Raw genomic sequence first — 251,463 nt, 5'->3', positions numbered from 1 at the left:
GCAGGCTGTTGTGATGCGGGCTGTTGCTATGCAGGGCTGTTGCGATGCGGGCTGTTGCGATGCGGGCTGTTGCGATGCGGGCTGTTGCGATGCGGGCTGTTGCGATGCGGGCTGTTGCGATGCGGGCTGCTGCTATGCAGGGCTGTTGCGATGCAGGATGTTGTGATGCAGGATGTTGTGATGCAGGGCTGTTGCGATGCAGGATGTTGTGATGCAGGATGTTGTGATGCAGGCTGTTGCTATGCAGGGCTGTTGCTATGCAGGGCTGTTGCGATGCAGGCTGTTGTGATGCAGGCTGTTGTGATGCAGGCTGTTGTGATGCAGGCTGCTGTGATGCAGGCTGTTGTGATGCGGGCTGCTGCTATGCAGGGCTGTTGCGATTTGGGCTGTTGTGATGCAGGCTGTTGTGAGCCAGGCGGTCAGAGTTTAATCTGCTAATAGAGACACAAGCTAAAAAGGCACAGATTTGCTGGGCGCTCTGTGTCTCTGGGAGCCTCCTGCGCAGCATTCAGCCAAGTTTTCCAAGTGTGAAATGCGCAGTAAAGAAAGGACCCGGAACGCCATAGAATGGCAGCTGCTTCAGGGCTGTTAGAGAGGCTCTTTTACAGGCGAATGAACCGTCAATTTGTAGTAAGACATTGTTTTCTAAACATAGCACAAAAACTGTTATCTTGCCTGGCTGATCATTAGAAGAGAGATAATTATAGTCTCTGTGCCACAGCCCAGCCGAACAGGGGCCGCATTGTCCTAGGTCCCAGCTGAGCTCTAAGCACAGGCACCCCAGGCCAGCTAGGGGACAAGAGGGCTCCTTGTGCCCCGGCAAGTTCAAAGGACGAATTGAAGTGCCCTAAGTAGGTGTTAAGCACCTATTTCTCCCTCTAGCTCTGCCCTTAAAGCTTACTGCAGAGGAGCGAAGTTCGGAGGCCAGACCTTTGATTGCTGTAGCTGCGTCCTCCTTGGCTTTATGCACAACACATGCTATGACTTCTAGTTTATTTTCCTTGAAAAAACTTTAGTTTTGCATTTATTTTTGTTTTGTTCTGTGTTTCTGCATTCCAGTACAGACTAAGGAAGCCCATATGATGGATGAGACTTAAGAAGAAAGGTCCCTGGAGGTGTTCAAGAAGAGACTGGATGAGGCACTTAGTGCCATGGTCTGGTTGACTGGCTAGGGCTGGGTGTTAGGTTGGACTGGATGAGCTTGGAGGTCTCTTCCAACCTGGTTGATTCTATGATTCTGTGATCTTTCCTGCTCAGCATCCACCTTCTGAGCCCTGAATGGCAGATCTAAACCTTAGCTGGTGCACATGACACTGGGACAGTCCTGCTGGGCTCAGAGTTTCAGGGAGCCACAACATCCCCCAGTGCTGTCAGGAAATCCTGGGCTACTGGACACCATCCATTCAGAAAAACACGATGCATCCCTGCCACATTGCAGTGGGCCAACACCTACCTTGCTGCCTCAGCACCTGCACAGGCCAGTCCCTCTGTATGGGGAGTTTGTGTCCATGAGTGCCATAGTGTTAATTTCCCTCTGCCCTCAAGACACTGGAAGAAGAATACAGCCACAGCTGCAGATAGCAAACTGAGCTATCACTTCTATTCCTTATTTCAGCCAGGTGCCCTAAATGATTTACCTATCACCACTTAGGAGATTTTTGGTAAGGTGGAATCTAGAGCATGCATGTTCTGATCCTTGAGTTGGCATGTAAAGATACTGGGCAATATTTTCATCTATAGCTTTTTCCTGTGGCTCAGAAGTGAATAGGAAAAGAAAGGTTCAAAATTCTCCAGTTGAATCTTTGATGCTACTCTCATGTAAACTTCAGTTTTAGTTTTAGCAATGTTTTCTAAAAGGCAATGGTCAGAAATAATAAATCATTCTGTTGCTTCACATGAAGTAATTAACCTGTTTCCCCAGCTTCTTTGTTCACACTTTCTCAGGCAGTTCCTCTCTAGAAATGTTTCAATTAATCAAGTTTGACAAAAGGGAATGTAAGAAAAAAAGGATTTCCTACTACTTCTGTGAAGGTAAGTAAGTAGCTGGGTGAAGAGGGAGTAAAAAAGGGATTTCCTACTACTTCTGTGAAGGTAGGTAAGTAGCTGGGTGAAGAGGGAGTAAAAAAAGGATTTCCTACTACTTCTGTGAAGGTAAGTAGCTGGGTGAAGAGGCAACACTTTGTTTAACATCTGCACTAAAGGAAAGACTTTAGTGGGATCTTATTCTTATTAGACAAAGAGAATCCATGTGGGTTATCTTTCTTCCATCCCAAGTGTGAGAAAATCTGGTTTAGCTAGTGAAACTGCTCTATTCAGCCAGCCAGTCATGTGTAAGGACACTACTAGGAGAAGAAAGGTTTTACATAACATAGGGAATCAGTTAAGAACATAGCATTCCTACTACAGGTGTAAATGCAAAGCAGTATTAAATTAGATTGACAAGACAGTCAAAGTTTCATTGTATTTCTTATGCCTTGAATTAAAGGAAGTCTTATCTGTCATTCCAGTGCGAAAACCTCAGCAGCACAAAGGACTGGATCAACTATGCAAACAGAGTAAGTGTGTTTAGAGTAAGATACTAATATAATCCATGAGTAATATGCATGTTCTTCCTCGTGTGTCTTTGTGTCTTTGTAAATGATCACTCTTACAGGCATGACTGTCATTCATCTAAATGTTCTTCCCCCCTCCCCCCCGTATGTGGCTGCTTGGTTTGGGGTTTTGTTTAAATTTCGGAGCAGTTCGAGGAACAGGGGTGTGCTCCCTGGAGGATCTGTCTCTCTAATCTGCAGCTCTTTGTTCTGCTCTGGATGTGGTGCTCACAGAAAGAAAATACTAACTGGAGCTGAAAGTCTGCTTGGGGCATTTGGTTCGTGTTCCGACTAGTCTCAGCGAAATCACACTTTGAGGAGACTTACCGAGACTCTAATCTCTCTGCAGAGAGCTGAATGGCTGTGGCAGGCTCAACAATGCTATTCCTTTTTGGAGCCTCACCAGCAAAGCAAGCACTCAGCAGAAAAGGAGCTCTAGTGTCCTTGCAGCTCTGCTTTTCATACGTCTGTATCTAGCAGGGGGGTTCACGCCAGATAAATGCATATCACTGGATTAATACCATTTTCCATTCTCTATCTTGGGGTGCCAGGGAGTGCTAACTAAACGATCCAATGCACACCTTCTCCCAGCTGATTAAAGAAACAAAGCCTTGAAACCAAAACTGTTTCAAACCCACAGAGCAAGTTACATTACATATTACACACTATATGAACAGCAGGAGTAGCCACATCTGTTGGTGTGTGACTAATATACACCATTCCTTACCAAGCAGTTAAACCCTTGCTGTTCGGGCACTGGTTATTTGTGTCCACTTTAACAACAGTGGTTTAATGCTTTTAGAATGAGATACACAGCATTTAAAGTACAGACTTATTCTACATCCATGTATTTGTCTTCTTAGGTCTTTGGTCCTGTGCACACAGCTGGAATGCTAAACAAAAAAATATTACATCCCTACAGTTTCTTAGCAGTGAAAACATTTAACTGTTATCAACAGGCAAAACCAGCAACTCCCCTCCTCTCCCCCCTAAATAAATATAGCAGAGAAATGACATCAGAATTACCTTGCTTGAGGTGTGAAACTTTTTATTCCTTTTCTCCAAACAGTATGAAAGTGTTATTTTTTCCAAGCTTTTCTGTACCCCAAACTCCAACCAACATTATTCTACAGAAGGAGAGGCAGGCGGCAGAGGGAGGCCTGGACACCTTTTCTCTTCCAGAGAGGAGCTAATCAAACATTCCCATCGAGCTTCCAGCTCTGTGAAAGGCACATTGCTCTCCCTCCCTCTGCTCCCCTCTCACTCTGTCTCTCCCTCCCTCTGTCTCTCCCTCTCCTTCCCGCACACGCAGACATAGAGAGCTCCTTGCACTGATTTAGCAGCCGAATTAGGCGGTCCTGTTTTCAACATATCTTCCCTCCCACACATTTTTGGTAGGGATTTCTATGCTGCTGTTGCACTACCCTGTCATATTCGTCAAGTTTGGCTCCGTTGAAAGCAAAGCTTTATTTGACTGACGTTTTAGCTGGGCTTTTTTCCTGTGCACTTCAGTTGTGTAGTAAAAGGACTGTAACTAGCACTCAGGAGTAAACTACAGACCTCTAAAGACTGTAAATACCAGATAGGTTAGGTGCAAGTTAGATTCAAAGAGGGGAAAAAGAGTTTTTGAAGAGACAGGCTGTAATGCCTTTGCTCATGAGAACAGCATTGTATTCCATCAATAGTTTTCCCTACTAGGATTAGTGGCAGGGCAGTCTGCAAGTCTGGGCACAGAGAGGTAGAAGTTAGTGTGAACTTCTTTCTGATGGAGTACTGGGAGTTTAGTGAAATGCTCTCAAAGGCTTCTAAGCAGCTCATTAGATGCAACTTGGCCTGTACACAGTTCTCATAACATTCCTGTGTGGGCTTAAGGAGAAAAGTGTGTTGACACAGCCAGTATCACAGCATCTACAAGACTGCTGCAGAAAAGGATGGCATCCTATTCTGGAATGCTGCAATGCAAACTGCAATTTGCCACTCCACCTAGGTATGCAGAAGTGTGTAGGTAACATATGTGAGCAGGCTTCCACTGCTTTATCTAAGATCTTTACTGGTGAAAAAAAAATGGGTATAACTATAGAAGATGGAATCCAGCAGATAGATTGTAAAGCCATGAACCTCTTTGCTGCTTCTGGTCTAGCAATTGTGTAAATGTGTTTTAGCAGAAAGTGGTTACCTGGGGTTAAGTGAAAGTGATTAGCTGTTATCTGTGAATCTCTGCTCCACTTCTGTAGCAGCTCAGGAAATCAACAGTTTAGCCAGAAGTCCCAGGTGTGTTACTAAGATACAGTGATCCATAATTCATTTTATTCTGTTAATACAAAAATTCAGGCTTGCCATGGCAATCCCTTGTGAGGCAGGGTGCAGTGGACTGGTAAAAGCTTCAAGAGAAAGCAAATCTGTTAGAGAAATCTACCTAACAGATCTACTAAACTCTTGTGATGGATTATGCAGAATTAATAATCTGTATTAATTTTGATACCCAGGCAATGATTGTTAATAGCTATGAAAACTGTTTATTAACATTAAAACTCACCAGAACACTTTTTTGCAAGGTTCAAAACACCCAGGTTGGAAATCTATGCATGCAGGGCACAGGCAAAACTAGACCACATTTCTTAAAGTGGCAAACACAAATATTATGCTGGAAGAGGAAGTATTTACTCACAAAATTATTGTTACCTGACTTGCAGGGCTAGCCACAATCCCAGACAGTGCCCAAATGCTTTCAGGGAACTCTGTCAGCTGCTGAGACTTGATTCTTCCCAGACTGCTGGGGAAAGGAGGCAGAGCATCTCTGACCTTGTCTCCTGGCTCCTCTGGATGGTCTGTGTATCTCCAGGACTCCTAGTCTTAGCAGGAGACTTTCAGGTGCAGGCAGGATGTCTTGCAGTGTGGCTCTGCAGGCTGATTGTGTGCAGGCATTTAGAGCCTGTTCCTGGTAAGCTCTCCTGCCAAATTCAGGATGCAGAATGAGGTGGCAGCAGCACTCCATGCTACCTGCTTTCCCTTTTATCAGTATCTGGCCTGAGACTAATGGGACACCTTGAGGGTTGTAACTGTTGCCATGCAGAAGGTGGTTGGCAAGGTGTCAAAGCAGCAGCAGCACCACCTACACCAAGGTCTTGTTTCATTCTTGCTGCTGCAAGATGTTAGTTTTACAAAAGAAATACCCAGTAGGTTCATTTCTCCATGGACTGATTACTTAATTCATGGGTAAACTGTCTCAAGGACAAAGAGTCAGTGTGAACCTGGCAGGAATTAGCTCAGATGCAGTGGTGTGTGAACAGAGCTCTGTTCTCTCCAGAAACCCAGCAGCGGTGCAGCCTCACCCGCACTGCTCCACCTGAACTCTCTCAGCCTGACCAGCTCTGCCTGGGGCTTGGGGTCAAGGATGCTGCCAGTGGGCTGGCCCATTTCTGCCTCACTGACTATGAGCTAAACCAGCATCCTGGAAATGAGCATCCCAGGAACTGCAGAGCAGAAACACTGAGTGGGCAGAAAAACTATCTAGGTTTGTCATTATCCAGGGTATTCAGCCTCCAATGTGCAATGGAGCTCTGAAGAGTATCAAAACAAAACACAGAGGAGGGCACTGGCTGTCTCTTTTTGTCACAACATTCCTGAGTGCTGCTGCCTGTGCTCTTTCCTGACGGAAGCAATTTCCACCCAATGGAGTGCAGAAGCAAGAGATGAACCATGGCATCTGGCTCCACTTTGGTGCTGAGATTGGCTACAAGGAAAGATCTGTTTGCAAAAGAGGTGACCACGCAGTCAGGATGTCATAAGTTTGTATCAGAGTATCATCAGGGTTGGAAGAGACCTCACAGATCATCAAGTCCAACCCTTTACCACAGAGCTCAAGGCCAGACCATGGCACCAAGTGCCACGTCCAGTCCTGCCTTGAACAGCTCCAGGGACGGTGACTCCACCACCTCCCCGGGCAGCCCATTCCAGTGTCCAATGACTCTCTCAGTGAAGAACTTTCTCCTCACCTCCAGCCTAAATCTCCCCTGGCACAGCCTGAGGCTGTGTCCTCTCGTTCTGGTGCTGGCCACCTGAGAGAAGACAGCAACCTCCTCCTGGCCACAACCACCCCTCAGGTAGTTGTAGACAGCAATAGGGTCACCCCTGAGCCTCCTCTTCTCCAGGCTAAACTGTTTGAAGACAGTAGATGCTGAACATGATTGCTTAGGCAATGGGCAAGTGCTCTGTACCTGTATGTGCTCACCTTTCCCACCATTGTTCGTAGTCAGATGTCTCCATCTGAGTTTGCTGCTAATTCATAGCACTGTTTGTGGAGGTAGTTTTCAATTTTTACTCTGCTGTATTTTCATTTGCTTGTTAATTAAAGCAAGAATTAGGAAGATCTATTGAAAATATTATTAAATGCATGAATGCTTACTCAGGGCAGGTGACAAATTTCAGGGAGATACTCTTTACTGCTGCCTGACATAGTTATGCTGTTTAGACACACATACATAGTAAGTAAGGCTGAAGTTGTGCCAAGGTAGGTATAGGCTGGATATTAGGAAGAAGTTCTTCACAGAGAGAGTGATTTCCCATTGGAATGGGCTGCCCAGGGAGGTGGTGGAGGCACCGTCCCTGGGGGTCTTCAAGCAAAGCCTGGATGAGGCACTTAGTGCCATGGTCTGGTTGACTGGCTAGGGCTGGGTGCTAGGTTGGACTGGCTGATCTTGGAGGTCTCTTCCAATCTGGTTGATTCTATGATTCTATAGCCTCACTCTACCATGGTAGCAACAGATCAGTAACTCTCATCAGTAAAATATATTAGTAAGATTGCTGCTCTATTCATTTCCAAAGGGGTAACACTGGCAGGCTAATAATAATAACAACTAATATTCAGTTCAGTTCTGGGCCCCCCAGTTTAGGAGGGACATTGAGATGCTTGAGCGTGTCCAGAGAAGGACAACGAGGCTGGGGAGAGGCCTTGAGCACAGCCCTACGAGGAGAGGCTGAGGGAGCTGGGATTGGTTAGCCTGGAGAAGAGGAGGCTCAGGGGTGACCTTATTGCTGTCTACAACTACCTGAGGGGTGGTTGTAGCCAGGAGGAGGTTGCTCTCTTCTCTCAGGTGGCCAGCACCAGAATAAGAGGACACAGCCTCAGGCTGCACCAGGGGAGATTTAGGCTGGAGGTGAGGAGAAAGTTCTTCACTGAGAGAGTCATTGGACACTGGAATGGGCTGCCTGGGGAGGTGGTGGAGTCGCCGTCCCTGGAGCTGTTCAAGGCAAGGTTGGACGTGGCACTTGGTGCCATGGTCTGGCCTTGAGCTCTGTGCTAAAGGGTTGGACTTGATGATCTGCGAGGTCTCTTCCAACCCTGATGATACTGTGATACTGTGATAATAGTTTTGTTTCCACTGTGCTAGGAAGCCTGAAAGCAAGGGATCACAGACTTCTTGCCTGAAAGTCTTAACAAAGATAATGAAGACAACCAGAGAGTTGAAATGCTTTGGTTTCAAAGAGGGTTTTAGAAGGCTCCTTGTTTCTGAAGAAAATTTAGAGACTACATTGAATTACTCAGATATGCTCAGATATTGCCTTGACTCTGGAAGACAAAACAGCAGGAAGAGAAATACAGTACAATATGTGTAAGCAGTGTCAGCATGGGCAGAGCAGATAATCTACAACTACCTGAAGGGAGGCTGTAGCCAGGTGTCACAGTATCACAGTATCATCAAGGTTGGAAGAGACCTCATTGATCGTCAAGTCCAACCCTTTACCACAGAGCTCAAGGTCAGACCATGGCAGTGTAGCCATGTACTGAGTCTCTTGGAAGTGCAGCATATGGGTTGTTTTCATCTCTAATCCAGTGTAGGTGAGGCTTGAGTCTTCCCAGGGTAAGTGGGATATATTTCATTGCTCTACTACAACATAAACCCCCTGATTCATCAGCATAAAGCTCCTTGTATGTGGAATCAAACCATCTGCTTAGGAGAGGGCACTTTGTTAACTAAAGCTTTCAGCAGTGCTGAGGTCTGCAGCTCTCAGAAAACACAAGTGGCTTTTTTAGCCTTGCTTTCCCTATCTGCATACTTCGAGTGTGAGCCACATGTGGCCACTGCTGCTGTTAATTCAGTTTGCCAAGAATACCAGGTCCCACTCTGCATCCCAGTGCCCCTTACCTTGGCACTGAAGCTCAGCTATTCACTGCAAACCAGGCCTGGAAAATGTAAACTCAGTAACAATCTCTCTCTGTTCTTTCTGACTCTTTTCCTGATGTGTTTTCTGTTTATGCTCTGTGGGGCATCAGGTGTTAGAGCAAGTAGGTGATGCCAGCAAAAGCCACTTCACAGTAGAGAGCTCGTGGCTGCAGCCCAGCAATTGAATGCATCCACTCTGTGGTGCCCTTATCCTTGTCTTCTCCAGCTTTGGCTCTGGGCACTGAAGACTGTTCAAAATGCAGGTTGTTTCTGGAGGCAGCATGCAGAAATCAGAGTGCTGCTCTGGCAAGCATAAGCGTCCAACTATGCTGCAGGGCCAGAACTGGCAGCGTGTTTAATGGGTGGATGAATCTGTTATCTTTATTGGTGTGTGTCACTTCAGATAGGTGTTTGCCCTCTCTGCATGTGCCCCTCTGCACAGTCTCACTGGGTAGGGGCTTGCATTACTTTCTCTCAGTTGAGTTGAGACTCAACTCTCCTTGCCAGTTGTTCCTGTAGAGAACTATTTGCTTCCAGGGAATTAGCATTTCCAGGAGGTATCCAGCTGGTGGAGTGGGGAACAGAGTTGCACGTTCATGTGCCTGCATAGGAATGAGAGCTCTCAGCAAGGGGCTGAAATACACAGGGTTCTCCCAGCTCCTATGTGGTGCCTAAACCCCTCTCTCTGTGGATCAAGGTGCTGGCAACATCTTCCCTAGAGGACATTGTGTGTTGTGGAGAAAAACAGGAAAGCAGAGAGATGTAGGGTCCTGGCTTTGGAGGCTGACAGAGTGAGGGAAGGCAATTTGGGTTTTTTTGACCACGGGGAAGTTTTCTTGGCACTGGGTCTAGTGGTGACAGATGGAGTTCGTCTGTCCCATAAGGGGAAAGGAATCCTTGCACATGAGTTATCTGGACTCATTGACAAGGCTTTAAACTAGCTATGACAGGGGACCAGGATGTAGCTGGCCTTGCCACCCTGGCTGTGATAGTCCAACACTTGAGGAACAATGCAGGTGACAGAACACTGGAACAGGCTGCCCAGGGAGGCTGTGGAGTTTCTCTCTCTGGAGATCCTCAAAACCCACCTGGACATGTTCCTGTTCACTGGTAAAGGTGATCATAGAATCATAGAAGCATGCAGTATGATTATCATCAGGGTTTTGCTGTGTAGCTATGGAATCTGAGAATGCTAAATACAACACAGGTTTCTTATCTAAACTTCTTAGTTTAGAAAAATCATAGAATCATAGAATCAACCAGGTTGGAAGAGACCTCCAAGATCATCCAGTCCAACCTAGCACCCAGCCCTAGCCAGTCAACCAGACCATGGCACTGCTCTGGCAGGGGGGTTGGACTAGATGATCTTTCAAGGTCCTTTTCAGCCCCTGACATTCTGTGATTCTGACATTTTGTGAATGGGAAAAGAGGAAGGGAAAAGTGGGGTCCTGCTGGAGGGATGAGGAAGGAAGAGGTGTTGGAGGTTACAACCTGGGGGCTGCGATGCAGATACAGGTGGGGGTTGGTCTCTTCTCCCAGGCAAGCAGCAACAGAACAAGGGGACACAGTCTCAAGTTGTGCCAGGGGAAGTCTAGGCTGGATGTTAGGAGGAAGTTGTTGGCAGAGAGAGTGATTGGCATTGGAATGGGCTGCCCAGGGAGGTGGTGGAGTCACCATCCCTGGAGGTGTTCAAGCAAAGCCTGGCTGAGGCACTTAGTGCCATGGTCTGGTTGACTGGCTAGGGCTGGGTGCTAGGTTGGACTGGCTGATCTTGGAGGTCTCTTCCAACCTGCTTGATTCTATGATAAAATTCAATTAACTCTAAACTCAGCAATACAGAAATAGAATAGCAAAGGAAACTTACCTTTCTTCTATGGTGCCCTTAAGGGCCACAGAAAGTTCCCATGCCATTTTAAATCCTTCCCTGCAATCCAGCCTTGAGAAGAAATGCTGCTGCTTTGTTACATTTAAAAGAGAAAAAAAAGCAACCTCTTCAGATCTTATTGGAAGAATAAATCTCTCCAAATAAGCTTTACCCTCTGTTCCTTGCCTCTAGTGTCACAGTCACATATCATAAGGTGAGTTTTGCATTTTTATCCCTAAATTAAGTAAATTATTTCTAATAAATTGCTTAGTCACAAGCACAGCTAAGCTGGAAATTCCATTTGCATTCTTGTCATTCCCAGCATTAAATCTCTGTAAGAATTGTAAGAAGAAAGCTACTACATTTTGTGTTTGCTAATTCCTCAGAGTGTTTTCTACCATAGCAAATAGAGTAAATACTATGAAACTGCTTTAAAATGGACACTTTCCTACCTTAGGTCCTCAAAGCAGGACAAACAAAATGTAAAGTAGTATAAGAAGAGAGAAAATTGAATTGCATGCATGTCTGATAAAGTATCAGGGGAAAAGAGAGGGAAGCAACTTTGGTGGAAGAGAAAGCTGAAAAGCCCAGAGCTGACAGAACTGAGGTTGAGAAGGTGCTAATGATGATGCAGAAGAGCATCCATATCTGTAAAAAGAGCAGGGGCTTATTTCCCAGGGCTTGCCCCACAAAAGGTTTCCAAGAGGTAGTTATCCTGTGCAGCTGCTTGCAGCCATTTCTGGCTGCCAATCACTGTCACTAGCCCAGCCAGCCCTTGCCTTCCTGAACCTGAGTGAAGGAAGCTGCTGTAGGAGAGCCCTGAGAAGCCCTGCTTCATTTGGACTCAAGCAAAGCCTGGATGAGGCACTTAGTGCCGTGGTCTGGTTGACTGGCTAGGGCTGGGTGCTAGGTTGGACTGGATGATCTTGGAAGTCTCTTCCAAGCTGGTTGATTCTGTGATTCTATGACTGATGGTAGTAGGGGACTGGTTTGAGGCTAATTGGAATATTTTAGTAAGAGAGGTTAGATTATTGGCTGTGAAAATAAAACAAAGTGGTGTCTGTGTTACCCATTTGTTCTGCTGGGACAACTGAAAACACAGGCACAAAGGTAGGACAGTCTCTGCCTGGCTGTTGCCCTATTAACTCTTCTGGCTGAACCCAACTAATCATTCTGCTTTCAACACCTCTTGCTGGCCTTTCCAGATCACCTTGCATATAAGGGAGATTCTGAGATAAGGAAGGGGGTGGAAAGAAGGTGGAAGGGTGATGGGGAGTCCCTCCTGGGCACTCTGGTTGTTGGAAGGGGTCTTGTATTTGGGTATGAGCTTTAACTTGTATATCACTGCATATAATTGTAAACATCTGCAATGTATTGTACACCTGTAAATTGTGCTAAGCTGTAAACATAAAGCTTCATTCCCTAACTTCCAGCTAGCTGAGTTTAGTCTGGGTGAATTCTTGCTGTGGGGGGCAGTGGGGAGCAGGTGAAGTCCATGACCACTAGAGGCAGCCCTTGTGCAAACAGCTCAACAAGTAAATCTGACAACCAGAAGAAGTAGGGATCTCTGTGGAAAGTGCACTGCTCATTTTTTGTTTGCTTGTTTCTTTGATTATTTCATCCAGAAAACAAAAAGAACAAGATGCTGCAGCTTCCCAGCCTCGTGGGGGACACCCAAGCTCCCACTGACATCCAGGGCTGTACACACACCTGCTGTGAAGCTGGGTGTGCTGTGGAAGGAGGTGTTCAGTTCCAGACAAAAGAGAAATGTTTCCTGCTGCTGCACCCACAGCCCTGCAACACCCTGCCACATGCTGGGCTTGCAAAACCCTAATGGTTTCTACTGCATCCAGGTAAGGATTTGGAAGCTCCAGGGAGAAGGCCAGAGGATAACCAAGGTCAGGTGAAGACAGCATAAGGCATCTGTTGTATTTATTTTGGTGAGTTTTAGCTACAGCCATATCTTGGTGCATCCAGGTCATCTTGGTGTGTCTAGGTCATCTTGGTGTGTCCAGGTCATCTTGGTGTGTCCAGGTCATCTTGGTGTGTCTAGGTCATCTTGGTGTGTCCAGATCATCTTGATGTGTCTAGGTCATCTTGGTGTGTCTAGGTCACCTTGGTGTGTCCAGATCACCTTGGTGTGTCCAGATCATCTTGGTGTGTCCAGATCACCTTGGTGTGTCCAGATCTTGGTTCAGATTCTGCATCTCCATTGGCAGCTCATCAAGGCAGCCCAAAGCAGCTTTAAACTCTCCATGGTGAATTTATCTCAGACTGTCCAGTGCTGCTGGTGGTTTTTGTGAGTCTCTTACTGTAAAGTGACAGACACACATGATCAACAAGAGACACATCCAGCACATTGTGCTCACATCATGTGCTTGCAGGGAGAGCAGAGGAGACAATCCTGATTGATGCCAGTGGGTGAAAAGGAGGGGTCATGCCTGTAGAGCCATGTAAAATGATGCATTGCCCTCCTGAGACAGCTAATAAGAGTGTGTAACCCAGCTGTGCCAGCTGCAGTGTTAACTGCTGCCCACTGCTCTGTGTTAGGGCTCACTGGTTGTCTTGGCTGTTTGCTCTGGAGCGGTGGAGCTGCTGCTGACAGCCCAAACGACTTGCAAATAGTGGCTGTTGAGGCCCCTGGTGCATCGGGTAGTGGTTCTGCAATCAGCCCCTGCTGTGTTTGCTGGGCTCCTGTCTCACCGTTTCCTCCTGGCAGGCTTTCTGCCACTGAGCTGTCCCTGCCATGACCTGGGATAGTTTGTGTATGTACTCTGCATCGATACTTAAAGGAGCTGGGGTAGAGTTCACTTTGACTCCTTGTGGCACTGCATGGGGAAGCCTGTAAAGAAACCTGCAAGCGTCACCTATAATCGTTTCATTTCAGGTGTTCTTGTCCAGCTAAGGCAAGCAGTGAGGTTCTTGGCATTTACACTGTAAAGCCTCTGGGTTGGGTTGGGTTTTTTTGACCTTTTCCTTCTTTTCTTTTAATAAGTGAATAGGAAAAAGTCAAGTTACAAGAGTGAGTAAGAAAAGAAAAGCACTGATTTGCTTGCAGTGGATTTGGTTACTTTGCAGTGATTGTTTGCTTTCAGTTTGCAGTTCTGTTTGTTTCTTCTCACAGGCTGAAGGGGAGAGGTGAGGGAGAGGGAGGTGTTGCTGTTACTGTGAGGGATGTAGTTTATCAAACAACTCTGCAGAGTTATAGGAAGTTTTGACTGAACTGTTTAGTTTGTTCAGCATTTCAAAGGCTGGACTTGTGTAGGTCACTGAGTCAGTGATGTAAAATCAGACCGATGCCCACTGGGAGACTCAAGTAATGAAAGATAAATGGACTTCAAAAGACAACTGAGTACAGCCCTCTGCATACCAACTTTTTATGTCATCTCATCTGCTCTTCTACAAGAGCAGTCCATGCACATGGTGACCTACAAACATCAGTGTTCAGAAAATGGGTGATCAAGAACTGTGCAGCACCTTTAATTTAACTGAGGAAACAGGTATAAATGCCAGATGTCATTTACCTCTCTCTCTTTCTCTTTCCCTCTCTCCCCTTCCATGTTTTTGAAGACATTCTGTGATATCCTTGATATTTAAGCTGTAGGAAACTGTGTCAGTGCACACATATCTCCATGAAGTTAGTTGCTATGAAAAAGATGGTTCCTAAGGACTGGACATCAGTTCTTGGGCTGGTATTTCAGAAAAGACTTGCAACATTACCTCACAGAGTCATAGGATGCACTGGATTGACACTGACCTCTAGGGGTCATCTAGTTCCATCCCCATGCAATAAGCAGGGACATGCTCTCACAGCTCTACGTCCCAGGCCATCCCTGGGCAGTGGGGGAGGTTAGAATCACAGAATCAACCAGGTTGGAAGAGACCTCCAAGATCATCCAGGCCAACCTAGCACCCAGCCCTCCCCAGTCAACCAGACCATGGCACTAAGTGCCTCATCCAGGCTTTGTTTGAACACCTCCAGGGATGGTGACTCCACCACCTCCCTGGGCAGCCCATTCCAATGCCAATCACTCTCTCTGCCAACAACTTCCTCCTAACATCCAGCCTAGACTTCCCCTGACACAACTTGAGACAAGGGTCAGGATTGAAGTGGTGCTACAATGAATGTGAGCCAGAGCCTTGAACTTTCATTAGCTCAAGTGGGCAAAGCAATTACCCCTCTCTCTAAATGCTGTTTTGTGATTTCTGCAGCTGAATGTCAACAACAACAGTTTGAATGAATATTCTGTGGCTGCAATGCAAACAATCGTGAATGCTCCTCAATCTTTCTCTTCCCACTCCTTTCCCTCCTCAGTCTAAGCACAAACACTCATTTGAGGGCTAAAGATATACTCTCAATTCACTTCTGACATTCCTTTGTAGTTGCCTAGCAAAGGCTGAGTTGATGAGCTAGAGAGAAATTTGTGTAAGTCCTTGGTGAGACATTTTATGATGGGAAACAGACAGAAGTTGCAAATATTAGGATTTATCTCTGGAGTTTAGTTAACTGCAAGCCTGAATGTCTGTATAGTCTGTTGGGGCTTTGTCCCCCAACCTCAGTTTTCTGAGCCCCAGTGAAATGTCGTGGTCCTGAGGACTGTGGGGCTCCAACAGCAGTCATGCTGCTGTCCCAGCAGAGCTAACAAGGGGCCACTGTACGCCCTTGTTCAGAGGGAGGCGTCCCACCAGGGATGTGCCAGCTGCTCTTTCTGGCTTTCCCAAGCCTTTCCAAACACTTTTACACTCTGCTTCTTTCATTAATTGGATTATTTGGTTTTTAAGCTTGTTGCTGAGTAAGTCAAATTGACCCACGCCTGGTTAACAAAGCCTGAAATAATTGTGACTTAAGTTAAAGCAGTGCCAAAGGCAGAGACCAGCCACACAGACCAGGCTAGAATCTCAGTCCTGCTGAGTCTATTTAATCCTTGATTGGTTTATCCAGGCATCAAGGGAGGGCCTGAATAGCAGCCAGGGGCTGCAAGAGTGGCTGGAAAGCAGCCAGGAAGAAAGGCACCTGGGGATATTGATAGATAGGAGGCTGAAGATGAGGCAGCAGTGTGCCCAGGTGGCCAAGAGAGCCAATGGCATCCAGGCCTGCATCAGGAACAGTGTGGCCAGTAGGACAAGGGAGGTTATTCTGCCCCTGTACTCAGCACTGGTCAGGCCACATCTTGAGTGCTGTGTCCCGTTCTGGGCCCCTCAATTCAAGAGAGATGTTGAGGTGCTGGAAGGTGTCCAGAGAAGGGCAACAAAGCTGGTGAGGGGCCTGGAACACAAACCCTATGAGGAGAGGCTGAGGGAGCTGGGGGTGTTTAGCCTGGAGAAGAGGAGGCTCAGGGGGGACCTCATTGCTGTCTACAACTACCTGAAGGGAGGCTGTAGCCAGGTGGGGGTTGGTCTGTTCTCCAGACAACCAGCAATAGAACAAGGGGACACAGTCTCAAGTTGTGCTGGGGTAGGTATAGGCTGGATGTTAGGAGGAAGTTGTTGCCAGAGAGAGTGATTGCCATTGGAATGGGCTGCCCAGGGAGGTGGTGGAGTCACCATCCCTGGAGATGTTGAAGCAAAGCCTGGATGAGGCACTTAGTGCCATGGTCTGGTTGACTGGCTAGGGCTGGGTGCTAGGTTGGCCTGGATGATCTTGGAGGTCTCTTCCAACCTGGCTGATTCTATGATTCTATGAAAACCATTAGACACTGCAGGCACCTTCACTTTAGTCTGCAGAGTTCTTGAAGTGCTTGAAGAAACCCTTTGCATTGTTTTTGATGTACTGAGAAGGCTGAAACTCCAAGCTTGCAGCAATTTGAGGGCTAGGCAGAGGACACAGAACATTGCAGGAGAACCTGTTTTTTCAGGCTGCTTTATCTCCAGGATAGTTGTAAATACATAGTACTTTTATCCACCTTTTCCATTATTGCCCAGGATGAGGACATTCATCAGGGTAGCAGGAGAATGATCTTCTTGCCCAGCCCTACCCTTGGGAAAGTATTTTGTTTCTCTCTCCTGAGGACAGTGCCAAACTACAGGACCTGCTTGGATGGTCACACTCTGTATCTCTTCTCTTGTCAGTCTGTGATGGTTTGGGTGTTCCCCACACACACACTTTGGAAATCACCCAGATTAGACTCAGCCAGCTCTGGAAATTGAATGAAGCTTATATTTACAGCTGGCACAATATACAAGCAGATATTTACAGCAGATACAGTTATAGACAGAAATAGACAAGGGAAAAGGTAATACAGAAACACAGCAGCCCTCCCAGAAACCTGAGTCCCCAGGAGGGGCTCCCAACCACCCCTTCACCTTCCCCCTACCCCTCTCAACCTCACCCCAATCCCAAGGAAGGGAGGTTGAACCAGAGGGTTAGGAAGCAAAGTGGATTAGAAAAGAAACGGCAGAGAGGGTGAGGTTAGAAAGATGCAGCTCGGAGCTTGCCAGCAGCAGAAGTGAGACTGGTTAATCTGTGTTTTGCTTTCTGTTCTTATACATCTCAGCAAGCCTATGAGTGAAGCAGACATCACCATTGCTTTCCTTTCACAGCCTGTAATCTAGTCCTTCTCACCAAAACATTCTAGCCTGCTTCAAACTAGCACACAGTCTGTGCAGCAAAGAATGAAAGATTACAGCCCTGGAGGGAGAGCCTGCAAAGAGGTGCAAGCCTGAGGAACTCTCAATGTAATGAAGTCACTGTCTTGATGGGTGGTGGAGGGGAATTTCCTCTTGTTTGGTCTCTGCTACAAGGAGAGTGTATCTTTTTTACACGAGTTGTTAGATAGAAAGGCACAATAGCACTGAGAACAGGGACTGGACTGCATTAAGCTATCCCACTCTCTCTGACTACACACTGAAGTTATTCATACTCCCTTGAGCAATGTAAAAGCTATTAAGAAATGTCACTGTGCTCTTCAATGTGCTGACACCCTAAAATATTCCTGTCTTGTCAAAAATGCCACCAGGGAAAATGTGGGCCCCAGCTTGTTTTTACAGAAGTGAACAAATGATCACTACACCTTTTTTTTTTTAGCCAGAAGAGGCTATTTTTAAATGTGAAAGTTGAACAGATATAATCCTGGGTTATCTTGGCTGTTTGAACCCAAGTGAAAGGGCTGTGCCAGTGATAACCCTCCTGCAAGGCCAAGTTGCACATGTGAGTACTAATCACTGCACTTTATGGCTAATATCATATCATATCATATCATAGTATCATCAGGGTTGGAAGAGACCTAATTGCTGCAGTGGTTGTGGTATAGCTCTGATCTGTTGATGATTATGAATAACACTGATACTAAGAAATAATCAAGTAAAGGCAGATGAGATTTTGATAGACAGGGGGAAAAATGCAGCCCTTAAGAGCTCACCTGTTGAGTTTATTAATCAATTGCTAATCAAAACACTTGGGGCATGTTTGGAAACGAATATGTTGAGCAGCTGAAGGTGTATTTTAAAGGCTGCCTCAAGGGCTCCAAGCTTTTTGCAGAAGGAATTTATTATGCTCAGGCATGTCATTTTTGATGGAGTGCTTTAATAATGTCAGAAGTGCTGTGAGTACAGAAATGGATCATGAACAGCTAGCAAGGTGTTTTTTGCCTAAGGTAAAACAGGGCTAACCTCTGTCTCCTAACCTGCTGGAACAAGCCAGCAAATACCAAGAGCTTCCTTTGGCAATGTTAGAATTGTCTGTCAGATAATGCTACTTAGTTTGAGTCTGACATACATGCAGCCAACCCCAACAATTACTTCTAGAGCTTAGCAAAAGAGACAGAAAGAGCCTACATGTGAGAATTTCTGTGCCAAGAGGAGGAAGATCTCAATATTGTTCTCCTACCTCATGGCATCATTTGGATACTATCAGTAGCCATGAGATCTCACTTCTGCAGACCAGTGCTAATCCACACAACACAAAACACACCGAAAAAGACCTCTAGTAGAAGGTCTGTGCTGCAGAAAAACCCACCTGTGGAGACTATAGTAGGGACCAGCTGCGCTAGTTTGAAGCTAGCTAGAATGTTTTGTTGAGAAAAACTAGACCACAGGCTGTGAAAGTAAACAATGGTGATGTCTGCTTCGCTCATAGGCTTGTGGAGAGGTATCCAAACATAGATAAGGGAGTCGCTCTCTGTCTGGGCTGTGGGCTGCATTTCTTTTCTCTCTCTAACCTAACCTGATTAAATCCACTTTGCTTCCTAACCCCCCTGGCCAACCCTCCATTCTTCCTTGGGCACAAGGCAACGTCTGGGATAAGGCAGAGGGGTGGGAGAAGGTGGAAGGGCAGTTGGGAGCCCCTCCTGGGGACTCAGGTTTCTGGGAGGGCTGTTGTGTTTCTGTATTACCTTTTCCCTTGTCTATTTCTGTCTATAACTGTATCTGCTGTAAATATCTGCTTGTCTATTGTGCTAAGCTGTAAATAATAAGCTTCATTCAATTTCCAGAGCTGGCTGAGTCTAGTCTGGGTGGTTTCTAAAGTGTGTGTGTGGGGGTAACACCCAAACCATCACACCAGCCCTGTCCAGATGTGTTAGAGCAGAAACACTGGGAGCAAATGCAAGACACAGGCAAAATGTTTCAGTTTGATTTGTGTTGATTCACACAGTTGAAACACTGAAGTGCATTCCCTTACCTGCACTTCAGCAGTGATGGATTCTGAATGTTTGTCTTCCTTCAGCCACTTGCTGGTGTCATAGGTGCCCTTACACAAGCACGAGTGCTTTAGGGTTGGAAGCCTTTTAATCTGAGTCATTTCAGTGACAAATGTGCTCCTGCTGTTACTGTTACCTGCAGCTCTGGTTGGTGCCTGCATGGGCATCCATCCTCTTTTCCTCTGTGTAAGCTGCTAAACCAGACCTTCTGCTCTACAGCTGTGTAGTTCCATGGTACTATTCTATATCCACAAAGTACCTGTAGGCTTTGCAGGATGGAGGTCTGCCATGGTCCAGACAAGACTTTCTCTCTGTTGGAAGTTTCTGGTAGGCTTTCAGCACATATGCATCCTTTGCTCCCGTTTATCTGCTTCTCCCCTTTTTACATTTTCTCTCTGCTCTGCTCCTATTCTGGCTCAGTTTTACTAATCCCTTCTCTTTCAGTCTAACCTCCCTGTACATGCTCAGTGGCATAGGAACTAGTAAAGATTTCAGCTGGAGTTTGGTGGCAGTCTTGGGAACGACCTTGCTGCTCAGCTTTCCCTCTTGCACAGATTTTCCTGTGTCAGAGTGTGAATCCTGCAGAAGTACACCATTGCTACAATGCAGCAGGGACAAGATTTTCACCTAGGAATCTATAAATTAGCAGGAACACCAATTAAAATCTAACCTGGCACAGATGCTGTATGGGGCCAGTGTCTGACACACTTGCAGTTGTGGGTACCTCCGAGAGCCGCACCTGACAGGGCTGTGCAGCACTCCTCTTTCTTTGCAGAAAAAAACAAGGACTTCAAGCAGTAGAAGGCTCAGTCCAGCAAGGTTTCCAAGGTGGAACTTCTACATCTAGAAGTTTAAAACCTGGACACTAGCTAAGCTAGCTTCATCCAGCTGTGAGAGGATTTTGCTCTAAATGATTTCACAGGGTATTAGGGGTTGGAAGGGACCCAAGGAGATCATTGAGTCCAACCCCCTGCCAGAGCAGGACCACACAATCTAGCACAGATCACAGAGGAACACATCCAGACAGGCCTTGGAAGGCTCCAGAGAAGGACACTCCATGACCTCTCTGGGGAGCCTGTTCCAGTGCTCTATGACCCTTACAGGAAAGAAGTTCCCTCTTGTGTTGTGGCAGAACCTCTTTTGCTGCAGCTTACACCCATTGCTCCTTGTCCTATCCCAGGGAGCAGTGAGCAGAGCCTGTCCCCCTACTCCTGGCCAGCCTTCAGATACTTATAAACATTTATCAACTCCCCTCTAAGTCTTCTCTTCTCCAGACTAAAAAGCCCCATGTCCCTCAGCCTCTCCCCATAAGCCATGCCCTCCTGTCCCCTCATCATCCTCATAGCCCTCCGCTGGACCCTCTCCAGCAGATCCCTGTCCCTCTTCAACTGGGGAGTCTGAAACTGAACACAGTATTCAAGATGAGATTTCATCTATTTCTGCTGCTGTGGCATGCACTTTTCCCTGGAAACAAACATTTACTTCTTTGCTTTCAATTATTTATGGTAATGAAATAGCACCCATACCTCAAAAACGAACACTCTCATAGTTTAGAGCCACAGCCGTGAAAGAAAACAGTTTCCCAGCGTTGCTTATAATGTTTATTTGTTTCCAACTTCAAAACACAGGTGATTTTCTCAAAACAAACAGAGCAATAGGGGAAATGAAGGCATTCCATCTCTGTCACCTTCCCAAGAAACACATCTGGAAAAGCCTACTTCTGCAAAACAACCACATCTCAGCACACGTGGACAGTGAGACTCCAAAAAGTCATAAATAGCAGTGAGGTTAGCAACCAATGTTGGTGCAGGTTTGTTTCTTCTTCCCCCCCCCCCTCCCCCACCTTGTTTAACTTGCAAATGACACTAAAAGAAGCCACAGTTTCCACAGCTCATAGACAGAGAGAAGTCCCTGAGGATTCAGTGGGGAATTCTGAAGATGCATCTCCTCACTAGGCTTCTGTAAAATAAACTTGGTGGATTAATTTGCTCTTAAAACATATGAGAGTCTTGAGACTAAGCCTATGGCTTTGCTATTGAAACAATTATCCTTAATTGCTACTTAGTTATATTTACCTAATTTTTTTACCCATAGGGAGGGAGAAAGCTTTCTGTAGAAGCAGCTCTGAAGTGTTGAATTAGATTGTACCAATAGCTCTGATGACATGCCTGGTCAGTACTCTTAAATATCATTTTGGGGTTCAGTACTTGTACAATGCTTCTTGCTCCGCCTTAGTAGCCAGGTAGAAAACCAACCAGTGTGGAGACAGCAGTAAAGTTAAAGGCCAGCTTTCCTGAGTCAGAATGCTACAGCCAGGCCCTGCTTACCATGAAGGTCAGGGAAAGTGGAAATAAATCTGCAGATGAGGAAGTATGAAGTCACTGTTCAGACTACACTGACTAAAAGTGCTGAAATCTAGGACTTCTACCACTTGTACAGACGTGGACAGAGTCAGGCACTGGTGACCAGACACACACCCTCCATGAATGGGGCCTGAGAGACCTGTGGTGGCCATGCCTAAGTGCTCCAAAGGGAGCACCCAGCTTTGCCTACCAGCTCACAGCTTGTTGGAGCTGCAGCAGCAACCTCAAGGGATCCCATCTTCTCTTAAAACATGTGCAGCACCACAGATCTAAAACAAGCCTCTATAGCTGGAACTGCTGAAGAGTAAAATTGTTGGGAATAGTAATATTAAATGTAGTGATTCTATAGAATTGTTTGATGATTGTACACTGAAGCATAAACCATGAGCTTGAAAGCAGGACACGGAGCTGGGTGAAAGTGTAGGGTCAAAGTGATCTTAAAGGAATGCAGTGAGTGTAAAACAAGAGGCCTCAAGTCTTATCTTACTGTTTTATGGCTTCACAGCTCGGTACAGCTTGGTGCCTGTCTCTTTCACCTAGACACTATATCTGGTTCCTTAGGGCTCATATGATATACTCTGCTGAAGGGCTAGATAAGGATATGCTTTGTTAAGAAAAGTTGGGATGTGTCTTGTTAGGAGATAAGAAAGACGTAATTAAGGTATCCTAGCAATTAGTGTGTAATCCTAACATAATCCTTAACACAAATACATGTAACCAGTTAGAGTTTAATATGGTTTGTAACCTTCTTATGTAGCCTTCTGATGAAAAATATATAAACCCATGCTTGGGGTGCAATAAACAGAACCTGCTTGCAGCAGGCATCTCCCCGTCCCTTCTGGTGCCTGTGGCACCGTAGCCCGTGGCATAAAGTAACATATTTGGAAGTGTAATCTCCTAACTAATAATTTTTTAGTTATTTTAGCTAGCTAATGCCTGCTCTTCACACATCAGCCTTCCTTTTCCTGCATGCATGTAAAAATCAAGTGTTTCTGCCACTGGATATGCTGCCCATGCTGTGATGTTCTTCACAATGTTTTGTAGTTACACAGAGGGAAAATATCGCTTTACCATCTGATTTGCTTCATCTGTGTAGTCACCAATGCTATAGTAGGGAACAGCTGAACTGGGAGTTAGGAAATCACTCAAGCACTGATCTGAAGAAGGTCTTCCTGAACACAGTGTGGCCTCAAAACTTAGAGTCTATCACATTCGATATCAGGGTTGTTAGATGCAGTATCAAGAACACCAAAATACACTTCCCTGTTTGCTGGAGGTGGGGTGCTGGTTGGACTTCCCACTCCAGAATCAGGACTTGGTGCAGGATGCATTTCTCCTGCATACTTCTCTCCTTTCTGAGAGGGCTCTTGTTGCTTCTGCTTGAGGTTTTTGAACCGTTTTAGCTTCACAGGGTCCTTGACTTCCTTGGCACAATGGAACAAGATGAAAATGTCCCTCCGAAACTTGGAGCTCATTCCAAAGTAGATAATGGGATTATAGAAGCTGGCAGACTTAGCAAACAAACTGGCAAGGATGCTGGTAAGATTTGGCACAGGGTGCCCATAGGCAGACCATATAGAGATGACAGCATATGGTGACCACGCAATAATAAAGGCTGTGCAAATGACAATAGAAACCTAAAAGATAGAAGAAGAATAACCTTAGACCTATTCTAGAAGACTACATCAGAGAAATAATGTTAGAAATTGTAGCTTGGACACTTGACTGGAAGGGAAGCATTCAGAGTGTCCTGAGAGTATGGCTCAGAGGAGAATACAGGCAAGTAAAAGGTTTGCTTTGACGTGGCAAAGCAGACCTAGAGCTACATATGGAATTTTGCCACGGTGCTGTGCTTGAGCAATGCCTCAGCTAATGGAATGAAAATAGGCTACAGTCCTCTGTATGTTTATATGAATTTGGAAGGGTTTGGATAGACTTAAGTTAGTGGTAAATCAATTGAAAACTCCACTGTAACTTCTGTGTATACTCTGAAGTAACCTAAGTCCTGAAAGAAAAGAGCCTATGCCAAAGCAAATTTGTGCACTGTATAATTATAGTTAGATTAGTTTTCACATGTGATGTAGCACCAATATTACCCAGTATTACCCAGCTAAGGAGCCAGGAGCTTGAAACAAATCTTGTATTCTTCACTGAGTTCAGACTTTGTCACTGGAGATTATGGAGAAATGAACTGCAACTGTTGCATTTTGTTCTGGTCTAGTTAAAGGGTACTGGTAGATAGCAAGCTGAAGATGAGGCAGCAGTGTGCCCAGGTGGCCAAGAGAGCCAATGGCATCCTGGCCTGCATCAGGAACAGTGTGGCCAGTAGGACAAGGGAGGTTATTCTGCCCCTGTACTCAGCACTGCTCAGGCCACACCTTGAGTGCTGTGTCCAGTTCTGGGCCCCTCAATTCAAGAGAGGTGTTGAGGTGCTGGAAGGTGCCCAGAGAAGGGCAATAAAGCTGGTGAGGGGCCTGGAACACAAACCCTATGAGGAGAGGCTGAGGGAGCTGGGGGTGTGCAGCCTGCAGAAGAGGAGGCTCAGGGGTGACTTCATTGCTGTCTCCAACTACCTGAAGGGAGGCTGTAGCCAGGTGGGGGTTGGTCTCTTCTGCCAGACAACCAGCAACAGAACAAGGGGACACAGTCTCAAGTTGTGCTGGGGGAGGTCTAGGCTGGATGTTAGGAGGAAATTGTTGGCAGAGAGAGTGATTGGCATTGAAATGGGCTGCCCAGGGAGGTGGTGGAGTCACCGTCCCTGGAGGTGTTCAAGAAAAGCCTGGATGAGGCACTTAGTGCCATGGTCTAGTTGAGTGGCTAGGGCTGGGTGCTAGGTTGGACTGGATGATCTTGGAGGTCTCTTCCAACCTGGCTGATTCTATGATTCTAAGACAAATTTCTGGAAAGACAGCTTTCACAAGATGAATCCCATACCACATGGAATCCAAACTCACCCTGGTGACATCGCGCTCGATTCTCCTCTGCCTGTCTGTGGGATCGCCCAGTCCTGTTAGTGCATGGCTTAGCTTAACTGTATTGATAATTGACACATATGAGAAGACCATGACTGAGACAGGTAGGAAAAAACAGCAGATAAAAATGGAGACAATGTAGGACTTGTAAATTGTAGAGAAGTTGGCTTTTGCCCAGTCTATCTCACATGTGCCATACATACGATCTGGAAAGCAAAAATACATTGGTTAGCATTTTTAAGACATAAATCTGCTTTCCATTGATTAATTTATCAGTTCAAATGATGTATCTGTCTTCTTTTAAACAGTGAAGAGTAGATTGATCTTTTTGATTTAATAAGAAGTGACATAATTTCCCCCATAAAGAGTTTTTCACAATCAAGTAAACCATAACAAGTTTTAGCATATTAGCATTCTGCCCAAACCATTGCACTTTGCTAAGTGGAGCAGTGCTTAATAAGTAGAACTGAAAGCTGTTACCTGTATAACTGCCCCAGCCAAGCAATGGAGCTGCTGACCAGAAGAAAGCTGCTATCCAGATGAGAACAAGAGCCACCGTCATACTGCTGTTGCTGATGCAGTGACCTGCAATGGCATGGTTTAGTCAGAAAGTAATAGCTGGAAGGACAATCATATCTCTGAAATTTAAATGCACTCCTGTATCAACAGCTAGTGAGGAAAACACTGCTATCTAAAAACATACTAAACAAAAAAATGCATGTTCATAAGAAATGAATAAACTTGAAAGCATCTGTCAGGCTTATGTCCAAGACCATTTGTGAACAAAGGAAATCAGTGGCATTTAAACAGGAGACAACCTGCTCATCCAGCACTGCACAATTTGCAAATGCTGCATTGGACTTAGGTGTTGCAGTTTTGTAAAAGGCAAAAAGCAGTTGAGTGTTAAGTTTTACACAGAGCCAAACAAGGTGAGTCTAAATTCAGAGGATATTCTTAGTTATTTCCAGGTTTTCCTAATTAAAAGAGAGGAAATACATTAGATGCTGAACCTATGTTAGCCATTGAATATCCATTATTTAATCTGTCCTGACACTGCCATGCATTGTGGTTATTTTCCCCTTGATATGGGAAATATGCATCCAGCAATGTCTGTTCTTCTTTTCTATAAGGTTATACTGGCTCCTTGCTAAGATTTCCTGAAGAAGAAACATAACTTATGCAGACATTCAGATGAATATGTGATACAGCTTTGCAAAACAGAAACCTGGGTTTTAAATCTGACTTCATAACATGCAGTAAATATAAGATGTATCACAGCCAAATCCCAGCAGCTCCAACAACAGTTTGTGTTGAAAATTAACAAGTCTATCACAACCATCTACAGAAGAAGTTCCTGTGGGGAAAAAAAAGACCTCTCTGCATAAGTTTTTTTTTTCCACAGCCAATACTACCCATACTATTCAAAAGCAAAACTCATATGATGCATCCCAGTGTGTTTATGCATGCTTTACCTGCAGACATTAACATGTCCCTGCCTAAAAGATGGTACAAGCCAGTCATAAGACAGGCATGGAATTTGATAACACATTATCAAAGGATGGATGAGAGAAGGACTAGGGAGAAATAATGGAAGGAGTAGATATAAAGAAGAGAAATTACTAAAGGTTCTCAGTGGAGATTAATTTTTTCTGCAGGTAAGAATTCCAGGACAACTGGTAAAGAAAGGTTTCTGCTGCTGTTGAGAACAAGAGTGCCTATATTGAGTGTAGTGGTATAAAGAGACACCAAGGGAAAGGGGTAGATGATGGCATGGATATATAGACTTGCTGATGAGGATTTCACAGAGCAGGAAATGTGTAAAGGATTTTTGACCAAATTCATAGAGAGGGACACTTGTATGTCTTTACAGAGGCTTTTGTACCCAAAGGCTACTAAAAAACCTCCAAAACATAAAAAACCCAAACCCAGAAAGATTGTAGTTATTAAAGGTTTCTAGCACTGAAATAATGAACAGTGGTCATTAGAGATGTTCATGTTACAGATCAACTTGGCACTAGAGAGGAAAGAACTATGGTTGTGAGGCTGTGGTGACTATGCTTTGTAGGTCTAAGAGACAGGCAGGAAAGTAGAACTGTGTAGGCAGAGTTGCATCACGGTCAGTTTGAGAACGGCAGGAGCAATTTTCATCTCCTGTGGTGTGGAACTGACCACTGAGCAGAGCCAGGAGAGCCATGTGGAGATGGTGAGCTGAAGGCAAGATGTGCAGCCTGAATGCTCCCAGCAACATCTAAAGCAGCCCTTGAAGCCTGCTGTGTGCAAACCCTGGCAGAAAGCCCTGAAGAGTTAAAATGTTATGTAGAGCAGCCTTCCAAACCAAGGAACTTTTCAATGACTGGAAACTTCCCAAACATCATCTCATAGAAGATGAAATGTGTTGCTTACAGTGAGATCCACATAGCAATGTGTTAATCAGTTAGGAGTTTAAATTGCATTCTGAAGACCAGAGAGGGTCAGCAGCATGTCTGGTGTCTTTGGCACAAGAGTGAATTCAGCTAACTCTTGATGATCAATGTGTACTAGCAGAAATTTGGCTCTTATTTGGGTTAACCCTGAATGATTCTGTACAAACATGTTTGTAATGTAAATGACTGAGTTACATTCTGGTTTCCAGTACATTTAAGTTATGTTTAATATAGCCTGTGACTGAAAGAAATGCATCAGATGATGAAGGCAGAGCTGGACCTGCCTTTACCCCTTACCTCTCTCAGGATGGCAGCCCTTGATGTAGCGAGTCACACTGATTACTGTAAGGGTATTAATGCTAGCCAGGCCAAAGAGAAGCGTCAGGAAGCCATCCACCTGAAACACAAAGCAGTGCAGGAAGTTCTTTTACTGCAGAGAGCTTGGAGGGAAAAGAACCTCGGGGACTGCTCGTCTTGTTTTCATGTTAATGTCCTCTAAAGTTTTCCCAGAAACCCAGCTAGCAGGGAAATAGAAAATGTCAGGTGCATTTATCTTCTGTACAATCAGGGAGCAAGTAGATGTTCAAAGATTACATAAGAGCTGGGGCATGTACACAAAATCATCAAGCCAACACACCCTTACATCGATGCTTTTCCCAAATGACTTGCCAAATGAAGGAGAAGAAGGTTGAACTGACAAGAAGAAAAGCTCTGGATAAGCAAAAATTAGGTAGCTGCCCTGCTTAGGCAGATCAAACATACAAACTGAACCCCCAGAAACTGAGGCCAAAGAGGGAAGAGTGTAGGAGGCTATGAGCTTGGCTGCGTGGGAAATGTTTTTTAAAAGGAATATACAAACCCATGCACAGCTACATTGTTCCAAAAGATTAGTCAGTCTGTGCTGCTGATTGCTGGATGTTATTAAGTCCTGATCCTCACCACCTCTGACTGACGCATGCAGAGCTGCATGGCTCTGTAGGCTGCCACTGACGTCAATGTCTCCAGCTGTATATGCACAGGATGGTTACAGCTCTGCTAGCTTTGCTTAATGATATAGGAAGGAAGCTGCTGCTGACTGTAGTGGAGATGGATGTAGCCATCTGCTAGGGAGTACTATACAACTGGGAAGTGATCCAGGCAAAATGCTGAAAGCAAGCCTTTTTCCAAACACTTAGAATCACAGAATCAACCAGGTTGGAAGAGACCTCGAAACTTGCAACAATATACCAAACCAGCTAGGGCAGAGCATCCTTTGGAGGTACCACTTTACACCAATTAAAGCTAGAAAATTAAGCAAATGTCTGTAGACTGTAACTTGGCATTCTTCAATGGGTGGCTGCGCTGTCACTGTGCCAGTCACAGGCACAGAGGTTTAGGTTGAAGTGACTGGGTGAAATGCCAAGGTAGAGAAGGAGCTTTGGGGATGACAAGAATGCTAGGATGAAATTAATAAAAGAGGTAAAGAAAGAGACTCTTAAGCTGTTGAACAGCCCATACAGAGGTCATAGCACCTGGAACATTAAAACATGTGAGACCATCCAATAGTTAAGACTGGTTTGAGTGTAGGATCACAGAATCACAGAATTAACCAGGTTGGAAAAGACCTCTAGGATCATCAAGTCTGACCTGTCACCTACCCCTTCTAATTAACTAAACCTGCACTAAGGGTGTCTAATTAACTAAACCTGCACTAAGTGCCTCATCCAGCCTCCTTTTAAACACCTCCAGGGATGGTGGCTCCACCTCCCCAGGCAGCCCATTCCAATGGGCAATCACTCTTTCCATGAAGAATTTCTTCCTAATGTCCAGCCTCAACCTGCCCTGGTGCAGTTTGAGACTGTGTTCTCTTTATCTGTCACTGGGTGCCTGGGAGAAGAGACCAATCCCCCACCTGGCTACAATCTCCTTTCAGGTAGTTGTAGACAGCAATGAGGTCTCCCCTGAGCCCAGAACTGGACACAGGTGTGGCCTAACCAGTGCTGAGTACAGGGATCCTCAAACCACTATTGTCCCAGCCAAACTTCCATTGGAGGCCAGTTAGCTCTTGAGCCTAGCTATGTCTGTGCCATTTCCCAGCAAGTCTATCTATTAATGAAATAGAATCATTGTATCACAGAACTCACTGGGTTGAAAGGGACCTTTAAAGTCATCTAGTCCAACGCCCCTGAATTAAGCAGGGACATCCCCCAGCTAGGTCATGTTGCTCAGAGCTCCATCAGTCCTGACTTTGAATGGTGTCTCTCCACCAACGGTGTCTCTCCAAGCAACCAGTCTTGGTTCCACTACTCTCATAGTACAAAACATCTTCCTAGTGTCCAATTCTGCTACTTTCATACTAGTGCCACTTTGTGATGGTTTGGGTGTTCCCTGCCCTCCCACACTTTGGAAATCACCCAGACTAGACTCAGCCAGTTCTGGAAATTGAATGAAGCTTATATTTACAGCTTAGCACAATAGACAAGCAGATATTTACAGTAGATACAGTTATAGACAGCAATATGCAAGGAAAAAGGTAATACAGAAACACAGCAGCCCTCCCAAAAACCTGAGTCCCAGGAGGGGGTCTCAACTGCCCCTTCACCTTCCCCCTACCCCTCTCAACCTTACCCCAGTCCCAAGGAAGAATGGAGGTTTGGCCAGAGAGTTAGGAAGCAAAGTGGATTAATCAAAGAAATGACAGAGAGGCTAGAAAGAAATCAGCTCAGCCAGTTCCCCAGCAGAACTGTGTTATCTATGTTTTGATTCTTCTTGTATCTCTCAGTAAGCCTATAAGTGAAGTAGACATCACCATTGTTTTCCTTTCCCAGCCTGTAATCTAGTTCCTCTCACCAAAACATTCTAACCTTCTTCAAACTAGCACACACTTTTATACTAGTGCCACTTTTTCTGCTCCTGAACAGACAATACCAACTGTTAGTAGCAACCAAAATGATTTCTTGGAAATCAAAGTGGTAAGCAACAGAAAAACTGCTTTAGCATAGTCTCACATTCTATAGACAGAGATATTAAAATAGGTAGGGAACAAATATAGATGATATTCTCCACTTTCTGCATATTTAAAGATATGGAATGACAGCTATGGAAATACTAGGATAGTAGATAATTACTCTGGAAGATGTAGAATCATAGAATCAACCAGGTTGGAAGAGAACTCCAAGATCATCCAGTCCAAACTATCACCCAGCCCTAGCCAGTCAACCAGACCATGGCACTAAGTGCCTCATCCAGTCCTATCCCCTAGCCAAATCCTTTCCTTCCACAGAGCATTTCTTTCATTTTTGTGTAATGCAATTTTGTTCTTAATTACAGGCAAATAGTAGCAGTGTTAACAGGCAACACTGAATTCTGACATAAACATGAAGTTGATTGTATGGTGATTTTGCTCTGCTAGTTTTCCTATTTACCAGGCTTAGTTTTCAAAGCTTCCCTTTCAGTGCTATACCAATAGTACTCCCTTGACTATACAGATCCTCACAGAGCTTGCTCATTATCTTTATGCTGCCTGGAAGCTAAGACACAACTGGGGAAAAGATTGTTTTTTTCAGCTTTGTATTCATGTCTGATTATAAATCTGACTAATGCTTTTGGTGTACTATTTACAACCCACAATCCATAGAACTCCTGCTGCATGGAAATAAAGCTTTGCTTCAACACAGGGAATCCCCAGTGCACTATCAAACTTTTGTCTGTGAGCTTGGGTGTGCCTCAATTTTACTGCCTTTACCACTTATGCATCCCTATTGCATTCAGAAGAGTTATCTTCATTTCAAGCAGAGAGTGTAAGACATAACCCAGTGTTCCTATTAATTGGATTAAGCAAGGTTTATTGGCACAAAAGAAAGTTGCCAAAATAGCTCTAACATTTCAGTTTAGGCTGAAATACCCATCTCAGCAGCCAGGAAGGCTGCATCACTCCCTCCTTGAGTACTGTATGCCACACCTTGAGTGCTGTGTCCAGTTCTGGGCCCCTCAATTCAAGGGAGATGTTGAGGTGCTGGAAGGTGTCCAAAGAAGGGCAATGAAACTGGTGAGGGGCCTGGAACACAAACCCTGTGAGGGAGGCTGAGGGAGCTGAGGGTGTTTAGCCTGGAGAAGAGGAGGCTCAAGGGAGACTCACTGCTGTCTACAACTACCCGAAGGGAGGTTGTAGCCAGGTGGGGGTTGGTCTCTTCTGCCAGGCAAGCAGCAACAGAACAAGAAGACACAGTCTCAAGTGTCTCAAGATTTTTAAAGTTCCATCTATAAATTTGTATATAATACTTTTCATCTACACTTTGCCAGTGGGAGGATTTGGCACATCAGGAGAAGCCAGAAGAACACAATGTGTTCAGCCCAGTAGTGAGAAGATCTAGAATCATGAAGGTAAGTGATGGACAATGTATTTTGAGAGAACACATCCAACCTCTTAGGGACACACTGGAACAGAAGAATCAGGAAGGGGATTATTTTCCACATAAGCAAAAAAACACAGAATCATAGAATTATAGAATCAACCAGATTGGAAGAGACCTCTAAGATCATCCAGTCCAACCTAGCACCCAGCCCTATCCAATCAACCAGACCATGGCACTAAGTGCCTCATCCAGGCTTTGCTTGAACACCTCCAGGGATGGTGACTCCACCACCTCCCTGGGCAGCCCATTCCAATGCCAATCACTCTCTCTGCCAACAACTTCCTCCTAACATCCAGCCTAGACTTCCCCCAGCACAACTTGAGACTGTGTCCCCTTGTTCTGTTGCTGGTTGCCTGGGAGAAGAGACCAACCCCCACCTGGCTACAGCCTCCCTTCGGGTAGTTGTAGCTGGCAATGAGGTCCCCCCTGAGCCTCCTCTTCTCCAGGCTGCACACCCCCAGCTCCCTCAGCCTCTCCTCATAGGGTTTGTGTTCCAGGCCCCTCACCAGCCTTGCTGCTCTTCTCTGGACACCTTCCAGCACCTCAACAAACATGTTTCAGAGTCTGCTGGGAAAAACAACCAGGAATCAAAATTTAGGCTTTGGAATTTCTTGGCTCTGCAGAACCCATTCCAGGTAGCAGTGTGTGGTTTGTCATAGTGCTTGGGCTGCATGTGAGAGGTGCTGTCACACTTGTTAAACAAGGAAAGAGACAGTTTAAGCATTTGTAATCTTTCAAATATATGACTTCCCTAATTTGTTGCAGTTTGCTGCAGAAATAATGATTTACAGGAAAAATGGAAATTAATGGTTAATGAAAACTGGCCTAACTTCCCTGCAGTCACATTAGTTACACTGAAATGATTTTCCATGTTGCTAATGATTCTGTTTGTGCAAAGGCACAGTTCTTCTCCACTCCCCCCACCCCCTTATTATTTTTCTCATTAAAATTTAGCTCACAGATGTCTACATCAATTGCTTTTTACCTCTCTGATGGCAATGTGCACATTCCAGATTATATCAGAGGACTGGAAGTAAAGAAATTGAGATGATTAATATCTCTGCAGCTTTATTTTCAGTATCCAGAGCTCAGTTATTTCAGGCATTGGAATAGGCTGCCCAGGGAGGTTGCTGAGCTACTAACCTTGGATGTGTTTAAAAGTTGGATGTGAATCATAGAATCAACCAGGTGGGAAGAGACCTCCAAGATCATCCAGTCCAACCTAGCACCCAGCCCTAGCCAGTCATCTAGACCATGGCACTAAGTGCCTCAGCCAGGCTTTGCTTCAACAGCTCCAGGGATGGTGACTCCACCACCTCCCTGGGCAGCCCATTCCAATGCCAATCACTCTCTCTGCCAACAACTTCCTCCTAACATCCAGCCTAGACTTCCCCTGGCACAACTTGAGACTCGATACAACCTTATGTCAGGTAGTTGTAGCCAGCAATGAGGTCCCCCCTGAGCCTCCTCTTCTGCAGGCTGCACACCCCCAGCTCCCTCAGCCTCTCCTCATAGGCTTTGTGTTCCAGGCCCCTCACCAGCTTTGTTGCCCTTCTCTGGACACCTTCCAGCACCTCAACATCTCTCTTGAATTGAGGGGCCCAGAACTGGACACAGCACTCAAGGTGTGGCCTGACCAGTGCTGAGTACAGGGGAAGAATAACCTCCCTTGTCCTACTGGCCACACTGTTCCTGATGCAGGCCAGGATGCCATTGGCTCTCTTGGCCACCTGGGCACACTGCTGCCTCATCTTCAGCCTACTGTCTACCAGTACCCTCATGTCCCTTTGTTCCTGGCTGCTCTCAGCCACTCTGTCCCCAGCCTGTAGTGCTGCTTGGGGTTGTTATGGCCAAAGTACAGAACCCTGCACTTGGCCTTGTTAAATCTCATCCCATTGGTCTCTGCCCACCCATCCAGCCTGTCCAGGTCCCTCTGCAGGGCTCCCCTACCTTCCAACAGCTCCACACCTGCTCCTAGCTTGGTGTCATCTGCAAACTTACTGATGCTGGACTCAATCCCCTGGTCCAGATCATCAATAAAGATGTTGAACAGGACTGGGCCCAGCACTGATCCTTGGGGAACACCACTAGTGACAGCTGCCAACTAGATGTGGCACCATTCACCACTCTCTGGGATCTGCCTTCCAGCTAGTTTCTGACCCAGCACAGAGTGAATCTGTCCAAGCCATGAGCTGCCAACTTGGCCAGGAGCTTGTTGTGGTAGACAGTGTCAAAGGCTTTGTGGTGCTTGAGGATATGATTTAAGGGTGAACTTTGCTGAGAAGGTATAATAGTTGGACTTGATGATCCTGAGGGTCTTTTCCAACCTGATTGTTTCTATGATCTGTGAAACAAAAATGAGGATGCATTCCAGTGCTCATATTGGAAATACATTTTTTTTCTTCAGAAAACCATCTTAGAGAGAAGAAGATCTGTGTGGCACAGCACAGGCAAAGTAAAGATTATTTTTTTCAATCAGCTTTATAGATCAATCTCCACATCCTGTCTTTCCCAGTGAATCAGTGTGCCAAATGAGCTGAATAGGGAGCTAATGTTACACAGCTTTTCTTCAGCACCTTTAACACCTGATTTATCTGTTAATGCTCTTAGTGCCAGTTCCATTATTTGACTTTGAGTTATTTTTGTCTTACTGCAATGTCAGGAATGGTAAGTTACATATCAGTAAAACCCCAACAATATTCCACAGTACTGTGCTAGGACAGTCAGTAACTATTTTTCACTTTGGTTGTATTGATATTAAATTAATTTGTATTTGGTTTCATTTCTTTAAAAATCTTACAGGTAGCCAGGTGGGGTTGGTCTCTTCTCCCAGACAATCAGCAACAGAACAAGGGGACACAGTCTCAAGTTGTGCCAGGGGAAGTCTAGGCTGGATGTTAGGAGGAAATTGTTGCCAGAGAGAGTGATTGGCATTGGAATGGGCTGCCCAGGGAGGTGATGGAGTCACCGTGCCTGGAGGTGTTCAAGCAAAGCCTGGCTGAGGCACTTAGTGCCATGGTCTGGTTGACTGGCTAGGGCTGGGTGCTAGGTTGGACTGGCTGATCTTGGAGGTCTCTTCCAACCTGGTTGATTCTATGATTCTATAACATGTTATTGGGGCTCACTAACAGCTGTTCTTGTCTGGGGTATGTCAGACAGGAATACAGGAGCACTTCATGCACCAAAGCATTAAGCAGTGCATGATTCAAAACAAGGACTCCTCACCACTGTGCAGTGTAACCCAAAGAGTGAGACAGTCATTTCTCCCTCTCTCTCTGCTGCTCCCCTCAGTGGCTTTGTTATTGTGGACCACACAAAGTAGCTTCAGCAGAAGATGATGAAGACACATCCTTCTAGGCTGGCCCTTGGCGGGGCAGCAGGAACAGAGGCAGTGTAGGCTGAACCTTTCAGGCAGGCTACTGTGCTGTTTCCTAATACCTCAAAGCTGTACATAATTTAATTTGTTCCTCCTGAGGCTGTTTCTGTGCAGAGTCTGCTGGGGATGCTTGGGCACCATCTGGCTAGGCAGATGGGCCAGGGATACCTAGACTGATAGAGAGGTGAGCGCATCTGCGGTAATAGCATCAGGCAGCACGTCTGTGGCAGTGCTTATGTCTGTGATGGTCCTGCAATCTGCAGATAACTACATTGTGCTCTGTTGCATGTAGTCAAGACACATCTTATATGTAACAAACAGTCAAGTAACATATTTTTAAGGAAGCCTATACCAACAAAGTCAGCACTTAACCAGAGCAGTCAATGTCCTTAGCCCTCACAGTAAAATCCTTATGTATTAATGAAAATGAGGTGTTCAAGCAAAGCCTGGATGAGGCACTTAGTGCCATGGTCTAGGTGCCTGGATAGGGCTGGGCCCTAGGCTGGACTGGATGATCTTGGAGGTCTCTTCCAACCTGCTTAATTCTATGAGATTGAAATAAGCAACCAGTATTCTCAACTCTCCCTCCCCCCAAACAACAAAACAAACTCCTCCCAACAAGAAACAACAACCAAAGAAACAACCTCCCCCCAAAAAGCCAAACAAACCCTCAGCCCCCCAAAATACAACCCAACCAATTACAAAAAGAACCCCCAACTTCCCAAAAAAACACCCTGAAACCAAAACTGCCCCCCCCTGCAAAAAACATCAAAACAAACAAACAAACAAACCCAAACTAAACAAAAAAAGACTGAGTTAAATGAGTTAGTGGAAGCAAGTTTAAATGGAACTCTCAAGATTTGGAAGGATTTCAAGTTCTAAGGCACCCTACAGCCTGTCTGCCATGCCTGCATCTATGTAGTGCAGACAGGTTATAATCCTTCACCTCTATTTAGAGCCATCCTGCAGTCTGTTGCTTCTGCATTCACTACATGATCAACAGATATGAGAAAACCATTCTGTTAGTTGATTATTGAGGTTTAGAAGAAATTGTCATGTTTAAGTGCAGAGAATTAACTTTTCTCTATTTCCTACATATGAGGACAGTTGCTTGCAGTGTTATTTACAGGTTTCAGTGCAACTTGGAATTCAGCAGAACATATGAATAAAATCATATGGGAAGGACGAAAGTATACCCTGAGGTAGCGTTTCACTGGAGGTACGGTCAGTGGAGGAACAGATGGCTCTTGGTTTGCATTCTCTGGCCAAACTTTACTACACAGAATCATAGAATCAAGCAGGTTGGAAGAGACCTCCAAGATCAGCCAGGCCAACCTAGCACCCAGCCCTTGCCAATCAACCAGACCATGGCACTAAGTGCCTCATCCAGGCTTTGCTTGAACACCTCCAGGGATGGTGACTCCACCACCTCCCTGGGCAGCCCATTCCAATGCCAATCACTCTCTCTGCCAACAACTTCCTCCTAACATCCAGCCTAGACTTCCCCCAGCACAACTTGAGACTGTGTCCCCTTGTTCTATTGCTGGTTGCCTGGCAGAAGAGACCAACCCCCACCTGGCTACAGCCTCCTTCAGGTAGTTTACTTACTGATAATACTACCAAAGGCTAAAAGAATTTAATATGCGAGGGACTGACTGCCCTCTCTCTGTCCAGACTGAGACTAGGACATGAGGTGGCAGAGCAGGAAAAGGATAAACAAGAAGTGAAAGTAGGGTCCAAAAGCCTCCCTTGGAACATCATATCCATACGCACCATACAACAGGGTCGGCATTTGGATACAAACCTACCATGCAACCTCCTTTTTGAGAGAAGAGCCCTTGCATTCCTCCCAGAAGAACTATTTGGCATGGGAAGGAATGGTGGCATTTCTTCCATACAGAGGAGAAAAAAAGAAGCATACACATCTGCTCCATTCAGCAGGTATGCCATGAGATCCTCCTTTTACCTGGAGATGTGTCTCTTGTTACAGAGTTTTCAGAGACAAGCTGTGTTGAAGGAAGTAGTATCTGTCTGTACTCTCCCCACTCATGCTAACTGAGGCAGCCAAGGACAGTGAACTTGAATTTTGAAAAGTATTACCCAAGGGCACAGATGGAAAGTCAGAGGAAAAGAAAATATTTAGGTGGATTAAGTGAGGTGAGCTCATGGAATTTCTTCATAAACAGAAATGACAGGCTAGCTTGGGAAAGTAGTTTCCCTAAACATACCTGACAGCAAAAGCTGACTGATCAAATCGGATCAAATCTGTAGTGAAATGGACAATGACAGAGAGCCATGTAATGATGTTCTCTGGACTCAGAAAACAAAGTCAGTCAGGGAAAATAAACGGGCCATGCTAAGGAAAGAGCCATGTTCACATGCACCATAGTCCAAAGGTTCATCCCAGCTACTTGTGGAGGAGCTTTAACATGTTGAGGAGAACAAGAGACCTCAATTTCAAAGAGTTAGCAAAAGAAAGTATGTGCTTTACCTTCCTGGAAACAAGCTCCTCACTCCTCATCTCCCAGATTTGAGCTCCCCTCTGGTTGGACTGTGAATGTATTATGTATTGTAAACACCAGAGATTCACAGGAAGGGAGGTTGCAGTCCATTCCAATGCCAATCACTCTCTCTGCCAACAACTTCTTCCTAACATCCAGCCTAGACCTCCCCCAGCACAACTTGAGACTGTGTCCCCTTGTTCTGTTGCTGGTTGCCTGGGAGAAGAGGCCAACCCCCACCTGGCTACAGCCTCCCTTCAGGTAGTTGTAGACAGCAATGAGGTCCCCCCTGAGCTTCCTCTTCTCCAGGCTAAACACCCCCAGCTCCCTCAGCCTCTCCTCATAGGGTTTGTGTTCCAGGCCCCTCACCAGCTTTGTCACCCTTCTCTGAACACCTTCAGCACCTCAACATCTCTCTTGAATTGAGGGGCCCAGAACTGGACACAGCACTCAAGGTGTGGCCTGACCAGTGCTGAGTACAGGGGCAGAATAACCTCCCTTGTCCTACTGGCCACACTGTTCCTGATGCAGGCCAGGATGCCATTGGCTCTCTTGGCCACCTGGGCACACTGCTGCCTCATCTTCAGCCTACTATCTACCACTACCCCCAGGTCCCTTTCTTCCTGGCTGCTCTCCACAAAGAAATCAGAGTGCTTAGAAAAGCCAATGCATAATTGATGTCCTGAACAAAATCTTTGGATTCCAATACCTTAAAACTTTGCTGGCTCTCCATATTTTACAAATTAAAATTGTCTAAACACAGGACATTTAAAGAGGACTACTTAACACAGCCTGGCCAAGAAATATTAGGATATCCCAAAAATGTTATGGACTGCTTGTCTCTTTGTAAAGGTAGCCCAAGCCACAGCAGGATTAAGCACACCTCCATCCCAGTCTTTTTGCATCTGAAATAAGAAGACAACTCACCATATTGACAGTATAAATAGCTCAAATTCAGCCAACGAGGGACTCTGAGGCAGAGGCATTGTGGAAGAAAGCTCTGTGACTGCTGACAGAATACTTCAGTACAAATCAAGAGGTACAAACAAAGTGTGCTGTGTGTCATTTCCTCTGTGTGTTGCTTTTTATAGCCCAAAAAAAACCAAGTCAAAGCATAGATGGTGCTCTGGAAGAGCTTGGAAAGGCAGAAGTGTTGTTCAATATTTTGTGTTGAACCAACAAAGAATTTAGGGGTAAGAATGAAGAGTTATGACAGATTTAATACAAGAAGCTTTATGCTAAAATAAATTAGTATATCCAAGTGCTGTGTGGGGGCTTTGCTCTACATGCCTTGTCAAGCAGGAGTCTACATTGCTTTAAGTCAAGTGTTAAAGTGCCAACAACCAGGTTGGCTTTGGGGGCTGAGGATAAGAACAGCCTATGTCTTAGCTATCCAACAGGAGATGGAAATATGACTTGAAGTAAAATACCCAAACTAGTAGGAATTAGTAATATGACTTGAATTAAAATATCCAAACTTATCTATCTAAGTAGATAGAAAAAAAATCAGGAGAATTGGTCAAACACTGACCAAATGCATAGATTTGTGCACATAACAAGAAAAGAACACTGTCCTTTTGGAAGGTTATGCAGGATATTGGGCACTGTGGTAAAGGGTTGGACTTGATGATCTGTGAGGTCTCTTCCAACCTTGGTGATACTGTGATACTGTGATATCTTTCTTCTCTTTTGAGTCTGTCTGGTTATTTACATACAGCATAGGTATGGAAATAGCTAATAGCTCTATTTACTTTGTCTTAATTAAATGTAATCCAAGTCTTACCTGGCAAGTCCATATTGATGTGATAATGAATCCATCATCTCTGAAGATATTGAAGATTTCAATAATTCCCCGTGAGTAACCAAACACAGAAATACTGGCATCTGATACTGCCAAATTAAATGTGAGGTAGTCAGTGGGCTGCAGAAGGTGTCGTTGTTTATACAGGACAAAAATCACAATGCTGTTTCCAAACCAAGACAGCCAGCCTGGGGAGGAGGATAGAAAAAAAAAAATCCATGAAATGAAAGCAAGAAGCAAGTCAGCCTGCAGATGTGTGATGTCTCTTTTAAAATGACCCTTTTGTTTCATTACAACACCTTAAACCAGATCATCCAGTGGAAAACCTATGCATGGAGCCTTTTAAAGGAGCAGGGTAGATTTCAGTAGCAGCAACGACAGAATAACACTGGCAATAAAACAGAATCATAGAAATTAACCAGGTTGGAAGAGACCTCCAAGATCATCCAGGCCAACCTAGCACTCAGCCCTAGCCAGTCAACCAGACCATGGCACTAAGTGCCTCAGCCAGGCTTTGCTTCAACACCTCCAGGGACGGTGACTCCACCACCTCCCTAGGCAGCCCATTCCAATGCCAATCACTCTCTCTGCCAACAACTTCCTCCTAACATCCAGCCTAGACTTCCCCCAGCACAACTTGAGACTGTGTCCCCTTGTTCTGTTGCTGGTTGTCTGGGAGAAGAGACCAACCCCCACCTGGCTACAGCCTCCCTTCAGGTAGTTGTAGACATCAATGAGGTCTGCCCTGAGCCTCCTCTTCTGCAGGCTGCACACCCCCAGCTCCCTCAGCCTCTCCTCAGAGGGTTTGTGTTCCAGGCCCCTCACCAGCTTTTTTGCCCTTCTCTGGACACCTTCCAGTACCTCAACATCTCTCTTGAATTGAGGGGCCCAGAACTGGACACAGCACTCAAGGTGTGGCCTGACCAGTGCTGAGTACAGGGGCAGAATAACCTCCCTTGTCCTGCTGGCCACACTGTTCCTGATCCAGGCCAGGATGCCATTGGCTCTGTGCTACAATGGCAGACAAAACTAAATGGCAGGTTCTTTGTAAACCTCAAAATTTTGTCAGAGCACTGAAATGGATAGGAGGGACTCCCTTGAAGTGCCAGACATATGCACTTCCCAGGAACATACAGAGCTTGGAAGGTAAGGGAGTTTTCACACCAACACTCCCTCAGTTTCTTCTTACAGGAACACAAAGGTTGACCATAAGGTATGATTGTTCCTTCAGGAACACCAACTGGCTGTAGGATGTTAACTGCAGCTAAAAGGGTATAAAGCTGGTGCTATGACTTTAGCTGAGTATTTAGGGAGAGGCTCCTATCCAGCAGAGAAAATCAGGGACAGGTTATCAACCGGAAGAGTGGTAACAACACCAACAACCCTCTAGCCAGTTACATGAGGGAGCATGATAGCCTGACAAGTGAGATAATATACTGTCACAGTAAGGGACTGGCCTTGCTGACCTAAGATAATCTTTCTAGTCTTAAGTGCAACTGATTAATTCATTAGCTGATGGTGCAGACATTTCCCAGCCATTCACGGAGGGGTATGGAGCTGTGAACAGACTGGGCATAAATTGGACCAGCTCTGATTTGTCGTATGGCTACTTTCCTAATCAAGCCTCTTAGGACAGAAGTCATACATTTTTCTACCAGAATCTCTCTTTTTGTTCTAAACATAACTTATGCTTTCCTAATTCTTCTAAGTTAAAAAAAGTCTTATGTAAACATATCAAAATACTTACCATTTTACATTGTAGCTTTCACAGAGATTTCTCAAACATAACCTGAGGGCTAATAAGCTACTTGCAATATGAGATAAGCTTAGAAAATCTGCTTAGACCAATCATTTAAAGGCAGAAACTTTTTTTTTTTGTGTATGTTGTTTAGAGGAACAGATTTTAAAAACATTAAGTTTCATAGAATCATAGAATTAACCAGGTTGGAAGAGACCTCCAAGATCAGCCAGTCCAACCTAGCACCCAGCCTGGTCCAATCAACTAGCCCATGGCACTGAGTGCTTCATCCAGGCTGGTTGGAAATTCAACATTCTTTCCAATTTTGTAGTTTTCTTGTATCCTGCAATGAGTCTGACACAACTCAACAACATTTAAACAATGGGATCAAACAGAGTTGATTACTGAGTGCCATTTCTCAAATCCTTGTTGCATGCTTAATAATAGCTGTCTTGCTGAAGAACCAATACACACACACACAATACTGTGACTGCTAACACAGGATAATATTCCAGCAATTAGAATTTACACAGATCCTGTTTGAAGAAGTTTATTTCCATTTGCATCAAATGTTAAAAGTAAGAGCAGTGCACTCAGTTAAGAGAAAAAGAGAAAGGTTTAAAAACAGAGAACTGTATTTTCTGCCTCTGCAGGAGCTAATTGTACGTAACTGACTGTCAGCAGTCAAAAACTCTGCAAACCATGGAACAGTCATTAATTGTTATGGAGCACCTGTACTGACAGGGCACTTTTTGTCTTCCTGCATATTAAGTTCAGTGAACATTACTTAGAAGTTTACAGGTTTGACTATTTTTTTCCTCAAGATTTCTGCATTAATCTCCTTTTAACAAAAGCAAGCTGTACCTCTTTTAACAGCTGAAGGAAAGCGTTGCATTTTCTGACATGCTGTTCTAGGGACAGAACCCAAATGAATCATAACAAACCCAAATGAATCATACCAAACCCAAATGTTCATACCAAACCCAAATGTTCATACCAAACACTACTCAGGAGCTTCCTTTCACATCCAAGTCGAGTACATACCTAAAGCCAGTAGGTAGAAACCTATGATAGTCTCTCCTTGCTCTGTTACAGCTGCCTCTCTGCTTAGAAAACTGATGTTGTTGTTCCTCCAGGGTGCCTGTGAAGAAAACTGGACAGACATTTTCAGCAGAGCTTATGATCCAGAAATTGCCTTGTCCTCAGTACATGCCAGCAAAATAGAATGGTTCCAGCCTTTTCCTCAGTTTCTGCTCCCTCTATTCATGGGAGCTCTTCAGTGACACTAATAGTCTAAAGAAGGAAATCTCAGAGGACAGGAGCTTGGCAGCCTGTTCTTCTTCTCTAATCCTATCTACTAATAAAGCCTGTGAATCTATGGCCAGCCCAAGACAGCAGATTTCCTCATCTCTTTATCACTGCTATGTGCAGAATCTTTAAGGAAGAGCATCTAGACATCCTTTAAAACATGGTGACACCACATAACCTGCAGGCTGACATGAACAAACTCAGTGCAGACTGATGATACGTTGCTAGAATAGTAGTAGTTCTGTTTGTCTTTAATGAAGATTGGTAAAGGTTTAGGTCAAATGAAATTGAGAAAAACCCCACACATGAAAAAGAAACAAAAGCACAGTGAAAAACATTGGGAAGGTGTCACTGCCTGAGAATGGGACTGCAATACAGTACAAGAACTCAGCTATGGAGTTATTTTACAGCAGCACAGCTGCTAATTTAAAATGATGGGAAGATAATTTTCAGTAGAAGTTGAAAAATATGGTTTTGAGTCCTCTGAATTATACTTTTAGACTGCTAAGTACTCTAAACCTAGCATGCTTCAAGTGCAGTGTTGATCTGTTGCAGGGTAGAAGTGCTCTGCAGAGGGTCCTGGACAGGCTGGGTGGGTAGGCAGAGGCCAATGGGAGGAGACTGAACAAGGCCAAGTGCAGGGTTCTACACTTTGGCCACAGCAACCCCAAGCAGCACTACAGGCTGGGGACAGAGTGGCTGAGAGCAGCCAGGAAGAAAGGAACCTGGGGGTACTGGTAAAGAGTAGGCTGAAGATGAGGCAGCAGTGTGCCCAGGTGGCCAAGAGAGCCAATGGCATCCTGGCCTGCATCAGGAACAGTGTGGCCAGTAGGACAAGGGAGGTTATTCTGCCCCTGTACTCAGCACTGGTCAGGCCACATCTTGAGTACTGTGTCCAGTTCTGGGCTCCTCAATTCAAGAGAGATGTTGAGGTGCTGGAAGGTGTCCAGAGAAGGGCAACAAAGCTGGTGAGGGGCCTGGAAGACAAACCCTATGAGGAGAGGCTGAGGGAGCTGGGGGTGTGCAGCCTGCAGAAGAGGAGGCTCAGGGCAGACCTCATTGATGTCTACAACTACCTGAAGGGAGGCTGTAGCCAGGTGGGGGTTGGTCTCTTCTCCCAGACAACCAGCAAGAGAACAAGGGGACACAGTCTCAAGTTGTGCTGGGGGAAGTCTAGGCTGGGTGTTAGGAGGAAGTTGTTGGCAGAGAGAGTGATTGGCATTGGAATGGGCTGCCCAGGGAGGTGGTGGAGTCACCATCCCTGGAGGTGTTCAAGGAAAGCCTGGATGAGGCACTTAGTGCCATGGTCTAGTTGATTGGACACACATTCACCAGGCAGGTAATGTGACTGCATATAGCATTTCTAACAGAGAAAAAGCACAACACAAGCCCTACAGAAGATGAAACATTGTCTCTTCTTCCCCTTGAAAGTTTTAAATCACCAGTACTGTTTGAGAATCTATGCTCTGACAGCACTTTAGGGAAAGCAGATGACTCTTCAGAGAAGAAACAGGAACAAACAACTCAAGTAGGGATCTAAGGGTGGCTTGCCTGAAAAATACATTCTCTCCCATCTTGCAAACGAAAGGCATAGTTCATCAGCACTTCAAAAGGAGCAATGTTGGCTTTTTTGCTGGGTGTATAAGTAAACAAGGTGCTTATTTGAGCATGCTACCAAGGGAGGTCAGAAGAGGTGAGGAATTACATCAAAACTGTGCAACTTGACAACATGGTTAAGGAGTTGGGCACTGAACCACACTTCCCACTTTCACTCATAATCCTTCGAGGTCATCCAGGGCTGCATCTGCTGAGGAGAGAAAAGAGACCATTAGTGTTCATACACACACAACAAAGTGAGCTCCCAAAATGCCATCAAGCAGTCTTTGGGTCACTTTACCAAGGCAAACTGGAAAAATCAAGCCTAAAATTTGAACAGCACTTTCCATCATTAGGGTGCCAAAGCTTTCTACAAAGGATGTTTTATTTGCCCAGGTAAACCAAACAGATCCCTGCCAGGCTCAGGGCTTAGTCACACATAGGCTGAGTGATCCAAGCCTTGTTTGCACCTAGAGTGAGTTTTAAAGATCTTTTCTTTGATATTAGTTCAGAGATAAAATGTATTTGCTTTCTTGCAACACTTTCAATCACATTGTGACAACTGAGGAGGAGCATTATAAAGCTCAAGGCTATTTTCTCTAAAAGGCTGTAAGAACTGATGCTTTAATAGCCTGTCTGGAAAGAGGAGCTGGTAAAACTACCCATACTGTGGCAGTACTACTAGTAAAGGTTCACTTCCACACCATGGGAGAAATTGGTTTCTGCAGTAAAGAGGAATAGAAGTGCTTGTCTCTTCAGCACTATTTCTGGCACAGCCTCAAGTTATCTACCTCTTTGATACAAAAATGTGTCGTTCCAGCATTATACCACCTCAGAATATTTTCCTTCAAATACTGAAAATTATTTCTCAGACTCCAAAGTGACATGTCAAACAGCCAGCCAAAGACACTCAGGGCACTTTCCATCATTTGCACAAGGAACAGAACAGACAAACCTAAGCACATTACTGGTGGACTGCTCTGGAAGAGTAATTAATACAGGTGGGCTAGCAGAGAGAGACAGGAAAGTCTACCCTCCAGAGTGCTATTAGCAGCTTTGAGAGAGTCTCATGTCTTACCTGGTACAAGGCTCTCCATACTGTGTCATATGAGCTTATTACTTCAGCAAGACACTTGAAATTTGTAGCACTGGGGTTTGGTTTTGTTTTGTTCTTACCCAAAGAGTATGTCCCCTGTTGTTTTGTGGCTCCCAGCTGTGGTGGCGTCACCTCAGGCATGCCACCAGTTGTGATGCATGCTCCTGACTCATCCATTCTGCCCCACCATGTGTCCTACCTTTCTGACTCCATTTAGAGACCCTGCAACTGAGGCACCTTCCAAATGTTCTAAGAGAAAAAAAACCACAGCCCTTCTAATACACCCCAGAATGGCATTGGCCTTTATAGGATCATAGGATCAACCAGGTTGGAAGAGATCTCCAAGATCAGCCAGTCCAACCTAGCACCCAGCCCTAGCCAGTCAACTAGACCATGGCACTAAGTGCCTCATCCAGGCTTCTCTTGAACATCTCCAGGGATGGTGACTCCACCACCTCCCTGGACAGCCCATTCCAATGCCAATCACTCTCTCTGCCAACAACTTCCTCCTAACATCCAGCCTAGACCTCCCCCAGCACAACTTGAGACTGTGTCCCCTTGTTCTCTTGCTGGTTGCCTGGGAGAAGAGACCAACCCCACCTGGCTACAACCTCCCTTCAGGTAGTTGTAGACAGCAATGAGGTCCCCCCTGAGCCTCCTCTTCTCCAGGCTAAACAACCTCAGCTCCCTCAGCCTCTCCTCATAGGCTACAAGAGCACATTGTTGGCTCATGGTCAACCTCCCAGCCACTAGGACCCCCGAGGTCCTTTCCCCTTCACTGCTCTCCAGCAGGGCAGTTGTGCATCACACTGCAGTGACCCCATCACACTGCAGCAACAGATTGTTTAGATTTTAGGCACTAATAATCCAGGTGTAAAGTTGCAAGCCTGTCAGGTATAGGTAAGAACTAAGTACATGCTCCCTGGGGCGCATATAAACGAGGTTACACACATCAGCCTTCGTATTTAATCACCGAAGAGGAGGCTCAGGGGGGACTTCATTTCTGTCTACAACTACCTGAAGGGAGGCTGTAGCCAGGTGGGGGGTGGCCTCTTCTCCCAGGCAACCACCAATAGAACAAGGGGACACAGTCTCAAGTTGTGCTGGGGGAAGTCTAGGCTGGATGTTAGGAGGAAGTTGTTGGCAGAGAGAGTGATTGGCATTGGAATGGGCTTCCCAGGGAGGTGGTGGAGTCACCATCCCTGGAGGCGTTCGAGAAAAGCCTGGATGAGGCACTTAGTGCCATGGTCTGGTTGACTGGCTAGGGCTGGGTGCTAGGTTGGACTGGCTGATCCTGGAGGTCTCTTCCAACCTGGTTGATTCTATGATTCTACAAACCCCTACATGATGAGGCATTCAGAGCTCACTCCCTGGGCCAGCTTTTGTAGCTAAGAAAACTATCACGCTGTAATAAACCTTGTAAAAGACGACTGCCATTAATCATTAATAAGAATGCACAAAACCTTTCCTGTGTTCGTAGTGATCTAGTGTGAATCCTTTGGACATCGTCTTGGCATGTAACCTTCCGAACCGAGCCAAAGGTGACTGACTGCTGCCATCCTGTGGCAGCTACGTGTATTTCAAACCTGCCAGAGAGACGAGATGATTTCAATGGTGTCATTTTAGAAAGGACACTTATTAGCTCATACTATTCTGAAGTGTCATAGAAGGAAAGCCAGTTGTCTGTAAATGGCAGTCTCACAGCTTAGAAGAAGAGGCTCCTTTTAAGTGGAGAGACAATGCAGTATTCAGTGGTACAACTCCAGAAAGGATGCTAACTCATCTCTAACTCTAAGGGTGTCAGTCTGTGCATATATACAAGGCTCTCCCTGTTTTTGATGGTAACTGCTGCTGTCCTCAACTGCAAAAGCCATCAGACGGCTCAAATAATGCGAGTCTGCTGTGTCCAGTTGCAACACAATGACACTGACAATGTATTTCTCACATCTGGTGCCCAGTTTTTCTCTTTTAGGGATGAAATACCATTTTCCATAACATGACTGTGAGACTTCTGAGTGCCAGAAATCTGACACAGTGTTACTTGATGGTTTATTGAACACAGGATAATTACAACCATCAGTGCATTTTTGCACTATCGGTGTAACTTTATCCATCCTGTTTCAGAAGCCAGTTTAGGAGGGACATTGAGATGCTTGAGCGTGTCCAGAGAAGGGCGATGAGGCTGGGGAGAGGCCTTGAGCACAGCCCTACGAGGAGAGGCTGAGGGAGCTGGGATTGGTTAGCCTGGAGAAGAGGAGGCTCAGGGGTGATCTTATTGCTGTCTACAACTACCTGAGGGGAGGTTGTAGCCAGGAGGAGGTTGCTCTCTTCTCTCAGGTGGCCAGCGCCAGAACAAGAGGACACAGCCTCAGGCTGCACCAGGGGAAATTTAGGCTGGAGGTGAGGAGAAAGTTCTTCCCTGAGAGAGTCATTGGACACTGGAATGGGCTGCCCGGGGAGGTGGTGGAGTCGCTGTCCCTGGAGCTGTTCAAGGCAGGATTGGACGTGGCACTTGGTGCCATGGTCTGGCCTTGAGCTCTGTGGTAAAGGGTTGGACTTGATGATCTATGAGGTCTCTTCCAACCTTGGTGATACTGTGAATAAGAATCATAGACTGGTTTAGGTTGGAAGGGACTTCAAAGATCATCTAGTTCCAACCCCCCACCGTAGGCAGGGACACCTCCCACTTGAAAAAGGTCACAGAATCATCAAATCATATGGATGATCTGGGAGGTCTCTTCCAACCTGGTGGATTCTATGATATGACCCAGGAGCCTGTGAGAATTTGCATAGTGTCAGCAACATGTTTTTTAACTCCCAATGAGCTGGGGACTGCAGAAAGAGACAAATGGGTGGCTTAAAGAATTTTAACTTGAATAAAACATCAACCTTCTGAAAAAGCAGAGTGATCCTGCAGTCCTAGCGAAGGAACAGTTTGCAAAAAGGACCAGATGTGCTGAGAGGTAGCACTTAAATATCACTCTTGGCCAAGACTAAACATGATGTGAGACCGAGACACCAAACCTAACTGCAATAGAGGAAAAAGTAGTCTTAAGAGGCCTGAGTTTCTGCAGTGACTGAGAAACACCGCCTCAACCCCGAGTTCTAGAACTGTATCCTTGTCAGAGAGCCAGTCTTTACCAGGATTGGAAACTACCTGTTATCTCATGCAAATATGCTGTATCCTTGGATCTGGCCCTGGGACAGTGTACTCCAGGAGATTTTGCACCTAGCTACCCAGAGTCTCCTCTAGCAAGACATTCTCCACAGTGTGTCCCTCACAGCACAAACTGCATCCACTTGTTGAGGAAGCCATGAAGCAACAAGCAGAATAATTCACACAACTGTTTAGCAAATGTTGCAGGACTCCTACACATCCTGCAACTAGACAGGCTCCCACTGTTTTCTAATGCAAGCCCTTAGACACCACCTGGCACCACTGTTGCTGCCCAAGACCTCAGTAGAACTGGCATTCAGCTGGACTCTTAAACCTAAAGGAGAGGTGCACACTAGGAAGATTGATACGATGTGCACCATCTCTGAACTGTGAAGTCTGTCTAAAGGTGATGAGAAGCCATTACAGACCACAGCAGGGCTGTGCCTCACAGATATACATGCAGCCCAGTCTTGTTTTTCCCCTTAGCACATTAGAGCAGGTAGAAAAAATGCAGTCCTTTTGTATCCAGCTAGCTGAGAAGTAGACTCTAATCGCCTCCACAAACCAATTTACACCAACACAGACAAAAAATGGGAGCTTCAGTCTCCTGGCACTCTCCATCTTATGATCTTAGCCACACACTGATAGCCTCCCACACATGCTTCTTCTCAGCAGGCCCTTCCCCTCTTCTGGGCCCAACACTCAACGGCTTGCAGCAGCCAGGCTGTTTCTGCCTGAATGTGTCAGCATTGCATCTGGCTCAGAGAGTGCTTCTCTGTGCCAGCAGCCCACCACAGCCAGGCAGCCCTGCAACTCCTTGTTTGCTCTCAGTGCTGTCACTACACTCCAATACATGCTCAGTTTCTGAGATGCTTCTTTGCATCCTCAATTTCCCCAACACCCAGGTTCCTCATGAGTTTCCTCTCTTCAAAGACAGGACTCTCAGCTAACGTCCCATGCTCTATTTAAAAGGGAGAAGCGGCTTATGGCTGGTAACACAAATGAAGAGCCACGAGGCTGAGCAAGGGAGAGAACAAAACATTAATTAGGAGCAGGAGAGGAATGATAGTGGGTCTGTCACATTCCTCTTACTAAGGCAGGGAGTAAGGGTTACCACAGGGATAGCCTCAGGTGTACGGGCAGCAGGCCTGGGATGGAGCCCACAGAAGGCACAGGGGAGGAAGAGCCACATGGAAAGGAACATGGCCAGAAGAGAGATAAAGTTTGCCACTGTAGGACTCAGCCTTGCTCAAGAAATAGGCTGATGAGAGGTACAAGCCAGAAGACGACTCACTTGGTCCTGCTGCTTTATCTCTTGAGTCAGTAAGCTGCTGCTGTCAGTAACACTGAGTGTCTTTATCTTTTGAGGTCCATCCATCCACAGCCTGTCTCCACCTGTTTCTGAGCTCATCCATAGCAGCAAAGAACACAGCTACCTCTTAATCTCTGCTACGCTGTCATGTCTAGACATTGATTTCAGCTGTGGGAAGTGAATTGTTTCTCTGCTCCAGGGAATGGACTTTCTACAAGCAACTGCTAAAGGTATGGCTTGCATTGGTATATTGTCACCTAACGCTCCTGGTACTGCTCTGGTGCCTGAAACATGCTTGTGAATTGCTTCAGGCTAATACAGTGGAAAGTCCACTGAAACTCACTTGATGTTCTTTGGACACTAGGATATTTAAATAGGCACTTCAAGACTTGGAGCTTTTCTTTGGCTTACGTAAGTAAAATTTGTTCTTAAAGTCACCTGTAAGAATGCAGAATTGTCTGTGGGCATTCAACAGAGCTGTTAATCAATGCTTCAAGAGCAAGTGACACTGTTAGTTGATATTGAAGGGTACATGACAATCAATGATCATTGTTTGCTAACCCAAACGTGCACGATTAGATACAGGGCTTTTAAAATTACACTGAAGATTATACAATTGTACTCAACTTTTACCCCAAATTTCAGCAGTTACTGTTCTAAGACAGCAAAGTCACATTTGAACTTCTTAGGCCAACTCAGAGCAATACAAAAACTTAGAGGGTGCTGGAAGGATAAAGTGTAAAAAAAAAAACCCATCAGGAAAAAAAGACATCCTTGGGCATCCTTCAATGGCTGAAATGACCAGTAGAAACCTTAAGGATGTCAGTGGCCTTGTCCAGCTGAAGCTGTCAGCACTGCAGTGCTCTGCAAGACTCTCCTTCAGTGCCAAGGGCTTACCTAGCACAGCTCATACTTGTGCTGTTCAGCGTAACAGGCAACTGCCCTGTCACATTGAGCTGCAATATCCACAATGCTCACTGCACCAAATGCAAATTGAAGCCTGGTTTGATGTTTTACAGTCTCTTTTATAAATTTACAGGAAGCAACCATTCAATTTTAGGCAAAAGCTCAGTGGTTCTGGTGCCAGTGAGGTTTAAATCAAGTTGATATGACTCCTTCACCCATGCATCAAGAAGGAAGCAATTCTCTACTCAACTCTTTTCATGCTGTTGCTAGCAGATTTTTCATCAACAACTGGAACTGAAAGTGATAGATTTGAAAGAGACAAATGCAGACTCTCTATCTCAAGGACAATGAAACATAGTTTCTTCAGTGCTTACTTAGGACTGGACACTAATCAAGAGAACTGTTGTTGATCAATACACTCAAACACAAAGGCAGGAAGGCTTGAGTTAGGTCTTAAAAGAATGTGAGCAAGGGAGGAAGAAACTTCACCAGCTATGACAAAGCACTAAATAATGCAAACATTCCTTATTCTGTGGTGATAAGGAACTTTGCAAGAAAGGTTCTAAGTACTTCTCCATCATTAGATGAGCCCTTTAAAACCCTCCTAACACCCACTGTTGCCTGCAAGATGCAGACATCTTGAAAAGAAACTTCATGTTAGTAGGTAGATATCCTGCAGGGCAGTTTCTTTTTAGGATTAAAATGGACACTGCTTTGTCCCTGAGAAAAGGAGAACACTAAATTCACCAGTGTGATTCAAGATCCCTTTTGTTCTGAGATGTAGTTTTTGTTAATGGATGACATTTTTAATTGTTTCTGGAGTGACTTTACATCCAGTGGTAACTTGGAAGTTCATTATGATTAATATCTGAACCAGGAAATAGTTCCAAATGCAGACATATTCTATTACTGCTACAATATTGCACCATCACCCAAAGGAAAGATCAGAGAATGGTCTGGGTTGGAGGGGGCCTTGGCAGGGATGGGGCCCCAACCACCTTCACAGCCAACCTGTTTGAGTGTTCCACTACCCTCAGGGTAAAGAACTTGTTCCTAAGATCCAGTCTCAATCTTTTCTATCCTATCACCACAGGATTTGTAAACATTCTCTCTCCATCCTTCTTGTAGGCCCCCTCTCAAGTACTGGAAGGTCATTATTAGATCTCCCCAAAGCCTTCTCTTCTCCAGGCTGAACAACCCCAGGTCCCTCAGTCTGTCTTTATAGCAGAGGTGCTCCAACCCCCCAATAGTCTTGTGCCACTCCTCTCAACCTGCTCCATCAGGTCCACGTCCTTCTTGTATTGAGGGCTCCAGACCTGGACACACTATTTCAGTTGAAGTCTCACCAGAGCAAAGTGGCAGAATCACTTTACTCAATCTGTTTGCCACACAGCGTTTGATGCAGCCCAGGACGCAATTTGCCTTCTGGGCTGCAAGCTCACACTTCACGTCCAGCTTCTTGTTCATTAGCACTTCCAAGTCCTAATGCCCTAGTTTGTATCGATAGAGAGGATTGTTCTGGCCCAGGTGCACAACCCTGTGCTTGCTCTTGACTCTCATGAGGTTCACCTGGGCCCATCTCTCCAGCTTCTCTATGTCCCTCTGGATGACATCCTGTCCCTCTGGTGCACTGACAACACCATTCAGCATGGTGTCACCTGCAATCTGCTGATGGTGCACCTGCTCCCACTGTCTACATCATTGATGAAAATATTAACCAGTACAGGTCCCAAAACAGACCCCTGAGGGACACCACTTGTCACTGCTCTCCATCTGGACTTCAAACCATTGAGCATTACCCTCTGCATGCAACCATCCAGCTAATTCCTTGTCCACTGAACAGTCCACCCATCAAATCTGAGGCTAACTTGGTGAGTAGGATGCTGTGGGGGACTGTGCCAAAGGCCTTGCAGAGGTCGTCCCTTTTTCACTGACATAATTGCTTTATTACAGAAAGCCACTAGGTTGGTCAGGCAGGATTTACACCTAGGAAAGCCATGCTGGGTGTCTTGACTCACCTCTCTGTCCTCCACGTGCCTTAGCATATGGGCAAGCAGCAGTGCCCAGGTGGCACAGAAAGCCAATGGCATCCTGGCTGGGATCAGAAATGCTGTGCCCAGCAGGAGCAGGGAGGGGACTGTCCCCTGGAACTGGGCTCTGGTGAGGCCACAGCTCAGGAGCTGTGTCCAGTTTGGGACACCTTAATACAATACCTTGGGCAATAGGTTGGACTACCTTGGAGATCTTGGAGGTCTCTTCCACCCTGGTTGATTCTATGATCTAGGAGGATCTGTTCCATGATCTTCTCAGGCACGGAGGGGTGAGGCTGACAGGCTGGTGGTTCCCAGGGCCTTCTTTGCAGCCTTTTGAGAAACAGGTGTAATGTTTCCTTTCTTCCAGTCACCAGGACTTCACCTGACTGGCACAACTAAGATACTTTGAAGAATGATTCAGTAAGTTCAGGCTTGGGTGCACTGGAGATGAGAATTCTTCATCGGTAAAGCTTTGCTTCTAGGCCCTTGCCAACTGAATTGGGTCAATACTATTTTAAGTAGAGCTTGGTGCTGCTCTCCACTGCCCATTGCTGCCACAGCTGGAGAAGCAGGCATCCTGGTACACAGGCTCTGCACCATCTACAGCTTCAGGAGCTGAAACCTGTATCTTCAGTTGTCCCCTTGGAAATAAGGCAGCAGCTGCTGTAAACAATGCTGCGCAGATACACACCTTTGTGCTAGTTTGAGGCTACCTGGAATATTTTAGTGAGAAGAATTAGATTATAGGCTGTGAAAAGGAAACAGTGGAGAGGTCTACTTCCCTCATAGGCTTGCTGAGGTAAACATATGTATAAAGACAAGAACACAAAACAGGTAATACAGTATGTGTGGGTCTCTGTCAGTTTGTGCTTTCTACCTGGGCTGTTTTCTGAGTAACTAATCCCCTTGCCAACCCTCCAAGTTCACCTTGCACACAAGGCAAACTCTGGGATGAGGTAAAGGGGTGGAAAGAAGGTGGAAGAGTGGTTGGGAGCTGCTCCTGAGGACTATGATTTCTGGGAGGGTTGTTGTGCTTCTGTATTACCTTTAACTTGCAGCTTCTGTATATAGCTGTAAATACCTGCTTATATATTGTGCTAAGCTAAAGATTCATTCCTTAACTTCCAGCTTGGCTGAGTCTAGACTGGGTGATTTCCTAGGAGTGAGGGGCTGGGTAGCACCCAAACCATCACAACCTTATCATCAGCACTACTGCCATTTTGGGACTAGTGGTACTTCCCAAGTGACACACATCCAGAAAGCACATGATGTAATCCAGCCTGAAGCAACAATAATGTGAACTGCTGCAATAAAGCCATCACTCCAATTTAAAAGCTACAATTACCTGGCACAGTGAACAGCAGTTCTTCTTTACCACCAATTACCTGGACCAGCTGAGTGTCTAGCTGAATCATTATCTTTCACCAGAAAGGAACTGACATTTCAAGTTTCCTTCCCTAACCAAAAAAATGTAATTCTAGGACTACTGACTGCCTGTGGCATCCTGCCCACAGTCCCTAACTCAAAATATGACTCTAGCCAGGAAGTGAATAATCTTCTATCAAGTGAAACAGCTGAAACCTGAGAAAACACCTGGGAAAATAAAGGGAAAAAAGAAGACTTTTAAAGCAAGTGATACAAATAACCTACCTTGAAGTGATTTCAAGTTCTATGATATTAAGACTTCGCTTCCAGGACTTTCCATATTAAAATCAAGGAAATGGGACTTGGGTAAAAATGCATTTACCCAAATCTCTTGTAGGGCATTTGTCAGCAGCTGGTCCTGAGGAGCCACAGCTATCTCATGCTAAAACATAGCAACAAAATCCAGCTCCCTGAAAATTCAAAGTTCAGTAAATTCATCTGGAAAAACAAAGCATAATAGAAAATAAGAAGTACACAGAACTCAACAGAAAAGCAGATTTGGATGGTTTTTATTCAAATGGTTTGAGACACATTTTTTATGTACATATATAGGGGTGTGTGTATACACACACACACTTGCCACCTTTGGCAGCTTTTGGCTAATGCCAGGGCTCTCTATATATAAGATGAACAGGTACCTTTCATAATGAAAACCTGTTTAGTCTCATGAGATGCATGACATACCCAAACAGATGTTTAGCTCACTAAAGCTGTTTCTAGTCTTAGTGTAAGGTTTTCTTTCAGGTTTTATTGCTCCTAGTATTTCATTGTTCTGCCAAGAGCTGTTTTGTTTGTAGTTTTTGGGTGTTTTTTTCTATGTACATGTGGAGTTTTCTGTGTTTTGGTTTGGTTTTCGTTCTACCTTGTCACCTCAAGCCTCAAAAGCAGATTGAAACACCTCTGAATACATCTCATTTGGCAACATGGTGTGTTCTACAAAATGTGCATCTATCAAGCAAAGCAGAGTCATCCCTCTTTGCCCATTTTCTGGTATCAAAAGGTCAAAATGGAGCATCTCCTTAGAAAAAACATGCCATAATGAGCTTGTAACACATAAGCTAAAGAAATAAATGGCAGGTTTCTTGTTAAAGAAACTACAAGCAAAATAGAACAAAGCAACAAAAAACCTTCCTTTCATATGACACACTTATGCAGAGGATCTATTTATTCCTGAGCAGGCTGGCAAGTGGTGGTTGAACAGGGGAGAGGGAGGCAGAAAAAACTTCAAACTGAAAGCTTTACCAACAGAAAAAAAGCACAAACCACAAAACTATGGAGGGAGGAAGTAAAAAAGGTGTTTTCCTGATCAAGATTAATATTTGGTGACAATAACAAAATAGAGTAGTAAAGAAGTGACACAAAGTGTTTAGGAGCAAATTTCTCTTTAACAAAATACTAAAGACCTTAAACAGAAAATGCTGTTTGAAAACATGCTTATCTGTTTAAAACTTTCCTTACCTGCCAGTACATTCACATATGCAGTACATAAATCTGAGTGTAAAATCAAGAGGAATTCAACCTAGAAAACAGATCTTTTATTTTTATTAGCACTCTTTCTATTTCAACCTAATCCTTAAGACTGGCAAAACTGTGACAAGTATTTAATGTTAAGATTATGGTATGCATTTCTTCTACAGGACTTGTAGAAACACATTCTCATCTGTTAAAATGCAGACACACCACAGGGGAGACAGCAGATACAGTTTAGAAGAGAGATTTGTAGTAAAATTCAGAGATACACAATGATAAATGTCTCAATATAATACTTAGAACCCAGGTGCAGGTTTTTCAAACTGTACATGTATTTTTAAAAAGATAAAGCCTTTTAAAACGTTTATATATTGAAGCATTTTTAATAAGATCACTTACTAAACCCAGGGAAAATTATAGCAGCGCTATGGAAGAATATCTAAGCCACGTGGGTATTAATAATTAAAACACAAATCTAAAATATTGCATTACTCAATATGCTTGTTAAATAAGGAGGATAGGTAACATGCTAATTCTTTATGCCAAAACACTAAAGAATCTGGATTTGTTTGCTGTATGAACAATACTGTTGGGACAGTTCAATCAAAATTACCTTTTTAAAAGAAGTGTGGAACGCTGACTTCCACCAACACTGTCTTGGAGTGATTCCTGGAGAACTCACTTGAATCCTTTAGTCCAAGCTTGACCACAGCTCTTTTTGCATCTTTGCTATAGGAGCTAAGGATGATTTTAAATATGGATTCCTTAAAACTAGACTTATTTTATTTACACTATTCAAAGTTTACTTTTCCTTCCATCAACAAAATGTGCAGGAGGATTTACTACATGCTATACAATGTAAAAATAGACTTTAAAAAGCCAGAACAGTGCGAGTAAAACTGTACAATGTTTGTTCCCTGCTCCAGTTCATTGCATTATTAAGTTAAAATGTTGTCATACCCAGAATACTTATTGTAGGATTAGAAAATCCACGCAGACACAGAGGAGGTAAATGCATACTGGTTTTAGGTATAGTGCCAAATGAAAAACAGTATGAGTTACATCCATGGAAAGCTTCTCATCAAAGGAAGGAGCATGATTAATTCTGAAAGGTAGCCTTCTTCATGTAGGACAGAGAACTGCAAAAGAACCAAAAATAAATTTTAATAAACACCAGTGAAGTTAAGTTTACATAAAAATCCATTGTATATACAAGAACACTTAAATGTTGAGTTCTATCATATTAGTAACACAGCAAAATCTAGAAATAACTGAAACCAGCAAGTAAGATATCATCCTCTTCTCAAAAGATAATTAACCAACACAACTCACTACCTTTAACTAATATTATCCAGAAATGAGTTAACTAAAGGTCATGTCTTAGACAGTGCTTTTTGAGGTGTTACTAGAAAGCAGAACATTAAATAAAAGGTGATGCATGCAGTTATACTGTAAAAATATGCACTGACACTTTGAGACTAACTCTACTTTCTCATTCTAGTGCATGTACTTGAATCACACAGTGGAACATTAAGACATGGCCTTCACACGTTTCTCATTCCTGTTTCACATGTAAGACACAAACCTCGGAGCAATCCAGCTTTCAAACCAATGCTAGCACAACGCAAAAGCAAATGAAGAAGTCAGGTATAACAATTAAACAAAAGTTCCAAAGGCAAGAAAGTGAAGTGTTCTTGATATTTGAAATACTTGCATGACTTAAAAATAGGATAAAGATTAAATTCTTGCTGTATTAAAAAAACCAAGAGGCACCCAGGGCACCAAGTGTGACACAGACAGACACATAATGACTCTCCCACCCTGCTTATCTATGTTTTGTGTTCTTCTTATACACCTCAGCAAGCCTATAAGTGAAGTAGACATCATCACTGTTTCCTTTTCACAGCTTATAATCTAATTCTTCTCACCAAAATATTCTAATTACCCTTAAACTAGCATAGAAGTTTTAAATATAATTTACAGACAATAGGTAGGTGGCAAGGAGTATTTTGTGCCACATACGAAACCTTACTGAGCCTTCACCCCACAGGTTTTAATGGCAGAAAGAGAAACTAATTACAGCTTCAGAAACAACTGGAAGACTGTCTGCTCTACAGGATAAATCTACATAAGAATGTTACACTGTCAGTCAAGCTATAAATTTAACACAGTTCAAACACAGCAACATGAAGTTCAATTACAGCTACACTGAAAGGAAGAGCAGAACTCTGTGTTCACTAACTCGTATGACTGATTGCCATTGTGAAAACAGGTCCATAGATTGAGAAAGGCTTAGGTCTGTTCAGTAATGAAGTGATAGCTGAGTGGAAATAACCTTTTCCTTTCAGTATGAATGATACAAGCAATTCCTCCCATCGCTCCTGTTCTACAATTTAAAGCCAACAGTGCTTGTATAAGAAGAGCTGTTTGACCCAACACATTCAGGGTGAGTATGATGCTTCTATATTTGTTGCACCTGGTCTAGCATCCCTGATATTTCTGCCACAAGCATGCAGAAGCTGAGGTAGGAGGGAACCTCAGCATCAAGCTTCCTAGATCATCCTGTCATCCTGCCCTGTTCAGCTAATGTACTTTTTCACAAGCCGCCTTTGCAGCAGATTTCTTCATTTCCCTTGGCAGTCAGTTTACTCTGTGCTCTAGTCATCTGAAAGCTTTTCTGCACAGCTACATCTAAAAACAAGAGCAGACACTGTAGAGAGCAGTATCCAATCAAATCAAATTGCTTCCAGATGTATTATGATGAAGAAAAAATAACTTTAGTGACAACAGTTCAACCTTGAGTTGAAGATTCAGAAAACTAAAGGTTAGTGCCATCATCACTAAAAAAAGCCTTGATCTTGAGTCTAAATGGCTCTCAGCTCAGAAGCAAATACACCTGTCTAATTTAAGAAGGATTTTCAGAAAGGGTAAGTAAACAATGGAGAAGTCAGAATAAAATTATTTAGAAGTAATTTAGCAACCTGGAAGCTACCTGGAACTGCTTAAAGCTAAAGCAATCAGTGGTTTTCAGTGTCTGATATTCTACTAATGTAATCAGTGTTAAGACTAGAAAAAAATGACTCACACACAAACCTTTTAAATAAATTGTAAGTAAGGTAGAACAAGTAAATGTAAGATAATTCTTACTGCTGATGAGAAGGTAACATGTCAAATGAAGATATAAGCATGTCATCTAGCAACTGCATTGTTATCACAGGTAGTTGTGATTCAGTTTCTGAACAAGCTGTACAACACAAGCTCTAACTACACCCATGTGACTTTGGAAGCTAGACTTCTGTGCTCCTGTTGATGTGATTCAGCTATTTGATTTACACCGCATACTTACATTATCTCAAAATAAACACATTTTAGTTTTGAACTACATGTTCAGAAACATCAGATGGAGTAGAAGCACTGTGTTTGATAGAAAGGCACTATAAATCATGAATGGCATAGGATGGCTCTTTTCAAATACACCATCTATGTAAAATAAGTTAAATGAGAACAAAAAAAAAACCTAAACCCTGCTAAGAAACATACTCACCCTTTAAAATATAGTCTGTTAACAAGCTTGGCACTTTCTCACTGTCTTCTTTCATGGCATGGAGGACTACAGTATGAAGAAAAATAAATAAATCACATATTTAGTCATAGATTTAAGACAAGACTCTCAAAAGCAATACCAAGAAGCTGCTTCAACCATTCATATGGGGCTGCAAGAGTGGCTGGAAAGCAGCCAGGAAGAAAGGGACCTGGGGGTACTGATAGATAGGAGGCTGAAGATGAGGCAGCAGTGTGCCCAGGTGGCCAAGAGAGCCAATGGCATCCTGGCCTGCATCAGGAACAGTGTGGCCAGTAGGAAGAGGGAGGTTATTCTGCCCCTGTACTCAGCACTGGTCAGGCCACACCTTGAGTGCTGTGTCCAGTTCTGGGCTACTCAATTCAAGGGAGATGTTGAGGTGCTGGAAGGTGTCCAGAGAAGGGCGACAAAGCTGGTGAGGGGCCTGGAACACAAACCCTATGAGGAGAGGCTGAGGGAGCTGGGGGTGTTTAGCCTGGAGAAGAGGAGGCTCAGGGGGGACCTCATTGCTGTCTACAACTACCTGAAGGGAGGATGTAGCCAGGTAAGGGGTGGCCTCTTCTGCCAGGCAACCAGCAACAGAACAAGGGGACACAGCCTCAAGTTGTGCCAGGGTAGGTATAGGCTGGATGTTAGGAGGAAGTTCTTCATAGAGAGAGTGATTTCCCATTGGAATGGGCTGCCCAGGGAGGTGGTGGAGTCACCGTGCCTGGAGGTGTTCAAGGAAAGCCTGGCTGAGGCACTTAGTGCCATGGTCTGGTTGACTGGCTAGGGCTGGGTGCTAGGTTGGACTGGCTAATCTTGGAGGTCTCTTCCAACCAGGTTGATTCTATGATTCTAACTGTACAGATTCACTGCTTTTGAGCAATCATAGTTGGAAATACAAAGGAGAAAGAGTTAGTGTGGGAACTTCACATGCTCACTTTTGGTTAATGTCTGAAGATCTTCAACAGATGGGGGTCCATTTTTCTTCTCGTAAGGAATAACGGTTGTTAAGTACTGTAAAATGAAAAACAGAGTTACTCAACAGTTATTTACCCAACACCAAAAACCTGTAGCAACTGAAAATGCTACTCACAATTAAAAGTTTTTCAGAAGACTGCATTTCCCAAGAGAGATTAAAATTCTACCTTTCCTGTCCAAAAGCTTTTATTACAGGAACCGATTTAATTTTTGGTGCTTGGGGATATCATTAAGGAGTGAACCTTGTAAGAGTAGGGATATTGTTTGGACTTGGTGATGCCAAGGGTCTTTTCTAACCTGAATGTTTCTGTGATTCTGTGATTTTAAAGGATTCCAAAGCACAGCTGATATAGGCTGTGGGGAGTTCATTAACTAAGAGGTAGAGGTCTGCAGATGCATGCTAATATCTATTTGGGAAAGCAAAGAAAAAACCAACAACCAAACATCTCTTAAACTTTGTATAAGCTGTGTCTGAACCACCTCAGAGTAACTGCAGGGTTTTCTCAGCAAATTCCTCTTCCTGAGGATGTGAAACATTCCAATGATTTCAGCAGAACAAAGAGATGTGCCCAGTCTCAGCTCCAAGAGCGATCTGTGCTCCTCTGTGCAAACAAAATTAGGCTGCTTCACAGTTAGGTGAAAACGAAACCAGACAACTTTCACCTTCTGACCCTTCCAATCAAATGAACAAAGCAACCCTAATTAAATGCAAGACCTCATCAGTTGGATCTTGATTTAAATTCTCAGCTTTCATAGTCAGGTGTGCCAACAGTGATTCAAAGCAGCACTGGTTTTGTTCTATCTACTCTTTAATGAAATCTTAAATTCTTGTGAGCTCTAGTAAAAAAAAGGGTGGGATTTTCTTACATTATTGAAGCAACCCTATTGCTCTTTTATTCAATCAATTTTGACAACATCTTACTTTTAGTCTATAGGAATGCATATTCTTAAAGAGGTCAGCACTTCAAAAACACTGGAATTGCTGAAATTTTCCTGAATGAAAGTGCTTCCTGAAATCTACATCAATTCAGTTGTGAAGAACTTAATACGACCTTTTTTTCTGGGTTACCAGCTACAAAGCAGCAGGCAAAGCAACCCTCTAGCTCTCATTCAGCTTGAGAGGTATGTGGTTCTCCATGTAACAACCCAAACGTGTATTATGCACAAGGTCTCCTCTCCCAGTAGTACACCCTTCAGCAAGAGTCAAGTGTAACTCTGACAAAGAGGTTCACCTTGCAGAGGCAGATTTAGAGTCGCTAGATGCAGCTGGAAGCATTACCAAGTTTAGAATGGGATCATGCACTCCATCCTCAACCATGTCCTCTGCCTAAAATCAAGAGATTCAGTTCTGTGTCACTTAACCTATTGCACAGCATGCACTGACACCTTACCAAGACATTATGCAAACACAGAGCAACTTTTTTCTCTCCCTTTTCCTTTCTGCATTTTCTCACATCCAATTAGAGTAGAGGAATGTATGCACACTCCTTAGGAAACAGTTTTCAATTTCATTTCCAGGAGATGTAACCAATGAGTATCACTACAAAACTGCACTCTCAACAACATTACCAGAATCAATACCTAGATATAGGACCATGAAATCTGCAAATGTCAGAGGTCAAAGAAGATCTACTAACTCAGAAGTCAGATCTCAGGCTATCATTTCCAACACTCCAAACTATATGGCATTCTAGCCCTTAACCTTATGTTGTGACTTTGTGTATGAACTTCCACCTTCTTAGGTACATAAAAAATAGTCTGTCCTTCCTTATTTCTTTAGCACAAATCTATATTGCTAACTGCTCCCTGCTAGCAGAAAACACCTGACTTTATGATGACAACAGGCCTCTAAAACCACTTCAATATTCTGAAAGCAGCATTAAACAACTGAGCATCTGATACTTTCTTTGCTTTGCAACTTGATGCCGTGAGATGGTAACACTAACATTTTAAAAACAGGGGTAGGGTTCAGTAACCAACCAACCAGCCCACCCTCCAAATAAGACAAATGATACAGAAGTCGTGGATTTCTAGGACCAAATGAAATAGACAACCTGATGGTATCTTTTCTATGAGGTGCTGGAATGTGTCCAGAGAAAGGCAACGAAGCTGGTGAAAGGCCTGGAACACAAAGCCTATGAGAGGCTGAGGGAGCTGGGGGTGTTTAGCCTGGAGAAGAGGAGGCTCAGGGCAGACCTCATTGCTGTCTACAACTACCTGAAGGGAGGTTGTAGCCAGGTGGGGATTGCTCTCTTCTCCCAGACAACCAGCAAGAGAACAAGGGGACACAGTCTCAAGTTGTGCTGGGGGAAGTCTAGGCTGGATGTTAGGAGGAAGTTGTTGGCAGAGAGAGTGATTGGCATTGGAATGGGCTGCCCAGGGAGGTGGTGGAGGCACCGTCCCTGGAGGTGTTCAAATAAATACTGGCTGAGGCACTTAGTGCCATGGTCTAATTGACTGGCTAGGGCTGGGTGCTAGGTTGGACTGGCTGATCTTGGAGGTCTCTTCCAACCTGGTTGATTCTATGATTCTACCCTTCTATGCTATTTTTCATTTTAAGTTCTGGTGATTTATAAGACTTGCTTTAGGATACAAATTTGTTTGGGATTTTTCCCTTTCTTTAACTCTGCTAACAAGGATATAGGGTATTATAAATTGGGGAAGAGTATGATCAACATGAAGAATAACATTAGTCAACTAACTAAACAAGTAACATGAGGAGTTATCCAATTAGTGTTTTTGTTAATACAAGATTATGCTACTCAGCTCTAGAAAGTTAGGATACAACAAAGAAAAGGTGCATCTGAATGATGGCACATAAAACAAAGGAAATATTGTAACCAAAGTAAGAGGGGATGGCACAGCTACATGTTCACTTTATGAAAATACATGATATTTAAAAGCATTAAAGAAACAAGTTATTAATAAACGACAGCTGTTTAAAGACAGCCAAGAAAAACACCCACCAAAACACAGCACAGTCCTTACTTTACCTGTACTGAGAAAATGTAGAGTGATACAAACTCTGTTAGGTAAGGTCTGTGTATGTGTTTGAGATCCCTGGATCTACGTATTCATGAACTCTGATATGCACAGCTTGCTTGAGAAAGACTGCAAATATGTTGCTTTTAACTTCACAGTTCAGGAATGACTTGAGAGCAGTTGCTTTGCCTCCTGAACACCTCTACAGGATAGTCCAAGTCAGCTTACAGTCAAAAGCCTAAGCAGCCATCATTTCTAAACTACCAGGAAGGTCATACAGACAGAGGAGTATTTCACACCAGAGGAAAAATAACTGCAGCAAAACCTTCCCATCTAACACATTCCTCTGAAACAACTGTATAAGCTGTAATGGGAGGGTAAGCATTAAACAATCTGAAACTCTACTATTTTGTAATGTGCACAAAAAAGCCTAAATGATAGCATAAGAATTAACATTTTACCTGTATTCAGAGTGCATTTAATAAAACACATGCAGATCTGAAACAAACATTACTTTGAAATCAAGCATAAAAGTCTTCCTGCTTCAGTATATATAATGTCTACACTGATACTCACTGAAGCTGGGACTCAGTGCTGAGTATTTCAACACTTAAGCACTCAGTGAAAAGAGAAAGTTGACTAATACATAGTTTTAGTAATCTGAATTGTGTACATTTGGCTGCTTTCAACATCCTGTGTTTTTCAAAGTCAAAAAGACATACATTAGAGTCCATGCATTTTCCCAGGTCCTACCCTGTTTTCAGATATATTAGTTCTAAGCAGCTGAAGAAAATAAAGTCCTCTTTCAGGAGGTATTACACGTCCTTAATGCTAAAGGCTGAACTCTTATATCTAACCTGATATATACTCTTCAACTGGGATGTTAGATTTTTAGAGACATGCAATGTATTTGAAGCATGCATTATGCAAAACCAGACTTTTCTATTGGGGCAGGAAATAAGGGTTATTATTTTGGTGCATCAGGATACCAAGTCCTGACTGGCAAGACGGTGAGGAGAGAAAGAGAGACTGTAGGGCAACCAGAGTCTCAAGTCAGGGAAAGAGTACAGATCCTAACATTTTTGTCCTGTTTTTTTTCCCCCTATCTCAGCATTTATCATAAACTATTGTAAATTTTCAAGCTCCTACCAAAAGTGCAAGCAATGAATGAGAAAGAGAGTAGATAGCCCAGCACCTGTTTCTCTCCACCTGAGTTTCCAAAGGTGTGGCGGAAGCCATTCTGTATGACATTTGAGATCCCTTCCATGCTGAAGCGCTAAAGGCAGTGAAAACAGATCAGAAAGAAAAAAGGGACAGAGAAAAATTCAGAAGACTATTAATCAGCATTTACCAAGACAAATGACAAAGACAAGCTCTAAGATGTATTTCAGCACATTTCTATTTCTCCATTCACCTGTTTAATTTTCATAAGTAAAGAGCAAATGTTGTAAGGGTAATTGAGCAGTGTATCGACACCAAAATTGGATTAAATGAAATCTTCACACTGTAGACCCAATAACTGGGACTTGCCTTTTACATTGTGAAATGTAAAGAAGTAGTGGTTTTAAAAGTTTAGTTCACACCACACCACAATCTCCTTTCAAATTCACGTTTCAGCAATAACACTTTTAGAGACAATACTGATACCAACTGCTCTGATTTTAGACACACTCTTCAGAGGTATTTATTTTCAGCTCTGCTCCTTTAAAATGTTTTAGGTTCTCAAGCTTCCTTCTCCATAAATGAAGCAATAATTAGTATTCCCTATTTTTTGGTAATATGATAACATATATAAAATTAGATATATACATATGAAGCTCCAGTACATGGGATCATGGAAACCAAGTAAAGAAAAAAATAACATAATAGTCCAATCATATTTTTTTCCTTGAACTTGGTAATCCTTTTTGCTTGCTGAAGAAGTGAAAAAAAATCAAAACAACATCGATGAGATATAAAAATTAGCAACCATGAAAAATATTAAGAGGAAGAAACTGGGAATTTGCTGACACAGGGCATGACAACGTGCACATTTCAGCACACAGGTACTTATTTAGGGAAGGGAGAACAAAATGTGCTGGAATACAGTATTAATTTACTTTCTAAAGCAAGAGGTCAGTAAATGGACACAGAACAATAAAGATGGCTTTGGCAATACCTAAGATATCCTACTTCAGGGAATCAGTATCTTGAAGACCTGCCTATTTTCAATTACTCTCTTGCTTTTCTTTGGGAGAAAGGTAGAAGTTTCAAAAGAGAGTGACTTGCCCAAATACTGTATGGAGGACAAGAAAGTTCACTTACAGTATACACTGAAGAACTAGTTTTCTTAAGAGTATGAAAATTTAACTCTACTTCCAAGCTTTGTATTTAATTGAGGCTTCACTACAGTTTAAGAGAACTACTTATTCATGCATTATTTATTAACAGAAACTCATTTTTCATAAAGTTACTTGAACATACTCTCTGTACACACACTTTCAGCACTTGCTTAAAAAATAAGGGAAAAAAAAGGATCACTGAAGGAAGGAAGCTTGCACCTCAAATCTGTGAAGAGTGAAAACTCTTTTTGGAAGAACTGCACATATGCAGCTTACAGACTTACTTCAGAACTAGTTTGTTCAATCCCTCAGAAAGCACTCTGACACATCTGTATCTTGAACGTGTCTAATATTGGGCCTGCCTACAGTTACACAGTCACCATCCCTGGAGGTGTTTAAAAGGTGCATAGATGTGCTTTAGCACCAGATGACAGAGTTCAGCAACGGTTGGACTCAATGATCTTAAAGGTCTTTTCCAACCAAAATGATTCTATACTAAAAAGTATCAAAGTCTCTAAATTTGAAACCGACCTGAATAGTTTATGAATCACTTGACTCAAGTTTCAAAACCTTGCCATTCTTTTTCTTTCTAGATTGAATACCACATCTTGTTTTCCCATGACTCAGAACCAGGAAGAGTTTGAGCTTTTCACTGTGCTCTTGCAAAGGAGTGACAATTTTGTATCGTTTTCCAGGCATTTATTTTCCTCAAGTTCTATTAAAAACTCAGCTATGTACATGAAATTTTTTCATTAGATGGACAACATCAGAACTCTATTTGGGTTATATCCCAAGTATTTCATTCTAAGTTTAGAAATAAAATCTGAAGAATCGATATTTCATTGCAAATATTCATTCCTTACGTTTGAAAAGCAAAACTTAAAAGCTTCTGATGTCAAACTGAAACATTTGTTATGGGACTACACTTTCCACAGCCAAAGGATACGCTAAGAAATTCTGACTCTAAGACCTCTGTTATTTAAAATTATATTAGACAAATAAAAAAATGCCCTAATAACCCAATTTCTTTCATGCCTTGTCTCTTTTATTCAAACTCTGAGAGAGAATTTTTCTTTTGTTCCTGTGTTTTGTAAAGAATAAACTAAATTATCTCCCCCCTTTATATCTGCACTACACCTCAGTCCTGTCTCTCACTGGATATAGAAACTCTGCCACATGTTTCCAGAGATCCAGGGTTAAACTTTCACTTTTTTTTTCCTTACCTATAAACCAACATGAATAATAACTATATGTACAACTACACCAAAAATAACGCTGATTTTCCTGCAAGATTAACAGTGGTAAACACATACTGAAATTATCACAGTGACACCAAGCAGATAAACGAGTCTGTCTACTGGCAATAAGACATAGTACTACATCCAAAGTTGTATCTCTGCAAGAAAGGCCTGCTGATTTCAAAATAACTTGCAAATGATTAAAAAAAATCTTTTGAGTATGAAGAGAGTAAAATGTTATATTGACTTGAGGAAAAAAAGAGGATTTCAATAGGAAGTTGTCTCCAGCTGAAGGCATAGGAGCAGGTATCTTATCCAGACCAACTATTTCCCATAGGAAAAAAAGCATTTTGAATGTATAAGTAAAACCAAAATTTTTCTTACTGTTCCAGGCATATGACTTCTTTCTTGTTTGCCATTCTGAGGACTACCATTTTTCACCTTCTTTTTCTTCTTTGTTGTTTCTTTGTGTTCTCTCTGTTTGTTTTGTACTTCGATGAGGACAGAAATGAAGCTATTTTTCACTTCCTTTTCAAACTCCAACTCATCTCGTAGAGCCAACTGCTGTACTAACTCCTCAGAATAATCCTTAATAGCAGTCTCAATTTCTTCTAGCAGCTCATTTAACTCAGCAACAGATAATCTTTTTACTCCTAGAAACAGTTCACACAAAAAATAATATGTCAAGAAAAAACTACTCTGAAATTTTTCAAAACAAACCCCTAAATTCTAAAACCACATACAGCAAAACATTAGCCCTGAAGGTGACACATCATGAAGGCAATTAGATTATTAACAGGAAGATCATTAAAGTTCCTTCTTATTTCTGAGAAATCTAAGATAATCTGGAAAATATGAAGAACTTGTTGTACTTGAGGAAGCTGAACTAAGTGCTAAACTTCTAAAACCTCTGTTAACTACTACTTTCCATCTACACTCACTGTTCAAAGTAAAAGATCTCTGTATTTTCTGACACAATAATCAATGCTTAGGTATTTCTAGAGTTCTTTCACCTACAACAATACAGAAAATATGGTTTAGAGTAACAAAATCTTCTTGGAGATATTGCTAATGTATACATGTGTATTAATAACAACTTGTGCCAGGCTTTTATGGGAGTATTTTTGGATGCAAACAAACAAAATCCTCCAGTTTTCTTGGGCTGGGGATTGTAGTCAGAAGACTGAAACAAAATCCCAGATAAAAATTAGCTGACAGGCTCATTTTAATCAAAAATAAGAATTAACAGTCTAGAGAAAGCATAAGACTAAATTGGTCACAGTTACAATCAGAAGCCTGTAGAACATCAATTTGGAAATTAAAAAAATCCCACCTTTTTGCATTTTAAACTTACAGTGGGGTAATGTGCTGCAGAGAGTCAAATTAGGACCAAAAAGAATGTTCTGAGGCTTGCTTGGGTTAAAAGTGGCCATATTCTGAGGGCTACTTTCCATTTGCACTTAAGCCTGATACACCTAGAAAGACAGTAAGTCCCACAGCTGCTGTGTAACAGAACATAACTTTCATTGGCATTTGAGAAACAGCTAGTTACACTGAAGAGTACAATCTGTTTAAGGACACAGTACAGATTTTTGTAATAATTTGGTTACATTGAACAAGTCAAGTAAATGTCATGTCTAAAAAAATTCTTGTCAAGGGAAGTGCCTATGGACAAGTGTTGAAAAATACAAATATGGCCACAAACTACAAAAAAGCACAGCTCTTAGAAGCATGAAAGGTAATACATGAAATGTGATTTCTTTCAATACAGCAAGAAAAATAATTGGGGAAAGTTCATTGTCACTCAGTAAAGAAAAACCCAGTGAAACTGGCAGGGGGGTTAGACTCAGTGATCTCAGGATCTCCAGCCTCATTCTGTGATTCTATGAAAGCAATATGCTGACAAGGGGAGTTTTTGGAGCAGTTTAGACCTTAAAAGTCTGTTCAAACATTGTAACATTCTGTATGCTTTAAAAAAAATATCTAATTTTCAAGTAGTTTGAATTATCCATTGGCTATATTGTTGTTTAAACTGTTCTAAGCATGTAGCATGCAGGTTATAACCTTTAACTGTAATAGAGATCTTAGCTGTGCTCACAGTCACTGCATGTGCCACAATAGGTCTGACCATTTGAATAACTTTGCAAAGTCAATTTGGGTTGTCAGCAATAGCAAATAGCCACATGAACTCAAACATGAGCAGGGAGAAGAAAGGTAAATTCAGCACCAAGATTATTTGGTGCTCCGTGGGTGCAAGTCACAGAGTGTGCATTAGTTTATAAAACTGAGTACACTGTGGTAAAAGCTAGTAAGGTCCATATGTTGTGGTAAAAACGAGTAAGTTCCATACACTGCACCCTGTTTCCTTTTTGTGAAAGACAAAAAGAGACAGCACCAGTGAGTCTCAACCCTTAAGAACCAGCTTCACAGCCAGAGAAACAGTTGTTCTAAAAATGCAGGTGCAGATTACCCAACGGCAGTCCTGATTTGCTCATGATAAATCAGTTGTTATTATCAAGGTCTATAAAAGGGCTACACAGAAACTACTCAGCTGATGCACCTGAGTGAATACAGAGCAATTCAAATGCAGATGACTACTTGGATTAAATCTTAGATACGCAGGCTAACCGACTCACATGAGTAACTAAAGCTGTAACTGGTTTTGGACTGTCTTAATACATGTCCAAGAAAACAGTAAATACAAGCTCTGTTTCCCTGTTCTCAATCCTAAACATTAACATCTCTGTTGTAGCTTATAAAAGCCAAACATTTCCTAGGAAAACTCTGCAATGGTTTCAGAGAGATGCAATCTGAATCTGACTTATCATTGCACACACAAAAATAGTAGCAAAAGATTTTCATTAAAGAGTGACCCAAAAGTCATGACGGCAGATTCTGAGAAATTGGTTGTTAAAGTAACTCACAGCATTGTTTGGTCAAGGCTTAGTGAGATGACCTTGAGACCATTAAGATGCAACAGAAAAGATGAACTCCTGAGGCAAAGCAAGTTAAATATATGAAATACCAAGCAAGCTTGACTAGCTCTAAACCTAAAGACATATGGAACTGTCAGAAAAGAAGGCAGCCCTGCTGAGCAAGATACACTTTGCCTTCACATTCCTGAAATTTATGTGTTGAGACAGCTAAGAGTCCAACCATGAAAACAGCATCTTGCCCATCTATCTGGAGTGCAGCAGAGTAAGTCACATCACAAAAGCTCAGCCAGTGTCCTGAATCTTCTACAAAATTTATATTGCTGACCAAGACTAAAGGACAGAAAGCGCCAAACTTTTTAAGCAAGTCCAAAGAGGAAGGATCACTTAGCAATTTTTTATGTACCTCCTAGAAATGATTGTGACAAACAAACAGACAAAAATGATTTCCATTAAGAAAGTGATTAATCACAGGTTTCTTTTACATATAATTGGATCTACCACAACTAAACAACACATGTCATTTCTCCTTTCCTTTTGTATAGGGAAGAATAGATGGTTTCAGATGAGTAGAATAAGATATAAAGGGTTTTTTGTTTGTTTTAAACTTTTAAGCTTTAGGAAGAGAAATGAAAGAAAATGTGGGACATAAAAACATGTAAGATGAATGCTTATGTGGAAAAAAAAAGAAACAGTTGTTTTATTTTTGTATTACTGCATATCAAGGAATGTTGCTGTGACTGGAATGGTACCAGAGAGACACCAATTTCTTTATTTACTGCATAATGTTCAAGAGCTTCAGCTGATCTTCTTAAACACTGTGTACTGGTCCCAAGAAAGTTTTCACTTTAAAATACAGAAATTTATAACATAAAGTTTAATAGAAATGATCAATTTACCACTTTACCTACAAAGGAATCTCAATTCAGCGAATCAAGCTTCAGCATATTTCTTTTCATTTGAAATTTCAGAGTCAAACTGAAACTTCCTAAGTGATGAAACCTGACAAAGGTAAATCTTCTATTCATGTTCTAAACGTCGTTTGTTCTTTCAGAGCATTCTGATAATACTTCTGAATGCAGGTGGTTTGTAATGAATCAAACACATGGTAAACTTGCCCTTTAAACTATTTTTAATAAACACAAGAGCAAAATATAAATGAAACTTACTCTCTTCATAGCTGTTGTTTGTACTGGACCTCTTGAGTGTTTGAATTTCCTGAGAGAGTATGGAGAGTCGATCTGACTGGGTGGGTGTTTCATCATCATCTGGATCAGGTGATTCCTGCATCATTTCCTCTATTTCTTCGATTACCTTTAAAAAATTAAAACTCTTACAAAAAGCCTCTTGCACAAAAAGAAATAGCCTCCAATATAAAGCAACACTGTTAAGACCTTATGGGTTTGGGTTTTTTGTGTGTATGTTCTGCACTTTGGCCACAACAACCCCAAGCAGCACTACAGGCTGGGGACCGAGTGGCTGGAGAGCAGCCAGGAGGAAAGGGACCTGGGGGTACTGATAGACAGTAAGCTGAAGATGAGGCAGCAGTGTGCCCAGGTGGCCAAGAGAGCCAATGGCATCCTGGCCTGCATCAGGAACAGTGTGGCCAGTAGGTCAAGGGAGGTTATTCTGCCCCTGTGCTCAGCACTGGTCACACCACACCTTGAGTGCTGTGTCCAGTTCTGGGCCCCTCAATTCAAGAAAGATGTTGAGGTGCTGGAAGGTGTCCAGAGAAGGGCGACAAAGCTGGTGAGGGGCCTGGAGCACAAATCATATGAGGAGAGGTTGAGGGAGCTGGGCCTGCTTAGCCTGGAGAAGAGGAGGCTCAGGGGTGATCTTATTACTGTCTACAACTACCTGAAGGCGCATTGTAGCCCGGTGGGGGGTGGCCTCTTCTCCCAGGTAACCAGCAATAGAACAAGGAGACACAGCCTCAAGTTGTGCCAGGGTAGGTATAGGCTGGATATTAGGAAGAAGTTCTTCACAGAGAGAGTGATTTCCCATTGGAATGGGCTGCCCAGGGAGGTGGTGGAGGCACCGTCCCTGGGGGTCTTCAAGAGAAGCCTGGATGAGGCACTTAGTGCCATGGTCTAGTTGATTGGATAGGGCTGGGTGCTAGGTTGGACTGGATGATCTTGGAGGTCTCTTCCAACCTGGTTGATTCTATGTGGGGTTTTTGTTTGCTTGCATTATTTTTATCTTTTTGTTACTCTCAATTAGCAAATATGCTGCTGGATGAAACCAATACCAAGACCAGATGGAAAAGATTCAATGAAATCATCTTGACACTTTCTCCACATCCTTGTTCTCTGAGAATAAGTCTCATTTTTCAAGGTAAATTGGTGATCTCGTAACAAGCAGTGAGGAGAAACTACAGTTACTTCCATATGAAGGTGAACATAGTCATGCTTAAGAGGACTGAACTAAAGAGTGAACTGGAATATCTTTCATATTCGGTTGAAGGAAAACAAAACAAGGACAAAATCAATTACCTCCCCATATCCCACTTCATTACACTTCTCTGAAAAACAGAAAAAAAACCAAGAAGCAAAAACCCAAGCATGTCCTGAATTACCTGAAAATCTGTTGTGCTTATGAGACGTTTTATGAACCGATTCACCAAAATATGAAGTTAATTTTTATCCCTGGGTGTAAGATCAGAGACAGCATGAAAACAAAAATGCTGTTCATAGAGAGCTTACTTTTCAGTGTAGGAATGACAGCTGAATAAATAATGCATCATATTCCACAGATTTAAAGGCTGTAGACAGCGTTGAGATCCACCTCATGGTCAGTAGAAGCTGAGGCAATTGAATCAGCTCCTGTCTTCCCTGCAATGTTTATCAGACTTTACAGATAACGTTTTAAATTACAAGAGGTTACACTCTTGCATTTGCTTACCAAAGCAGGATCTCAATGGACAGTCATTAACCTTACTCAGAAGAGGAATTTTCAAGATAACTAAATCCGTGGATTTGTAGCAGAAGCCTCTAAGTAATTCGTAAAGCTTAGCAGCACAACTGTCCTGCCGTTCCTGCACTAGGTAAACTCACGGATGTTTGCTAACCACAAAGTCAGAATCATGCTGGGAAACTACAAACTATACAGTAACATCTACTTTCCAAACTTATTTTTTCCTTAACACTTACATGTAATTTAGTGGTATCCCTGACTAATTCATGGTAAGAAATTTATAAAGACTTCAAAGATACTGGACTATATCAACCTCATCTGAAACACTGGCATACTTTAAAACTCTGAATGACCTACTAATATCTCACATATAACTACAATTCTAAATCAAGAACAATCAATCAGCTTAGCTAGGCTGATAATCAAGAAGAACAAAAAATAACAGAGACTCAGAAAAATTACTACATCAACAATGTTCTTTGCTGAACACTTTACCTGCTCTGCTGTGAAGAGGGGTTCATCGTTGATGCAGGAAACAATGATAGAATGCATATCCAGCTGTTCTCTCAGCTCTTCATCATCTGACAGGTCAAGGTTCAAATTATCATTTACCTAGAAAAAAGAGATTTATGTAAATACATATATCCATATTTGTGTTTATGCATAAATAATACATGCACAAGAAACAAAAGGAGAACTAAGGCTGAATTTTAAGAACAGATTCCTTGCACAAAATAATGGAATCAATGATTCTTGCTGTCAAATACCTGAAAACTGAAGTACCTTAACAATGGAAAACAAAACTCCAATTGGAGAAAGTTAAAATAGGTATCAGTCTTTAAAAACTTTAAACACCCTCAAAATATAAATATCATATACACAAAGACATGCAAGTATCATCATGGAAGGCAGTCAATCCAATGCAGACACTTAGATGAAGATTGACACTTGAAAATGCATCTAAAACCTCTAATGTTGCACAGATTTGTTATTTTAAGTACCTTTACACTTCTAGTTCCACACAGAAAAGATGTAGAAAAAAAGTTGGTTTAAAACCTGGTTAACCCCAGATTCTTTAAAAAACATATTGTTGAGTATCTCAGCATCTTTTCAGAAAGAAGCAGAAGCAATGCTGTTCCCACACCTATTGTATCAAATTATACTCATCCTTCAAAACTGAAGGTAAGAAAAGATTTAAGCCCTCGGGTATATTCCACTCTACCAAGTATTCTAGCTTATTTATACATTTGTTTGCTTTTTCTGCAGTTTGTCTACTTTGATTCCAGTCAAATACACCTAGAAAAGGCCCCCATAAAAAGCTGCAGCCCCTAGCCTTTGACATTTTGAGTTCGACTGCTTTAAACAATCTTTGGGCTAAATTACAAGCATTACAGCTCTATAAAGTCTTTGGTCTCACTATAGAAGTTTTCAATTTTTATGGTAAATGCTCCAATTTTCCCAGTTTCTTCAGAACTTATTATTTTTCAGATGAATTTTGAAGGTGCTGTCATTATCCCCAGATAATTGGTCCACAAGGCAAAACATGAAATGTGTATTTCTGCAGTCACTGGAATGAAGTAAAATGACCACTTTCTTCCAGAATTTGAATTATAATAAGCATACAGTGACAGAGCTCCACTAAGAACATCTATCCATTTACAGCACAGTTTTGACATTCTTTAATGTCCTCAGCTCTCAAATCTTTCTGCATGATTGTGGCAACAGCTATGGGACAGTAAGCATGAATAATAATTTATTTAAAAGGAAGCCGGCTTCCTCTCCTGACATCTCCAAAAATGACATACTGGGAGACTATCAAGAGTATACTGTGATAATTTACATTTGTAATGGGCCAAAACAACAGGTTAACCTGTCTGCTCCCTCAGCACGGAAGTTGGGGAAAAGCAACACCCCAAAAAACCCCTCCACACTGAGACAAAGAGGACGAAGTAAGCATTTACTGAATGGATGTGAATACAATGCACAATTACCTTAGCATATCTGCAGAGAAAGCATGGTGGAATGCAGCAGCAAGTAAGCTAAAATTCCAAGCCAGGGTGCTACCCTGCCATCCCTTCCTGTCCTGCTGCCATCTCAGTGCAAGAACAACACCTAAAAGCCCAGAATCAAAACCCGGCACCTGGAACAGGAAGCCTCCCATGTTACAATCTGAACTTCAAGTCTCCTAACACTTCACTCCAGCCAGCACTTTCATTTTGAAGCTGGCATGAGCCAGGATAGTATGAATAACAGCAGACATCAGCTCAGACTATGACAAGGCTAAGATAACCTTAACAGCCTGAGCTAGAGCTGATGTCAGAAGGACCACCTGGCCTTCCACTCAGCCACATTCCATAGCTGTTTCTTGTCCTCACATTCATACTATAGAATGATCTGTGTTCTCTGCCCCCCCACACTTTAGAAATCAGCCAGACTAGACTCAGCCAGCTCTGGAAATATGAATGAAGCTTATATTTACAGCTAGCACAATATACAAGCAGATATTTACAGTAGATACAGTTATAGACAGAAATAGACAAGGTAAAAGGTAATACAGAAACACAACAGCCCTCCCAGAAACCTGAGTCCCCAGGAGGGGCTCTTAACCACCCCTTCACCTTCCCCCCACCCCTCTCAACTTTACCCCAGTCCCAAGGAAGAACGGAGGTTCGGCCAGAGGTTAAGAAGCAAAGTGGGTTAGCTCAAAATGAAGGGTGAGGTTAGAGAGATGCAGCTCAGCCAGCAGCCCGAGCGAGAGTGATGCCGGAGAGTGTTATCAAATGTGTTTATTTCTTGTTCCTATACTTCTCAGCAAGCCTGTGAGGGAAGTAGACATCACCACTCTTTTCCTTTTACAGCCTGTAATCTAGTTCTTCTCACCAAAACACTCTAGCCTGCTTCAAACTAGCACACTGCTTAAAAGTAATCTAACAAAAAAAACAATAAACAAGCAATTGCACAATCCTCTTCCTCATATGACTGTATTAACACTGCCACCCAACTACTTTTTTCACTATTAGAGCCATACAAAAGTTTTCACAGATCTGTGACATGAAGCATCAGAGACTAGAGAAATCAGCCTCAGTCATCTTAGTTTTTTTCCTGGTAAAACAGGAAGAGAAAATACCTTAAGCATAAGTTCAACGGTATATTATTAGTTTCAAAGCCATCAAGGAAGTGTTGCTTAGCTGTCACTATTCATTGTAAGAAAGTTAAAATGAGCTCCTGGTTGGTCTGTATGTGCTGTCACAGACCCAGAAATACTGCAGAAACACAGAGAAAAAGGAAAAGGACCCACGCGAAACGCTCCCAAACAGATGGGCTTATCACACCACAGGCATGCCAGGTGGAGTGACAGCTGAAAAACCTTCAGATATATTTAACCCATGAATTGATTTTCCTTCTACTTGGTAGCATACTTAAGATTCCTTTTTATCCAGCATCACCACTTCACTTTTTTTTATGTTGCACCTTCATCACCTCAAAGAACAATTTTCTATACTGCACCTAGCTACCCATCAAGAAATCCATCAGCCTTTCAGTCCATATTTAGGTCACACAAAAAGGTCACAGCATGGGTGGTTGCAAGCCTTTTTTACTTGAAATAGAAGTATTTAATTATTCTCAAAACCACTGAGAAAATCTGAACATTCTAACAAAAACTAGAACTAGAGGTCAAATTGAAGGGATAACCATCAGACTCAAATCATGACAGTGTGCTCCAAATTGCCACCTTCCCCTGTTAAACCCCAAATTAGCCTCTTCAGCAGAAGAAAATTTGCTCCTGTCTTAATAAAAAGTAGCTGTGGCTTACATAACAGATGGCATGATCCTATTCTCAGGTTACACACACATATTTTTACAACATACCACAACTTCACTATGTTTCAAAAGATAAGCCACTCATTTCCTCAGAAGATCTGTGAGATGGGAGTTCTTCCTAGCTTTTTTTCCCCTAAGTGTTTTAATCCACTTTTAAGATCAGAGGACAACACTTTTTATAAAGCTATCAAAGGTCTTCATTCCCTGCTCCCTCCTCAGACAACTATTCTACTTAAGAAAAACAAAGCAAACTCTTACACTTCAGCATCTCCTGAGTAACTTTCTGTAATAAAGCCACTTTAGAGTCTCCGCCTGACCACAAAATGCGATGAACTTAAATGGCCACACTGGATTTACAAAATCAGGGTACTCCTGTGTCTTATCCTCCCTTATCCATAATAGTGGTCAACATGAAACTGAGTAGAAAGATTTTATATGAAACACCTTCTCATTTTGTAAGTTTTTCTATTGTGCTCTGGCTCTAAGGAGCACCCATCTGAAACTAACTGTGAATCATTTTAACCCAAGGAGACATAAACATGTTTGTGTTCAGTTCTGGGCCCCCCAGTTTAGAAGGGACGTTGAGATGCTTGAGCATGTCCAGAGAAGGGCGACGAGGCTGGGGAGAGGCCTTGAGCACAAGCCCTATGAGGAGAGGCTGAGGGAGCTGGGATTGGTTAGCCTGGAGAAGAGGAGGCTCAGGGGAGACCTTATTGCTGTCTACAACTACCTGAGGGGTGGTTGTGGCCAGCAGGAGGTTGCTCTCTTCTCTCAGGTGGCCAGCGCCAGAACAAGAGGACACAGCCTCAGGCTGCACCAGGGGAGATTTAGGCTTGAGGTGAGGAGAAAATTCTTCACTGAGAGAGTCATTGGACACTGGAATGGGCTGCCCGGGGAGGTGGTGGAGTCACCGTCCCTGGGGCAGTTCAAGGCAGGACTGGACGTGGCACCTGGTGCCATGGTCTAGCCTTGAGCTCTGTGGTAAAGGGTTGGACTTGATGATCTGTGAGGTCTCTTCCAACCCTGATGATACTGTGATACTGTGATGTTAACAGTTTAATTTTTTTCTTAAACCCTCTCATATGCAATGAGTGGCAATAAAAGCATTTTAGTCTACTTAAGAACAACATTATTTTATACAAATGCAAAATGCCTTTTCCCCCACCGCTGAGTATAAAAGATCCAAGGAAGGTATTTCTGCTGATTAGAACTCACCCCTTTTTCTGACAGATTCAGTGTTGGCAAATGCAAAGCTCTGGTGTGGGAAGATTTCCAGTCTACTGGCATTACATTACCGTAATTATCAGTCAAAGCATTCCAAATTCTGCAGAGAGGAATAAAACAGAAATGCAGACCTTAAAATAAGCAGCAACTGATCAAATGTAAATGTACTTTTAATGATGATGTATTTCTACCAGCAACTATTTTTCCTTCCTAATTATTCACCTACAATATTTTTATAACACCTCTAAACTAAGAGAAAATACTTTTTGATACATGTATTTCCCCTTTTAAACCAACAGTGTATGCAGAGGTGCAATAAAACAATGGGATGAAGAGACAACTTCGCTACTAATTACATAATCATACTAAAAATCTTTTGTGGGAGTGGATGGGCCCTCCTTTAATAACTCTGAACTCAGTGTGCCTTTTTCACATTAAAATCAAGCATAGCGGAGGCTGAATAGCAAATTCTGAACCAAGTCAGTCTGTCTGTCTTAGCAGGTTTCTGCCCCGAGTCAGCTAACAAACTGCTACGCCGTGGGTAGCATGTTCAGAATGGTTGCCCAGCTAGCTCAGAGTAGGTTAGAGGAACGACTGAGCCAGATACAGAAGGGCAAAGTGAGCCTCGTCACTGCCCAACACATCTCTGATTCATGGATTTCTGAACTCATCTCACTCTTTATACAATATATGTCTCTGTTTTTTTTTGCTAACAATTTTTTTTCCTTTCTTAGAGTAACCCTTACAGTGTAGTCACTGTCAAACAAATCCTGCAGCATCCTGAATAAGAAAAGCCGACTATAACTTACTGTAAAATATATACGAGTACTTGTAAAGTAACGCTATAATCAGGAGGAAAGCAGCACAGCTCAGACAGGCTCTACTGCTCAGGGGAAAAGACCCACAGCTGCAGCAGCAATGATTTTCTCCACCTGCTTCCCCTATGTTCCACGTTTAATTTCAAATGCTGGAGCAGGGGGCATTTCGCAAGAAGCTAAATAAATTCTACCCTCAATCACTTCGAGATTCAGAACAGCTGCTGCTTCTCACCTTGACGATAAAAGGCACAGCTGCCCAATAGCCAGAGGGACAGAACCAGAAGGTTGATTGTCAAACCTGCGCGGCGCAGGCTGGACATGCCGCCTGCCCCCGGCTCCAGGCCCGTGAGTGGGGAAAGGCTTCAACTCCCACCGCACAGAAGCTCTGCTGGGCCTTTGGGTGAAGGCAGCCAAAGTCAGAAGGCCGATGGGCAGGGGGCTAGCGAGGCACGGAGCCCGCGCAGTGCCCAGGCTCAGCGCCCTGCTCCGCGCCCCCGCCCCAGTTAGCTCCGACTGTTTCTTCAGGCTGAGTCAGTCCTCCCTCTCGGGCGACTCAGCCACGGCCACCCACTCTCCGTGCTTCCCCCAGGGGCCTGTACTCACTCGTCGTCCTGCAGGGCGCTTTGCTCCGTGAGGGGCCGCAACGGAACGCGGCTCTCGCCCCCGACTGCCCGGGCCTGCGGGGGCTCAAAGCAAAGGGACAACTTCGTCCCCAGATCCCCACCGTCCCAGCCGCCTTTGTCGCGGGCAGCCTCGGGACCACTCCCCGCGGGGGCTTGGAAGCCCGAGAAGTCTTGCCAGTCCCCCGGATCTCGCTGCGAGGCCGCGGCCGCCATAGCTGCCACCGCAGCTAGCAACAGCGGGCTGCGCGCCCCAGCTACCGGCGCTGCGCGCTCCCAGCGCCTCCCGCGGCACGGCGGGGCGGGGCGGGCCGTGCTGAGACGCGGGGCGGGGCGTGCTGTGCCGTGACGCGGGGCTGGCCCGCGGCCGCAGCGGGCGGGGCGTGCCGTGCGGTGCTGTGTTGTGCCGTGCTGTGCCGTGCTGTGCCGTGCTGAGAAGCGGAGCTGGCCCACGGCCGCAGCGGGCGGGGACCCGCTTGCGGGGGTATGCGGGGCCGTCTCGGCGGGGCGGCCTCACTGCCTGCCACCAGGAACCGTTAGCAGCTGTGAGCAGCCTATATGCTACCCAGCAGCGCCAGGGGCAAGCCCGCAGCTCTCAGACTAGAGGACGAGGCCGGCGGCTGGTCCAGCCGCTGCTTGCAGGGCCGGAGGAGAGCCGGACCGGGCTGTGTGGCTTCTATCGACTTCTATCCTGAGGCAAGGGCTTCTGAGGCAGTGAGCGGTGGTAGCGACGGGGCCAGTTCGGCGGATAGGAGAAAGGACAAGGAGTGTGTGCCGTAATTTCCCTGTAACCAGGTAGTCTAGGGGTGGGTGGCTTTTCGGCTGTTCTCCCGCCCTTCGGCAACCCAACATAGTTAATTTTTGAAGATACTTCATTGTTGCTAGCACAGACACTGTCGTGCTCTCCCCCTGCTAGCTTTATATTGTGTGCAATAGCTTATGATGGGCTTTAAAAAGAAGATCTGGTACTTTCCTTGACCCACGGTAAACTAAGGATGCCCAAACTTCCACAGCAAGAGTCTGCAAATGAATGGCTTTGAGTACAGGAAGTCAGAGACCACAAATGAAACCATGAAGGGCTGGGTGCAGAGAAAGAAAACCAGGCAGTTTTTCACAGGTCAAGTAGCTAAAGCTGAAAAACTCCTTGCCTCCAGACGTTACAAACCACAGCTTTACATGAAGTCAATTAACTTCCAAAGCAACAGAAGGAAAACAATACATTGTAGGCAATAAATGATCTCAGAAGCCCATGGAGTGCAAATTCTCATTCCCTACTCCTGTAGGACCTCAACAGCTTTTTATAGAATGGAATAGAATCAACCAGGTTGAAAGAGACCTCCAAGATCATCCAGGCCAACCTAGCACCCAGCCCTAGCCAGTCAATCAGACCATGGCACTAAGTGCCTCATCCAGGCTTTGCCTTAACACCTCCAGGGATGGTGACTCCACCACCTGCCTGGGCAGCCCATTCCAATGCCAATCACTCTCTCTGCCAACAACTTCCTCCTAACATCCAGCCTAGACCTCCCCTGGCACAACTTGAGACTGTGTCCCCTTGTTCTGTTGCTGGTTGCCTGGGAAAAGAGACCAACCCCACCTGGCTACAGCCTCCCTTCAGGTAGTTGTAGACAGCAATGAGGTCTGCCCTGAGCCTCCTCTTCTGCAGGCTGCACAGTCCCAGCTCCCTCAGCCTCTCCTCATAGGCTTTGTGTTCCAGGCCCCTCACCAGCTTTGTTGCCCTTCTCTGGACACATTCCAGCACCTCAACATCTCTCTTGAATTGAGGGGCCCAGAACTGGACACAGCACTCAAGGTGTGGCCTGACCAGTGCTGAGTACAGGGGAAGAATAACCTCCCTTGTCCTGCTGGCCACACTGTTCCTGATCCAGGCCAGGATGCCATTGGCTTTCTTGGCCACCTGGGCACACTGCTGCCTCATCTTCAGCCTCCTATCTACCAGTACCCCCAGGTCCCTTCTGGCTCCTTTCCAGCCACTCTGTCCCCAGCCTGTAGCGCTGCTTGGGGTTGTTGTGGCCAAAGTGCAGAACCCTGGAAGTAGTAAACAGGAACATTTAAGAAGACAGGCATCAAAAAGGTTTAAAATTTTTTTTTATTGTGCTGCCAAGAGCCAAATTACAAGAAACTGCCTTACAGTTAAAAAAGTAAACAAGCAATCTGCTGAACCGCAGCGCACTCCGAGTGCCACATATGCATCTATTTCTCAGAAAATTATATCTGCATTTCTCTTACAAGAGCACAACAGGAACCAAAGTAAAAGAGTGTAATGGATACAGCACATAGGATAAATCATATCTTTAAAATAATAATAATAAAATAATAATAATAATAATAAAAAACATTTTACACCATGTCCTATATCCTGCTAATATTTTCAGAATATGGCCTTGATTGTAAAACAAAAGCAAGCATTTACAAATTCTGGTTAAAGACTGCTTACTCTTAATGCAAGGAAGGGATGTTTTGTCTTGACAAAATCTTTGCAGTAACTGGACAGAAACATCTCTGTTTCAATATCGGATTGAATATAAAACACTGGGGAGACTACATTTTTTCTTATTGGTGGTTGGAAACTGAAGTTGTATAAGCAGAAAAAATGTTGACCCTTAATGATACACCTATTTTTTTTTTCTTTGATGCAAACAGCTAGAACACCTTTTTTGATATTCTAAAACCACAAAAAAAAAAAAAGAGGTTAATCTTCAGATTAATAAATTAGGTCATTATAATAATAAATTAGGTTTTTTTTTTCTTTCAGTTTTAAAGTTCAGCAACCTCTGACCAAGTATTTACAACAATACTTGAGAGTTCCTTTACAAAAAAATACATTTTCTTTTCACATTAAGCATACTGGGTATCTGTGTCTCTTATGACAAGCATTTGTAAAAGAAAAAAAGGCAATGCACAAAATGGGTAATTAGTATAAAAGTGCCAAGACCTGTTTGGAAAGTTAACATTTGTATTATACAGTCAGAGTTATTAATGAGGCAAGCTACAACAAACTTCCAGCTTAATGTGGACAATATTCCAGTAGTTGTTTCAAACAATTGTTTGAAGGAAAAAAAAAAAACACAAACCAAGGAAAGAAAGAAAGGGGAAAAAAAAAAAGCCAAAAAAAGAAAATCCAGGAGCTGATGGTGTTATTCTATAGAACTGATTAGTGCTGCACGTATATTGTCATCAGTGTCTCTAGCCAATGCATTCATTAAAAAGCCTTTTTAAGGCCAAGCAGGAAAAGAGAAATAAACACCCTGAAATGTAGCAAGTAGCAAGAGCAACGCTTACTGCTATAATCGTGCATGTACTGTATACACGCAAACACAAGAGTGCACACACACACACACACAAACACTTCCAAATCAAATCAGATCAGATCAAATCAAATCAAACTGTAGGTAGAATGAGATGCTCTTTTCTTTGTCCCTAAACTCAAAAAACGATTAAGCGTTGATACGGAATGCCTGTTTTTATCTGTTTCTGCTCTGGGTAAAATCTCTCTCAGATAAAAATACATTCAACAAGAAAAAAATAGAAAAATATATACTGTATACATAGTGTTTAATATATACAGTATATATATGTATAATGTATATGCACATGCACGCAGACACACAGCAGTAGATCTGCTTGCATTTGTATATACATATATATACACAAACATACAAATACTTTGTTGTTGTTTTAGCATAATTATATTTACATAAATATTCCTATAATGCTAAGGTTTAAAGAAGCATGATCTCCTTTTTTTATTTTATTTTATTTCTGAGCTTCAAAAAAGGTGCTTGAGTAATATACAATTAAAATTAAGCAGCTTCCTAGCATGGAAGTCGTTTCTAAATCTGCATACCTGTAAATAAGAACATCAACAGAAATAAAACCAACCTTAAAACAGTCTTTTTGACTCTCTTGGAAGCAAGAGCTTTGTCCAACAAAAAAAATATTTTTTCCTTCTCCTGTATGAACAACCAGAGATTAATATAAAACAACAAAACAAAACCACAACAGACAAAACGAACAAACAAAAGCCTCTGGAACTGCATGGTGTTTTCTTTGACTTTTCCTTCCTTCAGTACTGCTGTCAAAAGATCCAGTGCTCATATCAGGAATTACTTAGGCCTCAGTCTTTTGCTAACTCTGCCAAAGTCTGGCTAATCTAGCCAACCAGCTTTGAAGAAAACAAAAAATAAAACCAAAAAGCAGCACAAGGTATAATTTTATACATCCTTAATAAACCCACCCTTTGTTTTCTGCTACAACCTTTTCCTTGCTATTTCGTTAACTACTGCAGCTTCTCATCGTATAGAAAAATATTTGCAGCTACACCACACCTGTGATGTGATGTATTCTGTTCTAGGAGTATATTACTGTAGCAACAGCTGGAAAAAAAGATCAGACCTTTTAATATATATTTTTTTTTCACCTGGGGTTAGGCTTTGCTGCAGCAGATGCAATTTCAGAACAACAGGAAAAACCACTATGCTGTTGCCTGGCATTATTCTTTATTTATTTCTTCTCCAGCCAAGCCTGACCAACTTTTTTTTTTTTATCTGAAGATTCCTTTTACCTCATTGTCTACCCCTAGCCCCTGATTCCCCCTCCCAGAAAAAAAACTCTATAGCTATGTTACAAGCAAATACATCTTAACATGTTTTAAAACTTTGGTTCTAAGAAAACACTTGGTCAGTTATCTCAAGGAAAAGTGGGAATGCTTTTTTTGGGCACATTGCAGGAGTCAGAGCTCATCCCAGTAAGGTCTTAGAGCTGTACATGTAGTCACAAATCCAATACAATCCACTAAGCAAGTGCACAATTCTAGTTTTACTTTAATAGCAGACTTAGTCTCTCTCTTCTCTCTCTCTTTCTTAAATTCTTGGTAAGGGTGCAATTCTTCAAACTGTTTGATAGAAGTTATCTGCCTGTAGGTTGTTCTGTTTCTGCATGCTGTAAAATCCACTGTATCTTGAATCAGGGTCTGCAATTCTTAGCATTCTTTGAGAACTGTCCACCTGGACCATGGTACCTTTCTTGCAGTCCACATACACCAGCTGATTGTTCAGGCAAGAAGGCTGTTAAAACAGAAAGGGAATATTGAGTCGATTAAAAAAACCTGTCTTTGCACATACGATTAATAAAGTCTTTGTGGTTCAAGTGCTTAAGCACAGTACAAAATGGAGTCAGCAATGAAGGAATCTGGAATTCTACTCAGTTTGGAAAAGGATTACGCCAGGCCAACACTCTCTTCTGAATCACCATTTGTAATCTTCTGAATGAAGCTCTACTAGTCTCATATTCCAGATGGACTCATCAAACTGTTGCCTGTTAGGATGTGCAGCAGGTTTTTTCCAAGACTTTAACAGCCTATTTTTATTGTTGATCATTTTCAACAATGTTCTGTTCCTGGTTGCAAATGCACTAAGAGGATGGGAGAGATTTCTGGGTTTATAGTTAATCCTGGCATGGGGTGTCCTATGGTGTGTCCTTCTATATTCCTTTCTGAGGTGTTTTATCATCTAGCAGTGGACTGGACAGTACTTAGGTTAACAGTTGGACTTAATCTCAAAGGTCTTCTACAACCTAAATGATTTGATGACTCTAAGTATTACTTCCATAAATGGAAACCATCCACCTTCTATCCAGTATTTGTGAGCCCTTACATCTTTGCAAAGCTGTGTGTTGTTGTGGAGATGTCAGTGTTGATGTGGCAGTTGGTTTGAGTAGTCTTTGCTTCTAAGTGTAGAATAGGCGATTTCATTTAACACAAACGTGAATCAATTATGGTTTGACTATGTAAGGATCTATGTGTTTGAATGCACATAAAATACTGCTCAAAGAGAGAACTGAGCTATGTAAACTGCTTTCCAGTCCTGTAATTCCTCTGCTCGAGAATCCTTCAACTGAAAAATACTGCAGCGGAGAGGAAGGCAAAACAACACTGGTTGCACACTACCTTAAATGTTTAGCATGAAGTAGGACAGGCAGTAAGCATACTTTATGGATACATAAATATACCTTGTACATGTTTATTGCCTCATACTTTTATATTTAGTCTACTTTTGTAAATGTAGTTTCATTTAATTTCCAAAATTCCGAGTAAGTGTGGTAAATTTACTCTGGAGAGTAAGCTTCCAATCTGTTGGGTGGCAAATCCAAACCACACCACCTGGAAATAGACATAAACATGGCACCTTTGTTGGAGCTTTGTAGCAGGACACTGGAATCCACTGCTTTTTCTGATTGATGAGCAGAAGAACAATGATCAGTAACAGTGCTATCATGATTGGAATCGTCACCAAGGCAACAGAGCTGACTGATGCATCTTCACTGGGGTGTGGTCCATTGCCACTTCTGTACTCTCCCTGCAGATGATTCATGTCTGCAAGGCAAATGTGAGCATGTTAGTATTTATAAATGGGCCTTGACCATAAAGAAAAATGTAATTATCAAAGTTCCAGTTGTGGATCTTGTCACTTATGTGAATTTGAACTTTCTTTCCTGAAATGCCACCTTATTTAGATGAATTAGAACTAGCTAGTGTCTAGTATAGTGACTATAATAGCTGTGAAAAGGCCAACAAAAAGAGAGGAAACAGGATGAAATCTAAAGCACAGTAACAAGCAAGTCTGACAATAACCTCTTAGGCTCAGCTGCATTCACATCATCTCACCTGACCACAATCAAACTCCCACTTGTAAAAATGTGTAGGTATGCTGAGGCAAATCTGGAAGTCTTAGAATGAAAATGTTTTTTCTTTCTTTTTTTGTGTTTCCTAATAGGAAGATATATTACAATTCTTGCACCACTCTGCCTGTGAAAACAGACTGCTCACACTCTGCCAGACTACAGCAAGTCTCACATGTGATTGCAGAGAATGGGAATTTTCAGTGATGTGTATAACATTCCACATAATTTGCAGCGTGTGTTTATAGTCCCCAGAAAGGATAGTTGCAGCCAGCTACTAACCCTGTGAGAAATAAAAATGCTCTAAAATGCTAAAAATGTCAGCTTGCAATTTTGTAAAGCAGTCTTCAAGCAAAGCCTGGCTGAGGCACTTAGTGCCATGGTCTAGTTGACTGGCTAGGGCTGGAGGGTAGGTTGGACTGGCTGATCGTGGAGGTCTCTTCCAACCTGGTTGATTCTATGATTCTACATTTCATGTAATCTTTCCCCAAGCATTATTCTATGAGATCATCCTTACATGTTGAAAGAATGAAAAGAATGATTAAGTAGTCCTTCAATTAGAAGACATTAACAGATGCTGTATCATATAGAGCTTTCCCCCTACCACGGAACAATGATTTCAGCAGAGTTTTAAACAAAAGAGGGATTGATATCCTTAGAGAATTTTTTGGCTTTGTTGTCACCTGATGTGTTTTTTTAACTCTGACATTTGTCTGTTTTGTATCTTAAGTTGTGGTACATGTTTTCCAGGTTATGTTTATCAGTATAAATGAATCAAATAAAGGTCTAGCAATTCCACTGGCCTGACAACAGCCTGCTCTCTAGCCTGCTATCAGAAGATGCTGCAGAATCCCTCATCCATTGTTTTATCACATTCTTAATTTTCTACAACTAGATATGAACACAGATGTTTCTTCCACGCTGAAGATGAATGATAATGAGACCAAACTGATTTAATAGACTGACTCATCTTTACTCAAAGCAAAATGCATGCACAGAAGACTATTCTCAGATAACTGCCTTTTTGAAGCATTATAAAGACGTTGCCCAAATAAGACAAGTATCACAGTATCACCAAGGTTGGAAGAGACCTCACAGATCATCAAGTCCATTACAACATGAGGAGTGGACACAGATCTCAGTTAGCCCAGTTTGTATCAGCTCTTACCTCTATGAATATGAATGATATCATTTTCACTGGGTGTTGGCCAGTTCGGTATTTCTAGTTCAGCGTCTCCTCGATGGTTTGTTTTCTCAATGGGGATGTTAGTAGGTTCAGGTACATACATCTCTGGGAAATTAGAGAAATGTGTTTCACAAATTACAGGCTGCTTAACTTCCCAGAGCTGCTCTTCACAGGATCACAGGGTATTAGGGGTTGGAAGGGACTCAAGGAGATCATTGAGTCCCAACGTCCCTGCCAGAGCAGGACCACACAATCTAGCACAGATCACAGGGGAACGCATCCAGACAGGCCTTGAAAGTCTCCGGGGAAAGAGACTCCACAGCCTCTCTGGGGAGCCTGTTCCAGTGCTCTGTGACCCTTACAGCAAAGAAGTTCCCCCTTGTGTTGTGGTGGAACCTGTTGTGCTGCAACTTCTACCCATTACTCCTTGTGTAAGTGAGAAGAGCCTGCCCCCCAGCCCCTGACCAGCCCTCAGGTGTTTATGTTAAATCCCCTCTCAGTCTTCTCTTCTCCAGACTAAGAAGTCCCAGGTCCCTCAGTCTCTCCTCGTAAGGCATGCCCTCCTGTCCCCTAATCATCCTTGTAGCCCTTAATTCAGGAAACATACTTGGTTATCTGCACTGCTTTTTCCTATGGATCCTTTGGTTTGGTTAGAATTTTCCCACTTACTGTTCTGAAATTTGTTTCCAAACCTGTTTGGTCTGGGGTAGATGCCTCATTACCCATGTGAATGGGATGACACATGTCCATATGGACAAACTGGCTTTTGAAAATACCATTTCAGAATGCAGATTTTACTATAGTCTTGTCCCTTTGTGATACTAAGCAACAAAAATACCAAGGGAAGGCTACTTCTTCCCAACTGATATGGGAACTGTCACTGCTGGTTTCTTTGCCTTTTTTTTGGTGTGACCCTTAATGCAGAACTGCAAGAGAGGCTACTGCTGAATCTCCCCAGCTGTCCTGTTGGAAGTAGTTACCAGCTGACTGAATAAGATGAGCAAACTCCTGCAGTGTCAGGGCTAGCATTAAAAACTGGTTGCAATTCTTACATCTCGTGTCTGTAGCTAGGAAAATGCCCTATTACTTTTATGCCAATGTATTTACATAACCTTGTGAAGGGACAGAGCAGGGAAAGCAACAGTTCCCTGAGTAAGTAAACTTTAAACTATGTATTTGCAGAAGATGCCTATGTGTTGAAAATAATCATTTTCCTAAGTCTAAACATCTGTTACCTTCTTGATACTCTTCAAACATGGACTGACATTCAAAACTCACTTATAAATCCTTTACTTGTGATCAGTCCTGGAAAACTAGCATTACAGTTGTCTAGGTTGTCACATCACATTACCTGGACACATGGGACAGCAGCTTCCCTCCACGTTGATGGGTTCAGCACAAGGGAGGGGGGGGCAGCTGACTGTGGAACAGAGAGTCTGACCCTGCAGGCAGTAGCAGTGTGTGCAGCTGTCAATGTCCCAGCGCTCCTCATCTGCGTATGTTTTCCCACTGAAATGGCAGACCACTTTCTTTGGAACTGCATCTTCTGTTGAAGGAAAACAGAATGGTGTAAACACAATAATGGCCAATTACCCAAACACAGAAGGAAAATAATAGCTACAAAGAAATTCCAGCCACAATTAAAAAACCCTGTCTATATCTTCCCAAAAAGCTTTGTTAAAAAAGTGCCATATCTGCTTCTTTATCAAGTACAGAATTAGCATGGGCTGCTTCTCATTTTCCTCAAAGACGTAGCACAGATGATGGGGACATGAAATGATGACATGAAAAGTCATCAATAGAATATCAATCAATAAAAATTAAGAAACCCAGAATGTTTTAAATGCTTGGCTGTTCAAGGTTGCCAACTATTCCTCATCCTCCTTGCTTCCTAGCAAATAATATTTAATGAAGAAAAAAACCTAAACCACCTACATTTCTAATTTCCAGTGATCAAGAAAGATTAACTTAGTTTGGAACATCTGAAAAAAAAAAGATCAGGTAGGATGCCAAAAAGGATGACACAACTATGGTGGTTAGACTATTTCAGCCAGCAGTGTGCCCAGGTGGCCAAGAGAGCCAATGGCATCCTGGCCTGCATCAGGAACAGTGTGGCCAGTAGGACAAGGGAGGTTATTCTGCCCCTGTACTCAGCACCGGTCAGGCCACACCTTGAGTGCTGTGTCCAGTTCTGGGCTCCTCAATTCAAGAGAGATGTTGAGGTGCTGGAAGGTGTCCAGAGAAGGGCAACAAAGCTGGTGAGGGGCCTGGAGCACAAACCCTCTGAGGAGAGGCTGAGGGAGCTGGGGGTGTGCAGCCTGGAGAAGAGGAGGCTCAGGGGGGACCTCATTGCTGTCTACAACTACCTGAAGGGAGGCTGTAGCCAGGTGGGGGTTGGTCTCTTCTGCCAGGCAACCAGCAAGAGAACAAGGGGACACAGTCTCAAGTTGTGCTGGGGGAAGTCTAGGCTGGATGTTAGGAGGAAGTTGTTGGCAGAGAGAGTGATTGGCATTGGAATGGGCTGCCCAGGGAGGTGGTGGAGTCACCATCCCTGGAGGTGTTGAAGAAAAGCCTGGATGAGGCACTTAGTGCCATGGTCTAGTTGACTGGCTAGGGCTGGGTGCTAGGTTGGACTGGATGATGTTGGAGGTCTCTTCCAACCTGGTTGATTCTATGATTCTATAGCTCTCTTCAGTACTTTGCACATGTTTCAGGGAAATTAAGATCAAATAGTACTATTTCAGTGCTGAGTACAGGGGCAGAATAACCTCCCTTGTCCTACTGCTCACACTGTTCCTGATGCAGGCCAGGATGCCATTGGCTCTCTTGGCCACCTGGGCACACTGCTGCTTCATCTTCAGCCTACTATCTACCAGTACCCCCAAGTCCCTTTTCTTGGCTGCTCTGCACCCACTCTGTCCCCAGCCCGTAGCGCTGTTTGGGGTTGTTGTGGCCAACTTACAAGAATGATTACACGCTTTTTGCCTTAGCAAAGAGACATTACACATTTTGCCTAAGCATTCAATATGCCATTTTAAATGCTGTATCCTATGCAAGCCTTTTTAGGTGATTGCTGTATACCTTCTATTTCTCTGAGAAGGCATTCTTGAATTGCTTAGCCTAGCATTTTTTTTGCTGCTATAGCACTTTACAGATAATCAAAATAAAACTACACAGCAGAACCTCCAAAAGCCAAGCAGCACCTCATTTTCATCCTAGCTTCTTGCTACCTTGGAGGTAGCAATTATTCTGATGAAACCTTCTGGTTAGATGAATTTGCAGAATAAGCATATGCACAAGTTAAACATGAAGTCTCTCAATAGCATCTTAAGCTGTCAGAGAAATGCTGGTTTAACATTCACACAGATTATATCTATAAATGTATCAGAATTACTTCCCAAATATAAATGAAAATCCTTATTCTATAATATGACCATTAATATAGCTTTTAATTAATGACAACATAATAGACTAGCATCATCCAGAGTAATAAGGTTAGCAGTCAGCAGACCAGTGGATCAGATCTGGACACAGTAAATTCAAAAGCAAAAGGAGACCAGCAAGAAATACTATTGTGGAAATGCTAATGGGAATATCTGAGAAGTGCAAATATTCCACAGTTCCTTGGTAAGGGCATCTCATGGCTCTCCAAGGAGATTTTGTAGGTGAATATGATGTGGGCATGGGAAAGGAAGAGTGGGAGGAAAAAGTGGCTGCAGGCTGCAGAAATTGTGCTGAATTCTTCCATACATGCTGTGCATGTTGGCATATAGAGCCAGAGGAATCCTGTGTTCTTCTGTTGGCCAGAAAGCAGATGTGGCAGAGGAGAGGGCAAGGAACACAACGTGAGCAGTCCTCTAGTGCTTGTTACACATGCAGATCTAAAACTGAGCACTCTCTGTGCTTAGGCTTTGCAGTTTGTAAAGATGATGTCAAATTAATACAGTATTTTTTTTAAGAAGCATGAACAAGAGTGAAATCACAATAGCAGTGATTTGAAGCTCAAGAGAAAACTTTTAACTCCTAAGAAAGCATCATCTGGTTCTGTCTCTCCCATTTTAGTGTCCATCTCTATGCAAGTGTAACTACAGGATGAAGATGAAGGCCACAACAGCAACAAGTGCCAGAGGACAGTGGAAATGAGATAGTTGCAGTAAGAAACTAAAATACAAAAGGGCAGCTCAGAATGCCCTTGTCTAGCTCTACCTGTCTTCTTCCAAATTTCCTCTAGCTGCACCAAGAAATTGATTTCATCTGGTAAACAATCAGTTGGTGCACAAGACTCATCTTGTCTGTGTTAAAAAAGATATTCCTTTATCTGCTCTAGACCAGATAAAGGAATCTTTCACAACTGATAACCTTTTGTGAGGACATAACCTGGTGAGTAGATGATGGAAGAGCAGTGGATGTGCTTTGCCTTGATTTCAGTAAAGCATTTGACACTCTCTCCCACAGCATCCTCATAGCTAACTGAGGAGCTGTGGTCTGGGTGATGGGAGTAGTGAGGTGGATTGGGAACTGATTAAAGGAAAGAAGTCAGAGAGTTGTGGTCAATGGGACAAAGCCTAGCTGGAGGCCTGTAACTAGTGGAGTTCCTCAGGGGTGGGTACAGGGACCAGTATTATTCAATGTATTCATTAATGACCTGGATGAGGGCACAGAGTGCACTGTCAGCAGGTTTGCTGACGACACCAAGCTGGGTGGAGTGGCTGCCACACTGGAGAGTTGTGCTGCCATTCAGTGAGACTTAGACAGGCTGGAGAGTTGGGCAGGGAGAAGTTTAATGAAGTTTAACAGGGGCAATCTTTCAAGGTCACTTCCATGCCCTGATATTCTATGATTCTATGTTTTTCCTCCCTGTATTTTAATTTGGATGCCTTATTAGCAATTTTCCATTCTTCAAAATCTCATAATGCTTCATTATATACTCTGCAGTCATAATTACTGTTTTTCTCATGGTCTCTCATATCTTGACATAAGATGGGAGTTACATGAAAGATCTTCCTTTAAATAAAAATGACTTTGTGTAATGCTTTTATCTGGTGTATTTATCAAGTTTTTAGGAGGTTGTTCTTTCAAGTTTGTAGGCAAACTGTATTTATATCTTCTTGCACTTTTACCTCAAAACCACAAATCATGATCCTCTGCCATGAAACCTATGAAGATTTCACTCTCCATTTCAACTGAAGGCACAAACTGCACCTCCCTGAAACAGGGAAAAACTTTTAATTTGTAAATAAAGCTTCTCTTATTCCCAAAAAGGGAACAGCAAGTTATCAACTATATTTATTTGCTTACCAATACAGTAAGGACAACATTGCCCCTTCCTCAAAACAGGCCTCTCACAGGATACTGGTGGGCAAGACTCTGAGTAGCATCTAATCACACCATCCATGCAAATACAGCTAGTGCAGACATTGGGCTTCCAGGACTCAGCTGTCAGAAAAATATCTCCTTCATCATTTTTGCAATAGCTGGGCATGCTCTCATTGCTTGATGAAGAGGGATGAAGAGGCTCATCTGTAAAGATAAACAGATTAAATTATTTAACTTACAACAGTGAACTTCTTTCGTGTTTCCTCTACAGAATGTTCTCTCCTGGAATCATAACACCGCTTTAGAAGAACTAGAAGGACAGAACCTTATGCCTCTTTGGTCCATACAGGTGCTGAGGATCTTATGATGAGCTTTAGAATAAAGTTTATGTAGGCCTTTATTGAATTTACCAAAAAAGGAAAAAAAAACCTGAAAGCAAACAGGAAAGCAAAGTGAAAATGCAATCACCACCAGCAGCAGCCCGTCAGAAAGCCACTAGGAGTGCTCTGAGCTGAATGCTAAATAGGAATTCACTTTAAATTAGAGAGAATAAATCTTAGATCTAAAACTTGAATCCTAGCTTCTGCCATGTCAGTTCAAATACTTGAATGATACAAAGTCAAACATCTTTTATGCTGCTATTGCTTTCAGTAGTGGACTTAGAGGAACTGCTTATAAGTTGCTGAGAAACAAGTTGAAAACTTCTTTAGTCTTCAGCTTGATGCCTACGGTTCTGTTTTGTTTCTCCCCTGCCTGCACAAGGGGGAGATCTATTTCTGCACTGAAGATGTATCTTCACAGACATTACAGGTCAAGAATTGTGACTGTATGTGCAGGGAATATAAGAAAAGGAGAAGAAAAAACAAAGTCTTCCTAAGGGCACTCATGACAGGTTCTCAATCTAGCTGTGTTAAGTTAAAGAGACTAAGTACATTATGTAGGCAGTGAGGAAGATCTGCTCTTCCAAAAAGTATTTTGAAGGTAAGCAAATGTTTGCTGTGATTTATAATGAAAAAAATGATGTCCAGAGCATCTCACACCTTGAGTGCTGTGTCCATTTCTGGGCCCCTTAATCCAAGAGAGATGTTGAGGTGCTGGAATGTGTCCAGAAAAGGGTGATGAGGCTGGTGAAAGGTCTGGAACACAAACCCTGTGAGGAGAGGCTGAGGGAGCTGGGGGTGTGCAGCCTGGAGAAGAAGAGGCTCAGGGGGGACCTCATTGCTGTCTACAACTACCTGAAGGGAGGTTGTAGCCAGGTGGGGGTTGGTCTCTTCTCCCAGGCAAGCAGCAATAGAATGATCTTCCAACCTGGTTGATTCTATGTGATTCTATGATTCACTCTCAGCAAGTTGCTGATGACGCAAAGCTGGGTGGAGTTGCTGCCACACCAGAGGGTTGTGCTGTCATTCAGTGAGACTTTGACAGGCTGGAGAGTTGAATTCTCCTCCTCCTCTGCCCTGGTGAGGCCACATTTGGAATATTCAATCCAGTTATGGGAACTGCTTGAAAGAGTCTGGTGCAGAGCCACAAAAATGATTAAGGGGTGGAACATCTTCCCTATGAGGAGAGACTGAGGAAGCTGGGGCTCTTTAACTGGGAAAAGAGGAGACTGAAGTGTGACCTCATTTGTATTTATAAATATGTAAAGAGGCTGGAGCCGGGCTCTTCTTGGTGATGCCCAATGACATGACAAGGGGCAGCAGATGGAAGCTGAGGCATAGGAAGTTCCATAGAAACATGAGGAAAATTTCTTTCACTGTGAGGGTGACAAAACACTGGAACAGGCTGCCCAGGGGAGCTGTGGAATCTCCTCTTCTGGAGGTATTAAAAATCTGCCTGGTGTTTCTGTGTGATCTATTCTAGATGATCTTGCTCTGGCAGGGATGTTGGACTAGATAACCTTTTGAGGTCTCTTCCAACCCCTAGCATTCTGTGATTCTGTGTGATTCTATGACAAAATTCACAGGTTTGGACTTGACATTGACAACAACAAACGCTCCATTTGCTATATAAAATAGGATTCCACATTCATTTATAATTGCATATCTTTCCTCAGGGGAAAGCAAATCCTGTTCCCTTCTTGACACTGTAAAGCAATGTAGGAAGAATCTGGCAGAGTCAGTGGGCTGGAATGCTTTGATATTACTCAGTTGCCTTCAAATCAGTCACAAATTATACCAGGTGAAAGTAAAAGCAATGCAAAGTATTTTTGAGAGCCAATCCCAAACAGCTATAATAGTGATAAAGAAACAGAAACCAAGGCATGCAGAAAGGAAATGAAACCAACCTGTACCTGCCTAGGACTTTGGTTACTTTCCAAGCTTCCCTAACTGTGCAAGGTTCCATAAATGAGCCAGTGCATATTTCATAAACTCTCCAACTAAGGATTCTGGTTCTCATGCAACCCTTATGTCATTAAATTGTCTTCAAAGATCTTCAAGCTTTAGGGCCAGAACTACCCATTACCTATACACTATATCTCTTGCACACAGTCAGGTTTTGCCTTTGAAATAGAGGACGGCAGACTCTTACTTCAAGCTGCTAAGTGCACCACAATAACTGTACCCATACTGAGACATTCAATATACTCCCATCATACAGTCTGAGATGAAGAAAGAACTCTGATGAAAGCTGGCTGTCAGTACATACCTGGGCACTGTGGACAGCAAGAATCTTGTGTGCGCGTAGGATTTTGACAAAGAAGAGGGGGACAGACTTCGGTCTCGCACAGGACACGTCCGCTGTGGCACGTACACTGTGTGCAAGAGTCAATGTTCCAGGTCTCTCCTTCTACAAAGTACTCCCCACCAGGAGCGTGACAGATCGAGGGACTGGTGAGCTCTGGCTTCTGCACAACGATTTCATCTGGGAAAAACACAATTGGAAGAGGAGCAAAATCAACTGCCATGCTTATGATTAATGAAAGGACTCAAAATGAATAACTTAGAGAATTGTAGAATCAGCCACGTTGGAAGAGACCTCCAACATCATCCAGTCCAACCTAGCACCCAGCCCTAGCCAGTCAACCAGACCATGGCACTAAGTGCCTCATCCAGGCTTTGCTTAAACACCTCCAGGGATGGTGACTCCACCACCTCCCTGGGCAGCCCATTCCAATGCCAATCACTCTCTCTGCCAACAACTTCCTCCTAACATCCAGCCTAGACTTCCCCCAACACAACTTGAGACTGTGTCCCCTTGTTCTGTTGCTGCTTGCCTGGGAGAAGAGACCAACCCCCACCTGGCTACAGCCTCCCTTCAGGTAGTTGTAGACAGCAATGAGGTCCCCCCTGAGCCTCCTCTTCTGCAGGCTGCACACCCCCACCTCCCTCAGCCTCTCCTCATAGGGTTTGTGTTCCAGGTCCCTCACCAGCTTAGTTGCCCTCCTCTGGACACCTTCTGTTATTGCTGAAAATGTTAGGAATAACAAAGCAAGCCATAAATCACAGAATCATAGAATGTCAGGGGCTGGAAGGGACCTCGAAAGATCATCTGGTCCAGCCTCCCTGCCAGAGCAGGATCCTCTAGAGCAGATCACAGTGGAATGCATCCAGACTGTTCTTTAATAAGCATATTTTTACTGAAGGTGTTTCACCTTTATGTCACTTGCATCTCATGGGAGATGGGAAGAATACAAACAAGAAATAAATGGAGAATCAGTCTGAATAAATGCTACTTCATATAAATCAAAGATAATTTAAAGCCTTCTTGGCATTTCAGAAAAAAAGGCCAAGCCAATCTGAGACACAGAAATGCCAAACAACTGCCATTAAAAAAAAACCCTTGTATTGATCACAGTTTAATTGCTATATATTTGGACACTGGAATGGGCTGCCCGGGGAGGTGGTGGAGTCGCCGTCCCTGGAGCTGTTCAAGGCAAGGTTGGACGTGGCACTTGGTGCCATGGTCTAGCCTTGAGCTCTGTGGTAAAGGGTTGGACTTGATGATCTGTGAGGTCTCTTCCAACCCTGATGATACTGTGATACTGATACTGTGATATTAACATCAGAGCAGCTCCTGCACTTCTTGCTGAGGATTTAGGGTGTCCAGATCTGTCTGTGAGAACCATGTTGATAACACACTCCTTGTTCTGTTGTTGCTATGTGGTACTCACTCTGAGTTGCAGGCTTTACATTTTCCTGTGCTCTCCTAGTATGTGCAAGAAGCTGCGAGGGATGACAGCCAGGGTAGCTGACATGAACTAGATAACATATATATTCCATACCATAGGATGTCATGCTCAGTATACACACTGGAGGAATGGGTTGGAGGAAGGGCAGTCACTGCTCAGGGAATGTCTGGGCACTGGTCAGCAGACATCAGGTGATTTCATTGTGCATCACTGCTTTTCATGGATTTTACTCTTCTCTTTTTTTTCTGCTATCTTCTTTTACTATTATTATTATTTTATTGTGTTTTATTGTGATTAATTTAGTTATTAAACTCTCCTTATCTCAATCAAGAGTTTTACTTTTCTTTTGCCCTGTATTCTTTTCCTCACCCCATCAGGGTAGCAGAGGAGTGAGCAAGTGGCTACAAAGTGCTTACTTTCCAGCTGGGATCAAGATTTGATGCTGCTCTTCCTGGAACAATACTCACAACTGAATCTTTTTTTGCTGTTATTCTCTCTCTCTTTTTTTTTTCCCCCTTCCTTCTTCACAGTGAGGTTTCATGGGGGAGAGAGTGGTACTATTTAATATAGACTGTGGATGTGCATGTGTAGGGAACAGAAGAATGACAGTATCTGATGGGAGGCACATGGACCAACACAGCAGATGGCTGTGGGAAACAAACAATAGACTCCAAGCTGATAAATCACAAAGTTTCCCTTTAAAAATCTTACGATGGCCTAAATTCCCCCTTAGACTAACCAGTCAACACCAGGAGAGAATCAAGACAGTCAAGAATGGTACCCATAGTGTGCATGACTCCTTAGTGCTTCAATCTCAGATTAAAATGTAATTGATGACTATCATTACTAAGATACTAAACACTAAGAGTTTGGGCCTCAGCAATTAGTTGGTACTGAAAACAGGTCTGGCTCCATGAAAGTCAATGCCAACGCAACACCGTGGCTGGCTGTGGAACCACAGGAACCACAGACACTGTGTGCCTGGTCTCAGAACTTGAGGGGAGGAGAGTGGTGAGGACTGAAGGAGGCTGACAGGCAGACCAACCTTTCTAGAGTCCCACAGCTTCTTGGGGTCTATGTTTTTCCATTTACCACAAGGTGTGAACTGGCTTGGAGATCACTAGTTGCCTAAGGAGATTGGCTATCTTCGGTTCTACACAGTATACACTAACACTTTCAGAAAGGCTGCTTATTTTGCCTCTGGGATTTCCTGTTCTTTTTGAACAGTTCCAAATGTCTTCTATCTTGGCAGTACTCTCTTACTGTTTTAATACACATAATAGTATAAGCAGCTCAAGCCTTGTTGTTCCTACTTGTAGGATTTCCAACGAAGTAATAGACAATAGCCTCACATTACAAATTAAACTGTTTAACACATAAAATATTGTAGGAATCAATCTGAAGACAGAGGGCATTGATCTTGTACTCTATCCTCACCCTAACATCTTTCATAGATGCTTTTTGTATCAACACTTATTGAAATTGTGATGGAATGCAACATTAATTGTACTTGATCTCCCTACCTAAAGCATTAACAGATCCTACAGGAGCCTGCACTCAGAACACAGAATCATAACGTTCAATTACTTAAGACATCTGTGTAAATGAGGAGATGTCAAACATAGTACAGGAGATTAATTTTAATAAAACTGCTTGCAAATTAAAAAAAGAGAAAAAGTTGCAGCTTATTGCAATATTTACTATTAGAGGTAACAACATTGTACATGAGTACAAATTTGTTATTATAGTTCTAGTTTAAAGATTTATTCTATTCTAGTTTAAAGATTAATGTGCTTGGACCCAAAACATGTCTATTCTATTGTATTATATTCTAGTTCAAAGATTAATGTGCTTGGACCCAAAACATGTCTATTCTATTGTATTATATTCTAGTTCAAAGATTAATGTGCTTGGACCCAAAACATGTCTATTATATTCTGTTATATTCTAGTTCAAAGATTAATGTGCTTGGACCCAAAACATGTCTATTATTCTATTATATTGTCTATTCTATTCTAATCTATTCTAGTTTAAAGATAAATGTGTTTGGACCCAAAACATGTCTATTATTCTATTCTATTGTCTATTCTATTCTAGTTTAAAGATAAATGTGCTTGGACCCAAAACATGTCTATTATTCTAATATATTGTCCATTCTATTCTCTTCCATTATATTCTAGTTTAAAAATTAATCTGCATGGACCCAAAACATGTCTATTATTCTATTCTATTGTCTATTCTATTCTATTCTAGTTTAAAGATAAATGTGGTTGGACCCAAAACATGTCTATTATTCTATTCAATTGTCTATTCTATTCTAGTCTAGTTTAAAGATTCATGTGCTTGGATCCAAAACATATCTATTATTCTATTATATTGTCTATTCTATTCTATTATATTCTAGTTTAAAGATAAATGTGGTTGGACCCAAAACATGTCTATTATTCTATTCTATTGTCTATTCTATTCTATTATATTCTAGTTTAAAGATAAATGTGGTTGGACCCAAAACATGTCTATTATTCTATTCTATTGTCTATTCTATTCTAGTTTAAAGATAAATGTGCTTGGACCCAAAACATATCTATTATTCTATTCTACTCTAGTTTAAAAATTAATGTGGTTGGACCCAAAACATGTCTATTATTCTATTCTATTGTCTATTCTAGTTTAAAGATAAATGTGGTTGGACCCAAAACATGTCTATTATTCTATTCTATTGTCTATTCTATTCTAGTCTAGTTTAAAGATTCATGTGCTTGGATCCAAAACATATCTATTATTCTATTATATTCTAATTTAAAGATTCATGTGCTTGGACCCAAAACATGTCTATTATTCTATTCTATTGTCTATTCTATTCTATTATATTCTAGTGTAAAGATAAATGTGGTTGGACCCAAAACATGTCTATTATTCTATTCTATTGTCTATTCTATTCTAGTTTAAAGATAAATGTGCTTGGACCCAAAACATATCTATTATTCTATTCTACTCTAGTTTAAAAATTAATGTGCTTGGACCCAAAACATGTCTATTACTCTATTCTATTGTCTATTCTATTCTATTCTAGTTTAAAGATAAATGTGGTTGGACCCAAAACATGTCTATTATTCTATTCTATTGTCTATTCTATTCTAGTCTAGTTTAAAGATAAATGTGGTTGGACCCAAAACATGTCTATTATTCTATTCTATTGTCTATTCTAGTCTAGTTTAAAGATAAATGTGCTTGGATCCAAAACATATCTATTATTCTATTATATTCTAATTTAAAGATTCATGTGCTTGGACCCAAAACATGTCTATTATTCTATTCTATTGTCTATTCTGTTATATTCTATCATATTCTAGTTTAAAGATTAATGTGTTTGGACCCAAAACATATCTATCTTTAAATATTTAAGCTCCTGTTTTTCACACCAGATCTTAATTAAAGCCACTGATCATGTCATATTATACATCTCTATTATATATCCACACATCCATATATTATATATATATATTTATTACTGAATGATGCATGAGATTATTTTCACATATTTGGAAAGAGAAAACACATGAAATGAAACCTAAATAACAAAGCATATAGAAGAAAGCATGTTACCTGGACATGATGGGCAACACTGCCCTGGATATATAGTGGGGTTGCCACAATTAGGAACAGGGCAGGTGATCAGGGCACACATTTCCCGTCCACTGTGACAGTAGCATTCCCTGCAGCCATCGTGCCAGCTCTCCTCATTCTCGTGTCGGCGCCCATCCATTGACAGGCAAGAGCCTGTTTTAACAGGAGGCATAAGAGAAGCAGTTGCCTCTGCAAAAGAATCATAGAATCATACAGTCAACCAGGTTGGAAGATACCTCCAAGCTCATCCAGTCCAACCTAGCACCCAGCCAGTCAACTAGACCATGGCACTAAGTGCCTCATCCAGGCTTTGCTTCAACACCCCCAGGGATGGTGACTCCACCACCTTCCTGGGCAGCCCATTCCAATGCCAATCACTCTCTCTGCCAACAACTTCCTCCTAACATCCAGCCTAGACTTCCCCCAGCGCTACTTGAGACTGTGTCCCCTTGTTCTGTTGCTGGTTGCCAAAGGAAAACAGAGTGTCCTGGTAAGTATGCATTGCTTGGGAACAAAACCACCCCAATTTCATACCCAGATTGCTTTCATTTTTAAAGCACAGATAAAATGCTGAATGATGATTAATTCTATCACGTAGAAATAAAAGTGATGGTACACATGAAATAATTAAAGGGTATAATATAGGATAGCAGTATGCAGCAGCACATCTTTTCCTTGGAAAGCATCATCACTTCTTTCTGATGCACCTATACTGTTTTTAATCATACAGAAATGCATTTAAAAAAAAGACAAGAAATGCAATGGAAGGACAGAACAAGAAATGCAATGGAAGGACAGAACAAGAAATGCAATGGAAGGACAGAACAAGAAATGCAATGGAAGGACAGAACAAGAAATGCAATGGAAGGACAGAACAAGAAATGCAATGGAAGGACAGAACAAGAAATGCAATGGAAGGACAGAACAAGAAATGCAATGGAAGGACAGAACAAGAAATGCAATGGAAGGACAGAACAAGAAATGCAATGGAAGGACAGAACAAGAAATGCAATGGAAGGACAGAACAAGAAATGCAATGGAAGGACAGAACAAGAAATGCAATGGAAGGACAGAACAAGAAATGCAATGGAAGGACAGAACAAGAAATGCAATGGAAGGACAGAACAAGAAATGCAATGGAAGGACAGAACAAGAAATGCAATGGAAGGACAGAACAAGAAATGCAATGGAAGGACAGAACAAGAAATGCAATGGAAGGACAGAACAAGAAATGCAATGGAAGGAAAGAACAGAAAGCATGAAGCATATTTAAGATAAAATCTTTAAAAAATTAGTGTATTTGTTAATTTACAATAGGAGCATCTGATAGCAATTTTAATACAACAGCATTTACAAGAGCTAAAAGTGATTTTGTATCATGAATGATGAAAAATTCTAACCAAGTTCTAATGGGCTCATGCTAGATGCTAGAAATATTTAACAAAACACTTATCTCCAAGAAGTTATTTGTTTACATTACTAAGATAAATGAGATGTCTGGAAGATAACTGCTCTGATAATTTTATTCCTCACTGTTAGCTTTAACTGAGATGAGAATACAGCAGCTTGGACAGCTGCTCTGCCAGAAAACACAAGCAGTTGGTCTAGGGTGGATGAAGTCTCATTTGTATCTTAAGGGGTTATTTAGTGCTGCAGGATTCATCCTTAATATATTCCTTGTCAATCTGCAGAGTGAATCTGAACCCACATCATGATGATGATAATGAAAGATCTGGGATTGGTTTGTTCTCAGTAGTACATCAACCATGTTTTGCTGATACCTATGAATAAGTTTGTTTCTATCAAGTTGCTTATTTCATTTTCTGTTTAAAAAAGGATGCCACATGCAAAGTGCTAACATTTATAGGTAATTTCAGTAAGGAGTTTTTATGTTGATTTTTAACATGTTAAAGTTATCACTTCTTCAGCTGTGTCAGATCGCTCAGCAGATGGTACAGAGTTAGTTTGATGCATGTTAGCAGAGTAAGAACCCAACACACAGAAACTAAGTTAGTGAATTAAGAAGAAAAGCCATAGCATAAGATAAAATACTTCTTAAAACAGATTTTGGCCTACTGCAGAAACAGAAATACAATGAAAAATATAACATTCAGTTACTACACTTCTATACTTTAGTATCAGAGCATATATATTAAATCCTGTTTGAATTAATAACATGGCAACACTGTCATGTATTAAAAATGATTATTGACACACAAAAGCTTCCTATTCCTTAGTAAACAAAGTATCTGATGCAATAAAATATTTTTCCTGTAATATTATAAAGTATACTCCAAAATGTTGAGAAAACAAACCAAACATGTTGATAATTATTCAAAATTAACTTCACAAACTGAGATGGTTAAATTAAAATTAGTACAAGAGGTAATACTTAAAAAAAAAAGAAACCAAATGCTCAAATTTAAGTGCAGTACTACTATTCTGCTGGTTAGGGGGGTTTGCTACTGCTAAATTACAACATTCAGTGGTTTACTTGTGATGAGAAACCAAAATATCTGGGTTTGACTTAGGAAAAAAAAAACCCACAACACTTTTAAGAGGGTCAAATGCAACCTGTTAAATATTGTGAGACTTCTAAAGGGAATGGTATTCAGCTGCTCCATTTGTCTGCTGGGCTTAGGAGAGCTTAGGACAAGAAGTGATTCAGTTTATAGAACTGGAGACTGAAATGTTAGAAAAACTGTTTTAAAATACTACATTTTGGTAAACACAGCAAAACGTTGTTTAAGAGAGGGTTAAGTTTTTATGTTTGGTTAGTTATGCTTTTTTTTTTGGTCTGTTTTGTTTTGGGGTTGGTTTGTTTGTTTTTTTTTTAGAGTGGAGATTCTTAACAGATTAAATCTTAAACATCTGTCAAGGATTATCCAGATACATTTCTTCTCTATGCAAGTCAAAGAAATGGACTCTGTTTTACAGAGGACTACTCCAGCCCTGTACTTCTATGGTTCTACTTCTATTAATCCTAACATAAGTTATTTCTGGCAGAAGCAATTTAGAACTGGAGCTAACTAATGGGCATGGACTTGACTGATCCTTTCCTCTTAATTAGGAATTTTGAGTCTAAACTTCAGGAAATGTTAACAGTTTTGTTCCAATTCCACCTTTTCATACTTTATTTTGCATTTTATAGTTTTAAAATTACAAAAGAAACAGCTGCTAAAAAAAGAATGGAGTCATTACACAAAGTAATCAGAAAACACTTAAAACTTTCTTCCCTATAGTTATAAATCAAAACACAGCAGTGAGAATGGAAGAAAATAAGCAGGAAAGAGTAGTCAGGCTCAGAGATGGGCTGAGTATGAACAAAAAGTTATTGAATGCAACACATGGAAATGAGTCCAGTATCTGGACTAATACAAAACACAAATGAAAACCACATGAAGAGATGTTAAAAGCAGCACAAAATTAAAGCAAGCAACCTATGAACATCTTCTCTCAATCTCCACCTTGAACTTGGTGGTTACAAGTTTGGGATGTAGCATATATGAGGCGTTTAGCTTAAGAATACCCAGTCCTTCTTCCTGGGTAAGCACTCTTTCTGCTCATTGTCTCTTGAGACCACCTGAAAAGTGTCCACTCGAATTTTAAGTGGTGTACATAGCATCTAACAAATGCAAAACTTGAGTTTGTAAAGAAAATACTGGTGGTGAAGAAGTTGAAATGAATGCTCCTACTAAAAATAAACCCCAAAACCAATCCTCAAGTAGGTTATTGTTAGTAGTTAGTTATTAAGAGATTCATCTAACTTTTGTTAATTGTAACAAATTGATTTTTGTGACTTTGTATTTGGAGATGAAAGTGGAGCTGAGGTGTTCTGTTGGAAGCTAAAATGAACATAGATAGTAATAAACACCTGCAAAACAACATACTTCTTTGAGCAGATTTGAACTGACTCCACCACCAGTTCCTGTACTTAAATTCTTACATCTTCTGTGCAGTATTCCTTTACTTTTACTTTAGCTTGCAACTGCTTTGATACCAAGTTGTAATGAAGAGTTGGTATGGCACTAGCACCTACCTCTACACTTGCAGATAACACAGCCATGACTGTTCTGCTGGAAGCCCAATGGACAGACTTTACCACAAGGCAGTTCTGGGCATTTCTTACAGCGACAGATTTCACAGCCGTGCTTGTTCTTCCTAGATGACCAAAATAATTTGTGAAAGGTCAGCAGGTCACTTCAAATATCAACATGTCAGAAGCTTTACAGAAAAAAGCATCCCCTAAAGAAGTGATAAAGAAAATTAGGTTGAGTAGGTCTGTGTACAGGTCTCCATCCCTGGCATGTGCTCCCTCCACTTGACTGACAAAATCTCTACATGTGATACTTTCAAACCATGGTGAATAATACAGACAGAGATGCTTTGACTACTACTGATACTCTTTTCTTTTTCAGATGCAAAGTAGAAAGAGAAGCTTCTAAAAATGAGAAGAAATTGGAGGGCTAAGTAGGAGGCTGTTACAATTACTACGTTTTTATAACACAAGGTACTGCTAATTTTTTATCTCCAAGGGAAGCTGAAGTACAGTAAATTTCCTCTCCTGCTACAGACAGACTTTTGAAGATGTGAAACAATTAAATACAGAGCTTATTTGAAAACTAGCATGGGGAACACAAGTAACTCACATAAAAGGGAGCAGACATACAGTGACAGTTTCCTTATTGTTGTGGTTTTGGAGTTTCCTGCCTCCCTATTAATTCAGACTAACTCAGCCAGCTGAAAGTTAAGGAATGAAGCTTTGTATTTACAGCTTAGCACAATTTACAAGCAGATATAAACAATATACTACAGATATTTACAACTATATACAGTAATATACCAGTTATAAGTAATACAGAAAACTGAAACCCCTCCCAGCAGCCAGAGTGCCCAGGAGGGGCTTCCAACCACTCCTTCACCTTCTTTCCATCCTTTCCCTTATCTCAGAATCCTTGCAGGGTGAGCTGGAAAGGTCAGCAAGGGGTGTTAGAAGCAGAATGATTAGTTGGAAATGTGCAGGTTCAGGCAGAAGAGTTAACAGGGCAACAGCCAGGCAGAGGCTGCCTTATCTTTGTATCCATAGTTTTTTATGTCTCAGCAGAATGAATGGGTAATACAGACACCACCTTCTTTTCACAGCCCTTAAAATATTCCAATTAGCCTCGAACCAGCACACTTAACTCACAAGGGTTTTCTGTTATCTCATCTGCTTCCTGAATCCTCTTTCTCCTCGTCCCACCCAGGAGGAGAGGTGGTGAGGGTTGCAGTTGTGCTGTGCACCTGTAGCCCTTAGAGCTGGAGGATAGGTTGGACTGGATGACCTTGAAGGTCTCTTCCAACCTGATTCTATGGTTCTGCTGCTCAATCCAACCATAACAGTTTTTGGTTTTGATTTTTTCACTCAGTCTCCACTGTGAGTGAATCTCATTTATAGCAGACTGGGTTAAACTGATGCAGTCTATTTGGTAGACACTGACAAGCTTAGGGTGCTCATTTCCATTTGTTTTTAATTGCAGTTGTGTTAGCAGTTAGGAAGCACTGATCACTTAAAAATACAAGCCAAGCATCATGTGTAATTAAATGACACTCTACATTTAAGGATAGAATTTGATATCAACTTACTTTTAAATCACCTTTCTCTTACTCCCTGCTACCATACTTTGCCTATAAAATATTTGTTGTTATTTCTAAAATGCCTTTGCTACATAGGTCACAGATTTTCTAATAAAACCTTTTAATGCAGACTTTAGTAAGAAAAAAGCAGAAAGAAAGAAACTGTGCTTCAGAATATGTAAGTACAGAAAGCACACAGAAATCTGTAATTTTTCTCCTCAGGTCAATATGCCAAATGAGTCATATGTAAGAGCTGATGCTTTCTATCTGAAGATGAGCTGCATGATTCAGTGGTAGCCTGTAGAGCAGTCCTCATCTGTGCAATGTTTTCACCAGCCTCCCTCATCTCCTTTGAGTAGGATATGGTACAATAGGGCAGGCAGCATGCCTTGGATTGAGTACCTGGGAACTAAACGTTCCAGATCTGATACTGATCAAGGTGTCATTTTATCACATTTAGGACATCAAAAGAACACACTTAGAACACAGAATCAAGCAGGTTGGAAGAGACCTCCAAGATCATCCAGTCCAATCTAGCACCCAGCCCTAGGCAGTCAACTAGACCATGGCAGTAAGTGCCTCATCCAGGCTTTGCTTGAACACCTCCAGGGACAGTGACTCCACCACCTCCCTGGGCAGCCCATTCCAATGCCAAGCACTCTCTCTCTGGCAAGTGAGACATCCAGCCTAGACTTCCCCCAGCACAACTTGAGACTGTGTCCCCTTTTTCTGTTGCTGGTTGCCTGGGAGAAGAGACCAACCCCCACCTGGCTACATCCTCCCTTCAGGTAGTTGTAGACAGCAATGAGGTCACTCTGAGGTTTGTAAGGTTCAATACTTATGCACTTTAACTTGAATCTGTATGCCATTTTTCTTCCTTTTCACTAAATTCAAGATGCTTTCAATTTTTGAAGGTCTGAAGAGATGATTTCCATTCTGAAGCTTACTGCACTGTAATTTCAGGTCCCACTCAGGCTCACAAACTAAGCCTAGTGAATCTAGGAATGTAAGCCTGTCTCATTATTCTCCTCTTCGATATCATCAACTACTGTTTTTCCACTTTTATCCTACTCTTAAATTACAGTAACACACAATTTCTTAGACACTGGCTGCTTCTTCCAATAGTTTAGAAAATAACTGGGATTTGTGCCTGAAATGTGTATCCTTTAACAGATTATCCTTGACACATGATCGACACTGAAAATTACTTTCATCTGAGGTCTAAGCATCTTTGTGTTAAAAGTGCTCCTGCAGCTTTTGGCCTTTTCCTACCCCTTCAGAAACCAAGACATCAGTTCTCAGTTTCAGGAAAACATTTCTGGAAAAAAGAATTATTTGATCAATTTCTTTTTAAAAAAACTTAAACCCATCTATCTTTTTTTCTCTTTGCTCCTTGATTTCCATGCAGAAAACAGGACTGTTTCTTGGTAGCAGACAGCATTATTGCAAGCTTCAAAAGTGTGTCCACAATAGCAGAACATGGAAGAGACCCCTTTAGATTTCTCCTCACAATCAGCTGGATTACTATTGAGACATACCACCAAATATTAACAAGAATCACTTAGAGTGCCTAAGCACAGGTATCAGCAGGATGACACTCACAGATCACACACAACTAAAAGACTCTATAGTTCAGGAAGACTGCACTCAACACAGACAACCTAGTAAGGAGTAAAGTATACTAAGCTCCATTCTTGGATTCTAATTGTAGAATCATAGAAGCAACCATGTTGGAAGAGACCTCCAAGATCAGCCAGTCCAACCTAGCACCCAGCCCTAGCCAGTCAACCAGACCATGGCACTAAGTGCCTCATCCAGGCTTTGCTTGAACACCCCCCGGGACGGTGCCTCCACCACCTCCTTGGGCAGCCCATTCCAATGCCAATCACTCTCCCTTCTGGGCTCTTCAAGAGAGACGTTGAGGTGCTGGAAGGTGTCCAGAGAAGGGCACCAAAGCAGGTGAGGGGCCTGGAACAACCCCTATGAGGAGAGGCTGAGGGAGCTGGGGGTGTTTAGCCTGGAGGAGGCTCAGGGCTGACCTCATTGCTGTCTACAACTACTTGAAGGGAGGTTGTAGCCAGGTGGGGGTTGGTCTCTTCTCCCAGGCAACCAGCAACAGAACAAGGGGACACAGTCTCAAGCTGTGCTGGGGGAAGTCTAGGCTGGATGTTAGGAGGAAGTTGTTGGCAGAGAGAGTGATTGGCATTGGAATGGGCTGCCCAGGGAGGTGGTGGAGGCACTGTCCCTGGAGGTGTTCAAGCAAAGCCTGGATGAGGCACTTAGTGCCATGGTCTGGTTGACTGGCTAGGGCTGGGTGCTAGGTTGGCCTGGATGATCTTGGAGGTCTCTTCCAACGTGGTTGATTCTATGATTCATATGAACATTATCTGAAGATTCTCTGATAAGAGGTAGAAATTAAAGTACTATGAAAACCAGGCAGTAACATGACATGGACCCATTAAAGAAGCAAAAGCATTGGTAAAATATATATAGCACCCATCAGATCGATTAGTAAGAAATTTCTCTGTGACAAAAGAGTTGCCCTGGTTTTGTCACCTGCTCCACAAATGAATACATAAAGCAAATATTTTCTTTTGTGGGGAATCAGCTCCAGCAACAGCAGAAGTTTAGAACCCATTTACCAAAAGTTTAATAAGAGACAATATTGTTCTTCACGAACTTTGTAAAGTAACTATCAGAAATGTCTCAGTAAAACAACTCTGCGGTCAGATTAACACAGAACTCCCTTGAAATATTAAAAAATAATGTTAATAAACAGGCTGTAAAATGAGCAGCATCCCAGCAGATCATGCAAACTGAATTTCCAAGAGCCACATGCAAGAGATGTTACTTCTAAGCAGCCTTTTTTGTTTTGTTCATCAAATATTCTTCAAACAACGTAAGCACTACTTTGCTTTTATGGTCAGTCACTGGTTTTGGAGATGTTATTTATTAATCTGATGATCAAAAATCTATTTTGAAGAATACTTTAATCTCACATCAAACAATGTCATTTTCAGCTCGCTGCATTTCTCCCTGCTTTACCCACAAAGGAAACCCCAGTCCCCATGCCTGGATTTTGCACCTTTCCCACAAGCAGAGGAGTTGTGTTAAATATGCTTTCAGAAGGAGAATACGTACAAGTATCCAAAGGGACAGTACTTGTCACATACAATGGGTTTGCACTTCTTGGGCCGTGGTCGGCACTGGCAGATCTCACAGTTGTGGACATCAGTCTGGAAGCCGAAGGAACACTCCAAGGAACAGCCTGAAATAAGGCCAGTGCACAGCTCCTCCCCTGCAAAGGACAAATGCAGATTACCCCAACGTGAAAACTGATTTTACCAGACAAGCACATCCTTAGAAGACAAAATATTCTGTTCCTTTTTACTTATCAGCTTTTTAAATGCTGCTAAATCTTACCTTTGGACTGTCCTGATTTTAAAGCATTCTGAATAACTCTTCAGTGATAACCTGAACCATGTTAGCAGACACTATAGGATGTCTTCAGTTCCAGCCAAGACCTTGAGGCACATTACCCAGTACTTTAAACCAGTATGATTTTATGATGGATGCACAGCCAAAGGACTCTGCAGGCCTTCACTAAAACATTTAAAATAACACACACTTTCAACCCATTACATGAGTTCAATACATTTCTGTTCACAGATCATCTTTGTGGTCCCTCTACTTATGGAAAAATAGAACTGTAATACACCAAGATGTGACCTAGGCTTGATGATGCTGAAGATCTGTCTTGAAGGGAGGTATGGGAGACACTGGACTGCTGGCATCTCAATTTCTTCAATCATAGAACCAACCAGGTTGGAAGAGACCTCCAAGATCAGCCAGGCCAACCTAGCACCCAGCCCTAGCCAGTCAACTAGACCATGGCACTAAGTGCCTCATCCAGGCTTTGCTTGAACACCTCCAGGGATGGTGACTCCACCACCTCCCTGGGCAGCCCATTCCAATGCCAATCACTCTCTCTGCCAACAACTTCCTCCTAACATCCAGCCTAGACTTCCCCTGGCACAGCTTGAGACTGTGTCCCCTTGTTCTGTTGCTGCTTGTCTGGCAGAAGAGACCAACCCCCACCTGGCTACAACCTCCCTTCAGGTAGTTGTAGACAGCAATGAGGTCCCCCCTGAGCCTCCTCTTCTGCAGGCTAAACACCCCCAGCTCCCTCAGCCTCTCCTCACAGGGTTTGTGTTCCAGGCCCCTCACCAGCTTTGTTGCCCTTCTCTGGACACCTTCCAGCACCTCAACATCTCTCTTGAATTGAGGGGCCCAGAACTGGACACAGCACTCAAGGTGTGGCCTGACCAGTGCTGAGTACAGGAGCAGAATAACCTCACTTGTCCTACTGGCCACACTGTTCCTGATCCAGGCCAGGATGCCATTGGCTCTCTTGGCCACCTGGGCACACTGCTGCCTCATCTTCAGCCTACTCTCTACCAGTACCCCCAGGTCCCTTTCTTCCTGGCTGCTCTCAGCCACTCTGTCCCCAGCCTGTAGTGCTGCTTGGGGTTGTTGTGGCCAAAGTGCAGAACCCTGCACTTGGCCTTGTTCAATCCCAACCCATTGGCCTCTGCCCACCCATCCAGCCTGTCTGGATCAATAACTGTCATTGGAATTTACTTGCTTTGAAAATCATCAGTTTCTCATTGTTTGGCTTGTACAAAGTGCCAGAAAGCCCACTCTTAGCAGACTCTGGAATACAAAGTTCATTTTTTTGGCTGCAGAGGTGAGAGGAAATGGGAAATTATTAATTATCTATTTTTTTTTGTCACACTGGAGATATAAAACACAGAGGAAAAAAACCCCTACATTATTACAACAGCCAAAGTCAGACCCAAAGGACAGACTTTCAGAGTGATATTTAAAGGATGGCTAATCTTCAGCTGAAGCAGCCACACTACTACAAAGTGTTTGCTATACAGGCAGCTGAAGGGGTCCTCCTCATTTGAGCTCTAAAGATGACTTTCCTTTAGGGATATGAATATTTGGAGTTTGTGCAAAGAGGAGATCAGTACATTGACTTACTCAGTTCCATACACTGCTTCTGCTGCCCAAAAATCTAAAGACAATCACCAAGTCTCTAACATGGGAACATCCTGAAGTCATAGCAGTGAAGGAACTTTGCTTTAATTAAATACATGCTCTTCTGTTCTTATCAAGTAGATATAAAAAGAAATGCAGACTTAACTGGATGTGGCTAAAAGAAGTGCTTGCTGATCTCTTTTATCAGGCTAACACTCAAAGTAAGATTGAAACCTCAGGGAGAACTGGCAAATTCATTGCCCACTTCTGTGGTGGAATTTGGGCATAAAAAACCAATAGAACATAAAAGCCTCATTTAGCCCAAACAACAGTTGTCAGTTTAGGATGAAGATCATCAAGTTCACAGCTCCCACCTCTCCACTTTTATGCCAGTTTGGTGTCTGAAGAGAAAAGGCTGCAATCTTTGGTCATTCATCATACAGAAAAAGAAATGGCCAATCCTTTCACAGTCTATAGAGGTTGTCTTTTGTCAGCAGAATACCAATGCCACGGGATTTAAGCAGTTACTGTCAGTCAGACCTAATATTTGCACAGCAATGGTAATCTTTATCTCGGGCTCTTTGTTTATACAGAGGGAAACAAACACACAAAGATCTTCATGCAGTCTCAGAAGTGTTTGAAGGATAGAGTTCAGGCTGCTCTATCAAAAATAGCAGACCTTTCTGACACACAGCCACTAATTAAAAACAGTGTGGTGCAGAGAAACTGATACTCCTCTCTGGTACAGAAGTGATGTATGTGTAACACAAAGAAAAATATTTCCCTTGAAGCAGGTTAAAGCAATGAGAATGCTTTCAATTCATACGTTTTTACACTAGGAGGTTTGTACATTATTGCTCCCTGACAGAGTATAATGATAATAAAAAAAAATTCTGGGGACAGAGTGGCTGGAGAGCAGCCAGGAAGAAAGGGACCTGGGGGTCCAACCTAGCACCCAGCCCTAGCCAGTCAACCAGACCATGGCACTAAGTGCCTCAGCCAGGCTTTGCTTCAACACCTCCAGGGACGCTGACTCCACCACCTCCCTGGGCAGCCCATTCCAATGCCAATCACTCTCTCTGACAACAACTTCCTCCTAACATCCAGCCTAGACCTCCCCTGGCACAACTTGAGACTGTGTCCCCTTGTTCTGTTGCTGCTTGCCTGGGAGAAGAGACCAACCTCATCTGGCTACAGCCTCCCTTCAGGTAGTTGTAGACAGCAATGAGGTCTGCCCTGAGCCTCCTCTTCTCCAGGCCAAACACCCCCAGCTCCCTCAGCCTCTCTTCATAGGGTTTGTGTTCCAGGCCCCTCACCAGCTTTGTTGCTCTTCTCTGGACACCTTCCAGCACCTCAACTTCTCTCTTGAATTGAGGGGCCCAGAACTGGACACAGCACTCAAGGTGTGGCCTGACCAGTGCTGAGTACAGGGGCAGAATAACCTCCCTTGTCCTACTGGCCACACTGTTCCTGATGCAGGCCAGGATGCCATTGACTCTCTTGGCCACCTGGGCACACTGCTGCCTCATCTTCAGCCTACTCTCTACCAGTACCCCCAGGTCCCTTTCTGCCTGGCTGCTCTCAGCCACTCTGTCCCCAGCCTGTAGCACTGCTTGTGGTCGTTGTGTTAAATCTCCTCCCTTGGCCTCTGCCCACCCATGCAGCCTGGCCAGGTCCCTCTGCAGGGCTCTCCTACCTTCCAACAGCTCCACACCTGCTCCTAGCTGGGTGTCATCTGCAAACTTACTGATGCTGGACTCAATCTCCTGGTCCAGATCCTCAATAAAGATGTTGAACAGGACTGGGCCCAGCACTGATCCTTGGGGAACAAAACTGGGATACTGATTTTCCTCCAAGTTATTGTTTTACATATGGACACCTGGAAATTGTACTGTAAAGACATTGGAGCTGAAAAATTTCTGAAAACATATTCTAGAGATGCACAGCCTGCTGAAATACTTTTAGTTTTCTGTCCTCTGATTCACAGATAAAAAACAGTGACTGGAGAATATTAACAGATAGCCGACAAGAATTATGTCAGTGTTCCAACATGGCTTTGCTGGTGTTTATCTTTTGCTGATTTGTAGCATGGCTAAACAAAGCTAGCTACATACCTTTACCATCATTATTTTCTTGATGCTGAGGCTAGATCATGCCAGGAGAACTGTTTCACAGTACCTTTACAATTAAGCACTCCTCAGCCGTCCTCTCGATGTGGATTGCTACTGCTGGTTAATCTTCAGGGGTGGGGATCTGGGGAGGCAAATTTATGAAGGAGAAAACTAGGTTACTTATCAGTAACTGGAATTCTCTGAATATATTGCCTCCACAGATCCACACTAACCCTCCCTCCTTTTGTTAGAGTTAACTCATGACTCAAGTAGCTGGATAAAACTGAAGGGACTGGGCAGGGAGATTCTAGAAAGCCCTGTTTCAAAAAAGTCATCTGATGAGCCCGTTGAGGCAAATTACTCACTTGGATACTTGCTCTGCACAACTCTAGGATTCACATACAACACATGACTTCATGAGGATGGATTTGTAGCAGTGAAATCTCAAAGGTGGGATTAGTAGAAAATTACCAAGCTTTCACAACCTTTCTAGCACCACACTGGGTATTTTTTTCCACAAGTCAAGGGAAGTTTGTATCTGCTTCCATAGCATCAGATCTATTGCAAGCATTACAAAACCCAATATACTCTTGTCATCTTCAGAGATCCCTGCCAAAGACTTTCATTCTAGTGAGGAGGCACAGAGGGGACCTCATTGCTGTCTACAACTACCTGAAGGGAGGTTGTAGCCAGGTGGGGTTGGTCTCTTCTGCCAGGCAACCAGCAAGAGAACAAGGGGACACAGTCTCAAGTTGTGCTGGGGGAAGTCTAGGCTGGATGTTAGGAGGAAGTTGTTGTCAGAGAGAGTGATTGGCATTGGAATGGGCTGCCCAGGGAGGTGGTGGAGTCACCATCCCTGGAGGTGTTGAAGCAAAGCCTGGATGAGGCACTTAGTGCCATCGTCTGGTTGACTGGCTAGGGCTAGGTGCTAGGTTGGACTGGATGATCTTGGAGGTCTCTTCCAACCTGGTTGATTCTATGATCTACTCTCCTTGCACTATGAGACACTGCACAGACTACTGGATGTGGTTTTATATGTTTCTTTATATGTTTTTTTTTCCCCCCAAGGAATTTGTTGCTAAATCAAGGTAACAAAGGGAGGTAATTTTTACTAAAATAGAAAGCTAATACCAAATTTATATTTTTTATATTATCTTCAGGAATTTTGCTTTGTCTGGAGCATTACATTTTGTGTGCTTAGTGTATGTGATTACTGATTGCACTTGTAGTTTATTAGCATAATAAACATAAAATATTTAAATGGACAACATTATCACTGAGGAAGTTTGGAGTAATTTGTGAGTATGGATTATTCCCAGGAATAGAGGAATTAAATATTCAGTTTTTGGCTAGAAAAAGCAAAAGGTTAGGAAAACACATCCCAAACTACCTAAAGAATGATTAACATACAGGAAAGAGGAGTGGAGATGTATCCTCCCATTGTAGTCCCTGAAAGGTTTTCCTCAGGCTTTTTTCCATCATCACTCCATAAACATTTTCAGAGCCTTAACCACTGCTATTTACAGATAACCCAGAGAGGCCTCTGCCTACATGTTCTCAAACCTGCCTTTGAATGTCTATACAGCTAAACCAAGTCCCATACTGCCAGGCCCAAATCCCATGTCAGAATTCCACTCCATTTCATCAACTATAAAGGGAGATGGTGTGACTCACCAGAATATTGAAATCCCTGCTGCAGAAGGCTGCTAGTATTGACTGGATGCTAGTACCTCCTTTGCACCTCCATGACATAATACCTTTTCTTCTTATTAAAAAGAAAAGTGTCAAAAATATTTCTGTACCTATGCAAAATGTCTAGGGAAATGGGGTGGGTTTATGTTTAAAGAACTCCATCCCTGGAAAAATGATGGAGCAGCTCCTGCTGTAGGGCATCTCAAGGCACTTGGAAGAGAAGGTGGTTATCAGGAGTAGTCAGCATGGATTTACCAAGGGGAAGTAATGTTTAACTAACCTGATAGCATTCTATGATGCCACAACTGAATGGGTAGATTCAGGGAAACCAGTGGATGTAGTCTACCGTGACCTTAGCAAGGCCTTTGACACTGTCTCCCATGACAATTTAGTGAGCAAGCTGAGGAAGTGTGGGATGGAAGAGCAGACAGTGAGGTGGGTTGGGAACTGGTTGCAAGATAGAGTTCAGAGGGTGGTGATCAATGGTGCCAGGTCCAGCTGGAGAGCTGTGACCAGTGGTGTCCCCCAGGGATCAGCGCTGGGGCCAGTCCTGTTCAGCATCTTCATCAGTAACATTGATGAGGGCACAGACAGAGTCTGCTCAGCAAGTTTGCTGCTGACACCAAGCTGGGAGGCTTGGCTGAGACAGCTGCAGGCTGTGCTGCCATCCAGAGAGACCTGGGCAAACTGAGAGCTGGGCACAGAGGAACCAGATGAAGCTCAACAAGGACAAGTGCAGAGTCCTGCATCTGGGGAGGAAAAACAAACTCCACCAGTACAGGCTGGGAGATGATCTGCTGGAGAGCAGCCCTGTGGAGAGGGACCTGGGGGTCCCGGTGGATAACAAGTTTGCATAGTGACTCCATAGTTTGTTTTGACAAACAAAAGAGTCCATGGCATGAAGTGGATGATGATGCACTATGATGTGCTGGAAAAATGACTAATCTCAGCCTTCTACAATTGCATCTGTCCATAAACAGTCTGGGATGAATGAATTGTAAGACAGTTTCATCTCGCAACTGCAAAGGTAAGCTTTCTAAAGGAAGCTTTTTAAAACAACTGACAGTTATGCTCTAGTTTAATTCTATTTCACTACCATTTGAAAGGTTAAAAAATACTAAAGCCATACATGCTTGAGATTATACTCTGAAGACTACTTAATGTTCTGTTCACATGGGGTAAAATGCTATAGTCTAAGTTGCAAGAGAAGCGTTAGAGACTTTTTCATGGGTGTAATATGGGGAATAGACGAGACTGGATGGAACATTGGCCCTGACTGCAGAATCTCACTGAAGAATGATCCACTGTCCAACAGCAACTGTCAGATTTCAAATCCCATGTTGCTGCAATCAGCAGGCATTATTCAATGTGCCCATTAGTTTTCTTTGCAGAAACAGGAGTCCTGCTACACAAGGAGCCAACTGCTGGTCTTGCTTCACTCCCCTAACGTACTCCTCCTCCTAGAGACTGTAATCCACTCCAGTTCCTTAGCAAAGCAAAAGCTGAACACTCCAAACACAACAGCAGTTGCTGCATCCTACCAGCAGCAACTTTTTTTCCTGTTTATTTTTTCCTAGCCCTTGTGGCTAAGAAGGCCAATGGCATCCTCAGGTGCATTAAGAAGAGTGTGGCCAGCAGGTCAAGAGGCTATCTTCCCTCCCAGCACAGCTCTAGTGAGACCACATCTGAGTACTGTGTCCAATTCTGGGCTCCCCAGTGCAAGAGGCACTGGGAAATACTAGAAAGAGTCTAACAGAGGACGAATAGAATAGAACAGAACAGAACAGAACAGAACACCACACCTGCCTTATGAGGAAAGGCTGAGAGACCTGGGCTTGTTTAGTCTTGAGAAGACTGAGAGGGGATCTTACTAACTGTTTACAAATACCTGAAGTGTGGGTGCCAAGAAGCAGGTGCCAGTCTCTCTTCAGTGGTGCCCTGTGATAAGATGAAGAGCAACAAGTACAAACTGGAACACAGGAAGCTCCTCCTCAACATCAGTAACCACTTCTTTACTGTAAGCATGACAGAGCACTGGAACAGGCTGCTCAGAGAGGCTGTAGAGTCTCCTTTAGAGACTTTCAAAACCCTCCTGGGTGTGTTCCTGTATGGCCTGCTCTAGGTGATCCTGCTTTGGCAGAGGAGTTGGACTCAGTCTCTAGAAGTCCCTTCCAATCCTTACCATTCTGTGAATCAAAGAGTTTATGACTGTGTGCTGTTACAGCATGTTTTGGCACTCACTGCAAAACCAGGTAGAAGGATAAAGGACAAAGCAAACTACTTCTATTAAAACTATAATCCAGAAATGTTACAATTTGCTTATTCTTTTTCATTCTGTAGTTGGTTTCTGTCAAGCAAAAGAAACTGGAAATTAAATTACAATAAAGCACCAAGCAAGTTTCATGATATTATAATTAATGCAAATAAATCTGCGGTCCTGATTTTTAGTTGCAGAAATGTCAATGAAAGTAGTAACAAGGAAAAAAAAAATACTGGTTTTACTCTGTGCTCTTCCAATTTTAATATTATGTTTATTTTGGCTAAAACAGATTGAAATGTAACAAATCTTCATCAGAGATATCTATACAGGAATGTGGAAAAAATATTGGGAAGAAGATTAGGAGAATTAGTATATGATGGGGGCCATGTGGGCCTCCTAAACTCAGTGTGATGGTTTGGGAGTTACCTGGCCCCCACCCCCCCCTTATTAAAAATCACCCAGACTAGACTCAGCCAGCTGAAAATTAAGCAATGAAGCTTTATATTTACAGCTTAGCACAATATACAAGCAGATATTTACCATGTATTACAAACATATACAGCTATACACATAAATATGCAAGTTAAAAGTAATACAGAAACAGAATACTCCTCCCAGAAACCAGAGTCCCCAGGAGGGGCTCCCAACCACCCTTCCACCTCCTTTCCACCCCTCTACCTTATCCCAGAGTCTGCCTCATGTGCAAGGTGAGTTTGGAGGATCGGCAAGTGGGGTTAGAAGTGGAAGAATTAGTTACACAGAAGCAGCCCAGGGAGAAACACAGACTCTGAGAGACAGAGTCACACACAGTGTCTTATCTATGCTTTGAGTTCTTGTTTTTATACATCTCAGCAAGCCTATGAGTGAAGTAGACATCACCACTGTTTTCCTTTTCACAGTCAATAATCTATGCTTTCTCATTAAAATATTCCAATTAGCCTCAAACCAGGACACTCAGGCACTTAAAATCTTAGCAGCTTAAACCAGCAAGAAACAAGTGAGTGCAGTGAAGAGATAGTGATGTTCTCAAAGGTCCACACAAGCTGAAGATAATACACTTTCTCATGTTCTTAGATAGCCAAGATGCAACTAAGCTGGCTTGGATGTGAAAATAGGTGGATGTCAAAACACAGAGAACTAGTGCAGCATGTTTTCAGCATTATTTAACTCCTTTCTTCTCAGTGCACACACACTTATTTGTCCAGAGCCTTGCAAGCAAACGACATGGCTTAGCAGAACAATCCTATTTCACTCATTTTGACTGATAACCATCAAGTCATGAAGACTTTCCAACTCCTATGTTTCTTAGTTTCTTAAAAAATAAAAGTTGCCCCTCTCTGAATCACTGAGGAACTTTGAAGCAGTCTACAATTCGAAGTTATTTAACTGAATAAAGAGATGATATACAAATGATACTGCTTTCTCCTGAAAGTTTGCTACTGCAAAATGAAACCACTTTCAAGTCAATCTGGCAAAGAGAAAAAGTCAGTGTTTTATCAGTAATACTCCAAGCAATAACAGGGACTTCGTGGGACATGGTAATGTACACATGCAATCTAGAGACTTAGGACAACAAAGAAATGATCCTTTAGAGTGATCCTTGAACCAAGCTGCAAGGATTACACAAACAGAGGTGATCAAATTTGCCAAGTGTGTCCATCTTCTTTGTGTTAAACTCCTCAATCACTTTAACAACAATCAAAATAAATATATTACCATGCTAAAAGCAGAATTTAACAGTTCTAATTTTGTTAGGAAGCACTAATTAAGGCATGTATGTGGTAGTTTGGGTGCAACCCATGGAGAGTTATCCTTGCCACAAATACAGCTTTTAATCCGAGGTATTATTTCTGTATTACCATTATGACATTATTGCAAGCCATGTATTGTGATTATGATGTGCCCTTACCTTATGGAAGTTAAAAAAAAACACAAATGAACATATTTCTGCAAGAAGATGTTGACAAAGCTCCTTAAGCAAAACAGCAATCCAGTCCTAAAGCTTTTGTTTGGAGAAATTAAGGTTTTTATCACAACTGTTTCTACTGGGAACTCTACAATGGTCATATTGGCTTAGCAAATGACTGAGAAGCAGATTTAAATCAGAAAAAGAGGAATGGAAAATACTGTACTTGTGAAAGCCTCAGAGGCTACAAGAAAAGTGCAAACCCCAAAAAATTAAATTACAAAGAGCTTAACCCCATTCCTAGGCTCTGCTAGCAGTCAGTGATGCATCCTGCAGCTGAGACTAGTATTCCACAGGCTGCCTTTGTCAGGCAATTCCAACAACCAACCTTCAGGCAATTCCAACAACCAACCTGATCTCTTCTCATTATATTGCATCTGTAAACACCCTTAATTCTTAAGGAAACATCCAGAAAATACATTTCTGTTCCTTCATTGATATACATAAAGTTCTCACAAAAGTACAACGTTTTTATTTCTTCTTGGGGAAGAAATAGATGTTAAAACCTACATAATTCCTAGCTAAAGTATTAAATACACACATACCATAAGTCATAGTATTAAAATTATAGATGGATATGTAATTCTGGCCCTCAGATACATAATTTTCAAACAAGAGACTAAACCTCAAAACTCAAGAAAGAAACTAAGTTGAAAAATAGGCTGGTTAGCAATTCAGGAGTTTTTGAAGTACACAAAGCTAGGTGTGTTTAAACTCGTTACACACGTGGATGAGGGAGCTGGGGGTGTTTAGCCTGGAGAAGAGGAGGCTCAGGGGGGACCTCATTGCTGTCTCCAACTACCTGAAGGGAGGTTGTAGCCAGGTGGGGGTTGGTCTCTTCTGCCAGACAACCAGCAACAGAACAAGGGGACACAGTCTCAAGTTGTCCTGGGGGAGGTCTAAGCTGGGTGTTAGGAGGAAGTTGTTGGCAGAGAGAGTGATTGGCATTGGAATGGGCTGCCCAGGGAGGTGGTGGAGTCACTGTCCCTTGATGTGTTCAAGCAAAGCCCGGATGAGGCACTTAGTGCCATGGTCTGGTTGAGTGGCTAGGGCTGGGTGCTAGGTTGGGCTGGCTGATCTTGGAGGTCTCTTCCAACCTGGTTGATTCTATGATTCTCTAAGTTATTAATTTTGAGTCCTTTCATTAATAATAAGCATGGTAGTTGATTTTGCTTGTCTTCCAATTGTGTTTTTCCCAGACTTCTCAAAGTCTGAATGTATATTAAATACCAAATTATGAGCTTTTCTACTTAGCTGTTCATTTTTACCTCAATTCACACATTTTAGGTTCTCCTCAATCACTGTTTTAAGGAAGCAAAAAACCAGCATCAGAAATCAGGAGCCTACACTTTAAAGATGAAGAATCACAGAACACACACATACTAACACACCATAAAATCAACATCATGAATGGAAAGGACACCACACTAGCACTTTTACATAGAGCTTGACATGAAAGGTAGAAGGCATTTTGGTTTTGCATACTCACTAGTTTTGCACTGACAAATGCGGCAACCGTTTTGGTCCAGTTTGAAGCTATAGATGCAATCTTTTTCAGTCAAAGTGCAGTTCACCAAAATCTCACAGGTGGGTGGACCTATTGTGATGTATGTTGGTTCTGGAGGGAAGAAAAAACAGGTTTGAGATGAGAATTTTCATTAAGCTCATTAAAAGGCTTACACGATGCAACTGTGAAGAAAACAACTTTTAATGAATTGTATCACAGGATCACAGAATCAAGCAGGTTGGAAGAGACCTCCAGGATCATCCAGTCAAACCTAGCACCCAGCCCTAGCCAGTCAACCAGACCATGGCACTAAGTGCCTCATGCAGTCTCTTCTTGAACACTTGATGATCTGTGAGGTCTCTTCCAACCTTGGTGATACTGTGATACCTCCAGGGATGGTGCCTCCAGCACCTCCCTGGGCAGCTCATTCCAATGGGAAATCACTCTCTCTGTGAAGAACTTCCTCCTGTACTCCTGATTAATGGCTCTTCTGGGCCCTTCTGGAGTAATTTCAGTTTTGAAGTGGTGCACACTCATCACACTGTATATCTGCTTACAATTTCTGAAGTATGAATCAGGAAAAAAAATAGCTACTTCTTTTTGTTGGCTGTGAAATCAGCTTTCTTGCCTATGTGCTTCACATGTGAGTGTAAAATACTACTTCTGTACACTTACATTCCAAAAAGTATTCCACCTCCCTTTGTGCAAGTGTTTTTCTTTTAAACACTGAGCTGAGTGCTTTCTCCAAAGCTCAGCTGATTGGTTCTACTAAGCTAAAAATCAGAGCAAGTTACTCAGTAGATCAAATGTTTGTGTGAATGAGATTACTTCTAGGGAAGTCTGAAGCAGAAGAGACCGAATAGCAAAAGAGAATGTAAAATACACTGCATTTAAAAGACCTCTGGAAATCAGGTCTGTTCAGTGAAAACATTCCTTCTTTTTCAGTCCACTTTGCAATGCCAGATTATTCATTTTTGATGTAGGATATTAATCCAAATTATGTTCAAATACAAGATGGAAACTGGTATAATAGCATCTGTGCCTCTCTAGACCCTTCAAATTTCTTCTAATTGAATGAAAAACTTCTTCCCTAAGGGTTTAATGTACATTACTGAGGTCAAATGAGAATTCTATAAACTTATGTGAATTTTTGTTTCACAGCTTTGAGCTTGTCTGTGCCTTATGGAAGAGTAACCATAACAGGCCACGTATTTTAGAATCCACTGATTCCCAAGTTAGACTTCTTTTATTCTCAGCTAACTCCTCTTTGTTTCCAAGTTAATTCATTAAAATGACAAAATCATATCCAAATATTTAACATTTTCAACCTTGACCAACCATTAGCTTAGGAATCAAGAACATACTGATATAGAATAGGTTGATACTGAACATATTGATTTGAATATATTGGTAGGTTGGACTGGATGATCTTGGAGGTCTCTTCCAACCTCTTTGATTCTACATTTCAGTAAAATGATATATTCCAGAAACTCCCATTAATTACTCCCACCTGTTTAGGACTCAGAGGATGTGAACTAGTTATACAAACAAACACTTTTATTAGCACCTGGTGCCTATTCTGAAAACCTTTCCTACCACACTCCATTCTCTAACCAAAATACCCTAAATCATGTGAAAGTCCAAAATGTAAGAGTTACCCTGGAGCTACTGGTCAGCCAAATCAAAACCTGCCACAACAGTACTGCTATTCACTGGTAGCTAAAAGCCATTACAAATCATATGAATCATTAATGTCAGGCAAACCAAAGTGCTCAGACAGTAACACAAGTTGAAGAACAGGAGACTGTACCTTTATCATCTGACTGTGGAATAAGTTAGATAAAATCCATAGTTAGAAAACACTACAAAAACTCAGTTTAAGTTGAGATGCAAGTTAATATTAATTAATACACTTGGATGTAAGCTAAGTTTAAAGAGAAACAGGATTGTGTTTCACTCCCAATCTCTGAAATTCACCACTCAGCTTCTAATTGCAGGTATAATCTTTTGATGCTCTTGTGTCTTGGACACACCCACACAAAGCTCTTTTTCCCCCCTTAATAGATCCAGTAATATGCTGTTTCTTACAAGAGACAAAATTACTGTCATTATATTAATTGAAAAGAGTTTTTTTAGCCCTTTATTCATTGTGTTTCATTATTCTTTGTGTTTCATTATTCTGTTGCCTCTCACTTCTGTGGCTGCTCTTAGCATCCTCAGCATTTCCAGACAAACTTACAAATCTGGGTTTTTTCCCTCCTGTCCCTAAAGGTAAGCCCTGAGATACAGTAATTTTATATGCATGCCTGCTTCTCAGTGAGCTGCAAGTAGAGGACAAAAGAAATAATTTCATTCCCTACCCCCACGTGCAAAATTGCAGCCAGAATAAAAGAAGTCAGCCCTTTTCACTTGGGTAGACAAGACTCAACAAATAAAACCAGCTCTGCTCTGCCAGACTTCTGCTTATTTGAATAGGCAAGCAGTAGATAAGCTTGAAAAATCATGTACCACTGCATGATCTGAGCTAGGCTTTCATTGCTGCTCAGGGTAGAAATGGCAGAAGAAACATCCAGTGCAGACAATGGATGGGAAAATGGGTGCTGTTTCTGTCTGTGTGCTTTACAAGCAGCAAAACTATGTCAGAGAAAGAAAGAGAGGAGAAGAAAATAAAGATGAGAGTCTGGATGAAAGCAATGTGGTTGTTTTTTCAACAGAGCATGGGTTTTGCTGAGGTCAAGTGCTTGTATCGAAGGTGAAACGCATTTCTTTCAGCGAAGTCTTTGACACTGTCTGCCACAAGAAGCTCCTGGCCAAGGTGGCAGCTCATGGCTTGGACAGATTCACTCTGGGCTGGGTCAGGAGCTGGCTGGATGGCAGAGCCCAGAGAGTGATGGTGAATGGTGCCACATGCAGTTGGCAGCTGTCACCAGTGGTGTGCCCCAAGGATCAGTGCTGGGCCCAGTCCTGTTCAACATCTTTATTGATGATCTGGACCAGGAGATTGAGTCCAGCATCAGTAAGTTTGCAGATGACACCAAGCTAGGAGCAGGTGTGGAGCTGTTGGAAGGTAGGAGAGCCCTGCAGAGGGACCTGGCCAGGCTGGATGGGTGGGCAGAGGCCAATGGGATGAGATTTAACAAGGCCAAGTGCAGGGTTCTGCACTTTGGCCATAACAACCCCAAGCAACACTACAGGCTGGGGACAGAGTGGCTGAGAGCAGCCAGGAGGAAAGGGACCTGGGGGTACTGGTAGACAGTAGGCTGAAGATGAGGCAGCAGTGTGCCCAGGTGGCCAAGAGAGCCAATGGCATCCTGGCCTGCATCAGGAACAGTGTGGCCAGTAGGACGAGGGAGGTTATTCTGCCCCTGTACTCAGCACTGGTCAGGCCACACCTTGAGTGCTGTGTCCAGTTCTGGGCCCCTCCATTCAAGAGAGATGTTGAGGTGCTGGAAGGTGTCCAGAGAAGGGCAGCAAAGCTGGTGAGGGGCCTGGAACACAAACCCTATGAGGAGAGGCTGAGGGAGCTGGGGGTGTTTAGCCTGGAGAAGAGGAGGCTCAGGGCTGACCTCATTGCTGTCTACAACTACCTCCAAGATCATCCAGTCCAACCTAGCACCCAGCCCTAGCCAGTCAACCAGACCATGGCACTAAGTGCCTCAGCCAGGCTTTTTTCCTTAACACCTCCAGGGTTGGTGACTCCACCACCTCCCTGGGCAGCCCATTCCAATGCCAATCACTCTCTCTGCCAACAACTTCCTCCTAACATCCAGCCTAGACCTCCCCTGGCACAACTTGAGACTGTGTCCCCTTGTTCTGTTGCTGGTTGCCTGGGAGAAGAGACTAACCCCCACCTGGCTACAGCCAGGTGTACATATGGAGAAAGACCTAACGTCACCAATAAAGACAAAGCCTGTGTTTAGGGGAAGTGAAATAGCACCCTCTTCTGTAGTATTTGATAACATAAACTATCTCTAAGGATTTTAGATGTGACCCTAAGAAACAAACAGCTACAGAAATAAATACAGCATCAGCACCTTCAAGCATGTACCACAAAAAGTAGGAATAGAAAAAAAAGTGATTGGTAGTCTAACTTTTTACCTAATGCCTTAAGTGATACTTGGCTAAAAACTGGTCCAGAAGGGTGTGCTGCTCAACAGCCTTGCAAGTTTTAAATGTTGTCTGCTCTCCAAAAAAGGTTAACTGCAGCCTACTAAGCAGCAGCATGTGTGTTTATTTAAGCTTCCTGTAAAAACATTCATATCATTCCAAGAGTGACTAAATGTTTTCCATCCTCATAGTTTGCATTCCAGACCTCCCCGCCCCTCCAGTTCGTTACATGAAAAATATCAGCCATGAGTCCTGGGCAATAGAATTTCCTTCCTGAGTTGGAAATACCAAATGTCTTGCATGATTTTTATTCCCCCCCCACCCCCCACCATTTAGCTCTCTGTGTTAGCTATCAGGGTTCAGCAATTCAGCATCACAGAACTATGTACAGAATGCATTCAAGGATTGAAGAGGATATGATTTTCTAATGTCACAAACAACCCTGAAAATCTTCACATAATAATTCCAAACACACAACCGAGCTTCATTTCAAATTTCATTCATACTGTCAACATGAAATCAGCTAAGTATTTTTCCTAGAAAGCAAATAAGACCAGTTCTATTGTTGCAAACTGAAGAAGTCTCATGAAACAAAGCTGCATGGGTGGCTTGGGTTCTTTTCTTTGCAGTGGTGGAAGCAACATACACTCACAAAGTTACCACTCCCAAGATGTGAAGTTAAGAATATTTGTCTGTTGTAATTAATTCTCCCATTTTTTTGGGTTAACAGGCAGGCACACTCCCCAAATACATTTTAATGCTACTAAGCCTACTTTTAGGGGATGATTTTAGGTGGAGTGAACACAAAGAAACAAGCAGCTCTATTAAAGCAGAAGCAATTATGCCTACCAAGATGTAGACAAACAGATTAGCCTGGAGAAGAGGAGGCTCAGGGGTGATCTTATTACTGTCTACAACTACCTGAAGGGGCATTGTAGCCAGGTGGGGGGTGGCCTCTTCTCCCAGGTAACCAGCAATAGAACAAGGGGACACAGTCTCAAGTTGTGCCAGGGTAGGTATAGGCTGGATATTAGGAAGAAGTTCTTCACAGAGAGAGTGATTTCCCATTGGAATGGGCTGCCCAGGGGGGTGGTGGAGGCACTGTCCCTGGAAGTGTTGAAGAAGAGCCTGGATGAGGCACTTAGTGCCATGGTCTGGTTGATTAGATAGGGCTGGGTGCTAGGTTGGACTGGATGATCTTGGAGGTCTCCTTCAACCTGGTTGATTCTATGATTCTATGATTAAGCAGGTCCTTCAGTTATCATTGGTAGGTGAAGGCACAGCAAACACTAAATGAGTGTGCACTTGGGGCAAATCTATGAATACTATAGGCACTGAAAGGAGTTAATTAGAGGATCCATAAATTGCTTTATAAATGAGACATCCTGATCTGTACTGCTGTGTACATTCATTAGGATGCTTTGATTATTTATCCTTTTAGTCATTTTCCACTGACCTTAATGATGAATCACTGACAGCTAGGAAAATGTTATTTTATCCTCACATATAGTCTTCCTGACTTTCTTAAACCTGGGAGAGGCTTTCATTGGCACTAGGTTTCATGATGTATAGCCTGGATGGTGTAGTTCAACAGGCTTGGCTGCCTTGTCTAAACCTACTATACTAAATCACGGTCTGGCAAATGTGAGCCCCATTCTCTACAGCACAGCCTTTGCAGCCCTTAATTGACTTTGATGAAAAGAGTGGGTGAAAGCTGAACAATAACTTACACTTCACACTCTAAGGAGATCTCTGGGCCCAAATGCTGGGTTGGTGCACACTGCTCACTGCCACTGACTTCACCCTGCATGAATCGAACTTCCTTTCGCCGGACTCTGACGCCTGTTTTTACTTAATGAAGTGCTGGGCATTCTAAAGGAGCTGAACTGAACTACATCTCAGCTAGAGTTTGGAGCCCTTTATTGATAAAAATGTTCTTTTCTGTTTGTGAAGATAAAGTGTCAGCCATAACGACAGCAAAGCAATGTGGGCCTTATTCATGAGAACCCTCCGAGGGGATTTTGTTTAACACTTGATTTCTCACTCACAGCTTATGCTGGCACCCTGCCACCTGTACCTGAGGGCTTGCACACTGAAGGATGTACTGTGAGATAATCAGTTGCTGTGTATCAGTGGACTGGGTTGCAGCTTTCTGTATGACTAGCCCGAGCCTCTAGGAGATGCAAGAGAACAGAAGTGACTGCACAGACTTTCCTAAGAGATGTTTTCGGTGCCAGTGCTAAGCACTTGTATTTATAATACAAGTGGAACACAAACCCTCTGAGGGGAGGCTGAGGGAGCTGGGGGTGTTTAGCCTGGAGAAGAGGAGGCTCAGGGGGGACCTCATTGCTGTCTACAACTACCTGAAGGGAGGCTGTAGCCAGGTGGGGTTGGTCTCTTCTCCCAGGCAACCAGCAACAGAACAAGGGGACGCAGTCTCAAGTTGTGCTGGGGGAAGTCTAGGCTGGATGTTAGGAGGAAGTTGTTGGCAGAGAGAGTGATTGGCATTGGAATGGGCTGCCCAGGGAGGTGGTGGAGGCACCATCCCTGGGGGTGTTGAAGAAAAGCCTGGAAGAGGCACTTAGTGCCATGGTCTAGTTGACTGGCTAGGGCTGGGTGCTAGGCTGGACTGGCTGATCTTGGAGGTCTCTTCCAACCTGGTTGATTCTATGATTCTAATCACAAGGCACACTAGCCAGGAGCTTGTTTGATGCCCCAAAAGATAACTTCATGAAGTTTATTGATAACCATTGATTTCTCAGGCATTTTTTGGTTTGCAAGATAAGCCTCAGATCTGAAGCTGCTTCTTGGGTTGTAGTGTCTGAACTCACTACTGACTTTTAGCAGTCCAGATTTTTTTCTCTGGACATGCTCCAGCACATCCACATCCCTCTTGCAATAGGGGCTCCAGAACTGGATGCAGTACTCCAGGTGGGGTCCCACCATAGAGAATTTAAACATCTTATTCTATCCTATATTTATTAATAACCTTAAAACAAAACTAAAAATAAAATTAGGGGGAAAAGCTGCTCTTAAATGATTGCTTACTCTACTGTTTCTGCAAAAAAAAACCTATTAGGCATTGACATATATAGGTGTGGTTAAACCATGCCTATTCTTTCCACCTTCACTACTTTATTCAGCTACAGGCAATGCTGGACCAGCTATTTCAACCTTCCAAGTAAACCAGCAATTAATAGGTAAGCAGCAGCCATGCCAGACCAAAGATAATGGGGAAATACCTATCATAGAATGGTTTGAATTGAAAGGCACCTTCAAAGGTCACCTAGTCCAACACCCTGCAGTGACCAGAAACATCCTCCACTAGATCAGGTTGCTTGGAGCCTTGTCAAGCCTGACATTGAATATCTCCAGGGATGGGGCCTCAACTAGCTCCCTGGGCAACCTGTTGGTGGGTTCCACCACTTTCATGGTAAAGAACTTGTCCCTAACATCCAATCTAAATGTACTTTTCTCTAATTTAAAGTCATTGTCCCTCATCCTATCACCACAGGAAAACAGTCTCTAGCCTTCTTGTAGTCCCACTTTAGACACAACTATTAGAGCTGTCTGGAGCCTTCTCTTCTCCAGGCTGAACAACCCCAGCTCCCTCACCCTGTCATAGAATCACAGAATCAACCAGGTTGGAAGAGACCTCCAAGATCAGCCAGTCCAACCCATCCCCTCTCCAGTCAGCTAGACCATGACACTAAGTGCCCCATCCAGTCTTTTCTTGAACACCTCCAGGGATGGTGACTCCACCACCTCCCTGGGCAGCCCATTCCAATGTAGGAGAGGTTCTCCAGCCCCCTTCATCATTTTTCTGGCCCTCCTCTGGACCTGCTCCATCAAGTCCATGTCCTTCCTGTGTTGAGGACTCCAGATGCAGTACTCCAGGTGAGGTCTCACCAGAGCAGAGTAATGTAGTAGAATCACCTCTCTTGACCTGCTGGCCACACTTCTTTTGGTGCAGTCTGGAATGTGATTTGCCACCTGAGCTGCTAGTGCACTGTTGGTTCATGTCCAGCTTCTCATCCGCCAGCACTCCCAAGTCCTTTTCTGCAGGGCTGCTCTCAATTTTATCATCCCCCAGCCTGTATTACTATCTAGGATTGCCCTGACCTAAATGCAGGACCTTACACTTTGCCTCACTGAACCTCATGAGATTCTCTCTTCAGCTCACCTCCCCAGCCTGTCCAAGTCCCTCTGCATCTTATCCTTCAGTTTTATCAGCTGCACCGTTCAGCTTGGTATCATCTACAAATGTGCTGAAAGTGCTCTAAATCTCACTGTCTCAAGCTCACTGATGAAGATACTCAACACCACTAGTCACAATACAGGCCTACCACTTGTCACCCATCTCCATCTAGACATTGGGCTGTTGACCACTACACTTTGGATGAGATAATCCAACCAATTCCTTATCCACCCATCAAATCCACATGTTTCCAGCTTAGAAAGCAGGATAGTGTGGGAGACTCTGCCAAAGGCTTTACACAATTCCACTCTTACCTTCACACACCGGACAGCATTCCCCAGGGACTTTAACAGGGTTTAGACAGCTCTGCCCACAGGCTGTTGCAACACAGTGTGGATCTCCATTGATGCACTGGCAAAAGGTACAGTCATCCTCTCGCCAGCGGTCTCCGTGTGCTTGGATCTGACCATTGGCATAGCAGCCAGCAGGATTATTTACTGGATAAACTGGGTCTGAAATGAGAGGAATTGCAAGAGAAAAAGAAGTTTTGTCTTCCTTTTAACATTTCACATATGACTAACTGCAGTGCTATGATTTTACATTACCTAGAAAGAAGGGTTAAGCGCAGCCACTATCAAAGAACGAAAGAACCACACTGGTATACAGTCATAAGACAGGTAACAGCTTAGGGCATTCCAGTAGTGAAATTCACTGTCAAAAAAGTTAAGGCAACTTACACAGAACATTCAATGTTCTATTTTTAGCTAAAATACTGTAAGTGCCATTTGTAAGGCTCGATTTTTTCATTTTCTGATTTGTTCTTCAGAACAAAACAGAGGTTAAATCTGTTGATCCAGTGGTTTTGGTAACAACTTAACTGGTTCTAAGCAACTCTGAACACATCTCAGTGAGCCACTGGAATGACACAGGCCAGCATTGTGCTCCAATTTTATAGCATTACTGAAGATGAGACCTCTGGTTCAGGTTCTGCTAGAAGAAGGAGAATCCTTTAAGATACATCCCATGACAGCTTTGGAGATACACTAGTTTTCATGAAGAGATGATCTGGCTCAGTTTTCAATTTCATTTCAGTTGGAGCTTTTTCCCCTTAGAAGCCACAAAACCAACTTACCAGTGAGCAACTAAATTAAGACTTGGGTATCAAATATCAGGATTCTTGTGGTTGTACTTTATGTAACATTTTTCCTGCAGTTTCATGAAAGTAAGTAGTGCAATTCTGTATGTGCCAATTCATGACTTGAAACACAGCTAGCTTCTACTCTTCAGAAATAACATGTTTTACTCTTCAGAAACGTGCTAAGTGAGCCTGACACTAATAGTAGATGAAAATATACAATATGTGAATGTCTGCAACTTACCATGGTGGCTAACAAGCTAATTGTTAGACTTAAAAATGAGGTAGGTGAGAAGGTACAGTAATTAGGTCATATTTTCAAAGCAAGCAATAACACTAACTATATGCTAAAGCAAATTCAGTATATTAAAAACAATAAATACACCTAAAAAGACATCAAATAAGCACAAATCATTGACCTATAATTTGTGAAAAGTGTTACATTTGAAGGACTTTGGAGAAAAGAGATGACTTAACAGAAGGAAGAAAACCAACAAAACCAAGAAGTGAATGGAATATTTCTCTGAAGCTTCAGCACTTCTCTTTGGAAGGCAGGCAATGCATTTGAAGTGTATATAAAATCAGTGGCAGTACAAATAGATATTGTCTTCTTATAGGCCCTTGTATCACTTTATGAGAGTATTAAACTCTGTACATCTGGAGGGAAACTACACATAACTTCTCACTCTATCTGGCACTCACTCCAACACTGAATTTTAGAATCACAGAATTAACCAGGTTGGAAGAGACCTCCAAGATCAGCCAGCCCAACCTAGCACCCAGCCCTAGCCAGGCAACTAGACCATGGCACCAAGTGCCTCATCCAGGCTTTTCTTGAACACCTCCAGGGACAGTGACTCCACCACCTCCCTGGGCAGCCCATTCCAATGCCAATCACTCTCTCTGCCAACAACTTCCTCCTAACATCCAGCCTAGACTTCCCCCAGCACAACTTGAGACTGTGTCCCCTTGTTCTGTTGCTGGTTGCCTGGGAGAAGAGACCAACCCCCACCTGGCTACAGCCTCCCTTCAGGTAGTTGTAGATGGCAATGAGGTCTGCCCTGAGCCTCCTCTTCTCCAGGCGAAACACCCCCAGCTCCCTCAGCCTCTCCTCATAGGGTTTGTGTTCCAGGCCCCTCACCAGCTTTGTTGCCCTTCTCTGGACACCTTCCAGCACCTCAATATCTCTCTTGAATTGAGGGGCCCAGAACTGGACACAGCACTCAAGGTGTGGCCTGACCAGTGTTAAGTACAGGGGCAGAATAACCTCCCTTGTCCTACTGGCCACACTGTTCCTGATGCAGGCCAGGATGCCATTGGCTCTCTTGGCCACCTGGGCACACTGCTGCCTCATCTTCAGCCTACTCTCTACTAGTACCCCCAGGTCCCTTTCTTCTTGCCTGCTCTTCAGCCACTCTGTCCCAAATTTTAGCAAAATATTACAAGTCAACATACAAACCCCAGGGAAAAGGAGACATTCAAAAATTAAAATGTTTTCCAATCGCTTAAACGTTGCACTTTTTGTGTTTCAGGGTTACCTTGCTTCTATCATCAACTATTTTTAGTCTTGCCAAAAATCAAATCTTAACACCAAAAAATGACATGAATTTTATCATTCAGCTCATGTATGGGGTTCTGATCAAAGCAGGCACACAGAGAACGCACAGAAAAGCCACATTAAGCCTTGTGTTATTTGCGATAGTCTTTTATGCGAGTCAAAGCACAAAGGTTGTGGAACCCTTAAAAGGTCAGAAGTATTTAAAGCTATCAATTGAGCCCAGTAAATTACTTTTCTTGATGCTGAGGAATACCCTTCAGGGCTTTAAGAGCTAAGGCAAGGAGGGCTGGTGCCTGTATTAAGCAAGGCACACTGAATTTTAAAACTGTTGCAGCAATCCCTATGAGGAGAGGCTGAGGGAGCTGGGGGTGTTTAGGATGGAGGAGGCTCAGGGGGGACCTCATTGCTGTCTACAACTACCTGAAGGGAGGTTGCAGGCAGGTGGGGGTTGGTCTCTTCTCCCAGGCAACCAGCAACAGAACAAGGGGACACAGCCTCAAGTTGTGGTGGGGGAAGTCTAGGCTGGATGTTAGGAGGAAGTTGTTGGCAGAGAGAGTGATTGGCATTGGAATGGGCTGCCCAGGGAGGTGGTGGAGGCACCGTCCCTGAGGTGTTCAAGAAAAGCCTGGCTGAGGCAGAAGACTCTGGCATTGCAAAACTGCAGAAATAAAGTGAATTACAGAGGAGTCTGCAAACTTTAGAAGGTCAAAATAAAGCATTTTGGGGCTCATTAGCATTGAGCCTTGAGCTCTGTGGTAAAGGGTTGGACTCGATGATCTGTGAGGTCTCTTCCAACCCTGATGATACTATGAAAAAGAAAATGCTAAAAAGCAGTGGAATTGATCAGCAAGCAGGGTTAAAATGATCCTGTACCTTCGCACACTGGGCAGCACTCCCCTTCTGGCACGTAGTACCTGTCACAGTGCAGCTCACCGCACTGGGCAGAGAAGCAAATGGAGACACCGCCTTGGCATCGGCAAAAGCGGCAAGCGTCCATGCGGAACATGTCTCCATCGTAATACTCCATGCTGTTAAAGATGCAAGTTGGCTTCACTTCTGCAAGGAGGAGAGACAAGCAAAAGACACCAATGTGTTTTAGAGATATTAATAAAGGAGAAATCATCAAACTCACATTGCTACTGACAAAAAGAGATGAATTTTCTTCCATTTATAGAAATCAAATATTGTTATTATAACAACGTGGCACACTGGCTGTTTCAGTAACAGAAGACAATAAAATGGGTATGTTATACAGGCAAAAGGGATACAAAAACAGAAGGAACAACAAAATGAAGAGATTACTCAAGGCCACACCTTGAGCACTGTGTCCAGTTCTGGGCTCCTCAATTCAAGAGAGATGTTGAGGTGCTGGAAGGTGTCCAGAGAAGGGCAATGAAGCTGGTGAGGGGCCTGGAACACAAATCCTATGAGGAGAGGCTGAGAGAGCTGGGGGTGTTTAGGATGGAGAAGAAGAGGCTCAGGGGGGACCTCATTGCTGTCTACAACTACCTGAAGGGAGGTTGTAGCCAGGTGGGGGTTGGTCTCTTCTCCCAGGCAACCAGCAACAGAACGAGGGGACACAGCCTCAAGTTGTTCTGGGGGAAGTCTAGGCTGGATGTCAGCAGGAAGTTGTTGGCAGAGAGAGTGATTGGCATTGGAATGGGCTGCCCAGAGAGGTGGTGGAGTCACCGTGCCTGGAGGTGTTAAAGAAAAGCCTGGCTGAGGCACTTAGTGCCATGGTCTAGTTGCCTCCCTGGGCAGCCCATTCCAATGGCAAATCACTCTCTCTGCGAGCCAGAATTATTTTTTGTAATATATGGCCAACAAAAAATTTACTGTTGTTTTGTTGGTAAAATAAAAACCCAACAATTAGTCTGTAACTCTGTTTTCTTTCAGTTCAAGCACCAAAATATCATAGACTGTTTGTAGAAAACAGGTTAGGACTCCTAATGTTTAAAACCCTCCTCTGTCAATAGCAATGCCATAAAAAAATTAGTATTTCTAGCTAATTCCAAGCTGTAGAAATAAAGATTTGAAGGCCATGTCATGTCTTACAAGCAGATATTTACAGTATATACAGTTATAGACAGAAATAGACAAGGGAAAAGGTAATACACAACAGCCCTCCCAGAAACCTGAGTCCCTAGGAGGGGCTCTCAACCACCCCTTCACCTTCCCCCTACCCCTCTCAACCTTACCCCAGTCCCAAGGAAGAATGGAGGTTTGGCCAGGGGGTTAGGAAGCAAAGTGGATTAATCAGAGAGATGGAGGGTGAGGTTAGAGAAAGAGATGCAGCTGGAAGCTTCCCAGCAGCAGAAGGGGGTTACCTATGTTTTGATTTTTGTTTTTATACATCTCAGCAAGCCTGAGTGAGGTAGACATCACCATTGTTTTCCTTTCACAGCCTATAATGTAGTTTTTCTCACCAAAACATTCCAGCTAGGCTCAAAGTAGCCCAAAGCATTTCAAGGGCTCCAGTGTCTCTTTGCGCACACGCTTATACTGTGCTCCCACCTCAAGCAACGTCTTATGATTGCAAAGCATTAAGTGTTACAACTTGGAAGGATTCTGCACAACGTTTGACTTCTACATGCCTGTTCTGTCTTCAAGGCATAATGTAGAAAGCAGCATTTAAAAACAAAAAGAGAAGGAAATACCACTGTGTCCGGGAAAACAGCTATGACCTCATTAGAAAGCAATTCACATAAACAAACACTTGAGAAGTATTTCAAGTTTATGCAGCTCAACTTTAAAAACCTTCTCAGAAAGGAAACGGTGCCAACACAACTCAAAAGGCCTTTAATCCATTTGATTCTTACCTCACTGTTTTGGTTTTCATGTTTTAACTGATTTCTCTCCTTGCCCCAAACAGTAGATCTAAATCCCTGCCTAGTAAGAAGCAGAAATATCATCTTCATTTTTAAAGTGTCCAAAGAAAAGGAAGCAAGCAACTGGACCTCCTGAAGGGAAACACTATGAGAACCATCATAAAATCTTGCTGTACACATTGTTACCCTCCAGATTTATGGTAGCATATATATTCACACTAAACTACTGACCTAAGCCTATACATCCAGCTATGAAAACAAGGATTACATTTGTTAGAACCATATGTAAGGCTGCAGTTTTAAGACTCAGCCAAGCCAAAACAAGCACTGTATGAAGAACTCCAGCCATAGATCCACATAAAGTGGAAGACTAATAAAAGAATGAGCACCACAGCATGAAACTGTAATGGTGCATTTCATCCACCATGATGTGCTGGAATAGAAGATTCACTTTTCTCTATTAAAAGGGAAAACAAAAAAGAAAAGGATAATTTTATTTCTTTACTGATCTACATACAGCAGCTACAAAGGAACAAAAGAACATAAGTCTACCAATAAACTTTTCCTAAAGTCCAGAACCATGAATTCATTATTTTGCCAATAAGGAGAATATTATGGTTGTAATTCTTCAAGTACCAAAGCTTCATTGCATAGCAAAGTAATTTAACCTGACTCAACTTCACAGCACAAAGTCCTTAAATGTATCTATCACAGAATTAACCAGGTTGGAAAAGACCTCTAGGATCATCAAGTCCAATCTAGCACCTAAACCATGGCACTAAGTGCCTCATCCAGCCTCCTCTTAAACACCTCTGGGGATGGTGACTCCACCACCTCCCTGGGCAGCCCATTCCAATGGGCAAACACTCTCTCTGTGAAAAACTTCCTTCTAACATCCAGCCTAAACCTGCCCTTGCACAACTTAAGGCTGTGTCCTCTTGTTCTGTCATTGGTTGCTTGGGAAAAGAGACCAACCCCTGCCTGGCTACAACCTCCTTTCAGGTAGCTGTAGACAGCAACGAGGTCTCTCCTGAGCCTCCTCTTCTCCAGGCTGAACAATCCCAGTTCCCTCAGCTGCTCCTCGTAGGACTGTGCTCCAGCCCCCTCACCAGCCTTGCTGCCCTTCTCTGGACACAAATCTGAAACCTTAGATCCTTTGCTGATGCAGACTACCAACACAAAAATGCGGGCATGACACAGGCAACCAGGGCACGGATTCATGACCATGAATTCAGTGTCTGCCAGCTATCAGATAACCCAGTAACACAAGACTGGTCCAGACCAAGCACAGACATAGACCTGCCCATCTGTGAAAGGAGTTAGGACAGAGTGGACAGTACCCAGAACAATACAGAGTTTCTACTGGCTGTGGAAGGAACAGATGGTATCTTATCTTTGCTCTTTATGTAAAGTTAACCGTGACTAAGAGACTGAACTGGATCTGGCATTAAAGTTCTTGTTACAGAGTTAAAGAAGAAACAACTCTGGCATAAATTTAGCTCTACTGATCTCACAGCCACAGTATTTTTGTTCTGGGTATGAGAGCCCTAAAAATCATCATTGCAGCGAACCACACAGCCTCACACCACACAGGCACCAAACATGATTAATTCTCAAGACCTTTATCTCCAATCTGAGCTGCAAACAGACAAAATCTGTTTTACCAAATCAGTTTCCTAAGGTACTTTTTACTTAATACTTTTCTAATTAAATACAGTTCCTACAGCATGAACTAGCTCAAAATATACTTCTGTTTTTGAGTTTCCCAATACTTGTGGTTTTCTTTGTTAAAGTAAGATAACAGCTCAGAAACACATGCAAATCTGGCAATTGATCCCTCGTGAAGCAGCAATTCTGCCTATGGTTAAGCTGAGCACATGGGATGCTTCAGGCATCGGCTGTCTGCAAGCAAGTTTGGGCATCTTCTTTTGTAGTATCAGAGATTCCAGACCTCTTGAAGTGGAAGCAAGATTCAAAACCATATTTAGTTGCTTAAAGGATGAAAAAGTTCACGACTGCAGTACTTCAGATGCACCTTCAGCACAGAGAAGTATTTCAACAAGACTCTTAGAAGGAACTGGGATGAGTGCTGTGAACTTTTGATTAAGTGAAAGGGAAGGAAACTGATAAACTTGAATCCTGTGTCCACACAAACAAAATACAAAAAAGCTTTCTGTTTCCAAAAGCTGCACTGATAGGGAGCTTAAAAAAAAAGAGAAGGATATGTTTCATTGGAATTAGCCCATAACAATGTTAAAGGACACCACACAGTATGCCTTTGTTTCCTTGCTAGCTAAAAACAAGCTAGGTAGGGGGAAAAAAAAAAAAGAGTAAAGAAGTGGATTCTTAACTCTTCAGATTTTCAGAATTATAAATGTTATTGCTTTCAACTCCATCCTAAGGTTTGTGTAACTGAAAATAGGGAAGAGATGTGAAGTTTTTAGGATGTCATGTAGTGACAGGACTAGGGGAAATGGATCCAAGCTAGAGTAGGGCAGATTTACATTAGAGGTTAAGAAGGTCTTCACTGTAATGCGGATGAGACACTGGGACAGGTTGCCCAAAGAGGGGGTGGAAGCCTCATCCCTGGAGGTTTTTAAGGCCAGGAAGGATGGGGCTCTGAGCAATCTGGGCTAGTGGAAAGTGTCCCTGCCCATGGCAGGGGTGGGTTGAAACTAGATGATCTTTAAGGTCTCTTCCAACCCTGACAACTCTGCAAGCATTCTACTGCTTTGTGCAGTGTGTTCCCTATTAACACAATTGCATGACCACTCTGAAAATCCTTTGGACCTGCATCTTCTAAAAAGGTCACACAGAAAGAGAGAGAACAGAGTTTAAACAAATCTGTAATTATTATTAATGCAATCATTTACACATGGATTTATACAATTATTTATACTGACTAGCACAGTTTAAATGAAAGAAACATTATTTGCCTGCAAAAGATATTAAAAGATACTTGGGACACTAAGGAAAATCAAATTTAAAACAAAATGGATAAGCCAGATTTTTATAGTAAGGTTTCTAACACAGGAAGTCTGTATCACAGCATTAGAAACTGCTTTTCTATCCAGCTGCCACAATCTAATACAGTGCTCACTTCCACCAACACAGAATCATAGAATCAACCAGGTTGGAAGAGACCTCCAAGATCATCCAGCCCAACCTGGCACCCAGCCTTATCCAGTCAACTAGACCATGGCACTAAGTGCCTCATCCTGTCTCATTCCCCTGCCCCTGGCCAATTATTTAATTCTAACCTTAAATAAGTGTCCTAACAGCAGGAAAATGATACTAATGTGACTGTGCACATGCTTTTTTCTTTATTCCACTCTCTTGCCTGTTTTCAGAGGTTTTCAAACTCAGAAGTAACTAGCAGAACAGAGTACCACTGATCACACAGCTTGCCCACTTACTATGTATAAACCCATTAACTTGCTTTCAGTTAAAACACTCCCTTTAAAAAGGCATCTAATCCCAATTAGAAAGGATGATGATAAGAAATTCAGCTCCTTCCTGGCAGTTTGTACCGACAGCTAACCACCCTCACTGCTGAGAACAGCACGTCCTGGAGCTTACAGATTTGGCTCTCATTACTTTTATGGTAGGTTTGTTTCTTTAATGAAGAAATTGATCTGAGCCTATTGATGCAAGATATTTTCTCCATCTGTCACTGATATCTACTATATCTCTTCTGCACTTGTTAGTATTTCAAGAATCTTTTAAGACTTAGAACTGGATATTATATTCAGCTAGCAGTCTCATGAACATGCCCCTCTTCATTTTGAACTGACAGAAGTCATCTATTGTATCTATTTATCTATCTGCCTGTCATTGCACTAAGCACTGGTAAGTTCTTACCAGAATTAGTTTCCTAGAAATTAGAGAGTATAGAAGTGTGGCTTGAAACACTGTCCCTGATACCAACTAATCATCTTAGAATGCACTTGGAAAAAAAACAAATCATAAAGCAATGAAGATCAAGTTCTATGACTGTTCTGTTACCACAGTTAAAATTAGAAACAGTTCTTTAACTTCAAAACCAAAGCAAGGTAAGTGTTACTCTCATCTAACAGCCAGCATATAAACAAAATCTTGGTAAATTCTACATTATCAACAATCTTAACCCAAACTCTGAAAGAATTAACCTAAAAGCTAAAGAATCTCTGATTCTCCCTAATGCAAATTCATACAAAGAACCTACATTAACATAAAATAAAAGTTGGTTCAAATATTTGATACATGCACCACTAATGCAAGATTAAATATTGCTGAATAAATATTAACTAGTAAATACTGCACTAACATTTAATTTTTTAGGCTTAGAAATTATCTGGGCATGCAACGCTTCAAAAGCAATTTTCCATTAGAATCATAGAATCAACCAGGTTGGAAGAGACCTCCAAGATCAGCCAGTCCAACCTAGCACCCAGCCCTAGCCAGTCGACCAGACCATGGCACTAAGTGCCTCATCCAGGCTTGGCTTGAACACCTCCAGGGATGGTGACTCTACCACCTCCCTGGGCAGCCCATTCCAAAGCCAATCACTCTCTCTGGCAAGAACTTCCTTCTAACTTCCAGCCTAGACTTCCCTTCAGGTAGTTGTAGATGGCAATGAAGTCTGCCCTGAGCCTCCTCTTCTTCAGGCTAAACGCCCCCAGCTCCCTCAGCCTCTCCTCATAGGGTTTGTGTTCCAGGCCCCTCACCAGCCTTGTTGCCCTTATCTGGATGCATCTCTCCTGAATTGAGGGGCCCAGAACTGGACACAGCACTCAAGGTGTGGCCTGACCAGTGCTGAGTACAGGGGAAGAATAACCTCCCTTGTCCTGCTGGCCACACTGTTCCTGATGCAGGCCAGGATGCCATTGGGTCTCTTGGCCACCTGGGCACACTGCTGGCTCATCTTCAGCCTACTATGTACCAGTACCTCCAGGTCCCTTTCTTCCTGGCTGCTCTGCAGCCACTCTGGCCCTAGCCTGTAGCACTGCTTGGGGTTGTTGTGTTAAATCGCATCCCATTGGCCTCTGCTCACCCATCCAGCCTGTCTAGGTCCCTCTGCAGGGCTCTCCTACCTTCCAACAGATCAACACCTGCTCCTAGCTTGGTGTCATCTGCAAACTTACTGATGCAGGATTCAATTCCCTCGTCCAGATCATCAATATCTACCAGCAGTCAAACACCTCTGTCTCTTCCTGACTTGCCATATATATCATATGCACAGTTCTATATCTGTAACATGGAGCAGTCCTGAGATGCAGTCACTTGCAGAACAAAGTTTGTAATGTTTATATCGGGACTGAAAGAATGCAAACCAGTCTATTCTTACACTTATAATTTCTGAAGGCTACACATCTGTGTAAGAATGACTTTGGAAAAGCTTCTTAAAGCAAACCCTATAGTCTAATGGTCTTGCTTGCAGTAGTGCAACAAGCAGACACAGTTCTTAGCAAAAATTTCACTTCTCTAGTGTTTGCCACTGGCAAAGAAACAGCTGAAAAATATGCAGTGAGAGAGTCCTGCTAAAGCTGTGACTCCCTGTGTCACAGGAAGAAGTGCTTTAGAAATCAAAGACATGACAACTTTCAAATGAGTTTCCCACTGAAGTACCTCCAGCTGAACTTCCAGTTGCTTCTCACTGAACAAACCTCAAGAAAAGGACTTCTCTTAGATGCTCAACACTGTATAAATAACCAAAAGGCTGGCATCTCCCACAGACAGATAAAATCATCCTCCCCAGGTACAAGAGAGAATTTCACATACCGTTGACACATTCAAAGACATCACAGCACTTCCCAGGTGTTCCATCTCCACGTGAGACTATCTGGGGTATGGAGCCTGCCTCGCACATGGGAAAACCACATAAACCAGAGAGACACTCACACCTGAAATCAAAGAACAGTAGGGAAAACTCCATCAATATATTAAGCCATGCATAAGGGGAAAGAATATGCAAGAAGAATATGAAATGCTAGTGCACAAGTTCCAGTATTAGCATATTCATATCTTAGAACCATCTTTTATTAACCTAAGGCTTCTCTAGTGCTGTATGTGGCAATGCAGCAAACAGGTTTCAGATTGTTTGGAAAGAATTGCAGTCTTTAGCAAAATTAGGCTGCTTCTCCAATCCTTTCTGAAAAATCTAAACTGGTAATACACTAACAGCAGTAATTGTACTCATTGGTGAAAGAGTGTTCTCTCATTAGGAAACCAGAACATGCCCAGTATTATAGAGGGAATAACTCAAGAGAAAGGAAGGCCATGTAGAATCATTAAGCCACAGAATCACTACGGTTGGAAAAGATCTTTAAGACAATCAAGTCCAACCATTACCTAACTCTGCCAGGGCATCTATACCATATCCCAACCAAACACAAATAATTGCATGTTCTCTCTCAGTTTTTGACAGTGCTGCCCTCAGTTTGCAGAGGGGCAACCAATCACTTGAGATGCCAAGTCATGTGGGAGGCTAAGTGTATTACATTCTGTGGTTAAGCTTTAGAGAGTGGAACATTCTAAAAAGAACTATTTTCTCTCCATGTAAGCAATATTTACTTGCTCACTGAAGAAGAACAGAACTGGAAGACATAAAGTGTAAATAATCACTAGTCACATATGAGTCCAGATTCTTTGCTTTATGCTTAACATAACTTGAAAGTCCCACACTTAAACGTTTTGACAGCTTTACATTTAACAGAGTTCTGATTCAGAATGACAGACATATTATGGTGATACGCAGCAGTGACTCAATAAAATGCAAGACAAAATTAACAAAGAGAAATATGCAAATATCATAGCCAAGAAACTTCATAGAACAAGACATTTTTTCAATTGCAAAGCACAGAATTTCTGTCTAAAAAAACTTTGAACATTAATTTATCATGCTACAAATACACATTCATTTCAAAAGAAAACAAACAACAAAAAAAAATAGCAGAAGACCCTGAAATTACAAATTAAATAAAGGAAAATAAGAGCCTCTTCAAATATTTCAAGTATTACGAGACAACCTCCACATTAAACCACCTCAAGTACTGTCAGCATTTAATGTGCTTGCCTAAAATATTTAAGGTTGGTTCTTCTCTACCACGCTTGTCTTCTTGTGATGGTTTGGGTGTTCCCTGCCCCCCAACATTGGAAATCACCCAGACTAGACTCAGCCAGCTCTGGAAATTGAATGAAGCTTATTATTTACAGCTAGCACAATATACAAGCAGATATTTACAGTAGATACAGTTACAGACAGAAATAGACAAGGGAAAAGGTAATACAGAAACACAACAGCCCTCCCAGAAACCTGAGTCCCCAGGAGGGGCTGCCAACCACCCCTTCACCTTCCCTCTACCCCTCTCAACCTTACCCCAGTCCCAAGGAAGAATGGAGGTTCAGCCAGGGGGTTAGGAAGCAAAGTGGATTAATTAAAAGAAACAGAGGATGAGGTTAGAAGAGAGATGCAGCTCAGAGCTCACCAGCAGCAGAAGTGCCTTATCTATGTTTTTATTTTTTGTTCTTAGACATCTCAGCAAGCCTATGAGTGAGGTAGACATCACCACTGTTTCCCTTCCACAGCCTGTAATTCAGTTCTTCTCACCAAAATATTCTAGCTAGCTTCAAACTAGCACAGTTCTTTAACTGCCTGATAGTAATTTCCTCCCTTTCAGAGTGATCAAAATTTTGCATATTCATACATAGCATAAGTAAACAAAGAAAATAAGAAACAAAGAAAAAAAAAACAATCAAAGTTTTATAAAGTTACTTCTCATTTGGTTAAAAACCAATCCACAGATAGGAGAATGTCAGAGTAGTAAATGGTCTCACATGGACTGTCAAATAGTCTGCATTCTTTTCAGCCAGCAATGCTACGAAAACCTTTGACCATCATCCAGGCTATTAGCATGGAAAACATTGTTTTGGAGACAGAAGTCTTTCAGGAAAAAACACAAGGAATCCTGGTGGCCAGAGCTGTCCCACTGCCAAAATAACAACATCTGGAAAGTTAGAAGAAACACTCCCATTCTCAGGGAGAGAGTAAAATGAGCTTCATAGTACCATTTTTATCTGAAACACCGTTTAGAGCAGAGGAGCAGGTGAAACAAAGCTGTAGTTCAATTCTGTGCTCTATCTCAGGCAGCTATCCACCTGCAAGGTGTGTGTACCTGAGCCTCAGCATCAAGTTTCATAAAGTTTAGCAGGCAAGATTGTGAATAAGTCTGTTCATAGTTGCCATGGTTCCTCTCAGAGTGATTTCTGTAAGATTTAGCTGTTCATTCTGCTGATCAAAGGCACAGTGCTGCCTCTGCACTGCTCCCTTTAGAATTTTAACTTGCCTAAGAAAACCAGACACAGCAGAAGTAACTAGAAGGATACCCTCCCAGAAGGAAGACAACTTGATATGCTGCCTTCTCTCTTTACAGACCCTGCAGTGACGCCGTTAGAGTTGTCGCACCATTATGTAACACAGTGGCACCCAAAAGCTCCAAGATTAAAGGCAGGTCAGCATGAGGTACAGTACTTGCACTCAGTATCTGCCTCTCACACACCTCATTCACACAGGAAACACATCTCTTGGGATGTTATACCACCAGAGCACTCAAGTCAAGCCAATAATGTGTCCTTTTAACAAGAAAGAACATTCCTGTAAGAGAGTACAATGTCCCCTAACAAGAGGGTCCAGAGAGAAGAAGAATCAGAATCAATCAGGTCGGAAGAGACCTCCAAGATCATCCAGTCCAACCTAGCACCCAGCCCTAGCCAGTCATCTAGACCATGGCACTAAGTGCCTCAGCCAGGCTTTGCTTCAACACCTCCAGGGATGGTGACTCCACCACCTCCCTGGGCAGCCCATTCCAATGCCAATCACTCTCTCTGCCAACAACTTCCTCCTAACATCCAGCCTAGACTTCCCCCAGCACAGCTTGAGACTGTGTCCCCTTGTTCTATTGCTGGTTACCTGGGAGAAGAGACCAACCTCCACCTGGCTACAACCTGCCTTTAGGTAGTAGAATCTAACAGTCATACAAGAGACTTCACAGAGTACAGCCTGAAGTGGTAGGATGGCCCAAAAGGAATCAAGAATCCTGAGAAAGAAGTCAGATGCACTGGAATTTTGGAAACACAGAATCATCCTGCCTGGTGAAAGGAAATGTCTCTGGTTAAATAAAGAAATAAATAAAACCCAAACAAACACCCCAACAATAATCCTCAAAATTTCAACAACTGAGTAAGGGAAACTTCAGTACCTAAAGAACCAGAAACGAGGCAATGTTCATTAACCTGTGCTTCACAGACTGAGCAAGGTAACCTTTTCAAGTAAATATATATGGCCTGGTATTTAATGTCACTTTGTAAGTTCTTCAAGACAGAAATAATTTCATTTCTCATTTCTGTTGTTTGAGGAGGATGTGTGACATTGATTTATTAGTTCTTTCATGTAACTTTCCTTTCGATGCTAGTTTGAAGCTAGCTAGAATGTTTTGGTGAGAAGAACTAGTTTACAGGCTGTGGAAAGAAAACAATGGTGATGTCTACTTCACACATAGGCTTGCTGAGATGTCTAAGAACATGAAATAAAACCATAGATATAACCACTTCTGCTGCTGGTGAGCTCTGAGTTTTATCTTACTCTTTAACTTCACCCCTCTCTGCCATTTCTTTGACTTAATCCACTTTGTTTCCCAACCCCCTGGCCAAACCTCCATTCTTCCTTGGGACTGGGGTAAGGTTGAGAGGGGTAGGGGGAAGGTGAAGGGGCGGTTGGGAGCCCCTCATGGGGACTCAGGTTTCTGGGAGGGCTGCTGTGTTTCTGTATTACCTTTTCCCTTGTCTATTTCTATATATAAGTGTATCTACTGTAAATATCTGCTTGTATATTGTGCTCAGCTGTAAATAATAAGCTTCATTCAATTTCCAGAGCCAGCTGAGTCTAGTCTGGGTGACTTCCAAAGTGGGGTTGGGCAGGGAACACCCAAACCATCACACTTTATGTCACCAAAAATGAGAAGAAAGAGGGAAAGAGGGAAAGAGGGAAAGAGGGAAAGAGGGAAAGAGGGAAAGAGGGAAAGAGGTCAAACACCATTACTTCTCAGCATTATCAAAGCCTGATAAGCTAATGGTAAGAAGACACAGTCTTAAGTTGTGCCGGGGGAGGTATAGGCTGGATGTTAGGAAGAAGTTCTTCACAGAGAGAGTGATTGGCATTGGAATGGGCTGCCCAGGGAGGTGGAGTCACCGTCCCTAGAGGTGTTCAAGCAAAGCCTGGATGAGGCACTTAGTGCCATGGTCTGGTTGACTGGCTAGGGCTGGGTGCTAGGCTGGCCTGGCTGATCTTGGCGGTCTCTTCCAACCTGGTTGATTCTATGATTCAAGACTTTTCCTATCATCAAGCATAGGCTGCAGGAGATGATGATACTGGAAAATGAAATATTAACATAGCTGACTTATTAAATCAGAAAATTGTTATATCACACCCTTGCTTTAGGGTGCTGATGCAGTAGTAGTATCCCCTGATTCCAGGGCGATTGGGTGATTATGTATACATTTATCTACGCTTGAAGCCACAATATGAGTTAAGTAGGCAATGAGTTTTAAAGTGATCATGTCACAGCTTAAGGAATCACCCAAACACTTGTCTAAGAAAAGAAAAGTTTCAGTCCTATGCATAAAGTTACACTGCAGGCAAAGACAAAGCCACTGGGATACCCCTATCCAAGAAGTCCATATAGACCTAGGTCTTCAGACAAACAAACTGGAGAGTTTTCACCCACAAGTTCATGATCACTGTTTTAAGCAAGTCAGTGATGAAAACACTCCTTTTTCCTGGAAAGCTTTTAGTATTTTATTTTGGGAATCAGTAACAAATGTGTAGAAAGAGATGGCAGAAGAACTGTGGAAATTGCATACAACACTTATTACTGGACCACTTCCAAATGCTCCAAAGTTCTGCATCACTTCTATACAAATTACATGACTCTCATGGAAGTTCTTCCTATTTCAGTTCTCCAGAGGGTTTACTTACAAGAAATCAAAGCTAGTGTGCTCCAAGTTAAGAATTCCTTTCCAAAGTTCTGGATATTGTTACAAACAGATACCAAATATAACAGTGCATATTTCTGTGGGCGTAGTGTTCTCTTACACAGGGGACATTTAAACGTTAGAAAAGGCAAGTATATAGCTTTTTACTGAAGATAATGTGAAAGAGAAATGATTCTGTGTCACTTTTATATATTAGGAGCATTAGGAAGTAACAGTTGCCTAGCAAAGGAAAAAAAATCATCCTAAAATCACCATTCACACCAAGCAGATTAACATCTTACTTGAATCCAAAGCGTTTGTTTGATTAAAAGACTTGATTTCATCCTATGAGTTTGTTTCTTAGATGGATGAGGTGGGAAAATAGGATAGTCATAACAGAGTCATGCCATGTGGGCACACAATCAGTGGCTAAGTGTCAAGTACACTGTCTTGTCAAGTGTACTGATGTATGGGCACAGTAACCCTTTTGAATTCATCAGTATGTGAAACTAAACACAATATTCACCAGATCGATGCAGCGTTTTCTCACATTTGGCAGTACCAGCTCATGTTATACTCTGTTAAAGATTGTGGATGGATTTCTTGCTAATACAGGACACAAATTGATAACCATGAGCAACCTGTGCTGCAGAGTGTCCTTGAGCCCATCCTGGAGGCAGGAAATAAGACGGTGAAGCAACCCCCCACATCCAGCTGCACGAAGGCAGGGTCTGCTGGCCGCAGGAGGCTGACCCTACAAGTTGTTTATATAAACTTAACCTATCTGTACCTCACACATCACCTTAAGCCTATCTGTATCTTCCACATGTGCCAACCAGCAAGTGCCATAGGTAGCCACCCTCTGCTGAGAGGATATAAGCCAAACACAGAAAGCAATAAGCAAAGAACAATGATCAAACCACATCGGTCTATGACTTGTTACTTTGGGGTGTGCTCGCTGGCAAACGATGTCTTTTATTTTGTATCACTATGTAGACCTCAGTTAACTTTTTCCTTAGGTTTATCAGCTTCACTTTTCATAATATTAAAAAAAAAAAAACATTTCAAATTCAAAGATCACAGAATCAAGCAGGTTGGAAGAGACCTCCAAGATCATCCAGTCCAACCTAGCACCCAGCCCTAGCCAGTCAACCAGACCATGGCACTAAGTGCCTCAGCCAGGCTTTTCTTGAACACCTCCAGGGACGGTGCCTCCACCACCTCCCTGGGCAGCCCATTCCAATGCCTATCACCATCTCTGGCAACAACTTCCTCCTAACATCCAGCCTAGACTTCCCCTGGCACAATTTGAGACTGTGTCCCCTTGTTCTGTTGCTGGTTGCCTGGGAGAATATATTAGTTGAGCTGTTACACAAATGCTACTTATAAGTTATTACAACAATCTGTTTTCTTATTTCACTGCTTTTAAATGAGGAATTATAAATATCCAATCCTCTTTCAATTAAAACACAATTCCTAGGGACCTTTGACCAAAAATCATTTACAAATAATAATTTTGTAAGTAACTGAATAACTTCACTATTCCTGTAGTTCCAAAGTTTTTACTCCTTAATGACAAACTAAGCCACCAGGGATGAATTTGCCATAAGCAAGTGAAAAAAAAAACCCTAAAAACCAGCAACAGAAACCCAACCAACCTTCCCCTAGGTGGCAGGGCAGATGGACTCCATCTCCAGAGATCCCTTCCAAATCCTACTATTCTATGATTATTCATTGCATTCCTTACCAACTTCACTTTCAGCTGTGCCTTAGACTCTACCCATGATACTTATAAATGGACTGTTTGTGAACTTTTTCACACCATTTTCATCAGAGGACAGAAAGCAAACTGTGGCAAAAGTTAGATGGTAGTAATTTAGCCTCTGAATTTTGTCCATAATGGACTAAATTTAAAAATGAGACTCCAGAATGTCAGTATTTCTGAAACCAAGCAGACCAGTGAAGAAATAACCCTTTTCCCATGCAGTGGGAACCATGGATGCAAGAACTGTAACTCTTTTCAAGAGAAACAAGATTCTTGAAATTCCACCAATGACATTTCAAGGAAGGGTAGTGATAAACTACTTATTATTTTAAAACAGTTCACAACCTTCAGTTCCCCTTTCAAAATGTTAAACAATTTAAAGGGAAAAGGATGCTAAAGTCCAACACATTTCCTGCTATTTTCTTGAGGAAGAACAGCTTCAAACTCTTCTGATAGAATCTAAATAATGTTGATATTATCATTCACTTTGTGTACTGCTGGAAACTGCTGGGAAATTGCCATGGCTATTTTCCTCCTAAAATGCAAGCATCCAAGTGATAACTATGCTCAGTTATTATGCATGTCACCTTAGGGGTCTGTGCAGTTGGGAGTTTGAAGACAACTGTCAAAGGCATTATTGATCTCTGTGACACAAACAGAAATGGGCCTGTTCATATCAGAAATTACTCTGAACTAGATCACCTATTCAATTTCCAGACAAGTTAAGAGCTGATTAAGTAGAAGAAATGGAACAAAACAGAGTAGGAAGTCTTGGGGATGGAGGGACAGGAACAGCAATATTGAGTGTAACCAAGGTATACACTGAACTCCTAGGCTGACAAACAGAAGCAACAACAAAATTTAAGGGCAGAAAGATAGGTCTACCAGCTTGATATAAACTAAAAGAATTCACAGTATCACCAAGGTTGGAAGAGACCTCATAGATCATCAAGTCCAACCCTTTACCACAAAGCTCAAGGCTAGACCATGGCACCAAGTGCCACGTCCAATCCTGCCTTGAACAGCTCCAGGGATGGCAACTCCACCACCTCCCTGGGCAGCCCAATCCAATGCCAATCACTCTCTCTGCCAACAACTTCCTCCTAACATCCAGCCCAGACTTCCCCCAGCACAACTTGGGACTGTGTCCCCTTGTTCTGTTGCTGGCTGTCTGGCAGAAGAGACCAACCCCCACTTGGCTACAATCTCCCTTCAGGTAGTTGTAGAGAGCAATGAGGTCTCCCCTGAGCCTCCTCTTCTGCAGGCTGCACACCCCCAGCTCCCTCAGCCTCTCCTCATAGGGTTTGTGTTCCAGGCCCCACACCAGCTTTGTTGCCCTTCTCTGGACACCTTCCAGCACCTCAACATCTCTCTTGAATTGAGGGGCCCAGAACTGGACACAGCACTCAAGGTGTGGCCTGACCAGTGCTGAGTACAGGGGCAGAATAACCTCCCTTGTCCTACTGGCCACACTGTTCCTGATGCAGGCCAGGATGCCATTGGCTCTCTTGGCCACCTGGGCACACTGCTGCCTCATCTTCAGCCTACTATGTACCAGTACCCCCAAGTCCCTTTCTGCCTGGCTGCTCTCCAGCCACTCTGTCCCCAGCCTGTAGCACTGCTTGGGGTTGTTGTGGCCAAAGTGCAGAACCCTGCACTTGTTCAATCTCCTCCCCTTGGCCTCTGCCTACCACTCCAGCCTGGCCAGGTCCCTCTGCAGGGCTCCCCTACCTTCCAACAGATCAACACCTGCTCCTAGCTTGGTGTCATCTGCAAACTTACTGATGCTGGACTCAATCTCCTGGTCCAGATCATCAATAAAGATATTGAACAGGACTGGGCCCAGCACTGGCCCCTGGGTTACACCACTGGTGACAGCTGCCAACTGCATGTGGCACCATTCACCACCACTCTCTGGGCTCTGCCATACAGCCATTTCTTGTCCCATATCAGAGTGAATCTGTCCAAGCCCCAAGCCATGAGCTGCCAGCTTGGCCAGGAGCTTGTTGTGGCAGACAGTGTCAAAGGCTTTGCTGCAGTCCAGGTTGACTCCATCCACAGCCTGCCCCACATTTGCCAGGCAGGTAACCTGATCATAAAAGGAGATCAGGTTGGTCAGGCAGGAACTGCCCTTCCTAAATCCATGCTGGGGAAAAGACAGCATGGTTGACTTCACTGATATCTATGAAAATGGAACTGCTAATGATTCATTTATCAAGTACCATCTACCTTGTGCCTAAATCAGCAAATAATAAAACAGACAATTGCTTCCTTTGGAAGCAAAAACAATTCAGTTATGGCATACAAAATTTAGATACTCTAAGCTACTACTACTTCTTAATGTCTTCAGAACTGCTAAATAAGGCACACCCATGTTCAAACTATTTTAATACAGAACAGATGTATAAGAGGGTTTTTTAATTTAACAGAGTCAAGTGAAGCACAGTTTTGTAAATTTACTCTTTTCCTTACCATTTTATCCCTTAAAAGCTAATTTTACACAAATATGACAATCTAGTTTTGCACTCTTCTAGGTTGTACTCAATTTCTACCCAAATACAGCTTAACATAAACCTTGGGCAAACAAATGATTGGCTACTACATCCAAGTATTACTTCTTCTCTTGAGCTCTGGAGCTGTAGGAAAATATAAGTGTCTATGAAGTGGCCAGGGGTGGGGTGTGGGGGAGTGGTGGGGAGGATGGCAGGGAGGGGAGCTGGGCTGCTTTTTCCAAGTAAAGCTTTATGCTTGGGGAAAACAAAATGCACACTTTGCACAAATTGCCCATTCAGCCTTCCAAAAGGACTGAGTAGGTGATTACAACATAAAGCAGTGTTTTATTAAATCATCCAAAGAACTAACTATTTTTGCTGGTCAAGCACGTTTCACTTCTTACCATACTACAGATCAAACTGTGGCACTGACATTTGCAGCAGGCCCAGATTGAGACATTTTAGTCACATACAAAGAAAAAACAACAAGTTAAAAACTACTGAAACAAGGGGAAAAAAGCTCTCTGACTAATTCCTTAAAAAAGCTTCTCCTATCATCCTACTCCTCCATGCTACTCAAGTCAGTTGAAAGCTTTGCCTTTGCAATGACATCAGCTACCTGTAACTGATAGTTAAATGACCCCAAAGTCACTCCTCAAGCCCAAGTCTTTAGGGCTACAGAACTGAAAGACTGTATCTGCAAAAAGCACTTTTCTGACATGTGAAAGAGTCACCAGGACTTGTACTGCTGCTCTGTTTAGATTATTAAGCAGTTCATTGCTCTTAAAAAGTTTCTTTCTGCAATTTGTACCTGTTTCCATTACCCTTAAATTACTTTTCTTCTTCCCTTCCTTGTCCCACCATTATCAACCTTGAAACTGCTTTTTTGAAGCTTAAACTCAGATAGAAAACATCCTGGAGATTTTGAAGGACAAAATCCTATCAATTATTTATGGATTTTACTAATCTAGAACATACTCAGGCTTTTGGTGTAAGCCTTTTAAGAAAGTATGTCAAGCAAACTTATCAGGATTTAGTGCACATTTCTTAGTGCTTCTCTCCTCTCAAAAGGAGAGGAGTATCCTGTGTTAGCAGAGAGATAGGCAAGCCAACACGTGCATGCTGCAAGAATTCATCTTGGCAGGTAAAAGATGATGACACTGACTCACTTCCAAAATCTGAGGAAGGAAATCCTCTTCTTCAGTGTTAAGTCATTTGGAGAAGCAGATACATTTCCATTTTGTAAAGTAAACCCTATGACAGTATAAATAAAAAGAGGCTCAGGAGGGACCTCATTGCTGTCTGCATCTCCCTGGAGGGAGGCTGTAGCCAGGTGGGGGTTGGTCTCTTGTGCCAGGCAAGCAGCAACAGAACAAGGGGACAGAGTCTCAAGTTGTGCTGGGGGAAGTCTAGGCTGGATGTTAGGAGGAAGTTGTTGGCAGAGAGAGTGATTGGCAGTGGAATGGGCTGCCCAGGGAGGTGGTGGAGTCACCATCCCTGGAGGTGTTCAAGAAAAGCCTGGCTGAGGCACTTAGTGCCATGGTCTAGTTGACTGGCTAGGGCTGGGTGCTAGGTTGGACTGGCTGATCTTGGAGGCCTCTTCCAACCTGGTTGATTCTATGATTCAATGTTGCATGGTGCAGAGACTTTCATACCAAAGAAACCAACTGGTTACATCCACAGGATGTATTTTCTTTTCTGTGTAAACTATTTTTGATGGTTCTTTATACTTAAATTCATACTTATGGGGCATATTGCCCAATCACTTTTTGTGGCTACAGAAGTGGCACTGGTGCAGAATTTTAGAATAAAATCAGCCTTAAGTTGTCTCATTTTTCTAATTGGTAATACACTGTATCTACCTACACAACAACAAACGTAACGTGGAAGAGAATGCTTGAAACTTCTGCTTCCCAACAGTTCCAGATAGCCACTGCCTTTTACAATCTTACATTGGTCTTCCACATACAAAACCCATTTTGCTTTAACTAGGTGAGATTTTCTCTGGCATATCTTCTGCTATCTCTGTTTTAATTCCTTGCCATCAAAGCCTTCTTGAAGTTTCTCAAAACAATGTACTTTTGTGAAACTGATATAATATGTTGGAAAAAACAAGAAGAAAATATCAATCTAGAGATATAAAATAAGTTTAAGCAAAAAAAATCAGTTTTCTGCAGTTGTACTAAGCATGATTTTATTCTGCTTCAAAAAGATGAATTTTGTGCTTCTATTAGTCTGATGTACTCTTAATCTACTTCATGTATTTTTTATTCTGTATTAACATTTATTGCTACTGCATTTGCATATTGCATACTGCATTTCTAAGTACTTGAGGTATAGAGAGCAAGTTAATAATACTCAGCCATCAAGATACCAACCTTGTTGGCAGCGTGCAGCAGCCATCAGCTGTCAGCCTGACTTGGGTTTCATAGCTGTCCAGAGGGCAAACAACTTGTTGAACAGGAGGACATTCAACTGTACTGCAATCCACACTGAACACTACAGAAGAAAGGAAGAAGAAAATTCACTTTACTCATGCTTTGGAAGCTTTTGGCAAATTACTCAATCGTCAGCAACCAGTTCATAGGGATCATAGAGTGTGAGGGGTTGGAAGGGACCCAAAGAGATCATCAAGTCCAAACCCCCTGCCAAAGCAGGACAATCCTATCTAACACAGAGCACAGAGGAACACATCCAGACTGGCCTTGAAAGGCTCCAGAGAAGGAGACTCCACCACCTCCCTGGGGAGCCTGTTCCAGTGCTCTGTGATTCTAACAGTAAAGAAGTTCCCCCTTGTGTTGAGGTGGAACCTCCTGTGCTGCAGTTTACACCAGTTACTCATCTTGACAGTGGCAATTATTGAATGAACTTCTGTATCTCTTCATAAACATACAAAGGTAACTATTTGCCTTAATCCTCTAATATTGCACTTAAAAAAACTGAACATAAAATGCTAGAGTCTCTTTTGAACAAAGAACACATCTGAAGCAGCTCTTCTGTGAAGAAATATACATGGTGTTCCCTCATTATCACAACAGACACTGAGAATCACCAGCTCATCGCTATGAGTCAACACAACAAATACAATCTACACAGCTCTGTTCTGCCAAGTAACTGCCAATGTTTAGTTTCCTGAATTTAAAGTAGCAACCTTTCTGTCTCCCCAGATTCAAATCCCACTCCTCCTTCTACCCAGGTAAACAGCCTAGGAAAAAAATAGCCATTAAGTTTCACTAATAAGTGTGACTGCAGAGCTGTTTCTGCTCATCTTTCCATGGGATGGCAAGGAAAGAAAAAAACCACCCCACAACCACAAGGGAATTCCCTAACCATAGAATCAACCAGGTTGGAAGAGACTTCCAAGATCATCCAGTCCAATCTAGCACCCAGCCCTGTCCATTCAACCAGACCATGGCACTAAGTGCCTCAGCCAGGCTTCTCCTGAACACCTCCAGGGACAGTAACTCCACCACCTCCCTGGGCAGCCCATTCCAATGCCAATCACTCTCTGTGGCAACAACTTCCTCCTAACGTCCAGCCTAGACTTCCCCTGGCATAACTTGTCCCCTTGTTCTGTTGCTGGTTGCCTAGGAGAACAGACCAAGCTCCTCCGGGCTACAGTCACCCCTCGGGTAGTTGTAGATATCAATGAGGTCCCCTCTGAGCCTCCACTTCTCCAGGCTAAACAACCTCCCACTTCTTCCTAATTTACAAATTCTTGCAAACTGAAAATTGTTTATGCAGCAAGAACATTCAAATTGTGCCACCAGGCCTCAAAACTAAGGTCTTTGTTCTTCCTAAATGGGTCTGATTCTTTCCAGTGGCTATAGCATCCTTAATATATGGCTCACAAACACTGAAGTGCTTTTCATATAGTAAAAAATTAAGAAAAAATTAAGCAAAACAAATCCAGAGCATTTAAATAGAAAATTCTAATGTGAACAAATGTCTGTAGACTGAGGCTGAGGGAGCTGGGGGTGTTTAGCCTGCAGAAGAGGAGGCTCAGGGCTGACCTCATTGCTGTCTACAACTACCTGAAGGGAGGTTGTAGCCAGGTGGGGTTGGTCTCTTCTCCCAGGCAACCAGCAACAGAACAAGGGGACACAGTCTCAAGTTGTGCTGGGGGAAGTCTAGGCTGGATGTTAGGAGGAAGTTGTTGGCAGAGAGAGTGATTGGCATTGGAATGGGCTGCCCAGGGAGGTGGTGGAGTCACCGTCCCTGGGGGTGTTGAAGAAAAGCCTGGCTGAGGCACTTAGTGCCATGGTCTAGTTGACTGGCTAGGGCTGGGTGCTAGGTTGGACTGGATGATCTTGGAGGTCTCTTCCAACCTGGTTGATTCTATGATTCTGTTTGTTTTATACTGTTCTCTTGCAAGTACCACAGTATCCTCCAGTTTCTTAGGGATCAGTAGGGTTTTGTGAACATAAGTATGCACTGAGCTTATACACCATCCATGAAATTTTCTAACCCATACTCACACCCCATAAGAGCCTTCACTCTGAACAGGAGATCTTTATTACTGCATTTCGAGACCAATCACAGAACTGATGAGATTAGACAGAACCCCTGGAGGTCATCTGGTCTAATCCCTTTCCCAAGCCAAGTCAGGCAGATCTGGTTGCTCAGGACTGTACCTAGACAGCTTTTAAATATGTCCAAGGATGGATACCCTACCACCTCTCCAGGCAACTTGTGCCCACTGAACTCCTATCTACAACATAAACTCCTTTAGAAAAACAACATGCACACAGTTACATAAATCCAGTGATGTGATAATCACATATCCAGTTGGGAGATTCTCTAATACTGACAATCTGAAAGCAATCTTCAAGAAGTAACATACAAATATAAGTTTGGCTGGAGTTCTATAAAAACTACAAGGGTTGAAGGCAAATAACAGCCACAAGGATACAATCAGAGCTAACATTCAGCATTCAAAGTCAGCAAGATAGAACTGAGGAAGAATTAAAATGTACAAATAGAGTGATTCAGTAGCAGCCACACTACATCTTGGGATCACAGAGTTTCACTAAATGCAACTCTTGCAAAAGAGTCATCTCTTATTTAGGTTTTTGCAGGAAAGAAATATTCTACAGTATAGAATCTGCTGAAGATTCACTTCTGCTGAAGATTCACTCAAAACAGTAGTTTGGACACCACACTTTAAAGATATATGAATAAACATAAGAAAACTTATAGAAGGGCAATGTAACAAGGAAGGAGTCCAAGGGGAAATTTAGGCTTGAGGTGAGGAGAAAGTTCTTCACTGAGAGAGTCATTGGACACTGGAATGGGCTGCCCGGGGAGGTGGTGGAGTCGCTGTCCCTGGAGCTGTTCAAGGCAGGATGGGACGTGGCACTTGGTGCCATGGTCTAGCCTTGAGCTCTGTGGTAAAGGGTTGGACTTGATAATCTATGAGGTCTCTTCCAACCTTGGTGATACTGTGGAATTAAGCTGTGAGAAACTGAAGCTAATTCTAGATGAAAAAAAGAGATGACCAAGGTTGACAAAATGTAATATAGAAAAAAAAAATAGATTACAAAGACGTTTTTCAGCTGCACAAGACAGGAAACTAAAATGTTTGCTTACATTTCCACACAGGCAGATTTGCATTGGGTGTTAGGAAAAACAAAGCAGCATTAGAAGTTACAAATAATGTAAAATCATCATCTTCTGTGGAGGATGTAAGAAAACATTAAACAAGCAGCGAAAAGGCACTGCTCAAGCATGCTTGAACCTATTTGCATGTAAGATTTTGGATTATGCAATTTTATATGCCTGCTTTCATGCCTCTGTTTTTATTATTCATATTTACTTAAGCCTGGATCATCAAGAACAATGCATTACATCTTCCACCTCACTGAGAATAATAGATCACAAAACAGGGTGATTCGTGTTCGCAAGAAGAGGAAGATGAACAAATACTGAACATTTTGTGAAGACATTTCAATGTGGTCCTCCACAATCCTTGTGCTCTCCAGGTTTTAATGGTATCAGTTTGCAAACCAGGCAAATCTTAAAACAGGAACCTTAATTACTTCTCACAGGATCACAAGATGTTAGGTGTTGGAAGGGACCTCATCAAGATCATCAAGTCCAACCACCCTGCCAGAGCAGAACCATACAATCTAATGCAGGTTGCACAGGAATGCATTCAGAAGGGTCTTGAAAGTCTCCAGAGAAGAACACACCACAACCTCTCTGGGGAGTCTGTTCCAGTGCTCTGTGACCCTTACAGTAAAGAAGTTCTTCCTGACATTGAGGTGGAACACTTCTTGTGCTGTGGTTTACATCCACTGCCCCTTTCCATGAACAACATATTCCTATTACAAAAAAACCCAAACCCTCTGCATAATCTAATCAGCATTTAGAGTATGTCCCTCTCACTAGTAGCATCCCAAGAAATACTATGTTCTTCTCACCAGGCTACTTTTCCCTTGTTGCTCAGTTTATAATTGAAGAAAATAAGAAAGCAACATAACATTTTCTTTTTTTTAAATGGGTAGTGTCATGCATAATTTTAATTTTGAAGAGGAATCTGAAGAGTTCAGAGACTATCCATGTTTTATTAGACAGAATTTCATATATAGGTTTTTGTGGTTGCCAGACAGTTAGCAAAAATGGAAAAACTGAGGAAAAAGAGTGTGCATTTACCTGGTTTACATTCATAGAGATCACAGCATTTTCCTGGTTTTCCTGATGCCTTAGAAACCAAGATATTCAAATACCCAGGTTGGCAAACCTTCCTCAAGCAGCCTGCAGGGTTACACACACAACGGCTTGGGAGTGGACAGCATTCACCAGGAGGAGCATAGCCTTCAATCAAGATGGAATCTTCTGGACAGCGAGGAGAAAACTGGACTTCACAGCGGGCCTTGGAGCAGTCAGGTTTCTCTTCTGAAAGGCAGAGAAATCAGTATGCCATCAATGTCACTGAAACACTGTACCTCAGCTGTAAAGATGAGCTCCAGTAAAGCTCTCTTTCTCCTCCCTCCCTTCAGAACAATAAAGTGTTGCTGTTGAACTGCTAGCAAAATCATGAAATACATGTTAAAATAAAAGCCTCTTGGTATCTGCATGATGGTAGATGTGTTATTTCACAACAAGTCCTATTTGTGCAGTGGGCATGACTGCTGAACCTGTAGAACAGCCATCCACTCGGCTGTGGCATTAAAAACACTTGCCATAGAATCATAGAATCAACCAGGTTGGAAGAAACCTCCAAGATCAGCCAGTCCAACCTAGCACCCAGCCCTAGCCAGTCAGCTAGGCCATGGCACTAAGTGCCTCATCCAGTCTTTGCTTGAACACCTCCAGGGATGGCAACTCCACCACCCCCCTGGGTAGCCCATTCCAATGCCAATCACTCTCTCTGGCAACAACTTCCTCCTAACATCCAGCCTAGACCTCCCCTGGCACAACTTGAGACTGTGTCCCCTTGTTCTGTTGCTGGTTGCCTGAGAGAAGAGGCCACCCTCCACCTGGCTACAGCCTCCCTTCAGGTAGTTGTAGACAGCAATAAGATCACCCCTGAGCCTCCTCTTCTCCAGGCTAAACAACCTCAGCTCCCTCAGCCTCTCCTCATAGGGTTTGTGTTCCATACCACACAGAACTACACCTTCAGTCTCCTAACACTTTCTATTACATGGAACTGATTTTAATTAGTTGATTAAACTTGAATGTCCTGAACTAAGGTCTCCCCTATTCAAAAAGCTGGTTAAAAGTTGCACAGCTAACATATTTGAAGAGTCTGTAAATTAACAGAAGAGGATTTTTCCTGTACACATTCTCAATGTTCACATTAAATGTGTTGTTGCTATGCACTTTGGTGGCTTGAATAGTCAAAGAGGTTTGTCTAGCACTGGGTGCAGGCACATAGCAGTAAGAGAAGGAGTACCAAGGAATGAGCTCAATAGTCAATGAGCTTTGTCTAGCACTGGGTGCAGGCACACAGCAGTAAGAGAAGGAGTACCAAGGAATGAGCTCAATAGTCAAAGAGGTTTGTCTAGCACTGGGTGCAGGCACACAGCAGTAAGAAAAGGAGTACCAAGGAATGAGCTCAACAAGCTGGGCAAATACTGACATAAAGAAAAGAATGAAGACATAGAAGGTTCTTTAACACCCAAGTAACACTCTTATTAACAAAGTTGGAAAAGAAGACTCCCTATTCTCAAAGAAACCCACTAATCTTAATGTTGGCAAAAAATTTGGCTAATCATGCCCTCCCATGAATAAGCCATACTGGGAGAAATCAGACCACTCCCACGACCAATCTATTCCATAACTTAAACAGTAAGGGTCTCACTTTGCCCCATTACCTGCACTGCTAAGAAAAAAGTGAATTCAAGACACTCAGAAGAGAAGGGTATCTTTAAGTCAAGAGGACATGGTCACTTAAGTGCTTAGAGATAATGCAGGTGGCCTTTCCATGCCTGACCTAGGAATCCCTCACAACAACAGAAAACTAGGACTTGAACTTATACAATTTTCGTACCATTCCTTGGATATTTGTAAGTTTGTAAAGTAGAGAGTTTTACAAGTCATTATTACCTCTACACATTAATTACTTTGCTTGTTGACATACAAGTTAGGTGTCCAATAGCAGGAAAAAAAGTAAAAACTCCACTACATTAATCTGATTTAAGATACTGCTATCTTAAAAATCCATCTCTAGAAATGATCATTAACCAACTAAGACAAATCAAATATGACTATTTCTGATGAGAAGTCAAGAATATTCTCTCAAAGATCTGAGCAACTCACTTTGAAGTTAAAGTAACTGGACAATGTGTTTGTGTTTTTTTAACTAAAAGCAAACATGAAGTTCTGCTTTGAAGCATACACTGTGCATCAATAATATTATTTTCTACTAATAGAACCCTTTTTGCAGTTACCTTTAGCACATTCTTCAGATGAAAAATCATAGAATCAAGCAGGTTGGAAGAGACCTCCAAGATCAGCCAGGCCAACCTAGCACCCAGCCCTAGCCAATCAACCAGACCATGGCACTAAGTGCCTCACCCAGGCTTTTCTTGAACACCTCCAGGGATGGTGACACCACCACCTCCTTATTTTGATTTAAACTTAAGATAATATCTAGACAAGTAAATGCTTAGAAAAATATTCATCTAGGTCTCAGCATTAACAGCTGCAAAAGGAAATCATGAATATAAACATTTGCCTCAATTTTAGTTGTAAAACATAGCCAAACAGAAAAGTAATTACATGCATTCCCCTCATATACAAGGACTTCATATTTTTTCATACAAGCAACACAGATTACTCACCTAAATGTGATACTAAGTAGCATCATAACTCTCTCAGTTAAAGTCTCCACTATTTCCATCTATCTTTAAAATAGCCTAGGCTAGATGTGTACTTCACCTAAAATTCTAAACAGCATTGGCAGGACCAATTATTCTGAAATTTACCCTTCTGCTTAGGTTCTTACCTGCTTTATTAAACACATTGCCCAGACTGAACATTACGGGTTACAGCTGTATAAATAATAGGCAACATACTAGTTATTACTATTCTTTAGGTTATGGATATAATAGATGGCACAGCCCTTTAGATTCTAAAAATACTTCAATTTTCACTTCATGTTGTTCAATCATGCAGAGAGAAGTGATCTCACAGCAGCACAGTAGCAGCTCTCAAAGGTCTTGAACATGACAGACCCTTAAATTTCCACTGTTCTTCACATGATCTGCCCCAGCACTATGCATCCAGCAGCTTTCTGATAGGGCTGGGTGCTAGGTTGGACTGGATGATCTTGGAGGTCTCTTCCAGCCTGGTTGATCCTATGACTAACAAATAACCGCATCATCGTGCGGCTTCTCTTCTGAAAACATTTCACACAGTATCTATTTTTAAAAGTCTACCTACTATTTGTTTTTACCTGACTGCACTTAGATATTTACATCTCTCTTTACCACAATAAATGTTTCCATTAGGGCAGATTGTATCTGACCAGTTCAGAAATGCGTCTTAAACTGTTGGGATTCAACTACTCATAGGTCTAGATACCATAGAAGCAAGTAGGTTGGAAGAGACCTCCAAGATCAGCCAGGCCAACCTAGCACCCAGCCCTAGCCAGTCAACCAGACCATGGCACTAAGTGCCTCATCCAAGCTTTGCTTGAACACCTCCAGGGATGGTGACTCCACCACCTCCCTGGGCAGCCCATTCCAATGCCAATCACTCTCTCTGCCAACAACTTCCTCCTAACATCCAGCCTAGACCTCCCCCAGCACAACTTGAGACTGTGTCCCCTTGTTCTATTGCTAGTTGCCTGGCAGAAGAGACCAACCCCCACCTGGCTACAGCCTCCCCTCAGGTAGTTGTAGACAGCAATGAGGTCCCCCCTGAGCCTCCTCTTCTCCAGGCTAAACACCCCCAGCTCCCTCAGCCTCTCCTCATAGGCTTTGTGTTCCAGGCCCCTCACCAGCTTTGTTGCCCTTCTCTGGACACCTTCCAGCACCTCAACATCTCTCTTGAATTGAGGGGTCCAGAACTGGACACAGCACTCAAGGTGTGGCCTGACCAGTGCTGAGTACAGGGGCAGAATAACCTCCCTTGTCCTGCTGGCCACACTGTTCCTGATGCAGGCCAGGATGCCATTGGCTCTCTTGGCCACCTGGGCACACTGCTGCCTCATCTTCAGCCTTCTATCCACCAGTACCCCCAGGTCCCTTTCTTCCTGGCTGCTCTCAGCCACTCTGGCCCCAGCCTGTAGTGCTGCTTGGGGTTGTTGTGGCCAAAGTGCAGAACCCTGCACTTGGCCTTGTTCAATCTCCTCCCATTGGCCTCTGCTCACCCATGCAGCCTGTCCAGGTCCCTCTGCAGGGCTCTCCTACCTTCCAACAGCTCCACACCTGCTCCTAGCTTGGTGTCATCTGCAAACTTACTGATGCTGGACTCAATCCCCTCATCCAGATCATCAATAAAGACATTGAACAGGCCTGGGCCCAGCACTGATCCTTGGGGAACACCACCAGTGACAGCTGCCAACTGGATGTGGCACCATTCACCACCACTCTCTGGGCCTGGCCAGAGATATGCATATTCAATATGTACACTGAAGACCAATATGTACATTAAAGACCAATGCAAAGCTTACTCTCGGAGTTGAGAAGATTACCGACAAAGAAAAAAAACACACAAAAAAGAAGAACATGTCACTATGAGAAGATCCTGAACCACAGAAGAGACACTTTGTGAACAGAGGACTGTGACAAGTAGTTTGGTATGAAAGGCTCAGTGTTTCATAGCTTTTATCCCTGATAGTCTTTTTCACATCAGACCATTACGCACCTAGCATTTAACTGTAATGAAATACAACACAACTTTAGTATTGAATAAAATCAGCAATGCTTTCACAGAAATGGTTTAAACAACCAGCACCTTACAAAGACATGTCTGTGTTTTAACACCAGCTTACACAACACATGCAGGCAGTTTTTCTTTTTAATCCAGTGTCACTAGGTTTGTACTTCATAGCCATGAAAAATAAACAAAACCCCTCCCCTACTATTCCTTCTGTAAATATTGTACTTCCAAATTATGATCTCAAACTATGTACATAGTAAAAGATTCCTATCCCAGCTCACAAATGTAACTGAGCAACAGGAAAGTCAAATATATTAATGCAAACTGGGTCAGCAAACAGACAGCTGTCCTTCCCTAGCTCCAGTCCACAGCAGAATCAAAGGCAGGCAAAGACACTCTCTGCAGAGTAAGTTATGGATTGGTTTGTGATTTAGATGTAGTTTTCCAGGTGGGGGTTGGTCTCTTCTCCCAGGCAACCAGCAACAGAACAAGGGGACACAGTCTCAAGTTGTGCCGGGGGAAGTCTAGGCTGGATGTTAGGGGGAAGCTGTTGCCAGAGAGAGTGATTGGCATTGGAATGGGCTGCCCAGGGAGGTGGTGGAGGCACTGTCCATGGAGGTGTTGAAGCAAAGCCTGGATGAGGCACTTAGTGCCATGGTCTGGTTGAGTGGCTAGGGCTGGGTGCTAGGTTGGACTGGATGATCTTGGAGGTCTCTTGATTAGGTTGATTCTATGATAAGCAGAACTGTTAAAGCATTGGTGAAAGGATCTTAAGGCATAACTCAGTGGAAGAAAGAGAGAGTAGAAAAGGCCCAGTGTAGGTGGGCGAGTCTTATTCTGCAGGTGAAGCAAAAGAGATCTCTGGTCTTCTGGAAACCAGGGAGGGATTTCCATCATGTAGTGAAAATTATGTGTCACCAGAGATGCCTTTACTCAGTTACCACAGCAATGATAACAATGTTCTCACCAAAGAAGAAGGCCAAAGAGAGCTAAAAGAGACTTTGGTCTCAATGCTTCCCTCTGAGATACCTGAGCTGTTCTACAGCTGCTTCTTTAGAAACAAGTTAATACACATAACCATATGAATGGATATACATAAGTACATACACACAAAGATAATGAAATCTACTTTTTCTGTTAGGTCTCTATAAAGAATACAGAACAAGAAGCATTTTGAAATAGCTATCTTAACATTGCATGTTTCAGAGCAACTCAAAATAGAATATGGTCCACGACTAATCTAACTGCTGCCATAAAGTCTATGTAATTTGTGATGGTTTGGGTGTTCCCTGCCCCCCCACACTTTGGAAATCACCCAGACTAGACTCAGCCAGCTCTGGAAATTGGATGAAGCTTATATTTACAGCTTAGCACAATATACAAGCAGATATTTACAGTAGATACAGTTATAGACAGAAATAGACAAGGGAAAAGGTAATACAGAAATTACAACAGCCCTCCCAGAAACCTGAGTCCCCAGGAGGGGCTTCCAACCATCCTTCCACCTTCTCCCACCCCTCTCAAACTTACCCCAGTCCCAAGGAAGAATGGAGGTTTGGCCAGGGGGTTAGGAAGCAAAGTGGATTAATCAGAAAAACGGAGGGGGAGGTTAGAGAGAGATATGCAGCTCTGAGCTCCCCAGTAGGAGAAGTAGAGTGCATGATCTATGTCTGGATTCTTATTTTTATATCTCTCAGCAAGCTTATGAATGAAGTAGACTGGATAGGGCTGAGGGATAGGTTGGACTGGATGATCTTGGAGGTCTCTTCCAACCTGGCTGATTCTATGATTCTAGACATCATTCTGTTTTCCTTTTCACAGCCTGTAATCTAGTTCTTCTCACCAGAACATTCCAGCTAGTTTCAAACTAGCACAACTCTGAAGGCATGGGTTGTTCAGCTTTGTATTTCTGTTTCATTGTACACTGATTTTGTGAAATCTAGGCTAAAATACAGCCACTTTTACTGTACCCTTTTGCAGACTACATTGAAACACATTCCAAACAATAGGCATACTGTACTGTTACAGAGAGGCAGGAAGGAAATATTAAAAGGATTAGGGATAAACAAGAAAAATGATTACCCAGCTGAAGCAGTCAGACAGACTGGGATTGATATTGGAATGCAAAATACTTAAAAGGATTTTCAAGAATCAAAAGGATAGTTACAGTAGATTAAAAAATGAGATTACCTTACACATCCAACATGCACAGTACTCTATATGGGTGAACTGCTACAGATAAAAAAAGGACTAGAGCTTGACCTTTTATCTAAAACTGAACTTTACTTAAAATCCATTCTATTTTTCAAATGAGTTTCACTTTGTTTTCCATCATTATATGACTCTGGACTTTAGTACTCTTCCTTCACTTGTATAGACACATAACAGCAACAGCCTGTACTAAGCTGGATTATTAAATAGTCACACTCAAAAGAATAGTCATAGAAAAAGGTTTCACCCAATATGTACTTGTCAATATACATCTCTGCACCAGGGTATTCACTAAAGATTTGTTGAAGAATGTTCAAAGAGCATTTGACCCAGCTGGAGAGCTGTAACCAATGGAGTCCAACAGGGATCAGTGCCGGCTCAATATCTTCATTAATGACACTGATGAGGGCACAGAGTGCCTGCTCAGCAAGTTTGCTGCTGACACCAAGCTGGGAGGCTTGGCTGATAGAGCTGAAGGCTGTGCAGCCATCCAGCAGCACCCGGACAGACTGGAGAGCTGGGCACAGAGGAACCAAATGAGGTTCAACAGGGACAAGTGCAGAGTCCTGCATCTGGGGAGGAACAAACAACTGCACCAGTACAGGCTGGGAGATGATCTGCTGGGGAGCAGCCGTGTGGAGAGGGACCTGGGAGTCCTGGTGCATAACAAGTTAACTATGGGACAACAATGTGCCCTTGTGGCCAAGAAGGCCAATGGATCTTGGGGTGTATTAGGAGGAGTGTGTCCAGCAGATCAAGGGAGCTTCTCCTCCCCCTCTACTCTGCCCTTGTGAGACCTCATCTTGAATTCTGCACTCAGTTTTGGGCTCCTCAGTTTAAGAGAGACAGGGATCTTCTGGAGAGGGTCCAGCAGAGTGCTACAAGGATGATTAGGGGACTGAAGAGCATGGCTTATGAAGAGGTTGAGTGATCTGGGACTTTTTAGTCTGGAGAAGAGAAGACTGAGTGGAGATTCAGTAAGTGTTTATAAACATCTGAGGGCTGGTCAGGAGGTAGTGGGGGACAGGCTCTTTTCCCTTGCACCCTGTGATAGGGCAAGGAGCAATGGGTGTACATTGCAGCACAGGAGGTTCCACTTCAACACAAGGGGAAACTTCTTTACTGTAAGGGTCACAGAGCACTGGAATAAGCTCCTCAGAGAGGTTGTGGAGCCTCTGTCTCTGGAGACTTTCAAGGCCTGTCTGGATGTGTTCCTCTGTGTTAGATAGTATTGTCCTGCTCTGGCAGGGAGGTTGGACTTGACGATCGCCTTCAGTCCCTTCCAGCCTCTAATATCCTGTAATCCTGTGATTCATCAGAACTCTGCATCTAAATGCAAACACAAGTTCTATGCAAGCAGTATTGTTTGTGGCTGTAGTTGCATTTGGTTTCAGACTCAGTTTCTCCATTTGGCTTAAAAACAGCTAAATCTGGAGAGCTCAAAGGTAGCTCTCCTCCCTTTCATTTAAAACATGCTTTCAACAGAGACATATTAACATCTTTTAACAGAAATGAACAGGTTGACACCGACATCTTAATCCAAAACTCTAATGGATAACATTAGCTTTCTCACAAAACTGCACATGCAGAGAAGGACACAAGCCCAGCTTGCTGGGGAGCTGTACCATCTCAGGGACAGGATCCACTTTCACTGGCAACTGCACTACTTTCAATAGTAATAAAGCATTGCCCCCGTTGTAAAAACAAAAGAAAACAAAACCAACTAAACAAAAAACACCACCAAAACCACTGGGCCACCTATTTCAATACTGTCATGACTGGAATAACATTGTCTATTGTGATTTCTTTATATAAAAGAGAGGCTATTACTCTGGATGAATGACACTGCTCCTACTATTGGTGAGTATTTATGTAGACAACTCAATGGAACTTTGTAAAGCAAGGAAGTAGATGCAAACAGTAACGTGGTAGGAATGATACTACTTCTGCTATTGGTCAATATTTATATAGACAACTCAATGGAACTTTGTAAAGCAAGGAAGTAGATGCAAACAGTAACGTGGTAGGAATGATACTACTTCTGCTATTGGTCAATATTTATGTAGACAACTCAATGGAACTTTGTAAAGCAAGGAAGTGGATGCAAACAGTCTTGTGGTAGTCTCAACTACAGATCCAGGATTTTAAAGAATGCCATAACATTTTAGAAGTAACCCAAAATTAAAACCTAAAGCAGAAAGTGTTCTTCCTTACAAAAATAGAAGCAGCTGCAAAGCAAAGGGTGATGCTGAATACATACAGGATGGTAAATCCAAGTACTTGCAACAACTCTGCTCAATATAGTTTAAGAAAAGTATAAGTTAGCTGAAAACTAGACAAGTAATGGTAAGTTTTCACTGAAGGCAACATGCATCTTAATGTGACAGGGAGAAAGGGATTTGAACTTGAGATCATAACTTAGACCCCCCCACAAAGGACTAACACCTCTGGAGGCAGCTCTGAACACAAAAAAAGCACTGTGCAATGTGCTATATGCTGCACAATCACACCCATAGGAGTAGTCTCAACTCACTGTTTGCTTCCTAATCAGAGTCTGAAAATATAAGCAAAATTAGGACCTGGAAACCATTACATCTAAAATAAACACAAACTACAACCAAAATAGATACATGATTTCACAAAAAAGAAAAGAAGATAATTCACATATGTGTGAAGTTAACAACAAAGATAAAACTCAGTACAGCAAGAAGAGCAATTAGTTTTTTAGGGAAAGGTTAAAACAAGCAAAAGAAAAACCAACATGTAAAAATTACTTAGAATCATAGAATCAAGCAGGTTGGAAGAGACCTCCAAGATCAGCCAGTCCAACCTAGCACCCAGCCCTAGCCAGCCAACCAGACCATGGCACTAAGTGCCTCATCCAGGCTTTTCTTTAACACCTCCAGGGACAGTGACTCTGCCACCTCCCTGGGCAGCCCATTCCAATGGCTGCAGGCCAGAAGGAAGTACAGTGTGGGAAGAGCAAACAAGTTGCTCTGTCCTGCAGTACTGCCATAAGAAAAAAACACAAGACAGAGTACTTTTAACACAGACTGAGAAACATGCAGTATCCAGTCTTTATTCCTCACACAGTCACTGCACATGTGCCTCCACAGGGCTATGCAGGTAAATAAACACTCAGACTATCAGCTAAACACAGCTTCACAACCACCACGCATTAAATGCTACTGTAGATCACCACATTCTTGCAGCATCCCTCACTCCACCTCAAAACAGCAACATCCCATAGAGAATTCAATGTCAAAACTAAAAAAAAGCAGAAAGTCAGATCTTAAACAGCATTCAGCTTCTGTTAATGATTCTGTTACAAATTTTGCTGACTGCAGTAGTCATTAAGCTTGGACCCCTCCATTTCAAGCTGGATGAATGCCAACACCTTTTATTACGAACAAAAGACAGCAAGTCCGGAAAGCAACCAACAATCTTATGCCAAATATAGAAAAATCATCTCTCAAATTCAGCATTTTGTTGGCTGCAATGGTCTTTAATTACATTCAGGTTCTGATCTCACTTGAAGCATACAGTTGTGTATTTACTAGACAGAAAGAGCAGCTTAAAGGGAAATGATCTAGATGATTGCAGGTATGGCATTCCATTTCCCCCCAAGTGTATTGTTTTAGTTTTGGGGTTATGCTTTTTAGCAGAACTATCAAAATAGAAAGAGTATCACAAATTATCATGGCTCTAAGATTTAGTCTGATTCTTCATACTATGATTTTCTTATTCTTTCATCTTCATTGCCCTTTCTTCTTGAGTTACCCACTTATTCATGCTGCCTTTCAAGCAAATGCCCCAAATGACTTGTCACACATAAAATCAACCAGGTTGGAAGAGACCTCCAAGATCATCCAGTCCAACCTAGCACCCAGCCCTATCCAATTAACTAGACCATGGCACTAATCTTTTCTAACCTTTTGTCTTTCTTCCTGTACATCTCCATTACTACAATATGCAGCAACATCCTTAGCTTGTGTAACAATCTACTTTAACACCACCTACTATTTCCTCTTAAACACCAAATAAAAACTTATTTGTGCCATTTAATATATACTAATATATTTAATATATACTAATATACTAATTTCCATGACAACTAGAAAAAGAAAAACCAAAGGTCAAGTGCAGAAGTATTTAATCAGCATAATTTCATAGGACAGCTTGACTAGAGCAACTAATACAGATTTAATTTACAAGCACTAAAATACAGGTTACATACATGTGTGGAACATAAATGACATAAGTTACTGCCAGGAAACTGCAGATGGGGTTGCACTTTCTAAGTGAAGCAAATCAGCATTATTTCCAGTAGAGATTCTACTGATGGCATTCCTTGCACAGGTTTGGGATTCAGCCACAAACTATGTACAGTGCATAGCTTCCAAATCAGATACAATCAATGTAACACTCAACCTACATATAAGTTTGCCCTAAGTATGGTATTTACAGAGTTGAGTGATCAGAGACAGGGTACAGTAGTTAACTGATAAACTGGTCTAGTACATGGGTTGGCACCTAATCCATAACATGGATATTATCATCTGCAAAAGAGGGCAGATCCACCAGAGATGTAACTGATGAACTGATAAACTACTTTCTGACCCCAGGAAAACTATGAGTAGGAAGGTGACAAAAGCAGACTTCAATGATAGCTTCTGAGTGCACTGTGCACTGTCCTGGCTACATTGACAGTGATCTGACCTCATAAACTCACTCTGGGAGGCAACATGAGCAGGAAGACCAGAATTTAAATTAGGAGCTGTTGTGAAGCAAATCACTTTATTGCCAGAACTTGACTAATGAAAAATAGAAGAAAAAGGCTGAGGGTTACAAGTAAATATGAGGAATTGATATCTTTTAAAATGCAATGGTCTTTACAATCAAGATAATATAGTGATTGCGTAAGCTGCCCAGGGAGGTGATGGAGTCACCATCCCCGGAGGTGTTCAAGAAAAGCCTGGATGAGGCACTTAGTGCCATGGTCTAGATGACTGGCTAGGGCTAGGTGCTAGGTTGGACTGGCTGATCTTGGAGGTCTCTTCCAACCTGGATGATTCTATGATTTATGAAAAATTCAAAGACTGAGATTCTATTCCTTCGTACAGGCCAAGGTAAGAACTGACATTCCATAAGTCAGAGAAGCCTGGGGAGTGCTATCTAGTGAAGCCTGTTGAGAAGGTAACAGAAGAAAGCTTGAGCTACTAAAGACCACTGATGCTTCTGCATCTCAAAGCCAATGCAATTCCCCCCCCTCCCCCCCCATTTTTTGTTTCTTACATTTGGCTAAAAAAAGACACCTGAGAAGGTAAATTCTAATATTTTAACATTATGAGGTATCTCACATGTCACTTAAGATATATCCCCCATGATAAACCTTATCTAACAGCAGTCCTCACAGCAAATCAGCAGCATAGTGCATGAAAAAGAAGAAAAATGTTTCATTTCACTCACAAACTACATCTTCAGGGAAAGCAGTTGTAAAAGTTAATTGTTAACAGAGGCAGTATTAACAGGTGAATTTTAAAGGGGACCTTTCATTAACATAACTCAAAGTGCACATATTTTTCAGCAAAAAGACTAAGTTTTGTAACATACCACACAGCACTACTGCCAACAATCAAACAATTCTCCTCTCACCTTTCTTCCAACTTGTGCAGTGAATGCATTTTCTCAACACAAAGTACCTGCTTCCATGGGATCAAGACTCAGAAAGATTTATCAGACATCTTTGCACAGAAGCATGAAGGAAAGACAAGATTAAGTAATGCTGATATGTCAATAATGGTAAAATAGGATGCAAATACATCAACTCTGCCACTTGTGAATGTCATGGAGAAAGAGAGAAGGAATAATGGAAATACAACCCAAAGCAAGTGAGAAATTTCACACAACATTTCTTATGACATGCCAACCCTTACAGCCACTGTGTCCCATTAATGCCTTTGGCAAATGCTTAAACAGAAGCAAAGCTAGGATATGAAAGTTTGGTTAAACTCCCTTAACTTGCTGCACTTGCTACACTGACTGAATATATTAAAACCCATGTTGTAAATCTCAAGACATTGTAAAAACAGCATCTAAGAACTGTTTTCAGACAGCAAGTAAAATAAATATATAGAACAAATGGATGTAATATGCTGTAAAATAAAAGTTAAATCACACAAAAATGGACAATAGAACAAGCTTCTGCACAGTTTAAGACACATGGAAATATCCTTCTTGGAAACTATTTATCTAGCAAGATTTAAGGACAAATCTTCAGCTAGCATAAGTTATCTTAGATGCCTGACTTTGTAATCAAGGACTTCAAAGTACTTGTGCAAATTCACACTGTCTCACATCCTGCACACATCTTGCACGTTACAATGTGGTGACCAAGAGTACTAGCTAGAATAAAAATAAAACAGAACCTTCTCATACCCACTCCTCCCCCCCCCCCCCCAAAAAAAAAAAAAAGGAGAAGAAAAGAACTAAAAACATCCTCAAAGAACAGAGAGGTTTATATAACTAAGCAGCCAAAGCAAGAGACTCCAAATGCATAGAAAGGATACTCCAACAGACACAAACTCAGAAAACTTAAAGTAAAAATTTTAGCATTGCATTCAATTGGACTCAGTTTCTATTTCTGCCATGAATAGTTCCAACAGTCTATTTTCCTTCCTTCCCAACATATTGCTGGTTTCACATACACAGTTGCTTTGCAAGCATGGGGGGGAACTTGTTTTGTACGTAGTATCAGGCATTGCACAGCAATCCTTTTGTAAGCCAAGATCCCTGAGTGCTACCAAAAAAATGAAGCCAACCAAAAAACTCCTGCACTGTTTAGTATGTATCTGAAAACACCATACAGCTGCTAGCAAATCAATAGGAAAAACCACTTCCTCAACTAGAATCATTTGAAGAGACTATAATACAGAGACTATAATACCAACAGAATAGTCACTAATCAGTCACCAGGCAAGTAGTTGCAAGCTGATGTTTTGCAAAGAAATTCAGTTTACTAAACTGTAGGTAGTCAAAATTCAAGCAAAACTTCTGGGCATCTTCCCCAAGGTAAGCCAGCTCAGAACTCTCAAGGTGAATCTCAGCCCCTTCTTTGCTTTTGGTGAGGATGTATCTTTTCCAAGCCTGCCAACTGCAGAGCAATTTCTGTCCAAATGATTGTTTTGAGGTCACCCAGTCCCATTCAGAGAAGAGGTGATGTCAGGTTAACTGTCCGGGTCCAGAACAGTTCAGACAACCTTGCAGAAGGTGATTCCAGCCCTTCTCTGTGAAGTCTGTGCCTCCATTTGATCACCCTCACAAAGCATGTCCCAGCATTTATCTGGAAGGTTTCTTCACAGGATGTCAGAGGTTGGAAGGGACCCAAAGAGATCATCAAGTCCAACCTTCCTGACAGAGCAGGACCATACAATCTAGCTCAGGTCAGAGGAATACACCCAGATGGGCCTTGAAAGTCTCCAGACAAGGAGACTCCACCTCTCTAGGGAGCCTGTGCCAGTGCTCTGTGACCCTTGCAGTAAAGAAGTTCCCTCTTGCATTGAGGTGGAACCTCCTGTGCTGCAGCTTACATCTATTGCTCCTTGTCCTATCACAGGAAGCAAATGAAAAGAGCCTGTTGTGCTGTCCCCCTGCTCCTGACTCCCAGCCCTCAGATAGTTGTAAACATTTATTAAATCTCTTCTCAGTTTTCTCTTCTCCAGACTAAAAAGCCCCAGATCCTTCAGCCTCTCCTCATAAGGCATGTGCTCTAGTCCCCTAATAATCCTCCTGGCCCTCTGACAGATCTTCTCCAGCAGATCCCTGTCCCTCTTAAAACTGGGAAGCCCAAAACTGAATGCAGTACTCAAGATGTTCTCACCAGGGCACAGCAGATTAGCTTGCTGCATTTGATGCCTAATGCTGCTTGTCCCAGCTCCATCTTCACTGTAATCAAGCATGATGTAAGACAGCAATAAAGTCTCTTCTGCTGCTTTTCTTTAGACTGAACAAAAGATCTTCTCCCTATTTTTTTTAGCTAAGAGTGAGCTATAAGAACACCAATGTGCAAATAAACTTCCTTCTGGAGTGAACATGCATTCCTCAATAATTTACTGATTTGAGATAAGAAACAGTACCAGAAGCAACAGGATGAGTTATAACAGCCTTCCCTCTCATCTCAGTGTTTGAGCATGGGGCGAAGGGGTGTGTGCTGGGGGAGTAGCTTTATTGAACAACAACTGAGGAGAGACAAGAGCAAGACAAATTTGTCACAAAACAGTTAATACAACTTCAAGTTATCCTGGAAGCTCATCTGCTTCCAAGCAGAAAACACCGAGATCTAAGATGCTGGCATAGTCTCAAGATTTATCATCTCTTCCTCCTCCATTGTCACTCAGTGCAGCCCCTCTGAAGGTCTCTGTTCTTGTCCAGACAAGTCTGAAATGACTACAGCCTTGTTTATACAGGTCAAGTAGCAGGCACGTCCCAACATACCAAACTCGAACACAACAGGTTACATTCCTCTTTCTGAACACACCAGCCTACACTAGCAACCGCAGCTCAGCTAGCAGAGACTTCATTACACCGACAGGTGCACCACACATGTTGTGCAGACACATACTAAATCAAAATGACCACACAGCATAACTAGATAGGTTTGTTTGGTTTTTTTTTCCCCACACTACACTGTGTTTAACTACATACATGACAGGCCTATAGTACCTTTTCTTTTCCTGTAGGAATTCAATAATTGAGCAAGACTTCCAGCAAGAAATAATTTTCACTTACATTACTCAAAGCACCTGCTTTCAGAAAAGACTTGATTGCAATGAACAATGAAATACAACAAATATATCTGTATCTGTGCCCATGCTCACAGCTCTGTGTTTGCCCTATAATAGTTAGCATAACGGTTCTCCAACAGTGGACACAATGGATTACACTTCCAGATTGTTACTACAGAAGTAAGGGAATAAAGTTGCACAGTAGACAGTGGTAAGTGGGTAGCGTGCTGCACTTTGGCCACAACAATCCCAAACAGCACTACAGGCTGGGGACAGAGTGGCTGGAAAGCAGCCAGGAGGAAAGGGACCTGGGGGTACTGGTGGATAGTAGGCTGAAGATGAGCCAGCAGTGTGCCCAGGTGGCCAAGAGAGCCAATGGCATCCTGGCCTGCATCAGGAACAGTGTGGCCAGTAGGACAAGGGAGGTTATTCTGCCCCTGTGCTCAGCACTGCTCAGGCCACACCTTGAGTGCTGTGTCCAGTTCTGGGGCCCTCAATTCAAGAGAGATGTTGAGGTGCTGGAAGGTGTCCAGAGAAGGGCACCAAAGCTGGTGAGGGGCCTGGAACACAAACCCTATGAGGAGAGGCTGAGGGAGCTGGGGGTGTGCAGCCTGGAGAAGAAGAGGCTCAGGGGGGACCTCATTGCTGTCTACAACTACCTGGAGGTTGTAGCCAGGTGGGGGTTGGTCTCTTCTGCCAGGCAACCAGCAGTAGAACAAGGGGACACAGTCTCAAGTTGTGCTGGGGTAGGTAAAGGCTGGATGTTAGGAGGAAGTTGTTGGCAGAGAGAGTGATTGGCATTGGAATGGGCTGCCCAGAGAGGTGGTGGAGTCACCATCCCTGGAGGTGTTCAAGAAAAGCCTGGATGAGGCACTTAGTGCCATGGTCTGGTTGAGTGGCTAGGGCTAGGTTGGACTGGGTGATCTTGGAGGTCTCTTCCAACCTGCTTGATTCTATGATTCTAAAGCTCAGATGCTATAGCTAGCTTGCTCTGGCCTTCAAAAATCTTATTCTGGTAGAATGAAATAAAAACAATTATCTATTTTACAGGCAAGAAGTCAAAGCAGAGAAGCCCAATGTCAAACCTAACATGAATATCACAAAGTCTTAAAATAAGCAAGCAAAGTCTTAAAAGCACATATGGAGAAGATAGCACTGGGAAATCTTGAAATCACACCTCAGTCTAGATTCTATTCCACATTAATCTGAACTGTTCAGCTAACAATAAGCCAAACCTTTCAAGGTTTCATTTTGCTAAACCTAAATGAATTGGGGTTGTGTCATGGTTTAACCCTAGCAGCAGTCACTCATTCATTGCCGGCCCCACCAGCAGGAGGAGCAGAGAACTGGAAGAGTGAATGTGTAGCAACTCCAGGGTTGAGATAGAGTTCAAGATGGGATAAAAAGGAGGAGAGAAAGAAAAATAATATCAAGAACAAGTGATGCAAAACCTTCAAGTTGTTCACCAATAGCTGCTTTAATCACAAATCCAGAACACAGCACCACACAGGCTACTATAAAGAAAATTAAACTATCCCACCCCAAACCAGCAAAAGTCGGTATCAGAACTTGGATTGCAAGGTAGTATCCTGCTGCATGAATAAATGTGATATAGTTTTACCCATCCTTACACACTTCTAGGTGATTATCTCAGAATAATCAGACAGTGTTAGTCAAAGAGGATTAAAATTCAGCTGAACACTATTTCTTATCAGACAGAATATTTTCTCTACTATTCCCAGATGGATCTATCCACATTCACAATCTCAACATCAGTCTATGAATCTCCAACCCTCACTACTGTTGCCTAGTAAATAATGAAATGCAAAAAACATTTCACTCCACACACACATATACAAATATCTATTTATGGATACCTCAGAATGTCACTTTACTATGCCCCATTAAAAGATTTCTGGGATGACATTTCTTTGAGAAAGCTGCATTTATTTTTACAACAGAATATCTATTTGCATTGTTTTGAATTGTGTTCATTCATCAACAGGAAGGATACTGATACTGTGATATTTACTGGATTCACCCCACATGTACAATAGTTGTAAACAATTTCTAGCAACAATACCTTGCAAGACAGAGCAAGTTCTCAATTTCTATCTGGACCAATATTATAGCAAGTCAAGACTCACCTTACTTGGTATTTGCTAATAAATATATTAAATTTGCCAATTACTCCAAGCTTGGATTGCAGAGATGGAAGTCACAAAGATGCAAACCTTCATGGATCTTCTGCTCCCCATATCCTCTTTCCCCCTTATCATCCCCCTATCTGTCTCACCTTTTCCTTTCTGAATTCCTGCCATCATTTCTCATCTTCAGTCACCACACATTGATATTCCTAGTCCTCCCCCTCTTCTCTACCCTCCCTTCCCCTCTTCCTTCTCTACCCTCCCTTCCCTTTCTTCAGATTCCATCTGCATCCCACTCAGCTCAAACAAGTTCCTTCCACACACTGTCCAAGTGGAGCAGTAAGAACAGAAAAGTCTGTCCTCGTTCTCAGCCCTTAGGTGACAGCACAGAGCTCTAAGACTTTGCCTGTCACATCCAAAGCACAGCGAATCTTTGAACACCTAAACTGGGAAAAATTTTTTCCTTAAATCTCTGCTGAATTTTTGCAAATATTTTTGGCATGGTTTATATTCTGGCCAGCTACAAGTAATGCCTCATTTGACAGACAGTGTGATAGCAAAACCAAAAGGGAAAGCATAATGGATACAGATTCCATACCAGTTATCTGCCAAGTACTACAACTATCCACATCAGAGTTAAATCTGACGTACAGCATGCACACAACAGGGTTTTTTCCCTGCAGGAAGTTTTGGTTGTTTTGTTTGATTTTTGGTTGGTTGTTTTTTTTTGTTGGTTTGGGGTTGTTTTTTTTTTTTTTGGGGGGGGGGGGAGTTGTCTGTTTCTGTCTTGTTTGTTTCTAAAAATCATAAGCACTTAGTAAAACTCAAAAAATCCAAACCCTACACTGATTGTTTGAGTTTGGGAATCACCCAGAAGCAGATGCAGCGAAGAGCACTTCCATTGACATGTTTTAACTTCAGCAAAGAGCTACACAATTTAGGGGGAAAACAAAAAATATTAAACCAGATAATTTATCTCAACACTAATCATAACTCTCTCCCTACCTACATTCTCACCGAAGAAATGCCACCAAGAATGCACAAACACAGCAACTACTGGAATGGGCTGCCGAGGGAGGTGGTGGAGGCATCGTCCCTGGGGGTCTTCAAGAAAAGACTGGATGAGGCACTTAGTGCCATGGTCTAGTGGACTGGATAGGGCTGGGTGCTAGGTTGGACTGGATGATTTTGGAGGTCTCTTCCAACCTGCTTGATTCTATGATTCTATGATTCTACCACCACGGTTTTAACAGCCTTTTGGTCATGCACTGCACAATGCTTGCAGAAAGAAACAAACAGTTGAAGGAAACACACATTGTCCACCACCTAAAGATTTTTAAGTGATACATTTGCCTAACTTAAAGGTCTGCATGCAAAAACTAGAACTCCCTTTTGGCTTGGATGCACACTTGATGCAACTGAAACCACTCAGCTTTCATACAAAGACATTTCCACAGAGCAGCACAAAATTACCTGAGATGAAATAATTATGAGTTCCTCGACAGGAACAAAGCCATAATAACAAGAAACAAAACTCAAGTGTTAAGACTACTTTCTGCACATGAGGTACTCCAGCAGTGGTGCTCTTACAAAAAAAGTTAAAGCAATTAACCATAAGGAATTTACCTCTCCAACATCATAAGGTAGAGGTAGCCCACAGTGACCAAATGATAGGAGCGAATACAGACAGTCACACTCTGACACATAATAGGATGTAAATTTACACTGTAGCTAGCCTGCACAAAACTCTAAGATGAAAATTGTGTCCTTTGATGCCTGCTGTAGTATTTTTGGTAGTATCTTGTTATAGCTTCCAGCCCAAACCTACCAGAGTTGTAGTTTCATCATTTCTGACTCAAGAAAATATGCAGTTAAGAATCTAAACAGGAAGGCAACGCTCACAAATAGGAGATGCCTAGAAGTGCAACTTGAAAAAACAGTCAGGCTTTCAACATAATTGCACCAGTTCTCAAGAAAATAAATTTGTGGCACTGGAAAGAGACTACTTAAAGACCAAATGCAGCCTCTCCATTAAAATGTGGGGTTAGCTACTGTAACAGACACAATATAATTGAAGCCAGCTATGCACACGAATACAGAAGCAAACTGCACAATCCAAAGCAATACAAAGCACAGCATTACTTTCTTTTAAATACAAATGCAACAGACAAGAATGATAACTAACAAGACAAAGTAAAAATACCAGATGGCAAACCCTGAGTTCTGATTACAGAAGAAAAGAGTTGGCAAGATGTATTGAGTGTATCACAGAAATGTGCTGGGTGGAAAAGGCCCTCAGGATCACCAAGTCCAACTGATATCTCTACTCTACAAGGTTTGCCCCTAAACCATATCCCCAAGCACCACATCCAAATGACTTTTAACACATCCAGGGTTAGTGACTCAACCACCTCTCTGGGCAGCTCATTCCAATGCCTGATCATTCTTTCAATTTAAGATTTTCCCTGATGTCCAGTCTAAACCTAGCCAGCTGCAGTATGAGGCCATTCCCACTTATTGTAGCACTAATTACCTGCAAGAAGAGACCAGCACCAACCTCTCCACAATGTCCTTTCAGGTACCTGTAGGCAGTGATGAGGTCTCCCCTCTGCCTCCTCTTTTTCAAGCTAAGCAAGTCCAGTTCTGGGCCCCTCAATTCAAGAGAGATGTTGAGGTGCTGGAAAGTGTCCAGAGAAGGGCAATGAAGCTGGTGAGGGGCCTGGAACACAAACTCTATGGGGTGAGACTGAGGGAGCTGGGGGTGTGCAGCCTGCAGAAGAGGAGGCTCAGGGGGGACCTCATTGCTGTCTACAACTACCTGAAGGGAGGTTGTAGGCAGGTGGGAGTTGGTCTCTTCTCCCAGACAACCAGCAATAGAACAAGGGGACACAGTCTCAAGTTGTGCTGGGGGAAGTCTAGGCTGGATGTTAGGAGGAAGTTGTTGGCAGAGAGAGTGATTGGCATTGGAATGGGCTGCCCAGGGAGGTGGTGGAGTCACCATCCCTGGAGGTGTTGAAGCAAAGCCTGGATGAGGCACTTGGTGCCATGGTCTAGTTGACTGGCTAGGGCTGAGTGCTAGGTTGGACTGGATGATCTTGGAGGTCTCTTCCAACCTAGATGATTCTATGATTTCTAGCTTTGCGAATCAAACCTGCATACTTAGTGAACTAAGCTTCCAAGCTCACACAAGAAGTTACCATCTTAATATCTAATGAAATGGAAAATTTCGGAAGAATTTCAAATTGGGTACTTTCCCCCCCATTCTTCAGGAAAATTTAATAGTGTAACAGCAAAAAAATAAACAGATATTTTTTTAGAGCTTATTTGGATTAAATACTATATATTTTCATTTTGCCCTTTCTTTGTGCTGAAGTTTACTCTTCAATAGCTTTCTTATTAATGATAAAAACCAGAGCTTTGAAAATATTTAAGTGTCCAGATGCATAGCCACTAACTTTTCTTTGTATTGAAAGAGCAGGATAAAACATAGATAGAAATATACATGCTCATAACAGTCACCTGGAAAAAAAAACATCACCAATTTATGCTGTAAACAAATACTAAGACATACAATGAATGCTTAATACCCTGCTCTACATCTCAAAGTGGAGAAAATAACATCATTAAGCCTAATTCTGAGGGAAATGGTAATTAATAGACCCATCAATTTATACAAACATAAGGTTCATCTGGTGACATTCTACTTCATAATGTAAATAGGAGTAAATAAACTTATACAGTCACATATCATTGATTACAGGGGGGGAAAAATGTAATTGCTGCATTATCACTTCAGACTGTCAGATAAAACTTAGGGAAAAAACCCACAACCCTGAACTACATGTAGCATTTGAGGTGATTCACAGAGTTGTTCTTTGAAATGGCACAGAAGAAATGTTTTCTTTATGAATTCAAACAGTAGGAAGTTAAAAGCAAGCTAAAACCCAAAGCAAACAAACTATATTGCTTATACAAAACATTTCCCCCCCCTTTCCACCATCAGACACACAAATCTTGTGTTCTACATCAGAATTCTCTTATGTCCCTGAGGTTCACATTGTTAAAGGCTTTCAGGCAGTGGCTGATACATCAGGGTTCTGAACCAAAGCTACATCATACAATGACATTTTAGTCAGACGGGTCTGTAGGTACACAAAACACCTTTTTTTTCCCTTGGAAATATAGCTACATCTTTTAAAAACCTCACCAACAAAATTCCCACCAAATTATGTCATCCTGGAAAAGACACTCACTAAGATGTTCATTGAATTTGCTACAACACCATTTCCATAGCTGACACTACAACACCATTTCCATAGCTGACACTACAACACCATTTCCATAGCTGACACTACAACACCATTTCCATAGCTGACACTACAACACCATTTCCATAGCTGACACTACAACACCATTTCCATAGCTGACACTACAACACCATTTCCATAGCTGACACTACAACACCATTTCCATAGCTGACACTACAACACCATTTCCATAGCTGACACTACAACACCATTTCCATAGCTGACACTACAACACCATTTCCATAGCTGACACTACAACACCATTTCCATAGCTGACACTACAACACCATTTCCATAGCTGATACTACAACACCATTTCCATAGCTGATACTACAACACCATTTCCATAGCTGATACTACAACACCATTTCCATAGCTGATACTAAGAGCTACAAAACATGTTAGTGAATTTTCATCCTGTGGTGCTGTTAACTGTGGAACAGAAGCACGAAGTGGCACTGGAAACAAGCACTGTAAAAAAGCCATCAGATCTGTATGTCGTCGTCCCTGGGGCAGTTCAAGGCAAGGTTGGATGTGGCACTTGGTGCCATGGTCTAGCCTTGGGCACTGTGGTAAAGGGTTGGACTTGATGATCTGTGAGGTCTCTTCCAACCTTGGTGATACTGTGATACTGTATCTTCTGAAAAAGGGAAGCTACTGTCACTTTGAAATATGTATATATTCCTAGAGTATTCAAATGTCTTCAATCATAATTCTACCACAGGTGCAGATGAGAAAGAAACACACATCCAGATTGAGCTGGAAAGCTCAACTGTATTCAAAAGAAAAGCTGTTTGCTAGTGCACTGTGATCAGAGAGGTAGTCAGGAATGTCTCCCTCAAGGAGAATCTCTCAGAGGGAGTCACTGAAGGAAATGAACACAAAATACTCATCTTATCTGAAGAGAGATGGCTTATTCAGAGGGATTGTTTGCTCCACCATGAGGAATGGCATGACTGCTAACCATGGCAAAGACTAAGACTAATCCAGATCTTCCAAAAGGAAATGTTGCATAGCAAGAATCGTTTGCATTCACCATAAGCATTTCCCTTTGTGAACTGAGTTCGACCTCCTTACAAGAGCAGCAACATCACAGAAGCCGCATGGCATGCAATAAAAAGCAGTGCAAAAAAGCCTTTTAAGAAGGTGGCTACATTAGCAGAATCCACCATGGCAGTGAAGAAAGCCAGCCAATATCTTGGCCAGCTCACCACAAAGCATGGTGTTGAGACATACATTCTGGGAACAGTCAATCAAGAACAAAGCCAGTTGAAAACCTTGAGTCTAGGTGTGATGACCTGCTGGGCAGTCTTCAGCTCCTTTCAGCAGATCTGCTCTAAGCATAAGCTTTCTCTACCAAATATTACTGTCACAACAAAACAAGCTATGAACTTGTCCATTTTTATTCCATTAAAGGGCACAGAGAAGAAAAAATGATCCAAACCAAGTTCTGCTGGGATTTCTTTATGGGGATAGTGTTCAAACATATGCAGAGCTTGCTAGAACATTGAACAACCCAGGACACTCTTTCACTGAGCAAGTGACTCTCTTAACTCCACCTGAAGGGGGAATCCACCACAAAACAAGCCCTCATGCTACCAGCAAAATTTACCATCAGATGTGCAAAGCCTCTTTTTGGGTAATTTTGAAGGAGTGGAGGAAGCAATAAAGTTCAAAAAGGAATATCATACTGTGTAAACAACTTCTGTTCACTGTCACAATAAACACTGAAATCCTTTCTTATTGCTAGGCAGAGTAAACAGAAGAGAATTAACACCACAGTACAATCCCTGCCTGAAGGCACTGCTAGGGAAAGGGGCAAACCGCCAGCATGACCACTGCAGGCAGACACCACAATAGCACTGTGTGGAGCTGAGGGAAACCTGGAAGGGCTGCTTGCTCACTAACATCCCAAAACAATCTGAAGCTCGGCTTGGTCAGCATCCTAGTCCTTACTGCCATCTCAGCAACCCAAAGCAGTTTTGGCCACCTGCCCACTATGAATTTCCCTGCAACAGAAATGACACCTGTCACTTGCTGAGGAGCCAGCCACTGGAGATAACTACAAGTACTACATCTACTCATTTAATTGTGCAATGAAATTCCAAAGGTCTTTACATCAGACACTTCCTTTCATGGACACCAAATAGCTACACTGTGTGGAGGAGACGTGCTATGGAACACAAACCTGGAACACAAAGCCTATGAGAAGAGGCTGAGGGAGCTGGGGGTGTGCAGCCTGGAGAAGAGGAGGCTCAGTGCTGACCTCGTTGCTGTCTACAACTACCTGAAGGGAGGTTGTAGCCAGGTGGGGGTTGGTCTCTTCTGCCAGGCAACCAGCAACAGAACAAGGGGACACAGTCTCAAGTTGTGCAGGGGGAAGTCTAGGCTGGATGTTAGGAGGAAGTTGTTGTCAGAGAGAGTGATTGGCATTGGAATGGGCTGCCCAGGGAGGTGGTGGAGTCACCATCCCTGGAGGTGTTCATGCAAACACCACCTGGTGCCATGGTCTGTTTAACTGGCTAGGGCTGGGTGCTAGGTTGGACTGGCTGATCTTGGAGGTCTCTTCCAACCTGCTTGACTATGAGCGCATTGACCATAACAGTTATAACACAGGATGTTAGGGGTTGGAAGGGACCTCTGGAGATCTTTGAATCACACAAGGGCAGTTTTTCCCACCCCCCTCAAATCTTATGTCTATCTAAAGTATAATTCTGTTTCTCAGAACAAACAATAACATGGTGGGGATTTCTTTCACAGATTTGGCAAATACCATGTAAGTACCAATAGGATCATTAACAGAAGGAATTTAAATGCTACATCTACATTCTGTCTACTTCCAGTTTGTATCTACTGTTGCCAAATTAATGTCTATGTCTCAGCATATTGAGGTGTAAGCTGCAAACCACTATCACTCAAAAGACTGATGAAAAGAATGACAAAAATACAACATGACTACAAAGACCTATAGTTTCTTTCTTGTCATTAGACTACTATTTAGATCAAATTACAGGAAAACAAGCATACACATGTAAGGAAGATTGGCAGTCACCATTTAGAAGAGAATGAAAACTACACTACTCACTTGTATAAAATTGTGTTCCTGCTCCCTGCAGCAATTAAAGGCCCCAGATGAGAGCATTTTCATATCAAGATGTAGCACAGAGCAAAATTAAAGGATAACAAGTAGTAATCTACAGTCAAGGTCAAGAGAGAGTCAGAGATGAAGAAAGGTCAGGGATAAAAAGCCTCCAGAAATTGACATTTGTTTGAAGTTTTCAAGTCAATTAAAACTTGAAACGAGAAAACCTACAAATGAACATGGCTAAGATTAACCTCCTTCTGTAAATAATACATTTTGCAAAGCTGATTTTAACATTACTGAGCCCACTTTATCTGACCACAGGCTTGTAGACGACATGGAATGTCATCAAACAGTGCTCAAATCAAACAGCGAGTACCATTTAAGCAAAGGAATGGACATTCCCATAGAAAAAACTACTCTTAAAAATACTGAAACAAACTTTGCATAAAGTAAAAAAAAAACCACAAAGAACAACAACAAAATCCAAAACAACAAAAAACCAACCCAAAAGCTACCAACAAAGACAAACAAAAAACTCCCCAAACTTATAAATTACTGAGCAACCCAAGAAGTCTTCTCCAGCCCAGAGAACGTTTACTTTTGAAGTCTTCTCTTGTTCTACTTTGCTTGCTCACATACTTTCACTTAATGATGGAAGATGCCACCACCTTCTTCAGACTCTTATTCAGGCATCTTCACAAGCTGCACAAATTAGTATTGAGTGCATGTACACAAACTCAAGGACCCACTTACTAAAGGCTTTAGAGATTGCTGTTGCTGTATCTTGACTATATGAACCTCTCAGTTGCTCATTTAGTACTAACATCTGCTAGACAGCTTTTGAACTGTGGTGGTTTATTTTAAAGACAGTACTATGTACATACTAAATGGAGCCACTAGCTAACCAAGTTAACAGTGTGAAGGTGACTTTCAATCCCACCACTTGAGGAAAGAGAAAACTTGTTTATTTGACAAAGCTTATCTAACTTGTTGAGTCAAGCACCGCTTCCAACCAACCAGAAAAGTTTCATAATGAGTAAGTACCATGTTGAATTCCAAACAAAAGATAAGAAGCCAGTCTTTAAAGAGGAGCAGAAATATTGTTTTCAGCTTATGATTTTCTAACTACTTCCAAATTTAAAGGAAACAAAAAAATTATTAATGATAAAAGCTTTGATGTTTTGTTTGTTCTTATCCTCTCCCATTCTTACAGAGCAGTCCTGCACCTCTCTAGCCATTTCTACTAACAAAGCAGATCTTCACCAAAAGGCAGCTTGATCAAGAAGGAGAAACAGAAGAAGCACAAAATACATTTATGCCACAACCTGTATCACTTGGTGGTCCTTGAACTTTGGGACCAAGACCACTTGGAAGGAAGAAATCACAGAGCCTGAGAAGCACGTGGGAATAAATGCTTCTCAGTGAAAGAGAGCAACAGTTAGCAGATTAACCAGGAGCTGAAAAATGGCACAGTCTGATAACACTTAACTTGGAGTCAATTAAAGGTTTTCTCTAGGTGGAAAGACATCTAAAAAGACCTACCATACTTGCAAAGAGGAGGGAAATGCAAAGGTTGCATGCCATGTAGGTAAAGGTTGAGAGCAATTCATGAGCTGCCTAAAGAGAACAGGTAGGAGGAGAGGCACTACTGTCCAGGTCTCTCTCCCAAGGGCCTCTACTCACCTGCACAGTGGCTGAGTCTGCTTCTCCTGCAAGGAGACCATCTAGGGCATTAGCATCAGTGGGAGAAAGCCCCACTGTACAACCAGGGAAGTGGGAAGACCACCTACAAACAAAATGGAACAAAAAGTATAATTAAAGGAAGATGAGATATGCCAAGTTCACTGGATGCTGAAGTATAAAATAGAAAAATAATGTTTGAAACTTTAGATGAATTCATATTTTATGTCTCAAGCTTCGAAACTGTTGTCTAGAGTGTGTTTAACAAAATGGAAGCTTTTACCCTTAAGGAATTCTTGGAAACAGTTCAACTCTAATCAGTTATATATGGAATTCAGTTTGAACATGCACATGTGAAGAACAGATATAAATTAACTAGGGAGAAAAAATATTTAAAAGCTCCATCCAATAAATTAGATCAGGATTTTATGAACTAACATTTTCACATCCATGTCAGACTACCACAAAGCAACAATGCCTATGTAATTACTTAATCCACTGTAAGAGAAAACCATAACAAACCCACACATGCTACATATGACCATCTCAGGACCCGGGGGAATAGGCAAGTTGCATTTATTTATTTACAGAAACATTTCCCCCACAATGTGCAAAATTATGCCAGAATTAAATAATAGAGGCTTACATTGCACCACAAAGTGACATCCATTAGGCTATACTATTACAATCATAGAATCAAGCAGGTTGGAAGAGACCTCCAAGATCATCCAGTCCAACCTAGCACCCAGCCCTAGCCAGGCAACCAGACCATGGCACTAAGTGCCTCATCCAGGCTTTTCTTGAATGCCCCGAGGGATAGTGACTCCACCACCTCCCTGGGCAGCCCATTCCAATGCCAGTCACTCTCTCTGCCAACAACTTCCTCCTAACATCCAGCCTGTACTTCCCCCAGCACAACTTGAGACTGTGTCCCCTTGTTCTGCTGCTGGTTGTCTGAGAGAAGAGACCAACCCCAACTGTCTACAACTTCAGGTAGTTGTAGACAGCAATGAGGTCACCCCTGAACCTCCTCTTATTTATACTTACCAGTCTAAGTTCTAGGACAGAGAATGTAGAGTTTATGCCACTAAACACAAACCCTCCCCCAAATTTCACAGCTAAACCCCTTTGTCTGTACATCAGTATAAACCTTAAATAGATCTATTGCTTAGAACTTGTTAATTAAACAAGTGTGGAAAGAGTTTTCTTCTGTGTAAAAGACAGCTGGATACCAGCATCTTCATTTTTTGATACTAATTTAGAATTTAGATTCACCAATGAATCTCACCCTCAATGTTTAAAACAAGTAACAATGCAAAGACAGATGAGCTGTGTAAAGGCTATGCTCATAAAACAAACCAAAGCTCATATTTATAGAGCTATTTAGGATTAATACAAGGGCATTTTTTGCATGAATAGCTTCCTGCAATTTCAGAATCCCTGGAATGTGAATTCAGTTATGAAACCAATTCATCTTTCAAATTACTTAATTATCTCTCAGACCCAACAAACACCCAATAAGAGAAAGATGAGGCAGGACAAATACATTAGTAACTGTACCACATACCTACTCCAGCACAACTGCCCCTCTGGAAGTGTTAGTTACCTCTGTAAGGCAGGAAACTCACTACCAAGCAAGCAGCTGGGCAGCTCTGGTTGGGATGCATTTCCAAGTGCCTGGGCATATTTGCTTTGAGATTTGCAGATGTTTTCATCAATAACATGGAATGAATTAACAACTAGATGCACCCTGGATTCAGATTTGATTTCAAAAGGCTTGTTTCAAAATTCTTGGAGCAGAAGGTCAATGCTTTTCCTATTTTGAGGTAGATGAAGTAAATGTGGCTTTTTATATAAAAACATAGACCTAACTTTTGTTCATAAGAAATTGTTTTCTTCACTGCAGTTCACCAGATTTTAATTTAGCACTGGTTCAGACACACTTTTTTCCCTGTTTACTTGATTTTGCTAATTTCTTCTTCTTTTGTCTACTCAGTGCATTAATCCCTTGACATCTGGAGGGGTTTGCTTCACATATAACAATGGGAATAGTGATAGCTATCTACTGCAAATTCTGAACAGACTCATGTAGTACACCACACATTGCCTCAGGGTTCCTACCTTCTCTTCTGACCTGGGTTGTCCTCTAAGGTGCCCTCTTTCTTTGAAACCCAACCACAAGTGTCATGAATATTTCTTTAAGTTTTAAACTAAAAGGTGTGTTCTGTTTAAAGGCCATACAGACACTAAAAAACCTCACCCTAAACCAAGAGAATAAGAGAGCACCAAGGGTCTCTGACGTGGTCACAATTTCACATGGTACAATCCACATTATCACATAGGCATTGCCATGGTCTGGTCGATTGGATAGGGCTGGGGGATAGGTTGGACTGGATGATCTTGGAGGTCTCTTCCAACCTCCTTGATTCTATAATTATTTACCCTTTCCATCTGAAATCACATTTTGGTTGCTTCTAATCATCAAACTAAGCCATTTAGGCAGAAATTATTTTCATTTCACCTCCAGACATTTCTATTAAGATGATAAAACTCCACCACACTTCAGAAATGTCACCTTGGATTCTCTTCAGCTAAATGAGACGAGAAGCAAGTCTGGCATTCCTTGCAAGGCTGAAAACAAGCTCATCTCTTTTTATTCCAGTTTCCTAAGGTTATGTAATTGCTAACACCTCTACCAGAGAGCTTTTAAACTTATTGCCATTTCAGTCAAATAAGGTCAGGAGTTTGAAGCATGGGAAAAAAAAGTTCTCACAAGTGTCATTAACCTGAGAAACCAAAAATGAGGAAAAGACGGAGTGGTGTAGTGGTTTTGCTCATTTATTTGCTTGTTTTGTTTGTTGATTTGGGTGTTTTGTTGTTGATTGTGTTGGTTTCTTTTTTTCAAGAGGTAAGTGGCTGTTAGGTTATTTTGGTTCAATACTGTTTTGCCATTTAAAATCATTGGCAGACAATCATGACATATTTAACTATTAATTATCTGCCCTGCATCCATCTTTGCCTACCTCAGGTTGCCATGAATGATTCAGAAAGTGTCAGGAAAACATAAAAGCCAAGCTTGTTAAGAGATTTGTATCATGGAGAGGTGCTCAACTTGTGGCATCCAGGTGAAGTATGTAAAAGAAGAACACAGTTTCACCATGCTGACATAATACTATCAACAGGCTTGGATTCAAAGGTGACTCAGACCCTCAGTGGCTTGGATCATCTTCCTCAGCTTTCCTATTAACCACAATGCAAAGACTTCATATTTTTGATATATTAATAAATGAGTAGAATGTATCAGAATTATAACTACCAGAACCTAATCTAAGCCAAACAGCCCAGTAAAATCTCCAACTCGTTCAAACAACAGGGGTACTAAGTCATGTATAGTAGTACTCTGTTACAGTGTTAAAAAACGGGAAGAAGTTACAATATTTCCCCCATTTAGGAAGACAAATACAGTTGATGATAAAAACCTCACTTTTAGGGGGCTTTTCTTCATGCATTTTCCCATTGCTTTATCTTAAGATGGAAGAATAAAATACTCTAGAAAGGAAACATAGAATCAATCAGGTTGGAAGAGACCTCCAAGATCATCCAGGCCAACCTAGCACCCAGCCCTAGCCACTCAACCAGACCATGGCACTAAATGCCTCATCCAGGCTTTGCTTGAACACCTCCAGGGATGGTGACTCCATCACCTCCCTGGGCAGCCCATTCCAATGCCAATCACTCTCTCTGCCAACAACTTCCTCCTAACATCCAGCCTAGACTTCCCCCAGCACAACTTGAGACTGTGTCCCCTTGTTCTATTGCTGGTTGCCTGGCAGAAGAGACCAACCCCCACCTGGCTACAGCTGGAAATGACCTCTGAGATATTCAAGTCCAGTCTATGACCTAACACCATTACACTGACTGAACCATGTCACTAAGTGCCACATTCAACCCCGACCTGGCTACACCCTCCCTTCAGATAGTTGTAGACAGCAATGAGGTCCCCCCTGAGCCTCCTCTTCTCCAGGCTAAACACCCCCAGCTCCCTCAGCCTCTCCTCATAGGGTTTGTGCTCCAGGCCCCTCACCAGCTTTGTTGCCCTTCTCTGGACATCTTCCAGCACCTCAACATCTCTCCTGAATTGAGTGGCCCAGCAATTACACTTTTTTTTTTTTTAGTATTATGCTAATCATGCCAAGGCTGAGAGTTCACTGCAGTGCTGCTAGATGCCATACAAAACCTTCACTACAAAAAAAGTGGTTTAAGTCAGCTAGAAGTAAAGAGATATGGTCAAAATAATATTTATCATTTATGATCTCTGTGCCACAGCTCATACGAAAGAGTACAGGAGAAGGCAAAAGCTATGGGGTAGAATAGACATTGGTGGAGGTATTCAGAGAGGATGATCTGAACAGACAGCTGGAAGAGGGTGAGAAGAGCTGGAGCTGTTCAACCAGCAGAGGGAAGAAGCTCTCCATACTGGAAGTGCTCAACATTACTTGCCTGATGGTTACACAGCTTCTATAGCTGCTTGAAGAAGCAACTGTAAGGCCTTCATGACTTTCCAGCAAAGCTCCTCTTTGAAGACTTTTACTTCAGGGACAGAAGCTGAAGTGCCCTCATTACCTCAAGCAGCAGCTTTGTCAGTCTCAAAACATTGCAACATAATTATTTAACCATATACTGTGAACTGCACCTGAAAAAAAGTGAGCACCCCTTGATTGGTACACCTTCTGCAACGAGGTGTTACTGAGGGCAATCAGGAAATCATCATGCCTAGGAGCCATCTGAAGCAACAAAATGTCATTTTCATCTTGCCAGGGTTCTTTTTAGAGAAGTGTGACATGAGAAGCAGATTTAAAAATAGAAACACTGCACATTTGCAAAGTTTTCTTAGCTTTGAATTAACTCTTATGAATTAAAGGCTTAAGCACATGATGGGGCGATGGAGATCAGTCTAAAGAGCTTTGTGGTGTCTCCCATCTTTTCAAATTGAAAGCAGCTATCATTGTATTAACAGAAAGTTAGTCTAATGTGCAAGTTGGGATTTTCACATTGTCAAAATGTAAGAACTCTACAGCACTTCCAGTGAACCAGAAAAGCACCAGAAGAGTGCTGAGACAAAGTAGGGCATTGATGGAAAGCTGCAGAGATAGGTACAAAACTCTAAAAACAGGGTAACAAAAAACCCACCCCAAACCAAATAAAATGCCTCCCAACAACCAATGACAAACAGCAACAGGTTCTTTTTGTTGTCCTTAGTCCAGAGTTATTTTCCACATAATTACTTGGGAAAATTAATTTTGCATTTGTTGGACTTTTCCCTTCCTTGAAATGTATATGCATGCAGAGAAAGCTTTTTGCTGCATTTTCAAACATGTTGCTTTAAAGACTGAATTTCTTCAGGTAAGAAGAAGATTGTGATTTCTACAGTCCTGAAACAAGACAAGGATGCCTCAGACTTTGAAATGAAAACCTGTGCAGGATGAAAGGAGACTGTATGCAATTGAATGTGGCATATGAAGTGAGACACACTACAAGACACTTCCTTCCAAATTAGAATGGTAGTGGCATGATAAAAAAAAATATCAACCCACATTATAAGGATTTGTAATGAGATCTTCCTCCTCCAAGGTTTGAGGGCAGAAGATTACAACAAACTTTCAAAACTACATGAAAGTTCTTTTTGAGAGTTGTCATTTTTTCCTGCAATACCATGGTACTGTAACACCACTCTTAAAGGTCTCTTATGTTGCAGAGCTTATCATTAATATTGTTACAGCAGAACACTTGTATTTGAAAACCCCAAGATGGGAGCACATGAAGAAAATGAAAGCTGAAATTCAAACATCTGGTTCATGATCAGAACAAATTTCTGAATTGGATGCCACTTCTTTTAGTCTACAATTCTTTGAAAGAAGTAAATCCTTTGAGGCTTTAAAGGTAGCACTGACAGCAATGATTAGTCTTTATGTTCAGAGAAGAGAATGGATGATCCAAGCAATGTCTTACATACTGTTATATGCCCACTCTGGGTAATTGCCCCTGCAGTAAACATTGCATCTTCTTCAGCCAAGCAAAATATATACATAGAATCAAGCAGGTTGGAAGAGACCTCCAAGATAATCTAGTCCAACCTAGCACCCAGCCCTAGCCAGGCAACTAGACCATGGCACTAAGTGCCTCATCCAGTCTTCTCTTGAACACTTCATTACCTTCCTCAAAGACATCTACAGAAGTGCACAACTGTGAAAATGGCATAAAAGCCCTTGTTAAACAGGCTTTATTTGAAAGAAAGTACACTCATTTCTTCTTGCATAAAACAGCATCCTCACTTTTTTTTGTCTAAGATAGGGTTGTAAATTGCTAAGATATTACCATACAAGCACAAAGTTCTGTTTGGAGCACATAAATTACAGAGGTTTTTAAGTGACATTCTTGGGTTTAAATCAGGGATGCTGAAATAACCCCAGCTCCAGTTTTAAATCTTAACAAGTCAAGTTTCATTTAAGTATTCCACACATAGAATATAAAAATCCAGTCTTCACCTCACTGTCTGCTCATTCAGCCCATACTTCATCACCTTCTCTATGAGGATTTTATTAAAGGCAGTGTCAAAAGCATTACTGAAGTCAAAGCAGAAAACCATCCACTGTCCTCATCTAAGTCAGTTTTTTCACCATAGAAAGTTATCAGCTTGGTCAGACATGCCTTCAGCTTCGTGAACCCATGCTGGCTACTCCAGATCATAAAATCAACCAGGTCAGAAGAGACCTCCAAGATCATCCACTCCAACCTAGCACCCAGCCCTTGCCACTCAACTAGACCATGGCACCAAGTGCCTCCTCCAGGCTTTACTTGAACACCTCCAGGGACGGTGACTCCACCACCTCCCTGGGCAGCCCATTCCAATGCCAATCACTCTCTCTGCCAACAACTTCCTCCTAACATCCAGCCTAGACCTCCCCTGGCACAGCTTGAGACTGTATCCCCTTGATCTGTTGCTGGTTGCCTGGGAGAAGAGGCCAACCCCCACCTGGCTACAACCTCCCTTCAGATAGTTGACTTTCTTGTCTTCTCTAATTGTAGCACATGTACACCAACTCCCTTGCTTCACACTTCATTCAAATAAACATTATAGTGTTTAATGCACACAGCTTCATGAACTTTTAATACTAAAAGGATTAATGAGTATTATATAAACTGACTTGCACAGCAAACAACCAACACTGCAGCTATTGCTGCCAATTAAGTTCAAGAATCTTTACAGAAAGCTACCCAAAGCTTGCCTTCAATTTTTTTCTTTGCAGTTTCAATCTAGTTTAACCAACCTTAACACTAATGAGATTTTTTCCCCCCCAATCTTTTGTAGGATCTGTTACACCACCCTCCAAATCCATATGCCTGCCCCCATTTAAAGGAGTCTTTTCTCCTGTTACAGAGTTGTAAGAAATATAACCAATAAGACTTCTCTTTACACACTAAATATTCTAAGGATGCCTTACAAGATACAATGAACATTTCCAACTCTGTATAAATGTCCCAAACATTTCTAGAATATTTTGTCCTGATGTTTGGTAAAGTTCTTGGAGGTATTCACAAAAAAACCCTCCAACCCAAAACCAGGAGACCTCTGAAATAGTACTATTTGATCTTAATTTCCCTGAAACATATGCAAAGTACTGAAGAGAGCTATAAAATCATAGAATCAAGCAGACAGCTTCCTGACAGTATACTCTGCTCAATCACCCAGATCATTAATGAAAACACTTAACAATCCAACTCCTCTCAAGTATGTTCCAGGAGAACAGGTAACAGCATTCAAAGAAACTTTGCTCTATGTCCTCCATGAGTCATCCTGCCCTCACCTCTGCCAACCTGCACAGGCCAAAAGCACAGAACTTTGTTGGAATAAAATTTAGAATAAAAATTAGAGTACTTTTTTTTAAAAAGACACTCTGCTGCATGAGTTGGACAGGAAAACCTTTGGGTTTGAATCTGCATAACACCTAAGGCAATTTGAGCCAGCCAGGCACACATTATGGCAATGCCACTTAAATCCCCAAACCTACCAGTACACCCTTAGGTCCCTTTCTTCCTGGCTGCTCTCAGCCACTCTGTCCCCAGCCTGGAGTGATGCTTGGGGTTGTTGTGGCCAAAGTGCAGAACCCTGCACTTGGCCTTGTTAAATCTCATCCCATTGGCCTCTGCCCACCCATCCAGCCTGGCCAGGTCCCTCTGCAGGGCTCTCCTACCCTCCAACAGCTCCACACCTGCTCCTAGCATGGTGTCATCTGCAAACTTACTGATGCTGGACTCAATCCCCTCATCCAGATCATCAATAAAGATGTTGAACAGGACTGGGCCCAGCACTGATCCCTGGGGCACACCACTAGTGACAGCTGCCAACTGGATGTGGCACCATTCACCACTACTCTCTGGGCTTGGCCGTCCAGCAGTTCCTGACCCAGCACAGAGTGAATCTGTCCAAGCCATGAGCTGCCAGCTTGGCCAGGAGCTTGCTGTGGCAGACTGTGTCAAAGGCTTTGCTGAAGTCCAGGTAGACTACATCCACAACGAAGAATAAATACAACTCCAAACAAAGAATAAATATCAATTTTAATACCTGCTGTGGATAAAACAAAGTGAAAGATCTAGTCCTGAGTTATGAACTCATGAATAAAACTTTGGATAAAACAAAGTGAAAGAACAATTCATGATTATGTTAATGGTGACACATTAAAATGGTTACTTTCTGAAAGTGAAGATTCCTGTCTAGTTTTATCAGCTCAGTTTAAACAAAAATGAAGCTGTCAAGTCAAGCTAGTTGGCAAGTTTGTGTTTTGATACATTATGTTAGATAACAGAGAATGACACCAGAATTTCACCCAACTCAAAGAGAATGGAACCCTCAATGCAGAAGAGACAGAGTGAGTGAGTTCATCCCATATTTAAACAGCAGTAGGGAAAATTCAAACTTGAGCTGAAGATGATGATTTCTTGTGAAAGAAAAGCTTCCTCCAGAAATATGATGTTCTGATGGGCTAGCATTACACAGCCTTAGAGAAAAATCATAATAGAAATAAAATGTGGTTTCTTTTAAAATGAAACCTGATTTTTAGGTTTACATTGCCTTCTAGCTGCACAACCCTCCATTAGCTCTGCCTCTCCCCCTTCCCTGGAGCTGTACCAGCACTGGGAACACCAGCCACTGACAGTCTCAAGTCAGACTTCCTATGGTTCACCACAAAGCAATGACCCTGTGCTGAACCATAAACTGGAGTGGTGTGGGACTACCACAGTAATGCAAGGCAGACAACTGGCCGCTGGGGAGTCCTACCAGTTTCCCACACACACACATCAGAAAGAAACCAAAAACTACACCCCATGGATTAACCTGGCAAATGCTTATGAAGGCAGCCACGCTCTTCCAGTTTCCAAATCAAGTATCTTGGAGCCTCTATGGGGATCTCCATAGCTGTGTACAGTACCTGTGGAAACACTTACAGCACTGTGTAATTCTTTGTTATTCTTTGGTATCATAGAATAGCCACAAGAAAGCTTGCTCATTTACTTTGTGCAGCCTGTTGGACTCTTCCAGGTGAGATTTTATGAAAGAAGGGGAAAATGGCTCTTTCCCTTGAGCCAGCTAACCATACCTGTGCTAGTTTGAGCCTAGCTAGAATGTTTTGGTGAGAAGAACTAGATTACAGGCTGTGGAAGGAAAACAAGGCTGATGTCTACTAACTAAATGTTAAGGATGCAATAACAATAAAGTGCCAAATTGGAGTGATGCAGGTCCCAGGATGTTGTTTCACTGTAAGTCACTGCTAGGTCTATGCTACAGTCCAAGTCAGAAAGTTTTGAGGCATATACTGTTCCCTGTCATACTAAAAATATGGTTGTTACCTACATATAGATGTGCCTGCTTTAAAAACAAGAAACACAGAGCTCTGAAGTTTCAGAGATCCGAATGTGTTTCTCTGTGCACAGAAATCACTGCAAGAACAACTGTTTATAAGAAGTAGGAGATAAAGGAATTTTTAATAATGAGTTACCAGAACCTAAAAATTCCATTAAAGAAATCTCAGTATTAATAGAGGCAAGGTATATGTATAGAATCATAGAATCAAGCAGGTTGGAAGAGACCTCCAAGATCAACCAGTCCAACCTAGCACCCAGCCCTAGCCACTCAACTAGACCATGGCACTAAGTGCCTCAGCCAGGCTTTGCTTGAACACCTCCAGGGACGGTGACTCCACCTCCCTGGGCAGCCCATTCCAATGCCAATCACTCTCTCTGCCAACAACTTCCTCCTAACATCCAGCCTACACTTCCCCTGGCACAACTTGAGACTGTGTCCCTTTGTTCTGTTGCTGGTTGCCTGGGAGAAAAGACCAACCCCCACCTGGCTACAACCTCCCTTCAGGTAGTTGTAGACAGCAATGAGGTCCCCCCTGAGCCTCCTCTTCTCCAGGCTAAACAATATTTGAGGTAGAAAAAAAAAAACTAGTGAAGGAAGATGAAAAGATTCTGATTTTTTGCAAAGCTTCAGGAAAGATCTCTCATTCCTGCTCCAGCAGGCAACTTTTCTTTAAGCAGATCACAGGACCTAATTACAGTATGTACTTGCAACTGTATTCCAGACTTTCAGTCATTACATTGCTCATTAAATGATCAGGTTTTGTTGTTTTACTCCCCCAGTAATCATTTCAAACGTCTTCCTCACTTTTACCTGCCTGCAAAATGTAATCTGTATGGACAGAAGATTTCAGTGTAGAGCTTTTGATATATTTCCATTTCCTCTGGATGATATACTGTACTTCTTGAACCATTATTCAGTTCATAATCATGTGGCAGTTTTAATGCATACACCATTTATTACCAGTTGCAGAAAGACTAACAACACAATGCAGTGCCCTAATATATAGGTACTCTTACATTCAATATTACAGCCTTTGCTTTTGCCCTTTACAATATACTGTATTTCAGCTTCAGGTCCATCTAAAATGCTGCTTTATTGTGTTAACTCTTGCTTAAACCAGGCTTAAATCACCAATATTAGTCTAGAAGAAAGTGACTGTATGGCAACTTGATAAAACCACCAAGACCAAAGAAAGCAAATTCAATGTTCTTGCTATCCATTCTTTCCTGTATTGCTTAATATTGTACAACTCATGAACCACTTGTACAGTGCCCATCAGCTACTTAGTACAGCAAGTATGAGAAATGTGATGTTGTAGTGAATTGTGGAGCCAAAAAAACCAGTGAGGAAGCTAAAGAACATAAAGACAATGCAAAACCCAAAGGGCAGAATAACTACAAAGCACAAAATCTTTTCCTCAAGTGAATACACAAGGTGGGAAATCTCTACAAGAGAAGCTTCAAAAAGATGCTTCTGGTCAGGACCTTCTGCTGAGGAACTGACTATTGGAAGCACTGCTGTGCCTTGCAATAGTTATCGGTCACAAACCCAAGCAGGAGGTCACTCTCTTGGCTTGCCTTCATGTACAGCACAGGTTCTGTTATTAATTATTAAAGCTTGCTGAATGTTTGGATTGACAATTAGTGCCATTTTCTTTCATACATCTTCACAACTATATTGGATAAAACTGATTTCTTCTCAGTCAAAAAATCAACTTGAATTAAAACTGCTCTTAGCAAGTAACTCAGAAATTCTCATCACAGAATCATAGAATCAACCAGGTTGGAAGAGACCTCCAAGATCATCCAGTCCAACCTAGCACCCAGCCCTAGCCAGTCAACCAGACCATGGCACTAAGTGCCTCAGCCAGGCTTTGCTTGAACACCCCCAGGGACGGTGACTCCACCACTTCCCTGGGCAGCCCATTCCAATGCCAACCACTCTCTCTGTGAAGAACTTGCTCCTAACATCATCTGATGATTTCATACAAACAACCTTTATCTAACGCTGGTTTTCTACAGGTTTTATCTGTACTTCAGCCATGAGCATTTTTTTGCATAACTCGATCTAAGAAGAGAGTAGCCAGGCAGAGAGGGAGCTGTGGGTACTAGATAACAGCCAGCTGAACATAAGCAAACAGTGTGCTCAGGTGGCCAACAGGCCAATGGCATTCTGGCCTGTATCAGGAAGAGTGTGCCCAGCAGGACCAGCGAAGTCACTCTGCCCCTGCACTCAGCACTGGTCAGGCCACACCTTGAGTGCTGTGTCCAGTTCTGGGCCCCTTAATTTAAGAAAGATGTTGAGGTGCTGGAATGTGCCCAGATAAGGGCAACAAGGTTGGTGAAGGGGCTGAAGCATAAGGCTGATGAGGAGCGTCTGAGGGAGCTGGGGTTGTTTAGCCTGGAGAAGAAAAGGCTCAGGAGAGACTTCACTGCTCTCTACAGCTACCTGAAATGAGGTTGTAGCCAGGTGGGGGTTGGTCTCTTCTCCTGGGCAGCCAGTGACAGAACAAGAGCACACGGTCTGAAGCTGCACCACAGGTTTAGGCTGGACATTAGGAAGAATTCTTCACAGAAACAGTGATTTGCCATTGGAATGGGCTGCCCAGGGAGGTGGTGGAGTCACTGTCCCTGGAGGTGTTTAAAATGAGGCTGGATGAGGCACTTGGTACCATGGTTTAGTTGATTAGAACAGTTAGGTCATAGGTTGGACTTGATTTTGAAGGTCATTTCCAACCTGGTTGATTCTAAGATTTAGCATTTTGAGAGCAAGGGCAGACAAAAAAAAATATGCTTTTCATTGGATTTTTAATGCTGACTTCTGGAAAAGCCTCTGTCCTGCTTCCAGTGTATCTGAAAGATAGTTATATTTATACTGCACTGGGCAGTTCGGGGATCTTGAGTACAAAGTATTAACCCATTGCAGCAAGTGCCACAAAGACCAATGGACTCCAAAGCACACAACACAGAGGGGGCAACAAAGAGAACTGGTATCATTCAGCCTCAAGAAGACTGACTTGTATCTAACTGCTGACCTCCACTGCCACACAGGCAGCTACAAAGGCAGCAGCATCCAACTCTTCTGAAAGGTACCCAGCAAGTGAGTGAGCAAATCAGGGTCACAAACCACAGCAAGGGGTTGTTCCAGGTAGACACAAGTAAAACACTCTTCATAGGAAGGGTGGTCAAACATCAGATCCAACTGCTTAGAAAGCAGCCTGCAACCTTTTAGATCGAAAATCAGCTGTACAGAATGAGCAAGTACAGCTTTTCTGAAACACCTAAGAAGTGGAAAGAAAAGAAAAGCTCCCTGCAACTCTGCAAGAGTATTACCATCAATTTTTTCTGTACAACTCAGAGAGGGGTAAGAAAAAAAGCAGACTTTTGGTGTTTCTAAAGGAGGGTTAAAACAATAAAGAGAGGTGTCTCTGTCTTGCAGTGATTCTGTAAGCTGCCTCTTTGACCTACCAAACCATTTGCCCTGAATTAGAAGCGGTAAGATGGAATAGATGCTAACTAGATATATTAAGGTAGAGAGAAATGCCCTTTTTAGCTAGAACTGCTATTGAGCATCCTTTCATTAGTGTAAGAGATAAACTGTTTGTGGAAAGGACACCATGCAACTGTCAAAGAAAGCATTAAAGGAATATATGATAGTCTTTAGCACACCTTGCATGTGATATGTATAGACAAACTGTTTCTCCTTTCAGGCATTTGGGAGCGTATAGATCCAGAGTCACATCAATACTTTTTCTTTTCAGCTCCTGTATCCTCAGTAAATTGGAATTGTCCACTAAAATCAGATGTGGGATAACACCATTTCTCTGTAGTCCATCAAGCTGAGCCCTTTTGTCTCACCTCCCTCTTTTACTAGAGAGCCTAAAACACTTAAACACACTAATATTTATCAGGCTGCACAGGGGAACAATGTTTTTCAGATTAAGAAATGGGAGCAGAAAGAATATTTGTTTTCTAAGGAGCCCAGAAGGAAGCCTGAAACATTTAGAACAAACTTTTTGTCTTTCTGTCTGCTGAGCTACCAGACTACACTCCAAATATCCAAAACTGAAGTTAAGAAAGTCAGATAAAGTAATAACACGGTTTTAAGATGGCTTCAAGATACTAAAGGTGAAAACCTAGGACAACATGAATATGTTGCCAAAATTATCTCTTGTTTCCAAAAGCTGATGACAATAAAACCAAGACAAACACTATAATCATTAACTATATATATAGATATAATTTTAAGTAAAACACTGTGAGGACAATGTTTCGATGTGAGTGGAGGTCGAGGAAAGGTTTGAGATTTGTAGTGATTGTAAGATTTGGTTATATCCATGAACAATCCTATTAAACATAAAATATGTAAAGGATGGGAAATGTCTTAAACTCTACTGCCCTGCAGAAACGAACCATTTATCCTGGCATACCCCAGATCCTAAGGTAAATGCACATGACAGCACATTTTTAATCCATCTGCACCCCTGCTTTCTTCAGTGTTTTATCACCATGAAAACTTGAGGAAATAATGTAACATGATGGAGTAGATCCTCCTGAAGGCACTGCTGAGGCAGCAGAATAGCTAAGAGCTGATTTGGTACAACTGACACAGCTTCACCAAGGGCAAATTGTGCCTGACAAACCTGATAGCCTTCTATGACAAGGTCACAACACCAACAGTCAAAGGGAGAGCAACCAAATCATTTATCTGGACCTGAGGAAAGCTTCTGACACTGTCCCACAGGACATCCTGGTCTCCAAGCTGGTAAAATATGTGTTTGATGGATGGACCACTCAGTGGATAAAGAACAGGCTTGATGGCTGCACTCAAAGAGTAGCTGTTAATAGGTCCGTGTCCAAGTGGAGGCCAGTGACAAGTGGAGTCCTTCAAGGATCAGTACTGGGACCAATCTTGTTTAATATCTTCATCAACAACATGGACAGTGGCATTGAGTGTACCCTCAGCAAGTTCACTGACACCAAGCCCTGTGGTGCAGCTGACATGATGGAGGCAAGGGATCCATCCAGAGGGTCCTGGACAGGATGGACAGGTTGACCCATGTGGTTGGCCTCATGAGTTTCAACACGACCAAGTGCAGAGACCTGCATCTGGGTTGGGTCAATCCCAGGTACCAATATACACTGTGCAGTGATTGGTTTGAGAGCAGCCCTTAAGAAAAGGACCTGGGAGTCCTGGTGGATGAGAAGCTCAATGTGAGCCATGAGTGTACACCTGCAGCCCAGAAAGCCAACTGTATCCTGGGCTGCATCACAAAAAGTGTGGCCAGCAGGCTGAGAGAGGTGATTCTCCTGGCCAGCAGGCTGAGAGAGGTGATTCTCCCCCTCTACACTGCTCTTGTGAGACCCGACTTGGAGTACTATGTCCAGTTCTGGAACCCCTGTTACACAAATGATCTGGACCTGCTAGGACATGTCCAGAGAAGGGCCAGGAGGATGATAAGAGGGCTGAAGCACCTCTCCTGTGAGGACAGGCTAGGAGGTTTGGGATTGTTCATTTTGGAGAAGAGATGGCTCTGAGGAGTCCTTACTGTGGCCTTCCAATATCTGAAGGGGGCCTACAAGAAAGTTGGTGAGGGACTTCTCAGGGTGTCAGGTAATGATAGGAATATGGGGAATAGATCTAAGGCAGAGGAGGGTAGATTTAGATTAGATATTAGGAAGAAGTTCTTCACCTTAAAGGTGGTGAGACACTGGAATAGGTTTCCTAGGGAGGTGGTGGAAGCCCCATGCCTGGATGCGGCTCTAGGCAACCTGATCTAGAGGAAAGTGTCTCTGCTTATGGCAAGGGGGTTGGAATTAGATGATCCTTGAGGTCCCTTCCAAATGTGACAATTCTGTGATTCCGTAAAACGAAACACATCAGCCCCAAATGCGTACTAGAGGCAATTCAACTAATGAATTATCTGCCTGGCACATCAAAATGCTTCACAGCTGAACAGCAGACATGACTTTGAATTACTTTTATACCATGTCATTCCAATTGATTTTGTGAGACTTCTTGATGAGAGTGAGCTTTCTATTCTTGATTCCCCACATTGTGTTTGAGATCTTTCAATTCAGAAAGATCCTGGACATTGAAAATCCTGCTACTCTAAAACCTCTCAGAGTTCCCACTACTCAGAACAACTATTCTTAGCTACTCTGACCTCCTAAGAGTTTAAGAATGTATGAAGTTTCCTGGGAAGCCTCTGGAACAGAGAGATTTCCATCTAGAATCAATCATTTTTACAGAACAACTACCACATATCACTGAGAACTTCTATGGGAGGGGAGTGCTACTTACCAGTAGTTTATCGCAGTCTTCCTCTTCATCCAGCAAAAGAGTCCTTACACTAAGCATTTTGGCTCCCACCTACCAGGAAACAAAAGAGTTGTCTGTTAAGGGAAGTAGCAGCCTGTACACTTCCATCTGAGTAACATTGCCATAGCATGGAGACCTAAGCTGGCTGTGATAATCTCAAAAAACCTTCAACTGCAACAGAGAAGAAATAAAAAGGAGGTAGCTGCTTGAGGCATTAGGAGGCTGAAGAGAAGCAGTGACAACTTATTTCTCTCTTTCTCCCCCTGCTACACTTCATAAATAGAAGCCTCTGCTAAAAATAAAAAAATATCAGAAAGGAAAGGCAGCCTGCTATGAACTCTTACTGGAGGCTGAATGCATGCTCAAGGCATGCAACCAAATCTGGGCAGTGTAAACACTGGAACAGCTGAAACTTAATGGGGCATAACAAGTGACACATGAACAAGCCTCGATTGCCATTACAGACACTTATTCTTCCTTCTGTGATAAGATGATGTACTACACTAGGCCAGAAGACTTCCAATACCTGCATTAGTTAGCTGTACTGACTACTGTTCTTTGAAGACAACAGACAGGAAAGGACTTCAGTTTGTCTAGTGCAACCTCCATAGGAAAGACTGCATGAAGAATTGATGCATGATATTATCTTGGCCTGCCCAGGGAGGTGGTGGAGTCACTGTCCCTGCAGGTGCTGAAGAAAAGCCTGGATGAGGCACTTAGTGCCATGGTCTGGTTGACTGGCTAGGGCTGGGTGCTAGGTTGGAGTGGATGATCTTGGAGGTCTCTTCCAACCTGATTGATTCTATGATCTTAAAATATTCTGTCTGTCCCTGGGCATCAGTAAATTATTAAACTGCATTATGTGCACAAGCAGTGATGCCTGTTGCAGACAAGCATGTTACACCTACTTCAATAAATCCCACAAAAGGAATAGGTATCTGTTGAATCAATCTAATCTTTATAGAGAGGGAAAATAGTTACTATTCTCAGAAGTCTTTGAAGAGGAGGACTGCAAAATGTATTGACTAGCACAAAACTGGGTTTAGGAACTGTGTGAGCTGACAGAAGACAATTTATCTATCTAAAAAGAGGACACTTGACAAAGTTGTCATAAGATTTCATGACTCTAACATGTTTTTTTTTTTTTTCCCAAGTATTACAAGTGCTTTATCAAAGAAATGTGGGTTTTATTTTGAGGCAAAAGTGGCAGGCATCTCAGCTGCCAAGCTTATTGACACTATCACATTTCAAACTCAGTCTCTGTGGATCTCAAAGGTTCAGACAAACATTACTCAAAGCTTAGGTATAGACAAGAGGCTGATGAGATGATGCATGAGGTGATGTGTTCAAAAAGAGCCTGGATGAGGCACTTAGTGCCATGGTCTAGTTGATTGGACAGAGCTGGGTGCTAAGTTGGACTGGCTGATCTTGGAGGTCTCTTCCAACCTGGTTGATTCTATGATTCTAAGAGAAAAGAAGGTTGAGATTCTAACCTTTCCCTATTGCTTTTTTGGGGTTGCTGGTTTGTTTGGTTTTGGTTTTTTGTTTCTTTATATAAAATTTTGGAAATAGTCTTTTAGGAGATGAGGATGAAAAGTCAGGCTCTGATCCCACAAACAACAAAGTTTTCAAGGACAGCCACATGTTGCTATCATTTACAATGGACAATTCTATAAAGCCTGAAAGCTCAAAAAAGAAGCTTTTTTCTATTTTAGCTCTGTACCATGTGTTAGATGTAGTTGTAAGCAATCACCAACAACAGCTGTTTAAGAAAGAGAAGTGAAATGAGAAATATTAGTAAATAAGGAAAAAAAAAATCACTATTTGATAAAATAAACCCACAGGAGACATCCTGCATACCAAATAAAGAGTCCAGAGATAAAGGCAGAATGTCAGTGAAGCAACATCTGTCTGAAGTATTGCCTTGAGACACCCAGCAAACTCACTACATTTAAGGTGAGCATGGCCCAGACAACACTCAAAGGTAAGGTTTTTGATGGAATAGAATCATAGAATCAACCAGGCTGGAAGAGACCTCCAAGATCAGACAGTCCAACCTAGCACCCAGCCCTAGCCAGTCAACCAGACCATGGCACTAAGTGCCTCATCCAGGCTTTGCTTCAACACCTCCAGGCACGGTGACTCCACCACCTCCCTGGGCAGCCCATTCCAATGCCAATCACTCTCTCTGCCAACAACTTCCTCCTAACATCCAGCCTAGACTTCCCCCAGCACAACTTGAGACTGTGTCCCCTTGTTCTATTGCTGCTTGCCTGGCAGAAGAGACCAAACCCACCTGGCTACAACCTCCCTTCAGGTAGTTGTAGATGGCAATGAGCTCTGCCCTGAGCCTCCTCTTCTCCAGGCTAAACACCCTCAGCTCCATCAGCCTCTCCTCATAGGGTTTGTGTTCCAGGCCCCTCACCAGCTATGTTGCCCTTCTCTGGACACCTTCCAGCACCTCAACATATAAATCCCCTTCTTTATGCACCGTCAAGCACTATTTCTGGAGGGTATTCTCACAGAGGCAAATTCATTTCTCTGCAAAAAATGGAGTCAGATGCCTGAATTTGGGTGTTTGTAATTTTTCAGACAGCACTTTAAAAAAATAAACAAACCACCAAGCCAACATGCAGCAACAACAACAAAAAAATCAAAATAAAAATGAACAAAAAATGACCACAGAACTGAAATGATGGTGACAGAGTTACCTATGGAATACAAACAGGGGAAAAAGAAAGAAGATCGTGGCAAGGGATCATCAGAAGCATATTAACTGGGAAAGGAAACAAGTATTCAGCTTATTGAAGTCCAGAATAAAGCCAGAAATACAGTACCCATTCCTCCTGCCATCTGAAACCATCCCCAACACCTCTGGGAAAATGGATAATTGTGCATGTGGAATTAGCCAGGATAACTAAAGAGAAACTGAAAGTTCCCAGTTTGAAGCCAGAAGTTGAATACTTCCAAAATGTAAGAGTTCAACAAAACATTTCTCATTAAGAGTGAAGCCTAGCAACTCAAAAAAACGTCCCACAGCACTAAAGACTTAACCCATACTATGTGTTCAAAAGTCATGACCCAGAAGGTACTGTATGAGAAACAATGGGAAAGTGCACAAAACACTTCCAGGCAGCTCCTAACCAATGCTTGCAACAGTTGCTCTAAATGCTATTCCATTCCATCCCACCCCTGGAGCAAATGTACAACCACTCACAAATAACTGAATGAACATTTCTCACCACAGATGTTTTCACCCTGGAAAACCAGCCTGGAAGTGGGAAATACTGCAGGTTTTTTTCATCCTGACAGACTGCACTACTCAGTATCTACCTTGTCAAATGCTCTCTGTACACATTTATAAACCATCAGTCTGCCAAAAGCCCTTCAACAGGTATTTAACACTACAGTGACTTTGCAGGATTGAGATATTATTTGCTTGTTAGATGTCACGTTTCTGTCCAAATCAAAAGAGTCCAAACCATGGCTGACCTTTCTGCCTCAGAGAATTAATAGTCTTCATATTGCTCACTCATATCTTCTGTATTTTCCCCGTCACTGGTTTATCTCATACTCTAGAAAGGCAATTTTCCTTAAGAAGAGTGATGCTTTTCCATTTATGGTGACACGTGTTCTTCTCAACTGCTCTCAAGCAGCACAAGCACCTTCCAGTCTTCTCGTGACTGTCTTGGTCTTATTTAGCACCACAGTGAAGAGTTAAGGCTTTTCTTAGTGACTGCCTTCTTCAGCTGCTCTCTTCTTCCCAAAACTGCACTTAACACTTACACATCTTTCCTCAGTCATCCTTTTCAGTCATGGTATTAACACTTCTTCTGTTACTTCCACTCCTGGATCTTCCTGTGCACCACATGGAGCTATCAACACAGCTCAGCCTTTCCTCTTTGATTCTCAACCAGGCCTTAAGCTGTCAACTTTGTGATCTGTTTAGATTCTCTCTTTTGTTTCCATCTTAAAAAAAAAGTAGTTCCTGGCCTGCCACTTCTTGGTTTTCTGTAATCAAAGTTCCCATTAACTGGCAACACTTCATTTCCTACTTTTTCATTTCAGTTTTCAGCATCTTTGCACAATGTTAACAAAAAGTACATCAGCACACAGAGACTTGTCTAGTATCTACATCTTGAAGGCATTTCTGTTCTGCACTGCATCTGTCTGAAAAACGTTAACCTTTTGTGAACCAGCATTTGCCTCTCAGTATTCAAATAGAAGCTTTTACATCCTCTGTTACTTCATTTTGCTTTCTCCTAGTCACATTCTGATTTAAAATTAACCTAGAATGAATGAAGCCCTTTAGAGCCTTAACCTCCAAAATGCTATCATGAGACACTATCTCATGTACTTCTGTCTTTGCTGGAGTTAACAAAGGTTTCTATCTCTGTTACCTGCAAAAGCCTGCTTCTCAACATTCACTAGGACTACACCAGTAACTATAACATGAATATCAGGAATAACACCACCAGGAAAGCCTGAACTGAGTATAATGCTACCAAGGAAGTTCAACAGCTCTATGAGAGAGGGGACAAGTCTTTTAGAAAGCATTTTTGCTTTTGTTAATGCAAGTAAAGTCTGTAAGACAAGCAAGCAGTAATTTGCTTTAAAAACAGCGACTCAAGCCATCAAGAATCACGTTGGAAAATACTGAAAGGAAATAATGATTCCAGCCTCTCCTGATAGGAAGCCCACTGCATTCAGCACTCAAAAAAAAGAGTTCCATATCTCACTGGGATACAATCATTAGGAGAAATATTCTCAGTGTAAAAGGAATAGGAGAACATACTGTAAGGAAGAAAGCCAGTTAAGGAAAGCAGCAGCCTAGAGAAAGTAATTTCTTGGGTTATCGGAAAGAAATGTACAATTGTAGTTGGAAGAGGAGGGAAGAATTAAAGATAGGATTAACTTGCATCATTAAACCTGAAAGGCAGACCTAGACACTGCAGTCTTATTACAGGACTTCTAAAATTAAAGACTATAGAATTCTTTTTGTCAATTTAATTTAGTACACTTACCAGCATTTGCTGTATAGAGAATGTCACTGATGGGTCAGGTGTACTTCCTCTCTAAAGTGCTTTGAGGGGAGCTGAGCTCAAGTGCATCCTCTTCCTCAATCTTTGAAGTGTTTACCTGTACCACCAGCTTTGAAAGTAAAAGGCAACAGGCAGGCAATGGAGAGACAGGAATGCTGCTGAGTACAATATTCATTACTTAAAGAATATTTTAGTCTTCCTCTTCAACTTTTACAGGGACAGAAGGTTTATTTTTTTAAACCAAGGCTTTAGATACTACTTAAAAGATACTTTCCTTAAATTGACATTTTGGAACTAAGCCAGCATCATATCAGTAGACAAGAATGTAAGAACAGATAATCTGAAATCATATACATTTTATACACAAATACACGAAAGAAAAAGGATTCTTAGTGAATAAAGTTGGTACACTGCAACAAAAAGCAATAAGGAACATGTCAATGGGGTACTAAGAACTCATAGGAGCACTTTATAATAGCAATAGTGATGAGTATGGAACTATGAAAAACAGTTAATCATCTCTGCATAAACACACCAGAGTAAAAAGAACTCAAACAGCGGCAGAAATACTACAGGTGAAGACTGAGACAGGTAAGGATCTGTCCACAACACAGGGAAATATTGGAGGGAAATATTTAATGGACAAAATGTAAGATTTGTTCAATATTCATGTCAAATGTTAATACTCCAGAAGTGACTAGGAAAGATAATGTTATTCTACAGGCTGTCACAATCATTTAATTCAAGTTGTTCCCCAAAACTCAAAAATTACATCTACAGGATGAAACATTTCAAACAAACTTGAAAGGACTGGCAAAGAACCAACTTTGACTACTTCTATTTGTTAGTCATCCTCCTGTTAAAAGGGACAAGTGTGCTGCAAAAGCCTGAGGATGAGGCTGCTTCTGAGCTGACGCCTGCAACTAGACAAGCTTCCACCATACTTATAGGTTAGAAAGCTCTCTGAGTGCTTGGTTTTTATAGCATATATTGTAGCTCTGCTGACCTAATAAAAGTAACCTGCTTCTTATATAATCTGGAACTTGAAGAAAATAAAGAAAATTGACATATCATTAAAAAAATAAAGCTAACCAGCAGACTGTCAGGTTGCACCACACATAGTATGACTGGGAATTAATACAGTTCAGCCTCCATCTCTTTTCCATGAAGAAGAGACAGAAACAGGTAGTGCTTATTGCTTCTCCACCTTCTCCAACTGCTGATTTGGTGTGACAGATGGAGTTTTGTTGGTTTGGGGGTTAAGTTAAACCTGGTTTAAAAACTATCATGACTGAGTTTTAAAAGTAGGTTGAAAGAAACAGAAGTATTAGAAACAGTGGTAAAAAGTATTCTGCAGTTTCACATGTCATCAGCAAAAAACCAGTCTGGCACACTATTGAAGTGAGAACATTCTCTAGTTCCTGGGGAAACGAGACAGAGAATAAAGCCTATGTCTGGACTAGATGAGAAGAGATTTTACTGTGGGCAATGGTGAATTTCTCCCTATAATATCAACCCTGTGGTTGAATTAGATGAAATGTAAGAATATAAAGCTCCCTCTACCAGATGAGGAAAAGTCAGCAGAAGTTAATATGCAAAAGGAAGTGACTACAGGCAGAACATTGTAACAGATAAAAATGAACCAAAAAACTAACTACAATTCATAGTTTCCTATTGTGTTTGTTGACTAACCAAGAGGAGGTCTCCAAATCGAGCTACCAACAACACAGCATGGATTAAAAGAAACATATTTGACACTACAGAAGCTTTAGAAGTGAAAACTACAGTGGACCAATGCTGTGTGAATCAGAAACCCAAAATGTGGTGTTTTGACTGTCTAGAAAGTGAGTCATGGACAACTTTCAACACTTTGCCTCTTTCACCTATTCTTAAATTCTTGATCCATCATTATTTTCTTAAATGTTCTTCTCTCTTTCAAACTGTTATCCCTTCTTTGATAGGGTAAGAATTGAAAACTGACATGTGTGGCCTGGATCTGTGGCAGGAGCAGGTGAGTGGGGTGCTTCAGACAGCTTCCACTCCTACACAAGGTTTGCTGCAGAACAGTAATAGCTGCAAATACCCAGAGGCCTTCTCAAGTCACAGGTAGGGGAAGTCTCAACTATTTAATCTCTTTTCTGATGTTAAGAGCCACTGTCCATTTATGACCTTTCAGCAATAAAACAAAAACTGTATGACATGAATGTAATAGAGGTACTTCATGCTTTCACAGATAAATGTTCTGTACATTTAGTGTTTCTTTGCCTAAGTCTTAATGGGGCAGGGAAAGCAAGGATCCCTTACTATTCTTGAAAGAAAGTAATTCCACCATTGCCCTTAGGGAAAGAGGTCAGCATCCTCATAAGCACAAGCAGCATGTCTCAGAACTTTTGGGAAGCACAGCTCTTGCTTGGCTTATTTGTTCTAATACAGTTATTTGTATCAGCTGTAGCTCTGCTCCCTTAGAGCAAAGAGGAAGGGGGAATACCTGCCTCTCTTGGAGGAGAGGAACAGCAGCTTCTACAATCACACATTCACTAACTGCAGCCTGCTCTTCATCTCCCACCCTGGACACATAGCAAAGCAGGGCCACAGGAAGAAGTGCCAGGGTACTATTCTTGAATATTCAGTGATCCCTTTGGATTCATCAAAGCTTTGTGAAACTTGAAAAGCCATTCTGAGAATCACTTCTCCAGGAGAGTTATGCTGACATGTACAACATCAGTGACAAATACCTAAATGCACAGCACTAACCCTTACAGCTACTTGCTCAGAAACCAGCTCCAAGTGATGCTGGCTTTGGTGGGGTTGTTTTTGAAGCCAAAGAAAATTCCCTGTAAAGGGACTTACCTTCTCCAGTGCCAACGAATCCACAGGCTCAAGACTGATGGAAGCCAAGGACTGCAGAGCTGATAGATTTAATCCACCTGCTAAAAAGGATCATGCTGGAGCTGGTAAGAACCACTGACTACACAGTCCAAATCTAATTCACTTAGCCCGGTGCGGCACGCTCGGGAAATTTTACTGTCTAGCTTCGTGGCTGGCCAGTCACAGAAGTGATATGAACCCAACAGCCCAGGGTGACACTCATCCCTAAGGGTGTACAAGACACACCAGAAGAATGCATTGCTACTCAAAGGCAGTCTTGGAAGCAATCAGAAGAAGAAAATCCCACCTCTAGCCATACTGCAGAATTAAAATGCTTACATCCCCATCAGTAATTATGTTTACTGCAACTGCAAGGCTGAAATTAAACCTTTTTATTCAGAAGTTAGTACAAAATTTATTCTGTTTCATCTCTAGGCTGACAAGACCACAGCTATAATCCAGACACACGAACCAGCACTGTCAATCTTCTCTGTTTCTCATTTCAGGACAACAGATTCATTTCAGAAATTCAGAAACAGCCTCTCTAAATAAAGCCAATTGCACCCACACGTTCTCAGTACAACCCTATACACTGCATGAAAAGTTGTTTTAAAGCCAAGGCACTCTTCAAGCAAGCCTGTCTCCCAGGCAGACATCATACAGTGTTTCATGGACTGCAAAACAAGGCTGATACTACAAGACTTTTTTCCTACACAAAAGATTTCCAGCTCTGCTATCTAGACAGATGAAATCTCATCAGGACTCCATGTAAGATCTCTGCTCTAGGAGGAGAGTTGTATTCATCCTCTCATCAGCAGGAGAGAAATACATCTTTATCTCTAATGCTGCTTCTCTGAATACCTGCTCTACAGCTATCTTTTGAATTGTGCTCAGGGTGTAAGTAAAATCATATTTCAGTGGCTCCACACACCCACAATGTTTTGTTGTTGGTTTTTTTTCTAATAATCTCCTTCAACACTGAACTATTTAACATCTGAGGGCTGCCAAGTCTTGAAAAAGAGTTTATTCTCTCTCTACCTCACCGTAATAGCTTCATCGGAAATCATCACTTCAAACAGTCAACAACATCAGGATGCTACATCAGGCATCACTCTTACAGTTCATCTCAGTACAAGCTCACTTTCATCACCAGCTTAGTATGCTAGGCTGTACAGTGCCTTAAATGATAGCATTAATATTTGCCAGGCAGCACACAGATCTTGTGTGTCGGAGCTCTCAAGTTGCCAAGATCCAACAAGACATATTCAAAGCAGCAAGGAGAGGCAGAGTCAATAAGTTTCTTTCTGAAAGGAAGGCTGTTGTCTATGCACAATTTTACAATAAATGTAAAGTTATAGTATAAACTGAATGCTAGAACTTTTGGTATGTAAATGGCCATCACCACAACAACCAACCTCCTCAAACTTCCAAGAAATATCACAGTCAAAACACTAAGTGAAGTAGAAGAGTAAAAACTTCAAGCAAGGAACTGAAGGCATACATCAGCGATAAGCCATTTTCAAAAGGAAGCCTATATTATGCATAAATATCCACAGGTTTTACACCACAAGTAAGGCCTGCTGAATGATCTCTGGTGTATTTGTTAGTTAGACAGACATTACATGGATGATATGAGCTGGATAGAGGAGAGAAACTATACACTGAGATGCTTCAGGCATTTCTGCTTGTCTAGTGCATTGAAACAAAATGACACAAACAGGTACATTAAAAATAGACTGGTTTTTTGGCACTTCAGGGTTTTATTTTAACTCATCTCCCTATGATAAACAAACTTACAGCCAGAGCAGCACCTTCCTGCAAACTACTCTGATTTTTCCTTCAGTAACCCCTTATGCAATCCACAAAGACTCTTTGGTCAATCACTAATAATTTTAAAGGAATGGGAAAGATAAGCAAGCTTCTGACGTGTACCAATGAAGAGTTTGTTATGTTTGGCCACATCATCTGCATCTGATAGCCTAAGATCACCAAAAAAACCCCAACCATCCGACCACAAACTCAGCACCAACAAAAAACCAAGATAAAAAAAAAACCAAACCAATGATGTGCAGACTAGAATGAGCCACACCTAGCACCACCCATTGCAAATGCCCCCAAATACCTGTATCACATTCTTGAAGTAGTACTGCAGAGCTGGACAGCAGCAGCAACAACATCTGCAGCTCTAATCAGATGTTCAGAGCAGATATGTAGAGGATGAAGCAAGGAATGAGGTATCCACAAGGTGTGGATACATCCAAGAGGATAATGAGAAGAATTAAGTGCAAGGTAGCTGGGAAAAAGATAGGAGCAGGCACAGTAGATGTGCTAGCAAGCTCAAAAAATAAGAAGGTTGTGCACAGCTGTTTGTAGCACTGGGAGAAAATTAGGAGGGAGAAACCTTTAGCACATGAATTTTATTTGGACTTACTGAGAAAGAGGCTCACACTATTCCAAGAGCCAGCACTCAAAAGAGATCATTCTTATTGCATGTAGTAATTCCAGAAGTATGAATCAAAGCTACCATCCCAACAAATGCAGTAAGCTGGCATTCCTTCATAGGTAAACAGAAGTATTCATAGTAAACTGCAGTGCTGCAGCAGAGCATCATCTGTGTACAAAGTTGACAGTAGACAGCACATTCTGTTAAATGATTCTAACTGTTCAAATGCCTCTGTCATGGCCAGGGACACTTTCCACTCGTTATGAAGAACTTCTGAACATCTAATCTAAATCTACTCTACCTTGGATCTATTTCCCTTAGTCCTGTCACTACCTGGAAGTCCCTCACCAGCTTTCTCGTATGCCCCCTTCAGATATAGGAAGGCCACAATAAGGACTCCTCAGAGACTTCTCCAAAATGAACAACCCTAAATCTCTCAGCCTGTCCTCACAGGAGAGGTGCTTCAGCCCTCTTATCATCCTCGTGGCCCTTCTCTGGACATGGCCCAGCAGGTCCAGATTATTCATAGAATAGGGGTTCCAGAACTGGACACAGTACTCAAAGTCGGGTCTCACAAGAGCAGTGTAGAGGGGGAGAATCACCTCTCTCAGCCTGCTGGCCAGGAGAATCACATCTCTCAGCCTGCTGGCCACACACTTTTTGTGATGCAGCCCAGGATACAGTTGGCTTTCTGGGCTGCAGGTGTACACTCATGGCTCACATTGAGCTTCTCATCCACCAGCACCCCCAGGTCCTTTTCTTCAGGGCTGCTCTCAAACCAATCACTGCACAGCCTATATTGGTGCCTGGGATTGCCCCAACCCAGATGGAGGACTCTGCACTTGGTCTGTTGAAACTCATGATGTTGGCATGGGTTAACCTGTCCATCCTGTCCAGGACCCTCTGGATGGATCCCTTGCCTCCATCATGTCAGTTGCACCACAGAGCTTGATGTCGTTGGTGAACTTGCTGAGGGTACACTCAATGCCACTGTCCATGTTGTTGATGAAGATATTAAACAAGATTGGTCCCAATACTGATTCTTGAAGGACTCCACTTGTCACTGGCCTCCACTTGATTGGCATTGGAATGTGCTACCCGGGGAGCTGGAGTCGCCATTCCTGGAGCTGTTTAAAAGGAGGCTGGATGAGGTAGTTAGTGCCATGTTTAATTTAAGTAGAAGGGATAGGTTATAAGCTGGACTCAGTGTCAGAGGTCTTTTCCAATCTGTGATTCTCTGGGTGCAGCCATCAAGCATGTTCTTTACCCACCAAGTGGTTCACCATCAAACACATATTTTACCAGCTTGGAGATCAGGATGTCCTGTAGGACAGTGTCAAAAGCTTTGCTCAGGTGCAGATAAATGGCATTGGTTGCTCTTCCCTTGATGATTGATGTTGCAACCTTGTCATAGAAGGCCACCAGGTTTGTCAGGCATAATTTACCCTTGGTGAAGCAGTGTCAGTTGCACCAAATCAGCTCTTTGCACAGAGGGGAAACTGAGTTGCCAGGATCATCCTTATTTCCCTTTTTGAAAATGGAGGTTGTTTCCTATTTTCCAGTCTGTGGGAACTTCACTGGACTGCCATGACTATTGGCATAGAATAGAGAGCAGCTTAGTGACCTTATCTGACAACTCCCACATGCCTCCCCATCCTAATTAAACCATTCCCTATCTCTATGTTCCTGCCACTGCTGCCAATCCTTAAATACATTCCTATTAACTATCACTTTGTCATCTCCTCATTTCTATTAATAATAGAACCAAGAAACAGGGAGAGTCACATGTTCACACCTCAATGCAACTAAATGCAAGCAACCACTCCAAGTAACAGGCTTTTCAGACAGGGTAGAAGTCAGGACAATAAAGCATATAATGTAGAAAGCCTTACATATTAATCATAGAATCAGCCAGGTTGGAAGAGACCTCCAAGATCATCCAGTACAACCTAGCACCCAGCCCTAGCCAGTCAACTAGACCATGGCACTAAGTGCCTCATCCAGGCTTCTCTTGAGCACCTCCAGGGATGGTGACTCCACCACCTCCTTAGGCACCCCTACCAGCATCTTTTCTCACTACACTACAGCAGAAAACGACATTTGATAATCAGATTAAAAAAAGACTCCAAAAAAATATCCACAGAACAGATGCAGGGGTTCTGCCACCTCGTGGCATTCAGAACCTAAAATTACTGTTTCTACCATATTTGTTTGGGGTTTTGTGGGGTTTGTTTTGCTTTTTATTGAGCTGGAAGCATTTGATACCATAGAACAGAGAATAGATACTTTCAATAGCACTGAAATTACCAAGCTTAGTTCCCTGCAGTTTCATTTCAGAATTGCATCCTGTAGCATCTAAGATGAGACTTTCAACTGAAGCTTTTCTAGCTGTTCAGATAGGAGTATATTTTTCTTCATCCCTCTTCCAGCTCCTATAAATCCTCTGCTGTCTAGTGTTGAAGTTGCATAGTCTGCCTCAGTCTACTGCCCATTTTCAGTACGTGCAGTTCTATTCTATCTTTAAAGTCCTTATCTGTTCATCATAACTGCTGGAAACTGATAACTCTCAAAAGTAATCACTGACAGGAAAAAGGGAAAGGCAGAGATGGAGAGACAAAGGCTGCAGATCGATAAAAGCCTCATTTCACTCATCAGACCATCTGCATCGCAGACTGTCAGTAAGAACCTTTGTCAGCCTCAACAGCTTCAGCGGTTCCCCTGCCCAGTACACAGCATGGACCAACACCGCCATGCCACAGCAACTGAGGCAGGGGCACAGAGGCAGAACATAAGGCGAGTGACGAGCAGAAACCAGGCCATAAACTCCAAAGTCCCCTTTTCCCATTTGGGATTCAAGGCCAGAAGCACTTTAATGCCTAAACTAGGTCAGTCTTTGTTTACACAAAACATAGATGAGAAAGGAAGTATCACTCATTCAACTTCGTCATCAGGATCAGTCCAAACTAGCCTGCAAGGCACAGGAACTTTATATTACTGTATCTTTTATTAAAGAAATGAAACCTTATCAAAGGTTCACTTGTAGAACCCCCTGCACACTGATAAACTCAGGTAATAAACAATACTTTTCCACATAAGACAGATCTGCTTCCTCTATGGGAGCATTGACAATGTAATTTGAAGTGATCTTATGTTCTTAATAGGCTGTATCCTCACAGGTGCTTAATGTTCCAGCCCCTATTTGTCAGTTGTAACTCTGGTAAGCTGTAACTGCTTCTGGGCTACATCTGCTAGAGATTCTTTAGTAAATAACAGATCTAAGTTTGGATATTTTAGTTTCAATGGGAAAAACAAAACACTGAAACCCAAATGAAAACAACTGCAAGAAACATACATGAAAAAAAGCCAGCACCACACAAAGATTAAAAAAAGAAACAAACAAAGCAAAGCAAAACATAAGCTCTAAGCCCTACCATTCTCGTAGTTATCTTTTGCCTTTGAGTTTTCCCTTCCAACTCCACAGCAATTCCTGCACTTCCCCTCAATGTTCCTCAGCTTTAGCCTATGCCAATTTTTCCACTTAAGAGAGTGAGAAAGAATAATAATAGTTAAAAAAACCAAACACCACCACACACACCAGAAAAACACCAAACCACCACCAACCAACACATACAAACCCAAACAGCTAGGAAGATCTGCCACAGAAAGCCACATAGGAGCCAATACTGGAAAGCCAGCAATGATTTATAGACCTCTGCTCAACTTTCATTTCTTGCTCTCTATTCCCCACATTTGAATTTCAGCTCTGTAAGATACAGCTGTAAAACAAGCATGTAAGAACTACCAGAGTGATGAAAAGCAGGTCACAGGTACCTTGAAGTGAAACCACGTTTGATCACTCAGTGATGAGTGTTATGGACTGCAGCTGTAAAGGCAGACTAGATTTCTGCAACGCTCTTTTTCCCTTGTCAACAAGTTAGTAACTTTCATAGGAATAGTCCCTAGGACTGAGAAGAAAAACAGAGATTGTTGGAATAAGTGTGTTGGCAAAGCAATACTTCAGAAACTTGGAGAGTAAAAGCCAGACACAGATTGCTTCTGTCTGCAGTCTCCTGAACCAAATCAGTGATGGCTCAGCACAGAAAATAAGAGGCTTTCTTACAGTTAGCATTCATGCTCTAGCCTATGTGCATGAGGCTACTCACATGGCTGGAACATCACATCATTAAGAGATAAGGGAAGTGTTTTTGTGAAGATACATCTTTATCTCAGTTTTCAGATTTCATTTAATCTCACTTCACATTAGCACTGAAGAGCACTGTGAAAGCTCTGCTGTAACCCAAGGAACTTGCAGCATACAATAACAAACCACAGCTCTTCACACAAGGACAGTCCTCATAAGGGACTGTTTGTTAGAGGTTAGAGCCCTCATTTATGCCTCATTTCAACAAACAGCATGCTCAGTCAGAATGACACAGGGTGCAGCAAGTTGTTTTCAGGTAGCATCAACGTACATAACCTCATCGAATCTCATAGAACCAACCAGGTTGGAAAAGACCTCCAAGATCAGCCAGTCCAACCTAGCACCCAGCCCTAGCCACTCAACCAGACCATGGCACTAAGTGCCTCATTCAGGCTTTCCATGAACACCTCCAGGGACGGTACCTCCACCACCTCCCTGGGCAGCCCATTCCAATGCCAATCACTCTCTCTGCCAACAACTTCCTCCTAACATCCAGCCTAGACCTCCCCCAGCACAACTTGAGACTGTGTCCCCTTGTTCTGTTGCTGGTTGCCTGGGAGAAGAGACCAACCCCCACCTGGCTACAACCTCCCTTCAGGCAGTTGTAGACAGCAATGAGGTCTGCCCTGAGCCTCCTCTTCTGCATGCTAAACACCTCCAGCTCCCTCAGCCTCTCCTCATAGGGTTTGTGTTCCAGGCCCCTCACCAGCTTTGTCGCCCTTCTCTGGACACATTCCAGCACCTCAACCTACAGACCTAGCTCAAGTAACTCTGTAACATGCCACGGGGTTTTGAAAGAGACTAAAGGAAACACTCCTTGAGAAAAAAAACCAACAACCAACTACACTGATAAAGCTAGAATAACTTTAGGCAGTAATAACAACAATTTAAACACCATACTTTACCTGTTGAGAAGTGCAGTAATTTTCTCCTCCCCTTGTTTCTACGACTCTCAAGAGCAGCACCTCAGCCTTGTTGATTAGATGTTATGTGTATTGTGTTTTGTAAGAGACCCATTGCATTTTCTAAGAGATCCAGGCTTATCAGTGAATTGATTCACTGTTGCTTTTAATGAATGCAGACCTCCTATGGGTATCTCAGCCTGTGGCAACCTACTACACCAGTACAGTTGACAAGTCAAGATCCAAGTTCCACTATCCCCAGTTTACTTATACATTCCCCCCAAATTCCAGCCAGGGTTGCTGTTTTCCAAACACCTACTGCCACAGCACAAACACCATTAGCAGACATATCCTTTAAGCATTTTAACTCTCCAACATTAGAATGCGAGCAGATACCCGAGGGAAGGAAAAAAGGTTTATCTAAGGAGGCATTTCTTTCTCATTTCACACACACGTTTGATCTTGCTCCGCTCACTCGCTGGTTTCAACTTCTAGAAAAGATAGGATGAAGAGTCCTGCCTTACTCTGCTCTTATTCATGACTTCTGGGGCTGCTAGAACCTTGTTCAGAGATACATCCAGTTTAAGAAGACAGCTAGCATTTAGATGCGAATAATGCTCTAGGAGGTGAGTTTCAGGCTCAAGGTGTTTTCCCTTCTACCTAGTCTGCCTGCTTTGCAGGACATCAAAGCTCCAGCAGAACCTGCTGAAAACCAGAAGCTGAAAGTGGCAGCTTGCAGACAGAAGGCTGGGAAGGACTGGACACTTAGAGTGACACAGAATAAAGTGCATACTTCAACTCCCTGGCTAATCTAGAAGTACAAAGTACAAAACTTCTAAGAAGCAGCAGCACTGAGACTGCTATTTTAAGTCTCTCTCACGTGTCCTATCCACATGAGGAACACCCACACTGCCCACCAATAACACTATAACAGTTAGAAAAACACTTCTTTTACTTCTTGGTTTTGTACCCATCATTCCTGTATAGTTTGTCACAACTTTTTATTTGAAAGTAATTTTCTTTAGGCACATCTAGATTGGATTCTTTCAAATACAGCTGTACAACTTTGATATCAATATTCTACCTGGTTTCTGAAAGTGTACAAGATATTAGCAATTCATGTTTCAAACTCTCATAAAGCAATGAATACATATTATAGAAAGACCTAAAGAAGAAAAAAGTGAAACATGTTGCTTTTGGCATTATTCTGTTCCTTATTCACTTCAAGGAGCCTGCAATGACAACAGAGAAGAAAAACCATCAGACTTACACATTTAAGTATGCCAAAGAGTAGCAAGCCCCAGCTCTGATGGCTAGAATGTCAGGCATTTCCTCTGATGCTGTATGTGACAGCACCTCCTAGCCAGAGGTCAAAAGCAGAACTGAGTTTCCAGATTCCAGTTTGAGGGTTTTAATTCAAGTGACTGTTTTCCTTTGCCCTTATAAAGTTATGTGCTCATGCCAAACATGTTTAACATTTAACATATTACTGCATTCATTTATAGAAACTGCAGTTCTGCTCCATGTAGCTGACAAGTCATTTCAGTTCTAGTACTTTCATGTGGATTCATTTGTCATTATGACAATTTTTCTATGTCTAGAACAAAACCAATCATATAAAAGTACTAATTGTTCTCTTGCTAACCGAAGGCAAGAGTTACAGAAAGGCAGACTTTACATCTTTAATGTAGAATAGAATCATAGCATGAAAGAATGGTTTAAGTCAGAAGAGACCTCAAAGATCATCTAGTTCCAATCCCCCACCATAGACAGGGACACCTCCCACTAGAACAGGTTGCTCAAGGCCTCATCCAGCCTGGCCTTGAACACCTCCAGGGAGGGAGCAGCCACAGCCTCCCTGGGCAACCTGTGCCAGTGTCTCACCACCCTCACTGTAAAGAGCTTCTTCCAAACATCTATTTTAGATCTCTCCTCTTCCAGTTTAAACTCTTCATCCTGTCATTTCAAGACTGTAAATAGTCCCTTCCTAGCTTTCCTGTAGGACCCTTTCAGATACTGGAAGGCTACTACAAGGTCTCCTCAAAGCCTTCTCTTCTCCAGGCTGAAGAGCCTCAACTCCCATAGCCTGTCCTTGTAGGAGAGGTGCTCCAGCCCTCTGATCATCTTCATGGACTCACTCCAATAGCTCCATGTTCTTCTTGTGTTGGGAGCTCCAGTGCACAGTAAGCTGACATATCTAATTCTAAGTAAGCAATTTGATGTACATAATGCAAGTTACTTTATGAAGGATGAAGGAATTTTTCTTGGGTTTGGACAGCAAGAATTTAAAAAGTACTTTGTACATAGAATGCTTGAGGAAACCTTGAACAGGGAAGAGAACACAGGAATTCAAGAGAAGGTAAAGGTAATGCTCATCAGCACTAATACCTTTTTTTTTTTTTTTTGGATGGGTTTTGTTTAAGAAAGTTATTCAACCTTGAGGTCAGTGCTTTGCCTATAAAATACTCACACTCTCCCCATGTATATGCATAGAAGAATCCTTACAGTAACTAGTAGTACACACCTGTGCCCAAAATCTATTGACAGTGAACAGACAGATGCCCCAGTACTTGTGGAGCAGACTTTTATTCTTAAGCATCCTTAGAAGGTGCACACACACATCACTTCTGCTCAGGTCCAGCACATAAGGACGCTGGTCAAAGTAACACCTCGCTGTTGTGTCAACAGGAGAGGTGAAATTGAGTCCTGAAAAGCTCATTTATAACTAGGTGGTTTCCATGTCTTAAGAGATTTGAATTTGTGTTTATACTGAGAGTTGTACCTGTGCTAACACTCTGGGGTATGGTGAGAAATTCCACTCTATGGAGTTCTCACATAGCATTCAGCCAAATCTAATGCTACTAAGTTAATGAGGAGTGGGAACTTGGAGAAGAAACATTAGCAGTGTAAAGTCCCCTTTAATTTTTTGTTATCATGTTCTGCAAGATCCTATGGGAAGGTGTAGTAGTTAGCAAACTGCCTAAGGATATGTGGACAGTAGTGGTCTCCTCTGAAAGTGTATCCCCATCAGAAAAATAATCACACCCAGTAGTAAGTAATGCAAGGGCAGTTTCTTAGAGAGGTGCCTCCCACTCAGACTTTATAAGGTGAACCCTCACTTGACACAGAATGAAACTTTGCCACTTCTAGAAATGAAAATGGTCTCAGACTAAATGTCCTATTCCCAAGGCTGTTGGAAGCAGACAATAGCAATGAAATTTGAAAGCAGACAATAGCAATGAAACCAAGGACAGTTAATAGAAGCAGGTCAAGTCTTCCATTTGAAATGTTTCACAACATCCTTAAAATCACCACTGCATCTGGAAGCATTCTGCTAAAAGCCATCTGCTCCATCTTCTCTCTATTATCTGCTCCATCTTCTCTCTATCCACCAATTTTAAGAGAAGGTGAAGCATTCACTAGAACCTGTAACTCATCAGTACAGGTGAAGTGGATGTACTTCAGCAGGTTACTTGTCAACAGGGAGAAGAACATTTGGAAAGCATGGAACTTAGGAACAGCAGAATCTCACCAGCTTTAAGATATTGCCCCATTCTTTCTGTTCCTTCTCGTGCAGAGGCTCCAGGTGTAGTAAGTTATCTAGTATTCTATTTCACATTAATTCAGGTAAGCATGTGAAACAGAAAAAGGCAAGCAGAATGCTTCTTTGACTCTAGCAGGATGCATTTGCCACACAGCCCTATCCCAAGGCCCCCTATTAAAGTTACATTTCTACCCACAGCAATCTCTGAAACTGCAAGGTGGAAGGAAAATGAAGTGTCAAATTGAACATTCAGTACCCTCTCTATAGCATTATATACCCAAGACATTTGGATGTAGAAGACAGGGGTTACAACAGGAAACACTTTCTGTAATGCTAACAATTCTAGAGCTTTTTTTAATTTTGGGTTACAAAAATCACAGAATATATCTGCTTGGAAGAGATGTCAAAGATCACCCAGTCCAATTTTTGTCCCAGTACCGACAAGTGAACGCTAAACCACATCAATCTGCCTCAGAACAGGCAATGCATTGTCCCCCTATTAATACAAACAGCATTATTTGTAATCTAGTTAAGCCTCAAATTAGGTACCAACCACATCAGTACAGAAACTTGAAAGTCTGTTTTCCCTCTGGAGATCTCTGAAACTTCTGCAGGGTTTTCCTCCTGAAATTCTGTGGCACAGATGTTGTTTATGTAACAACCTCTCTTAAAAATAGGGCACACTGAAAGTCAGTGTCTTAGAAAAAGATCATACTTCCTCAATTGAGCAACAGTTCTCTGGGGACCTGAAGAAAAGAAGTGCCCATGTCCTGCAAATGTAGCACTACTTTGTTATGCTATGAAGGCAACTGCACTGCCAAAGGTGCCACTGTCGTAAAGCCCTCTCAATTATTGACCACGTTCTCTTCCTTTTTGGTTTTTGAAAGGCTTCTTTGTATATTCAATTTCATGTCAATGTTCCTAATCAGTACTATTGTGTTAGTTTGAAGCTTCGGTGAGAAGGACTAGATCATAGGCTGTGAAATGAAAACAAGAGTCATGTCCACCTCCCTCATAGGCTTGCTGAGATGTATAAAAATAGAAGTCAAAACATAGATGACACGCTCCACACATCACTCTCACTGGGGCTGCTGGCTGAGCTGCATCTCTCTAACCTCACCCTTCATTTTGGACTAATCCACTTTGCTTCCTAACCCCCTGGATCAACCTCCACTCTTCCTTGGGACTGGGGTAAGGTTGAGAGGGGTAGGGGGAAGGTGGAAGGGCAGTTGGGAGCCCCTCCTGGGGACTCAGGTTTCTGGGAGGGCTGTTGTGTTTCTGTATTACCTTTTCCCTTGTCTATAACTGTATATATACTGTAAATATCTGCTTGTCTATTGTTCTAAGCTGTAACTAATAAGCTTCATTCAATTTCCAGAGCTGGCTGAGTCTAGTCTGGGTGATTTCCAAAGTGTGGGGGGTGGGGAACACCCAAACCATCACACCTATCTTCACATCAAACTGTTTTTCCTTCTATATCTATGTAGTCAGGAGAAAAAAAAACCTCTAAAGCTATATTGCTATTTCCCTCCATGTTTTATGTGGAATTTTGCCTTCAGACAGGTATTTGGCTTTTGGAAGCATTCTCTAGGGTAAAATCTGGACTTTTGCAGCAATCACATTCTTTACTGCAAATACATATCAATCTTCAAAGTTCAGTTATTTGAGCAAAACCATACACTAATTGTTATGCAAGAGGAGTGGAAAGTGTACCAGATTAAATCACATTCAGAAGTATTTCACTCCCCTTCTTTTTTCTTTCCACAATTCAACATAAATCTGGATTTATTCTCTTCTAGTTTTTTTTTGACATAGCTACAACCATTAAGACCACACAAGTGACATTTAACACAAAATCAGATTTAACAACAACCAAACAAACATTCAGAATAAAACTACCTTCTCATATTTGTTATTCCAGGACTGGTCTAGCAGGTCTAGCAACATTTGCCAGCATAAAGTTATTCAGTTACATGTAGAAAATAAAGGAATGAATGCAGTATGTTGCAATAAGCCAGCTTAGAAGAATATACCAATAACTTAAAAGGCTTTTCCCTTTCACCTATGGAGGACAGCAGTGAACAGCTTGGAAAGGTGCAAGCTAGGTACCTGAAGGGGCACTGTAGCCAGGTGGGGGGTGGCCTCTTCTCCCAGGCAACCAGCAATAGAACAAGGGGACACAGTCTCAAGTTGTGCCAGGGGAGGTATAGGCTGGATGTTAGGAGGAAGTTCTTCACAGAGAGAGTGATTGGCATTGGAATGGGCTGCCCAGGGAGGTGGTGGAGGCACCGTCCCTGGAGGTGTTGAAGGCAAAGCCTGGATGAGGCACTTAGTGCCATGGTCTGGTTGAGTGGCTAGGGCTGGGTGCTAGGTTGGCCTGGATGATCTTGGAGGTCTTTTCCAACCTGGCTGATTCTATGATTCTAAGTAACAGCTTGGTAACTTAGTGCAAGCTAGGTAACCAAGGAACAACTCTTCAACTAACAGCTTGGTAACTTAGTGCAAGCTAGGTAACCAAGGAACAACTCTTCAACTAACAGCTTGGTAACTTAGTGCAAGCTGGGTAACCAAGGAACAACTCTTCAACTAACAGCTTGGTAACTTAGTAGCAGCGGGGTTTACATACAGACAGAAACAGAAGTGAAAGGTGCTCATTTACCTCAAGTATTCATCCCATCTTTCATCCAAAAGGTGTAAATTTTACCCTTCACACACACTCTGAATAAAGACTGGGCTTAACTTCCACATAGAAAATGCTTATGGTTTTGGCAGAGTATGAACTGAGGAAAAAGGTTGATTGATCCCTCCTCTTAGAGCTTGTGCTAGTTTGAAGCTGGCTAGAATGTTTTGGTGAGAAGGACTAGATTACAGGCTGTGGAAGACAAACAGTGATGATGCCTACTTCCCTCATAGGCTTGCTGAGAGATACAAGAACAAGAGTCTAAACATAGATAGGGCACTTCTGCTGGGGAGCTCTGAGATGCATTTTTTTTTTCTCTCTAGCCACTCTGCCATCTCTCTGATTAATCCACTTTGCTTCCCAATCCCCTGGCCAAGCTTCCATTCTTCCTTGGGACTGGAGTAAGGTTGAGAAGGGTAGGGGGAAGGTGTAAGGGTGGTTGGGAGCCCCTCCTGGGGACTCAGGTTTCTGGGAGGGCTGTTCTGTTTCTGTATTACCTTTTCCCTTGTCTATTTCTGTCTATAACTGTATCTACTGTAAATATCTGCTTGCCTATTGTGCTAGCTGTAAATATAAGCTTCATTCAATTTCCAGAGCTGGCTGAGTCTAGTCTGGGTGATTTCCAAAGTGTGGGGGGGCAGGGAACACCCAAACCATCAGAGCTCAACTGCACATTGCGAGAACATGAGACACACAGACCCACCATCTTTGCTATGAGTGGTGGCACTTATGCTCCCCACAGCACTTAAGAACATCTTTGTGTGTCACACAAGCAGCTGGTACTACCGAAATAAACACTGCTGCCAAATGGTATAGGAAGTTCCTCATATTTGAAACAATCGTCAGACTGAAGTTTTTCTGGTAAATCCAGTTGAACATATCCCAAATTGAAATACATCCCACCAAGTGAAAGACTATGACTTCCCCTTCATGTCCTAGAGAGAAGAGTATACAGCTAGGAACAGCAGGGAATGTTCTTGAAGAGGCAAGTTATTCCGAAGATCGGTGGCTGCCTTTTGAAGGGGGAAGGCAGCAAGGCATGCCACTTCCCTAGAGGCAGCTCTCATGAACACAAATTCTGACCTACTCTGCTAAAGGAGGAGAGGCAGGCTTAAGAACATCCTTAGGTTCCTGTTCTTTAAAGATTTGCTTGGCTACCTGAACTACTGCCAGAGTTTGACACAGATGGAGAGAAAGAAGAACAGGAATAGTCTTTGAAACTACTGAGGTTAGTCTCTTCACATACAGAGTTCCTAGGGACTCTTGATATGCTCTAAGATTTTGAGATAACTGAACTGCTACTACACAAGTTTTCCAAGCTGTCACCTACTGTACTAGTTTGAGCCTAGCTAGAATGTTTTGGTGAGAAGAACAGGATTACAGGAGAACAAGGCTGATGTCTACCTCACTCATAGGTTTGCGGAGATGTATAAGAACAAAAATCAAAGCATAGATAACTCACTGCTTCTCCTGCTGGGGAACTGGCTGAGCTGTATCTCTAACCTCACCCCTCTCTGCCTTTTCTTTCACTAATCCTTACCTTTTCCCTTGTATATTTCTGACTATAACTGTATCTACTGTAAATATCTGCTTGTATATTGTGCTAGCTGTAAATATAAGCTTCATTCAATTTCCAGAGCCGGCTGAGCCTAGTCTGGGTGATTTCCAAAGTGGAGGGGGGCAGGGAACACCCAAACCATCACACCTACCAACATCCTACAATGTATTTTGATGGGAAAATAAACAAAGTCAAAACCAATCAAGAGTTACCTCCTCTTTTACTTCCCTCACCTTCAATCCTCTGTGCCTCGCAAAGTCTGATGAGCTGACCCTTCTGTACCATCTGTGGCTAATTTTTAAACAGATAATGAGTGCAAGAACATGCAGATGAGTTTATTAGGCCTGTGGCTCAGCAGAGGGCACCTCATCACTTCTCACCCCTGGCTGTATTTTCCACAGTCCATTCCAGCAATCCAAGTTCAACCAAGCTGTCATCATTAGCAATCTTGGGAACAAACTTCCCAATCTCAAGAACACAATGTTTCCTGAACCATATCAGAGCAGGCACTCATCAAGACAATAACTGAAAGCAAAAGCATGTTAAACAACAACCACCAAAAAACGACATTGTCTGGAAAAGCTATCACATACCTACATAATAACACATTCCTGTTTCTAGCCCTGAATGTGTGCATGTCCTCATAGTAAGATTGTTTATGACCTCTGTGAAGTCAGTCTATGTAGAAAAGCAGGCACTTGAAGCCTAGTAAGAGTTGAGAAACCTCTAGAGAATAAATGTGCTTTGTGATACATAATCACAGAATCAACCAGGTTGGAAAAGACCTCCAAGATCGTCCAGGCCAACCTAGCACCCAGCCCTAGCCACTCAACTAGACCATGGCACTACATGCCTCATCCAGGCTTTGCCTGAACACCTCCAGAGACAACAAATCCACCACCTCCCTGGGCAGCCCATTCCAATGGCTCTGGCAAGAACTTTCTCCTAACATCCAGCCTAGACTTCCCCCAGCACAACTTGAGATTGTGTCCCCTTGTTCTGCTGCTGGTTACCTGGGAAAAGAGACCAACCCCCACCTGGCTACAACCTCCCTTCAGGTAGTCGTAGACAGCAATGAGGTCCCCCCCGAGTCTCCTCTTCCCCAGGCTGTACACCTCCAGCCTTTCCTCATAGAGTTTGTGTTCCAGTCCTCTAACCAGTTTCATTGCCCCCCTCTGGACACCTTCCAGTATCTCAACATCTCTCTTGATTTGAGTGGTCCAGAACTGGGTACAGTCCTCAAGGTGTGGTCTGACCAGTGCTGAGTACAGAGGCAGAATAACCTCCCTTGTCCTACTGGCCACAGTGTTCCTGATGCAGGCCAGGATGCCATTGGCTCTTTTGGCCACCTGGGCACACTGCTGCCTCATCTTCAGCCTACTCTCTATCAGTACCCCCAGGTCCCTTTCTGTCTGGCTGCTCTCCAGCCACTCTGGCCCCAGCCTGTAACATAACAAGTCTTTGAGAATTTGTAATCTGGCTACACAAAGCTCAGCCAAAGTTAGCTACCAGTTCTACAACAGAACCAATCGCTTCAATGTTTATCTAACACTACTGTTTCCTAGGAAAACAAAGGCAGAGGACAGGGGTGACAATGCCTCCAGCAACCACATTACTGAGAAGCTTACACAGGGGCCTCAATGCTTTCTTGCAAGTCACAAAATGGTTTGGGTTGGAAGAGACCTTAAAGAGTCCTTCCACCAGATTACGTTGCTCAAAGACACATCCAATCTGACCCTGAACTTCCCCACACAACATGTTCCACTGTCTCACCACTCTGAGTGATGAATTTCTTTACATGTAATCCAAATCTACCCACTTCCCATTTAAGGCCACTACACTTCATTCTATCATTACAAGCTCTTGTAAAAAGTCCCTCCCCAGCTTTCCCAGAGGCCTCCTTCAGGTACTGGAAGGCCATTAAATGCTGTCCCTAGAGCCTGCTCTTCTCCAGGTTGAACAACTTCAACTCTCTCAGATATTTTTCATAGCAAAGATGTGCCATTCCTAAGATCACCTTTGTGCCCCATCTCATGTTGGAGGCCCCAGACCTGACTGCAGCACTTCAGGTGGAGTCTTACAAGAGCAGAGTGGAGGGGCAGAATCATCTGCCTCAACCTGTGGGTTGCACCTTTAATACATCTCAGGACACAGTTGACTTTCTAGGCTGCAAGTGAACATCGCCAGCTTGCACTGAGCTTCTCATAAACCAGCACTCTCAAGACTACCTACTCAGGGCTGCTTTCAGTCCATTCCCCACACAGCCTGTATTGATACTGGCCTGCCAAGGGCCATCTGGGAAAAAAAAAGTCTCTCCTTTCCAATGTGTCAGCTGCATCACACAGCTTAATGTCATTGGCAAACTCGCTGAGGGTGCACCAATTCCACTGTCCACATTGCCAACAAAGATGTTAAAAAATGGACATGAGGCCCCCTACAGAAGTTACATAAATTTGAGTAGAGATTACAACAGACTCCTCAATATAAGCTTTGCCAATTCAGGGCAGAGAAGGACTTTGGCAGACAAAGAGCATGGCTTTTAGGCTCTGTCAATGGCACCTAAATGGCATGATGCTAGCACTCATGAAGCCCAGTTTTGGGACACAAGTACAGATGAAGTTGACACACTTGCCTTATGTGGTTTAAGTGAACTTGCATGCAAACGGGTTGAAATAGGTAGGCAAAGACAGCAAGAAAAGGCAGGAAAAGATAGAATGAAATACAAGGAGCCCAGGAAGGCAGGCACACATTAGCTGACAGAAAGAAGAACCCCTGTATGAAGCTAAACTTTGGGGTAGCCGAATAAGCAAGCTAGAATTGACATCAAGCTGAAAAAGAAAGACTATACACTGCCTAAAAAGCTTAAGTACAGACAAACTGGCTAAAAAAGAAGATGACTAGAAAGGCACTTGAAAGGGAAGGGGTGAGCACAAAAAGACACAAGGAACCAAGAACACATGCAAAAGCCTTAAGCTCTTAGCATATATAGGTTGAGATCTGGAAATGGGACTCCAGACTTCCACTCACCACTTTTTACTTGCCAGGTTGTATTTATGGAACAGACTCCACATCTGCAGGCAAAGGTAGCTTTTAGTAAACCATACAGAACTGGCAGCTACAGTATTAGCACCAACATCTCCTGTGCAAAGACCTTACATACACTTGGTATGGTTGGGGCAGCCTATCTGCACCCTTCTTTTTGTCAAGAAAGCAATGAAAAACAAAAAATCATCAAAACCAATCAAATAGAACCTATAAAGTAAGAAAAGCCATGGAACTCATTTCAACCAAAACAAGTAAACCACACTGACTCAGTACCATGGGTCTTTACCATAGCCTTGCCTCAGCTGCTTAGGAAACTGAAAGGTGGGTCCTCACTTAAATGAGTTTATACAGCCCAAGATAACCTTGTCATAACTATAAAACTGCAATGAAATTCCTTGAGCCAGAACTTCTCTGGAGGTCACTGTAGAATAACTTTCTAGGTTCTGCTTTATCAATTATTCTGTGAAGTTACAAATCTATTTCATCTGTGTTTTTAAGTACTACCCAAAAATAATTCACTTCACTGCACCTTCCCAATGACTCCATAACTAGAAGGAAAGCTCTGACATGTTTTCCTCTCAAAGGATGGAGGTTAAGCATCTTCTCCTGCCTCAGCTGTGTTATAGAAGTTCATTGACATGTGAACAGTACATGAACAATGAATATCAAAAACCTTGATGGATGACAATGCTGAGCAATAGAAAACATTTGCAATTGCTTAGGAAATATTCTTGAAGTGGAAAACCTATGGAAATAAATGCATAGATAGTATTTGTCATCATTAAGTTGTCTTCAGAAACTCCAATTATGGCCTATCTGTGGGAACTGAAGAAGGGAGTCAGCTAAATGTGATAAAGGATTTCTCTGGAGAGCATCCCTGTGTACCCTTGACACAGTAAGACTGAGGTCAGAAACAGTAAATTTGCACACCTGCATTTGTGTAAGGCTTATATAGAAACATAGTAAACTGATGCCTTAGTGCAACATTTGCATGGAAACAAACTTAGAACAAGGGACTGAAAGTAGTCTGTGCCGAGATAGCCAACACCTCATTGTGATCCAAGAAGAATGTTAAAAAACAATATTTTACCCAATTGATGTATTCCATAACTTGCAGAGTTACCACAATTTATAGAATGGCATATAAAAAGGCTGCTGCTATGGTAATAAATAGCTTTGGCTACTTAGATACCCACATATCCTTGTGTCACTGTTTTGCCCATCACTAATATATACAGCGACATGTATCTGTCATTTAGGTGCTTAATTTATATCTTTTAACCACATTTATACTTAATTACCCATATCAAGTGTGGTCAGGAGGTAGAAGTTAGGCTACTTTCTCTCTGCCTCACTTTTCATGGCTGCAGATTCTGTCAAAGATTCAAATCATTAGTTTCAAATCTTCTTGCTATTATATTTAACAGACAACCCAAAATCCTACAAATAATCATCTGTTCACATACTGCTACAGTTTAACACTTAGCTTGCCTTGAAGAAACAAGAAGATTTATCTATTTGAAGATGCTTAGAGAGCCCTCTGGTTTGCACACTGCTTAAGCTGTGTTTCAGGTAAACTTTCCAAACAGATGAATTCAACTTTTAGTCAATAAGCTTTTAAAGCCTGAAAGGCTCAAACAGCAAATACTGACTCTGACACACCGAAGTGGCTACCTCATTCTACCTAAGAGACTTGGCTTGCTTATTGAGCAGGAACATGGCAAGCAGAAAGGAAAAAAGTTATTCTTCTTTTCCATTAGCTTAGGTACAGGAGGAAACATTAGTTTGGCTTTAGAATGCCAAAACAAGAAGTAACACACTTAAAGAAACAACCTCCATAAGCAGTTAACTTTCCAGCCCTGGTGACAAAGAGGGAACAAGCATTTACACAGTGCAAAACACAGTTGACAACTGCAGTCAGTCCAATTTGTTTAATGCAGCAAATCCAAGTTATGCTATAACTTCTGCCCTTCTGTTGGGCAATATGGGTAGACTTTACTTCAAACATTCCTCAGAGACAGGGTTTGACAGTCTGAGATGCAAAGGCAAATTCACATTCTTTTGAGTAAAAGCTGGACTACTACATCACTTAAGTTATAACTGATAGATTTAAAACTACTCTTGTTTCATCACTTGCACCAACTACTCTTCCTACCTGTGAAGGAGGAAAAAATAGTAATAAAACTCCCTTGAAAAAAAAAAAACCAAACCAACCCACAGAAAAACCACCACACAACTAGCAACCTATATTCTGAGGCTTTAGAAGGACATCCTCCATGCTACCCAAACCAAAAAACCCAAATAAATAAAAGTTAGTTCTAAACCCCAGCTGCACTGTTGCTCTCACACCAGACAGCTTACATGTGGAATACTGTCACCTCCTAGCTGAGCTTAAAAGACTTGTTTTTAAAATGGGAATTTAGCTGAAGGCAAGTTATTCAAAGCAGCAATCTACTTTAGCTATGCCATTCCACAGACTAAGTCCATTTCCTCCAAGTCTGAAAAAAACAACCCAAAGACAACCTAAAACAGCATCCAACAGCAGATGTTCTTAGCAAGTTAAACACAGGATGAATTATCATGCCAACAGAATCCTACTACAGACAGTCATACATTCACAAGTTAAAAAATTAGTGGTAAGGTTACTTAAGAATCTATATATGCTACCACCCACTACTACAGCAACAAGAGGCCACAGGTTTTGACTCTCCTCTTCCTAGGAGTAAAGCAAAGAACAAAAACGCCCACATGAGGCTTTTGTACACCCTTAGCACTCAACAACATGACTGATGGTGAACATTTCCATCAGCTACATTTTTCTCACAAGATCTCATTTTAAGTCTGTAGCTCAGAAAGCTCTATTAGCAAAAAGAGTACAACTCAAATGCGTAACTTGAAGATACTAACTTTAAATGTGGTTAGTAGGCCTATGATTACATTTACTTTTGCATCATGATTTTAAATACTGATTTAAAAGTAGACCAATTAAGCAGGTTCATACCACTTTCATGTGTTCCTATACACTTTAGAAAAGAAACAATAATTACAGCATCACAGGAAGAGCCTGAGAACAAACCTTTGACAGACATTCAAACCCCTAGAAATAAACCATGATCATTTAACTGCAACTGGATACATCTGAGTCAGCTCATTTTCAGTTCAGCCATAAGCAACAATTTAAAAGGCAAACACACAAATGAAACAAAACCAGTACAAACAAAACCCAAAGCACCAGGTATGTGTGCAGAAGCATAAACCTGTGGCCTAACAGAAGCTTAATCAAAGGAATATGGAAACTGAAAGACACAGGCATTAAAGTAATGCCACATTATATAAAAGAGAAAACAGCAACTCATGCATTCAAGTAAGAAAAAGTGCAACTGTAACCAACAACTACTCCTTTTTCTATGCCTTTGCTGTTAAAATCTACTCTGTTTATTCATTGTTCAGTCACATCAACATTTTATATATAGCTTTCTACGCTGCTTTCCAGCTAAAGATACACAAAGGTAGCTAACAGAACCTATAATCAGAACATTTTTAGTCTTAAAAATCTACAAACACAACACACAAAGCACAAAGCATCAGTTTCTTCCGTTCTTAAAGCTACATATTTGGCAAGCCAAGCCTACCAAAGTCCTATCTTCCTTTAAAACACACAACCGCCTTCTGAAAAGTACAAGATCATAGATACCTGAAACTACCCCAAGTCAGCCCAAAGCATATGAAATGACCTCCAGCTTTTCATCAAATGCACAGAAAAATTGCTGACTGTGAATTACTGAAGACAAGTGCTTACCTTCAATCCTTTTTAAGGCAGACAGGCAAGTATCCCGGCTTGAAAATTCAAACGGATTATTACAGGTCCGAATGGTGTCACATTCGCATTTGCCGCTGATTATGTTACAACCTGTTATAAGGTTTTCATTGCATGGTTCAAATCCAAGAAGCTGATCATCATCCCAGTTTTCATCTAAAATAAACAAATAAACTCACTCACTGTTGGATTTTGGCTGCAAGATATAAATTCAGCTGCTCTGGAGTTGGATGGGACTTACATCGAGTTCAATGTAGCGCTAAACAGAAGATAACAGAGTGGTAAAAATAAACTAATCTGAATTGTGGGATCTGCCAAATATCAGGTTTTGCAGCTATTTTGCTACAGCTACTGGCATTGTTTATCTCCATCTGTGTGAAAAACTAAGCTGTCTCAGGGAAATGAATAGTGGTAGTACGAATGGATGCTCTTCTAACTGAAATAACTTTTGCACATACTTAAGTTATATTTATCAAAGAAGAGAGAATGTTGGACAGACTCTGAAGCTGTTACAGAAGCAAAAACTGAGTCAGAAAGAGAGCATTTAAAAATACATCACACAAAAATTTGTCAGTGAATCCTATCACAAAAATTCTGTAAGACGCCAGGCCTCCAATCCTTTATTACGACCCAAAATGAGTTTTCCATTACCACTCATACTCTAGAACTGCTGAAGCATACCATGTTCCTTGCTGGGAAGGGGAAGGAAGATAGTTGAGCCAGAATCAGTCTCCCTGCTTTAAAGCATTATTCTTCTGTTGATTTGGTCCTGTCAAATAACTCTATGCTAAGTGTAAGCGATATTCCCACTGTAAAACTGCCCATTCGCCTTTCAGAAGGAGGCTACATGCAACCAGATTTTTTTCCTCTGTGTGATAAATCCAGTCAATCCCAAGTTCCACAAGACTACAATAATGTCTTAGCTTCCTTAGGTCAAATATGCAAACAGTAATGCCCCACCAATGCAAAAGTTCATGCAGGATACAGGCTTTTTATGCCAAACTGAAGAAAACAAGCTAGGCAGTATATAATCTTCGCTATAGGGCACCAGATGATTTCCCAACCTCATCTGTCAACCAAAACAAGTAGTAAAAACCAGTCAGATAGTGCACTGACTTCTAGGAACAATGAAAGGAATAAATAATCTGTTTTCAATCATTACATGCTTATATTGCACAGCAACTTTCACACTGTACCTTCTAGTCGTTCACCCCAATGTTACATGCTATTAACAAGTTCAGTACACAGATTCTGCCAAGAAACACTTCAAAAACAGTGAAGACATCTTCCAGCCACGAAGGGTGAGGTTTTCTTCACTGCTGTTTGAGTTAGCCAAAGCTGTCCTGTACTATGAGGTCACAGCAGCAGTCTGACACCCAAAAGTCTAAAATCTGATGGTAAGTAACAGTATATACATACACATACTGAGGTTGACATGTAAAGATCACAGGATGTTAGGGGTTGGAAGGGACTCAAAGCTTTAGAAAACTTTGGTAATCATCTTTGGAAGAAGAAAGTAAAACATATTATCGTTTCTGCTTTTTTTTTTCTTGCAATAAAAAAAATCACCTCCATTTTCATATATATATATGGGGGGGTGTGCATGTGTGCATATATACACAGACACATACACATCCATAGACATTATCCAACTTGCTGAATGTGCAAAATTATATATATACTTAAAAAAAGTGATGCAATTTGTTCAAAATGTTAGTATTTGAGATACCAATCCTAGGAGCAACACATGAACTGATTGCTTATTTTGCTTGAGACACAGGATCACAGGATCTTAGGCACTGGAAGACCCAAAGAGATCTTCGAGTCCAACCTCCCTGGCAGAGCAGGACTGTAATCTAGTGCAGGTCACACAGGGATGCATCCAGACAGGTCTTGAAAGTCTCCAGACAAGGAGACTCCACAACCTCTCTGGGGAGCCTGTTCCAGTGCTCTGTGACCCTTACAGTAAAGATCTCCCTCATGTTGCAGTGGAACCTCCTGTGCTGTAGTTCACATCCATTGCCTCTTGTCCTACCACAGGGAGCAAGTGAGAAGAGGCTGTGTCCTCTTTCCTGACACCCAGCCCTCAGATATTTATATACATTTAGTAGATCCCCTCTCAGACTTCTCCTCTCCAGACAAAAAAGCCCCAGGTCTCTCAGCCTTTCTACATAAGGCAATGTTCCAGTCCCTTCTTCCTTGTAGCCTTCCATTGGACTATCTCAAGTAGATCCTTGTCCCTCTTGAACTGGGGAGACAAGAACTGGATGCAGTATTCCAGGTGGGGACTCATTAGTGCAGAGTAGAGGGGCAGGAGAACCTCCCTTGATCTGCTGGACACACTCTTCTTAATGCACCTCAGGATCCCACTGACATTCTTGGCCACAAGGGCACATTGCTGTCCCGTAGTAACTTGTCCACCAGGACTCTCAGGTCCTTCTCCACAGGGCTGCTCTCCAGCAGATCACCTCCTAACCTGTGCTGGTGCAGTTTATTATTCCTTCCCAGGTGCAGGACTCTGCACTTATCCTAGTTGAATCTCATTAGGTTCCTCTGTGCCCAGCTCTCAATCTGTCCAAGTCTCGCTGAGTGGCTGCACAGCCTTCAGCTGTGTCAGCCAAGCCTCCCAGTTTGGTATGGTCAGCAAACTTGCTGAGCAGACTCTGTCCTCTCATCAGTGTCACTGTTGAACAGGACTGGATCCAACACTGATACCTGAGGGACCCCACTAGTTACAGATCTCCAGCTGGACATGGCACCATTGATCACCACTCTTTGCACTCTATTGTGTAAGCAAATACTGTCCAACCATAGAAACATGCAGAATATCCACTAACCTGCAGTTTTTCCTGGTCTGAGGAAAACTAACCAACACCTGGAAAGAGCTGCTTACCAGTTCAGTACTACAGAAAGCACCACAGCAAGTTCTCATGGGTATGCTCCCTGTAAGACCAGCTGCTTGGTTTGTTATTACTCTGTTGTAGGTTTTTGTATAAGAGCACAACAGACTGAGATTATCTTACTCAAACCAGAACAAAGTCAAAATACCCTTATGACAGAAAAGAAAAGCACTAAACAAGGAAGGGAATTTTCCTAGGGACCTCCTGATGCTTCTACTCCATAAAAACAAAGGAAGATTAGTCATTAACTGCAGGAAGTAATTTCTTTCTTATTTTGTTTTGCATGTTTTTTTTCTCTTTTTGGTTTTGATTTTTTTTTTGGGGGGGGTTGTGGGGTTTTAGTTAATATATTTTCCCAGGCAGCAACTTTCATGAGCAAGTCAAAGGAAGTGTAGATGTTTCTGAAGAGAAACTATCAAAAATGTTTTGAAGATGCTGTTTCAGTAATGCTTGGGACACTTTCATCATGAGAAGGCCATGCATGCAAAGGGAGAAGGGAAAAAAAAAAGTCATGAGACTTTGGAGAACAATAATACATCCTGTTTTTGAGAAGCCGGAATACAGGCTGGACAATTTGTATTCTACAAATCACAGCAGTAGTCCACGTAAGGATAGGAACAAAAGAGGCAAGAGCTATGCTCCAGTATGTGCTGTTTCAAATTGTGTAACCACAGTTTCATGTAGACTGGTTTAACAGTCTTAAGAAAATGGTTTGAATTACTCTCTGTTCCTGACATACAGCCTCCCCTACTACTATGTATGGGCCAGAAGCTCCATCTGTCCTAGAAGGTGCAGACCCCATGAGACACCACCACCCTACCTCCATCTCCCTAGACATGCTATGTCCACCAGCCTCCTTAGAGCAGTGCTGCATGGACAGGTGGGCATGCAGATGGTGATGACAGCACACCTGCTTTTCCATTACACCATTTCAGATCATTTGTGACCTTTTGCCCTGTGGTATTTCAGTACTATATCTGACACAGATCAGAGAGATGCCTGTTACACCCCATCTGAGGAAGTACCGACATGGCACTAAAAGCATAGCTGCTCCTTACAGCAGAATACCTCAATGACACCACACACAATGGCACTACCCACAATATTATCCAATTCCCAGAACAGTGTTTGAAATCTCACTTGCTACCTCTTCATGACTTTTGAGCTGGGAGTGGAAAAGGAGGTATACAGGATGTGCAAGGTTCACCTAAAGCATTTGGTGTCACATGCCTCAAAACGCTCAGTAGCCATTAACAGGATGGAAGAGAAGAGAAATCCCCCAATAACCCCTGAAGACTATACAGCTGACATGCTGAATCTTGAAACAGTGGTTTTCATTACTCAGAGCAAATACAAAGTAAGCCACAATCAGACAGAACGAATGCAGTTCCAGTTAAAGCCTGCACATTCACTTACAAGACTGCTTTACACACAATTTTAGTTAGGAACAAGATTTTCATCAATGATGAAGCAACCATGTAACAAGAAAAGAGGCTGTAGCCACTCAACTACCTCCAGCACATATGCCTAGAATCACTTCAAATGTTTCCAGAAGATTGGTAACTGTACCTTGAAAGTCACTCTTTGAAATTATTCCTCCACATGCAGCTCCCTACTCTCTCCAATTCACTTAGACAAGTTTCCTCTGCAGATAATCACGCAGTCTGCATTTACTGAAGTTAATTCATTCATTTTCTTCCACCACTCACATAATCACTGCTTTCTGCAAAGCAAATGTTTCAGCTTGCTAATAATTCAAGTGCTGCTCTGGATTGCCAAACTCCCAAGTCCTGCATCTAAAGCAGAGAAGAGGATTAAGGCATTAACGAGTTGAACAAGAGGTCCTTAAACAACAGGTCCAGTCTAGGAAACAGTCTGAGAAATAGGTCTCTGGTAAGCAGCATTCCATCAGTTCTTCCATGCTAAATCCTACATACCAGCACTCACTGTCCAGCACACCACAGCAGTATGCGAGGTGTGATGCTCATGACTAGAGCATTTTTCTTCTTCACTTGAAAAGCCACTTGTGTGAAAGTACACAATCACAAGAAACTAACTTGGACTCATTTTTAAAGTACATTCACTATAGTTGCATTTGCTGTTCCCATATGCAAAGGATCACCTGAAAACAGTTGCAAGTCAAAAGTACAGGGACAGATCTCCCCAGAGACTCATTCTCCACTGCTTAAATTCATACATTCTCTTCCCTCAAGTTCTCCAATCCTCCTGGTTGACACAGAATGTTCTTTTATGCCCCAACTGTTCTCTCTCTGATAACTGTGAGTATCAGCTATTGTTTGGAAAACCTTATACTATTCAGAAAGATAAAGGACCACTTGAAACCAGCAAGCAACAGACTGGAATGGTTGCTAAAGTATCCCTGCTGATAACTAATACACAAGCATTGCACTCACAATCCTCAATTACATTTAGGCATGGGGTAAACATAACTGGAGTGAACTGAATCCAATCCTGTAATTTACATTTAACTGCAGTTATTTCTGTCTTTTTAAAGCCTGACAGACAGGTTCTCAGGATGGTGAAAAAGCAAAGAGTCCATCAAATACACTCCTGATCTGAAAGTGGAACAGTGAAAGACATCTTATGGACTCGTGCATCTTTTCAAACCCTGCATTTGAAGAAGAATGGGTTTCCACAGTGACAGATAAGTGATCCTTACTGAGCCTGGTACTGCTATTTGGAAATGTGGAGAAACCTTTCAGAAGCTTCTCAATCAAACCAGATCCAAGATCTGATCCCTGCCACTCCAGTGCAGCGGTATACACAACAGCATTTTCAAATCAGTGGTATTCATTAAGATGGTATGAGACTCTGAAAGGATTCCATAGACTTTCTAAAATAAAATAAAGGAAATAGTTCTTGCCAGTAAGCTTTGGCTTCTCTTTGAACAGGAAAAAAAGAACTTCATGTTTTGGAGGAGCTGAACAATAGAAATGACTAATCATCACTAAAGAATGCCTGAAAATCAGTCTCAGACCTTGAAAAGCAGCAGAAGGAACTGCTAACCTTGAAGTGAGTTTGAGCTCATACTGGCTGCAGTCCTCTTCCCTCTCACAACTGATTCCTTAGTGAAGTCATGAATCAGAGACTGGAGCCAGCAGAAACTCCTATTGTAAGACACAGCTGAGAGTTTTATGATAAAGCAGTTTTTCCACCAACAGCTTTGAAGGGGTCTGCTTTCCAAGATAAATCTTCTTGTGGAATGCATGTCCATAGAAAAGGATTTTGCAGCCTCCTGGTAAAATTTCTAGTCAAAGCTAGAAAGCAAAACTGTACCATAACATTTAGATACCTCAAGAATACTACATATGCAAGACTTGGCCTCAAGTAACTGTTTCATCTCATTCAAACTAGAGCTTGTGCTTCAGGTGATCAAATCTCCAGTACAGCAAGAAATACTTTTCACTGCAGCAGCTCTGCACGTGTCTCAAACCAGTTAATTCATACTAAGGAATGCAGAAACTATTTAAACAAACCAGCTTTCCACTCTATTGTCAGAAACAGCGAGGTAAGGAAGGAGATAAATGGAAGTGTCAAGTGAAGCATGTGATGCAGATAACTCTTTCAAGTTTTCAGTTTTCCCTTTCCCACACAGTCTGCAATATTTCAGTCCCCCAGGTACCCTCCTCTTTAATTTTTTTTTCCCTTGAGGTTTTTGGGGGGATTTTTTTTTGGGTGGAGGAGGGGTTTTGGGGGCAAAGGGAAGGGCTAGGCAGTGAGAGAAAGAAGGATGGCTCGGTTTGGAGATTTTTGCTATTAGGGTTCCCCTCCTAAAGATGGTCTGAAATAAAAAATATTTAGTTGTGAATTTTGAACCTTAGACATTTAAGCACCTGAAAAAACAACCTGCAAATAAATTTTAATCTTATGACCAAAACTTTGTAAATAGTTGACTGAAAATATTCAACAGTGTCTGAAGGTTTCATTGGTCAGAGAGCACCTGTGCCAGTACTCCTCTGATTTGAATGAGCAGGGCTTCAGCTGTACTAGCTGATTTTTCTTCTAGCTCTAGAAAATGCTAAAGAATAATTGACAAAGACTCAGAACAGAGCTAAACCTCAGTAGTCATTTCCAAAAGGGGCTAAAACTCTGATTTTGTTGTTGCTGTTCTCAAGTTGCACTCCATATCCCACATGCTTCAGAAGCCTGCACATGTAGCAGCACACATCAGCTTCACTGCAAACAAGTTGCTGGCTGGCAGCTTGCTGAAGCTGAGATAAAACCAATAGGAGTAGTAAAATCTCTGCCCAAGACAAATTCTGAAACAGGGAATGAATAAAGCAACCTACAAGAAGAATAGTCCACACCATTAGAAGAAGTCTGATATTCTAAACCCTCTGCCGCTTCCTTCCCCCCAACCAAGTCATTACTGCAGCATCACTGAACACCAGAATTGCAGGATGCTTCAGAGAAATTACACCCAATTCACTAGTCACAGAAGACTACAGGAAAAACTCCACATACTCTGGCTTTAGAGTTAGCATCAAGGTGTTTTTGTAATACCTAACTTAGAGATAAACATCGACATAAGCGTTTCTATTATCAAAGCAGCACATCTTACGGTAGCATGTAATGCCATTATCAGTATGACTCCAGCTTTTTATCAACAGCCTATCAGAGAGGGGAAGACATAACTCTCTATGCATGCAGCCAGACTTTCTGAGGAAATACTGAACAGAGCACAACCCAGGGTGCAACAAAACAGTGCAGCTCTATTTGTTTCAAGGAGAAGCGACCCAACACACAGGCTTTTGGATTCAGAAACGTTACACTTGCCAGAGTTTTCACTTGTTAAAAACACACACCAGAGGCGTATCAGTATTGAGGTATAGAATCATAGAATCAACCAGGTTGGAAGAGACCTCCAAGATCATCCAGGCCAACCTAGCCCCCTGCCCTAGCCAGTCAACCAGACCACAGCACTAAGTGCCTCATCCAGGCTTTTCTTGAACACCCCCAGGGATGGTGACTCCACCACCTCCCTGGGCAGCCCATTCCAATGGGAAATCACTCTCTCTGCCAACAACTTCCTCCTAACATCCAGCCTATACCTACCCTGGCACAACTTGAGACTGTGTCCCCTTGTTCTATTGCTGGTTGCCTGGGAGAAGAGGCCACCCCCCACCTGGCTACAATGTCCCTTCAGGTAGTTGTAGACAGTAATAAGATCACCCCTGAGCCTCCTCTTCTCCAGGCTAAACAACCCCAGCTGCTTGGAAATGAGTAAGAACATGGAAACAGGTGCATGCACGTGAGAATGTTTACCCTCCTGTCCACTATTCTATGTTCTCTTACTCATTTTCTTACCAAAGCACTTCAGCAGTCATGGACCCGCAAGGTGTTAACACGAACTTCAGATTCTGCAATACCTGGTACACCCAGTGAAAGCTGTCAGAGACTGAATATTGCCTCTGATAAAAGGTGTGAACTTCTTTCCCTCATCTCAATATGTTCTAAAAGTTTACTTCTCCTGAAGAGGGCTAGCCTGTTTAGACTAGGGCTCAGTCAGGGACCATTTTTTAATCAATATGTTTATGTAAAAAGGCTATCTAGATTAAATTCCACAAAGTTATCTTTCCACCTCAGTTTATATTCCCATATACATAATATTTCTATGTCAGCCTAAGTTATTTTCCAAACTGCATGCATAGACACCAAAAGGGTATGCAATATTGTTAGACTATGCAGCCAGTGTTGAAACTCTGAATTCACCATTTTCAAGTTCACATTCCATGTGGATTAAATCCATTCTGAAATGAAAGCAGTTTACAAGGTGCAAAAAATGTTTAGTAGGTCACTTCTACAAAGCATTTAATCCATTAAAACAGAGGGAAAAAATGCTACAAACTTTACTGAGATGAAGAATCCTTGAGAGTGCAAAGGAAAGAGGGGAAGAAGGTGGCACTCTTGAACCATATGAGTGGATTAATTATTGCATAATACACCTGTCAGTCAAATGGCATTTTGGTTGGCTAAGTACTATGCAAGTAGTTACATTATGCAAGTATTCTTGAATCAGCTAGAGGGTACTTAAAGCTGCAAATGTGCTTAGGTGGGGCAGAAATTATTATCTGACATGTCTGGAGGTAGTTAAAACCTTTCATAAGAAGCATTTTGGAGAACCTGATGAAATGACTATTTATCAGGGTTGCCCAGGGAGACTGTGGATGCTCTCTCCCTGGAGGTGTTCAAGGTCACGTTGGATGAGGCCTTGAGTGATCTGTTCTAGTGGGAGGTGTCCCTACCTATGGCAGGGGAGTGGAACTGGATGATCTTTGAGGTCACTTCCCACCTAAACAATTCTATGATTCCCATGGGGAAAATCTCACATCAGTAGAGAATGCCTGAGAGAATCATATGAGATCAAGTGGTTCAAAAAAAGTGATTATTCCTCTTCAGCTAAATGATTTATTCTTTCAGCCTATCCACAATGAGATTTCTTGCTGTCAACTGTGTGGATCCACAGGAGCAAAACTCTAACAACATCTGCATCTATACCCATTCTCATACTTTCTGATTTTTTTTCCATTTAATTTTTTGTTAAAATACTGAAGTGATGTTTAAATTGAATCACAATCCCTAGAAACACAGAGCAAACTGTTTCCAAGTCAAATATGCACCTGATCTAATTCAAATTCCATGCCATATTCAAAGTTGCATGTTCTTATTGATGTTGAGGTTTCAGTAATGACAAGACAGTAGAAATAGTTTACAAGTTATCCAGCCTGTGCATAAGAAGTCAGCATGTGCCTAGTAAGTGTTTTCTATGGTGCAGGTGAAGGGGACTGTTAAATATGGTGATGGTTAGCATGTCAAAAACTGAACATTTGCCATCAAAGAGTTCCTTTTCATTCCAGTTTCACAAGTTGAGCAATATTTGTGATTTTTTTTTCTGACACCATGAATAATTTTTCAATTGTTTTCCCCCCACAGTTTGGATTGCTGACAGCCTTCAAACAAGTGTTTTGACTGTCTTCATGCCAACAATTATTTGGTGCATCACTTAACACTGATTAAGTTCCCAACTAGATCATCAGTTCTAACACTTAATGTTAGCAGAGCAATCTCTCTGTACACACATAGATAGCAGAACTAGTTGGACATTTCCCCAGCCATTCACTATACAACAGAGGGAAAAAAAACACAAAACCCCCCAAAAATTAAGAGATCTGGGCAGCATTATTCCAGTCAAACCAATCTGAACAACTGGGTTACCCACATGCAACTTCTAAATTGCATGAACTTCAGTAGCTTGCATTCAAAGCAAGACACTACCTGATCTTTCAAGGTCTGCACTGCATCACAGGCCAGGCAGCCAAGCCAAGCACAGAAATGTGGGTTTTTTTTGTCTCCAGACACAACGTTCCACAGCTTTGGGTCAGTTGGCCCATTAGCATGGGACTGAAAACAAGCTCTTCCTAGGGATACTAGATACAGAAGTTAAAAGCAACAGCACTACATGTCATAAAAAGTGCTAGGAAACCTTTAAGAATTTGTTCTCACTTCAGAAAAGCAGAAGATAACTACCTTATGCCAAATGCCAAAACCCTTTAGCTCCCCTCTTCCAACTTTTGAAAGAAGTGCTGGATTGCCAAAGTTTCATTTCTTCTTGTCAGCTCCAGTTCCACTGCATTTTGGTTACACACAACATACTGTGTTCTTACATATCATACTTTATTATGTGTTTCTACAGAAGGAAGTTTAGTCCTTGGTAGGCTTAAAACTGGGTGTAGAACACCAAGGCTCTCTCAACTTGCCCTAAAAAAAAACCTCAGGCAGACTGTAATGCTCCAAGCTCCCAAAGAAAAGCTGTTCAGAAAAGACCAGGACAAGCCACAGCAGGGCAAGCTTCTACAATCATCCTAGAGGATTAACTTGCATACTTCCCTATCTGCTACAATACCTTCCTCCTGGTCTCATGGGAATCCCAGCTCAGAAGCTACATGCCAGGCAGAAAAGCCACAAGCATTCCAGCAAACCTTAAATTACCTACAGTGAGCAAAAAGAATAGAGAAATAACTGTTTACCCTCCTCCCCCTAAAAGAACACACAAACAAACAAAAACACATGCACACAGAGAAAAGGAATTCAACAAAACACCACACAAACACACATACCACATCTCTAACTCTACCAAGCCCAAGCAAATAAACAACAACAAAAAAAAAACCCAAACACAGAAGTGCTACATATTATTGGTTACTTACTGGAGCAGAAATAGTTCTTTCCAGTGGCTACCTACAGGCTAATTAATATGGAAGTGTGCTCTAAAAGGTACCTAAGAAGACAGTGAGACAAGCAGTTTTGTTAACTATGCATTTCAAATACACTGCAAAACCTTATGTTTGCATTACACTGGTAAAAAAGAATAATTTCAGCTCATTTTCAGTTTTATTTTATATGCTGCTGTTACAGATTAGAATAGTTCAGCAAAGCAATCAAGGCCTCTTCACCAGAAACTCCTTCAAAGGCAGAGGCCAAGGGCAGTCCCAGCTCTGAGCTCAAAATTTCTCAATGCTAACAGTGTTTGAAAGGGGCTGTAGGCTCTCAACACCTCAGCTGCACCCTCAGAAAGCCAACAGAGGCTGTGGGTGTGCAGTCTCTCAAGAGTGCCCTTCCAGAAGGGTACCCTCCTGCACCAGGGAAACTGACCTCAGAATTGTTCTTTACTAAGAATATTAACTACATTCAGGAAGAACACTTACATACTTATGGATAATACTATCAATTATGCCTTAGAACCGCATAAAGATGTGAACAGTTAAGGCAGCAACATGAACAAGAATGTCCTTCAGGTTTCAGAAGGATAAAGATTCCAGAATCAGCAACAGATTTATCAGTAAGCCCTGGTTTAACAAAGACTGTTCCATTTCTGTTTTCCAAGGGAGAGGCTACCAATGACAGATGCCACAGAGGCTTCACTTATGGCGAGTGTGGTAAATACTGAAACGGACAGGTATTTTTACCTGCTGTAATATCACTTCAACATTTTCTGTAGCCTAGTACGTGCTGATACTCTGAAATAAGGCACTATTGAAGCTTCAAAAATGATATAAAAATATGCTTATAACTGTAGCCAGTAGGGGTCATTTCAGCGTAAAAAATTGCAGTCAAAGAAAAGGCAGAAGATAGAAAGAAGAGTAAAAACATCCATTTCTATTCACATAGTTCTGTAAGTCACTTCCATTTCTTATCCCCCCAAATGGAGGCAGGAAAGGGTTTGCACTCACAGTAGACTGAATAGAAAGTAGTAGCTTTTATTCCAATAATGAATAAAGGCACAGCTTAGTACTCCCACGTCAGGCATCACCAGTCTAGTCTGTTACACATGTGCCTGTAAACTGCACAAACGTATGGATCATCACAATCAGAAAACAGAGCTACTCAACCTCACTTTAGTAATCTGAGGTAATACATTAAGCCCCCCTTTTCCTTGCTGCCACCCCTTGTGCACAACACACACCATGCAGATCACGACACTACTTCTGTTGCTTAGAATAAAGGCAGATTCTCTAACAGGTATTCCAGGGCTATTTATTAGGCTGACAGCTCACCTCGGTTGCTTTTCATTTATGAGAATGAAAATTAAATAGATAAGTTATCTCCCTGAGTATTCCTACAGGGACAGCTGGAACTAGTTCCTAACCACAACATTAATTGAAATGCAATCTTGCCAACAAATGCTTCATACTATTTTCAACAGTAGATGGGACGTGTTACAAGCTGAACTACAGTAACGTACAGATTGCATCACTTCGAAGGAATGAAGTACTCCTAAACTGCCAGAGACATCCGTACTGTGATACAGTAAGGGAGCTGGAATATTAAAACGTTTAATGATTGCAGGCTTTCAGTTCCTTTAATGGGGGATAAGGGAGAGGGAGGAGGGGGAGGGGGGCTTAGCCTGTTTAAGCCAAGCTTTTAGTTGAAAACATGCAAAAAGAGAAAGCCATGCAAAATCTGATAGGTTTTAAAAAGTATCTTTCCCCTCTTTACTTATACTTGCCTATTCACAAAAACTTTCCCAATACATATTAAAAATAATACTGAAAGAAACCGCAGCAACGTACATATTCAACAACATTGTTTCAGCCAAGGTCTTCAAAGTAGGTTTGGACCATTTTTAACTAGCAACAGACCTTTTAACCCTGAAGCTCGCCCTACCCAAGCAGCAGCCGCAAAAGCTGATGGCATCGGTTCTAGCACAGGCACGGCACACTGGCCTGGTCTGCTGTGGTTTGCAATTCATTTGTTAGGAAGGCAAATAGCGTTTGAAACCAAGAATGAGTACCAGGACAAAGGTCACCTGCCCACTATATATGAAGCGTTTTATCTCTCTCAGAACAGTGCATCATTTTAAATCCGGTTATTTTGGACAGATGCTGCCGCCTCGCCAGGTCTCCGTACTTTCTATCGCCCTCTGCCCGCCAAGAGGAGACCACCTCCCGCTCCCTTCCAGAACTGTCGAAGCTCCCAGTCCGACTCTACTATACATTTAGACATATCCTAAACTCCTAGTTATTTATAATCTCTTTACAGCGCCATATTTGCCCTTAGCTTGGGGGAAAAGGCAGATGGAGGTAAAGGACAAACAGACTAAAAACCGATCTTTTGCAAAACTGTATAAAAAAAAAATCTGAGGGACGCTGACAGACACAGAAGTGGAGAAGGTAGAGTCCTCTTGCATGTCATACCAATACATCAACTCAAAATCAGTCAGCAGGAAACAGGAATTACTTTGAGAGGAGTTCTGCCAAAGGGGTTCCTTCCTCCCCGTCGATGCACCATCGGGAAAAAAAATACATCCCTTATCATCACATACAGAGCAGAACAGACGGGGAGATATTAAGTAACAGGAACAGGAAGGAAAACTTCACAACATATGATCAGCCTTTGTGTTTCCTTACAGAGAAGGGAATCCGGAACAGGCATCATGTGTGCACGACTGACCCCGGCCGATCTCCAGCTGCCAAACCCTTCCCAAGTCCTTTATGAAGGAGCATTGGCTGGGCATCAGCAGTTGGTATAAGCTATTAGCAAACCACTGAAGCCCTACAGAAAAGTGGGAAGTAGAAACACCTAGAAGTTTAGGCTAAGGATATTAAGGATAAAACTTTTAAACAGAGGGAAGGGGATGTTAGGCAGCAAAGGTTGAAATACACGCTTGCAGATGCGACAGGCGAGCAGAGGGTCCCTCCACCCCGAGGAATGGATGCACGATGCCCCGTCGTCTCTCACCTTCGCAGACGCCCACTTCGTACTCGGTGATGGAGTCTCCGTTTAGTGGCGGTCGGATGACACAGCGCAACCCCCGGTCGCAAGCTCCGTGCAGCCCGTAGACTCCCCCGCAGCTCTCGTTACGCTGCCGAGCGCACATAAAACAGCAACCGCAGATCCCGAGCACGATGCTACCGGGGCAGCTCTTAGGTTCTTCGCATTTGGATTCGTCGCAGGGTAAGCAGACGAGAGCCCGCGTACCCGACTCGCCCAGCAGCAGGGCCAGCAGGAACAGCCACCCCGCCACCGCCAGGTGCCAGCCGCCGTCTCCTCCCGGGCGTCTCCTCCCCACCGAGACTGCTGCCAGGTACATCCCGGCCGCCGCAGCCCGGCCTGGGCCGGGGGGAGCTTCTCGGAAGCTCCCTCGCTGGGCGGCGGACCCGAGCGTGCCGCTGTTCCTTCCCGCCGCCCCCACCTCCGGCCCCCCGAGGAAAGTTTCCTCTCGCGGCAGCAGCTGCTTCAGCCAAACTTCTTCGCCGGGAGGCAGCTCCACCCGCAGCTTCCTTCGGGAAGAGGCGTCCGTCAGCCTGTTCGTTCCTCACCCGTCGGCTCCTGGTCCCGCAACACCGTTCGCACGAGCGGCTGCTGTTCAGTTCCCGGCTGCGACGCCTGCTTCCACCCAGCTCGCTGCCCAAGTCCCGACTCGCCTCCTGCTTGCTACTCGCCCTGCTCCGAGTGCGCCCTCTACGCTTCCCCCATTGGGCGGTGACCACTTTCACCCCGCCCGGGCTGCCTTCTAGCGCGCCCTCATTGGATGACGTTCAGGCTGGACCCACCCGCTCCTCCTCCCGCCTTCCCCACATTCCCCCCCCACCCTGCGGCCCCAGATCCTAGAGCTGGGGAATGAGGCAACGGAGGCGAGGAGCAGCTTGGGCCCCACATCAGCCGACACCTCCCCAACGCTCTTCTCCTCTCCTCTCTCCCCTCCCCCTTCCCGCCCAGTGCCACTTCGAACACGGAGCGAAGCGGCCGCGGCGCTACAAGATCGGAGGGACTGGGTCTCGGCGGCCTGGGGGAGACATCTGCTTCTGTGAGACATTGGAAGTGGAAAGAGAGAGAGCCCCAAGAAAGGCACAGCCACAACAGGGCGACGACGAGGAGAGCCGCCAAAAGGGCCTCGCGTCCGCGGCAGCGAGAGCCTCCTCTTCCCCCGCTTGTTCCCCCGAGGGGCGCGGGGATCCGGGACGGGAAGCAGCTCAGCTCACTGTCGCCCTGACGCCACGGCAGGGCTCTCGGCCTCGTCCCGGCAGCCAGGCCCTCTCTCGTGCCCCGGTGCCCTGTGGTGCGGAGCCGTGACTGACCTGGTCCGCGGGGTGAGATTGGGACTGCAGCGCTGCACTTAGCTGCTGCCGCTCAGGTGTAACGACAGCGGTGGTGAAGCGCGTTGTTGGGTCGCCTGTCTGTGCGCTTGTAAACAAGAGCGACTGGCTCGGACCAGTGGTCTTCACTGGCTCAGGGACAAGAGCGCCCGCGGCTACCAGCTCGTGTTCCTGTCGAGAGGCTGCCGTCGCTGCCCAGAGCCAGCACGCGTGCCTCAGGAGCGGCGCCGGGCGGGCAGCGGCGGCCCTGCCGGCGCCCGGTGCGCTGGGACAGCGCGGGACAGAACCGCAGCCTGGGCAGAGCTGCAGCCGCAGCAGCAGCTGCCGCAGCGCGGGTCTGGCGGCAGGGGTAGGAGCCCGGCAGTGTCCGTCGGCGAGTGAGGGCCAGCAGGCGGCAGCGGTCCGGTGGAGCGCGGCGGGGTGAGCCGCTTGCCCCAGACCGCGACGAAGGGACCGGAGGGAAAACAAACCGAACTGTGTTGCTTAAAGGCAAACCGCTGACTTGTCTACGCTCGCTGCCTCCTGCAGGCTGCTGCTACCGGGCGAAAAGGATGGCAAGTACGCGGGAGGTCGTTGCCTTGGCACTGGCAGCCCCTAGGAATAACCGAAGAGCAGGATTCCTACTATGTCACGCACTGCCCTGCCTTGCCTTGCCCAGGGTGCGAAGGCGACTCTGGGAGCAGTGTATTCCGCTGTTAGAGATGCCTTGAAGCTGTGGCGATTGAGAGAATGATTTAACTCCATGGGTGGGATTGTGTCAACTGCTTGGTGTTGAGCCTGGAAAGCCTTGGGCCGCACATAATGGTGCCAGTGATGTGGGAAAGTTTAGGAAAGAGGTTCTAGAGACTTGATACAGGTTATTCGGAGTGCCAACTTAGGGCTTCTACGGTTTCTTTAGACCCACTTTAGCAGGACCAGTCCTCGTGTCAACAAAGGGGCTGCCGTGTGAAGGCAAAACTCCCCTTCGGCAAGGCAAAGTTCCTACGAGTGACAGAAGAGATTGCAGCAGTAGCACCCCTTTTTGGTGTGTTTTGAAACGAAAAATTCACTATCATTTACTCCTGCCTAAATCGCTACTAGGTAGCAAAGGTTCCGTGTTGCTAGTCCAGGCCCATTACTACTAGACACAGTGCAGCCCTGTAACATGACCCTAAAAGCCAAAGCATTTCTCGTATTTATTAAAAATAGTTACATTTTTATCATATGAGAAGAGCTAATTATTCTAGTCCACTCAAAAAAATAACTAAACTGTTACAAGATTGGTTTTCAAGAGCTACAGATGTTTTACTTAGCCCCAAGAGTTTGCAAGGCATTATTTTTTTCAGTGAAAAGTTCATTATTCAATATTGTGATAAAATACTATCAATACAGCATACATCACATGGATTAGAGCCATTCAGCTGCGCTACCTGAATAACAAATGGACAATGAGAAGCAGCCATCTACTGGGCATCAATGTTTGAACTGATACTATGCTATTTTTAAATAGATCTGTGAAGTAAATGACAAGCTGATCTCAATAAAGGCGTGTAAAAAACACCCAAACAACCAAAAAAACCCATACCCAATGCATATGTTTGAGAACAACCAAAGCCATTTTCTGTTCCTGTGTTCTGGAAAGCCTGAAGTCTGGAAAGCCCTTTGAGGGTGATATCAGACAAGTGCTTGAATTCTAAATGCCTCAGCAAATGGGCAGTACTCAAGGGTAAAACAACACACCAAGCAAGAAGTTTTGTATTGTTTCCTCAAACATGCAGGTTCTTGCCTCAGCCCTCTTGTATCAGTTTGCTGAAGCACCTGCAGAGGTCAGAGTACTTTTGATTCACCAGAAGTTTCCACCAAAAACCTCATAGCGATTTGGATGAGAACAGTTTGTAAAAATGTACTGCTTCCTGTGAACTCCAAACACTGGTTCTTGGTCCAGTCTTTTACAGACGAGGCACATGAAGGGGGTTTACCTTCTTTGTATAATGTTGCTGAGATTGCTTTTTGAATAAGACATAAAGTTCCTGCAGCTCTGTTTTTAAAACACTGTTCACAAGCCCAGGATTATGCAGAGGAATCAAAAAAAAATTATTCCACTAACAGAGGATGCTATACAATAAAAGATCAGTGACTCAAGTCCAATAAGCTTAGTTTGAGAAAAGTGAACTGATTATGGTGTTTTAATCCCTTCATGTGGAAAAATTAACTGGTCTATGAAAAAGATGTAGGTATTTTTCCAGGACTTGTGAACATAGCCAGCACAGAAATCCCAGACATGTTGGATTGCATGCACAGGCAGTTCCAGTATTTCCCAGACATGCCAGACCTACCAGTCATGTACTGTACTGATGTGCAGTATACTCAGTGCACAAAGAATTCATTGGACCTACTGTGCCTGTTTGCCTGTGTGGGAATGAACAAAGAAGCGCTAGAAGCAGTACAAAAACAGATGAAGAGGAAAGCTATGGACAGCTTAGATAAGAATGTTGTAGGGCCCTGAGAAAAAGAGAGCAAACTTTTCAGCTGACTGCCAAATGAGAGAGGCTTCAGCTGGGAGCAGGATTAGTACTCTTCTTCGTACACTGTTTACCCACTGATAGCTGCATGTAAGGGAGCAAACTACAGAAACATTTACAGAAACATTACGAAAAGTCACAAACTGCCTGTGCTTATCCTTGTGTTTCCCTTTTCTGGCCCCAGGAATCTGGATACTTTGTTGCACAGTGGCACAGATTCAACAGGAAAGGTAGATAAGAATCCATACAGACAATGAGGTTCTCCTTGGAAATCAGCAAATCTGGTATCTGATGACTTTACAGAGCAAGTGAATATCCCTATTTTCCCTAGCAAGAAGCAATGAAGGATCTTTAGAGGGAACCTTCTGCTTCTTGCTGCCTCTTGATGTTTGAAGAGTCTACTAATCCAAATAGTTTAGGAGTAAGTAGATTCAACTACTGAAGTGAAATCCAACTCTTAATTTCCTCTAGAAACAGATGAATAAATTCTGCTGAATACATCTGTGAGAGGAAGAAAAGCATCCTGATAAACAGAATGTTAGCGTTGTATCAAAGCCACATCTGGGCAGTATAACTCCATTGGTCATCACGTAATGGTGACAGTGATATAAGAAAACTGCTACTCCCTCTCCATCTGAATATATAGTGATATTCACTCTAATGACATCTGAAATAGAGATTTCATTTGATGACACAGGTGAAGGTAACATTTATACCACCATCAATAAAAGCACATTCCACCACACAAACACACCCAAACATTAAGTAAAATATCCAAATGTCTCCATTTCAATAATAATAATAAATGTTTCTGCCATGTTGGTGTATACTGGGAACTTCTTATGTATTTCTGAGTTCTGGGAACAATGTCACTGTATATACTAGTTAGTGATGGTCAAAATAGCAGCGACACAAGAATACGTGGACATAGCAGCCAAAATCAAAGCTGTTTATTGCTATAGCAGCAGTCTTCTTCTATGCCATTCTACAAATTGTGGTAACTTTACCAGTTGTGGAATACAGTGATTGGATAAAATACTGGTTTTAACATTCTTATTGGATAACAGTGAGGTGTTGGCTATCTTGGCACAGACTACTTTCAGTTCTTTGTTCTAAATTTGCTATGCTTCTATGCAAATGTTACTCAAAGCAAGCATACCAGTTTATTACGTTCCTAACCTCAATCTCCCTGTGTCAAGAGTACACAAGGATGCACTCTAGCTGACTTCTTTCCTCAGTTCCCCCAAACACTGATGATTTTAATAGTAAATTAGTACTTTTTTTTATGTGTAAATGTTTTGTTTCTTCTCTGTGCCTCATTGTGTCTTTGTTGCAGATTAAATTCCTTTTTCATTGTTTAGTCTGTTATGATGGTTTGTGTCTTCTTTGCAGCAGTCTCCTGACATAAAGTCTTCCATAAACAGGTTATACACATGAGTAATCTCTACTCCCAGAAAAATAGGATGAAGATGAAACCTGTCACTAGTGCAAGCAGTGCTGAGCCAGTCTCAAACACACAAGAATAATTTCTCTCTTCCTCACAGAGCTATCATGGGCTTATTACATTAGCAGCTGCAAGGTGTTTCAAAACCCTTAAATGGAAAATGGTGGGAAATGGGGAAAGCAAATGTGAGAACCTATTTTAACATAAATAATCTTTTTAACAATCGTTTTGAACCAGTTCATAATAAATAAATATCCCATCAGGCAGTGCCTTTTGGTTTTTTTCAGCCCTATAAGCTTTTCCTCTTACTTGAACTTCTAGATTGGGACAGCTCAGTAGTTCAAAATTTCAGTCTGAAATGACTGTCAGGCAGAATTGTTTGTAGCTTTTTCCTAATCCATCTGATTACTCATATAGAACATAGAAATAAAAGGACCTGCTTTTTTCTGTGGCCTTAGAGAAGCTGCATAAGCAATTTTCAAATGCAATTACACGATGGATTTACTTGTACATGCTTTTACACAAGTTCAGAAATTAGATTAGTAAAAATTGCAAATAAGCTACAAACAAATAGGACTTACAGGTGCAGCTCTTCACATGGCACTTAAATCACTGAAATTGTTGTGCATTCACCCTAAAGATTTTTTTTTTCAGATCTGAACATTTTAGAATATATATCTTAAAATTGCAAGGGTTAAAAGATCTGGGAGTTCTATTTAAGGCTATCTACCAAGAACATATGAGAAGAAATAACTGCTGTATCTAGAAGAGTAAGTTTGTATTTCAACTGATCACACTCAAGGTCATGTTGGTTTTAACTTTAGCACCAAGAAAATATTTTTAATAAATCAGCAGAGTTAGCAAGGAAGAATTAATGTCAGTTTTCAAAATAAGAGAAGTCTTTCAAACTGCTGTGTTTAAAAGGATTCTATGTTTTTGTTTTTAATTACATAAAATCTGGGCACCAGAAAAGTAGGTGGATTAGGGCCTGGAACACAAATCCTATGAGGAGAGGTTGAGGGAACTGGGCCTGTTTAGCCTGGAGAAGAGGAGGCTCAGGGGTGATCTTATTACTGTCTACAACTACCTGAAGGGACATTGTAGCCAGGTGGGGGTTGGCCTCTTCTCCCAGGTAACCAGCAATAGAACAAGGGGACACAGTCTCAAGTTGTGCCAGGGTAGGTATAGGCTGGATGTTAGGAAGAAGTTTTTCACAGAGAGAGTGATTTCCCATTGGAATGGGCTGCCCAGGGAGGTGGTGGAGGCACCGTCCCTGGGGGTCTTCAAGAAAAGACTGGATGAGGCACTCAGTGCCATGGTCTAGTTGACTGGCTAGGGCTGGGTGATAGGTTGGACTCGATGATCTTGGAGGTCTCTTCCAACCTGGTTGATTCTATGATTCTATGATTCTATGATCAGCATCTACAATTGTTTAAATAGTGCTGCATATTGATAAGATTTTAAATGTTAAAATATAAAATGGAGAATGCTGTATTTATTTCCCTGCAATCTGCTTTGTATTGATAACTACCTGAAGGGACATTGCAGCCAGGTGGGTGGTGGCCTCTTCTCCCAGGCAACCAGCAACAGAAGAAGGGGACACAGTCTCAAGTTGTGCCAGGGGAAGTCTAGGCTGGATGTTAGGAGGAAGTTGTTGGCAGAGAGAGTGATTGGCATTGGAATGGGCTGCCCAGGGAGGTGGTGGAGTCACCATCCTTGGAGGTGTTGAAGCAAAGCCTGGATGAGGCACTTAGTGCCATGGTCTAGTTGACTGGCTAGGGCTGGGTGCTAGGTTGGACTGGATGATCTTGGAGGTCTCTTCCAACCTGGCTGATTCTATGATTCTATGAACTGCACTATGAAATAGATTAAATCCAATTGGATGAGGAATAGACTGGATGTGTTCTAAAAATCTGTCATAATCTGTTTTGTATCAGTAACTGCACTATGAAATAGATTAAATCAGGTTGAATAGGGCCGGGTGCTAGGTTGGACTGGATGATCTTGAAGGTCTCTTCCAGCCTGGTTGATTCTATGATTCTATGATAATCTGCTTTGTATCAATAACTGCACTATGAAATCGATTACATCAGATTGGATGAGGAATAGACTGGATGTGTTCTAAAAATCTGCCATAGCTAATTCCTTATGTTAACATGTTGAAAAGAAGCTCATATAGTTCTAAGAAAGGTACTTTCTATTCTGAACATGGTTTTGGTGTCTTGATGGAAAAGCATGAGAGGCTGAAGTTGGCAGGCAAAGACTAAGCTGGTGGGTAGCTGATTATCAAGGTCAATCAGGTCCAAGCTTTAATACTCTATTTGAGTTGAAACAGCAAAACTTGATTGAGCTTCAACCTCTTCAAATAAATGATTCAGAGGGGCAAAATGGCCTGTCCTCTGATTTGCAGCTGAATCAAATACTAAAAGGTTCCCTACTTATGAGTGAATGGCAACCTTATTCAGAGACCACTGATAAGAGATTTTTTAATAACATTAATGACAATGAAGATCTTCCAATTCTCTTTTTCTAGGAGAACTCTAGAATATTTCCAAATAAAATATTTCCAAAATATATCCTCAGTGTTAGAGAAATTTCATTTCATCAGGTACATTCATATGTGTGAGCCCACTCAGCTTTGGATTATCAAGAGTAACCCAAAGAGCAGGGGGGGAAAAAAGCACTCCAGAAACTCAGCCCTACTGCTAAATTCACAGGCAGGGGAAAATGAATGTAAGGTGGTCTTTGGGAACACATCTTGAGAATGTGATGCTGAAGAGAGCAGACTGGTGCTACCAGTGGCTGCAGAGGGTGGTGACCCAGGTGAGTGTAGGGTACGCTATTGCGACAGTGTCCTACAAACACAGCTCTTCCACACACAGACGTGAGCTGGCTCATGCCAGGACTTTCAGGTGTCTCCAGACTTGCAATACTGTCAATCAATAATCCAGGCAAGCCATAATGAGTTGACAGAGAGGCAACTACAGCTGATCCTGCTTTGCAGAAAGGGGTGCTATATAAATATCCCTGTGAGTTTCCTGACAAGGTTTTCTATAACTACTTCAGACAGCATTGCATATTCTGGCTGTATTTTGGCTGCTGGAATTCACAGGTGCCTGGAGTTATTAAGACAATCTCAACCTGGCCCATTACTTATTTGGCAAATTAAAACTATTTTTTATGTCCTTACTAAATCTGAATAGAAGCTTTCATTTCAGTATTTATTCCTTCCCTCCCCACCCCTAGATTTTAATACCAATAGATGTATCTGGCCACAAGAGGCACCTATCCCCTACTGGCTTGCTTCCATTTATGTCTATGATCACTTT

At 42.5% G+C, this 251,463-nt stretch overlaps 3 protein-coding genes and 2 long non-coding RNA genes across 8 annotated transcripts; 2 read left to right on the top strand and 3 right to left on the bottom strand.

The window, feature by feature from the left end:
- The first annotated feature begins 12,250 nt into the window (after positions 1 to 12,250).
- LOC135183570 (uncharacterized) lies at positions 12,251 to 65,985 on the top strand. 3 transcript variants are annotated; one of them, XR_010305609.1, is made up of 5 exons: positions 12,251 to 12,472; positions 49,349 to 49,522; positions 57,475 to 57,572; positions 60,598 to 60,791; positions 65,566 to 65,985. It is a non-coding gene; the product is annotated as an uncharacterized LOC135183570 (long non-coding RNA). The 3 variants fall into 3 exon arrangements; XR_010305608.1 differs by lacking the exon at positions 12,251 to 12,472 and having other exon boundaries at positions 49,026 to 49,522; XR_010305607.1 differs by lacking the exons at positions 12,251 to 12,472; positions 49,349 to 49,522 and adding an exon at positions 56,599 to 56,698.
- LOC135183569 (opsin-5-like) lies at positions 20,843 to 42,304 on the bottom strand. Its single transcript, XM_064158715.1, has 6 exons — positions 41,868 to 42,304; positions 39,068 to 39,273; positions 27,311 to 27,410; positions 25,071 to 25,175; positions 24,573 to 24,796; positions 20,843 to 23,255 (listed from the first exon to the last, which is right to left on the bottom strand). Exons 1-6 carry the CDS (start codon positions 41,986 to 41,988, stop codon positions 22,815 to 22,817), a joined length of 1,197 nt encoding a protein of 398 aa, XP_064014785.1. The 5' UTR covers positions 41,989 to 42,304; the 3' UTR covers positions 20,843 to 22,814.
- FEZ2 (fasciculation and elongation protein zeta 2) lies at positions 54,149 to 78,836 on the bottom strand. Of its 2 annotated transcripts, XM_064158713.1 has the most exons (9): positions 78,524 to 78,834; positions 77,094 to 77,202; positions 72,552 to 72,668; positions 70,313 to 70,457; positions 66,595 to 66,863; positions 63,847 to 63,927; positions 59,630 to 59,705; positions 58,671 to 58,736; positions 54,149 to 56,265 (listed from the first exon to the last, which is right to left on the bottom strand). In XM_064158713.1, the coding sequence occupies exons 1-9, from the start codon at positions 78,754 to 78,756 to the stop codon at positions 56,249 to 56,251; spliced, it is 1,113 nt and encodes a 370-aa protein (XP_064014783.1). In that variant the 5' UTR covers positions 78,757 to 78,834; the 3' UTR covers positions 54,149 to 56,248. The 2 variants fall into 2 exon arrangements, with proteins under 2 accessions (XP_064014783.1, XP_064014784.1); XM_064158714.1 differs by lacking the exon at positions 63,847 to 63,927 and having other exon boundaries at positions 78,524 to 78,836.
- A 1,796-nt stretch (positions 78,837 to 80,632) lies between these two features.
- Positions 80,633 to 243,553, bottom strand: CRIM1 (cysteine rich transmembrane BMP regulator 1). Its single transcript, XM_064158711.1, has 17 exons — positions 242,832 to 243,553; positions 228,655 to 228,828; positions 155,440 to 155,682; positions 151,164 to 151,284; positions 139,282 to 139,403; positions 131,567 to 131,749; positions 128,315 to 128,512; positions 119,678 to 119,806; positions 108,258 to 108,414; positions 103,540 to 103,661; positions 99,480 to 99,689; positions 94,391 to 94,606; positions 91,724 to 91,945; positions 87,777 to 87,971; positions 86,408 to 86,530; positions 84,747 to 84,934; positions 80,633 to 83,627 (listed from the first exon to the last, which is right to left on the bottom strand). The coding sequence occupies exons 1-17, from the start codon at positions 243,181 to 243,183 to the stop codon at positions 83,451 to 83,453; spliced, it is 3,132 nt and encodes a 1,043-aa protein (XP_064014781.1). The 5' UTR covers positions 243,184 to 243,553; the 3' UTR covers positions 80,633 to 83,450.
- A 3-nt stretch (positions 243,554 to 243,556) lies between these two features.
- LOC135183567 (uncharacterized) lies at positions 243,557 to 245,698 on the top strand. Its single transcript, XR_010305606.1, has 2 exons — positions 243,557 to 244,183; positions 244,718 to 245,698. It is a non-coding gene; the product is annotated as an uncharacterized LOC135183567 (long non-coding RNA).
- The last annotated feature ends 5,765 nt before the right edge of the window (positions 245,699 to 251,463 follow it).

The sequence above is a fragment of the Pogoniulus pusillus genome, chromosome 18 (assembly GCF_015220805.1).
Source record: "Pogoniulus pusillus isolate bPogPus1 chromosome 18, bPogPus1.pri, whole genome shotgun sequence".
NCBI classification, from domain to species: Eukaryota; Metazoa; Chordata; class Aves; order Piciformes; family Lybiidae; genus Pogoniulus; species Pogoniulus pusillus.
This window is presented reverse-complemented; position numbering and strand designations above follow the sequence as displayed.

Excerpts from the sequence above, each read along its gene's own strand:
- FEZ2 (XM_064158713.1), bottom strand. The coding sequence starts at position 78,756 with ATGGCGGCCGCGGCCTCGCAGCGAGATCCGGGGGACTGGCAAGACTTC. Across the intron at positions 63,928-66,594 it reads GAAGTCATATGCCTGGAACA|CGCTTCAGCATGGAAGGGAT; the intron begins GTAAGAAAAATT and ends CACTGCCTTTAG. Across the intron at positions 59,706-63,846 it reads ACTCAGGTGGAGAGAAACAG|TACTTAACAACCGTTATTCC; the intron begins GTGCTGGGCTAT and ends TTCATTTTACAG.
- LOC135183569 (XM_064158715.1), bottom strand. The coding sequence starts at position 41,988 with ATGTCTGTCCAGTTTTCTTCACAGGCACCCTGGAGGAACAACAACATC. Across the intron at positions 39,274-41,867 it reads TTTCTACCTACTGGCTTTAG|GCTGGCTGTCTTGGTTTGGA; the intron begins GTATGTACTCGA and ends CCTCCTCCCCAG. Across the intron at positions 24,797-25,070 it reads TGGCTGGGGCAGTTATACAG|ATCGTATGTATGGCACATGT; the intron begins GTAACAGCTTTC and ends TTTGCTTTCCAG.
- CRIM1 (XM_064158711.1), bottom strand. The coding sequence starts at position 243,183 with ATGTACCTGGCAGCAGTCTCGGTGGGGAGGAGACGCCCGGGAGGAGAC. Across the intron at positions 119,807-128,314 it reads ATGCTGTCCGGTGTGTGAAG|AACCAACATACATCACAATA; the intron begins GTAAGAGTGGAA and ends TCTTCCCTCCAG. Across the intron at positions 83,628-84,746 it reads GCTACAAAGCTCCAACAAAG|CCTTCTTGCCTGAACAATCA; the intron begins GTGCCATGTTTA and ends CTGTTTTAACAG.